The 288,358-nt window shown below is 40.7% G+C and overlaps 3 protein-coding genes across 3 annotated transcripts in view; 1 reads left to right on the top strand and 2 right to left on the bottom strand.

Annotated features, from left to right (window-relative positions):
• The first annotated feature begins 114,490 nt into the window (after positions 1–114,490).
• Positions 114,491–141,313, top strand: LOC111147645 (HD domain containing 2). The gene is made up of 6 exons (XM_022503839.1): positions 114,491–114,607; positions 117,276–117,397; positions 119,368–119,470; positions 124,406–124,474; positions 136,936–137,074; positions 140,963–141,313. Exons 1-6 carry the CDS (start codon positions 114,524–114,526, stop codon positions 141,058–141,060), a joined length of 615 nt encoding a protein of 204 aa, XP_022359547.1. The 5' UTR covers positions 114,491–114,523; the 3' UTR covers positions 141,061–141,313.
• Positions 141,314–146,000: 4,687 nt separating this feature from the next.
• On the bottom strand, positions 146,001–243,804 carry LOC111147793 (tumor protein D52 like 1). The gene is made up of 9 exons (XM_022504031.1): positions 243,697–243,804; positions 179,721–179,836; positions 169,587–169,735; positions 159,299–159,400; positions 156,294–156,308; positions 154,645–154,683; positions 151,374–151,434; positions 149,871–149,879; positions 146,001–146,129 (listed from the first exon to the last, which is right to left on the bottom strand). Exons 1-9 carry the CDS (start codon positions 243,713–243,715, stop codon positions 146,001–146,003), a joined length of 639 nt encoding a protein of 212 aa, XP_022359739.1. The 5' UTR covers positions 243,716–243,804.
• A 34,360-nt stretch (positions 243,805–278,164) lies between these two features.
• The window catches only part of LOC111147758 (ring finger protein 217), a 132,301-nt gene continuing 122,107 nt past the window's right edge, over positions 278,165–288,358 (bottom strand). Inside the window, exons 4-6 of the mRNA XM_022503989.1 lie at positions 285,998–286,199; positions 279,773–279,844; positions 278,165–278,365 (exon numbers count right to left, since the gene is read on the bottom strand). Coding sequence (XP_022359697.1) covers positions 278,292–278,365; positions 279,773–279,844; positions 285,998–286,199 — 348 coding nt within the window. The 3' untranslated portion in view covers positions 278,165–278,291. The remainder of the gene's footprint in view (positions 278,366–279,772; positions 279,845–285,997; positions 286,200–288,358) is intronic.

Genomic DNA, 288,358 nt, shown 5'->3' with positions numbered 1-288,358 from the left:
GAGATCGTCATTGCAGTACAATGGAAGCACGTGTCCTGTTGCTCTTCACCTGAGGAAGTTTTCAAACGCATTTTCAAGGGAAACTAAATATGCCTTTTAGTTCTCTTGGCTGAGCATGCCACAAGCTCACACTCTGATTTTCTCCTCAGATGTTGGACAAAGGAGGGATACGGTTCCATTATGTCTGTCAGGGCCCTCTGTTTGGCATTGTGGTAATTTACTGGGATCTTTGTCTCTATGTGAGGGATGCCACATACCACCATGGTTCCCACCAGAGTCAGTGGTCTGTTTCCTCTTTGTCTTCCTTCTGAACTACCACCGCATGACATCCACCTCCCCAAATGTGCTGTCTTCCATTATTCAACTAAAAAGATGCTTTACCAGCACCAACGCCCTTAGATGTGGTTCATTCAAATAGCATCCCACCAGCAGCTAAACAGTAACTGGCATCCCTCAGCCTCTGATGAGAGAGCGAGCCGAGAGAGACGAGACTGCTTCAGGCTTGAACAGACAATAATAAAACATGTGCAGATTCCAGAAGAACACACACCAAATCTAATAAAGACTTGGTGCCACAAGAGGCTGTGTTGGGAATGATGCTGGCATTCTTTTGTTTTCCTCCTGGATCTTCTTCTTGGATAGGTTTACTTCTGGGAGCCATGGTCCCAAGTCTCCACTCCCCATGATAGTGAGTAGACTTGCCTTTAATCGTGCTGCCTCTTGGTTGTTTGGAGCTAGGCTGCTTGGAACCACTGAAGGACTTGTCAGAATTCTGATCAAGTGGAGCCCAGGTTGTGAGTTCAAGCTCTTGGAGTTGCTAGCCTCAGTGTCCTCCAGCCACCCCACCAGTGCCTGGGCATGGCCACAGGGGCACTGGGTTAAGGATGTTGATGAGGTTTCCATGCTGCTGTGCTTGGAGAAGAGCCTTTAAAATCCATGCTTCACTGGCAGTAGCTAAGAAACGCCGTTAAAACCAAGTAGTAGTTGTAATTCCAGAGAACAGAATAGTTGTAGTACAGAATGTAGAGAAGAGGGGGTATTTGAGGGCACACAGAAGGCTTCTCCCAGAAGGCGATGTTTGAACTAGGTCTGGAGAAAGGCAAGATAACATCGTGGCCCTGGGGAGACAGAAACAAAGCATGAGCCCAAAGACTGAGGCATGAAATACTGAGGCTTACTCAGGGTTTTCTAGAGGTATTCACATTTTCTTTTTCAAATATAGAAGTAGAAACTATGAATTTCATGCAGTGCAGTAAAGAAAATATCTGTTTCAGATCAACCTTCCCAGGGGAGGAGAGGTTTAGCTACTTGGGAGTAAGGGGGAGTGGGAGGGATTAGCCCTGACCCGAAGCTCTTTCGGATTTCATATGATCTGAACTCTCAGATTGTCTCAAATTCTATCGTTTTAAATGCATGGCTGTCCTAGTGGAGTGGGGGCAGGCAGAAGAGAGGAGAAAGCACTGGGATTCTATTGAGCTGTAAGGCACCTCTCCTCTGTTTGGGGGTCCCTTTGATGCTGGGGGAGGGAGGGAGGAGAAGGCGGCCTCTTTTCTCTTCTCTAGGAATGAGCGAGCCCCAACAGTGGGGCTCCTTCCCACAGCCGCCCGAGCGCTGCCCGCGCTTGCCCTTCGCCCCTGATCTCCCACGCTGTGCAAGCCCCGCCCGCGGAGCTCTTCCCTTACTTGCCCCCGAGGTCTCCAGGGGGGACGATGAGGAGGCAAAGGGACCCAAACGACAGTCCCCGGAACCGCGCACAGACCTGCTACTTAGGACAAAACCTGCCCTAAAGTTTATTCAGCAGGTACATTGCGTTAAAGGGGTGTCGTACGGGAAAGGGATAGGGATGGATTTCTGGATCTTTACAGTGCAGGGGAAGGAGGCAAGAAGAGTGAAGGCTCCATATGGTCGTCAGCACATGTCAGTTTTTCATCTTGCTTGTCTGTGTACATCTGGCTTCCTGTCCTTGACCCTAAATTACTTGATCCTGTCGGGAGGCAAGCTGCTCCCGTCAAGCCCGCAGCCGCCCAGGCTGGGGGCGGGAGGCGGGGCCGGGAGGCGGCCGCCCCGACTCCAATTTAGGCTGTCGTGGGTGATCGGTGGCAGCAAGAGGTCCTGTGAAAATCGTCTGGGCTGCCTCTGCTGGCCGCCCTCCAGTAAGAAATGCTCACAGGCCTGTTCTCAGGCGGCCTCGTTCCAGAGGGTCTAACTGGGAACACAAAATGCCCTGCTTTTCTTCTTCTTCTTCTTCTTCTTTTTTTTTTTTTTTTTTTTTCACCAACCTCAAAGAGATCCTTTTATGGACAGACCCGTGCCTGCCTCTTTTTTTAAAAAATTCCTGTTGAGAAGCTGACCTCTCTTGACCGGGGTGAGGCAACAGGTGACCCCCTCAGAGAGTGGGTGGTTGTCAAAGCAGCTCTGTCTCCGGGGTCTCGGCGGAACTGAGGACAAATAGGGCTTTCAGCCTGAAAGGACACAGGCGTTGCCTCAGGACAAACCCTTGAATCGGGGTGGGGTAGCAGGGCACTGGGACTCTTGGCCTCACAAAGAACTTGTGGCTGCTCCTAAAGCTTTGGAAACGCAGTAGGCTTTACGTGATCACATTGGCAAACAGGAGAGCAGGATAGGATGGGTAAAAACCCTTTGGGAAAATTTCTTTGGGTCTTTATCCAAATGCACTCGATGCATTCAGCGTAAAAACTTACCCGCCGTGGGGTCTCTTCCCCGGAGCCTTGTGGAGAAGAGATTCTGAGTTAGGTCAGGATTCTGAACATCACTGGCGAGAGGAGGAATGATGGACTAGGTTAAAGGGATTTTTCTTAAAGACCCGTGTCTGGGATTTTTCAAATCTCTAAGAAAGGATACACTCGATGTTGTTAATTTACTAAGCCATAATTAAGCATCATAACATGAACTGAAATGAAGTTCAAAACTGGACTCACCTACCACTCAAATGTCAGCAACTTAATATACACATCTTTTTAGGGAAGGACTAATAGAATAGGATCTATGTAACTGAAAGGCAAGCGTTCAATTATTTTTGGTCCAAACGCATTTGGTTCAAGTTTTAATGGCCTTTTTTTAGCCATGGATTTAGATCTCTGTATTTATTTTATTAAAAAGAAAGGAAGCTACAAAAATGCTCAGTTCTTTTTCTACTATTAAGAGACTTGGAATAGAGGAATCACTTGTCCCCTTAGCTTGTTTGTATTCTACTTTATTTTATTTTTGATGTTATTATAGCCTCATCATGTATATCATAAATATACATTATATATTTATATAGTATGTAAATTTGTAAATATATATATAACTTATAAATATATATATTTAAAATGCATTTAGCATTCCTAGTGCCTTTCACTAAATTGATCATTTCCATTTTGGTGTTACAAAGCCAGGAGAAGTCACAGTGACTATCACAGGTGATCTACAAGGCCTGGGGAGAAAATAGAAGTGGCACCACACAGAGTTCTCATAGACTGTAGAAGTTAGCATGCATTATTTCAGTTGATCATGACTTTGGGACTTTGAGCTAATCCAGAGCCAGTCAGAAGTGAAGTCAAGCCTCAGTCTCTTGACTCTTCCCTCCCCTTAGGTTCCTTTAGCCATTGGTAGGGAGCGCAAGGAAAGCCACTCAAAATAAATTAATAAATAAAATTACTGAGTTCTCATGGTGCCTGCTCGCATCAGAAGACTTGAGCCCTGGTCTGAGTGGCTGGTTGGCTAAGGGTCATTCATTATTTCTCAAGATCTGCATTCGTGAAATGGGGATAACTTATGTTACCCCACAGCTGTCTCAGAAATAACATAATAATGATAGTCATTTACATAGAGATCATTCTTTACTGTTTACAAAGTTCTTTTACACACAAAAAAACTCTGAAAGGAAGACTGCAATTGCATATGATTTCAAAATCCAGTTATCCTAACAGCTGAAGAGATGGTTCATAGTTGTTTCAAATATTTAACAGAAGTTTGGAAAAAATCACTCACTGTCACTTGGATGGTCTTTTCTGAGCTAAAGAGAAGCTGTTTCAAAAAACATCTATTGAACGGGATGCCTGAGTGGCTCAGTCCGTTAAATGTCTGCCTTTGGCTCAGGTCATGATCCCAGGGTCCTGGGATTGAGCCCCTTGTAGGACTCCCTGCTCAGTGGAAAGCCTACTTTTCCCTCTCCCTCTGCCTCTCCCCTTCCCGCTCACACTCCCTCTATTCGACAGAGGTAACAAGTAGGTGGAGAGGTAGGCAGAGAGAGAGGAGGAAGCAGGCTTCCCGCCGAGCAGAGAGCCTTACGTGGGGCTTGATCCCAGGACCCTGAGACCATGACCTGAGCGGAAGGCAGAGGCTTTAACCCACTGAGCACCCAGGCACCCCTAAATAAATAAAATCTTAAAAAAAAAAAAAATCTATTGAGCATCTCTCATCTGCTGTGTATTGTGTTAGGTTTAAAAAGGTGAGCAAAACTAGATCCTTTCCCTCAAAGAACTCATAGTCTGGATGAGGAAACAGACTTTAAAAATAAAATAAGGTCATTTAAAAAAGTGCTAGAGAAGAAAATGAGACAGAGCCTCAAGCTTAAGGCAGCCAGAGGAAGCTGTTCCAGGTAAGCAATGAAGACAGATGTGGGAGTAGAAATGGAGAGAAAAGACTAGAGATGCAAAAGATCTTTCTGAAGTAGATGAGACTCTCAGTATTTGAAAGTAGGCACTATCTAATACTCATTCCTGATCCTGACCTGTTTTTTTTTTAATGTGCACCAGCAAAATATATGCCTAGTGTCCGGCTTCTCATCCTTCTAAACTCAATTTTTAATCAAGCCTCACATGACTGCATCTGAATCACTGTCAGATCTAACTTCAAGGGCATCTGGGAAATGTCATTGTTTAATTTTCAGGCCTTTTTAGTCCAGGAAGAAATAAAAGGAGATTGGAATAGATATTGAGCTAGTGAATATCCATAATTATATCCACTACAGTGGACAATTAAACGCAGGGGGGAAGAGTTCAGTTTAAAAATGATTCTCTCACTCAATTTAGCTGACTGAGAAACCAATAACTGAGCCAGGAATTAGAGGAAGGAGAAAGCAGCTTTGGCATTCCGTTTTAGACATGCCGGGTTCAGGATACCTTGAGGCCATGCAGGTGGAGATTCTCAGCAGGCAGTTGGGTAGACCAGAAAGTAAAAGAGTTAGAGGTCATTTTTTTCATAAGCAATAGATAAGATTAGGGAGTGAATAAGATCATGCAATTAGATCATCATAGTAAAAAGAAAAGGGGGTCAATGACAGTACTTAAATAAAACAGGAGAGATTTAAGCTGAGAGGATAGATCCTACAGACAAGAAAACAAGTGAGCATGCAGAACAGACGGGGACTCCGTGAAGCAAAAGGGATGGTGAAGTTGAGAGATAGAGGGGTTGAGAGAATGATACCAAGATGACCTGTCCTAATCCCTGAAACTTGTGAACGTGGAAAAAGAGACTTTGCCGGTGTGAGTAAAGATTTTGAGAGTAATGAGATTATCCTGGATTATCTGGATTCACACAATGTAATCACAAGCATCCTCATAAGACAGAGGCAGGAGGCTCAAAGTGAATAATGGAGACATAGCCATGGATGGTTGGACTGGTGCAAGGAAGGAGCTACGAACCAAGGAGTGCAGGATGTCTCTAGACATTGAAATAGGCAAGGAAATGGATTCTCTCCCAGAGCCTTCCAAAGGAACCAGCCCTACCAAAACCTGACTTTAACCCAGAGAAATTGATTTCAGACCTTTTCCTCCAGAAATGTAAGAGAATAAATTTGTGTTGTTTTAGAACCCTGGATTTGTGACAATTTGTTACAGCAGCAATAGAAAATGAACACAGGCAGTAATAGTTGAATTAAAAAGCAAGTGTAGAGATTGGTCCTAGGGAGGCAAGAAAAGATTTACCTTCCACAGAGAAGAAGGAGAGAAAGGAAAGCTGGATTGGGATGAGGATACATTTGCAGGAACATGGGGCATGTGCGCAAGTGTGTATTTTACACGGATAAGGGTAGGAGGCAGGAAAAATGAGTTTCTTGAAGGAAGGTGGGAAAATGTTTTATCACCTGTTTTTTCAATTAAATTGTAATAAGACTATTTTTTTTAATTTTATTTTTTATAAACATATATTTTTATCCCCAGGGGTACAGGTCTGTGAATTGCCAGGTTTACACACTTCACAGCACTCACCATAGCACATACCCTCCCCAATGTCCATAACCCTCAGTTTGTTTTGTGGGATTAAGAGTCACTTATGGTTTGTCTCCCTTCCAATCCCATCTTGTTTCATTTACTCTTCTTCTACCCCCTTAACCCCCCATGTTGCATCTCCACTTCCTCATATCAGGGAGATCATATGATAGTTGTCTTTCTCCGATTGACTTATTTCGCTAAGCATTATACCCTCTAGTTCCATCCACTAGATGGAACTATCTATACAAATACAAAATGGCAAGATTTCATTTCTTTTGATGGCTGCATAGTATTCCATTGTGTATATATACCACATCTTTTTTTTTTTTTTAAGATTTTATTTATTTATTTGACAGACAGAGATCACAAGTAGGCAGAGAGGCAGGCAGAGAGAGAGGAGGAAGCAGGCTCCCTGCTGCGCAGAGAGCCCAATGCGGGGCTCGATCCCAGGACCCTGAGACCGTGACCTGAGCTGAAGGCAGAGGCTTAACCCACTGAGCCACCCAGGCGCCCCAATATACCACATCTTCTTTATCCATTCATCTGTTGATGGACATCTAGGTTCTTTCCATAGTTTGGCTATTGTAGACATTGCTGCTATAAACATTCGGGTGCACGTGCCCCTTCGGATCACTATGTTTGTATCTTTAGGACTATTTTGTTGAGAGAAAACAACAGTATGTCGAAAATTAAGATGAAGTAATGAGGAATAGAAATAGCATGGGAAATTAGAGAGAGTCAAGATGGGAAGATTTCCAAGCAGCATTTGGATGTGAATGTGAGTGTGAATACTCTCATGGAGCAATTTTCTTCATCAGTTCTCAGCAGTCACAGAAAAGGCAAATAGCCAGATTGAGATAAGATTTTAAATATGTAGGTAGATAGTAGTAAATAGTTTAGAAGTACTGGTGAAATTAGCTGAAGTGATTACAATAAAGGATAGCCTAGTCAGAAATTGATTAGGAGAGGACCAATTAAGGGAAAAAAAAAAAAAAGGTCAGAGGAACTGAAGGTTCAATACATTAAGGGAGCATCTGGTATACCAGCGGTATGAGAGTGAAATAGGTGAATGTAAAAGAAGTTGTGAAATTTGAGGGGAAAGCCCAAAATAAAGAGCAATGAGATATCGAGAAAGACATTGTTGGGGCTTACTTAACAGCCAAGAGATCAAATCACCATCGTCTAAGTCAGTGGCTCTCAAAAAACAAGAAGAATTTAGCATGAAGTTGGGAGACTTTAATTAAGGCAACATAGGCATTTTATCAAATGGCCAAGGATATTCATGAACCTCCACTGCCTTTCCCCACCTCTGCTTCTTGCCCCCAGTTTCTTCATTTCAATACCTAAAGAGAACTTTAGCTCAATATAGCTGCTGTTCCTGTAGATTCCAAAAGGCCAAATACTATAATTGAGCTTCTGCCCATGTTGCTTCCCCAATCCCACAGCCCTATCTCTTCTCCTACATATGATATTCAGGGTCAACCAGAAGTTTTTTCTCCTTCATGATTTCCTTGACAGTTCTGACTAAAAAAAGTGTGTTCCATATATGAATGTCTAACACAACTTAGCTGTGCTCTCATCACATATTGCCATTTGCTAGTCATCATTGGTTCTCTATCTGTAAGTCTTGCTTCTCAATAGCAGTGTCAAGACATCATTTTCTTCAAGCCTTCTACCCTATCAACTCCCTATTTTTTTAAAACTCTTTGATTTCAGAGAAAATAAAATATATCAGTTGGAAAATCCTTCACTTTTCTCCCTTCCCCCTCACAGTCCTCATTCACGCCTTCAAATCAGGGAGGAGGAGGTGTCTCTCAAAGTGTCAAAGATAGACACCCTCTACTGGTGCCTTATTCTCCTCAGTTATTTCCTGAGCATCTGAATGTTCCAGCACTAACCCAGGCACTAAGGAGAGAGTGATGAACCACACAAAAGTGTGGTGAAACTAGCAGAGAGCGGGTGTTTGTAATTACAAGCAGTAGTAAGTAACACAGGAATCCTCTTGTCCAGCCTTCTTGGTAACTGTCACTGACTAACCTCTTACTGTCTTCCTTATATCTCCTAGATTTTGTTTCCTGTAACATCCCTACAGTCAGCCTTTATGTTTGCTATCTCATCTTTAAAGTAAGAGAAAATTCCCTTTATCCCATATTTCCCTCCAATACAGTCTTACATTGTCCTCTATTCCACAGTAAAACTTCTTATCATCATTGTATTCTTTTTCTTACTTTCCCTGCACCTTGGCTTCTGAAACACTTGCTTACCTCTACCACCAGCTTCCAGCAGCCTCTTTAGCCAAAAGCAATGGCTTTCACATTGGTGAACCATATGCATAGTTTCAGTTTTTGTTTCTTCTCATGGCAGAATTTAATGTTCCATATCAGGCCTTGCTTCTCCAGATCTTGTTTGCTCCAGACACTGCACAACCTCCTCACTTCCTCACCTCTTCCACTACTTCATTCCCATCTCCTTTGCGAATTCTTCTTCTTCAGCTGTTGGACCTCTACGGTTCAGTTCTCCCTTTATTTTTTACTCAATATCTTCCACCTTGGCAATTTCATCCATTCCTGAGCCCTAAAGTAACATCTCCAGATGAACAAATGCTCTGGCTCGAACTTCTTCTCTGAATTTCGGACTAGTCATGCCTAACAGAACTAGTATGATTTCCTCCGGGAACATTTCTCAGAATCTTTGACCAGTTTAGAGTCCTTTATGGTGTATTCCCGTATCGTACTGTATACTGTATTTTTGTACCTGTTTGTTGTGATTTTATTATCTGTCCTGTCCTGTCCTGGAATGTACTCTGGGAGGCAGGAACCCTAGAACTGTATCTGTCTTATTCATCACTTTATCTGAAATGTCTAGTAAAGTCACTGGTTTGTATTGACTATTTATTGAAACCTGAATTGATAAATATAATGATTTTAATTTAAGTTATTGTAGAAGTTCTTATTTGTCTTAAAGGGCACAAATAGTAGTGTGTCTTTCATTTTTTTGCAATGTGATAGTCCTTTAGTGACAAATACTTTGGGAAATACAATAAAAACAAATTACTAGAAAAGTGAAGCCAGCAATAACAAAAAAGACATACAAAATGCAAGCCCTGATTCTTCATTACTAAATTCCACAGACTTGATATGACTCTGTGGGATATTACAAAGGTTTCTAAACGCTTATTCTACATTTCTGTAATTTTCCTGGTGCCGAATGGTGACAAAGAGTTCACAGACCAGCACTAGACAACGGAGCAGACTTTGAATAAGACTGGACTGGATGACAGTCATACTTCTCAATTTTTTGCATCTTTATTTTGTCATTTTATCTGCTGAAGAACGTTAAAGAAAAATCCTTCGTGTGTTTGCAAAGCAAGTAAGGAGCCAATTCTCTAATTGTCACAGTTATTAATGAATGGAGCGTTTCTCATAGTTCAACCCTGAGGGTACAGATGTCACAGATGGTGCTCTGAGGTGGCCTGCGCAGCATCAGCAAGCATGTGGGCAAGCAGAGACCCACCGGGCCCTTTGCTGTGTGACTATTACACGGTCCTCAGCAGAGTGATCACAGAGTCCGTGTCCACTACTGTACAGGCTTATCCTGGCACTATGTGCTTTAAAACCAGTCTTTCTGAAACTACTGCCTCCTTTCATTGTCTCCAGAATCCTTCAAGACTACAATTTTTACCACCTTTAGAAGATTTTTGCACCGTTTCTACTAAGGTACAAGAATTGCAACTTCTTTCAAAACACCAACTGATTTTTTTTTTCATTTTGTTTTGTTGTTTCGTTTTCTTTTCTCTTAATCCTAGGGCGAAATATTCATGGACACTAAAAGTTCAGCGTGATGGTATCTACTGTTTTCCCACATATTTTTTTAACAGTGTAACTATAGGGAAGTTTCAGCCTCTTCCCCTCATCAACTGTGGAGTATCTCTCTGTTTAACATTGGAAGATCTATAAAAGGCCAGCTGCACCCTGGAACCTCAGTTTAGCTCCAACAGAAGTAGCGGAACAGAAAGCTTGTTAGGGTTGCCAGATTTAACAAATATAAATACAGGAGTCCACCCAGTTAAATTTGAATTTCAGATAAACAGCAAAAAACCTTTTAGGGTGGAAGGGGGACGTGTCCCCTTCATGAGACATACGTACATGAAAAATTTATTCTGTGTTTGTCCGAAATTCAAATTTAACTAGGTGTCCTGTATATTTTGTATCTTATCTGCCAACCCTGTCTCGTGTAAATTATTTTATGTAGATGAGCCCTTTTTCCTATGTTACTGCTGTGGGTTTTTTTGTTTTGTTTTGTTTTGTTTTGTTTTGTTTTTGCTTTTGGACTCTTTTCTTCACTATTAGAACACACTTTTTAAAAGGCTCTTGGCAATCCCCAGCTCATTATCAATGACATCATTAGCATCACCATAGCTCTAAATTATGTTAAAACAGGATTAGGACTACTGACAAATTGTAAAGACAAGAGGCTCCCAAGGAAGTTAGGATCAAATTATGATCAAGAAAGGAAAGGAAGGAAATGCCAAACTTAGCTTGTAGATAATGCTCCGCATAGTGAATGCTCTGTAATGGAGTCAGACACAGAATACCCCTGGGAGGCTGATGGGCACTCAGCCTTGCATTTCACAGATGGAGAAACTTGAACACAAAGGGAGTTAGTGACTTCTTGAGGGGGGCAGGAAGCAGCTGTGTAAAGGAATGGGGGTAGAGAAGCGAGAAAGAAAATCTTCTGAAACCCAGTCTTACCTGGCAGAGCATGGAGAAGGCAGACATCACTGAAAGGTGGATATTGGATTAAAATTTTTTTCTTTCTAGACAACTGGCAAAGTTTTGTCTTGATAATCTCACCCCGTATAGGCACAAATCACTGAACCAACGCATTCTAAAATTTGGAAAGGATATTAGAAAACATTTACCCCAATTCCTTCATCATTGATAAAGGATTTGAAGCTAAGATGTTGATGACTTTACCAAGTTGTAGAACTTGTAGAAGTCCACCAGGGTCTAGGCCTAAGGACTTCTCCATCTCAGTGTTTTTATCCAGCTGCTTTTTAATTCACAAATGACCCATAAGCTGTAGAAAAAAGCCAGGTGAGTTTTCTCAACCAATGAATTGGAGAATAAAAGGGTCTAAAAATGTTCTCCTCTTTTTAGTAACTTTTGGAGCTGCCATTTAAGAATAAAGTCCCCTCTTCTGGTTAAATGATAAATTATAAAAGAGATATAATTATGACACATACAAATATAAAACAAACCCATGTCAAAGATCTTCACCTAGACTGCTGAAAAAGATAATTCTGCTAATCTTCATATTGCTTTTGCTTAAATCCCACTTATTTACTTGTCTTTTGTGGAGATTTTTATGATGATGATATTATAATTGTCCTGTTTAGTAAGCTTGCAATGTACTTTGGAAATTTTAAAAAATGCATCCTCCAAAGGTAACACATGAGTTTTTTTAAGTGTATGTTTGTAAACTCATTGATTTTAATACATTTTTGTATATCTATTAATTGTAATTAGTATTTTTTTTAAATGTTCAAATGTTTGCATTTGGCTAGTAGGATTTCCTTCAAATTGGCTCGAGTACCTTTGGTACAATTCCAGTAGTCTTAGAAAGCTTTCATGCTTTTTGATGTGACACATTCCAGTTTTATCTGCTACCTCCTGCCTCAAACCTGGAATCAGATATTTTTTCATGCCCTAGTTTCTTTAACAATAAAATAGTATGTAGGGAGCACAGTATTCAGAACAATATTAACAATGTTAGAGAGCCAATCCATTATTCTAATAACTGGGAAAGAATGGCAAAGAACCAAACAGTTATATTGCTTTCCATAAACAAGTTGTACCTCAGAGTAACAAAATAAATGAACATCCTTTATAGATTTTTAACTAATAAATGCAGAAAGAATGGTAGGACTAGAGTGCTACCATTTTGCAACCATTAATGAAATAATGGGCTTAGTTGATGAACAATTTATAATAGATGGATTAAGCTAATAATATCAGTTTGATCAGCTGGTTGATTATAATGATGACACAAAAAAAGAGGTAAACAAAAGTATGTACCTCCTGATATGATTTAATAGGAAGTACAGAGCACCACCTATAGAATGTCTTTGCCAAAAACAAAAACAAAAACAAAAACAAAAAAGTGAAAATCAAGTCTCTAGATCTAACTAACATTTTGCTAATATGTCTAATGACCCGATAGGGGCACAATTCTACAACCTGGTTTCTTTAATAAAAACTTTAAAGAACTAGAAAAGGAGGGTGGGGAAACTTACAGACTAAGAGGAACTTATAAGACATATCAACCAAATGAGTGTGAGGACCTTGTTTGATCCCTGATTTGAACTAAGCAGCTATATAAAATCTTATAAGAAAATCAGGGAAGTGTGAATACTTCTGATGACATAAAAGAATTCTGGATTTGGTTATCTTTTTAAAAGTGAAAGAGTAGATATGGAACAAGTTTGAACACGTGCTGATAATTATTGATGGTGGAGGGTGCATTCAAGGATGTCACTCCCTACATGTTACAATCATCCAATTTAGTATGTGCTTGAAATTTTCCATAGTTAAATATTAAGAAACTGTAAAATGCATGTACTCTTTCATTTAGCAATTGTACTTCAAGAGTTTATCCTGGAGATATATTTGCCTTTGTGCTAAACAACATATATTTGTGAGTATCATCGTAGCAGTGTCACAATATCAAAAAATTAGAGTGTCTGAGTGCCATTAAGGAACTCCTCACATAAATCACATCGGAATATCATGCAGTCATTAAAAAAAGAATGAGGCAGCTTTAGATATAAAATTAGGAATGATCTCCATGACATGATATTAGGTGGGGGAAAAAAAAAAACCAAGGAAAAAAACAATTTCTATACTTATGTAGCCTTGAGTCTGGACATAAATAAGGGACCACATAATCCCAGGTACCACACTGCAGGACGTTTGGTTGTCCTGAGGAAAGCTGGTGTGAGAACTAAGCTAACACAAGGGCAGAACTGAGAAAAGGTCAAAGAAATGGAGCTATTTTATTTTTTAAAATCAACTTGGTTTGGGTTTTCTGTATTTGCAACTCCAAATAGCCTATTGGGGGGCGCCTGGGTGGCTCAGTCAGGTAAGCATCTGGTTTCAGCTCAGGTCATGATCTTTGGGTCCTGGGATTGAGCCCCACATCAGGGTTCCTGCTTGGTGGAGAGTCTGCTTCTCCCTCTCCCTCTGTTCCTCCCCTTGCTTGTTCTCTCTCTCTGTCTGTCAAATAAATAAATAAAATCTTTAAAAAATACAAATAGCTTAATGGATGCATCATTTAAAAAGGCTGGCCCTGGGGTACCTGAGTGGCTCAGTTGATTAGGTGTCCAACTCTCGATTTCAACTCAGGTCATGGTCTCATGGTCAGGGACATGGGATCGAACCCCAGCCCCTTGGGCTTCCTACTCAGCGGAGATTCTTTCTCCTTCTCCCAACCTCCATTTTCTCAAATGCTCTCTCTCCCAAATAACTAAATATAATCTTTAAAAGTCTAGTCCTGCCTCACCAGGAAAGGATCACAGGAGGGATCGGGGTTGGGATGTGGCAGACATAGATCATGTCTTCCAAAAAGTGACAAATCAAGAGAGATATTAGAACTATATAGTTGATAGCAGAGCACACTTTAGAGAACTGCATGTTTGAAAACCCCTTTAAAAAGTTGCTGACAAAATCCCTAAAACACATCCACTATATTCAGATGAGATATCTGAGATTTCTCTTTGATTTTCTATTATAAAATGTTTTTATTCTCCCAAATGTCCAGGAGTGCATTCTGATATCTGTAATACAGAGTGTTAGTCAGAACTATAAACTTTTTTCTGAAACATGAAATAAGCAAAAATTTTCCTGTCTGGTTTTTGATCTAAACACTAACCCAATCTGGCTGTGTGTTCATGATTTATAAACCATAAAGAAATCTAGGCCAAGTTTCAGGTAAAACTTCTTTTTTCCCCTATGATTTCAAATTGGGCAAAAATCAATGTTCCAAGTCCATTAAAAGTAAAAGTTATTAAGGTCAACTGAAGGAATTCAGATATAAGATTTTCCAGCTCGGTAGTATGCACCAAGCTACATATAAAAGGCTCTGTTATTCAGATCACTGGTAGCTGTGATTCTCAATGGACAAAAGGGCTTTGCTTCATTTGTGTTTGTAAGTTAAATGTTAAAGTAATAAACTGGAACAGGTAACCCATCCAAAACTCAGAAAGTTTAGGACAAAAGGATCTCAAGATCGAATTATCAAAGCAGACTTTAAGGTATTCTTTTTAGGTAGTTAAAACACAATCTTTTTATTTATGGAGTTGTAGACTTCTTATTTAGTCTACTAAGAAGTAAAAATTGGGGCCCTTAGGAGGCTCAGTCAGTAGAGCATCCAAGTCTTGATCTCAGAGTCTTGAGTTCAAGTCTCACATTGGGTGCAGAGCCTACTTTAAAAAACAAAACAAAACAAAGACCACATCTTTTATTTGGCTGGTCGGTTTTTACTTGCTCTCAAGGGTAATAAGGGAATCTCAAACCACAATTTTTCCAAGAGTTCACCTAGGCCTTTAAAGTCTTTGAATTGAAATTACTCTTTCCTTAACCATATTCATAGTCATAAAGGACCCAGTTCTATGCTGCTCTGATGAAGAGAGGTAAACACATTTATCTCTAATTGTAAGAGGTGAGGAGCAGAGATTCTAAAGGAGAAGACTCTGTCACAGATGAAAGTCTCAGATGCCTATCCCAGCAGAGAGTCATTACTGCTCCAACAGAGTGAATTGTCCTGAGAAATAGGTCTTGCCCAGGTCAAATAACCAACACGTATGAGTGATGTGTATCTACCCACATGGCAGCTGTCTAAAGAAATACAGCAGCACAGTCAGGAGCAAATTTCTTTTAAGTCTGTCATTCTCAAAATGTACAGTGCATGAGAAACTTCTGAAAGCCTTGTTAAAAATGCCACCACCACCCGCCCCCTGCGTTAGCACCTCCAGAGTCTGAGTCGGGTCTAGGATGCGGCCTAAAATGCCACACTTTTAATAGCTTCTCAGGGGATTCTGATTCTAGTGAGCTGGATCTGTCTCTTTGAGAAATACTCCTTTAGACCAGGCAGCTCTAGCCCCAGCTGAATTCTGGAAGAGGCAATGCTGGGCCACTTGGCATTATCCTGTCCTGAATTCCAACACTCCTGGCACCCGCTTTCTCTGAATTTAGTATCCTAAGAATAGAGACAGACAAACCTGGGTTTCTGGCCTGGTTCAACCCGCATTAGCTATGTGATCTAGCAAAAACTGCTCAACATTCAATTGTCCATTCATTCACTCAACAAATACAAATGAAGGTCTCAGGCATAAAATTTTGAACAAACCATGATATAGTTTGCCACAAGTGGAGACACCAAACAAACATAAACAAAGAAACAAAGAAGTAAGTTTCAGAGATTCCTGAGCAAAGCTTAAAAGAAAGATAAAACAGGATCATGAGATGGAAAATGACCCAGGGGGCAGGGAGGGGCATTCTGCTTTATTGGACGGACAAATGAGGCCTCCTCGGTGGGGGTGAGTAGAGACCCAAGTGATGTGGAGAAATCAGCCATGCAAAGATGTGGGACAAGGGCAGCAGGACAGCAAACCCCAAAATAAGCTTGGCCAGCCAAGGACAGAAAGACAGGAGAAGGCTGGCAAAAGGAAGGGTGGAAAGAGAAAAATCAGGTCAGAGAGAAGGGTGAACGAGATTACTCAGGGCCTTGGAACCACGGTAAAGTGCTTAGATATTTGTCTAATTGGGATGGAGAGCCATTCAAACATTTTAAGCAAGACACAGACTCCCATTGTGAAGTGGTTGGGGTAACTACTTCAGAGGGGTAAATTTAGAGTGCGTGGTTCTTTGTAAATGTTCAATAAATGGCAGCTGTTGCCATTTTCTTTCCTGGATAAGAAAAACACTCCCACCTCATCATTTATTACTATCAGCACCATATTCCCCCACAGGGCATCTCACGAGCTCTGTGTGTCAGGGTCAACGGAGGAGTCTGAAAAAGCTACTTCTGCAGCTGTGTGTGATAAGGGACGCTCCTGGAGACTGTGCCCATGGTCAACATGGGTTCCCACAGGCCTGACAAGGTCCCTGTTCTATCACAGTGGAAGGAACTACAAGGATCACTAGTTTTCAATAGAAAAACAAAACAAAACCCAAAAAACATCTAAGCGTCTACTATAAACTCCAAAGATGAAAATGTGAGTTGGAAGTATTTTGGGTAGGATGACAGCTCCTATGCTCCTACTGGCCCACAAGAGATCTAATTTACCCCACATATGGGTCAGGCAACAGGAGCACGGTTTCCCTAATCTCCCACCCTCCTCCAAATTAATAATGTCATGGTTTTATCTTCTATGAAAACACATGACTGTTTCTAATATTATCTCATGTTGTTATTTTAAATAAGAATTAAATACAATTGGTCCAGAAGAATCATTTGTGGTTCAAGTAGTCTACCCTTAGCCAACAAATATTTTTTGAGAGCCCATCACCAGCCAGGCATTAAATTTATTTAGAACAGAGGTTTTAAACTTCCTTTTCTTTCTTTCTTTCTTTTTTTTTTTTTTTAAGGCAGAGGCAACTTTCTTTGAACAAAATCCATTAAGGCAATCCAACATGGACCAACATGAAGCCCCTTTGTTGAAAGCAGTGATGGGTCCCGGGCCTGAGATGGGCCTTTCAGATAGGCCATTATTTTTCAAGGGGGATTCCTGAAATATTTGGAGAACGCTGAACATATTTGCAAACTAACGCCCTGGGTGACAAGATTCTATAGTCCTCAGATATCAATAAAAAATAAATTTAAAAAACCGATATAGGAATAATGGCCTAAATATTAATTCCTCCTTCTTTTGTCTATAAAAGATATTTTTGGGATTTTGAATTCCACTTCAAACCCTTTTTAGTTTTAATCCTTAATGTGCATTTTTAGTCAAAGTTCCTACAATCTCCTGCTCACATCGCTGTCCAGAACCTTCTGTCTGTAACAAGCCCCATCCCCGTTCAATCATTCATCACTACTGCATCCCACTAATAGCATCTAGAACATAAAGGACCAAAAGTCCCACCAACTGCAAGGTGAAAGACCCCTTCACAAATGTACATGAGATGTAGTCAACCAGGCCCCAATATCCCCCAACTTGGAACATTTGTGGTTGGACTGACTCCAGTGCATTTAAGATAAACTGAGACACATTAAAAAGTTTTAGAATTTACTTAAGCAAAAATCATTTTGAATGAGGTAGTTCCAAACCGGAAGTATTTAGAAGCACTCCCCGGACAGGAGCTAGGGGAGAGATTTTATAGAGACGAGGATAAAGCAAAGCAAGGAAATGCTTTGCCCAGCTATAGCTTAAATGTTCATCTTATTTGAAAAAGCCTTGGTGGTCATTAGTGAGTGGTTGTCCTTATGTTTTCATTTCTTAACCTTAAGCTGTTTACGGGCTTAGGTTTTGCTTTGCTCACATAGGCTGCTAAAGCATAGACCTACTTCAGTCTAAAGCGCTGCTTGTTTAATTAATTTAACAAGTAGGAGCAGAGAGAGATGGAGAGGGCTGTCGTTTGGAAAAGTCCTTGCTCTCTCACTTGCCAATAGTAGGACCCGATGCAGGTAACTTAATTTCTCCATTTTAGTTCTTCTCTATTCCATAGAAGAGGACTGATAAACAGTAACCTTTCTTACCCAAGAATGTTAAGTAGTTTGCCCTCAAGAAATGCCGGCTTCCCCTTATTCACTCTTTGCTGTCCTGGAGCACAGCTCTTCCTTCTGGGAGTCCACAAGGACAGGGAAGGATGGGGAGAGCTGTTGTCAACTACAGGTACGCAACTGCTTTCCCATGCATGTAGCTGCTGCTGAGCAAAGAAAAAAACAAATTTATTCAAAATCTTTATGAAATTCAAGGTAGCCTTCTTTAAGAAGAAAAAAATAGGGGCGCCTGGGTGGCTCAGTGGGTTAAAGCCTCTGCCTTCGGCTCGGGTCATGATCCCAGGGTCCTGGGATCGAGCCCTGCATCGGGCTCTCTGATCCGCGGAGGGCCTGCTTCCTCCTCTCTCTCTGCCTGCCTCCCTGCCTACTTGTGATCTCTCTCTCTGTCAAATGAATAAATAAAATCTTTTAAAAAAAAAGAAGAAGAAGAAGAAGAAAAAATAATCGATTTTAAAAATAAATTCATCTCCACTGTGTCAATGGCCACAAAGAAGTTTGATAGTAAGAGGTCCTTAGAGTCCCAAAGAATGGGAACAGCTCTGGGATTGACCCAGGCTGGAACAAAAGTGCAAGGGTGATGCTCTGGGCCTCACTTGAAATCCTGCTGACCCAGGGCCCTCTGCAGCAGCCTCTTGCCCTCCCTCAGCATTGCTTATGGGTGGATGAGAAACACAATAGCTTGGCTCTCCATCACCTGCCTGTTGGGTTTCCTGGCTTCCCGACCCTCCCCTCCCCTGTCCTCGCCCCTCCAGGGTGTCGCCCGAGTAGGAGGCAGGCTTCAGGAGTGGTGCAGGTGGGCTGCAGAGTCCCAGGCTCCGTGGGGGCTCTGGCCCCCGCCAGCAGGAGGCGGCCCCGGGCGTCTGCGTCTGATTGCTAATGAGCTTTCTGGAGGCGCCTTCTCGTCAGCGACATTTGTTTTTACAGGCCGCCCTTGTAGACTTGACGCTTGTTTTCCTTGCCTCTGAGGCGCTCGGAAGTTTTTCCTCCCTGGGCCTGGCTGTCTCCTTTTCTTTTGAGACTGTGTGGGAGCTAAATTTAAACTTGATTAACAACATTTAGTCCAAGGAGGGTCAGGATTCTATTTTCATGTTAAACGCTGTTCTTTCTGGTTCTGTTTTGTTTTGTTTTAAGACACAATAGGCCCTCACAATGAGAGCCCTCCTCATTTTGTTGCTATGGTGTGAGAAACCAAAAGGAGCCCTTTGATTCTGATCAGAGGTGGAGAAGGGAACTAATACTCCTTTTGTGGGAATGTAGTCTACTATGGACAGATACGTTTGATAAACCTCACAAGTAGTATTGGCAATAACATTTTGACTCTTCTGAATAACTTCTACTTAACATCTGGCACCCAGCTTGAAGTCAGCTGCTCAGGGAGACTCCCGCACTCCAGATATATCAGATCCACCCAGAAATGTTTTCTTTCTAGCATTTTCTAAGGCCTGATTAAACCGTTATTCATCATCTGTCTTGTCTGCTAGACTGTAAACTCCATGAGAGGAGGCTCAGCTTCCCTGGTTATGTCCCAAGTGGCCTGAATATAAGCGTGGACCTTGGCCACACCACATATGACAGTAGCTCCCTGACCTTCCATCTCTGTGGCAACTAGTTTGGGAAGACAAAGTATAACCTCTTGGTCCAAATGGTCAGTAGAATGGTCAGGGCTAGGGCAACGACAGCCAGTTTCTCTAACTGCATCCCCACTTCCAATTCAGAACCAACCAGAGAAAGTAAAATACGCTCCCCAAACCTATCAGATGGGATGCCCCGCTCTTAGTGCATCTCTAGCTTCCCCATACCAGCAACCTCTAATCAGAGAGCGCCTGAAGCCTTCCCCTTTTTTTCACCCTGATAGTTTCCCACTCCCCTGCATGGCCTTAGAGTCCCCTGTGTTAAGTGTTAAATGCTGTAGCAAACTCAATGGACTTTGTTTGTTCTCATTTGGATTGTCTTTATTTTTAGACCTTATCATTCTTGTACTCTAGCACAGAGCAGGCACTCAGGAAAGATGGAATGAATGAATGAATACACACCAATTCATTATGAGATTAGAGTTAGATCTTCCTCAACAGGAAATTCAGAAGCCAACAGAACTTAGGTTTTCACCTTAGGCTTAGGTTTTCACCTGACTTATGTCTAGGTACCCTTTTTTTCAAGCTGTAAAACAGCAAGTTTGAACTAGATGATTCCCCTGTTTCAAATATCTCTGGATCCCCATGTTTCAAAGATCCTACATAAAACCTCTGTCTACAACCATGAGCTCAGGACACACCCTTAAACTTCCCCACATGATGCTTAAGGAGGAAATGTAATCCACTTCTGCTGAATAATGGAAGGAAAGAATAGCTTTAAAAAAATGAGTTTATTCCTCCTGAAATTATGCCTTGGTGGTCCAGGATGTGTGCAAGGAAATAAAAAGATTATTTTTATTGTATTTTATTTGTTTGCTAAAGACCCTAGGGAAAGGATCATGCTTTCTGCTCTCCTGCTGGAAAGATGTGCTGTTAAACTTCGCACCTCTGCTTTCTTCAATTTACCCTGCTTGGCTAGGATGCTCCCTCCTCTAGTCCCACAATGCAAACCCTTCCATCCTTAAGGTCAGCCTCACATTCTATTGTAAGGGCCTATTCAGCCAGAGTGACCCCACCCCTGTTGAACAGCCATTTTGTTGTTTATGCAGTAAAACTTAAATTGACCCTGCCCCTCCGGAGAACTTACTTAAAAGCAAGTCCAGGAAACCAGTCCCAGGTAACAAAGCCCAAATACAAGGGTGGGTCAGGTCAGGTAGAGATAGCAGGGATGAGTCAGGTCAGGTGAAGACATCGAATCAGTAAAGCACGCATACTATCTCTCCAGCTATCAAGGAGTGTGGGCCCCGCCTTTTGGGTGCCTTAGGGGCGCCAATTCTGGCCAAGGTGATAGGCTAGTTCAAATGTCTACTATAGGGTAAATTGTAATTCAATTGGCCACCTGTGTGGGACCTAGCATGACCTTGCAGCTTTCTCTTGTGTGTTGCAATCTCATTGGCCACCTGTGTGGGGCCAGGCTCAACCACATGGCCTTTGCTCTATAAAAGTCAGTCTGTGGGGTGCCTGGGTGGCTCAGTGGGTTAAAGCCTCTGCCTTCGGCTCAGGTCATGATCCCAGGGTCCTGAGATCGAGCCCCGCATCGGGCTTTCTGCTCAGCAGGGAGCCTGCTTCCTCCTCTTTCTCTGCCTGCCTCTCTGCCTACTTGTGATCTCTGTCTGTCAAATAAATAAATAAATAAGTTAGTCTGTGAGGCAGGGAGGGCCCCCCCTCTCTGTAAGGGGCGGCCCTGACTGGTCTGTTTGACCGTCTGTTTGATTCTTGATGCTTGGCACGAAATAAAGCTTTGCTTGACCTTCACTGTGTATCAGTCTTGCTCCTTTGACTATGGACCCATTATTGGGGGACCCAACACTATATTCTACATGAACTCTTGCCCAATTATTCTTGTTCCTGATAATCCTCTTTCTAAAATATCACTTAAAGTTCACATACAGTCTTTCCAACTGGATTATAAATTGCTTGAGGAGAGAATTACATCTTCTGAGCCTTCTCCTTTGACCCAATGCCTTGAGGAAGTGCAAAAGAAAAGTATAAGCATTGGGTACCTGGGTGGCTCAGTGGGTTAAGCCTCTGCTTTTGGCTCAGGTCATGATCAAGCCCCGCATCAGGCTCTCCTGCTTCCCCCTCTCTCTCTCTGCCTGCCTCTCTGCCTACTTGTGATCTCTGTCTGTCAAATAAATAAATAAAATCATAAAAAAAAAGTATAAGCATCACTAAATGAGCAAATACTCTGTCAGCTGTTTTCATTTTCATTGTGTCTTAATTTCTGCTACAACTTTTGGGCTACAACTTTTTGGTCCAACTTTTGGACTCTGTTGAACAGAATTGATTGAATTTCAGAGAGGGTAAGTTCTCCAAGGTAACATGAGCAGTGTTGCTGCATCTCCAAGGCAGGCTTCCTGACTCCCGGTCCAGTTCTCTTTTGATATCACTATAAAGCCCACCCTGTGTGCTATAATTGCTAATCAGTTCTTGGGTGCTCATTAACAAACCTGGCTCACATTTCTAAAATGGTAGCAAATATGGACTGGAAGACAATTTCCAAAGCTTCAAGTTGTATCTTAACATTCAATTGAAATTTTCAATTAATCATAGCATGTTTTTAAAAAACTTCTCTTAGAGCTTTTGAACGTACAGGCTTATACCCATTTGCATAGTAGTAATAGTCTTTGTCATTATGCACTGAATAATTTAAATATTTTGAAACTTTTTAATGGTATAAGATGAGAAATTAAAAACCCAAATTGGCAGATCAGAAGCAATTTCACGGCAGTGGAAGTTCAGTTCAAAAATTAATCTATGGGGCACCTGGGTGGCTCAGTGGGTTAAAGCCTCTGCCTTCGGCTCAGGTCAAGATCCCAGGGTCCTGGGATCGAGTCCCACATCGGGCTCCCTGCTCAGCAGAGAGCCTGCTTCTCCCCCTCCCACTCTCCCTGCTTGTGTTCCCTCTCTCGCTGTGTCTGTCAAATAAATAAATTTAAAAAAAAAATTAATCTATTAGGGGCTCCTGCGTGGCTCAGTAGGTTAAGCCTCTGCCTTCGGCTCAGGTCATGATCTCGGGGTCCTGGGATTGAACCCCTCATCAGGCTCTCTGCTCAGCAGGGAGCCTGCTTCTCCCCTCTCTCTGCCTACTTGTAATCTCCCTCTCTGTCAAATAAATAAATAAAATATTTTAAAAAATTAATCTGTTAGATACTAGAAGACATTGTCACCTGTTAGGTTTTTCTCTCTTTTCACTTCTTTAACAGAGATGTGAAGATAAATTGAAAGAAGAATAAGAGGAGGACAGACAAAATTAGTGTGCTGCTCAGCATGGTGACTATTGTCAAAAGTGTATTCACCAGGCTGGGATGTGGAATTGGAATAATGCATGTATTATTACTGGACAGTTCTTAAACAGAGCAATAATTCTAGCACAAGGATGTAAAATTTAAGGACCTGAGGAATTTAGAGGCAAATAAGAATAGAATCCAGAAATGCTTAAAATGATAAAAAATGAAACTGGAAGCCAGACTAAAACAATTGGGATTATTTGGCCTGTAGAATAAAACTCCACAACTCTGAATAAATAATGGTTTCCAAGAGTATCAAGGATAATAAATTAGCAAATGAGAGTGACTTTCTATTTCCACAGAAGATTATAAAATACAAAAGAAGTGGGCATACACATGGGGTGCCTGGGTGGTTTAGTGGGTTAAGCATCCCACTCATTGATTTCAGCTTGGGTTGTAATCTTAGGGCCCTAGAATAGAGCCCTGTGCCAGGCTTTGTGCTCAGTGGGGAGTCTGCTTAAGGATTCTCTCCCTCTCCCTGTACCCCTTCCCTGCTTCCTCTCTCTCTCTCTATCTTGCTTGGTCTATCTTGAGTAAGGGAATAAATCTTAAAAATCCTACTCCTTCAAACCTATACCTCCTCTTGTTTTCCCATCTCAGAGCATTCAGACACCCAAGTCAGTCTTTCCTAACTAAGCTGTCTCCTCATGGGTAAAAGTTCTTCCTTTTCATCTTGTTAGCCCAGTCCTGGTAACATACATGCCACTTAATAGATGCTCCAATTTTTTTTTTTCCTGAAAGAAATTGTCAACAAAAAAAGAATAAATAAATGATTACAGGTAAGACTTATCTACTATTTAATGATATCAAGAGCAGGTACTGATGGAAAGAAAAAGAACTAAAGGAACTTTTAGAATTCATCCTTCTGTTTAAAAATCTAATGTCAAAAGGTCCTTTTAAGAAACCTTCTATGTCTTGTTTGTCAAGAGAGTCACAGGTTGATTTGTGGTTTTCATAGTGTTTTACAGGTAAAGAGTGTTTTTGCTTCTTTATTTTCCATTTCTGATTCAATTAACAAAGTAAGTTAAATGCCTCATTAGTGTTGATTCAATACAGTTAGTCATAGACATCTAGTCTACAGACGAGTTTCTTAATCCAAAGATTTGGAATTGTCTGAAGTATCAGTAATGCAACTTTGACCACTAGTTGTTCTGAAGGAACATTTCTTTCATAAATAAACTAGGAGGAGAATCAGGAAATGAGTGGAAGGAGACGTGGATGGGAATAGCTGTAGAGGTTGTGGAGAGTCCTTAGTGGCAAACAACTCAGAACTGGACATCTGAGAAACAAAACAAAAAAGTTAAAGAAGACAATTCAATATAAAGGGAGATTTGAGCAAAGAATAAAAAAAAAAAAAAAAATGTGTCCTGGGAGATATTCTAGTCTGATGAGCATTCTCTTAAGTCTGTGCTAGAACATATCGCTGTCCTACTCTCATGGACTAATTCCCCACAGAAGTCTCATGCTCTACCATAAGATGCTGTCTGAGTTGGTACAGTGGTTCCCCAGCTGCTTAACTCAGAGCTCTGAGAAGCCGTTAATGGCCACCTCAGCCTCCTGACTGGAAGTAGTGCTAAATAAAATCATCTGACAGATCTCACACAAATTTCTTTAGAAAGACACCACTTTCTGGGGCACCTGGGTGGCTCAGTGGGTTAAAGCCTCTGCCTTCGGCTCAGGTCATGATCCCAGGGTCCTGGGATTGAGCCCCACATTGGGCTATCTGCTCAGCAGAGAGCCTGCTTCCCCCTTTCTCTCTGCCTGCCTCTCTGCCTACTTGTGTTCTCTGTCGGTCAAGTAAATAAATAAAATCTTAAAAAAAAAAAAAAGAAAGAAAGAAAAAGAAAGACACCACTTTCCAAAAGAACATCCACCAAGCCTTTCGGTATAAAACCTTAAGAACTAGCCTAGATCTAGTTATCACACTTCTCATGCCATTTTTCTTTTTCTGTAAAACAAAACCAAAATACTAGAGCAATTGACAATAATCTCTCCAGAATGCCATTATTTGCCCAGAACGCCCACCATCATGGAAAAATGTGATGGTTCATAAAAAGGACACAAGGCAGAAAGATTTATTTGGCAGCCAAGAATACAAACTCAAGCCCAATCTTCAGTTCTTGGAAGTAAAAACAGGACAATCAGGCAGACAGCTCAATGAAATACAAACACTGGCCCAAAAAGACGATAATTTCACCCCCAGGATCTTTTCGCCTATGGGAGACTTCTGTATGTGTTTGCTACATGGAAATACTTTCATTGTTGCAATTGAGAAATCTGGGACTCAGAAAGTGTGGTGAATGTGATTGCAAAGGTGTGAGGAGGTAGGAGAGATGTCCAGAAATGCGGGCATGCCATGAGGTCTAATCAGAACCTCACTTTAGCCAGAAATATGGTCATTATGGACACTCTAATCACACTGCTGGCCTAATCCCCTCATGCAGGCTCTCGTGTACATCTCTCCATAAACTTTAATTGTGTTGTACATAGTTATGCATGATCTTATGTATCCATTTATTCATATATGTGGTTCAGGGTGGGTTTAGATAGTCCTGTTGGTTCTTCCGTATTCTGAGGTCACCCTTCCTATCTAAAATATTTTCTCTCCTTCTCCCTTAGATTATTCTGTAATTTGCGGTTTTGCATAAATGTTACAGACTAAGCTATCTACTAAGCTATATTTTGTAATCTCAGAAAATTCCTTGTCACAACAATGAAAATGTTATGGGTATGTGTGGTCCTCACTATAGTTAAGGAAGAAGAGTCCGGCTAACAGGGTGGTGATATTTTATTTACATGTCAGAAGTGTGTGTTTTGAGGACAGAACTACCAATTTTCATCCCATTTATTCATCTTTTTAAAAATAAATGTATCAACGTCTTCGTGCTTTTGTTTTTAGCTCTATGTTTATTCAGAACATCAGTAATCTATTACTGCATCGCAAAGAACCCCAAATAACAACCACTTTTATCTCACAATTCCATAGGTTTTTAATTTGGGCTGCAATCAGCTGGGTGCTTCCAGTCTTGAGTGGGCTCATTCGTGTGTCTATGGCAAGCTGGCCAGAGGGTGAAAGTGGGCAGGCTCAAAGCAGGAAGGCATTACTTCCACCATATTTTATTGGTTGGGTCCAATGACATGGGAACCCAAATTCAAGGGCTGAAAAAAGAGACACTGCCTGGTGAGAAGAGCTATAAGGTTGCATGATAAAGTGCTTGCATATAAGGATGAGAATAATTGCATCCAACTGACATGTAGTTTTTGAGAATTTAAAATAACACATGTTCATTTAAAAGTCTCAGACAATCCAGAAAGACATCTTCTGAAACCTCAGTTTCACACTGCACCTTCTTATATATCATTCCAGAAATTTCATATGTATGTGAATATATGTAGCAAATACATATGTACACACATATATGTATGTATATATATATATATACACACACACAAAAGCACATACCTTTTTTCCCCTCTCACAATGTAGATATTCTTATACATACTGCTCTGAATTCGCTTTTTACTCAACAGTTCATTTTAAGTGTCTTTTCCTAGTATTACATATAGTTCTAACTCATGCTTTTTTTTTTTATTATCAAAGATTTTATTTATTTATTTGACAGAAAGAGCAAGAGAGCAAAAGCAGGGATAACAGCAGAGGGAGAGGCAGAAGCAGGCTCCCTGATGAGAAGGGAGCTCAATGCAGAACTTGATCCCAGGACCCTGGGATCATGACCTGAGCTGAAGGCAGACACTTAACCATCTGAGCTACCCAGGCACCCCTAACTCATGCTTTTTTAACAGTGGCACACCATTCCATTATATGAATATTTTATAATAGCCAGGTAAGCAATGGATGGATATATATATATATATTTTGTTTGTTTGTTTGTTTTTGCTTGTTTTCCCCCTCTTATAAACTATAAGGGATTGAATTATACCCTTCCCAAACTCATGTGTTGAAGTCCTAACTCCCAGTACCTCAGAATGTGACTATATTTGGAGATAGGACCTTAAAGAGGTAATTAAGTTAGAAAGAGGCCATTATGTTGGGCTGTAATCCAAACTGACTGGTGCCCTTAGAAGAAAAGATTAGGACACACAGAGAGACATCAGCGATGGGCAGAGAGGAAAGACACAGCAAGAAAGAAACCATCTGCAAGCCAAGGAGAGAGACCACAGAAGAAACCAAACCTGCCATCACCTTGATCTTAGACTTCTAGCTCCAGAACTATGAGAAAGTAAATTTCTGTTGCTTAAGCCGCCCTGTGTGTGGCATTTTGTTATGGCAGCCCTAGCAACTAATATACAAACAATATTACATCAAATACTTTTTTATGTACAACTTTCCTTGTGTGTATGTGATGGTTTATGAAGTTTTAATTATTCTCAGATGTGGAAATGCTGGATTAAAGGGTATGTGCTTATTTTATTTTGACAAATACTGCCAAGTTACCTTCTATAAGATTGCACTAATTTATTTTTTCCCCAATTGTGTAACAAAAAGGATAATTTTTCCTGCATCCCTTTCCCATGCAATTTTCATTTCTGCCACTTGGTAGGCAGAAAATAATGTTTTGTGGTCATTTTAACTTGCATCTCTTTCATTACAAGAGAAGTTAAGATTATTTTTATATGTTTCTTATTCATTTATATTTTTTCCTATGAACTGCCTATTCATGTCCTTTGCTCATTTTTTGGAGTGTTGTCTTTTTGCTGTTGATTTATAAAAGGTCTGTGTATATTAAGAAACTGTGTCCCCCACCTGTCATATGCATCTTAGATATTTTCCAGGCTTTCCTGTGCTTCACATTCATATTTCTTTTTCATTTTATGTCTTACAGGCCTTGAATGTTTTACACAATCCCCTTTATACTTTTTTTTTTTCCCATTTGGATTCTCGGTTTTATGGTTCTTTAGAAAATCTTTCTCCATTTCATAATTATTTTTAAAAACCTAGTGCTTTTATGGTTTTTAGATGTTTACAGTTAAATATTTGCAGTATCTGGAAAGCCATGGGCACTTTACAAAAACCCATAAAATTATTGTTTCCCATCATAAAGGAATTGCAGCAAAACAAAGAATAGGGAGTCAAAATGTGGAAACGATACTGGCCCTGACATTTCTAGGGCTAGTCTTCAGTCTGTTGTCTTATCTGCAAACTGTGATGTAATGAACTGAATTTTGCCTCCTCCTCCCCATCCATCTGTTGAAACCTTAATTCCCAAGGTGACTCTATTTGGAGATAGGATCTTTAAGGAGGCCATGGAGGTGAATTAAGGTCATGAGGTGACCCCTAATCTGATAGGACTGGTGTAAGAAGACAAAGAGACCCTACAGCACTCTCATCTCTACATGCATACTGAGCAAAGGCCAAGTGAGAGCACAGTGAGGAGGAAGCCATCTGCAAACCGGAAGAGTTCTCATTGAGAACCAACCTTTTGGCACCTTGATCTTGAACGTCTAGTCTCAAAACTGTGACGAAAGAAATTTCTGTTGCTCAAGTCACCCAGTCTGTGATATTTTGTTATGGCAGCCTGAGCTGACTAACACATGTGAATTAAGATAATATATTTCAGAGGGACTTTGAGAGGTTCAAAATCGATTTGCAAATGAAAGATTATAAACAACAACAAAAAGTCATACGATAGCTAATTATGAGTAATATTTAATAGATAACCATAATTAGTAATTATGTTCTTGAGTTCAATAATTGAATTAAAATTTGCTGAGGGCTTGTTGACAGGGTAGGGACAGGCTTGCTGTAGGAGTTTGAAAGGACTCATTAACCAGTGGAGAATGCCTCTTGCTGTTGTAACTGGCCTTGCAAATCATGCAAAAGACTTGCCTGACTTGAGGATGATGAATGGAGGAATGTTTATGCTTTGTCCTCTGACAGGCCACCAGAGTACAGGCTTTCATGTCAACAAGGGACAAATGACCCAAGTGATCAAACTCCAAATTATGGAAATAATCATCAAAAGCTAAATGGTTTTGCTTCCAATGCAACACTTCAAAGATTAGTAAATGACATAAATAAAAATTGAGAAAACTCGTAAGAGTAGATGAAAGGGCATTTTCCAAAATTAAAAAAAAAATTAACTAAGTTCAGCTGATATATTTTCCTGATGTTTTTCTATTTTAATCCATTAAACCAAACACATGAACACTTACTGTTGGATTGTTTTTAGATGCCTACCAGCTCCCCTACACTCTCCTTGTCATTATGAACTCCAGTTTCTGAGTTTTATAACATGGTTTCAAATGTGGGTTCCAGGCTCAATCTTGGAATATGAAAGCTCATCCCATGGTACTAGGTGTTTTCTTATATTTTAAATAAGATCTAGTTGGCTCTTTATTCAAACTTGAGGGGGAAAACAGAAGTTCTATGGGAATAAAAATAAAATTGAGTTTCATTTTTTCCTTTCTGTATGGACTGTCCTAGAAAATGGTTTGGTCAATGCAGCAGCTGGACTTCCAGATGTCTCAGCCAGAAGCAGCCTTTGGGACATCTGCACTGGGATGCTGGCCTAGGGATAATATAAGGCAGCGGACAGTGCTAGCTTAAGGAAACACCTTCCCTCATTTCCAAATTGCCTTAAACCTGGGTGTTCTAGGGCTTCTGTGGCCCCAGGTAAGAGGAACGTCTGTCCATAAAATAAGGACATAATCTGTTTTTTCTACTTCAGCCACTCCCCTTGCCCCATTTGTTTTTCAAGTATGAAGACCTGCCAGGCTTCTTTCTGAGAGGAAAAAAAAAAAAAAAAGGCAATTCCAAAATGACATACTTGTCCAGCATCATTTTCTCCAAAAACTCAAAACATATTTTTAAATATTACTTGTTTGCATAGCTACTGGATGGATGACAAATATTAAATTTGCAAAGAGGAAAAGCTCCAGAAGAAAGACTCTCCAGGGATTTTTGTGAGAGAAAATTTACAGAGCTAGACCGAGATGTTTGAATGTTTTATACCACTATGAAACAAAATTCCTGCAAAATATAGTCTTTGTGTTATGGTCCCTCCGAATCACCCAGAATACCTTCTTCAAATTAAAAATTGGGGTAGTCAGCATAAGGAAAGAAGGTATTATAGGGTTCTCAGCCGTATGCTTCCAGATTTTTTTTTAAAGATTTTATTTATTTATTTGAGAGGGAAAATGAGAGGGAGTGGTCAGAGAGAGAACCAGACTCCCCGCCGAGCAGGGAGCCTGATGTGGGACTTGATCCCGGGACCTCAGGATCATGACCTGAGCCGCAGACAGTTGCCCAACCAAATGAGCCACCCAGGCACCACTACTTCCAGAATTTTTAATGGGGTATGGGCAAAGGATGGATGTTATCGTGTTCTTCCCCCCACCCTCACTCCAAAAATCTCTAAAAACATACAAATTAATAAAAGAGCCCAATAATTTATAAACAATTATTTTAAAAATAAATCCAGTTGAGGTGTGCATTTGGAATGCACTGGATCTTGATGATCATTAAGTGGAAAGGCAGAGAAGTACTGTGGTCTGGTTGACATATAAGATCTTTGGGATTTTTTAAGCCCAGCTGGGGAAGCCATGCCCACAACGGCTGCCTGTTTCCATGAGTCATATTAGAGAGCTGAGACCAGTGCCATCATCAAAGAAGCTGTGCCTTCTGGTTAATTCTGCTTGTAAATATATCACAGCTAGTCCTTCCTGGAGATACAGAAAAAAATTTGTTTACTCTTCAGGTCATTTTAATGAAAGGCTGACTTTCAGTTTGTGAATTTTGGCACTATCCCAACTGCTAATAAAAAGGATTAGGAAAGATATCCTTCTAAATATATGCCATCAGCCCCTAAATATACATTAATATCTAAGGAAAACTTCCATTGACTCCCTGGGATGAATTTGTTTATGTCTGTGCTTATGTAAGAGCCAACACATGGTCTTAGAAGGTATTATTCAGACTCTGGGATCAAAGTGTACCTTTCTTAATATGTAAACCAGTTCCAACAAGCCAAACAATCATAATAAGCTTTGATGCCTTGTTAGCAGCCCATACAGAGATTTTAGACCAATCCTGGATATCCAAGAAAGACAATCTTAGCAACAGGGCTAGAGGGATGCTTTTTGTGAATGAATGCATAGAAACTTGTGTGATTCTAGGCAAGTCATTCAATCTTTCTAGCTCTCTGTGTCCAAAATTCCTTCCAGCCTCTCAACTGTAATTCCCCAAAACTGAAGTTTCCAATTCCAAAATTATCACTGAGCACATAAGATGAGACTGTGATGTCCTGGACTGGTAGGGGTTCAAAATACTGAAGAATTAGTTTTGGTTGCTGTCTACCAGGATTATGCACCAGACAAGATATACACATGGGAAACAATGAAATAAGGATGAAGATTAAGAACACAAATGATAGTCAGGAGAGCAATTGCAGAGAGGGTAATCTGACCAGAAAAATAATAACAACAATGTCATTCTAAAAGGGTAAATTAGGTTTGAATTAAAAGGCTTAAGTGCAATGTATTCTTCCTCACTTCATTTTTTTTTTCCTCCAATTTGGCATGTTTCCCTTACCAGTGCCCTTCCTTCCTCTGACACTAATTTGTCGGATCTTCTCCCTTCTTTGAACACTTCCTGGAATTTCCTTTCCCAATGAGATTTTTTTTCTTTATGTCATCTTCAGGATAAATTGTAGAACAGAGCAACATATAACATGTATTAACTAAATTTTTGTTGATAATGAAGGTAAAAACTCACTTCCCAAAATAACAGCTTAATCTAATTTGTTCTGAGTGTTATTATATATTATAATATATATTAATACTAATTATATAAAAATACAATTCAATAATATATTATAATATATAACATATTTATGTATAATATATAATTATGTTTATATACATAATATATATGTACATATACAACATATGTATATATACTCATATGCATACAATTATATGTATATAATAATTACAGAGAACACATTATATTGTGTTAAAATATATATGTAAAAAAGTTCTAGATGATAGAGAAAATGAAGAAGTGATCATTGTTTGCCATTATGGATTCCATAAGAGTAAGTCATAACATACTAACGTCTTTTCTTCAGTTAACAAAACTGACAGAAGGACAAAATATAGAAATGAAGGACTCTAAAGATCTCCATATAGAATTTTTTTAAAACAAGTAAGGTCTGGAAGAAGGTTTAGTTAAATCAGATCTTATGTCTTACAACTATGGTTAAAGAGCATTCATCAAGGTAAACCTGATGGGAGGTTCCAACTGAGTGCATGGGACCCCATGCTCAGTTCTGTCCTGCTCCCCACTTTAATCAAGGACTGGGATTAAGTTATATAAAATTTGCTTGTTAAATTTTTGATGCTTTGAGGCTAGAATGATAACTGATTTTGTTTTCAGAATCTGAGAGATTTTTTCAGAGGCTCAAAAGAAAACATGAATCTAAGGTTGAATTTTGTAGCGATAAATGCAAAGCCTATATTGTAAAGCAAAAACATAAAGGTCGAATCAGTTATGGAGTGACAGGATTAATAACTTTTGTTAATCTTTGATTCTTGATCATCAGAGGTATGAGTACAGTTTAAGTAAGTTAATACATCTATATAGTATGCAAAAAAAGGGAATTATAAGCTTCTTCTACGCGATTCTACCTACTCAGGGCTGTTTATACATACTGCATCTAAAATATTTTTGCAACACTATATTTAAAAAAATAGACAAAGCAGACTGCATTTAGCAGGATGTCACCAGGATGGCTGAGTAAACTAGAGATAATCAGATGATGCAAAAACACTTTCTAGGAGTGAGAAAGTAGCAGAGAAGAGGCCTGTGCAATGTACATTGCAATTGCCTTCAAATATATATGTTCTCATTAGAGCCAAGGCATAAGAAGGCCAAGTAAATAAAAATCACAGATGACATAAGAGTGTTTGAAGAAAAGTGTTTTAAAAGATATACTAAGTTGTTTTATGGGAATAGGGAGTTCCCTTAAAAAAGATTTGGGCATAAATGTGTATTTAAATCAATGGCCTTTAAGATAGTATCTGTTGGAAGACGACTCTCCATGCATTTCTAATGTGTTTGCATGTTTTGTGAGCTGTGGTTACTGACCCTGTTTTAATCATAACTTAGTCTTAATTTAGGTATAGTGAGACCATACATAGATCAAAGAGAGAGCTGTCTTGGAGTCATGCAGCATGACCCGCGGGGCCCCAGGGTAAAACACCAGGGTCCATCATGAAGCAGAGAAGGAAAGAGAGCAGGACTGCAGGCAACACTTCTATTGTGATTTCCACAGGAAGGAGGAGGCAAAGCAAGGCAGGATGCTCTGGGATTGGTAACCCATATTTAAAAGTGACACCTTCGAAAACTTGGGGCGCCTGGGTGGCTCAGTGTGTTAAAGCCTCTGCCTTCGGCTCAGGTCATGATCCCAGAGTCCTGGGATCGAGCCCCACATCGGGCTCTCTGCTCGGCAGGGAGCCTGCTTCCTCCTCTCTTTCTCTGCCTGCCTCTCTGCCTACTTGTGATCTCTGTCTGTCAAATAAATAAATAAAATCTTAAAAAAAAATAAAATAAAATAAAAGTGACACCTTCGAAAACTCAAGTAGGGCTCAGGGTATGGGCAATCCCAGGAGATTAACTCAAATCCCTAACTGTTTACCTAACGTATTTGACATCTGTCTTGAAGATATTAAAGCATCAAGTTATAGAAACAACAAAACATAGCTAATATAAATTAATAAGTTAATAATAAAAATATTCTTTTGTTCAAAACTATCTTTTCACCTTTGTGTATACAGAAAACAGCCTTGGAAGTTAGATATAGTGTCTCCTCCTAGAGCAAGTTAAATTTATTTACTGTCTAATACAATAAAGATTCTGTGTCCTTTCATAGCAAAGGGAAGACAAAGTTATTGCCTATTATAAAATATTATGATTCTCTAAGCTTGGGGTTCATCTCCTCTAATGTATCCATTGCATGTACAGGTATCACTTGGCCCTCTTTGCATTGTCTTGTGAGAACTGGAGCTCAGGGAACCAGAGCAAATACTAATACTTTGTCCACTGCTGTGTCTATGGTTAATAAGCTGTCTTTTGTCTCTGACCCAAGAGTCTCCTGTCTTCTGCCAGCATTCAAGAAACTGTGACTGGCTAACTTGTGAGCCTGCAAATAGGGTAAAATCTAAGAAACTTCACCACTCTTGACAATAACTTCTGAAATCATGATTTCATGATTTCTGTGATTTTTAAGAGTTTGGGGACAATGCTTTAGTACAAACAAGGTATTCTAATGATGAGAATTGTAACACCTGGTAGGGTGGTAAAGAGGTGACCAAGAGCTGGTAGGATTTTGAAGAGACTGTGGGGACAAATTTCATGGGGAACCATCTGTTCAGGCTCTGTCATGGCCGGTTCTGCTGCAGTGGAATGTCTCTAGCACACTGTGGATGGGGGCAGGATATATAAACACTTCCCATGGAAATTGCATTATTTCAATGTTCTATTGAACAAGGATTTTCTGGGGCACCTTGCTGTGTCAGTTGGTTAAGGGTCTGCCTTTGGTCATGATCCTGGGGTCTTGGGATCAAGCCCTACCTTATTGGGCTCCCTACTCATCCAAGAGCTTGTTTGTCCCTCTCCCTTTGCCCCTCCCCCCAGCTCATGCTCTCTCTCTTAAATAAATACATAAATCTTAAAAAAAAAAAAAAAAAGAAGAACAAGGATTTTCTGTTTTGGAAATATGCCATAACCTGAACTATATTTGAATCCATGAAATAATTGACCAAATCATCCAAAACTAAGAGAAGTTTTATATGGTTCCAAAAATATATGAAGATTTTTCTGGCAAACTTGTGACCTATTAATTTTATTATCAGCACTAGATTACGTTTTTTTCCCATGAGACCCTCCCATTGGTGTAATTGATAAAGTGAAACTATAATGTAAGTTTTTTCCTAACCTATCAACTATTTAGGGGGAATAGTGATAAAAGAGTGACTTATTTCCCTGAAATTCCAGCAGCTTTAGAACTACAGATGCCTGATTATTTGTATACATTTTTAAAAACAAAGTTTTACAATGATTTTATAAGTATTTTATCAAGTTGAAGAATGTGAAACATCACATGCACCTAGAATTCCTGAGTATGTTGACTTCGTCACGTGCACGTGCTGCCACAGGATTTACTGTCTGGATTCTACAGGTCTTGAGCTGAGGGGGAGAAAGCAAAAATGAGTGTCATACCTTGCCACTCATTCTACCCCTTACATGACTGGGTTTAGGACAGATGCTTCCTCCAAGCTTGCTGTCCAATAAGGGGAGGCGGCTGGTATGACACCCAGCCTGAAATGGGAGCACGGATCCGACTGCCAAGATCTCCTTGCAGACAAATTGACAGCTGAAGCCTGTGTGTGCCAAACTGGTGTCTGGCTCAGGAATACCTCTGGTGTCTGACACACCACAGCCTCTACCATGAAGACTTTGAAAAATGAAAGGGAAAACAAGTTTACTTATTGAAGCACTTGTAGTTAGGGTCGGAAATCTGCTTTCATTGTTTATAAAAATAATACATGCTATACATGGAATATAGGGCAGAGTTTTCTTTTTCTCACTTCCCACTAGATATTCTTTCCTCATATTACAGAGAATAATATGGTGAAAATGGAAGTTCATAACATGTGTTCAACTGGAAGGCTTATGATTGGAGAAAGGACCATCTTTTTTTTTTTTTTTAAGATTTTATTTATTTGTCAGAGAGAGAGAGAGAGAGAACAAGAGAGAACACATGAACAGTGGGAGGGGCAGAGGGAGAAAAGTAGGGAACCCAGTGTGTGACTCCATCCCAGGACCTGAGTCAAAGGCAGACTCTTAACCACCTGAGCCACCCAGGCAACCCAGAGAAAGGACCATCTTAAAGAGAAAAATAATTGTTTGTTTCATGGAAAAAACTTCAGAGTCCTTGAAACTGAGCAGTATTTAGGTGACCTGTTAGAAGCAGGGAAGCATCCATACTTACATTCACAACTGATCAATAGAATGAATAAAGCTCTGATTCACTGCAATAGACTCGTAAACCATGAGAACACTGTTGAGAATTTCAGGTCAGGCATATGCTGCGAAGCGCTCCTGCCCTATGGACCCAGCATTAAACACAATTCAGGACGAGGATCCCAATCTCTGGTTCTTCTGACAAACTTGGCCCCTGTATTTTTCTTGGGCTCCGTATCCGACTGGTTCTGTTTTTCATTAGACAAATCAATTTAAGTCTCAGTGTTCCCTCATCTGTTCTCTGATTCTTGAATTCATCACAGCTTCCCATTCTTTTCCCCTTTGTTTCTGAGTTCACAATGATCACTCCTTTCCATCCCATTTTCTTGGCATCAACTCTCATGCCCGATCCCTCCACACTTATCCACACCTGTAGCTCCCATCCCTGTCACAGCATGTTTGTCCAGCAGTTGACACAATAGTTCACTTGCCTCTTAGGGCATGTGAACCTATCACACCCACAGCACTTTGCTCTGGCCACCCGGTCAAGAAGGATCACTTGCAGGGCACCCGTGTGGCTCAGTTGGTTAAGCATCTGACTCTTGATTTCTGCTCAGGTCTTGATCTCAGAGTCATGAGTTCAAGCACCGAGTTCTTAAAAAAATTCTGTTGGTTAGAAAGCTCAATACTGTAAAAACATCAATTCTCCCCAAATTGATTTAAAGATTCAACATAATTCTAGTAACATTAGTTCTGTTTGTGTGTGTGTGTATGTGTAAAGTGATAACCTATTTCTAAATTTTTAAGAAATTGAGTAGGTCTAAGAGTTACCTCAAGGGATACAGAAAAAGGGGAATTACACCATTAATTACTAAAATTATCATAAAGTTGTAAGAGTAATCGTCAAGAAGAACAGAGTTAAGGGAATTAAATGCGGGATATTAGGACTTATTATGAACTTTGAAGACATTATAAAGTTATAAAAAGCGATCTTTAAGAAGAACAGTCCTGGAGGAATTACACTGATGAATATAATGACTTCTTTTAAAGTACAGGAAATAAGAAGGTGGGGTATTTGTGTAAGAATAAACAATAGGCTAATGAAACAGAATGACAAGTATAGACAAATACCCACACATTTACGGTCACTTGATTTTTGACAAAAGGGATACTGCACTACCATGTCTATGGGAAGATCTTTCCAGTAAATAGTGCTGGATCAACTGGATATTCATATTTTAAAAACGACTCCTACCTCACACTGTATTCTGGGTTTCTTTCAGATGGGTTACACTATCCCATTTTAGTTAATGGATACCTTATCCTTCTAATTGCTCAGTCATCTTGATTCCTTGATTCCTCTCTTATATTTCACGTTAAATGCATCAGCAAATCCTTTCACCTCTTCTTTAAAGGATAATCAGCATTAAATCAATTATCTCCACTTTAAGGATACACTGTGGTCCAAGTTGTTATCCTGTCTTGCCTGGATTACTATAATATTACCATAATACCTATCTTAATTTGGATTCTTCCAGAAGCCACCTCTAAGACAGTGCTCCTGGAAGGCATGGTGAGTAGAAGGAGAATGGAACGGGGAAAGTGGATGGAACTTCATTAAAGTGTGAGATTCTGCTCTGGGACATGAGAGCTGGGTTCTGCTGGGGTTCCTCTGAAAGATTGTTCAGAACACATTTCAGACTTGTCCCACTGAGAGAAGCAAGGGTCTTTATGCACCAACTCCCTTCCCCATTCTTGGTGGGTCAATTCTAAGTATAGCTCCCTGGTACTTCTCCACTGCTCTCAGGCAGACAAACAGGAAGTAGTCAGTATATATGAGAGCTGTCTACAGATGCCTTTTGAAGTGAACCAAGACTCTATGGACAGGAGGACTACAACTTCTGCTCTGCTGTTCAACTGATCTCCTTGCTCCATCCTCTTAAATCTGTTCTCACCACAGCAGCCAAAACCATAACTATTTAAAGTATTTCAGATTACTTTTTTTTTTTCCTCTAAGTCTTCTAGTATCTTTCCAACTTACTCCGGAGTGCTACTATGACTCATAAAGACCCCAATTACTTAGTCTCTCATTATATACTTTTAAGATCTTATTGACTACTACCTTCCTGATTGACTCCAACTTCTTTACTCAGTAGACACTTTTTTGATCAGGCCTTTTGCTCTACCTAAAATTTCAGTACCTTCCCTTGTTATTTTATGTCTCTTCTTTGTTCACTTACTGTGAGCACTCTCTATCTTAATTTATGTGTTATTCTGGTAAAACTTGGATTATTGTCTTTTCCTGCTAGATACATAACTCCCATAACCTATACATTCCCCCTAATATTGTATGCCCAGTGCTTAGAAGGTTTGGCAGCCAATAGTAGATGCTTAATAAATATTTGTCATTGAATTAATAAACCATAATTTGTAGATAATATGATTTTTTAGAGAAACCCAAGTTAATTCATCTAATAATTAACAAAGCTATATGCCAATTATAAGTGGTTATAAAATAATTATAATAATATTTGAAGCATAACAAAAATCTAACAATCAAATAAAAACAATCTACTCATACTTCATTAAGAAGTATGTGAGACCTATGTTAAAAAAAAAACAACAAATATTTTTTGAAATGCAAAGAAAGTTCGGCTGTTTGAAGAGATGTATCATAGAAATATTAATCTTCTACAAATTAGTTTACATGTTTTTCGAAATTCCAATAAAAATCCCACCTCCTTAAAAAATTGTACAGTTTTAGAACATTAAAAATTATTCTAAATTTTTTAGAATACTAAAGAGATGAGCTTAACCATGAATTTTATGGGAGCAGAAAAAAGGGGGGGGAGAGTAGCTAAGGAGGAACTTGCCTTATTAGGTGTAAAAACTTTATATAAAAATTTAATGCAGTGGTAAAAGCAATGGATAAATCAGTGCAACGCAATGTATAGGCCTTGGTTCTGATCATAATACCTAAGAATCTAGTATACAATAAATAAAGAATCTTAAATCAATAGAGAAAATACCTTTGTCCCAGTATTTTCACAGTCTGGAATTCTTTCTAAAAAGTCAATAAGAGAAAAAGCCAAGAATTCCTAAACAAATGCATTCATCACACATGATTTAAAATGAGGTTGGAAACAACTAACTGCTCTGTGACATAGCAGAATGATTTAATGAACTAGGGCAGATCTGCAACATGAAATACAGCCCTTAAAAGTACGTTTTTGACAATTTTCACTGATATGGGCAAATAATTATGATATATTTTCAAGAAACTACAAATCAGGTATAATCATAAATATATATATTCCTTATGCAAATATGTAAATATTATATTTCCAAAAGACTGCAAGAATATACACCCAAATGCTGTATAAACATTTTTACAAATAGATAAAAATATGAGCTGCTTAAAGCTCTCAATTAAAAGGAACTGAAAGGAATAATTACATAAGTATACAAAATTATTGCGGGTATATATGGCCAAAGTTAGCAATGACTTTTCCTTTTTAAACTTCAAGCATCTTATATTTAAAAAAAAATTTACGATTGCTTCAAATTATGGATATTGTAGATATCATTATAGATGACTTCTGGTCACTTTAGATTATCATGCTACTCTACACTACCACAATCCTAAGTAGCTTACAATCATTTTTCAATTATAGATGATTCAAAAAGTTTTTAATATAAATGGAACTTCAAAAACTTTTTCTTTCTAGTTTATTTTTCTTTTAGAACACATCTGGTACACATGGATAAAATATAGAAATATTGCCAAGATCACATTGTTGTGTTTTAGACAACTAAATGTAAATTTAGGTATGCCCCTGATTAATAGATACTGTGAAAATTATTTGGTGTAATTCTTTAACACTAATCTGTATGTCTGCAGGTACAAATAAAGCAAATTTCAACAACTCCCCATAAAACCAAAAGCTTACATAAATAGAAAAGACTTGCAAGGTCAGAATAGAAAAAGGGGTTCTTCTGGATTTACTGCAACTATTATACACAGCTAAACTTTTACATTTATCTGAACCCACAGCATCGTTTATCTAGTAATTTGTTTTTAAATTTTGTCCCTTTTAAATTTGCTTTGACCAGGGACATCCAGTCATCTGACTATCTTTTCCATACTTATTAGGCTCCAACATATAATTTTTAATACAAATTTTTAAATTAAAAAAAAAGAGAGAGAAAATGAAATTTGAGGTGTCCGTCCACCCTTTCTCTTTTTATCAGAAAAATAATGCCACACATTCTCCTACCTGCTAACGAGCAATCATCTAAAAATAAAAATGCGCTCCCCAACTGTCGCCAACAAAGCTTCTATTCTAAGAAAACAATTTAATTCCTTGTTTTGATGATTTTTGTCTTTTGTAGCCTGTCTCCAATGAAAGGGAGCTTTCAATTCCCCCCAAGACCACAAAATACCCCCACTTCTCCCTCATCATTGTGGTTACCAGTTTATTTATCAGTTGTGGCAAATGGCAACCCTTTACACCATACTTAGCTAAATAGTGTTTGCTTTGGGAACAAAGCACAGAGGACAAATACTTCAGTGTGGTTTTCCATTTGGGGAGGGAGTGGGACTAACTCTTGAACTCCAGCTGATTCTCATCCTCTCAGACCCATGTTTTCTGGCAGCTAAAGCTTCAAAGAGCCCTTAAGGCTCTGAGGAGACACTGAATACTCTTCCTTGCACAGAAGAGGCAGGAATTCAATTGGGTGCAATTAACCTGAGAAGTCCATAGCTTCTAGATCCCCTGGCAAGGAGCAAGTTGGAAAGACGACTACAGCACCCTGACTTAATTATTACATGAACAGTTCATAGGGAAGCAGGGTCTCTTCTTTTAAGGATCCTTTGCAAGGGACTTTTCTTGGTTGGGATTTAGGGTGATTCTAGTAAACTAAATCTAGAGTGAATGTTAACTCAAGCAAAATCAGAATGAAAAGGAATTACCTCTTCTCAAGGTTACCCCATATAAATCAGAGAAAATCCCCTTCAAGCCTCAAATATTAGTGGAGGTCGAATGGTAAAGGAGAGAATGCACTGTATTTTATATAATTAAAAAAACACGTCCGTTATGACCCACTGAATTGATTTCATGGTGCACGGATGGGTCACGAATCTCGGTTGGAAAAACACTGGTCTTATGGGAGCCCATTTATGAGTGGGAAAAGATTTAGATCTGGTGCATTGAGCCCGTGAGTACTCCAGATGTGGAATTTTTTAAGGCAGAGCTGCCTGAGAAAAAGGAAGTATAAGGTTGCAGGGCCACCAAGGAGAAAAGCCTACATTTTTTAAATCAGTGTTGGATTTCCCAGAGGCAGAAGCTGATGTGCAACAGTGTGGGCTATTTGAATGGTCTTGCCCATTTGTTTTTCTACAAACCTATCAGTCAGGTTTTGTTTTTTAAAAATTTAATATTTATTTATTTATTTAAAGATTTTATTTATTTATTTGACAGAGAAAAAGAGCACAAGCAGGCTTGTTTGTTTGTTTTTAAAGATTTTATTTAATTATTTATTTATTTGACAGACAGAGATCACAAGTAGGTAGACAGGCAGGGGTGGTGGTGGGGGGGGACAGGCTCCCTGAGAGGTAGGCAGAGAGAGAGAAGGGGAAACAGGCTCCCTGCTGAGCAGACAGCCCTGATGCGGGCTAGATCCCAGGGCCCTAAGATCATGACCTGATCGGAAGGCAGAGGCTTAACCCACTGATCGATCCAGGTTCCCCTGTTTGTTTGTTTGTTTTTTAAAGATTTTATTTGTCAGAGAGAGAGGGAGAGCACAAAGCAGGGGGAGTGGCAGGCAGAGGAAGAAGCAGGCTCCCAGCTGAGCGAGACTCAATCCCAGGACCCTGGGATCATGACCTGAAACGAAGGTAGACACTTACCCGACTGAGCCACCCAGGTGTCCCCATGATGTGACTTTTAAATTACGAGTCTGTCACTAACTAATTATGTGACCGCATGCCAATCACTTAACATCTGTGAGCTGAGAGAAGCTGTGTGAATTTCTCACCTGTAAAGTAAGGGGCTTTAATGAAATGGGTAATGTAGATCCCAGAATTAGATTCAGTTAATTAAAACACACTTACCAGGGGCACCTGGGTGGCTCAGAGGGTTAAGCCTCTGCCTTCGGCTCAGGTCATGATCTCAGGGTTCTGGGATCGAGCCCCACATCAGGCTCTCTGCTCAGCAGGGAGCCTGCTTCCCCCCTCTTTCTCTGCCTACCTGTGATCTCTCTCTCTGTCAAATAAATAAATAATTAAAAAACAACAACAACAACAACAAAAAAACACACTTACCAAAGGCATTTAAGATACTGCAACCAGGTGATGGAAATTTCCCTGCCAGCTAGATCTGTAGAAAATACAACCTTTTAGCTTTCCTTTTAGCACCCAGACACTGACTTCTTTAACAAGCTGCCTTATTTGGAATAAGCTTCAGAAATCATTTCAGAAACAAAATAGAATTATAAAATCCAAACCCCTAATGACAGTGTTTCAGCAGGAAAAAAAAAAAAAAAATACAGAAAGCAATATTATACTGTGTTGCTTAAATGCCAGAAGTCCTGCAAGATTTTGCTACATATCACTGTTAATAACTGACCGGGAGGAAGGTTTTCCTGATCCAGTTTTTATGAGATTTTCTGCATCAACAATCCTCAGCAATCCTTATGTAAAAGTGCCTGTTTTGCTTTTTTTTTTTTTTTTTAAGGTTTTTAAAAAAATAATCTCTGCACCCAAGACAGGGCTCAAACCTACAACCTCGAGATCAAGAGTCAAACACTCCACTGACTGAGCCAGCCAAGCACACCTGCTTGTTTTCTGTTTTTTGTTTTTCTCTCAGTAATCAGTTGCCTCTCTATTAAAGTAGATATCTGGGCGCCTGGGTGGCTCAGTGGGTTAGGCCTCTGCCTTCGGCTCAGGTCATGATCTCAGGGTCCTGGGATCCAGGCCCGCATCGGGCTCTCTGCTCAGCGGGGAGCCTGCTTTCTCCTCTCTCTCTATGCCTGCCTCTCTGCCTACTTGTGATCTCTCTCTCTCCGTTTCAAATAAATAAATAAAATCTTAAAAAAAAAAAAAAGTAGATATCTAGTCTTAGCTGTTAGAAAAATAATTCCTATTTTCCTTTTATACCCAGCCCTCCACCCACCACCTACATCATTCCATGCCAATGATCCACTGTTTAATTTCTTGGGAAGTCATTTAGAATGAGATCCTTCCGTTGTTCCTGGCCTTTTAGTCTTCCTCTCCCTTTCAGTTTCTTCTGGTCTAAAACAAATAAATGTCCTCCTTTCTGTACATTTACAATTTTTAATTAGAATCCATCCCATTTAGCTTCTCTGGTTGTTGAATTTATTAGCATAGAATTGTTTATACTATTTTCTTAATGTTTATGTCTATAGAATAATAATATCTTTTTAGTTCTTGAAATTAGTGGTTTGTGGAGATTTTTTTTTTCTATTTTTTCCTCCTTGGTCAACCTAAATTAAATTAAATTGCCAAATGTGAATGTTGGATTAATTACTTCTCATTGAAAATACACTATTAAGCTCAAGTTTAATAGACTAGTATCTTCATACAGGTTATAAAAATGTCATAGTAGCTGAGTATATGGATTTCAACTTCAGCAATGATATTTTTAGAAGAAAAAGATGTATTTTAATAGGTATTGGCTCTTTCAGTTCAGTCCCCAAATGAAACATTGATGGGGTCTTTATGAAGATGAATTCTGAAAGTATATAGAAGAGGCGTTCAAAATTTCTACACATAGGGTAGTCCCCAGATGCATAAATGTAAGCTTGAAGAAAGTCTGCCGCTGGTTTCCATGCTGGCTGGATCTCTTGGACCTGGGATAATGAGCAAGCTGTTCCAGGCATCTGTGTGTTCCAGGGGAAAGAAGAGCCAAGCCAGCATTTCCCAGGTAACCAAAGGAGCTCCCTCTCTTTGCTCTGCAGTCTGTTCCCAGTCTAATTATTCTCCATGCCTCCCTATTCTCTCTGAATTAATTCCCCTTCTTCACTTCTATGTTACACACAGGTTTTTCTCATCTGCTGGTTTACTTCTGCTTGGAATAAATCAACTTGCTTACAGCGTGTCTTTGAGTAAAAAAAAGCACAGATTACAAAACTGTATGCATATTATTATATTTTGTACACATAGAAAAATGCTCAGGACTAGTCACACTTCTGATAAGGGATTATCAGTGTATTTTGTTTCCTTTTCCTTCTTTGTTTTTCTTATTTTTTTACTTTTTTCTTTTCTTTTCTTTCTTTCTTTTTTTTTTTTTTTTTTTGGAGAGAGAGAGGGAGCTGTAGTGGGAGGGGCAGAGGGAGAGAGAGAGAGAAAGAATCTTGAGTGGACCCCACGGTCTGTTTGGAGCTGATGTGGGGCTCGATCTCATGATCCAAGCTGAAATTGAGTCAGACACTTAACTGACGCTTAACTGAGCCATGTAGGCACCCCTTATTTACTTTTTTAACCTACTTTGCTTTTTCTAGAATAAGCACAATTTTTTAAATCAAAAATATGAAAGTATTAAAAGTCAACTAAGAAGAGATCATTAATATTGGCATTTTCAGCATATCTTTTAACTTTTTCTTTATCTCCTTTTTTACTTCTCCCACTAATTTTTCTAGAATAAAAATGATTTTTTTATAAAAATGTCAAAGGCTACAAAGAATCAACAAAAAAGACATCAAAGGAATTTTTCTAATTTAAATTCTAGGCTTTTTTTTTTTTTGGAGATTGAAAAGATTACTATCTGAAAACTAAGTTCCAAAACATAAATATATTAAAACTGGATGAAAGACTTGATAGAGCCTTAGAATATGACAAGATTCATATTGTCATAAATTAAAGCCCCCATCTCCTTGGCTGACTCCATACTCACATACATTATGTTGCCACTAAGCTTGGGTTTCTGAGTCATACTATTAGATGTAGACTCATTTTAGGAAGTCAGGGAAGAGAAATGTCAAGGCAGACATGGAGGAAATCTTATGAAGAAAGATTAACTGCCTTTTCCCAAAAAAGTCCTCAATAGTTAAAGGACAGATCAAATTTCTTTAGTTAGCTCACATGTATTGATTTTATAATATGTACCTTAGTTTGTTCTAAGCCCTGAACTCATTTAGTCCTTATAACAATGCTGTGAGGTAAGAAGAAATATTATCCCCATTCTCTGGATGAGAAAACAGAGAAAACATCAAGAGGCAGTAAGTGAAGAGATGGGATTCAAAACCTATCTCTGTCTCTGTCTCTGAACAACTATATTACACTGCTCAGAGAGAGTTTAGTGTGACTTCTCCACGTGTGACAGAGGAAATAATGGTTAAACTACCATCATATGTCTGACAGAATTTACCAAGAAAATGAAAAGAACCCATTTCATTGCAGAGAATGTCATCATAGGGGCAAAGGAACTTTTGAGATAGCATCAGTTTTGACTTCCAGTCAGGTGAAAGTTTCTTCCTTGCATGACCAGCTGTTGTCTATTCTGTTGTAAGAACATCTAATGATACAGATTTCTCTACGGAGTACTGTGGTAGGAAGCCTCCAAGAGTGCTCTAAATGATCGTCCCCTCCTAACATACATACCCTTATATAATAGCCTCTGCTTGAGTGTGGGCTGGACAGAGTAACTTACTTCTGACATAAAAGAGAGCAAAAGGGATGTGATGTCGCTTCTGAGATTCTGTCAGAAAGACTGTGACTTCCGTCTTACTCATTCTCTTGCTCTCTTTCACTGTCTACCCACTTGCTCTGAGGAAAGCCTGGCTGCCACGTTGTGAGCTGCCCTATTGAAAATTCCATGTGGCAAGGACTTGACAAATTCAACCAATAGCCAGCAAGGACATGAGACTTGCCAATAGCCAGGAGCAGAATCTTAGGAATAGAATTGCCTGCAGCCCCAGCTGACAACTTGATGGCAACCTTGCAAAAGACCCTGAGCCAGAGACATTCAGCCAAGCTACTTCTGGATTCCCGACCCACCCTGGAACTGGGAGACTGGGAGGCAGTAAATGTTTGTTGTTGTAAGCTGCAAGTTTGGGTTACTTTGTCTCCCAACAACAAGTAGCTAATACCAGAATAGACATTGATCACATTGAATTCCTTGGCAATTCTTTGGGAAAATGTGTACAATAGTTCCTCCCCTCACTCCCATTTTTGCTTTCTGCAAAGCAGAAACTCAACTGTCTCCAGAAGCAAATGATCCTCCTTCTGTTCTCTCATTAGGTCAAGAGCAGCCTCATGCTATGTGGTAATGCCTACATCATTGACCAGACTACCTGGATGTGACTATAAGCAACCAGTAGGGCAGCCGTGGCCACGTGACAGTGTTCTCACCAGTGGGATGGAAGACTTGTCCCTCTGTCTCACTTGCTCAAAAGGAAATTGCTGGCTCTCCACTTCTCTTTCCCTCTTCTCATGAACTAGAATTCAGACATGCCAACAACCCATCTTCGACTGTGAGAAGAAGGTTGCAGAGCAGCAAGGTGGGAGAGCCCTGGGTCGCTGCTGAAAGATCACATGGAGCAACGGACTCCCGATAACCGGGAACACTCATTTCTGGATTGTTAGGTGAGAGGAGAACAATTTCTACCTTGCTTGGGCTTCTGAATTGTTGGGTCATTTTGTTACTGAAATTCACCTTATGCTGTAGGGGGTACTTCATCAAATCCAAGGTGCCATTAAGTGTAAGACATCTCTCTACTTTTATGTCCCATAAGAAAAGAAAAAAGTGCTGCCAATTAAATCAGGACAAAAAAAAAGACCAATTCATATTTTAAGTAATTTAATAATGTAGAATTTCTGGAATTATAGAAAAATGGAGCAATTTTATAATAACTATCTTCTTTAATGGATTATAAAATAAAACAATTCATCATTTCAATAAATTTTGAACAATAAGCTACAAACACAACACTGCCCATTTCCTAAAGGGAAGTTTGGGCTCTTGAGGACTCAAAGATTAGAGTTCATTGTAAATCATGTGATAGGGTTACTTTTCATCTTCAAACCAATAAAATGTTTTTTTTCAAAGTGAATTTGAGGTGCTTTCTTAAGACTTTGTGCTAGGCTCATAAAATAATAATGCAACATATAGCCACTGAAAAGCTATGAAAGACAAGACACTGGGCTAGGCTTTATAGGACCATAACAAAAATAAAACTAGAAAAGTTGGGGAGAATATTTTTAAGAATGTTCCTGTCCCAATTTCCTACGCACTTATGAGATAGATTGAAAAAATATTTTTTCTTCCTTATTCATGTTTCACCTGAGACCTCAATCACTATGAAAATTTAAATGTTCTGAAAAGAAAAACTAGATTTTTTTACGTGTTGTATGTAACATGTTTTGTTCCTCAAAATAATTTTACGTTTGTTTTAAAACTAGTAAAATTTATGTTTTGTAGATATGCCAACTTTCTCAAATGTTCAACAGTTTTAAAACATTTATTGCATGATTCTAGAACTTAAAAATATCTTACATCTTATTCTTTGACTTATTCTATGTAAGTATATATGACAGTATTTAAAGTAAATAATCTCTTGGGGATCTCCAATTTGCTACCAGACTTCCTACCCCCAAGAAGTCAGTTCCTTGAGAGCAGGGATTTTCATCTGTTTTGTTTCCTGTTGTATCCCCAGGCCTGGGGGAGTGAATGCACGACACATAGTAGATGCTCAGTGAACGCCGATTGAAGGAAGAACAGGGTTGGGGTTTCGTTGCCACCCACGTGTCTGGCGGTCACATGCAGTTGAATGCAAAATAGATACTCTTTCCTTCTAGTATTATGATCCTGGATTTCAACTCCTGGAAAAGAATTCTATTTTGCTTTAAATAGGAATAAATGTGAAAATATTCTCAAAAGTCTGAAGTTAAAAAAAGAAAAAAAATCTTTCCCCAACCTGTTATTTATCTTAATCTTTTTAGAGTGAGCCTTTGAGGTTCTCAGTCCCTAAGCACCTTGTAAAGATGAACTAGATCAAATTCAGAAAGATGAAAGGGAGTCAAAGCCTTAGATTAAAAATTGGGCTGACTCCCAAGGAGCAATGCTGGGCTTGCATTGTGTACAATGGGAGAACAGCAAGTTATCAGTAAGAAGCCAAGATTCATTTGCTTGTTGGACTTCTCTCCTTTGTTCGTCCTCTCTCTCCACTTCCATCTCTTTCCTTTCTTTCCTCCTCCCCTTCTTCATTACATTCTTTTATCTGGACCTCAGGACTTTCTAAGAAATTTGGAACCTGGTTGGCAGGGCCTTTCTTTTCCCTGTATTTCTGTCCACTTGCATTCCACCAACATGCGCACACAAAATGTGTACCGGGTTACTTTTCTCTGGAATTTACTTTTAGAAAAACAACAACAATAACTAATTCCAAGAAAGGAAAAAAGCTGATAGGAATTTCTTTCCTCTTAAAAACAACTTCCAATTTATATCTTAAGGTTGACACCCACTTAGGTGAAAAATCGATCATTTTTTCCTTCTTCTGTAATCATAGTTTCATCTCCTGAACAGTAAGAATTAATTTTCATAACTTGGGGATAGAAACTTGCATGGTTCTTTAGCAGTTTACAAATGTTATCTAATTTTAATCTTCACATAACTCTATACAATTATAACCCAATAAAAGAAAATTCTGTTACCACCACATAGAGAAGCCCTTGTGTTTCACTCATATTTTATTTAAGCAGAATACATGCTGAAAATCACATCTGATTTTCATTGAAATTTCTTAGGCAGTTAGATGTGGGTATGAACTAGGGAATGTGTTTTCTTTGAATTCTGTAGCTCTTTTGCTCATTTCTTTATGTTCTTTTTCTTTTCTTACGCATATGTTTTTGTATTATATTAATGAAAACTGTGGGATCCCTTGCTGGGGGGATTAGACTCGAAGGAACTCATTCTTTGTCTGGGAGGGGGAGCATATGCATTCAGCTTCTTTCTGTCTCGCTATCACAGTTCTCAGTGCCAATTTTGGGTAGGGTGGGGACTGGATATAAATTGCTTCTATTTTAACAAGAACATGCTTTACTTATTCCCAGTTTGATGTTCATTTGTGTGAATGTGACAAGGCTGATGTTATTAGATCATATAAAATTAGATGGAAATTATTATGCTTTGAGAGAAAACATGCTATAAAAGTATAGACATTATTTCTAAATTCTCTAAATGCATACTATTAATTTAGAATCCACTCAGTGTTGAGACATGAGGCAAGTAGTTAAATCAGGTCGAAAAAAATGTTCAGTTCTCTTTGGAAGGTTGTAATTTTATTGAAATTCTTGTGCTCACTCTGGTAGTTCCTTCTGCCCTCCTTTCCTATTTTTTTCTGTGTTCTTACACCTCCTTTTAGAGGTAATTTGAGAAAGAGAGTAAAGGAAAAGAAACATTATTCTAATTCCTCACTAGAATTCCATCCTCAGCAAGCCCTGCCTATTTCACTCCGTACTAATCTCTCAAAGAGAACAGAGTCAGCTCATTCCCTGTGTTCACCAGGACATCTCTATGAGATGATATTTGACCCCTTGCTTTCCAGATGTCACTGGAAATGAAACCATATGTGATTTTCTCATGACTCAGAGCCTCTGTTACAAGAGAAGTTAACTTGAACAGTTTGGGCCCATGAACCCCCTATGAGAAAAAGAACAAGAGATAATTCGGTCACCTCTCTGCCTAGACCAAGAAGAAGGGAGAGAGGTGAGCCAATCTGTGTGTGAGGGGGTGGGGTCCAAGACATTCCTCCTCCAGGGTAGCCATTGTGTTTCCCTCCTCCCTGGGCCAGCAATCTCAACTGTTTGCCTTTGTCGCTGTCATTTGACCGGGTCAGCTACAAGGTTCTGTGGACGGCAGAGGCTTCCAGGGAGGTTGGGGTGTGTTCAGTACAGAGAACAGACCCTTGCCCGTGAGACACTGAGGTCCCGGTTACGGTGAGGCCCAATATACGTCCACGAATTCCCTTTCTCTTTACAAACTTAATGCCAAAGCATTTCACTCACTTCTTGGCTTTATAAAATTTAGAAAAAATAACCTCCTGTCTCAGGCTCATCGTAACAAACCCCTTGATGCTCTTCACTATTCACAAGGGGCCACCTGTCCTGCATCTCCCCACCCAGTCAAATCACAGCTACTTCCTTCTCTTCCTTCCCCTATTAAAGGGCTTTAGATTCCTCTTCCTTTCTTCATTTTTTTGGAGTGACCTTTTGCTTCTCTGTCATTTACAATGGTTCCTGTGATCATACTCATTATTCACCTTACCTCTTTCTCTGCACAGGTCAGAGATTCACCACAGAAGATGGTCTTCAGCCTTTATTACGGGTCCTGCCCATCTTTGGCCGCTCTGTGGATCTGTGGCTCCTGTATCCCACAGGAGACTTGAGGGCCAGGCTGACCCTCACTCTCACGAGTCCCAGGCCGAAGCTGCTGCAAGATTGGGCTAACAAAATGCTGGGTAAGCATCCTCATCGCGCCATCATGCAAGGTCATGCTTTTATTTAAAACATGCAGCATCATCCTTTTATTTAAAATAACTTGACTTTTCTAACTACTTTGCTCTCTTATTGCTTCCAGATTAGCTGTCTTCCTGGGAAAGAAAGGAAGGAGTGAGCTGAAAATTGCTCATTTCACTGCTCAGTCATTGGATGCACTGTTAGAGGTACGAACAACCATATGTTTACTTCATAAACTCACTTGTCCCCCCACCCCACTCCCTTAAGGCAACTCGTGAACATCCCTGGGCAACATTTGCACCATGCAATGCATTTCACCACACCACGTAATACCACAAAACTACGTTCATCTGGGGATTCTTTGCCTGAAGGTCACCACAAGGTAAACAGGCAGATTCCCATGATCCTTTGTGTATTAGGTAGAATTTTTGAAGACAGAGCCAACCAGTATTCTTTCTTTCCATCTACTTCCTTAAAGTAAAAACTATTACTCTTTGGTCTATTTGTCCCATGTTGAATGGTCTTCTGGGGCAAGCTGACCTGTCTCATATGGGTTTCAAACCAGGAATGTTTAGATGATAAACCTGTTTGGGGAGTGGTGGTAATAATGGGAAGAGTGTTGTCACAGAAACTAGAGGGATTTCAGTTGGTAAAAGGCAAAAAAACCCCTGTTTTGTCTCTGGTTTAAATTTAAGTTTAGTGCCAAAGGTCACATGATGCAACAAATCACGGGAGTAGTCTTTAAGGCGCCCAAGGAATAGAGCTTGTTCTCTATGAAGTGATGTCCAGGCAGGATGCCCTTTAGAAGTTTGTGGTTTCCACAGCAAGAGGCTGAATTGTGTTGCTGTCTCTAATTCCAGCTTATAAAAGCATGCAAAAAGATTATCCAAGTCCTACAGAATTTAGAAACTATATTGAAGACAGATTTGCTTTGAACGTCAGTGGCCAAAATGATCGAGAAGATGAAAGAAGACATAGGTGGAGTACAATAGGCATTTCTATTTACAAATTCTATGTCTTTAAACCCCATATTCCCTGGATTTCATTCTGCTTTTGTACTCAGCAGATAACCTTTGATCATGTCTGCAAAGCAAAGAGACCAAAACACAAATACCTTGAAAATGACAAATAAACTGAAAATCAGATACTTCTGTTACTGTAGATATCATTCCAATATTGTCATTGTTGGGTATTTTAACAAGAGTCCCAAGGCATTCCTTAATGATCAAATCAAGTATGTGACCTTTGGTTGTCTGGCAGTATCTATTATAGCTCCAACTGCACATGTCATTCAGCTCAGCCTTTCCACCTTTAAGAATTTGCCCCACAAATACACTTGTGCATTAGTGAAATGACATATGTTCAAGGTTACTTGTGAGGACTATTCAATATGTTCTCATATACCTATTCAAGGAAATAGCATAGAGCTGTAAAAAGAAATGGCAAAGTCAATCATATATTGTTGTGGAAAGATCTCCAAAATATATTGTTAATTGGAAAAAATTCAAGGAAAAGAACAAGGAGTATAGTTTTATTTTGTTAAATGTGTTCAACATAAGATAGGAAGGAAGGGAAGGAGGGAGGAGGGAAGGAAAATGGATGGTGTAGGAAAGAACTGAAGGGAAGAAAAAAAGGGGAGGAAGGAGAAAACAAAAGAGAAAGAATATTTACTTGCATCTGCTTAAAATATCTCTGCAACCTTATCCCAGGATAACAGCTGGGAGCTGGGGTATGTACTTTGTACCTTTTTAATATTTTACAGTATTTTATACCTTTTGAATTTTTTCAACCAAATGAGTATCTTGTGCGTTCTAGCATAAATGTGAGAAAGCTGCCATACTACCCTGTTCCCTAGGGAGGCAGTGGGAATGGCCAGTGACATTTAGTTTAATGCATTGTAAAGTATGAATGTAGCAATGGCTATTTCTCATTCATCATATTGATGACATTATCATTTTTTATTGGGATGCGACCATGTTGTGTTTCTTTAAATGTCCTCCCTTTGCAAGCCCTGGCTGGGTGGTAAGTAAGAAAGGCAATCAATCAGCAAAGCTATTAATAAACTAAAGAAAGAGCAATGCTTCAAGGAAGTAGAAGGCAAATTGGTGGCTTACAGATTCTCATGAGAGGTAATAACGTGAAGCTATTAAAGGCTAAGCAGTCTGAAAATAAGGCACAATATCTACATCTCTGTGCAATTGAGTGTAAATGCGATCAACTTCTCCCAGGGTACTTTTTTTTTTTTTTTAATGTCTGTGATGTCATGCAGCACTGTGATAATTTTTTCTATTTACAGGTTTCCTGCACTGTGAGCCCAGGGAGAGCAGGATCTCTGATGTGACTCGTGGACATCAAGGCCCAGCTCATCTCCTGACGCATGGCAGGAGATTAAAAAATATCATTGCCTGAGTCACTGTTAGCCTCAAAAGCTTATTATCATTGAGGGATCTAATGCTTTCTTCTAGAGTAAAGAAGTGTCTGCAGTATTTCCCCTCTAAATTCCTTTTACCAAGGCAGGCAAACACTTCTTCGAAGTAAACATACTGCTAAAACTGTAGTAAAGTTTATTCATGCACTTGTAGCAGGTTCATTATAGAATACAAATATTTGCCCTGTAAAAGGTTTTAACATGCACCAAAAAAAAAAAAAAAAAAAAGTATGTAAACTTGATGAGGCCTTTGCTTTAAGTTTCGATGTAAATACGTTTACAAAATATTTGGGACACTTAATGAAGTGATTTAACAATAATAAAAACATAAAGAGAGCTATCAGAGATGATGCCAGAAGTCACACTCTTTCCACAACACAGTGACCATATTTTCAGTGCTTTTAATTTTAAATTTAAGTCAAAACCACAGTAAGTCTTTCTGATCAACTTAATTTATAGTTAAAAGGGGGAAGAAATGTAAAACAAAACAAAACAAAAGACAATTGCTGCTTTTGGTTATTCAGTACAATCTCAAACACAAATTAGCATTTGGAGCTGGATTAAATAAATGAATGTCTTTTTCCTGATTAGCGAAACTTAGCTAGTCTAAAATTTAAGTTCTTCAAACTGAGTGTTTGAATTAGAATAAAATAAAGTCAGGAGTGATTGTTTGACTCAGGGTTTCCCCGCGCCCCAGCTTTTTCTTTCTTCCTTTTATTATTTTTTTAAGCAATCTATACTACCAACGTGGGGCTCGAACTCACAACCCCAAGATGAAAAGTTGCATGCTCTACCAAGTGAGGCTGCCAGGTGCCCCTCTTCTTCTTCTTCTTCTTCTTCTTCTCCTTTTCCTCCTTCCCCTTCTCCCCCTCCTCCTCCTTCTAACAAAATAGTTCTAATTGGTCTTTTTTAATCCTGGACCTTTAGGATTGATGATTTTCATACAACTCAGAGGTCAGTTCAAATACAGACTAAATGAACTTTGTTATTCCTTATTCCTGAGGGAGAGCTATGATTCTGTGAAAAACCCTCGAAAAGGGGCTGTGGAGACAGATGGAAACCAAGGGTTTGGAAGGCAAGCACAGAACAGCCTCCAGGGTTTGCCCTGCGCCAGTCTGCCTGGATCCCTCTAATCATGGGACTCTGCACGAGTTTCACAAGCTCGGCAACCTTAATGTGAAGCTCTGTAAAATGAGAAAAGTGCTAAGTGTCTTCAATTCTAAGACATCATCAATTGTGAGATGCACCATTAACTTATACACAACTAAGAAAACACAGTTCAATGACTTGTCATGGTTTATAAGACGCATCCTAATTTCAGAAATGTTAGACTGTTGGTAGATGTGGGGAGAGTGGATATTTGAATCCCAGAAACGCAGTAAAGATAGAATTGTGAGGATTTAATGAGCAAATGCATGCACATGGTTTGCACAGCTCAGAATGTGTTTGCCCAGTAAATATTAGCTATCAGTATTGGTAATAGAACCCTCAATTTGAGTAATGGCTTATGTTTGGGGTGGAATTCAGCTGGACTGAAAGCAGTTGGACTCACTGGCAAAGGGGCAGAAAGACAGAAGATTGAGATGTAGACCACATAGAATGGGGACTGATTTCATCTCTCTTGAGTCTAAGCTCTTTGGCGTCCTTACGTGCATTCACTTGCTTATGGTTGTGGGAAGAGTCACAAGGTTGAACCATAAAGGTCAAGTTTCTATCAACATTGATACTTTTGTTACATACCTGTTTCTTTTTCCTCCTCACTTGTCATTTCATAAAGCTTCTATTTAAATATTCATCTTCATGGTGGCAGATCATCAAATTTTAAATGTTATTGTGATTTTTTACATAGGCCCCAAGTCATTCAAAAACAAAACTGATGAATAAAAGACTGGAATTAATCCAGCATTATAAAAATGACCAAATAGTTACAATAGAAAACAATAAAAAACCCCACAACCCTTCCCCGCCTCTCAGTTCTGTGCTTGATTAACATAAAATGAATCTCCCAATTAATGGAGCCATTTTTTAATAGCTCATACTTTGTATTAAAAAAAAACCAACTCTTTAGGTTCAGAGTTGAATACATAGGTATATATATGGAACATATATACAGGACAAAGACCAAATTATTTTAATTTTAATCTAACATCTAATGTCTATTACCTCTCTTTTTTATATAACAATACTAAGAAAATACATCTATGAAATCTCAAGTTTCCTGGAAATCTCAGCACTTGAATTCAAGTGCTGTCTCTTGATTATGTTATTTAGCCTTTCTGAAGTTTCTTCCTAAAGGTTTCTATATCCATCTTTAAAATTCAAAAAGGTGCCAAGTGAAAAAATATTGTTTATCCACATGAATGGCCCAGGCCAGGTCTATATAGAATTTAATGTTTTTGTCCAAGTACGTCTTAGGTTGTGAAACCTCTTTTTGTAAGGATGAGTGCCGTTGATGCCAGCTACGAGAGTCCATCCCCATTTGTTCAGTGAGGGTATCACCTGTGCGTGAAGCTTGAGGAACCCCAGTCCAAGAAGACAAGTTAACACGCCACGCCCCACGCTGACTTGCCAAATTTACTCTTCATTTATTCCAAGTCGAACTGTTTCCCAATGGTCTCCAAGTTTTTCCCCTGGTATTTTTGAAATGGCTTGCTTTTACCCAAGAATTGCTGTCCTGGTGGGGCTACAGTCTGCTCTTGGCATTCCTCTTTGTAAAGCCACTTAGCGGTTTCCCGGGTAAATGGTGTTCTCTTTTATCCAGTGCCATTTGCTCTAGCGAAACCTCAAGGCCACCTGCCCATCAGGGTCACACACAGAGGGCCCTGCCACTGGGTCTGCAAACTGGCTTCCTGAGCTGCCCAATGTGTCAGTTCTGCGGGTCCCCTTTCAGATGTCACAGGCACCTGCTGTGTCTGACAGAGACCTTTCGGCAAGTACATATGTGGGTTTGCCCTGTAAAGTCATTATCGTTTACAGATTATGGCACAGAGTGGTTATGAGCTGTGGTGTGATCCTGTCACAGAGACATTGGTCACGTCTTCAGAGCACCAGGAAAGAGACCCCTGTAAGCTTAATACCTCTCAGATTTTTAAGAAATCCATGTTCCTCCAAGAAAACAGGACTCAGTTTTTTTTTAACTTTCTTTTTTAGTTTTTTAGGGTTTTTTTTGTTATTTATTTATTTGACAGAGAGAGAGAGAAATCACAAGTAGGCAGAGAAAGAGGGGGAAGCAGGCTCCCTGATGAGCAGAGAGCCCAATGTGGGGCTCCATTCCAGGACCCTGAGATCATGACCTGAGCCGAAGGCAGAGGCTTAACCCACTGAACTACCCAGGTGCCCCAGGACTCAAATAAATTTAATCATTGACCCGTGAAGTAAATAATTTAACATGAATGCATCAACAAACAATTTGGTCTGGGATTTTGGGTACAAATGAAAACCAGGCACAAAACATTTTAAAAATTTATCATTATTTCCCTTGATTGTTTAACAGATTTTAAAAAGTTTCATTGAACTACTTTCTGAGTTTCCTGTGACATCTTCCCAATGATCTAAAAAGTCAATATCTGATAGCTTAAAAACAAATCCTAACAGAAACACAATTATTTAAATAGAAACACAGAACATAAAACAATTTTATATGATATGAAATATTTGAATATTTTTGAAACTTCTTGGAACAGAGATGCACTTAATATGTGGTAAGTATTAGCTATTAAAACCATCACTCACAAATTGTTCTGGTGCTCTTCTTTTTATATCCTGCCCATTCTTAAAACTTAAAGAATTATTTGAATCTCCTTATAGGTTTAAACTTGGGAAATGCCTACACATCACACAAAATGGTTCTCTCCTTTTTTCACAGAACTGTATGAAGTTATAAGCAGAATCTTCTCTTAGGTCATGTAAAAACTTCTTGGATATTATTTAAATCTGTTTTTTAATTATTTTAAATCTTTAAATTACACTTGGTTGTACTACTGCCTTATTCTCTCCTCTCCATTGTAATTAATTACTTACTTTTCTTCTTCTTCTTTTTAAATATATGACATGTTTAACCTGCAAACACGCCACCAAGCCAAACCAAATAACAACCCATGATGTGTGGTTGTCTTTCTATATTTTTTTCTATCATTTGCCATTCTCTCATTTATATGACTTCCCTTACTTATCAGCTGTCTTCTCTTTTCTCTTAACAATATTGCTATGATTCCATTATTTAACTTGTCCTAAGAATGTTTATAGTGTCAGGTTTCTTCCTAAACCCTTCCCTTCTGTGGATAAATCACCATTCTTTGGCTCTCTAGGACCAGCAGCTTTCCAGTGTATTTCCCCATAACCTATTTCTTGTGCATTCCATGTACCCATTTGGGTTTTTCTTATACTTCGCTCCTCCCAGTGCTTCCCAGTGTCCTGTTCTTCTCCGGGGTTCTGTCCTTTATTCTCCTATTTAGAATCATTAGGCATTCCTTCCCTTCAAATGATAGACCAAATCGACACTTTTTTTTTCCCTTTCTTAGCTCTTGTCCGGTTATTTTCAACTATACATCATTCCTCTCTATATTTCTATCTTCTCAGGATTTCCCAACATGTATTTGCATTGTTTTCTTTTTCGAATTCAAACATATTTGCATAAGTCTTCTTCAAAGTAGCTGCCTGAATTATTTTCCACTTTTAGAAGGCAATTGCCATCTATTTGCCACCTGCCAGCATTATTTTGCTATCTTGCCCCTTTCCCACCTCTTTTGCTTTGAAAAAAATCAACTCTTCCTCATCATTTTGAGGGGGAGAGTCGGAATGCCTCTTTGTGCCATGCCCTATCCCTCTCCTTGTTCAAATGGAAGCAACAACAATAATGGGAACTCACACTGTAAAGGAAAGCCGTGAACTCACAATCCACGTTTTGCTTCCCTGAGGTGAAAAATCACTAGGACTCTTTAAAATTTATTTAGCGTGGGGTGTCTGGGTGGCTCAGTGGGTTAAAGCCTCTGCTTTCGGCCCAGGGTCCTGGGATCGAGCTCCGCATTGGGCTCTCTGCTCAGCAAGGAGCCTGCTTTCCTTCCTCTCTCTCTGCCTGCCTCTCTGCCTACTTGTGATCTCTGTCTGTCAAATAAATTAAAAAAAAAAACAAAAAACCTTCCTCGGAAGTATGATTAAAATTTGTTTAGCTTACCATTCCAGAAGGCAATAAAACTTAAAATGCTACACACCTAGTTACTTGAACTAAAGATAATAATGATATGCATATAGATAAATATGAAATAATTTAAATAGAAAAAGAAAATTAAAAATTCCATCTGAACAAGACTTGCCATGTGGCTGGCAGGCAGAATATTTCTTCCATGAGGTTTTTTTAAAGCATGAATGTATGTAGACCACATGTCTTTTATCACTTGTGACTTAATATCATACATGTTTAAAAATGCCTCCTTGTTTTGACACAGATGATATATGGCAATAAAGGAAAGCTACACTATATAAATGAGACTTTTTTGCCCAAATACTAAGAGACACTAAAAATCATTTACCTTTGCTTATATATTATTTGATATAATCTTTTGACCTATTATCTCACAGGTTTTCACAATTTTGTGGTGGAGTGGAGGTAGTTATTATTGTCCCCCTAATGGTTTAGATAACACAAGATGCTCAAAACCTGTTCAGGGTCACAAAGGAAGTGACAGCTAGAACTCAACCGTGGTCTGCTACAAACAAAGCCAGAGCTCTCTCCACTCTGGGGCCAGTGCAAGAGGTTGGCCTTTTAAGTTCATGTTCAAGTTTTGTGAGGCTTTGTGAGGTGAGCGAAAGCCGTTAGTTTCTGAGAGCAGCATGGGATGCTGAGTGTCTGGGAGACAAGAGAAGGAACAGGAGGTGGAACACACATTCAGAAAAAGATGTGGAAGGGACACTACAGCCCTGCGTAGTCTGTAGTTTTGCACAGAACCCCCTCAGCAGCCCAATGTCACAGATATTGCTGCCTTAAAAGTCGGCCGCCTGAATGAAGAAATCCAGACTAACTGAAAGGATAACACCTCACCTTTCCCCAGCGTGAGCAGGTACATGAATGGGGGCTTACAGCAACAGCACCCAAATCCAGGCTCATAATGGGAGAGAACTCCCTTCTTCTGCCCTGCCCAGGGTTCCCATCTAATTCTTTCTCTTCTCTAGTGAAAGAAAAGACGAATGGGGGGTAGTCACACATCTCTAAGTTCTGCCTTTCTTCTGAGTGAGAGGTTGTACAAGGAGAGTCCTGCTCAGGAGAGCCTCCAGAAGAAACACCTAAGTGGAACCCAATGGTTGCTCGATGCTTCTTTGAATTCCTGTCATTTGGTTTCTACCCCCTCTCCCTCTTCACGGTTTTCACTTTGGGTTTTTCCCCTTGAATCTATAGTGGTCATTGCTGGACAACTTTAACGTATTTGGTTTTTAATCTGCTTTGTGATTCTCCAGTTCTCCGTATTCATTCTGCCATTTCTTACCATACTGGGATGTATTTTTTAGTGACTATTCATCTCATATTAAGATATTTGCTTCTTAGTGTCCATGGAAATTTGATAAGCTTGCTTTCTCCACTCCCAAACTCTCTTTAGCAAAGCATTCTTTCTGGACTCTTCTAATACACTTCTCCTTCACAGTTACCTTTTCCTGACTAGAACTGTCAAGTCTCACTCATCGAATTTATGATTTTACAGCATTTCTTTAGTCCCTTCTGGCAATCATTTTATTTCTGAATACCCCGGACACAGGATATTTTTATCTGTGACCTACTCATAATAGTACTGCAAAATCAAGCCAGAAGTTCTCTTTCTTTTCCGGAAATTTTTTTCAAAATCATCATCTATTACCCTCCTCTTAAAGCTTACCTCATCTGTGTTCGCTCACAACCTTTAGCCAACCACAGAAATGTCTCTCAGAATGACACCAGGTTCTGATACAATCAAAGTTCCTGCATTCTTATGCATCTGTAGATGCTGCCTGTCTCTTTTTCCGGCCTCGCTTGTATTTTACAGAGTAATGGAATTTCTTTCCCTCTTTGCAACACTAAGTGAATCCTTATTTCTCTTCGCTCATCTCATTTCTTTCTGGGATTTTATGAAATCAACCTATATTTATTCAGCACCTGTTCTTTACAAGGCACAGTTCTCTGTGTTGACAAGAAATAAAGATGTAAGGCATAGTCTTGCCTTCTGGAAATCTATAATCTAGTTGTGGAACAAGTCATGTGATGCCCTAAGTAGAACACTGAATTGGAAATCCAGACCCCAGGAGACCATTCCAGTGTTGTCTGTAACTTAATTTTGAGGCCTCGATGAAGGTTTGCTGCTTCTGTGTAACCTACTCACCACCCCGGCAACAGGATTCATGATTCAAGAGAACTGAAGTGCACCTAGGGATTGTTAAACAAAATAAAAGTGGAAATAAGCTTCGTGGGTCCATATTTCAAAGTATAAATAACCCCAAGATTCACTAACTGAATCGCTCCTGATTAAAGTGTCTTGTTTATTCATTTTAACCAGCTCCTTAGAGGACTGTCTGTAGTTTATTAGTAAATATGTATACATCTGTGAAATAAGCATATTAGAATGTATAGGAATGAGTGTATTGTAGGTATGCATTTAAACGGAATAGGCAGGATTTTGTTCTTTCAAGTTGATCAGCTGAGCACTGGCTTTCTCCTACACTGTGGGAGTCCTGGCTATTTTGCTGCCTCTCTCTGGTTTAAGTCCTGGAGGGCATCTGAGTATTGATGAAAAGGGGAAACTGAGCTACAGGGCCATCAAAAGGGGCTGCTTGAGGTTAGAGACCAGGTTAGGGCCAGAGCCAGGAATAGTCCCCAGCAGGATTCCAAAGCGATAATCCATCAGGCAGCGTCACCCCAGGCAAGCTTCCCCACAGTGGCTGGAGGGCTTATCCGTCCTCTTGCCCTCTATGCTCTCCTGAAAGAGCTGCTCTGTGCCGCGACCCCAGGCCTGGAGGGCTGAGGGCCAGGGGCTGCATTCTGCCTGGGCATCCCATCCTCTGGGCTTCCTCAGGGCAGAAAGTCAGTCCTGGCTGATCCTCTTAACGTTAGTTCTCCTTGACTGGGTGTGTCCTTGTCAAGAACCTTCCAGGGCTCCGGCTGCTGGCTCTCCGCCCAAGAGCAGTGGGAGGCGCACCAGCCAGGCTGGTGGGAAGACGCGGCAGACATGCGCCTCCCTTTCAACCCTGGCTGCTCTATTACTCACTGGGTGACAGATGCATTGTTCTCTCCCGGGAGGCCGGCAGCTGGACGCCCCCCCCCAGCCCCCGCCGCCCCCTTTCCTGCAGCCCGGGGCCGCGCATCCCAGCCGGCCACCCTGCACAGCCGGGAGGCCCCGGCTTGGTGGCTGGCGCTCCCTGCACTTTGAACACCACCTGCTAAAGCAGTGTCTGTTGGTGGCTTGAATGAAGCTGGCAGTCGGTGCAGGAAGACTTTATATTTATTGCCACGCGGGGGAAATCTTGCAGCCATCCCGTGGGACCGGAAAGCAGCAGGATTGTGGGCCCGCGGCGCGGGGTGAAGCCAGGGCTCCCGCGACGCTCCTCCGGCCTGCGGGACCCGCCCTCCTCCTCCTACCTGGCGGGGAAAGACAAAGACGACTGGACCGTCTTTGGAAGTTTCCCGTTACCTCTTCGTCACACTGCAGGGACACTACTGGCCCCACCAAGGTGGAATCAGCGAATCTCATCCAGGCGGGAGCTTTCCCGTGTGGGACTCGTGCTCATTTTCTCAGGGGGGCGGGCGGGGAAGGAAGGAACTAGAGTGAATGAAATGTAATTAATTTAAAAAAAAAAAAGTTGCTTCCTTTGTATTCGGCAAATGCATTTCCAAATAAATGCCCGCTGACGTGTCCTCTTCCAGTCACTTAACATGTCAAAAATTGAACTTGGTGGTTGTTTTTCTCCTGTTATTGTTTTCTCTGCTTGAGTTATTTACTGTATTAAAAAGTATTACCCTAGTCATCCTGATTTGCAGGTCTGTGGTCCTCCTGACCTTGCTCTCTACAGTCCTCTGCACACCCTACAAGCTCTTTCTCTGCACCAGCTTTAACCACGGTCTTTTACAGAGCATGGCTCTAGTTCAGGCCAGATTTCTCTTCCCCTCCTGGACCATAGTCATGGTCTGCTGTCTCTCACCCTCCAGGTCTTCTGCCTCCCAGTCCAGGGGACACGTCGCTGCCATATTGTCATGTGCTGATCATGTCCAAGACTTTAAGTGACTACTCCCTATTCTTTATAGCAAAATGTGCAGCTCCTTGGTGGCACGGACATTCAACGCTTTGCAAGACTGTTATTTACCAACATTATGTGCCTCTTCTCTATTCAAACTCCTTGTTTCTGTCAAAATAATCCATCAAATTTGCCTGAAAATGCCTCATGCTTTTTCTGCCTCTGTACCCTATCCAAACAGCTTTTACCTCTCTGTTGAAACTCTGTCCATCCTTCAGGGTCCAGGGCAAGTATCCCTCTTACCATGAATACTTTCCTAACTTCTCAGAGAGAGAATTATGTTTCCCTCCTTAAGACACCTACCACTTGTTTGTGTCAGTGTTGGGTAATTATTACATGTTGCTAGCAAACTGTCCACGTATCTTGTCTCTTTTATCTCCTCTGACACACCCTGGGAAAGACAGGCAAAGTGATTAGTTGCTCAATTAATTGATGCAGCCTTGAAGATACCCATTAAAGTGCCCCAAAGTGTCCAGTGGTATTCTGACACTATTCATTTATGAATGACCTACTTAAAAGTAAAATAAAGGACATTTTAAAGTGTCAAAGGAACAGCTACATCTGTTTCCCAAGCTCCTTCCAGTGCTGCCCTTGGCATGCATCCCACTACACCTACTTCGGACCAAGGGCACGCATTTGTGTAGTCCGTAGCCATGGAAGGACTGAGGAGACCAGCTCATGTTGGAATACTGGATGTAGTGGTGCTGTGTTGAGGCCAAATGAACTACCCAAGCCTAAGTAACAAAAGTTTCTAATATGGTCAATAAATAAAAACACCTACGTAAATCCCAAAGAGTAGAGCAATTTAGGGACATATAAAACTCTCTTCAGTTCTTAGATTCTGCTTGATACAAGCAAAGTAAAAACACATATGCTTCTTTTTTAAGATTTTTTAAGATTTTATTTATTTGTCAGGAGCAGAGAGAGATTCAGCACAAGCCGGGGGAGCAGCAGGCAGAGGCAGAAGCAGGCTCCCCACTGAGCAAGAAGCCTGATGTGGGACTTGATCCCAGGACTCCAGAATCATGACCTGAGCCCAAGGCATGTGTTTAACTAACTTAGTCACCCAGACGTCCCCCAAACATTCATGCTTCTATATGAATTAGTCAAGCATCATTTCCCGAGTATGAAGTTCTACTAGAAATGCTCTGTTGACTTAATTTGCTTACTGAAAGTCTGATATAAGACAATAAACTAGGTTTCTTTTTTCAAAATATTTGTCACTAGAAGATGTTGCAAACCCACTGGCCCTAAATTGTACTGTTTCTGAGTTTAGGCTATCAGCGTGTCAGACCACGAAGGCTGAATGGTCAAAGTGATAAGTGAAGGAGAAAGAACCAAGGCAGCCCAGTGGGCCGTAGTGAAGACCATGGTCCCAGTGCTACCTGCTGTGTGAATATTCCGTGGGGTGGGTGAGTAGTGAAAGATGGGAGGGACTAGTTTTGACCTAAAGAAATGGAGCAATAGGGTCAGAAGACACCTCAGGTGGGCTTGCATTATGGGAGAAGAGGGCATGGCCTAGGATGTGAGGTAGCAAAGGCAAAGGAAAGCATTAGAATGGACACCAGATTATTTCATTTTATTGAGCAATAAGCAATAATAAACATTGGAAAAGACATAATTATACTTAAGCCAGCACAGTCCCCTTTCATTGATGATCATTCACCAAAGTATATGAAGAGATACATGAACTAAACAGCTATGCTGAAATCTAAGCAGGTTTCCCTATTCTTTAGAAATAAGGAATTTCATTGAATGTTATTATAAAATAACATTCCCATTTTAGTAAAATCAAACAGAAGACTATTCTGTGAAATACTTCATTCTATGCCTAAGTGTTGTAGCTGTTAACAGGTGGGTTTATTTCCAAACAATTCTTCTGCATAAGCAAATACATATATGTGTACATCATTTGCATGCAAATAGAATCACATTATACATACTGCTCAGCAACCTGCTTTTGCACTTTTAAGATACTGGAGACAGGGCTACCTGGTAGAGCATGAGACTCTTGATCTCTGGGTTGTAGGTTCGAGCCTCACATTGGGTGTAGAGATTATTTTAAAAAATAATCTTTAAAAATTTTAAAATAAAATACTGGAGACAACTTTCTATGATTATACATAATAATTTTGCTCATAAAAATGATGGAATGACATTCTTTTGAATGAATGTGCCATAATTCATTTAATTGCACATTAAGGTAGTATTTTTCCAGGTTTTGCTTTCTTTCCAACATTAGGAAAACAATTATAATATGTATGCTTTTTTTGGGTAATATCCACCAGTAACCACAATATAAATGGCTGGGTCTTCATTCCTACTGAAGCCTTTATTTTTCTTTTCATGAATGAAAAATACATGCATTCAAAAAATAGTTGAGAATATGGCTAAACAAGTAAAGTAAACATCAGTAGCCATAAATCTATAATTTTCTAAAGCTAATTAGCTTGGGGAAAGTTGATTTCAAAGTGGTCAAATCACTTCAGGACAAACATTCAAAAACATATGAACCAATGTTGAGAAATATTCATTTTTAACCAGTGAGTTTTTAAATAATTTACTTGGAGCCATGGACAAAATTTTAAAGAATGTCATGAAAACTTAAATGCAGAAACAAAGCAGATGGAGCTGGCTGAAAATTAATCGTGCTTTGCTAATAACGCTTATTAAAAAAAATCTTTTGTGCTATCATTTCATAATCCCAGGTAGTCCTTCCCTACCTTCCCCCCTAACTGCTGGCAACTACATAGTCATAGTATACAATACTGGATTTTTTTTTTTCACTCAGCATGATTCCCTTGAAATCCATTCAAGTTGTTGCATATTTCAACAGTTTGTTCCTTTTTACTGCTGAGTAGTATTCCATGATATGCATATAACCATTTACGAATTAAAGGACATTTGGGTTTTTCCCAGTTTTTGACTCATAAATAAAGCTAGTATGAGGATCCAAAACAAAACAAACTTCTAAAAAGAGAACAGACCATTAAGAATTTCCCCAAGGGTCACAAAAAGTATCAAAAACACCCTGAAGTTTTCATTAATAACCCAAGATGCACATAATGTTCATTGCAGGAATTATAAGTATGTGGAAAATGGAAATGGAAATCATTAAATTTGACTAGTATCGGTTTTTTTTTAATCTAGCTTTTTAAAGAAAACCAGTTTGCTTTTGATGCATTTTTCAGAGCCTCATCTCCCACCTGTTTGGGAGGAGAGCAGGAGGAGGTCTGAAGTGGCTCCTTCAATGAGAACATCTCAGTGTGGTTACCATGTGCCCTGAAAACCAGTACAGCGAAAACGTGACATATATTTCACTTACTGGTGTTGTGCAGGAACCAGCCAGATGGTGGGCACAGTCTCTATCTGAGCTCTAGAGCTAGAAGTCCTAAAGAACATGCATGTACAATACGACTGCTTGAGTGGGGGAATAAGGAATGCCTATTGCATAAAAGCAAGAAGGTAGACATGATGTGCTGATTATTCTGCATCTCTAGGAGAATTCAGGTATATAATGACTTGTTCATTACTATTGATGGGTAAAAGGAATAGTTCCTGTTGCTACACTTCTCTTTGAAAGTGATAGCCACGGCGTCAGTGTTCGTCCTCACTTTCTCCTCATTTTGTTTGGTCTCTCTCAGAATGGGCCCCAGCAGGCTGGCAGAACCAGATAATACCTTGACAACCAGAAAAACGTGGCTCCACGTCCCCGCACAGCAGGATGGCTGTAATATACAAAAGTGTTGGTGAGCACGTGGAGAAACTGTACTTCTCATCCATTGCTGATGGACACAACAATTTTGCGGACACTTTGGAAAACAGTTTGATAGTTTCCCAAATGTTAAACACAAATTTACCATATGACCCAGCTGTTCCACTCCTAGATACTGACTCATGGAAAATGAAAACACGTGTCTGCCTAAATTCTTGTACACACATGTTCACGGCAGCACCATTCAGACTTGCCAAAAAGTAGAATCAGTTCAAATGTCAATTAAGTGATGAATGGAAAAACAAAATGTGGTATGTCTATACAATGGAATACTACCTGGCAATACAAAGAAATAGCATTCACACACGCTGCAACATTGATAAAACTTGAAACATTGTGTTAAGTGAAAGGAGTCAGAGACATACACCCATAAAAATGTATGTTTGGATCCATTTATACAACATGTTCAGGAAAGGTAAAGCCAGCCAGACAGAAAGTAGGCTAGTGGTTGCCTGGAGTTGAATGAGGAGTGGTTGCTGATAGACAGGAGGAACTGTCTCAGGAGTGATGCAAATGTTCTAGAAGTGGTGATGGTTCCACTATGTTAAGTTCTATTTAAAGCAAGTGAATTTATGGCATGCAAATTATAAATCATATAGCTGAAAGAACAAAAAAGAAAAGGTGGGAAGGAAGGAAGTGAAAGGAGGAATAGGAAGAAGGGAGGATGGAAGAAAGGGAGGGAGGGAGGGGGAGCTGCCCCAGGGAAGCTGTTCTCCAGGCTGGAGGGCTTTGCCTTGTACGCATCATGGACAACAAACCCAACTGCTGCAACACACAATGCCCCACGAGACTCTCCTAATTCTGGAAGAAGGAGCAAGTTAGGCACAGTGCTAAGGAAGTTCACAGGCTACAAACAGTGGAAAAAACAATCTCTCCTTTCATCTATTTTTGTAAAAGTAGCAGAAGCTATAAACATTGTCTCTTTCCTGGGTTGATAATTTTATCCCTCATGACCTGTCTTTAGCCCCCGAGAAGGAAGTCGTTTAATTCAAGCCATGACGACGGAGAGGTTCCCGTAGCTCTCCCACACTCTCCTTGTCAGTACAGAGCCCCCCACCCTCTCCCTCCTGGGGCCACTTCTCTCACCTGCTTCTGGCGTTAATGTGGCCAATCAAGAGCAAGAGGGGACAGAAGAATCAGTTGTTGGAGTGGTGACTGACTGGACACAGTGGACTGACCAAGGGGTCTGGGAGCAGTTTATTTGTCTGACTCCATTTCCTCAGACCTGACAGGCAGCGCTTCCTTCTGAACTCACTCTCAGGCCTCCAGCATACTCTGACATCAACAGTACACAGCTGGGAGGAGGCCAGACTCCACAGCTTGTTTTCTGAGAAACAGACTAATGGTTGTGTGGGTATTTCTCTTCCTGGCAGAGGGAATCTCCCAGAGCCCTGCCAAGATGCTGCTCCTGTTTCCTTGGGAGAAGGAGAAAAAAGAACGTACCAAGCATATGAAAGGTCAGGATACAGACTCTTTCTTGGAGCAAACAAAACCAGTAAAAGAGTAACATCTGAAGACTCTGGTGTTCTTTGAGTTAAAAACACACACACATTTGTTCAGGTCTATACAGGAAAGAGCTGCTCTATGGAACCACATCCTGTGGACATTGATCACCTCCAAGAGGGGGTCACTGGGTGGCTCAGTAGGTTTAACATCTGCCTTCAGCTCAGGTCATGATCCCAGGGTCCTGGGATGGAGCCCCGATTTGGGATCCCTGCCCACTGGGGAGTCTGCTTCTCCCTCTGCCTCTGCCCCTTTCCTCCCCCCTCGTGCTCATTCTCTCTCATAAATAAATAAATAAATAAGAAGGAAGGAAAGGAAGGAAGGAAGGAAGAAAGAAAGGAAACCTCCAGGAGAACGTGATGCTTAGTGCATGTGCCAAAGTTCACCTTTCAGTCAAAGCAGTGTCTTCTATTTTGAAGGTCAGTTTCCAAGGGGATGTTCTTCGTTTTTATAGCACGTGAAATATCAGACTGAGTGTGTTGGGGGAGGTGGTGAGTGGAGAGGGTGTCAGTCTATTTCTAAGGAAATGGCTGGCTGCCTTGTTATCTTTTGAACCAAATACAGAGATTTCTCTAAAAATATGCACCCAGCATTCTGTGAATGTGGCAAGCTCGGTAGTAAGTGGAAAGTTACCTTGTTGTCCCCCTCAGGGAAGGACTCTGGTGAGTGACAGTCAGAAGCCTGGTAATGCTGACACACTTAAAATGACCTCAGGGTCGTGGGGCTCATCCTGAGGGGAGATTTGCTTGAGCTGCATTGGGAAGACATGGGATGTGGGCCTCACCAGGCCACTGAGGGTCACATCAGCCTTCCTGGAGGAAGGAATGGGGGGTAAGTCCCACCACGTAGAGATGTACTCAGGTAAATCCAGTCTTTAGAAGATATGCTCTTATTTGCTCTACAAACTCTTTCAGTGACTGCCCCTTTCCCTCATATTCTGCAGAGCAGAATTTCGAGAGTGTTCCATCCATGAAGACTCCTTTCCTCATCTATTTACTTTTCTACTTTCTTCTATACATCTTGGTCCTAAGCAATCCACTCTGGGAAAAGTCAATGGTGACCTCCGTGGCACCAAACCATTGGATGGTATTTTGGTCTCACCTAACACAACTTTTCAATAGCATTTGACACAGGGGACCACTGCCTTCTTCTTGAAACACTTCTCTGTAGGATTTGGGGCCATTCGACTACACTGGTTTTCCTTCTACCACATTGGTCTTCCTTCTCAGTCTCTCCTCCTGATGTTTCTCTTGAACCTGAACCCTACATTTAAGAGTTCTTCAGATCACTATCCTCGGTTTTCTTTCCCTCTTTGGGTGATCTCTCTCATCTTTATGACTTGTAAAGTTGTCTGCTTATTAACAACTCCACCATGTTTCCACCATGGTCCTCTGCCCTCCTCTAATCTCAGTGGGTCTTACCTGACACCTCCTAGTTGTTATCCTTGGGGAAACTCAAACTTCACATAGACAAAACGGAACTCTTTTTATTTTAAGTAATCTCTCCACCCAACATGGCGCTCAAATTCATGACCCTAAGACTGAGTCGAATACTATACCAACTGAGCCAGCCAGATGCCCCCACAAGTGGAACTCTTGATTCCTTCTCTTCATTCTCACCCCACTGCCAAATCAAACAAAACCATCCCTGATGAATATATTCACTTATTTATTATCTATTTTCCACACTAAACCGTAAGTGCCTCAGGGCAGATCCCTTGCCCATTTTGTGTTCATTTTATCTTCTAGGTTATGATAGGTACTTGATACATACTGGTGGAATAAACTAATGAACTGATCTGAGTTTTAGATCTGAGTTTTGAAAGATGAAGAAGTTATTTAAGTGAGACAGTGTTAAGAGCAGTTCCAAGTGTAAAGACTCAGGAGGTAGAGCTTATAGTTGATTGAGGAAGGTCGTTTGCATATTTATGTAGATAATTAACTAAGGTTGAGATATAAATTGGAAGGGGAGAGTAACCTAAAATGAGCAGGCAGGGCCATTCTGCCTCAGACTAAATTGGAAAGACATTCCGAAAGAAGCATAAGAAAGCGATCTTCAGGGGCGCCTGGGTGGCTCAGTGGGTTAAGCCTCTGCCTTCGGCTCAGGTCATGATTCCAGTGTCCTGGGATCAAGCCCCACATCGGGCTCTCTGCTCAGTGAGGAGCCTGCTTCCTCCTCTCTCTCTGCCTTCCTCTCCACCTACTTGTGATATCTCTGTCAAATAAATAAATAAAATCTTAAAAAAAAAAAAAGAAAGAAAGAAAGCGATCTTCCTAAAGAGCAGAGCTTAATGACTTTTGAAAGACATACATAACTGGAAACTTCCAATTGTACTACCTATCAATTGGTCTTTGACACAATTTCAAAATAGAGATAGGACACAGCACTAGGACATTGATTGGTGCTTCTAGCATAGTTGAACATTCATATCACTCATAATTTCCAAGTGCATTTCTCTCTTGGACTTAATTTCCAGTTGGGAGAATAGTTGCAGATTTTAAAAAAAAAAAGATTTTATTTATTTATTTGAGAGAGAGAAAGAGTGAGCAAGAGAGGGAGAGAAGGAGAAGAGGGAGGGGCAGAGGGAAAGAGAGAAGCAGACTCCCTGCTGAGTAAGGAGCCGGACAAGGGGCAGGATCCCGGGACTCCCAGATCATGAACTGAGCTAAAGGCAGATGCTTAACTGATTGAGCCACCCAGGCTCCCCAACAGTTGTAAATTTAATATGAGATCAGTATTGGATTCTAGAATCCATTTTTCCTCTTTTGGCATTTATCAGCTAAAGATCTTAAATATGACAACATCTCTCAAATGTGTTCACCTTGGTTGGAAGTGAATGAAGAGAAGTTAATGAGTGTACTTCAGAGATTGGGGGAGTAATAGGACTCCTATGTATATTTAAGTCATCCAAGACAGGGTAAATATTGTGTATAGTATGTACCGTTGCATAAAAAAAGGAGGAGGGAGACTAATGACGTACCATATGTTTGCTAATTGAATTAGTCTAAATTAAAAAAAAAAAAAAAGAAGGAAATTTCTAGAAAAAAATGAAAAGACCAACTACAAAGGGAAAAAAAGAGGAGGGGAAATATAGGTCTGCCTCTATTGGTGTAGATACCCTGAAAACATACAAAAGAAACTAATGAGAGTCATTGCCTCTTGTGGTTGGACTCTGGGTGGCTGGGCACAGGGTGGGAGAAAGGACTTTCACAGTGGTCCTTCTGTACTTCCCACCCTTCTTTCTTTTCCTTCATCCGTTCCCGCTGCTCATTGCCAGTAATAGCTGTTTTAAAATGCATCACTCTTCTCTATGACTCTCATCCAGTATCTCAGAACTGTAAATTCTACTTCACAGAAAATATGAAATCATCTCCAGACATGTTCCTCAGTTTTATGGCCATGCCTTGGCATTAGATTTTAGTTTTATTTCTACCACTTCAGAAAATAAGTTCCCTTCTCCCCTCCTCCCCACACCCATTTGCACTTTTTTGGTAGTACTGAAATACTCTCATATTTTTCCTATCCTTAAAAAACCTCTCCCTGCCCTAGACCTCTTTAACTACTATGTTCCCTCTCTTTTTAGCTAAGTTTCTTAAAGGGTTTTCTACATTTTCTCTATTTCATGATCAACCATTCACACCCCACCCTACTAGATGTCCTTCCCTCCACTCCTCTGAAACAGTGTTTCTCAAGCTCACTAAAGACCTCCTCTGCTAATAAGCCTGATTAACATCTTTTCTGTCTTTGTCTTTTTTGACCTCTGTGCAATGTATTGTAACTGAAAATTACCTCTCCCTTTCCAGAAGTTTTCCTTCATGGCTTTCATAAAGAATTCCTTGGGGCTTCTGGGTGGCTCAGTCAGTTGAGTGCGTGCCTTTGGCTCAAGTCATGATCCCAGGATCCTGGGTTCAAGCCCCGCATTGTGTTTTTTGCTCATCAGGGAGTCTGCTTCTCCCTCTCCCTCTGCTGCTCTTCCCTATTTGTGCTCTCTCTCCTTCTCTCTCTCAGATAGATAAATAAAATCTTAAAAAAAAAAAAAAAGAGGACTTCTTCCTTTCCCTCACCCTTGCTTGAGTAGGAAGTTTATCCTAGTCCTCCTCATAGAAATCTCTACGTACCTCTATCTTGTGATCATCTGTGGAAATGAACATGAATCTCTTCATTAGACCACAGAGTTTCCTCGAGAACAGGAACTGTATCATTTTCATCTTTGAGTCCTCGGCACGTACGTAAGAGTCTTGTCAATGGATATTGGTTTTATTGAATCTTGAATGAATGTCAAAGTGTTTGTCCATAACTTCTGTTTTAACACTCATGGTGGCAGGACTTTACTTGCTCATCACCTCTAATTTCCATCTTCCCTTTTGACTTACAACAGAAACTTGCATGTGTTCAGCTGAGAAACTGCAGTTCTTAACCCTCCCGGTGTGGCCATATGACAATGTCCAGGGTGATGAGATGGAGGCGGTAGCACCATTCAGTGCCTCCCCAAGGCTCTTTAGAAGGGAGGAGCAGCTCTTCTCTCCTTATTGTTTCCTCCAATGTGAGCTGAATGGCTACAGCTCCATCAGCCCTCTCATGACCTGGAGAACAGGTGGCAGAGCAGCAGGAGAGAAGGAGCCTGGGTCCCTGATATCTTTATAGTATCTACATCACCTTGTACCAAATACCTTTGGACTTTTAAAATGCAAGGCAACAGATTCTTAAACTAGCCCACTCTCGGAGGCTCTGTTATTAGGAGCTGCACTTAATCCTAACTTAATATACATTCTAAAATAAAAACACTTTACACCTATTGGCACACCTGAGCCTTTGTTTTTCTAGTTCACTTATTCCACAAGGGATATGAGGTACAGCAGTCTACCTTTGCTTAAAGCACAGAGGCCAGATGATCCCTAGCATGTTTGATGCCCATGGTTTAATGGGTTTGTCTGGAGCAATAGAAAAAAGGGAAAACTGGGAACTTAGCAGCCTAAGACATGCAAGTTTTATTCTGTAGCCTATTGTTGAGAGGGTAAGTGACCTGGTTAAACCTACTACTAGATTATTCAAAAGAGGGATTGGATTGAATAAGCCAGTTAGTTCAGTCCAAGCAGTTACCTTCTTTCAAATAAATTTTAAATTGTCTCTTTTCCAAGTTGATAATTCTAAGACCAAGTGAAAATTCAGTCACAGAACAGAACATTTCCACACCATTGGAGCATGCAACTAGGGTCCAGGGAGTGTATTAGTTCTCAGTACAACAGCTAAAAGGTATGTTTGAAAAAAGCACCACAGGTCTAAAAAGCTTGAACCATCACAGGTAGAAATGTGGTCCGGGTGTAACTCATTTTTTAGTGTCTTAGAAGAGTGTGCAGTTGGTTTTATCCTTAGCAGGGTTCAAATTATTTGGTGGCCTTAATCTTAAGATATATTTTGAAATAATTGGAATACCTGAATGTATGTGAGAGAGTCCAGACTCATGCTATTTACACTGGAAAGCTTGATAAGCAGAGCCTTTCCCATATAGGCATGGAATTGATTTAGCTATAGGCTTGACCCATGGAATTCCCTTGTCAACTGACAGCCATGAGAAAACCCACTCTTGCAGCGAGGCGCTCCTCCTGAAAATAGAGCCGGCGCTTCTTGCCCTTTCTCACAGTCCTCTTGGCTGAGGGGAAACAAGAATGCTCTTTGTCAAGGCATACCCAGGAGGAGCATTTTGGAGCTCAATTTTCTCATGCTGTATTCAAATAAAAAGGAATGAAGATAATTCAATTTGAAATATGTCCAAGTGTTTCTGGTATCATCCCTGGGCTGGGGCATGTTTCTGAAGCAAACAAGATAGTAAGGGATCAGCTATGGAGAAAGTCAGCTGAATGTCTAATGTCCTAAAAATGGCCACCTATAGAGCTTGTCATGGCTTTCTTTTCTCCCTTCACTTCTGAAATAAAATATTGGATAACCCTGTCTCCTAAATTAAAGAAACATACAAACAGAAATGGTCATCAGTCATGTGGGTCAAGTCAACCCATCTCACAATGAATGAGTTAGGAGACCAAGGAGTCTCAGCTGGAGAAAGGGGACCTGGGTCTCCCTCCATGCCCTGTAAGCCTCTGGGGCCCTCCACAAGAATCTACAGAGCTCCTGAAATCATCCCATCCATAAAACTCTGTAAGAGGCAGCACCCCCCCACAACCTGGCTTAGCCATTTGTTGCCACTTTGGCCTTGACCCAATGTGTTAGCTTAGTTGTGGACAGCACAGAGCAAGACTCAGTTAGGATGGAACTTTAAAGGGTGTGTGAAGTTTTTAGTTTTAATTAGTTTTTAATTCACACTTTTTTGTAGTTTAATTGGATAAAATCTCTTTTATTTTTCACTTTGCATTTAGACAATCAACCCACATACTCACTGCTTAAAGTCTCCATAACTGTTATTGGTTTGATGCTAATGACTGGAAACTATTTTTGAATAAACACATGAAGTGTCTTAAGTTTTGTAGGATAGGATGTCCACGCTATTCCCATACCAAGAAGGTTGAAAGGACGGGCTCTGTAGTCAGACTTCCTAGGACCAGATCCTACATCTGCCACTTCCTGGATGTGTGATTAGGAAAGGTTACTTCGCCTCATTTATTTATTTCCTCATATGCAGCAAAAGCGAGTGGAAAGAATAGTATCTGTTGATAGATAGCAAGTACTCAATAAACTTGATTATATAGAGTGGAAGGCATCAAATATGCAGAATGGAAACTCCATGGCAATCCATGTAGAAAGAATTCCAATGTTACAATTACTCTCTGTGGGTGAACGAGCCTTGGGTTTTGGAATCAGTTCATTCAACCTTGTACAACCATATAGAACTCTGGAGGCAAAATGTCTTCACCAGGATTGTATCACATAGCCTGATAATCCATTTGACCTGCTGCCAGTGACCTTACAGATGTGATTATCCAATTACAGGAGGAACCAAAAACAAACAAACAAAAAACCCCAAATTTGCTATGCTAAGGACTACTGGCCTTCAATGCTATCACCTTGTGAGAGGTTGCTATACGTTTATTCTAATGTTACTATGCTGAAAATGTTCTTGTTTCTTCTGTTTGGGAAAGGCTCTCAAAAACATTTTATAGGCTACTGGCAAAAATGAATTGAATCCATTTTAATTCCCCATCGCATCCAACACTGATTGGGACTATTCCCCCAAATCATATTTAGCCTTAAAAGGAATTGTTAGCACTAACAGCAGTCTGGAGAATGAATAACAGCCCCTGAAAGCAATGAATGAACTTAATCCTCATTCAACTATAGATATTTATTCCAATGTACAACTAAAGATGCTTTTACAATGTCAATCCCATTGGCTTAATTGAAATAGTTCCTCAAGAGATTGTTTTGATAGAAATGTGTATAAATCCCATCATGTATTTAATTAAATAAAAGCTATTCAATAGATTTATCATGGTGATCACTTCATAATGTATATAAAAGCTGAATCTTTATGTTGTACAGCAAAAACTGATATAATATTGTTTTAAAAATGCTATTCAAATTAGTTTATAGGTGCACATCAAACTTGACACGATCTACAAAGATGCTACTTCTGAGAATGTCACATCGTGCTAAGCTCACACTTCTTTAAATAAAAGAGAAGTTTCAGACATTGGTGAAGGAGACATTATTTGAATGTATTACCATTTAGTGTTATTTTTAAGATCCTTAGGGTTAGTTTCCTTGGGCTGTCATAAAAAAGGTACCACAAACAAGTGATTTCAAATAACAGAAATTTACTCTTTCACATTTCTGGGAGTCAGAAGTCTGTCATCAAGGTGCTGGCAGGTCTCTACTCCCTCTGAAGACACTACAGAAGGACCCTTCCTTGCCTTTTCCTACTTTCTGGTGTTTTCCACAAATACTTGGTGTTCCTTGTCTTGTAGGTACATCACTCCAGTGTTTGCTTCCATTGTCATGTGGCCTTCTCGCCATATTTCTGTGTCCAAATTTTTATTCTCTTCTTACCAGGACACTGGTCGTTTCCAATCAGGGGCACACCCTATTCCAATATGACCTCATCTTAACTTGATGATATCTGCAAAAGCCCTGTTTCCAAATAAAGTCACAGGCCCCAGAGGTTAAGACCTCAACGTTACTTTTTAGGGAACAAAATTCAATTCATAAAAGCTCATGTGAAGATTTAGCTAAGCTAGCATCCCGTTATTCAGTCACTAATATAGATGTTTCTGTGAGGGTACTTTTATAGGTGTGATTGAAACCTACAATCAGTTTGCTTTATGTGATTAGGATCCTCCTAGGTCATCTGAGAGAGGCCATCCAATCAGTTGAAGAGCCCTAAAAAGAGAATTGATGCTTCCCGAAAGAAGAAATTCTACCTGTAGACAGGTAGAGAGCAGTGTCAGCTCCTTCTCCAGAATTTCTGGCCAGCCCTTCCCACACAATTCTGACTCACCCAGCCAGCCCCCACAATCACAGAAGCCAGTTCCTTGCAATAAATCTCTTAACATATGTATATATATAACATGTGATATGTAATATATAATATACTACTGGTTCTTTCTCTGGTGGAACCCTGGGTGACACAATACTTAAAGGGTAGATACCTTTCTTTAAAAGAAATGTTTTATTTATTTATTTGTCAGAAAGAGAGAGAGAGATAGAGAGAGAAAGCGAGCATACAAGCAGGCAGAGGCAGAGAGAGAAGCAGCCTCCCTGCTGAGCAAGGAGCCTGATGCAGGACCGGATCCCAGGACCCTGGGATTATGATCTGAACCGAAGGCAGCCGCTTAACCAACTGAGCTACCCAGATGTCCTGAGGAGTAGATACTTCTTGACATCAACATTTCCTCATCTGGAAATAATTTGTTGAGCACCTACACTACCAGCTGCAGCACTGGGTAGGGCTTATGTGTGTGGGTGCTGGTGTTCATCTGCTTGGGCTCAAAACCTTGCTCCACAGCTTCCTGGTTCTGTCAGCTTTGACAAAGTGACATAATTTCCCAATGTCTCTGTTTCTTTATCTGTATGATAGTGAATAAGAACAGTATCACTTTACAGAGTAACTGACACTTATTAATATTTAAGACCATTAATACTTAGCACCAGCAGCCATACGTGGGAGCTGACTCCTACTGACTCAGGAAAGCCCACTGTAGTCATCTCCTCCTCATTTCACATTTACTTTCAAGAACTTTGGTAATTTGAACTTGGCCATGGGGGAAATATTTACACCATGGAAGCTGGCAAACACTGCAATCCGGGTTTCTTTTTTTTTCAGAGCTGGGTTATAAGCACACTACTGATTATATTAGCATCTGATACAAAGTCAGAACTCAGTAAAAAGCAGTGATTATAGTAGGTAAAGTGCACTATGAAAAAAAAAAAGTAGATACTGCTAGTCTATACAGTCCTTTTGCACAAAACAGAAGAAAGGACCATTCCTTCAAGACACTTGGCTGACACTTGTCAGGACATCCTCACATTAAATCTATATTGTGGATAGTGACATCCAGAGTTCCACAATGTGTAGCGTAGAGAACTAACTGCATTTTAGTTTTCCGGCAAGAAACCACACCCAGAGTGACAAATTCATGATTCTATCATGGCTTCAAAGGTCATTTTTCTCACTCAGTAAGTTTGTGAGTGGTTTCCTATCATTTTATCATCAGATAAACTTTAATGCTGATGGAGAAATTGCTTGAAAATAAAGTTATTTCTTAAACATAACAAAATATTTTCTATTCCAGGACAACGTGAAACACATTGTCAGTGGAGAGAAGAATCTGAACGGGAGCAGCAGAAAGGAAAATAAACAGTCACCGGGAAGAGTGATGCTGAAGGGAAGGGCTGAGGCTCACATAAACAGTCACAGCTAAAGTTAGATAATGTGCAAGGACAGCCAAACAACACCAGACAACAACAACAACAATGAGGATTTGGACGTGAAGGGCTATTAGAATGGGGTGAGAACTAGTCTCTCTCTCTCTCTCTCTCTCTCTCTCTCTCTCTCGTGCTCACATCTGCATTAAGATGCCCGGGTTAGTGCCCCCCCCCCCGCAAAGCTGGGCTCCAGTTAGACAGCCAGCAAGTTTTCACAGCCCCAAGGTGGCCATCCTTGGAGCACACCCTGAAGATAGCCTCCCTAGCACATTCCTGCTGCACTCACAGGGTCTGTGGCTTCCCAAGTCTCGAAAATGTGAAACGAAACCCCAAGAGCTACATTAACCAAGGCCAAAAGCATGCACAATCCAAGCCAGGGGATGGTGAAGCATCCTGGATTCCCATGAGAAACTCTCTGGCTCTGGTTCATCGACGTCGCATGAGTCCACAAACAGGAGGCACAGGAGTTTAAAAATATCATGACTTCTGGAGACTTCCCTGGCCATATTTAGGTCACATGTCTCACAGTGGTAGGAAAGAGCTGGAGAGAGACAAAGGGGTCTGGAGGGAGAAAAAGAAGGCGAGAATCGGGACACAGTATGCACCCCCATCCTTCCCCCACCCCCAAGGCTCTCTTGAGCACTTGTTTTCTGTCCAAGGAAGCTGTAGCCCAAAGTAGTCCTCCACCATCCCTGGACATCTGCTTGGCTTGTCTATTTTCTGCTACAGGCAGAGGACAGGAAGGAAGAGTTTGTTTCCTGTAAATAGAGGGAGAGAAAATTACAGCTATTATTGTTTTGACAACGGAAGCCCTCCCTGAAGCTTGTACCAGGGTTCATTCCTGACAAGCATCAGGTCTGAGTTGCGGGCTCTCAGCAGAAATTCCTCCCAAAGGGTCCCCGGGGAAAGCTGAAAGCCTAGATGGCTTTGCATTAGATGTCTAATGGCATAAAGATGTAATTCTGGGCAATCTTGATATTGGGCTGTGGAAATGGAATGCAGCCTGTGTTTTGATGAATGTTTTGATGCAAGCTCCTGCTACCCCAAATGAGCATGCTGGAGCTTGACCCTTAGGCACACACACACGCTTATGCAAACACACACCCCAAGGTCCAAAATGCCTGATAATGCCAATTATTCACTTTACTTTTTAAGTACCTCCCTTTGTTCCCTGCTTTCCCCAAATTCATTTTTTTTTTTGAAGATTCCTCAGCCTTTTAAACTACATCTAGCTACATACCTATTCGATGAACAGCTGTAAAACTACCAACAGCGTAGTGCGTTTGCTGCTTCCTACTTTCAACATTGGATGCATCCACGGAGTCTCAGGATCCATGATCCACGGGCATGCATTTGCTATTTTTAGATGTTTGAAATTAATCTTTTACCTAATCAGTGTTTGAAATCTAAAAGGAAGGAGGAAGGAACCAACAGAAACTTGGATTGGGAGCCAGAGAAAAACCTACTACTACGTCCATTAACTAATGAGAATGAGCTCTGTCACTCAGCAGAGTGACAGAGGCATCTTCCATCTGCCGTCTTCCATCTTCACTCTTGCAGTGGGCACCCATCCGAGGGCTCCATGTAGATGTTTGCACACCTGAGATCCTTTCACACACAGCAGCTACACAGTGCTCTTCTACAAATGTAAAGGGAAGGAAATAATTTCTTTGTTTAAAGCCCCTGACTACCTTCTCATTACATTAGAAATTCAATCCAAACACCATAATTTGACCTTCATAATCCTGTCCCAGATAAATTTGTCCTCTTCATTCCCACACCCTAGTCATCTTTTCTCCAGAACCTTTTTTTCACTGACTAGAACCTCTGCTGGGAATGTTCTTCCCATGGAATTTCATACCCTTGCCTTCTTACTGACAGTAGGGTCTAAGCTTAGCTGTCACCTTCTCATAGAAGCCTAATGCCTCACTCTGCTTTATTTTTATCTGTTATATTTCTATCACTGAGTTTATCATTATCTGGTGGTATCTTGTTCATTTACTTGTCTATTATATTTCCTCCAACTAAATCATAAGCTTATGTGAGCAGAGACCTTATCTTCACGCCCAGTGATGTGGATGAGTCTAAGTGCCTAGAAGAGTACTTGGCATGCAGTGATACTGGTAGCTATTGATGAATGAGAGAATCAGTAATATACCAGGGGTCCTGATCCGTGCTGGGACATCAGGAAAGCTTTTCCTGAAGAAGTGTTGTTTGAACAGAATCCTGATTGATGAGTGGTAGTTAACTAGAAGAATTTGAGGGAGGGAAGAGGAGAGAAAAACATTCCAAACAAAAGAAACAGTAGGTGGAAAAACCCAACATGGGAGGGGCAGAGCACAGTTGTTACACCAGAAGAAGGGAACATGTTCACGGTACAAGGAATCAGAAGAGGAGTGTAAACTGAGACCTGAAGACTTCTAGATCAAGTTAGGGATTCCAGCCTTCATTCGAGGGCTCTGTGAAACCACATTATGCTTGAGCAGGCAGATGGCATCTTAAAATTTGCTTTCTGAGAAGGTCCTTCTGGCTGCAGTGTGAAAAGGTTGGGTGTGGGGGACCTGTTTACTATCCTTCCTACCAATAGGAGGCTCCTGCAGTGAGCTAGAGGGAAGTTCCTGGAACCTGGACTAACCAAGAAGGGGAGGACATGGTTAAGACCAGGAAAGACTCCAAAGATATTTAGGAGGTCGAATAAAGAGTGGTGTTTAATTAGAGAAAGCCAGAGGGATGGTGGGTGGGGAGGGCCTGCAGTGTAGGTTTTTGACTTGCATGCATACTCAGATGGGTCGGGGCACCAAAGGGAACACGAAAGAAAATTAGAGTGACAACAAATACCAAAAGCTTAGTTTCCTGTGTGTGAGTCTGAATTCCTTTAAGATAGCTAAGTGGAGATGTGGAGGTAGACAGTTGGACTCAGGAGCAGGAAGCTCAAAGAAGAAGTGTGATGGTCAGGAGAATACACTGGGGAGCGCTGGCTACAGCCAACCAACACTCAGATGATAAGGACCACTTTGCATTATTTGTACTTGCCACAGTGTCTAATAACACATACATATAAGCTCCTACCGCCATAGCCATTAGTTAATGTGTATGAAGGCAAACTACGGGTTGTCTTAAAGTTGGAAAATATTTTATTTAAAACACAATAAAGAAACAGTGAATGACAGGAAAATTATCTATTTTAATTTTCCTATGCCTATTCACATTTCATTCTGCCAGAATTTCAAATTGGTTAAACTTTGCCACATTAGGGACTCCCCAGATGGCTACTTTCTTTATGGGCAAGTTTTTTGGGGTCCCAAAACTAGGTGAGTAATGAGACAAATATATTCTAAACAAATATTTTTGCTATAATTCTTTCACAACTGTCTTCTGGATTGAGGAATCATAACAAAAAGGGTACATTTTCCTCACTTCCAAAGCAGTTCACGAAGTTCAAGGTCATCCACCTTGCAGTTCGGACTCACCTTCCCTTTGATTCAAAACTGGACAAGCTGACAAGAGTTGATTGAATTAGGACGGCATAAACTTACTGCATTTAAGTTTAAAGTGTTTTAAGTGAGACTTAAACAGGAGTGTGGAAGTGTGTCCGAGAACACATACACAAAATGCCGTAAGTATGAGGGTGTCCGTTTTATACAAGTGATTGACGTTAGTTTCCTGCGGTTGTCATAACAAAACAGCACAAACTGGTGGCTTAAAACCACCGAAATTTATTGTCTCACACTTACAGAGGCCAGAAGCCTGAACTCAAGGTGTTGGCAAGGCCACACTCCCTCTTACCACCACCCCACCCCCTCCAAAGGATTCTTGTTTACTTCTTATAGCCCCAAGGGCTTGTGGCAGGATAACTGTAATCTCTGCCTTTATCAGCATCTGACCATCTTCCCTTTGTGTCTGTGTCTCTCCGCGTCTTCACATGACATTTTCATCCCTGAGTCTCTTTCTTCTCTTCCCTAATCCACTCAAATTGAGTCTGACCTCATCTTAACTTATTACATTCACAAAGAGCCTATTTCCAAATAAGTTCACATTCAGAGGTATCAGGAGCTAAGACTTCACTGTGTCTTTTAGGGAGCACACCATTCAAACCGTAGCATGAACTGGGTGAGCTAGGGAAAATGCATGTACAAATGTACAAGTGAGGGCTCAGTGTGTGAGTGTGTGTGTGTGTGTGTTTGTGTGAGTATGCATGAACGCAGTAAAGAACTATAACCAAGTAACCAGTTCGTTGATCTCTATCCTGCTTCCTGGTTCTTGCTTTCACTGGTTCCTTGGATAGCTTTTATGCTGTCCCATGACTCCGTTCACAATGAGTAATGGATTGTTTCCGGGCTCTCACTCCCACTTTTAATGAATACCAACACTAATTAACTGACAGTAACATGTAGCTGCTCTTGGCTGCGTGTGTCTCTCACTGAGGTCATAACGACTGTTGGTAATGTAATTTATTACTCTGCAAGGCACACTCTGGGACTCTCAATGTGAAGACCATTTTGGCAAGTGCCAGAGCAGTATAAGGCAGGCCTTTCTTGGTAAGGTAATATGTTCCATAGCTCCTGGGCCTTGGGGGAGTGACGCATCAAAGGCATAATGGTTCCACTGGAATGCTGTAAAGATTTCCAACCACAGTACCATCTGCCGGGAGGGACAGAGGACTACTGTTTGAACAAGGGCTACTGCTTATATACTCATATCGGGATCAGCAACACAGTATATTTTAAATTATCAGAACACAGTATATTTTACTATTATTAGTATTGTTAGCCTAAGAATTGTTCTGGGGATGAGTGACAAAATGGCATCTCAGGAAGAAACGACACTATACAAGCAATATCAAGGATTTCTGATTAGGAGAATGGCAGGCGCCCAAGCCCTTGTGTGCCCTGCATCGAGGTCACCAGGGCTGCCTGCTGTGTGACCCAACTCTGTACTCCGCATGAACTCCACCAAATTAGCTTTACATGAAGAAGCCGTCTTGCTTCTCTAGAGGACCAAAGTAGCTGGACCCAATCCCAGGGCTGTGCAGATAATCAGGTCACAGGATACGTTTGCGCCCTGTTCCGCACCTCGTACACCACGCTGCAGATTCCTCTGTATTTCCCAGTTTATGTCCATAGAGGGAACTTGGGTTCACATGCTTCCTTCTGTTATCTGCACTAATCTGGTAACCTGAGATCATTTATATACCCTCCACTCTTGTTACAATGCTTCTGGAACTGTGTTACATTTTTTTCTCCTGTATGGGGCTACTGTTCCCAATGAAGTACTTTTATCCTTCCTATAATAACCTTTGTAATAGTAACAGCACCTCCTTGTAACACTTAAAATGCTTGTCTCACAAGGGCAGCATGATAAGAGAAAGTATGCCAATATGATTTTTTAAGTAACATCTGAATAGTGAAAAATCACAAGACTGTCTACCCAAAGTAATAAATGACAGTGGAAAAAGATGTATTAATATAATGAATAAAACTAATATAATGAACAAAGAATCAAAGAGAAGAATGTACGTTAGAATGAATTTTAGTTGTTCCATGGTGGGTGTATCGGTCAATGTACCACACTTGGATGCATTCTCCTTTTTCTGCTGCTCAATTCACATATAGAAAGACCACTCTCTACATACCACCATACATACAAATACATAATAATGTGACCGTAAAGTTTTGGGACTGACTTTTTAAAAAAAATACCAGAACTTAAATATCTAAATTATTATTTTCCTTAGTCCTGGAAACATATTTTTGTTCAAACACTACTGAATTTACCTAAAAGTCTTATGGAAATGTTTTTGTTTTTTTTTTAGAAACACTTTTGAATTTAGTTTGTGAAAACTAAACAAGAAGTGTATTTATAACGTTGTAGTTACATTTTAACTTTTTTATTGAGATATAATTAATATACATTACATTCGTTTCAGGTGTACAATGTAATGATTCAACTCTTGTATACACTATGAAATGATCACCACAACAAATCTAGTCACCAACCATCATTTTAAAAATTTACAAGAGATGTTTTTCTTCTTGTGATGAAACATTTCAAGATCCACTCTTTTGCAATCTTCAAATAGGCACTACGCTACCACTGACTATAGCCACGATGCTACACATCACATCCTCCATTCATTTCACAACAGGAAGCTTGTACCTTTTTATCTATTTCACCCACCAACCAACCTCCTCCTTCCCGGTGACCACTACTCTTTTATGCTATCCATGAGTGTTCTTTTGTTTTGTTTGTTTGTTTTTTAGATTCCGCATGTAAGTGAGATCATATCACCTTTCTCAGTCTAACTTATTTCACTTTGCATAATACCTTCAAAGTCTATTCATGTTGCTGCAAATGGCAAGATTTCATTCCTTTTTATGGCTGTGTAGAATTCCATTATATATAACACATCTTCTTTAACCATTCATCTGTCAATGAACATTTAGAACATTTTCATATTTTGTTATTGTAATTATGATGCAATGAACACAGGGGTGCTTATACCTTTTCAAATTAGTGTTCTTGTTTTCATTGAATAAACACTGTGAAGTAGAATTACAAGATCATATTGGAGTTCTACTTTTAATTTTTTTAAAAACCTCCATACTGTTTTCCATAGTAAGAAGGATACTCTCACCACTTTTATTCAACATAGTATTGAAAATACTAACTAGTGCTATTAGGTAAGAAAAAGAAATAAAACATCCAAATTGGAAAGGCAGAAGTAAAAGGGTCACTGTTTGCAGACAAGGTGATTTTATATATAGAAATCCTAAAGACTCCATCAAAAAGTTATTTGAACTAATAAACAAATTCAGTCAACTTGTAGAGTACAAAAGCAACATATAAAAACCTGTTGCATTTCTATATATTAATAACAAACCATCAGACAGAAATTAGGAAAACAATCCCATTTATAACTGCATAAAAAAGAACAAAACACCTAGGAATAAATTTAACCAAGAAGGTGAAAGACCTGTACACTGAAAACCATAAGATGTTGATGAAAGAAACCAAGGACACAAATAAGTGGAAGGATACTCCTTTCTCATGACTGGAAGATTTACTATGGTTAGAATGTCCATATTATCCAAAGCAATCTGCGGATTCAATGCAATCCCTAAGAAAATTCCAATGGCATTTTTCACAGAAATAGAACAAATAATCCTAAATTTTGTATGGAACCACACAAGACCCTAAAAGCCAAAGCAATATTAAGAAAGAAAATAACTGGGGCACCTGGGTGGCTCAGTGGGTTAAGCCTCTGCCTTCGACTTGGGTTGTGATCTCAGGGTCCTGAGATTGAGCCCCGCATTGGGCTCTCTGCTCAGCAGGGAGCCTGCTTCCCTCTCTCTCTCTCTCTGCCTGCCTCTCTGCCTACTTATGATCTCTGTCTGTCAAAAAAGTAAATAAAATTTAAAAAAAAAGAAATAAAGAAAGAAAATAACTGGAGGCATCATTCTTCCTGATTTCAAACTGTATTACAAAGCTATAGTAATCAAAACAGTATGGTATTGACTTAAAAACAAATATATAAGCCAATGGAAGAGAATAGAGAACCCAGAAATAAACACACCCATGTATGGTCAATTAATTTATGACAAAGGAGCCAAGAATATACAATGGGGGAAGGAAGACAATCTCTTCAATAAATGGTGTTGGGAAAACGGAGGACCACTGGAAAAAGAATAAAACTAGACCACCACCTTGTACCACACACAAAAATTAACTCAAAATGGATTAATGACTTGAATGTAAAACCTGAAACCATAAAACTCATAGGAGAAGACATAGGGAGTAAGCTCCATGACATCAGTCTTGGGGATTTTTGGGGGGTCTGACTCCAAAAGAAAAAGTCACATCCTAAAATTATCATCGAACTATTTAATCATCTTGAATACTCATTATATTCAGAGATTTAGTTCTAAAAATCTGTCTTTAAACCAGCCTCCTTGAGTGAACATTTACTATCACATTTTGAACTTTATATTCTTAACAACAAAAGTGATACGTGCTCATTATAACAAATCAAAAAGATACAAAAAATAGTAATAATCCCCATTCTCTTCTCTCCTTTAATCTCATCTTCATGAGCGAATAAAACAGAGCACATCCATACTGAAGAATAACAAACAGCTGTATGCAGTAACTGAAGGGATGCCCAAGTTATATATTATTTAAAAAGAAAAAGGATATATATCATTTGACCCTATTATTATTTTAATTTTGTCTATAAATGTATAGATCTATAGTGTGGATGTACCATATTTTGTACAAACACTGCCCTACAGATGGACATTCATGATGTTTGCCGTTTGCTATGACGACAAGCAATATTCCGAGAGACTGCCTTAACCACAAGCCATTAAAGAGAGGCGTCCTTATATCGGTAAAAGAAATTCCCTAAGAATTTCTGGGTCAAAATGTATGTATCACATTTTTCATTATTTCTGGGAGGAGGAAAAAATTCATGGACTTGGTAAGTGTCATTGAAAATGCGTAGAAAAATTAAAAGCCCAGTCTGTTTCCCTGGCCAGTGGCTAGATAAAAGTAGCCAGATCACTGTTTGGATATTTGGTCGGAACATGGTCATACTGTACAACAAATCCATCACAGTCATGGGCAGCTATGTTTGTTAAAGCTGTCATATTTGAATTATTTCTCATTCTTCAAGTATTTAAAGCCAAGTTTCAAAATGAAAATGACCGTGGTACAGGCATAAACAAATACCATAGTTATACTATTAGATATAACCTAACAACAACAAAAAAATCCAGGAAAGCAGATGTGAATTTCATCATCCCATTTTATGACGGTAGGGAATACAATAATCCAAGACTAACGTCTCATTAACCCATTGTAAACTCTGCCTAAAAGCAAGCAACAATTTCACCATTTGTGACTTTCTCTGGAGTCATGCGATAGATACCTACCATAGCAATGTCTGTGTTTTCCTGCTGAGTCATCCTTCTAGCCCTATCACCTTCCTGATGTCATCACAGTGACTTGTCAGTACAGAAGATGCACGCTGATGAAAAACGCTGCATGCCAGGTTACAAAGAGTACCTTGTATGAAGACACTCACGTAATGTCTCCACCAAGAGTCATGAGACATTTTCTTTTATCTGTATATTTTTATTATAATTTAGTGTCTTCACTGTTCATGACGTTTTTAGCATTCAGGAAAGAGGGAATACTCTTCACAATGTGTAAAATAATGAGAATCAAGGTCATGAATGAAAAGTTCTGGTGTGCTCCATAAAGTTTAAACTTTATTTCACTTGGCAAATATTTATCGAGTGCCTCCACTCTGCCAGAAATAGTCCCAGGCATAAGAGACTTAGAAATGGGCACACCGGTCACTAGCCCCAAGGTGACAAGAGACAAACCAGTAACCACATTTACATGGTGTGAGAGGGGCCGTGATGGAGATGTAAGCAGCTTGCACTGGAAACCCAGATATCGGCCACCTATCCTACTTAAGAGTCTCTAAATACTTGTAGAATCACCCCATGTGATACGGAAACACATACAGCTGAAAATTAGGTTTGCTAAATAGTAGCAAAAGCTCAATAATTATTAAGTCAAGTGGAAAGAGAATTGGGCAATAAATTCTATAATAATTGAAAATCGACAGGGTTTATACTTAAGCTCCTCATTTTGAAAAACCCAAAGACAGACTCACATATATTTATAGTGGAACTTTAAGATAATGCTCATTGGGAACAGGAAGAAACAAACTTTCTAATTTATGAAATAAATTTATCCAAAAAACCTCTTCTTTGCTCACCAGGGTATCCAAATTCATGTAAGAAAAAGCCATTACCCAATGAGGTTTGACTGTATTTATATAATTCTAATAAACAAAAGTCATTGAAAATAAAAATCTTATCTTTTGATTTAATGTTTGTTGACAGGGAACAGAGTTCTGTGTGACACAGCAATTACAGCCTAATTCAGCTTCAAAGATGAGCTATAAAACAAAAGAATCCCAGGGAATCTATAAAACAAAAGAATCCCAGGAAAGTTTTTAAAATTGAAGATGTGTTAGCTTTAAGGACATCTGCATAATCCACTTAAAACGAAATAGTAAACTTCATAAAATATTTCCATCAATGCTTACTTTTAATCTAAAACCATGATAGTCTATAAAAGCACAGTTTTAAACCTTGAGGTTTTCTTTAAAAAAAAAAAAAATCTTGTTTTCATAGTTTTCCCCCACAGCAGAGGAGTATTTGCTGATTTTGCATTTGTTTGTATAACGTAAGCATTCTTAAATGGTTGGCTTAAATGAAATACTGCTACCTTCATTTAGTGTTTGCCTACAAAGGAATAAAAAATAAGCTCTTAATTTTTTCCTTAAGGACACTTTGCAAAGACTCCAGGATATCAACACGGAGCACTCTTCTACATACCAGTGAAAAACAGTTCCCTCTCTCCTTCCTTCCTTCCATTCTTCCTTCCTTCCTTTCATCCTTGGTCTCTCTTTTTCTTCAGCAGTATTGACCAATATAATTACAAGCTTATCGTGGCACTATCTACACAGATTCCAAAAGCAACTTTACAATTATGTTGCAACTATTCCATTAAAGGGTTTCATAAAACCGTGTAGTATTAAATTGCAAATGTACATGTTAGGTTTAGAAAACTGAACACTTCGATTCAGCACTGTTCAGTAACTTCATCAGTAGGATGATTGACTATTTGGATATAAGCCTGGGAAATCAGCCCTTTGTCTGTAGTGTCATTTGTAAGTATCTTCTCCCATCCTCTGGGTTGCCTCTTTGTTTTGTTGACTATTTCCTTTGCTGTGCAGAATCTTTTTTTCTTGATGATATCCCGAAAGTTCATTTTTGGTTTTGTTTCCTTTGCCTTTGGAGACGTGTCTTGAAAGAAGTTGCTGTGGCTGATGTTGAAGAACTTACTGCCTATGTTCTCCTCTAGGATTTTGAGGGATTCCTGTCTCACATTGAGGTCTTGTCCATTTTGAGTTTGTCTTTGTGTGTGGTGTAAAAGAATTGTCCAGTTTCATCCTTCTGCATAGAGCTGTCCAATTTTCCCAGCACCACTTATTGAAGAGTATCAATCCCTAGGGCCAAAACTGTTGTTTACTGCCTTTGAGGATATGCTCTGAATTCCAAGGGATCATGGTGAATTGGGAATGTGTTCAGATGGACACTGATTAAAATCACAGAGAAAAATTGCCTGCTAATTTAGAGGTAGAAAAAAATTATACAAATAAAATTATTGAGAATGACTTTTTATGTGAAAGAAGACGGAAAAATAGCACCCAGTCTTGGACTCAAAGTGAATGCAAAATGACTGTTCTAGCAGTGGGGGATGGTTATTTTTCAAAGTATGCATAATAAGCTCTAGGAAGTTAATTCTTGTTTGACACTCGTATTGCCAAAGTACACTACTCAGTTGGGATAAACCCATTGAAGGAATCATTGATGCTAATAGCAAAATTCACAGATATATCTGTATTTGTGATATTAAGATTGTTAAGTCTCCTAGAAAAGACTGACAAGTGGGCCCTGAATCTTTTCACAGCCTGACCCCAAACCACCATCCTCCACTTCCAATGAGGATAGACTCAAGGACACATGGGTGAGGAAAGTAGATGAGTGAAGGAAGAGCCAAGAAACGAAAGCTGCCTCTCTGGTTTGAGATCATATCAAAGTCTCATATTCTGGAAATATTGACAGTGCTGTCCTTCCTAGAAACAGTGAGGAGCAAAAACTAAAATTCTGTTTTTGAAGAGCTAACTAATAAGCAAGCATCCTCTCAGGAATTATAAAAGGAGAACTACATTTCTTTTTTCTTGTCTTTTTTTTTTTTTTTTTTTTTTGAAGATTTTATTTATCCATTTGAGAGAGGCAGTGTGAAAGCATGAGAGGGAGAAGGTCAGAGGGAGAAGCAGACTCCCTGGGCAGCTGGGAGCCTGATGTGGGCTCATGACCTGATCATGACCTGAGCCAAAGGCAGTTGCTTAACCAACTGAGCCACCTAGGCACCCTATACTTCTTTTTTGACGAGAGTATATCTGTATATATGAATTATTTACATGTAACATAGAAGCTAATAAAGTATACAAAGAACTTTACATGTTATTCATTTGCTTCTTTTATAACCTGCCTCACATCAGAAAGGACTATAAGTGGCTCACAATGATTCTGAGAAGATGGCAGTTGGGGAGGCCTAGTACTTAAATATTATTGAATCCCCTCATAAAGAACTGGAAGAACAACTATGATATAAAACCTGGGAAACCGATGCACAATGTGGGCAGCAAACTAGGTAATAAGAGAGCCCCCAGGGGCCACAGACTAGGAGGAGCCAGAGCTCCCACAGCTGCAAGACCCACATGGGAGCATCCTTGTTGCAGGAAGAAGCAAAGGAGAGTCGGCAAGGCATCTGACCCACCCTGAGAATGAAAGAACCCCAAGAAGGTCTCACTGAAGGCCCCACGGCAGGCTGAGAGAGCGGCTCAGCCTGAAGGGTTTCACCAAAGCACCCTTTCTGGACAAAGCTTCCCAGTAAGAAGAAACTGCTGGGATAAAATCTCCTTTGAACAGGCAGGGGCAACAGAAAGGAAAGAAAGGGAAGGTCCAGATAAGTATTGTGAAAAGAACAGAAGAGGGAGCCCAAGAATCACGAAACTAGAAAAGATACCCCAAACTACGACCACCACTATAAAAATATTGGAAAACTCATTTCCCTTAAAAACTCACATCAGAAAAATATCAAAGTTGAATCGCATACAAAGTTATGCAATGAGAGAGAGAGAGAGAGAAGAGAGCAAAACAAGGTTCCTATAAACAATAAAAATTGTCAAAGAGGTATGCCCACAGAAAGGTCAAAAGTGTGACCTCATATTTAGAAGTGATAGAAATGAAATGAACAAAGTGATAGAAGATAAAAGAATAACAAATTAGAATTAAGAAAAACTAAAAAATGAAATGACTAGAGAAAAGGAAAGTTTGAAAAGAAAGGTGACAGAAATTGTAAAAGAACAAGACATAAAATAAAAATGCTATAATTTAAGACTAAGCAAGCAGGAATGCAGGTGCAAGTAAACAGAACAGATAATATCTTTGACAAATCAGATAAATCAGCAAACTAGAAATAGAAGAAAACTTCCTCAACCTGATGAAGGGCATCTGAAAACTCACAGCTGAGATCATACTTAATGGTGAAATACTGAGTGGTTTTCCTCTAAAATGAGAAACAAGAGAAGGATTTCTGCTCTCACCACTTCTATTTAAGATTGTTTTTCAGGGTCCAGCCATGACAAGTAGGTAAGAAAAAAAACTAAATGGCATCTGGATAGGAAATGTAGTAACACTACCTCTATTTGCAGATGGACTGATCTTATATACAGAAAAACCCAAAGAGATCCATTTCAAAATTTAAAATTTTCATTTCATTAGAACTGAAAAAAACAAGTTCACCAAGATTGCATGATATAAATCAATACACAAAAATCAATAGTATTTCTACACATTTGCAAGAGACAATCTTAAAATGAAATTAAGAAAACAATTCCAATTACAATATCATTAAAAGAATTAAATACCTAAGGATAAATTTAACAAAAGAAGTCCAAATTCTATACTCTGAAAGCTACAAAACACTGATGAAAGAAATCAAGGAATACAGAAATCAAAACCAAAACCTGGCTTCTTTGCAGAAATTGACAAGCTGATTCTAAACTCTATTGGAAATTCAAGGAGCCCAGAATGAAAATAAGGAAAAAAAAAAAAAAAAAAAAAAAAAACCTTGAAAAAGAAGAACAAATATGGAAGACTCATACTTTCTGATTCAAAACTTTCTAGAATGCTACAATAATGATAGCAGCATGAAAATGGCATAAGAATAGAGAATCATACTACAGAGCGATAGGACAGAATGAAGAGTTGAGAAATAAACCCTACCAAGCTAAATAAGTCAATCAGAGAAAGAAAATTATTATATGATCTCACTCACATGTGGAATTTAAGAAACAAAACAGAGGATCATAGAGGAAGAGAGAAAAAAATAAAACAAGACGAAATCAGAGAGAGAGACAAACCGTAAGAGTCTCTTAAACATAGGAAACAAACTGAGGGCTGCTGAAGGGGAGGGGATGGGGGGGATGGGGTAACTGGTAACGTAATGAGCACTGGGTATTATATAAGACTGATGAATCACTGACCTTTGAAAATAATAATACATTATATGTTAATTAATTGAATTTATATTAAAAATTTTTTAAAAAAGAAATAAACCCTGCCATTCACAGTCAATTGATTTTCAGTAGGTACCAAGACAGTTCAATGGTGGAAAGAACAGGTTTTTCAACAAGTGATATTGGGACAGCTAGATATCTATACTGTAAAAGAATAAAGTTGGACACCTCTGTCACCTAATATATAAAAATTAACTCAAAATTGATCAGAGATCTATATGTAAGAGCCAATATTATAAAATTCTTAGAAGAAAACATAGGCATAAATCTTGAAGACCCTGGATTAGGCAATGGTTTCTTAGATACGATGTCAAAAACACAAACATCAAAAGAAAAACAGATAACTTCAACTTCATTAAATTAAAACCTTTTGTGCTTCAAAGGACATGACTGGGAAAGTGAAAAGGCAACCCACAGAATAAAAGATAATTTGCAAATCATATATCTGATAAGGGACTTGTATGAAGAATATATAAAGAATTTTTCCAAATCAACACAAAAAGACAAACAATTAAAAAATGAGCAAAGGATCTGAATATGCATTTTTCTAAAGAAGACATACAAATAACAACAACAAAAAAAAAACACAGGAAAGATGCTCAAAATCATGAGAAACCAGGGAAATGAAAATCAAAATCACAATGGCAATACAACTTTATAACCTACAAAAACTGTTATAATCACAAAGATAATAAAAGTGTAAATGTGGATGTAGGGAAATTGGAATCCTCATGCACTACGGGTGGGAATGTAAGTGGTGCAGTTACTTTGGAATACAGTTGGACAATTTCTCCAAAGGTTTTACAGATTGACCATATGACCCAGCAATCCTATTCCTAGGTTTATATCCCAGAATAACAATACTACATGTCTATACAAAAACTACTACACAAAATGGAGTCAACACAAATGTTCATCAATTGATGAATGAATGGATCAATAAGAGGCAGTATGTCCATAGAATGGAATATTGTTCAGCAATAAAAACAAATGAATAACTGATACACTTTACAACACAGAAGAAACTTGAAAATATTATGCTAAGTGAAAGAAGCTAGTGTCAAAACACCATATATTTTATGATTCTGTTTACAAGTTACGTCCATAATAAGAAAATCTATAGAAACAAGAGAGTAGACTAGTGGTTGCCTAGGAGCTGGGTGGGTTGGGCGGCTGGGGGGGGGGGGCTTGAGGAAATTGGGAGGTGAATGCTAATGTGCATGGGGCTTCTTTTTGGGTGATTAAATATTCCAAAATTGATTGTGATGATGATGGCACAACTCCATAGATGTATTTTAAAACCATTGCATTTACACTTTAAACAGGTGAATTGTATGGTAGAAGAACTATATGTCAATAAAACCATTATAAAATGTATTTTTAAGAGAATTAGATTTAAAAAGGTATTTTAAAATTCAAAAATAAATGATGGGATAAAAAAGACTTGCGAAAATATAATAGATATGGAAGACAGGCAGGTAGAAGCCCCCAATGGCAGGGGGAAGGTCAAGTAATGGGATAGGGCAAATGCTGAAATTTATAATTCACGATGGGCTTCCTAAGAAAAACAAACTTGAATCTTTATATTTAATCATCAGTATTGATAATTACTATTATTTAAAGAAAAAAATATCCAAATGGAGATTATGGATGGGGATGGGGTTGAAAATGGATAAGATTCAGGAGGAACAGTCAAGGGCCTCCCTGAAAGTGAGTAATATTGTCTCTAAAGCTTGGTCACAGAGACACAGAACTTTGTGTTGTTGTTCATCTTTATACCTCTCCAACACACTAGAAATATTCTATTGTATGTTCAATATTTAGTAAAAGCAACTAAATTGACTAGTACCGTAAGGTGGGATCTAATAAGTGTCTCATAAAGAACATAGAAAAAGTGAGGGAGAATTACCATGCAATGAAGGTTTGAGCTTTTATGTCAAGTCTAGCAGCATCAACTGTGGAGCTCTTATAACAACAGGTACGATTTAGATTCACTCATTAATGTGATCCTATGAACTACCCTCAAATGTAGGCATTATTATTCCCCATTTGGCAGATAAGGAACCTAAGGGATAAATTCAGTCACTTGTTTAAAGGTTGCACAATGAGTTAGTTGGTGGCAGAGCTGGTATTCGAACCCAGGCAGCCTGGCTTCAGGGTCCATACGCTTCATTTACAGGGCTCTACTCTCTGTGGGTCTGCTTCGGCTGCGGTGGCGGTGGTGGTTTAAGATAGTTGGGAGTCACACTAGCTATTCACAAGGACAAGAGGGGGAAGAGCAGACAACTTTTTGAGATGAGTCAGAAGGCTACCTTGGGGTCAGATCCAGAAATACCTTGAATGCCATGCAAATTGTGTTATCTGATGTCTGGTCTTTACCTTTAATCAGTGGCAGGTATTAAACATTTTTGAGCAAGCAAATAAGAAGCTGAAGGTCACATTTAAGAAATAATAAACGAGACTGGAAAGTTGAAGAAAGAACCGAATGAAGACAGAAGATCTATTTGGAGACTGGATGGATTTAAAGGGGATGAGTTTGAGCCAGGAACCAGAATCCTCAAGTACTATTTTTGACCACAGTGCTGAGGCATTCCCAAGGGAAATTGTGTGCAGGGGACCAAGCCCAACAAAAGCATGTCCTCTGATATTTTGGAGTCTTGACTCTTAACAAATGATGTCTCCCACTTGAAGCCTGGTGGACGGATTCTGCAGAGAACTCTGAGCTCTGACTAGGGACAGGACAAGAACTTAGATCAGAAAGTGCTGAGAAGTCCCATAATTTTTAGCTCTCAACAGCCCACCGTCCTGATGGTGAGGGCAAGAGTCATCTGAGAGGGGCAGCACAGAGGTGAGAGCAGGAGGGCAAAGAGCATTTCTTGAGATGCGTTTACCACACGCCCTCATGCTACAATTCCACCCCTCCAACTGCTCCTCACACCTCACAGGAATGGGGAGAGAAGGGCTTCCAGTGGCTTCCACAGGCAGCAAGTACTCCTGCGACCGGCAAGCAGAAGTGATCTGAACCCCAGCTGTGGTGGTGGATATGGGAGTGGAAAGAAAGTTTGGCCGTGAGATCACAACTGACAGGTTATGAGATAAGGGGATGGAACCATTAAACATGAGAGTTTTGAGCCAAACCAGTGACAACAGTGGTACTGAGAGAACTAGGGGAACCAGAAAGAGATGCTTGCTCAGAAAAGACAATTATTCTCCCTCTCTTTCTGAAGTATCACAGAATAGCAAAACTCATGAAATTTATATGAAATTTTACATTCCCCCGGCTCGGTCCTGAAGGCTTTAATGAAGGCTAAAAACTCAATATATAAGTTCTCCTTCAGGTTTATGGTTTCTTTTTATTTAGAGAGAGACTTTTTTTTTTTTTAAGGGGATGTACATACTATTCCTTTTTGTGTATAACAGAAATGATACGGGTTTCTTAATAAAAATAAGTTTGGGGGCATCTGGGTGGCTCAGTCTGTTGAGTGTCTGACTTCAGCTCAGGTCATGATCTCAGGATTCTGGGATCGAGCCCCACATTGGGCTTCCCTGCTCAGCAGAGAGTCTGCTTGTCCATCTCCCTCGCTCCTCATGTGCGTATGCTCTCTCTCTCTCTCTCAAATGAATATATAAAATCTTTTTAAAAAATAAAAATGAGTTTCTATTTCTTGAGTACTAATTTTGTTTTGAGTACTAATTTTGAGTACTAAGCATTTTATACATGTTGCAGTAATAAATCTTCACAATAGCACTAGAAAGACTAAATTATCATCATTTTGCTGATTAGGAAATTTAGGCACCAAGGAGTTTAAGAAGTTAAGAAACTTATTCCAAAGTACATGGTTAGCAAATGGTCAATCCAAGCTTCCCAGACGGGGGTCTAACTTCAGCATGTCTCATCCATGGTTATAAATGGTGTTCGCATTGGCTCTGACTTCATTTTTCTAGCATCTAGCATTCTCTTGCCACAAGCTTTGCCCTGGGGAGGGGGGCGCTACAGAATTAACAGGTGTTCATTTAACTCGATCCTAATTCACTGGTGTTTCACTGAATTGCTACTCGGTTTACTCAGCACCCCTAATTCCTTCTTTATTAGCTAAAGCTTGAAGTTGACTGAACACCTCCCATGGGCCAAGCCCGTCAATCTCCCTGACAAATTGAACACAGAAACTCTCCTTCCATTTCCATAGTTCATCATCTGTGGAGAGACACGCCTTGATAAATAAAGTACAGCATTCTAGAACCCTGCAGAATGTCATTACACAGAACATCCGTTAGTCTGGGACCAGAGTAAAGAATTCTATTCCGGAGTCACCTATTTGAGTCCAGTTTGGAGAAAAGGCTCTACCTAGTATGCAAAATAAAAGTAATACCCAGGATGATAATCTAATGTAAATTATTCCCACCGCCAATCTTTCCAAGGAGACTAAGGCAATAACTTCAAAAACTCTCAAACACCAGAAAGAGTTGCTTGGTTGTATCTACCTCAGTAGATACAAGCCAAAAGACAGAGAATTGAGATCATTTTTCAGAATCAGTCAGATAAAACAGCCATTTTTCATTGAATCATTCAGATGCTTCCCTTTCCCAAGTGTTATCTGGGCCTGAGCAAGTGGTTCACGGCTTCAATGATCTGTTTTGTTTTAGCAGTGGAGACTTAGATTGAGAAAAACATTTCAGATTGAATGGGAAGAGAGTAAAGCCAGAAGAGAAACATCCCTGGACTTGGGCTCCCTCAGCCTGAAACCAGGACAGTAACTCAGCAAGTCCTCAAGGGCAGGAGAGACTGATGACCTCCCTTCTCCCCACACACAGAGCCGGACATGGCCACATCGCAGTGCCTTGCACACTGGGGCCACACAAAGTCTTGGGGTATGAACTCCTGATTCATAACAACAAGGTCCCTTCCCAACGGGTACAATGCGGGGAAAGGCAACTCTCTTAGTGAGAGTTGTCTCTTGCTTGAAGTCTAAAAACCAAACACAGGTTACCCACCCACTATCTGTGAGTAGAATATCCCTATAAAAATTTTGCAAGTTGAAATGGCATAAAGTGAAAAAGCCATTGCCACTAAGTAATATGGAAAATTTTTAAAGTGTTCTCAGATCAATCAATAACCTTAGACTTTTCTGATACCTTTGGATGCGTCTTGCGAACGGATGCACAAAGTAAATCAAGATAAAGCCCAAATGCTCACAGACACAAGTCAGAGCTCTGGCTGCTTGATGCTCAGGTGCTGAGTGTAGTTCCCGGGGAAGGAGCTGGGGGGGAGGGGCGGGGACCCCTCTCCCCACTGGGGCTGTGCAGCTTCCGTAAAAACTCACTGCAAAACAAACACTGAATGCTATTTTTGCTTTTCATTTTTTTTTCCTTAAATGTGAAAACCCTCTTCAGATTTTCTTCAGTTATCGAAAATAGGTACTAAAGTTTTTTTGTAAAAGCAAAGTGGCATACTGCAGACTTTTGATTCATGGCGGGGTGGAGGGGATACATATATTTAGAATAGTTTAGATTTAGGGATGATGTTTCTTGGGACATTTCTCGAAGGGGAGCTGGTTGTGCTCTCAGCCGCGCCTTGAGTCCTACACTGCTGGTCCTCATGAAAATGTGCCACTCGGATTTAGCTACCCCCACCTAGTCCACACTCTGTGATCTTAAGAGATGAAACTCACCTTCCTCAATCAGACACCAAAAAAGGATTTTAGACCTAAGTGATGTTAAACTCAGAGCAAAGGAAAGAGGATAGTGACTTCCTAATGAACCTCAGTGTTTTTGTCTCTAGTTTTAACAGCTTTGCTTAAAAATCACATCTCTTAATTATTCAGAATGAAAGTCAGAACACTGGGTTAGCCCTTTCAGGAATGCTCACATCTCTGGCATTAAAAAAAGTCAAACTGACAAGTAAATGACTTGCTTATGAATACAGGGACTTAGAGGTGGACTCCATAGCTCACATCTGCTTAGTCTCAACCCAAATAATGCCTTAAAAACTCTCCGCATGGTGGGGCGCCTGGGTGACTCAGACGGCTAAGCATCTGCCTTCGCCTCAGGTGATGATCTCAGGGTCCATGGGCTCCCTGCTCAGCAGGGAGCCTGCTTCCCTGTCTCTCCCTGCCTGCCTTTCTAACTACTTATGATCTCTCTCTGCCTGTCAAATAAATAAACAGAATCTTTCCAAAAAAAAAAAACCTCTCCGCATATCAAGTCACTGGGAGAAGGCATCTTGTGACAGTGTTCCATTTAATAGGGAATCTATCTTAATTCAGATTCATCATCAAATGAAACTCACGTCTCACCGTAATAAATCCCAATGCAGCCCTCAGCTTAGTCACACAGAGAAATACAGTATGTATTGAAATACAACCATTTTTTGCCTGTGTGGTAGAACACAGAAGCTATTTTGTTTCACAAGTATAACATGATGGTTTTTATGGGGGAAGTGAAGAATAATTTATCCAGTGGGGGAGGAATGTAATTAGCTTAAATACAGAGTTTTGGAATTGGGCCAGGATAACAGCCAAGTTACTAATAAAATGAAAAAAAAAAATCCATTTTGCATACCAAAAATTAAAATAGTATTCTCCTACAGAAGCTTGTATTCTCATGGCTGTTTTTTCTCTCTCTTTTTCTCTCTCTCAAAACAGAAAATATTATCTAATAAGATACTAAGAGAATACGTCAGAAATAACATTTGCTAAGCATTCACTGCATAGTAGGCACTGTGTTAAGCAGTTTCCATTTTTGCAAGGACTCTGTGCTAGTCTGATGGCCACATTCCTTGCACACACTGCCCAGAAGTCTGTCCTTTGACCCCCTCTGAGCCTACAAGTGATCCCCCCCCCGCCCCGAGTGGTATAATGCACTTTCAGAGAAACAGACCTGGAAAGAAGCCTGAGCAGATTGGAATTGGGCTTGGGCTGTTGGGTAGAAAATTCTAAGGTCCCTGGAACCTGGATGAAGGCATAAAGGGCAGGACGGATACAAGGAGCACAGGTGCCACAGAAATGTGCCCTTTGACCCTGCTTAGTCCTCATTGCTAGTGTCAGCAGCCAGAATGGGGACAGGCATCCTGGTTCAGATCCCCACATACTGTTCCACCTCCTGCCTTGGCCTAAGGTTAGTGCTATGGAGCTGGGTCCAGCTCCAAAGCTGATGCTCTTAACCACTGGGCTCCACGGCTTCAGAGAACACAAGTGTTCTTGTGTTTGAAAATTCCTAGCTGAATGAATGATTGCACGAGACACCTGATACCTGTCTTCTTGGAGTTTAGTAGAAAAAGACTTGTATATTAGCTATGAAACAAAATTGAAAAAATCCTGGGCTATAAAAGCAAAAAAGCACTGTGACCATCACGAGTTTTCAAACCTGTGACATTTGGTGAGACTTTCCATGAGGGACATTGAGTGGCTTGGCTGTTGCTAAGGGAGTTATTCCCCCGGGGCACAGGTTCTGGCGTGCTGGGTATTCTGGATTGTTCTATCACAGTGTAGGACTCAGCATTCTCTCCACAATAAGCCAACTCAGACAAGCCCAGAGGCAATACTAGGGTCACAGGAGAAGAATAACCCCAAGTTATGTTGCTTTACCTATTGTACATTTTCAGGGGTGGCCCAAGAAGAGAATAAAGGAAGGGAAAGTCAATCTAATCAGCATCAGAATTTGTCTCAGCAGGACTTCCTGGTAACATGTCAAGGTATCGATTCTCATTCGTATTGTGTTTAAGTAAATAACCCTTAAGCATAAGGGAGATGGACATTTAGAAGTTTTAGTAGTCTTTTTGCAGTAGAAGAAAGTTTTTTTTTTTAATACAATTTTTTAATGATTACAAAATATGGCATATGTTCTTTGGTAATAATTTTGAAAATATGGAAATGTACAGGGAAACACCAACCATAATCTTGCCAAACAAGACCATTAGTGTGTTATTGTACTTTTGTATGCTTAGATCGTTACCAATTACTCAATTACAGCTTCTCTTTTCACCTAATATTCATACAAGCATTCTCCCATATTATTAAGAATCTTTGGAAACATCAATTTTAATAGCGACATAGTATCTTCTCCTGTACCTTTACTTAGAGCTAACAATTTACTTATGAAGCAACTCTATTGTTCTCATTTTGTTTGGGGACTTTGTTTTTTCCTGTTCTTTGTTTTTGTTTTTATTTTTGCTCTGATGTATAATACTATATTTAATTTCTTATTTTGCCTTTAGTATAATATTATCATATGTGTATTTAATACATAAACACATAAATATATATATTTTTTAACACATAAATCTATTTTAAGAAGTAGGATAACTGAATCAAAGAGACAGAGTACTACTAAGTTTTTCCTAAATTGCTTTCTAAAACTGTGAATCTGGTTTAAACACTATATTTTCATTTCACCTCTGCTACCAGCATGAAGCACTGTCATTTGAATATTTGATAACTGGTAAGTAAACATGGCATCCCATCACTATAATCTGCACTTATTTTAAAAAGACAATTTAAATAAATAAAATTATGCTACATTTACCACTGAAATGTATTAAAAATCATTTTATCTGATTGTTAGAAAACTTCCTGACTTTCAATCAGTAACAAGTACACAATAAGTATCTCTGAATTTACACTGTTCTTAAATATTTTACTTTACTTACTGCAATTTTTAAAATCAGAGTTGGAGATGTCCTTGGCTTGGTGTACAGAAAGGGCAGCTTTGGGATGCATATTCAGAATGTTAAAATGAGTTAAAATGATTCCATTTCTGCCTGAAAACCATATTCTGATACTCCTGAATTTAATTTCTTAAAAATCATAGTGGCTCCTACCACTAGCTTCTTAACTTAGAAGCTTATCTCAGTTTACCTTTTTTACATTTATGAAATTTTATTTTTATCACACTTCCCATTCTCCATATTATCGCACTCCATATGCTTATTTTTCAAAACTCAAAACCTAATTTTTTTTGGTAGGCATCAATGAGGATTATGCATTACCATTCAAGCTAACTATATTTAAAAACAAACAAACAAAACAGAAAAAGGAAACAGGTATGAAGATTACCAGCCTGGAGGGAGTCTCACTTGCTAGAAAAGCATCTACACACCAACTTCAGCAGGATGTGGGATTTTTGCCACTGACTTTTTTCCATTCATGGTCTCACTTGGGAACAGTAGAAGCGAAGGGAGCTGGTTGGTGGTCTGCGCCTGTCCAGTCAATGCTGGGAAACTGTCAGGATTACAATGCTCCTTTGTTGGCTGGCTTGGCAGCAGTGCCAAGAGCTGAATGGGCCACATAGACTGAACTAGTTATGACGACTGCTTGGTCCTCTCAAATGACCAGAGGCCCTCCCACCTCATTGCCTGGCCACCCTGGGATGACAGCATGGGTGTGGAGATGCTCTGATTCCTCCCACCGATATTGTGCTGCAAGTTGGCTAGTGGAAAATTCTGACTTTCTGACAATTGATCTCTACATCAGTAAGAGTTCCAATCTCTCTTGAAACTTACGAAAAGAAATGCAGATTAACAAAAGAGAAAGTAAAACATGAAAATGGCATTGTATAATGATGTGCTAATCTCTCTCACTGAGACTGAGTGGTGATTGCTGGCCATGGAGAGTAAAGGATAAAAAAAATAAACTCAAAGCAAAACCAAAAAAGAAGCTCCTCAGGATGATATTCATGGGAAAAAATCTGATCTGACCAATTTAGGTCAGCATGATTTTTTCATGTTTATTTTTGTTATATCAAACTTCCCAGGACCCCAATTTTCAGATTTAGGGGCAACGCCCTAATAATACAAAGAAGAAAACTGAAGATTGTGAAGCAGGTAGGACAAAGAGATTACCAAACGAAAAGTGAACTATTTTTTAACAGCTTCCTGCTAACCCAGACTCCTGGTTTTATTTAAGACGCCCACTGCCTTTGAAAATACACAGGGTCTTTTCAATAGCAGAAGATCAAATGATGTTAATCAGGCAGTGGGGTCTAACCCTTAATGCAGCTGTCTCTTTACATTATAAGCATTCCAGCTACATAAGCTGGAACGATTTTTATCTTAGCTTGTATTTCCTTCCTCTTCTTCCTCTTCCCCCCTCTCTTTCTGTCTTTCCCTTCTTCTCTCTATCTCTCTGTCTCTGAATCTGAACTTCGCCACGGTATAGAGTATGCTTTCTTCCACCTGGTTTCTAACCCCCATGAAGGAACAATCTTAGGATGAAGGAAGACAAGAAAGTAGGGGAGTTAGGTACACTTACCTCTCCTCTTCTCCATGTGCCCCACAGTTTTGGCTGGTCACTGCAGACTATGTTCTCTTGGAAAGACCACATCTATAAGGAACTCCACAACGCTCAGGTTTCTCCCTGCTCATCACCTCTATTCCTCCTCAGCTGTTGGTTTGGCCTGATGGATTCAGTTCCACTTTGCACAGATGTGGATGCCTTTACAGCTGCTCTCGATGGCTTTCTTTGAGCCAGTCTTTTCTTCAAGAATACAGTAATCATAGTCCGAATTCTGTGGTGCGTTTAGCCGGAAGAAATGATAATGGTGGGAAGAAAGATATATGACAGTTTTCTTCAGATATTTGATCTGACATCCTGTTGATATGGGACTGGACCTCTATAGGAATATAGAACCATCAGAGCAGTGATTCTTAAATGGGGGTGTGGTGGTAAGTAGAGTCACTTAGGGACCTCTTCAGGTTATGGTCCCTTTCTCTGCTGAGATGTTGAGGATTACCAGCCTGGAGGGAGACTCACTTCCTAGAAAAGCATCTACACACCAAATTCAGCAGGTGTTGATTCTGTAGAGTGCCACTGTTGTCCACAGGACTATGACCTATTTCTTGGGAATATTAGGATAGAGAAAATTGAGATCCATCAAACTGGACTAGATATCCCACAAGATCAGTTAAACTATATGTATTCTTCTCATCTTTTTTTTTTTTAAGATTTTATTAATTTTTTTGACAGAGAGAGAGAGAGATCACAAGTAGGCAGAAAGAGAGGGAAGCAGGCTCCCTGCTGAGCAGAGAGCCTGATGCAGGGCTCGATCCCAGGACCCTGAGATCATGACCTAAACCAAAGGCAGAGGCTTAACCCACTGAGCCACCCAGGTGCCCCTCTTCTTATCATTTCTGAGGCCTAACAAGTGGCAGATGCTCCAAATGTTCTCTAAAGTATTGTTTTGTTTTATGAATTAAAAAAATAACCTCAGCTAAGCAAATTTCATTTTAGTATAAGTAGAATGACCTAATAAGAAGCACTGTCCAAGGTGGGCCATCATGAGAGACAGTGAGTTCTCCATCTTTGGAGGAATTCAAGCATGACCTGGAGATACTTGTACATAGGCTAAATAGTTGACCAGGACTGGGAGGCTAACAGAGTGGGAGCCAGTTTGGCTGCAAGGCCAAGGAAAAATTCCAACCCTTCTTTCTTTTTTTTTTTTTTTAATTTTTTATTTATTTATTTGACAGAGGGAGATCACAAGTAGACAGAGAGGCAGGCAGAGAGAGAGATAGAGAGAGAGAGAGAGAGAGGGAAGCAGGTTTCCCGCCGAGCAGAGAGCCCGATGCGGGACTCAATCCCAGGACCCTGAGATCACGACCTGAGCCGAAGGCAGCGGCCCAACCCACTGAGCCACCCAGGCGCCCCCCAACCCTTATTTCATGACCACAAAGATTCACGACCTGAAAGGTATAAAAGGATGCATCCTGTCATACCATCCGTTCGAACCAGGGAACCAGAGCCATGTGCCTTGTTTTCTGGGAGTTCTGTGTTAAATTTGAGCCACAGTTTATTAAATCCCAAGGTTTTAATTTCTATTTACAGTACTACATTTTTTTTTAAACTAAGAATATCACTTTTACCTTTGAAAGTCTCCAAGACTTTGGTCTTCTTCTCTAAAGCACTCTACGAACACTAATACCTAGAAGCCCAAAGCTGTGGCTAACCGCTCCTCAAAAACCCAACCGCTTCTACCTGCAGATCAAAAGCTAAGCCAGCCTCACCTCTTTGTAACACTAATCCAGAACCCAAATTTTTCCAGTTAGCTTAAGGCTGGCCCCCAAGGGAATACAAACATTTCTGGAAACACTGGAAGTTTTTGCAGATCTCTCTCTCTTCCCCCACTCTTGCCCTTCTTCCTCTTGTTCTTTTTCTTCTTCTCCTTCCTCTTCATCCTCTTCTTCTTCTCCTCCTTCTTCTTCCCTTTTTCTTCTTTTAATGCTGAATGAAGTTTGCCATCCAAGGGAACGTGATGCCTTGACAATCACTTTTAGGATATCCATGCATTCCACATTTGTTTATATGGCACATCTGCAGCCCATTAGAGGGATGTAATGAAGTGGCAAGCCTCCTGCCCGGCCGGCGGCTTACCTCGGTGATCTGCTGGTGAAGAGCGCCACCTCTCACCAGTAGCCAGTGTGGCCGCTCGGTGACCCAGCGACCGAGGAACCATCAAGTGCGGGGACTCTGTGTGTCCCTGAGCATTTCCTTTTTAGCAGCGTTCGATCACTTTTTCTACCACCAGTGGCAAAGAACCTGACCCTGTGCATCCATCCTGCCTGCTTTAGCGGAACCACGTGGCAGGTGGGTGCTCTGAAAATAAAACCTGGGTTTTCTATGTCCATGTGTTTTCTCAGCATCTATGAATTCACATTTAAAGAAGGGTCATGGGTGCTCACCTCGGTAGCACATATACCCAAACTGGAATGATACAGAGAAGACTAGAATCGTTCCCCTGCAAGGATGACACCCAAACTTGTGTGAAGCATTCCGTATTTTTATAAAGTGCCTGTAATTTTTCGATTAAAAGAATACATTCTCTGGGTTCTGCTGTGGTGCAATGTTAACTTCTTCTTTTTATTGTGGGTTTTGATTCCCCCCTCCCCCCAGAAATTGGTTTTATTTTATATACTCAAGTCTTAAGTTTCTCAATAAAGAAAAAAATTCTCCATTAAAAAAATAAATGAAAAATAATAAAGAGTAATGGAAAAATGTGTAATCTACTTCTCAGCCTGGACCATTCTTAAAAATTTTGGCTTTTCTGCTGAATAAAACAAATCTCCAAATGTTACTCAGATGAAGAAATATTGCTTGGTATTATAGGGATCTTAGAGGTCTTCCGGTGCTCCTGTTACCGGTGAGGAGCCAGGGTCCAGACTGGTACAGTGACTACGTCATATCCTTCCCCTGTTCACTCCACACCCGTTGTCGACTACCCTCAGGCCCTTTCCTTTGGGCCACTCTCCCCTGACCTGAGGTCCCAGAACTTTGCAGCTTAGAGGGTACCGGGAAGATTGGGACTTTATAAACACTCACTGTGATCTTTTAGGCTGTATGTGACGAGAGTTCTTATCTTTATGCCTCTATTGTGTTCTGTTTGTGTTAATAAAGCACAAGTCTCTATATGACACACAAAAAACACAGATGTTGACTCTAAATAGTTACATGAATCACTGCATATGTCTCTCAAATCATTCATGTAAAATATTTGAAAATGCATTTTAGATTCTTTGTCCTTTGTAGGGAGTTTTAAGTGGTTTAAAATATATACCTTTTTGTATTATTTGATGTTCATACAGTTTTTCTTAAATAGCATGCTTGACTTTAAGCAAAAGTTCTTGGACATAATGTATTCTGAATGCCAATGGCAGAACTTTTACCTAAAAATGCATTATTTACTATAAAGGGGTATTGCTATTGCAGGAGAGAGGCGATGGGCTAAGGATGAGAACTTTGGGTTTGAGTCCGGGTCTGCCACTGAGTAGTTCTGTGACTTCATCTGGGTTACTAAACTCGGGTAGAGGCATGTGTGTCAGCAGGAGGAGGAAAGGGAGTGGGAGGGAAAGGCATGGTAAGAAAATCTAAGCCTTCTTTCTCACTGGATTGTTGCTAGCCTCAAATCCAATAACATACTTGCAAGTTCTTTGAAACTTATAAATCAAATTTAAGTTAGGATTACCATGGCCAGAGCATTTACTCACTGCCATGTAGCGCGTTAAATGGAAACAGTGTATTGAAAGGTTAAAAGCTGGGTTCTTTGATCTGCCAATTTGGATGGAATCCCAGCTTCACCACTTGCTAGCTGGGGGCTTTCTGGTGAATTACACAACCTGCCTAAGCTTGACATCCTAGGGAAATACTAATTTAATGCACATCTTATGGGGCTGTGTTAAGATTAAATTCAGTGATATATGCAAGGTCCCAGGTGGGATGCCTAGCCCCCCACAGAGAAACATTCACTTAGTCTAGTATTATGAGATTCCTGGCTCTTGCTGCTCTCATGGTTCTATAGGATAAATAACCTGGAATATTTGGATTTCTTAACTCTCAAAACATTTAACTTAGGTCTCCTTCACCTGTGTAGAGAGCTCTAGCTGAGACACCACCTCTGAGGAAATAGAGCAAATTCGACTGTCATGGAAAAAAAAAAAAACAAAACGAAACAAAAAACATTAACAATAAGGATTCATGAGTTTGAGAGTTAAATCCAACTGGTCTCCATCCTGCCCTTATCACTCCTGTCTTCAGAACTGTCCCCTACAGGAATATTCTACTCCAAGAGAAGAATCAACTTCTTGATTCTGTCTTCTTGACTCTGATACCTGATAAGTGTGTCTGGTAATCTCACTACCTTTTATAAATTTATGGTCTTATAAATGCCATATATATATGGCATAAACACACACACACACACACACACACACACACAGATAGATATATAGTGTATATATGTATGTGTGTGTGTATTACAAATAATTTGCTCAATTTCATTTATTTTTACTTTTATCACCCCTTTATTTTTACTATATATCCTCTTTTAGATTATGAACTTCACAAAGACTGGACTCCTGTTTTTTTTTTTTTTCCTCACGTACCCAATATTCAAGTTCTGTGAATGGTCCAGAGATCAGTAATGCCCTGACATTACATAAACTTGGATTCATGCTGTGCCTCTTTACCTCCTTGTTGGGTATCCTGGGAAAAGATGCTTCAGTTTTCTGAACCTTATTTCTTTGTTCATAAAATGAAGACAAGCCTACAGAGTTGCTGAGAGTCTCGTAAATAATACCTGGGAAGCCCTTAACACATAATAAGCCTTCAATAAAAGGTCACTATCTGTTTCTCTACTTTAAGTTTTCCGTTACGATTATCAGCACCATTGGGCAATCAACGTACCTGTCCCTAGGTATTGACTCAGATTCCCAAGAATCAAAGAAAAACACGAGAAAGAAGAAAGATAGGCAAATCCAGGGAAGTGTGGAGGGAGCAGAAAGCTTTCTCTAAGTCAAAATTAGCAAACACAGAACAGTAAATGTATTCCAAGATCCAGAAAGGCCCTACCCACCGGCTTCCTCCTGCTGATGAAAAAGAACGCTGGTGAAATGGTGTCACCTAGTGGTCATTTTCTAATACCACAGGTGGTGACGATGTAAATAGTGGGGAAATAATTGCCACAGGAGCCTCCAAGAAGACTTTATTCCTGTTTGTCTTTACTGAGAAGGTGGGGACGCGTTGCCTGTTCCCGCACCTTTCTCTCTCACCCATCCTGAATATGGCGGTGGACAGTCTCCACAGATCTATTCAACAGCACTTGACTATTTTGCTTGTGACTTCTACATTAATAGATCCTCTCTGTGCTCATAAATTAGCTCAACAGCAAACTGTCGGCAATTAACTAACATTAATCACCAAGTAACAAAGGATGATGCGTCAACTTTTGACACTTGCCAGTTAAAGCGAGACCTTGATCTCCATTCAGAATTGTTTTCCCACCTCAAAAGAAGAAAATGTTCGTCATTAATGAAAGTCTGAAGAAAAATAGCTGATAGCGCAGTCTGCAACTATGTAGCCATAATTATTATCTTCTAAATATAATGATATTGAGGAGTCCTACGGTGCTCTGCAGACGTTCCGTCCTGAATCCCTAGGGCAGACGCGGAAAGCAGATTCAATGATCCCATTTTCATTCATTCAGTTGTTTATAGTAGAATCTAGGAAGACAAGCTAATTCCGCTCATAGAAGATCCTGTGTACAAAGCAGCATATCCTTCAGCCTTGAGGAAATGGTGCTTCATAGCTTAGAATTTTAGAAGAAGAAGGCAGTCCAGCTCCCTCTTTTATAGATGGCTTTCTATTTATCTGGCTCCTATTGGGTGATCTTGTGTTTTTGCCGTGATTGCTGTGTTAGGTTCTATTAACATGTGGAGCTGTAAAACACCTTCTACACTGTGTCATTTATTGGGGGAGAGTGGGCCTGGGAAAGAATTGGAAACAGTGAAGGCACACATGGGCCCACTGCTGCTCCCGTTTGAAAGGCAGGTTACACACTCCTCTTAAGAGAGAGGAGGAAGCGGCAGAAAATGCAGAACAGATGTGCCGCCGTGGGGGGCTCTGGTGGTCAACGGACCATGGTCTCAGAGACAGGAAGGACCTCCTGGCAGTCTGACTGCTCGCCTTCCAGCTCCTGGCCTCCCCTGCTTCCCCTGGGCACCGGAGAAGAGGGGCACAGGTGTCTTCCAATCCTGAATCCTCTTGCTTTAGGCAAAAACTGGAGCCCTTGGACCAACGGCATCCCTTCTGCTAGAAGTTGGGATCCATCTTCCAGAGATATTGGTTTTGTTCATCAAGTTGATATTTTAAGCTCCTGGTTTTGTCACTCTACTAACACCTTTGGGCAAGGTGATGCTAGCCCCAAATGGGTCTCCCTTCTCCACCTCCTCCCACCACCTTTTCCTCATCACCATGTCTAGGGGGACGTCATGCTAGGTTTTAGGTTCTGAGGAGAAGAGATGGATCAGACAGTGTCTACCCCAAAGAATCTTCCTGTCCTGTATCACCATCATGATAAAACTAACTGAGAAATATTCCATGAGCTCAGATATGTACTTCTTAAGTTAAAGAATTTTTAAAAATATTTTATTTATTTATTTGACAGAGAGATAGCACAAGTAGGCAGAGCTGCAGGCAGAGGGAGAAGGAGAAGCAGGTTCTCCACTGAGCAGGGAGCCCAATGTGGAGCTAGATCCCAGGACTCTGGGATCATGACCTGAGCCGAAGGCAGAGGCTTAACCAACTGAGCCACCCAGGTGCTGCAAGGTAAAGAATTTTTAAGTTGGAGACTGTTCCATAGGATTAGGACGGGGTGATAGGGCAGCTGAAGATTCCTGTCCAATTATGAAAACATTTAGTCACCGAAGATGGACATCTGAGGAGAAGATCTGAGGGCTTGCTAGAAAATCAATGTAAGGAATTATTTACTCAGATAATGTTAAACAAAATAAAATAAAACAGGAATGTTGTCTTTCTACATGTAGAAATCCCCCACTCTGTAATCCAGGTGGCACAGGTAAGATAAGGGAAAAAACAAAACAAAACCCAATCTCTGTCTTGAAGAAACATTCCCTTTGTAACGTTCCTTCCCTCCCAGACTTACTCTTCCACATTAATAGTCTGTGAGCTGAGTTGCTCTGTTTTCGCTGGGTTATACAAATGATCAAAACCTTCCTCTAACTCCCCTTGTCTGTCTAGAGACTCTGTCAGGGCTCAGCTCTGGAGTTTTGCTATGCCACTGAAAACAAAAGGGGTTACATGTGAAACTTGGTTATTTACTTTATTTCCTAATTCATTTTAATATAAACATAACACAGGTTTTCTGTCACTGATACTTTATCAACAATATAAGGGATGTAATTGCCAGCATTTTCTTTTTGTCCACAAGAGTCCTTGTGGCTTCTTTGCCTCAGCACTAGTGACACTTTGTGCCAGATAATTCTTTGTTGTGGGAGGCTGTCTTGTAGGAATTTTAGCAGCAGTTCTGGCCTCTGCCCACTACATGTGACCCCCCACTTTATGACAACCAAAAATGTCTCCAAACATTGCCAAGTGTTCCCTTGGGGCAAAAATCACCCCGAAGTTAAGAACCACTGATATAGATCGACTATGAACTTTTTTTAGTCTGTAAAGATGTAGCAGGCAGAAGCAGGATTTCTTCCTTGAATAGCTTAAGGGAAAAAAAAAAAAGAACTTGGATTTTGGTGTCTCTACTCTTTTCAGTCAGTTCCTAAAGCATACTTAAAATTGTTTTCAGGGCAAATTTTCTCCATTGATCTATTGTTATCTATACTCTTCCCCAATTCTTTACCTAAATAACAGTTTACAAACTCTATTCCAGGTACAGAATCTCATTTACTATTCACAATGATAGGAAGCAGATACTAATAGCCAGCTGTCCGGGGAACAGCAGGATGTCCCAGGAAGAAAGTTCTGGAGGTGGACACAATTCTGGAACCATGGTTTGCTGGCTACAAATGCTGGCTACCATGGTTTGCTGGCTACATAAAACAATGAGGCCAGGTTTTCATCTTCTGTGTCTTGTGGTTTCCTCATCTGAAAGGCAGGATTAGTACTATCATGAGGGAGGTTGGGAAGATTAAGACGGGGTGAGCTCTGTGACAATAGATGTCGCTAGCAAAGGAGAGACCCACTGCCAAGTTTTTTTACTGCAACACCAAGACCAGAGCATCACGTACCGCACCGTGCCTGCTCACCCGAGCAAATTTCTCATTCTGGTCTCAGATTTCTTTAAGGATCTGATCAACAGAAAAATCCTCAGAAGTAACCCAATCTGTAGACAACTTCAGGATAGTCACAGGTTCACCTGAAGTGCATAGTAAGCCCAAGGGAAGAGTCCTTCTGGCGAGAGCTGCTAATTTAATCTTTTCTTCTAATGGGCTCGAGTCAATGGTGCCAAAGAGTTTTTTTTTGCCCATTGCTTAAAATGGGCAACCCTTCTGTAGAGACAAATTGATTCCTATTTCCCCCAATGCTACTGATTGGCCAACAGATCCTTGAAATAAGTCATTGGTTTGGTAGAGTAAAAACAGCCTTGCCAATTTCCCTTCTTTAGGGGGAGAAAAAAGTGCAAAAGGGTAATTGGTAAAAAGGGGTCAAGGTCATCCAATATGATTAGTCACTCTACTAGTTTCTTATTGCTGCATAACACATTACCACACTTAGAACACTCTTGATCCAACACAAATGTATTATCTAACAGCTCTGGAGGTCAGAAGTCCAAAGCAAGTCTCATGGGGCTAAGATAAAGGTGTTGGCCAGGCTACATTCCCTTCTGGAGGTCTGAGAGGAAAACCCAATTTTCTTGCCTTTTCTACCTTGTAGAGACTGTCCTCGTTCCTTGGCTCATGACCTCCTTCAATCTTCAAAGCCAGCAATGGCCAGCTGAATCTTTTCTCATATGACATGACTCTCATACTTAATCTTCTCTTCCACATTCAGGGACCCTTGTGATTACATTTGTCCTATCTAGATAATCCAATAAGATCTCCCTATTTTAAATCTAGCTGATTAGCAAACTAAATTCCACATGTTGCATTCCCCTTTGCCTCATTATATAACATATTCACAGGCTCTGGAGATTAGCAGGCAGACATCCTTGGGAGGCCATTAGTCACTTTCATCTTGGTATTTTAGATGACAAGCAAGGAACAAGCCCTGTTACAAGTCCTGATCCATCTTTGGAATTTAGAAAAGCAACAAGTTGACAGTACTTTCTGAATTGTCGTAACAATTTATTTTTGGATGATAAAACCCCTTCAAAAATCCATTATCATCTTTACAATAGGGCCTCTCAGAAACTACATCTATGCAATTCATGATTTCTCATCAACTTAATGTCTTCTAACTCCTGATAACTTAGGCAACTGGAGAAATTCTTTACAGCTCACTACACAAAGGAAAGAGAACTCATATGTGTTTTGCAGAGCAAGTGACAAATACAAGTAGAGCTACCCACGAAGACTAAATAAAGCCTGCATAAATGAGGAAATCAAGGCACCGTTGGCAAAAGAAGAGGAAAAGGCCACTCAGAAAGGAACACTACAGGTTGAACCTCACTTCTACCATCTGGCTTGCAGTCCCATCTCTAGAATGTTCCTCATTATATCCTTCTGCAAATCAAACATCGTCATCTTTCTTTTTCCACTGGAACTTTTGTTGGTTTTTGTTTTCCTCTAGGGAATCTGACTACTTGGTCTCTGATCCCTCCTTCTTTTAGCACCATCTAGCACTATAAAAATAGCTTCGAGTCCATCTTCCTAACCCTTTCTAATACATGCCCCACTGTTCTTGGCATTCTTTTGGTGCTTAGTCATACTTAGTCCTGTTGTCCCACTCTCCAAAACAATTATTTTATGCCTCCACTCTCCATAACCACCCAGTGCCGCCTCCTCCACACACAGGTACCCTGGCTTCCTTTCCTTCAAGAAGCATGGTAAGATGACACTCCAAAGAGTCCCACTTTAAAGTTAGATATGGTGGTGTTTCTTCTTCTGGCCAATGACATGGAGAAGGGTCTGTCACTTCCAAGGACAGACTTTAAGAGGCAAATGCCACTTACCACCCCCCCCCCCGCCCCATCTGAACCACAGAGGAGCACAGAGCGCCCTCTAGCTTCCTGGATGAGTTAAAGCAGCATCCCAGGGCTCATCGCGGTAGACATTATCAAGAAACAAGGCCTTGGCATGATAAAGGGCTACAATACAGAGGCTGCTTGTTACTACAACATAATCTAGTCTAGACTTTGCTTCCTATTTCAGTGAGAAAATAGAAGTAATCAGAAGAGAACCCTACAATCCCCCACGATCACATCTGCCATTAATTAGTCACTACAGACTTTCTTTCCTCCTGTACTCTGGGTGAATTCTCCACAGTCCTAGGATTAATCTTTCAACTTGTATACTGAATTGCATCCTCTTTTATCTGCTCAAGGCCATCATTCCGGCGTTTGTCTCTTTTCTCTCTTACATCATCAATTTTTCACTCGCTACTAGATTACTGCTACTGATAAATAAACATACCATAATATCTTCTTTCTTAAAAACAAAAACAACAAAAAGCCTCTTCTCTAGTAGACCCACTGCATTTGAAATGAGTTGCAATACTCACTCCTGTTTTCTCTGAAACGATCCCCAGTTAGGACTCTGCTCACCCTTCTACACTGAAACTGCCCCTGTCACCACCACGAATGACACTGAATTCGCTAAATCCGGTAATCAAATCTCAATCCGATCCAAGTAACGTTGACTTGGTTGACCACTGTTGGGGGGGAGGCAAATTAATCCTCAGAGTTGAGTCTGTCTGTGCCAGCTGTTTACTTATCGCAGGCTCACTGTAGGAATTTCAAAAACAAATACATACAGGATAATGTCTCTTAATAACCCAATAAAGAAATAACATCCTCTAAACCAATGATAGATTAATCACACTATTGTTCCAGGCCAGGAAAGATGAAGGCAAATAAAGCCCAAATTTAGCAGAAGGGTACCTTTATACCAGTTGATACTCAGGAGAGCTGGGTTAGCCAACCAAACGCTGATGTCCCCTGTTACTAGAGCATGTTGCTAGGGAATGATGGTGGCCCTGTTGATGGGCAAGAAGATCTCCTTGGCCTGCCATTGCTTCGGGTTTGCTACTGAATGGCTTTTGCCACTGAGGGTCAGATCTGTCTTCAAAGCAGCAGGAGCTAATTGCCACCAAGGTCTTTTAAAAGCTATTGAGATCGGTAAAGAGAATCACCCTGCTCAGACCAAACACTGTCCCATAGTCCTTACAAACTCTCAGTATTTATAGTCTAAAATGTCTACTTGCCTTAGCTGCTTCTTCGTATGTTTTTACTTATAAGCTCCTAGGGCAGCTCCTCAGCAGCTAAGCTCCTGAGTGCTTATACACAATAGATGAGAAGACAATATCCTTACTTCATGATTTCACTCATTCACGCTTACTTCATTCTTCATCAAAACAACTTTACTCTTAAAAACAATTTCATTTTTGTCATCAACAAGCTGATTTGAACATCATAACCAACTAACACACAACAGCCACGTCTTCCTTCTCGAGGTATTTTCATTTGGCTCCTAGAACCCAACTATCTCTTAGTCCTCTTCCTACCTCACTGACTGCTTCTCTGACTGTTGGGTGACCTCAGTTACCAAAGATCTGATTCTCCAGAACTTACTCTTCTTACAGCTTTCTCCAGCTCCCTACACAGCAACTCCATCCTTTCAGTCAGGCCAAATTTTGTGGAGCCATCCTTCTCTTTGTCTCATACTCCATGGGCACTCCGTCACAAATTTACTAGTCCTACCTTCAAGTTGTATACAAAATTAACGACCTGCACTACTACCACTCTGGACCAAACCCAAATCATCTCCCCAGGGAATTATTTCAATAGTCTCCAAAATGATCTCCCTACTTCCTCCCTGCCCCATAGAGTCTATTCTCAATATTACCATCTCTCTTTGAGTTCTGTATGCATGTCCACTAAATGCCTTTAACAACGGGTACCGTTGGTTGTGGATTTAATTAAGACCGATGGTTGAGACAGACCCTGACCAGCGTTCTGGTGTAAGGGAAATCTTCAGTGCTTGAGATGTTAGGGAGGCACGATTTCACGATGGGATTGCTTTCACTCCGGAGTCCTTTATGGCTAGTCCCCAATTCTCCCAATGCTTTTGGCTCTCCTAACTTACTTCCCTTGTGCCTCTGTTAAAAGGTTCATAGCCTGTTAAAAGGTTCATAGCCTGCCCACCTTCAAGTAGCGTTCTTTATCCTCCCCCCAATCAGATGCCGAGCGGCTAAAAGGCAAGATTTCCGGGCACTCTTGCACAGTCCTTCCCCCTCCTCCAAAGGCACACCACCCTCCATCTCTCCCCCCTACCCAACTGCAATCCCTTTAAAAGTTCGATGGCGTTCAGTCCAGTGGGGATTAGCAAACAGGTAAGGAGCGACTCGAACGCACCGAGCACTCGATCGGCCCCGGGATGACGCAGTCCCTGGGGGCAGCCCCGGAGGCCAAGAAGGTGGGACACCTCTTTTCCATAAGGGTCTGGGAAAACCCGGTGAGTAAATGAATCGGGAAGGGATCGGGAGGGAAAGAGAGGGATGGGGAGGGAGGAGAAGGAGGAGCGGGAAAGAGTGGGAGGGAGGAGGCGGAGGAGCTAGCGCAGTGGTAGGAAGGAGGCGGAGGAGGGGGAGGAGCTTCGGGAGGCGGCCACGCGGCCTGCTGGGACGTACGGGACCCGAAGCCTCATGGCTTCTGCCTCCGCCAAGGCCCTTTCGGGCGGGGGGGCCCGGAACCTGCTGCGGTTCCTGCGGCTGGTGGGGCAGCTCAAGGTGAGCAGGCGCCCGGCGGGGCCGTTTGGGGCCCGGCGAGCGGCGCGCGGGGAGAGGCCGGTGTGGCCCCCGCGTCCCGAGCTGCAGCTGGCGGGGGCTGGGGCCTGCGCCCTCCGCGCGCCCTCCCTGCCTCGCAGGTGTGGGCCCCGAAGCTCCCGTGAGCGCCCAGGCGCGCAGGCACAGGCGGTGGAGGAAGCGCAGCGGCTGGGCCCACCGCAGGCCCAGTGAAGTCTGAGCCGGGAGAATCCTGTGTGGGGAGATGAGCCTGGTGCAAATCCGGGAGGCCTGGGCAGTCCTCCGTGAGGTTTCTGGAGAGCAGCTGGCGCGGTGATGTGTGGGACCCTCCCTGCCCGCGGGCTTCAGCCCAGAACGCACGTGGGGCTCACGACCCCTCTGCTGGGCCTCAGAGCAGCCGCTGGTGGGAAGAGCAGAATCCATCAGTTCGGCAGATGTTAAGTGGGTGCTTTAAGTCCGCCTCTTAGCTACTTCTAGAAGTAACAAGACTTTTTTTTTTTTTTTAAGATTATAATGTATTATTTGTTTCAGGTGTACAGGTCTGTGATTCATCAGTCTTAGGCAATTCACAGCACTCACCATAGCACATACCCTCCTCAATGTCCATTACCCAGCCACCCCATCCCTACCACCCTCTTCCCCTCCAGCAACCCTCAGTTTGTTTCCTGAGATGAAGAGTCTCTTATGATTTGTCTCCCTCTCTGGTTTCATCTTGTTTCATCCCTCCCCCCCCCCCCCCCCCCCCCGCGCCCGTCCCCTACAATCCTGGATCCTCTCTCTCTGTTGTTTCTCAAATTCCTCGTATCAGATAGATCATACGATAATTGTCTTTCTCTGACTTATTTCACCTAGCATAGTATCTTCCAGTTCCATCCACGTCATTGCAAATGGGAAGATTTTGTGGTTTTTGATGGCTGCATAATACTCCATTATAGATCTATATCACATCTGCTTTATCGATTTGTCTGTTGATGGACATCTAGGCTCTTTCCATAGCTTGGCTATTGTGGACATTGGTGCTGTAAATATTGGGGTGCATGTGTACCTTCATGTCACTGCATTTGTATCTTCAGGTTATATACCCAGTAGTGCAATTGCTGAGTCGTAGGGTAGCTCTATTTTCAACTTTCTGAGGAACCTCCATAATGTTTTCCAGAGTGGCTGCACCAGCTTGAATTCCCACCAACAGTGTAGGAGGGTTCCCCTTTCTTTGCGTGGTTGGCAACATCTATCATTTCCTGACTTGTTATTTTTAGCCATTCTGACTGGTGTGAGGTGGTATCATTGTGGTTTCAGTTTGTATTTCCCTGATGCCGAGTGATGTGGAGCACTTTTTCATGTGTCTGTTTGGATGTCCTCTTTGCAGAAATGTCTGTTCATGTCCTCTGCTCATTTCTTGATTGGATTATTTGTTCTTTGGGTGTTGAGTTTGGTAAGTTCTTCACAGATTTTGGATACTATAGCCCTTTATCTGATAATGTCATTTGCAAATATCTTCTTTCATTCTGTCAGTTGTCTTTTGGTTTTGTTGACTGTTTCCTTTGCTGTACAAAAGCTTTCTATCTTGATGAAGTCCCAGTAGCTCATTTTTGCCCTTGCTTCCCTTGCTTTTGGCGATGTTTCTGGGAAGAAGTTGCTGTGGCTGAGGTCAAAAAGGTTGCTTCCTGTGTTCTCCTCAAGCATTTTGGTGGATTCTTGTCTCACATTGAGGTCTTTCATCCATTTTGAGTCTGTTTTCATGTGGGTGTAAGGAAATGGTCCAGTTTCATTTTTCTGCACATGGCTGTCCAATTTTCCCAACAGCATTTGTTGAAGAGACTGGCTTTTTTCCATTGGACATTCTTTTCCTGCTTTTTTGAAGAATAGTTGACCATAGAGTTAAAGGTCCATTTCTTGGCTCTCTATTCTGTTCCATTGATTTTTTTTTTTTTTTAACAGAAGATTTTATGTAGTGCACACTGAAGTTGTATTCTGTGTGGTCTCCCTTTCCATTTTATCCTCCTCTACCCATAATTGGAGATTTTGCAGAATTTCTACAAGTTAAAAGCAGATTATCTGTATCCTGCCGCTCTTGCTACTGTTTATACAATTCTTCAGAAATGTTGACTCCTGGGGAGAAAATGCAGTCTCACAAGATCGCATCCTGATCTGAACAGAAAGCAGAATCATGACTGGGGTAGCAGGAGCAATTAGAAAGGCCTTTCTCCTTTCTGCTTCCAGACTGGGAAGTCTGTCACTCACTTTTTCAAGTTCAGAGCTTTCACCAGTGTTTTGTACATGTGTTGAATGGGGTTGTTTGAAGGCAAGAGTCTCAACTCTCATAGTTAAGAAAACACAATATTTTACAGTTTTATTTTTATGTCTAAAGGACCCATGTATGTTCCATAATTTATGCCTTAGTAATGCAGAGTAACTCGACCTTTGGACTCTTGCACTGTATACTTGTGAATTATTTCTCCCTCTCCTCCTTCTTATTCCCGACCTCACTGGTTTGATTCCAGATGTTGATCATTTGGTTAGTTAAGCATTTTTCGACACTTTCCGAGAAACTATGACCCTGCTTCTATACCCTATTCCTTGGGCTTCTCTTAAAGAGCATAGCAGATTAAATACTCATTTTTATAAGCTTCTCTCTCTTCTTCCTTCTCATCAGAGAGTCCCACGGACTGGCTGGGTATACAGAAATGTTGAGAAGCCAGAGAGCGTGTCAGATCACATGTACAGGATGGCAGTTATGGCTCTGGTGACCAAAGATGAGTATCTTAACAAAGACAGGTAAGCCGACGTGAACTCTGATGTTTGCTAGAATCTCTGGTCTGTGGGTATGTGCCGCTTCTTGTGACTGACGCTTTTATCTAATTCTTGAAGTTTTTAGTTGATCTGTCAAGAGAAATTACTTGCGGCAAACCATATAGGTTCAGGCTGTAGGAAGGGGAATTACGTGTGTTGGTTGCGTCAGTTGTAAAGTGCGTTCTGGGTTTTCTCTTGGCAAGTGATAGAGCCTGCCGTGATCTCAAGAAGACATAAGTGTGATAATACGATTTCCAGGGCCTTGACAGTGAGTGTGCTATGTCTAAAATTCTGTCATTGTAATAGTACGCTGTAGCCCTTTCATGAATACTAGCACCCATTGGTAGGGTGATTTTTTGGAGGAGTATGTGCAAGAGGTAGCTGAGAAAGAGATATTCTCTCCTTCAGCCAACAGGTGTCTAAAATGCTTTTTGAGCACAGGACACAGTTTCCTAACGAAGTAAGACAGTAAGTTAATCTCCTGGGAATGACGCAGGTCCTAACTGGCTTCTATAAAAAGCCCCAAATTAGTTACGTTCAAAATTAGTTATGTTCAAATTAGTTACATTCAAAAATTAGTAATGTTGGGGGTGCCTGGCTGGCTCAGTCAGTAGAGCACATGACTTTTGATCTTGGGGTCATGAGTTTGAGCCCCACACTGAGCTAAGGGATTACTTTAAAAATAGATAAATACATAAAAATTTTAAGGAAAAAAAAACTAGCAAGCTATTCTGATAGAAGAGGTCACATGTGCTTGGGTGATCTTAATAGAGGGGGCGGAATGGATCAGAGGTGATCTCTGAAGAGCTGACCGGGTAGAGAAGTAGAAGGCACAGCGTGCAGAGAGGAGGGCATAACAACGGAAGCCCCGAAATTAAAGGTCTGTTTTGGAAATGATAAGTAAATCAATTTGATTGTAGCAAAGTTTCATTAGAGAGCTGAGGCGCCCTGTTACTCTATAGGTGGTACAGAGGTGGGATTTTGGGCAAAAAGCACAAGACGAACATGGCGTGGAATAGAGCTAACAAACCCAAGAGTAGTTGGAGATTTAAACTGGTGACGGAGACAGGCTGCAGTTGGTACACCATGGGGAGGTTGTTAGACCTAATCATTATTATTGATAATCATAGCCATTGGCCTAATGATCAACATGTGCCAGGAACACACAGGATCCCATTTAGTTTTTCTACCAACCTTATGATGTATTACTGCCCCTTTTTTACAGATGATAAAATGAAGGATGACAGAACCGAACATTTAAAGAAATTAAGTCACTTGGCAAAAGTCACACGGCTAGTAAATGGTTGCTGGATTCGGACCCAGATCTGTCCTGCTCTCCCCATGTCTCTCTAAAGAGCCTCATCTTGACATCTAACTAGTATATTGGGGAAATGATTAGTTCTGAGTTTTGTATCAGGAAGTAAATGCCATAACCAGATCATCCCCTCCTGGCTTTGTCATCTGAAGTTGTCCACTTTTTAAAGTGATAGCCATTAAAACAACAACAAAAAAATTCATGCTAAACAGTTTCCCCTGCATTCATGTTTTATCGTGTTGAATATTAACTAGCAGTTTCAAATCAGAATTGTTGTTGGCTAGTAGAAGAGAATTACTTTAGAACATACTTCATTGGGGCGCCTGGGTGGCTCAGTGGGTTAAAGCCTCTGCCTTCGGCTCGGGTCATGATCCCAGGGTCCTGGGATCGAGCCCCACATCGGGCTCTCTGCTCAGCAGGGAGCCTGCTTCTTCCTCTCTCTGTCTCTGTCTGCCTCTCTGTCTACTTGTGATCTGTCAAATAAATAAATAAAATCTTAAAAAAAAAAAAAAAGAACATACTTCATTAACATACCCTATAAGGGTGGAGGGGAAAAAAATGCATCTTCACGATAGTCTAGAGAAGGAACTTGTAGCGAATCTAACTTTGTGTCCTTATTCACCATTTCTCGTCTGGTCAGATGTGTGCGCCTAGCCCTCGTTCATGATATGGCAGAATGCATCGTTGGGGACATAGCACCAGCAGACAACATCCCCAAAGAAGAAAAACATAGGCGAGAAGAGGTCAGTGTTAACTCTTGACTCCACCAGAGACCGCCAGAGACCCCTGTTGCTGAAGCAAAGCTAAGTTCATTGGACCCGTGGCAGTAAGGGAGAGCACAGAGTTTGAGCAGTGTGTCGGGGTGGGGGTGGGAATCAGGAGCGGGTATTTGTAGGGTTTGAGGGTCTGGGCTGGAGGATGGTCAGATGGACCTTATGAGACAGGCCACTAGTTAGGTTGCACAGAGTGAGTGTAAGACAAAATAGCGTTGGATTGGTAGGACTGGTGAGGCAGAGTCTCAAAGAGGAGAGTCTGGAGGAATAAGCTGTTAGTGCTTACTCTATCTGGGCCGTGAATGGTCTTATCTTCTAGAAGCAAGGGTTTCTAGAAGTAGTGCACTGGTGTTGGTTGTTCTCAACCTTGTTTAACACGAGATCAGGAAAGTATGCCTGCTCCCAGCCTTGTCTAACACAGGGACAGGAAACTGTTGGGTTTCTGTTCTCATGAGTAGGTGGACATAGATAGTGGACATAGATAGTATGGCTTTCATTAGCCCAAGGGAAGTAGCTAGAATTGGAAGGAATTCGCCATCCTGGTTAAGCTCTTTGGAGGAAAATGCTGTAAATCACAAGTCTAATCATTATTATAATTACTTGTGAATTTTCAATTAGTCTTTGATTTATTGGTTAAAAGTAATGAAAAATATTTGTAATAGTAAGAAAGGAACATCAGAAAAATATTAAATCAGTATCAATTTGGACTCTAAATCCAGAGCCCAGGGCCAAAGAGGAAGACATATTTAAGGCAGAGGTCAGAAAATCCAGGAAGGTTTTTTGTTGTTGTTGCTGTTTTGTTTTTTGATGTTGAATGGCTAGTTCTCAATTCAGGGATTATTGCGAGCTACTTTTATTATAGGAGATTGGTCCTGTATTGCTCAGTGGATGGATCCTTCATTGAAATGCTTCAACAGGGCAGGTGGGTTTGACTAGCTGTTCTCAAAGCTGGGGGAGACCGGAGTTAAGTAACCTGCACTGTTTTTATCCCCTGAGAGGCAAGAAGGTCCACAAGGAATACCAGTTTAGGAATTCTGACATTATGGGAACAAGGGAACTCGTGTAAGGAATGCGTTCTTCCTGCCAAAATACAGATCCAGAATATAGGCTCAGTATCATGGCAGCCTATACAGACGGAGAAGGTCGAGGCATTGTTTTTCTATAGGAGTCTAGACTGATGTGAATAGAGTTCCTGGACTGACTGGCAGAATTACTACGAAAAGAAACCAATTAGTTCAAGATACCGAGCAGCAGAAAGGAGTTGGCTCTGAACCAGAGGATGTTGAGCGATGACATGACGAAGACAAAAAGACTCCCTAATTATACAGCTCATTTCAGGATGCAGGCTAGTTTTAGTCAAGGGTCAGTCTGGACATTGTGGAGGAGAAATGGTATATCGAAGTAGCAGAGGGTCCTCAGAGACCGTGCAGTGACACAGAGCAAGGAGGAAAGACAAACTGTCCCGTGAAGGTAGATAATGAATTTGAGGTTTCCTCCACAGAGGAGCAAGTCAGAGTCTGTAGGAGAAAAAAAGCATCCCTGGGCAGGCTCTCCACTCACTGGAGATGGGAAAAGACCAGCTACTGTTTTGACAGGGGGAGATCTGGCCAGTGACACCTCGTGGAGGGGCCTGCTGGGGCATGAACAGAGAGAGAGTGCTTCTGCCCTCTTGGGCTTCCTATCCTGGCAATGATGGGACTCTTTCCAGCCTCATTATACCTCCTGGCCACTGCCCACTCCTGTGTTTCCCAGAGGCCATAATCTGGAGGGACAGGGGAAGCATCTTGAAGAACCACAGGTTCTAGACAAGAAACAGAAGGCTTGGAAGACGGCTGAGAGTCCATTGCCTCTTTCTGCCGCTGGTTAGGATTTGGGAACAGAAAGAAAGATCTGGAAGGTGAACAATTCTTTATGCAGATGGTGTTTATGAACAAGATTTGGATGTCTGAACCATGCATTAAGATAATTAAATGAGGGTTTCTTGGCTCAGGGTGGAATGCACATAATGAGAATCGGGCGGCATGATTTGCCCACGGGCTAGCCAACTGCATCAGGAAGGCTTAAACTGAAGTAGGAGGGAAGGAAAACACTTGGTGAACTTGGAAGGTTGATTGTTTTGGAGGAGAGTATACAGTATTAAGATGAAAGGGAAATTGAGGGCACGGAAGAGAAAGTTTAGGGCCAAAAGCAATACTGTCTGACCCCCTTCCTAAATAAGATAAAACAAACTTTGTATTATAATGCGAGCTGGCGAATGACGCTTCGTAGGGACCATCAGGAACCCGTGGGGTGGAACTCAGGGCTGGGATACAGTGATAGCAGGTCATACTGCTTTTTGAAGACAAAAAGATGAAGTCAGAAGGCAGAATCATGGTAGGTATGGATCTGCCAGGGTTCAAGTTGCTGAAAGTTGCTGAAGAACCAAGAGTTTTTAAAAGGAGGAGAACCAAGCTTTATTATGGGAGTGAATGTGGCAAAATAGAGAAACTGAAAAATAGAGTGAACATTTTAGAGAGTGGTCATCATGTGCCAGACAGCACGAGCTTTGTATTACCTGTTTCATCCTCACGACAGCCCCCCCTGGGTAGATGCGTGCCATTATTCACCCCATTTTACAGATGCGAAACCAGAAGGACAAAGAGGTGAAGTACCTTGCCCACGGTTCCACAGCCAGTCATAGGCGAGTCAGGCCCCAAACCCCAGTTGAATCTATAGTTTGCAGCGAACCCCTATACTGCTCAGCCCCACAAGTGATGTCTGAAGGATGCGGGATGCTTTCTGGGTGCTTGACGCAAAACTGGATGTTTGCTGAAAGTTTAGTCAGTCAGGACTTCTGGCAAATTCCTGGCATGCTTTGCTAATGGGAGGAAGCTAGGAAAATTATCACCCTAAATCAGTGTGTGGACCAGGTGAAACTCCATATAGAAGTGGGGGTGGCAGGGCTCACATGGGGAGGGCAAGTCTGATGTATGCAGCCAGGTACCCCGGGGTTTAGCAAAGTCGTTTTCAAAGGGTTCATTTAAAAAGGTGGGCACAGTTCTGTGGCATACGTTACCAAATAAGGAGTATCGACTACGTCGGAGGTCTCCAAATGCAGTCGGATTTTATGATAACAAATGATATCAGTGAGTAGAGATCCAGAAAATCATTGTTCAATTTTCAAGAAGAGAACAACAACATATTTGTTACCTGTTTTGGTTTTTCAAAGCACATGATGGTTTTAATCAACAGGAAGTTTATCAGTAAGTCAGTAACTGGATGTGATCTCCAAAAAGCTGATTTTAGTCTTAGGCTGCCTTTGAAGAAATAGAGTATCTGGCACGACAGAGGTGTGGTTCCGTTCTCTCCCACTATGGTCAGAGCACACATCAGTCATTGTTTGGTGCTGGAGTAAAATATTCTAAAAGCTTGGGTTTTTACATACCTATAAATACACATTATTTAGTTCATTCTTTTCAAACAAAAGCAATGGACAGACTTGTGTTTTTGGAATAATGTAGAGAAAGGCAATGTGTTTATAAAGATGCCCTTAATTTTTGAGAATGCAAAGATTTTCTCAACCATTTTACTAGAATTTATGAAAAAGAAACAAGGGAGAACGCAGACACAACCTACCGTAAATTTGATACCACTGAGAGAGGCATGGTGCTATAGATCGTTGGAGATGGTGAAGTTACTTAAGGCTGATCCATGACATTGGCAAATGCAGTTTGCTCTGGGAGTAGTGGTATTCTGTATAATTTTTCCCCCCTAGCCTCTGTTGGACAAATCACGCAGATGTCCCTCAAATGGCTGGTTTGAGTTACGTGGTCCTCCCGTGGACCAGTCCCTGTGGCTTCCAGATTCTGGTCCAGCTGGGTCACTTGACCTTGTGTTTGTGTGTGAGGGAGGGATCCCGGAGGGTTGGAGGTAGGCATAGTGGTAGACCTTCATGGACAGTTTTCGGCTTGATATAAAAAAGTATATTCTGTCAGAGCTGCCTACAGCCCATTTGGGCAACCTCCTGATGTGCTAGATTCCCACGCCTGGACATGTTTACAGAGGGAGAATAAGAAGTGATCAGGGATGCTCTTGAATGGTTCCTGGATGATGTAGCTACGTACCTTTTTTTTTTTTTTTTTTTTTAATTTTTAAAATTTATTTGTCAGAGAGAGAGAGAGCACAAGCAGAGGGAGTGGGAGGCAGAGGGAGAGAGAGAAGCAGGCTCCCCACTGAGCAGGGAGCCTGATGGGGAACTCGATCCCAGGATCCTGGGATCATGACCTGAGTCCAAGGCAGACACTTAACCAACTGAGTCTCCCCGGCGTCCTGCTAATTGTCTTTTAATATCATATCCCCTTTCGGCCCTTGTGTCTGTGAGCCCGCAAAATACTCTCGTGTTATTTCCTTTATGTTAATGACAGTAACTGCCCATTTGTATAGTGCTTTATGCTATACAATAAAAACATTAATAATAGAAAATGCATACAGTAATACACAAACAATTTTGAGCTTTGTAATTCAGTGTTACTTTCCTGTTCTTGTTCTCAGGTTTGTTTTGAACTTTAGTATGTTTCTGTTTGGAAATTTACATGGGCATCTTGCCATTCATCCATAAGATGTAAAATCCCTGGCCTCACTTCTGATATTTCTGTAATCGTCTCACACCCTCCTCCTTCCTTGTCCTTTTTTTGGTGTCTGGTGTGGTGCAGACCACAAAACATATGCTCAGCGAAGCCCATACGAATAAATACACACGTTTCTTTAATGTGCACAACTGCCCTCTTTGTAAGCCATAAATATTGTCCAATATTCTGCCCTTTGGGGAGCCATTTGTAAGAGTTTGAGCCCATGATTTGGCTTTTGTAGTTGAGTTGTTCACTAGATAAATGTGATCATGATTAAAATAACTGTTTGTTATTTCAGGAAGCCATGAAGCAGCTGACCCAGCTCCTCCCAGAGGATCTCAGGAAGGAACTTTATGAACTTTGGGAAGTAAGTATATATGATAGGTTGCATTTTAATGTATTGTGATTGAATTTATATGGCTCCTCAGTGTTTTAGTTGACTTAGATTGTCATCACAGCTGTCTCTAACTTACTGCTTTCTGGTTTGTGTCTGTTTCTCACCTCCTGGCTGCTGTAGGAATTTCTCATGGCTCATAGAAATTTTTCTTCCCTCCAATTTCCCCATTTCCCTTGACACCATAATGCCTGGCACAGATCTTGACTCACAGTCCCCTGGATTTCCTGTTGCGTTGCCCTTGCCACCTTCGCTACATCATCCCTACCCATTTCTGGTCCTTGGAAAGAACGTGGGCCCTCACCACTGGCTCTGACCTTGGGCATATTCCCCTCTCTGAGCCTGTCGCCCATCTGTGAAACCTGGAAGGGTGCTCCAGGGCTGAGTCGGGTCCACGTGAAGTGCTGCCAGGATGCCCCTGGGGGGACAGAATGGGGGCCCTGTGGGTGCTTACTCCCCTCCCAGAGCTTGCTGGCAAGGGGGGAGGCCGTTTGGCTGGAGGGAAAAGGAAGAAGAGTGGAAAGAGCCAGGAAAGCCATTGTGTTCCCATTGCTTCCCGCTCCTAGTGCTGGTTTTCGTTTGTGAAGGGAAAACAACAAACAGACCCTTGTCTACCACAGTTTCTCACTTCCTTCCATTCTACACCGGCCCTTCCTTGCTGGAGCCCCTAGCGCCCCTCCTTATCCTCGATCGCTACCTCACACTCTCACTTCTCCCGGGTCCTTCAAAGCCCTGCTCCCTGCTCCTGCCTTCAGAGGCTGACTTTCCACCTTTTCTTTCACATCCTCTGCCCTCCTGCCCCGCCTTCTCTCCCCTGAGCCACAGAGCTGGCAGAGTTCACTTCCCATTGCCCAGTGTGCCAGGTCAGCTCTTCCCTTGACTTGGGAAGCCTGGGGGACAGGTTGAGAAAGTGTCAGTGTTGAACGCTGAATAGATGTGTCTCCTAAAAATGCCTTTTACTCAGTGGTCCGATTCTGTGGAGCTCTTCCCTTGACTTGGGAAGCCTGGGGGACAGGTTGAGAAAGTGTCAGTGTTGAACGCTGAATAGATGTGTCTCCTAAAAATGCCTTTTACTCAGTGGTCCGATTCTGTGGCGCGCTGTCATTTCTGTGATTTAGCTGGATTAGAGGGTGACATAAGCATCCTTCCCTTGTGAGACAGCAGGCTCTGATGCAGAGGGCAGTGCTTGGCACCAGAGAGACCTGGATTTGAACCCCACTTCTCTTGAGGTGAAGGGCTTGGCTCTTGCCGGCCTGTTTCTCCTAGAACATGGGAATACAGCTCCACATGCCCTTAGCCGCAGTTAGGAAATCTACAGAGTTCAGGGAGCCATTTATAAACAAAAACAAGGGCGCCTGGGTGGCTCAGTGGGTTAAGCCGCTGCCTTCGTCTCAGGTCATGATCCCAGGGTCCTGGCATCGAGTCCCACATCGGGCTCTCTGCTCAGCAGGAAGCCTGCTTCCCTTCTTCTCTCTCTGCCTGCCTCTCTGCCTACTTGTGATCTCTCTCTGTCAACTAAATAAATAAAATCTTAAAAACAAAAACAAAAACAAAACAAAACAAAATCTGACCTAACTTGACCTCACACAGTAAAATCTTACCTGAATCACTATGAGGCTGTTTAGAGTCCGCCTGCCCTGACCCACCCCCCTTAGTATGAAAATTAATATGCTTTAATGTAGAAATACTCATCTGTTTGGCAACCAAGCCTGCCCTGGACCCCACTAGGGGTTTTCTATAACATGTACCTGTACGTCCCTTATTATTTTCTAAGTTAAAAATATGCTGAAAACTGAAACAGTTTTTAGGTAAAAGACTGTGGGCCGTTAATGCCTGCCTTGCCAAATAATTGTGAAAATTAAATTTAGCAAAATATGCATGGCCTCTAGCTGGAGGCTGGCTCAGGTGGCGTCTGTTACTAGTTATAATGGGGTTGCTTCAGGCATAAGAGTCCCTTGTGCCAAAGTATGTATTCGCAAGTGAACTTCTGGAACAGTATGAATTGAGGATAATGGAGTGGAGTTGGGCTGCATTTCATACACAGGAAGAAAAAAATGGCACTGAGCTTATGAAACTAATTCCATGTCTCTAAGAAGGAAAGACTCCCAGAATTTGAAAACGTTTTATAAGAATTGGAACCCTTGTGTCCCCTAATTATTGTGAACACAGTGGCAGTATCTGTTAAATTATTTTCTCAGTTAGCAATCAGCAACTGGCTAAAAAAGCTTACGGCAAAATTTTCTTTAATTACAAAAATTAACTTACTTTCAATTTACTGCAAAATCTCCTTTAATTAAGTAGCTTCCAAATGAAAACATGACAAAAAGACTTTGGATTTGGCAAAAAATGTATAAAATTCAGAGCATTAAGTGACTTGATAACCCCCCCAAACAAGTGATAGTTTTATGATCTTGTAAAAGTCATTGGTTGAGTTAATTAAGCTTGTTAAGGAAGATCTCAGGCCAGGTACACAGTTGGCCACTTGGAATGTGACAATTCTCAATTTCTTTTTTTTTTTTTTTTAAAGATTTTATTTGTTTGACAGAGAGAGAAATCACAAGTAGGCAGAGAGGCAGGCAGAGAGAGAGGGGAAGCAGGTTCCCCACTGGGCAGAGAGCTGGATGCGGGGCTCGATCCCAGGACTCTGAGATCACGACCTGAGCTGAAGGCAGAGGCTTAACCCACTGAGCCACCCAGGCGCCCGACAATTCTCAATTTCTTGAGAATTGTTGCCGGGCCAGCCAAGAGCTTAAAAGAAAATAGCAAGGAATTAAATAACTTCATTGGTAAGACCGTGGGATGCTGATTGGTGCGGAGGAGAAAAATTGTAAGCTTTTTGCTTTTTGCTTTCTGGCATGGATGTCACGTTTGCATACTCTAGGAGGTTTGGGAGTTTGTTTTTCTATGAAGAGCCAGAGGGGGGAGAATGAAGACCATATAAATAAGCAGCAACACATTTTTGAGATAGAATTATAGAAATTTATTCACAGAGAATAGTATTCATGGCTCTTAAACTTTCCTTAAGCAATTCATACATCCCTATGAATGAAGTAAGGTCAAGAGGGTAAGGTCACTAGGGCCCAGACGTACAGACTGAGCCTACAAATAAGTCCCAGTGTTTACTCTCCATGGAAGAATGTGCGTACGTACGTGGGTGCCGACGCCGGCGGGCACATGTGTATTTAAGTTTATTTAGAAATCATGAAAATGGAGCAGGAAAATGGACATCCCTAACATCTAATATTATTCTGTAGAGAGAGTGTTAAACATTAGAATTGTCCCATTTCTTGGACCATTTCTCCCCATTCTGTGCCTATGAAAGCCTGTATTTCAAGAACTGGACTATCACTCTGCATAATACATGTTTCTCACAGCCCACAGACTCTTCTGACAAAAAAGCCTAGCTCTAGGCAGTCCCTCAGAAGAAGATAATCCTCTCCCCTCTTCTCCTTCTGATATGGATTGAGTTGTGTCCCCCTAAAATTCACACGTACCTCCGAATAAGACCTTATTTCTTATTTGAATATATGATTTTTTTTCTTTTCCATTCAATAGTTTATTCTCAATACCTAGTAAAATATAATACATGATGTAGGCAATAAATATTTGTTGAATGAATTGACAGGGCTTTTTCTTGATACTATGAAGGAGTTTTTTTTTTTTAAATAATTATATTTCAAATTTTTATTGTTCACCTTGAAATATAACTATATTATTTCAAGTATTCTCCAAAGAGGAAATTGTAACTGTGGAGATTTTTTTTTTTTTTTTTTTTTTGTGATAGGATTAAAAAAATTTGTTGGGTGGGGGGGAGATTGAATTTTTACAGAGGTAATCAAGTTGAAATGGGATCATTAGGGTGGGTCCTAATCCAATATGATGGTGTCCTTATAAAAAGGGGAACTTGGACACAGAGACATATATTGGGGGAGCACCATGTGAATATGAGGGAGGCCTTCTGTAAGCCAAGGGGAAGGACCAGAAACAGATCTTCCACTCCGCCCTTGGAAAGAACCAGTCCTGCCAACACCTTGATTTCAACTTTTACCTCCAGAGTTATGAGACAATAATTTTCTGTTGCTTAAGCCTCAGGATGTGGTTCTTTTTATAGCAGCCCTTGAAAACTAATTCATTCTCACTCTCTCTCTGTCTTGTTCCTCTCTCTCATACCTTTGGTACTATGTAATGGCTACTTTCATATTCTTACCTATTTTTTAATTATCTCTGTATTCTGTCTCTTTGGTTCTTTACTGTGTCTGTTAGAATTTTGTAAATTTGAAACTAGAAGAACATCTGTGTCCTAGGGTCTCTTAGGTAGCAGGTGACAAAGCCTGCCTCCTCGTTCAACATTTTCCTTCTCTCACAATGCAGTGTGGTGGTTAACTGAACAAGCACTTACAGGTTTAGCATATTGAGGACACCATACCACTACCTTATTTGTAGTAAGAGGCTCTCTTAGTGTCCTAGCACTGCTGGTAAATTTCAATTATCAGAAATCTGGATGGCTTTAAACAAGAGAAATTTATTGTCTCACAGTCCTGGAGACTAAAAGTCCAAAATCCTCTGCCGAGCTTCTCATAGACGCCTCTTCCATTTTTCTTTTTTTCTTTCTATCTATCTATCTACCTGCCTATTTATCTATCTATTTTAAAAGAGAGAGTGTGTGTGAGTGGGACGGGGAGGGGCTGGGGAGAGAAAATCTTAAATAGGGTCCACACTCAGTAAGGAACCCAACTTGGGACTTGATCTCATGACCCATGAGATCATGACCTGAGCTGAAATCAAGAGTTGGACGCTTAACTCACTGAGCCACCCGGGCGCCCCCTGAGAGATGCCTCTTCTGGCTTTGGCATTCCTTTCCTTACAGACACATCGCTCCAGTCTGGGCCTCCATAGTCAGGTGGTGGTCTCCCCATGTCTATATCCACACCCAAATTTCTCTCTACTTATAAGGACACCAGTCATTGGATTAGAACCCATCCTAATCCAGTATGACTTTATCTTAATTTGATTACATCTGCAAAGATCTTATAAGATCACATTCATAGAATCCAGGTAGACATGAAATTTTGGAAAACACTATTCATCCCAGTATACAGACTCTCATATTAACTTCAGTATTTTTATAATTTATGTCCATCATTAGTACTTGGACTTCAATATCCAGTTTCCAGGGTTCAGATACTCTGTTTACTACCAGTATGGTCTTGGACAACTTACTCAATGTCCTCATTTATAAAACAGCAACAGCAATAGTATACCTATCTTACAGACTGTATGACAATCAAATTAATATATGAAAGGACTTGGAATGTTGCCAGATGCATGGTAAGCTCTATCTTTCCTCTGTCTCCAGTCTGTATGTTCTGATTTTGGTTTAAGAAAATATGGTCATTCTGTTTCCGGGGAACTTAGAATAGTACAACTTACATAGAAAATGCCAGTTGAGGGGCGCCTGGGTGGCTCAGTGGGTTAAAGCCTCTGCCTTCGGCTTGGGTCATGATCCCGGGGTCCTGGGATCGAGCCCCGCATCAGGCTCTCTGCTCGGCGGATAGCCTGCTTCCCTCTCTCTCTGCCTGCCTCTCTGCCTACTTGTGATCTCTGTCTGTGAAATAAATAAATAAATAAAATGCCAGTTGATTGATTTCTGAAATCTTAATCGTAGCTCTTCACCGCCATAAATATCTGTCAGCCCAGAGGGTCATGTCTGTTTAATGCAGTTAAACGTCCTTGATTATAAATGTTCTTGGTCATAGAAGGGTGAAATCAAATTTCAGCAAGTCAAGAGAAAACACTGTCATTTTTCTCCGAGTATCACAGAAAGTTGTTCCCCCACCACCTGCCTTTCCCTTTAAAGAAGTATCCTTGTGGGTCCCCAGATGGAGCAGGAGCCGCTCCTCAGGCAGGATGCCTGGCGTACCCACCTGCCCCGGATTTTCTCGCCATGTTGCCCCAAGTTCAATCAGTTGGAGATACAGTGGGTCTACAGGTACCCTTTAAGAAAGTCTCCATACCAAGGACTTCATGGTTCAGGTGCAGTATTTTATTGGGGAGTTTGATGCAGAGCACCATGAGGATCCTAGGTCCCCGAGGGAGAGTCACTAGGAGGTGGTAGATAGAAGATGCAAGAGAGAAACTTCCCCTAACGCTTCCGTCCACCGGCCTGTCTCCAGGGGAAAGGGAGGAGACTTCTGGCCTCCCTGCCCCTTCCTTCCCTTCTCTTCCCTTTCAGGACCCAGACTGTATCTCTTTTCTGCTTGAACTCCTTATTCTTCTGTTGCTCCTCAGAACCCCAGTCCGAGTCATTTGGATCACTTGGCTCCCGAGTCCCAGCCAGAGGCTGCAGAGTGCTGATGCAGGGACCTTCCTGTCCCCGCCTTAGGGACTGGCGGCATTACTTGCTTCCCGCCCAGCAGGCTCTGCTGAGCCTTCTCAGGTGCCAGAAGCCACCATGCAGCCTCTCCATCTCTGGCCCCACATCAGCTGCCCACCCCTCTCTTCCTCCACCTGCTTTGTCACGCCTCCCCCAAGCTGATAACAAATAATCTCGTCTCCTTCAGTGAGAAAAGAAAAGCTTTTTCTTTGGAAAAATGGATGGAACTTTTTCAGCTTTTTGTAAGCCTTGTAAGTAATGTTTCTGTACCCTATTTTGAAGTAAACTTCCCTGGACACCACATTTCCCTCCTTCCCTTCACCACCAAATAGGGCCTTGTCTCCATGGCCTGCAGGCCGCTGGGTGACTCAGGCCCACCATGCGCAGCTCTGGCCAAGGTCACGGACTGTCTTGTGTGGCTCCATCTGGGAGAGTCTGCCAGTCGCCCAGGTGCCCCTGACGCCTGAGCCACAGGTGTTGGCTCGTTGAAGCTGTCTCATCCCTCAGGTCTGTGACGTTGCTGCCTCCAGCTTTTCTTTGTACCTTCCGGGCTCTTTCGGAGTTTGTGCAGGTGTCCCTCTTTCTTGGCCAAGTTGGTCAGGGCCGATGTTCCCTTCCCAGGGCTGTGTCCTTGGCCTTCTGCTCTCTGCACACTCCTCCCAGGCTTCCGGGATCACATCCTGATAATTCTCTGTGTTCTCCTGAACATCTTCCTCCTCAGCCCTAGACTCACAAATCCAGCAGCTCCACCTAAATATCTTGCTCAGCCAGTTCCTGGCATCCTCATTTTCTTCAGCCATTTTTATTATTTTAAAAACCATTTTATTGAAAAGTAAAACACAGAAAAGGACACAAACACCTGTGTATAGCATAATGAGTTACTGGAAGGATAACATCCTTGTAACTACCGCTTACATCAGGATTTGGAATTGTCGGGGGGGCACCTGGGTGGCTCACTAGGTTAAACACCTGCCTTCCACTGGGGTCATGATCTTGGGGTCCTGGGATCGTGTCCTGCATCAGGCTCCCTGCTTTGCAGGAAACTGGCTTCTGCCTCTGCCTGTAGCTCCCCAACTTGTGCTCTCTCTCTCTGTGAAATAAATCAATAAAATCTTAAAAATTTTTTTTTAAAGATTTTATTTATTCGTTTGACAGACAGAGATCACAAGTAGGCAGAGAGGCAGGCAGAGAGAGAGATGGGGAAGCAGGCTCCCTGCTGAGCAGAGAGCCTGATGCGGGGCTCGATCCCATCATGACCTGAGCCGAAGGCAGAGGCTTTAACCCACTGAGCCACCCAGGCGCCCCCTAAATCAATAAAATCTTAAAAAAAAAAAAAAGATCTGGAACTGTGCCACTCCCACAAGAAGCCCTTTCTTGTGCCCTGACCAAGGCCAACCACTCCCTTCCTCCAAAAGTAACCACTGCCCTGATTTTCACAGGGATCACCTGAATTTCTTTATGGTTTTGTGACCCAAGCGGTCATCCTCCAACATTCAAGTTTAATCCTGTCCATTTTTTTAAAAAGCTTAATGTATCTTTTAAATCTCCTTTAATCTACAGTTCCCCCTCCCTTCTGACCCCCAGCCCATCTCTTTCTCTTTCTTGCAAATTATCTATGGAAGAATCCAGAGCATTTGGCTTAAAGAGTTTTCCATAGTCTGGGTTTTGCACACTCATAATGCAGTTCTGTTCCTCTGTTTTATTTTCTGCATATTGGCCTCTGAATCCAGAGCCTGGATCAGACTCACGTTGGATCTTTTTGGCAAAACTGTAGATGGTGTTGGAGTCTTTGATTGTGAGGCACATAATGTCTGGGTTTTCTTGATGCTTACATCCCTTCATCCCATTGAGAATTATAATATACTATTTTTGTCTTGTTTTCATTTAGTAGCTGAAGTAATTATACCCGCAGAGGCTTCCTCCTCCTCCTCTCTTCGGTTGCAGTTCATCTAGGAAAAGTGGGGTATTGACTTTGGTCACTTCCTTTATAGCAGGCAGTGTAGTCCAGCCTCATTGATCTGCAACAGCCAGACCTCCTGTTTTGTTTTGTTTTTCAGTAGGCAGTGTAATTTCCCGACCACAATATGTGCAGTCGGGTGCTTGCTGCTCCTGGGTTGTCTATGGTTTTTATGCTTTTTAATGGACAGAGTTAGGATATATGTGTGTGTCTACCTTGTGGGTTCATGATGATATTTCTAATTCAAATACAGTATTGCATGGTTTTTACTTAATCTCTTGTATGGTATGTCTTCACCTCCTCTACATAATCCTTTCTTCCACACAAGGAATCATGATTATATGGGCTTTATCCTGTACACATGTACCCATCTCAGAATAACAATTGTATATAGCACAATCATCAATTCCATTTACTGAAAACAGTTTAAAAAACTGTTTTGCCTCTGCTAATCTCTATTATTCCTGTATTTTTTTTTGTCATTGTACTCTACCGAGATCGTACTCTGTCTACATTGTTACATTACCGTTACATTACATTAACCATAATGTATTGTTTCTTATACCTCATTGAGTCTTAGTTCTGCAAGTATCTGTTGATGCTCTCTACCCGTCCTTACATCAGTTTGTCCTGGTCATTTTGGCTGTCTGAAACTTGTCCTCTTGTAGGTTCTTCAAAAAGCGCTCACAGGAACAATATGCTCTAAACTTGCCTCTGTGTTCTTTAAACTGGAAGGTCAGTTTCACTTGATTAAAAAAAAAATCCTTGGCTCCCAGTTTCTTTGCTTGAATGTCTTAAAAACATTACTCCCATTCTCTTTGCTCATAAAGCGAAGTCTAATAATTTTATTTTCCATATATGTCCAATGCTTTTTCTGCATAGGTGTCCAAAGGATTTTTTTTTTCATATATATGGTAATTTTATTAGACTGTGTCTTGGTGTTGGTCCTTCTGGGTAAATATCCTTAGCTACTTAGTGTGTGTGTTCAATATATACTTTCAGATTTAAAAAAAAAAACTAATTTCAAGAAAAATTTTTTGAATAATTTTTCTTTTACTTTGGTTTCCTTTTTTCCTCCAAAATGCCGACATATCTGTATGTTGGTTCTTCTTTGCCCGTCTTTGGGATATTTGTCACCTTCCCTCAGATCCTTTACATCTTCTTCATATCTTTTTGGCTTCCAAACCTAACCTTTTCAATTTCTATTTCTTTTAAGGTATGTTTAAGTATCCCTGTGTTTCTGTTTGCTTAGCCTTCACTGCAAAATGACTTTTCTTTTATCTCTAATGTTCTATATGGTTCTTTCATGTCTTAACATTTTCTTAGCATCTTTTAGTTCTTTTTGAAATAGTTTCTTATAGATTTGATCCTTTTAGCAAAAACTAAGGATGTCTTTCTGATGTGAATTGTCTGTAGAGATGTCATTTTGCTCCTTGCTCTCTTTAGCTTCTGGTAGGCTTCTTTGGGACCTGATCTCTGTGCTTTCTGATCTCCGGTGCTCATTTTGATACACAACTAGTTTTCCCAGACTTGTGGAACGAAACCTGGTTCAGATAACTTTAAAAAAAAATTACTTACTAATTTGAGAGGGGAGAAAGGGGCAGAGGGAGAGGGAGAGGGAGAGAGAGGATCTCAAGCAGACTCCCCATTGAGTGCAGAGTCTGATGCAGGGCTTGATCCCACCACCCTGAGATCGTGACCTCAGCTGAAACCAAGAGCTGGACCTTTAACCGACTGAGCCACCCACATGCTCCCAGATAACTTTTTGAACTTCACAGAACTTCCTTGTCTGCTTTGTTGTTTTTCTTTTTCTTTTTCTTTTTCTTTTTTAATGTACTGTTAAAATATATGGTGGCCTGCGTTCAGAGATTCCCTGGCTTTGTTCTCTTTCCCCACTTTTATCTGGACTTTTTCTTTTCTTCTTGTTATTCTGACCCCACTCAGTTTTGATTGCGCCCCCAGCAGTTTCTCTTTCTGTGGGGCCCTGTTCTGGAGAGAGCCCCCTGCTGGTCAGGCTGGCGAATTCACCAGGGCTGGGCTTGCGTCAGCGGCTGATGGAGCTGAGGGTTTCCTATTCTCAAGTCTATCCCATGCCCTGTTGCTCCTGCTGATGGAAAGCAGGGCTTATGGCTAGAGGTGATTTGTCCCCACTTCACATATATTTTGTGGTTCATGGTAACATTGTGTTCTGTAGTTTTGTTATAAATATTCATTAGGTTTTGGTTTTGCTCTTCCCTTGCTCTGTCAGTTTTTTGGGTCTCTTTTTCTTCCCTTTGCTCCCTCTTGAGTTACCCATGCCAGAAACGAGGAAGTCCTTTTCAGCCTTTCCTTTCATCCACGTTCCTATTTTGGTTCACTTTTTTGTCCTTAGTGTTTCTCAAATCTGCCCACTTGACCCAACTTCACTGCCATGCAATTAGACCAGACCAGATTCTCCTAGCTGCTCTGCTGGTGCTACCAAGTCTCAGAGCCCGATTTTTCTGCCTCTAATCTAGCCGTTTTCCCCACGGAAGGTAAGATGATCTTTCTAAGCACAGATCTGATCATGACCCTTCTGGCCTGAAACCTTCCAGTGACGTCCAGTCGCTGCAGGATAAGCTGAAACCCCTTATCACAAACCACAGGGCCTTTCAGGAGCTGACCCTTCACCCGCCTTCAGCCTCTTCCTCCTACAATTAATTCTGCCTCCTGTCATGAGAAACTGCTTGGATTAAGCTCTCAAAGATGCCATGGTGTCTTCTTACTTCTAGAGCTTTCTTGGCCTCACTGTTTTCCTTGCCCTCCCTCATTGTTGGAAAATGAAATTGGAAAGTGCCTGTACCATTGCTTCTTGAGGAAAAACCCAACAATTTATATTTTTAAAAGAAACATGTAATTTCACCAGAATTTGTTATACAGTGTGTGGTCATTGCTTAATGGTCTTGAAATCTTTTTTTCTTACTTCCAATAAGAGAAAAATCCTGAACTGCTGTGCCTTGAGTACATTCCACTTCTTTTTTGTTGAATAAGGAACTTGAATGATTAAATATAAATATATGATTTTAAATGTGAATAAGTATTTAAATAAAGATAATTATTTTTAAGGGCCTTTGAAGTTAAACAAAATGTATTTGGTTTCATATTAAAACGATTTCCCTGTATACTTTTCAGCTCTATCAAATTCCAAATAGCTGCGTTTGTAAGAATAAGACATCTAATAAAAATCGAGAAACCTTAAGTGATTCACATCACATCACCCTGCCAAGAAAGCATGACAGGCTCATTATCCAGACGCATCTGGGGTGGAATTACAAATGAGAACTTTGCAGGGAAACCAGTTGGGAACACTCTGGTCTTAATAGAAAAACGATTCTATATAGTATTTATTGGGACTTATGGTTGTGTGACAGGTGTCCTGCTCTACGAAGCAGCCCTCCTGGAGCTTCTTGTGTCAGGTTTGCACTGAGGAGGGAGGGACCGGAGGGCAGAGGAAAGGCAGAAAAGCTGCTCCCGGTCCACTGCCTTCAGCACCACCATGTGACCAGGACACGGGCACACACACGCCATTGCACAAAGAACCTGCCGGTCCTGCCTGTGTCCTCCAGAGTCATACCCCAGGGGGACCTGTTTGGAAAGCAAGGACAGAGGTTTCCATTGTAAAGAGACAGCCAAAATTCAATGAGAAAGCTAGAAATTCACTTAAAAAGGAAAAAGAAGTCTGACTGTTTTTAAATGGGGAGGGAAGTAATTTGAGAAGCATGCGATGAAATAGTAGCTGGAAGTTAAAAAGACCACCACTCCGGTGGATGAAATGACGATCTCGAAGACAGGGTACCAGCTGGGAGGAAGAATGCTTGGGGTTTCGACACGAACAGCTGGGACTCTGGGGGCATCTGGCAGACTATGCAGAATGGCAAGCACATCCCTCTTGCACGGGGTGCTGAGAGTGAGCGGGGACATCACAGAGGCAGCGCTCTGCAACGGGCTTGTGGCTGCGTGGGTGGGGTGGCCAGTACAGAATGTGCTTTTAGCTACGAGTCTGATTTCAATACTAGAATCAGAACTCGCCTGGAGTACCCCGTCCCGCAGCTCTGACCGTGCTGTGTTTGTGGCCCCTTTCCTTAGGAGTATGAGGGCCAGTCAAGTGCAGAAGCCAGGTTTGTGAAGCAGCTGGACCAATGTGAGATGATTCTCCAGGCATCCGAGTATGAAGACCTGGAGGACAGACCCGGGAGGCTGCAGGATTTCTATGATTCCACAGCAGGTACCCTGGGTTGTGTTCAGTAAACACTGTTGTAGCTGGCCTCACTCCTAGTGTAGTGACTGACGGCGCGTTCATGGGATCTGCTGTCGTTACCTTCTAATGACACTTCCCTATGGAGCATCTGACCGGGACGTGGTGGGCTTCCCAGGGAGGAGCAGCCTGGTGCATGAGAGCACTGGCACCCTGGGCCCTGAGCCACAAGCCAGGTTCACATTCCCACCTGCCTCTGCACCCCTGGGCGGTGTCCTGGCCTCTCTGTATCCTCCCTGAAAAGTGGAAAGCATAGAGCTTACTTATTGGAGTCACAGGTGGGTTTTGAGATTGAAGAGAGAATATCTATGAAAGTGCCTTATAATCTGGAAGTGCTAGATAGAAGTAAAGTCATAGAAGATGGAGGCAGAAAAAGAGATGTTCAAAGTAGAAAACCCCAAACAGTTGAAGTCACCATGGTCATTATAGTGCTTCTTGGCACAGACTTGGAGTTCAACTGGTTCTAGTTCTGCCTCTTGTAATGCATGTAACCTCCAGCAAATTACTTAACCTAGCTCTGGGCCTTAGTACCCACATTTTTAAATAAGGATAATTATAGGGGCACTGTCCTGGCTGAGTTGGTAGAGCACGCAACTGTTGATCTCAGAGTTGTGAGTTTGAGGACCACGCTGGATATAGAGATTTAAAAAAAAAAATTTTTTTTAAATAAGGATTATTATAGAATCTACTTTATAGGGTTATTTGAGGATCTAGTGCGAGGTGCTTAGAATAATACTGGGCAATAAGCCTTTGCTGTCTTCATTGTGATACAATTCCTGGCGAAGCTCTGTACCTGTAGGACTGCTGACTATTGTTTGTGTGGCTCCCTGGAGCACAGCTCTGTCCTTCCTTGTCCCCCACCCTCAACTCCGGAGTCCCTCAGGCTCAGCTCGACCCCCATTTGCCCTCAGAGCGCTGCTAGAGTGCCCCTCTGGGACTTCTCAGGACGTCATGTCACTCCCGGCTCACAGGCGGGGCTCCAGGACATGATGTGCCTCATCATGGGGTTGATTCGATTTTCCTTCCGTCTTTTCCAGCCCCACTTCCTCTGCCTCAGATGAGGCCCTTGTTATTTCTGTATTGGACTCTTGTCATCGCCTGTTAACTCCGCCAGCCAGGCTCCCAGCTCTCCCTGCAGATTGCAGTGTTTTCCTCCTCTGCAGACATAGTTATTATCATATCTTCATTTTTAAAACTTCTGTGCTCAAAAGCTCTCCCGTCAGAGGCTGCTCCTCTCCCCGGTCGCCTTATCTGATCCACTGCCATCAGAATGAGGCATTCCCTTCTTTTTGCTCAGTCTCCATTTGGTCTAGAGCTTTCCATAGTGTAGTGACAGTCTGACTTGTGTCCTCTTTAGTGATGTTTCTTGTTGGGTCTCTTCCCAGACCTCCAGTTGCTCATCCTACACCATAGTAAACTCTTTGAGGGCCAAGACCAGGTTTGTCTCATCTGTTTTTGATACAGGTGGTGCTCAAAAATGTCTGACTTCAGTTAACTAGAATAGCAGTGTAGACTAGGGATCCGCAGACCATGGCTCATGGGCCAAGTTTGGACTGTTACTTGTTCATATAAATAAAGTTTTATTGAAACAGCCACACTCATTCTCTATGTATTGTCTCTACTGCTTTTACAGCCACAGCAGCAGAATTGAGTAGACTTGAGTAGTTGGCAACAGAGACCACATAGTTCACAAAGCCTAGAGTATTTACTGTCTTACTCTTTACAGAGAAGGTTTGCCGACCCATTGTAAGCAATGATTAGGTTCCAAGGTAGCATATTTTGCCAATAATGTAATTAAAATACAAGTCATGTCTGTGTAGTGCTTTGCATTTTAATGCTATCATTTTCTATTTTGATATATTCACAGTGAAAAAGAGAAAATGAAACATGAAACTCCTAGAAGAATCAAAAAATGGGATGTAGGAGGTCATCTGGTTTAAAGTCCACATTTTATTGAGGAAGAAACTTGAACTGAGAAAGAGGTTGATGCGTCCTCAGCTGAATTGGGGTTAAAGTTCACTTTACTTTCCACTCTGGTGCACTACTCTACTAAAAAATTAATAATTATAAGTAATGAAAACTGATGTAAGGATGGTTTCCTACTTATCCCAATAATGCTTGAAGAAAAAAAAACAAGTTTAGTTAAGGAGAGATGAAGATGTACACTGTGACCCTTATGAGGATTTCTCTTTTTAGTAAACTGCACAGTGTGAGCGTGGGGCTCGAACCCATGATCCTGAGATGAAGAGTCGCATCCTCTACCGACTGAGCCAGCCAGGTGCCCCCTTATGAGGATTTTGAAGGGGACATAAAAGCTTTTGTTTGATAAGACATTTTTATTTCTCTAATTCAGTCACCACTTATGGCTTTTTCTCTTTTCTTTTTGAAACTCGGTGTGTTGAGGAACAGCATGGAGGCCAATGTGGTTTGTGGGGGTGGGTGAGAGGAGAGGGTTGCAGGTGAGGCTAGAGAAGTGGGCGGGGGCCCTCCGGCCAGTATATGAGGTTGGCATGGGCTCTGAGCAAGATGGGGATCCCTTGGAGAAGGTGGACTGCAGGACAAGTGTGATCTGACCTGTGTTTTGAAAGGGTCACTTGGGCTGGAAGTGGGGAGACTGACTGGGGCAATTGCAGTCTCCTAGTGGTTTGAGCCAGGTGGTAGTGGTAGAAAAAGGAAGGAGTGGTCAGATTCTGGTTATATTCTGAATATAAAGGTTGACAAGATTTGTGTGGTGGTGTTTATGAGAGAAGTCCAAGGATTTTGGTCTGAGCAACTACAGAAGAATGGAGTTGCCACTAGATGGAGAAGATGGGGGAAAGACGGGTTTCAGAGGAGAAAATCAGGGGTCCCGAAAGCAAAGGGAAGAAAGTGTTTCAGGAGGGGAAAGAGGAGCCATCAGATTTAGTCACATGGAGCTAATTGGCATGTCCTCAATAAGAGCTATTTTGGTGGAGTGGCGGTAATAGTCTGACGGTATGACCTTTACACAGTGGGGCCGAGGGTGGTCAGGAGGCAACGGGGAGCATAAAGGGCAGCCCCAGGCCCAGTAACAAGAGCCATGTGAGAGAGGAAACAGCCGCTGTGTAACAAGGCTGCAGGGAAAGCCATAGCCTCAGGACAAGCCAGACATTAGGGCAAAAAGGTGAAGGGAAGGTTCAAAGAAGTGGTTGAGAATAGGGAATAAATGGAACAGAGTTAAATGTGGAATGAACAGTAAACAATAAAAGGCATTGGCAAAAAAAAAAAAATAATAATAATAATAAAACAAAACCTCCAAAAACCAGAAAAACAGGGAGTGGATGGTGGGTGTAATATTCCCGTGTGCCAGCCACATGGGACGATAGCTTGCAGGTTGGTTGCTGCCCAGGACAGAAATCTGGGAGGGCTGAGGGGCAGGGAAGGCAGCACCGATCCGTGGGTTTTAGTGTAGAAGTGTTTGCAGAGAGGCACGTTTGCATCCTGGGACAGCCTCGACCTTCTGTCTTCCTACTAGTCTTTCTGATGTTGGTGCTTTGTTCCCCTCCACTGCAGTTTCAGAAGGGACAGGGATTGCTCTCAGTTCTCTGGGTGCTGTCCTACCTGAGTTTCTTTGTAGTTCCTAGTAGATGCATTCAGAGGCAGCCTGGTGAGGTTTCTCCTAGCTCTGCCTAATGGGACAGTTCTTTGTCCGATTCTCATCCCTAATGCTTGGTGGCATCCGGGTGATGGAGCATGACCTTCAGGACCTGGAGTTGTGTTCTGCAGAGCCCTTGCATAGAGTGAATCACAGAGCCGAGCCCCTGACAAGCCTAGGATCAAGCTGGAGACATTGATGGATTCTCTTGTCAATTTATTTTTCCCTGTCTTCTTGCCTTGCAGGAAAATTCAGTCACCCTGAGATAGTCCAACTTGTTTCTGAACTTGAGGCAGAAAGAAACGCCAATATAGCTGCTGCCCCTGGCAAGCCGACCTCCTGACGTGTCCTCTCTCTTGCTGCACTCCTGTGACAGACATTGTAGTTTTCATTTTCGTGGTGGTGTGTTTTGCCACTGTTGCCGTGTGGATCTCCCAGATGTGAGTCTGTTTATTTTCCATTGCCTGGACTCCAGTAAGAAACATGTGATGCAGCCCGGATAATAAAAGAAGCTGGGAAAGAATATGGTCCTGAAAATGTCCTGAAAAGGCTGGAGGCGGTGGGGGGGAGCTTTGTATGCACTAAATAAATTTTTAAAACCTTAAGCTTTGGAGTATTTATTGGAGATTTTAAATCATTTTATTCTAAACTAATCACCTCCAGCCTTGAAGGCCCAATTCATGGAATGATGGAAAATTAAGTCATGATGACTTTTGAGGACAGATTCTTGCTGACTTAGTGATAAGCCTCCAAGGAAGAGAACGTATCACAACCCATTTACGAAATGCTGCTTTGTTCAGACGATCGCTCTGTGGAGCCACATTGTTCATTTCACTGTGACCTGCTCTAAGCCCTTGATCATAGACTTGTAAACCTGTTAACAGGTTCTGCTTCTCCCCCTAATCCACTGGGTCATTTGGGAATAAATTCAGGCACACAATGTCAAATGCCACTTGTCTTCCTCTGTAATTTTTCCCTGTTGTCTGATTTATAAATAGACCTTGATTTATAGGAACATTGATCACCAGGTAAGAAATCTGTAATCAGAAGAGTATTATTACTGGGGTCGCTGCCCCTCATGTAGGGAACACTGACCTGGTTTCCTCCCCTCATTTCCTTTCTTTGGATGAGTAACCTATCCCGCTTGCCTTTAAATGAAGACAAGCCATGCGAATCCGCCCAGTATCTCGGTGTGAAGCGATGATGTCTGTCCCTTTAATTCAAATGTCAGTTTCCATGTGAAGGCCTGTGAGTCTGGTGTGGCGAGAATATTCTAGGCGGCGTTTCTTTGGAAACTCTGCAGTATCCATGGATACCCAATCTGCCAGAAGCAAAGTGCATGATCTTTTCAGAAGCAACACACAGGTACATAGAGCTACTCTGCATTGAAAAGAGCCATGCTGCTTAGCTTCAACATACCGTTGCATCATATCAGAATTTTGGAGTTTTTTTTTTTTTCTCCTGGCATGAACATATACCCATAAAATAATCACAGATAAAAATTCAAATATTTATAACCAGAAGATTTTCTGGGGCTCTGAAGCTTTACTTGGGATGTTTTGCCTGCTATAATTTTCATAAATTCAGAGTAGGAAGCCTCTACTGGGTCAGACTTAATACTGCTGGTCACTGGTCATCATTATCTCCGTTTTCCATCGAGCTACCAAATTTATACTTAGTTCTAAATCTTCCTTACTGGGGTGATAGGTTTAAGAAGAGAAAATGTAATGGTGCTATCAATACCATTTAATAACACAATGAAGATCAATAGAAAAAGATAGCTATTGAATTCACCAGCCAAATCGATAAATTATCACTTAAAAAAATTTTTTTTTCTCTTGGGAGATACATGCTACTTGCCTGGAATTGATCTGAATAACAAATCCTTAAATTATGATGTGGTACAAAAAATTATTATTGGGTTGAACTCAACAAAAAAGAATGTGTTACCTCCTTGCAGTGAGGAAGAGAGACTACCCCACTCAAAAGGAGAGAGTGGAAAGGCATGGCCACAGGGGAAGATCGAGGGGGCACAGCTCAGGCGGGGAAGTTGACTGGGGTGGGACGGGGGTGTTCTTTGTTAAAACAGCTCCTTGTTTCTCCCTTGTAGACTGGCATTTCACCAGCTGTTACATAAGTCTCAGTGCCCTTCTATTTGAAAAATGTCAATTCTAACAGAATGTCCAACCTGCTCCTCTCAAGTCTGGTGGTGATAATGTGCTCTGTGATGAATGACTGATGAGGTCGTGCGGAAAAGCAGCCTCTGTACCCAGCAGTTTTACTTAAGTGGTTTGCCAGTCTTCATATTCAAAGTGAGACTGGGATGATTCCCGCGGGGGATTTAGGATTATCTTTTTTATTTTTACTACCTTGATACATACACTTCATGGTATGAACTAAAAAGTCAGACATGTAGAATAAAGAATTTTACCATTCTTAGAGATTATCGAGTAACCATAAGATGTTACCAAATATTAAATTGTAAAAATTGTAAATTGTTTGAAATTGTATCCAACTACCAGGTTTGAAGTCATTTTTTTACATTTCATGTGAAAATCACTTCTTCACCCGACTGCAGTGTCCTCTTCCCTGCACCTGCCCGCACTTGAATTTGATAATCAGCGAGAGGGGGTGTTGCAGTTCAAGTTCACAACCACCTTATGCTCCATTCTGCAGCGAAGTGCAGCCGCCTTCCAGGCCCGACGGGTAACTCTGGAACAGTGAATACTGACTGAGCAGCAGCTTAGACTTCCCGTGTTTCCTCTTCACGTTGGCCACCGTGAATGGCATGGTTTGTCAAGACGTTCTGTAATAAAGCATTAAGTTTGTTTTGTTCTCTGTGGCTCAAGAACAGCTTTGTAAGATGTGTAATTCAGAGTAAGAGGCAGATTGCTTTGCTGCCATGGCCTACCAGAGTCATAGTCCTCATGAGATGGGATAAAGTTGTAGCATAAATTTATGAGTATTTACCATCAAGCAACACTATTTAAAAAGTGGCAAAAGGTTACGTTACAGAACTGCTTACTTTTTTCTTAAGCCCATTTATTTTGTAATCACAATTCACATTGGAATTCTAGGTTATTGGGGTTGTGATATAATTTTGGGGGGTTGTGATAAAATTTTGTATCCATGTTGTTGACCTGAAGTCCTTGTGATTTTTTGTAAATGGTTAAGCCCATGGTGTGCAAATACTTTTAGCACTTGTGGGAACACTTTAAACTACTGCGTGTGAACTGAGCCCAGCGGGACATAATAGGGGAACCTGGGGAAAGTCAAGTCAGGAGGAGCTCGCACAGGCAAAGTAAGGGAGAAACAAGCAGCTCTTGGGATTAGAGAGTGAGGAACTGAAATGTCTATGGTAAGACCACCCACCTACTGACGACTGCAGTGATGGGACTGCTTCACACACTGTATGACGAAAGAGTACTCATGTCATGGTCCTTTATCTCCCAGATTAGAGTGAATAAGAATAATAATAATAAAAAAACCCTTTCAATTAATAGAGCTGACACAAATATAATTTTTATAAAACTGATGAAATTCAAAGTTTTGAAGACTGGTTTAAAAGGAGAGGCTAAAATGTATTTGAAGCTTTGAGACATGAACACGAATTATCTTGATTCTCTGTCCACTGTTAATACTATGTTTTCAGGTGAGACTTATCTCAGCAGAAATCGGTTGGTGAATGAAGATACTTGTGTAGAGCAACGTTAACTGCTTTTTCTAATACAGTGCAGTCAAAAAGTATGTGGCCAAGAAGCGAGTTTCTACAAGATGACCATTTTAAACACACTAGGCAAAGGCAAACCAAGCACAGAGCTTGACAGCCACATGCGGCAGTGGGTGAGCAAATTACAAACCTGCTGGACAGGGTTTGGCTTCAAGCAACATGCTGGAAGGTTAAATTAGGGAGAATGCCAGGGATCCCACTGGCAAGGCTTCATTGTCCACTCTGGTTCAAGATTATAGCCCCATACCTATCTCTGTTAAGATTACAAACCTCAAAGATTATGTGGCTTTGAACTAGCTTGATTTTCAGTTAGATGTGCGGATTGTCCTGCTCCATTAATCTGAATAGAATTTTTCAGACTGGCTTTATTAAACCATGAATAAAAGCTAGCATATTATATCATATATGTTATATAATATACATATATTAAACTGCTATTTTAAGTTAATAGGTCAATTCTGTGTTCATTTAAAAATTGCATCTATAGGATGTGTGTCTGCTACCTAGTAACAAATGTATGGCGCCATTTAGAAGGAAAAAGAAGCAAATGTTGTGGAAGATAAAAATTCCTGCAGAAATCTGATTGTATTAATATGATGCTTTTCTCATTCATGTGAGCAATTTGAAAAATGGAAGGGGAAGCAGAACTTGGTTTCTCTTATTTTTCTGACCACCCCCTTTCAGATCTCCCTAACCCAAGTTTACTACTCTAGGTAGATAGAATTTTAGACTCGGTAGGGCCGCTGAGGTTGGAATTACTTAACACGTTTTAATGTTCACCAAATTAGCAGTAGACGTTGATTTAAAATAGCATTACAGAGGGGCAGGACCCCAGCTTGGATTCTGGGTCCCTGTTCAGCGAGGAATCTGTTTCTCCCTCTCCTTCTGCCCCTCCCCCTGCTCGTGCTCCCTCTCTCAAATAAAATCTTAAAATTATAAAATAAAATAGCATCTGTAGATTCATAGCTACCATCCTAAAGTTATTACCAGCCCTGAAGATGTAAAGAAATTAAGAATTCAAAGTCTTCATTAAAACCGATTATTTTAATTGCTTAAACAAACATACATAATTGATGCAAGTGAGGGCGATCACAAGCAGTTTGATGAAATTTGCAGTGAGCCCACCAGGTTGCTGAAGGTCAGAAGAAACTCCGTCCCACCCACCTGACCGAACTGGAACGGTTCACTTTAAGCCTTCAAAGACATGCACATCATAAAGGAATCCAAGCGAAAACCAAAACCGATCATTAATAGCTACAAGATTGGAAAGTATACGCTTTATTATTACACAAAGACAAGGGTAATGACCAATTGTTGTCCCCATCTGCTCGAGTGGGGACATTTTAAATTATGACAATCTACGGATACTGACCGTGATGGTCACGTGGTCTATCATTAACACAAATACAAAATGGAAATCATTTTATTAAACCCCGTGGAGAGGCCATTTGAAGAACATCAAGGCGCGGGCTTTTCCGGGCGGGATTTTGGTCGGCCCAGCCGCCTGCACGCCGGGCGGGGCCGGAGCTCCGGGGCGGCCGCAGGGGGCGGGCCTAGCACTGCAACTCCTCCTCCTCGGCCCTCCGGGGTCCGCCCCCTGAGCTCTGCGCGCTGGCGTGCGCCGTGGAGCTGAGCACCTCCTCGAAGCTGCCTCCGCCGTGGTTCGCCCCGCCTACTTTCGTCTGAAAGGGCAGAGATGCAAACGTAGTTAGTTCATCAGGTCTGCAATGTTTGTGTGAGACGGAGTACTCTTAAGTTCAGGGAGAATTTTTTTTCTTGAAAGGGAACGTAAAGGGGTTCAGAGAAGTTGGTTTCCTTTAGCAGTGTTACATGCCATTCATACTGGGATCTGGGATAGGACCCAAAACTTTAATTCCGTACAATTTTAGCGGTGCTCTCTTCATTCCTCCTAACATCTAAAAATCTCAGTTACTTCAGGAGCATATCCAGATCTGTGCATTTGTCTACACATCACCCTGAGAACAGATGTAATGAAAACAGAACCGGATTTTAGATAAATACCCTCAACTTAAAAAGTATAGGAGGGGCGCCTGGGTGGCTCGGTGGGTTAAAGCCTCTGCCTTCGGCTCAGGTCGTGATCGCAGAGTCCTAGGATCGAGCCCCGCATCGGGCTCTCTGCTCAGCAGGGCCTGCTTCCTCCTCTCTCTCTGCCTGCTTCTCTGCCTACTTATGATCTCTGTCAAATAAATAAATACAATCTTAAAAAAAAAAAAAGTGTATAGGGCACCTGGGTGGCCTCAGTCGTTAAGGGTCTGCCTTAGGCTGATGTCATGATCCCAGGTTCCTCACCGCTGGGAGGAAGCCTGCTTCTCTCTCTCCCCCTCCCCTTCCTTGTGTTCCCTCTCTCGTTCTGTCTCTGTCAAATAGATAAAATCTTTTTTTTAAAAAGGGTATAAACATCTTTAAGTGACTCCAATTTAGGCTTCCTACTGGGACTTAGAAAGGCTATCTGGATCCCTGACAAATGGCTTTTGAAAAGGCTGAGCAGCTCCACCGAACATGCTTTCTGGTCTCTGTTCTGAGAGGTAGACAGGACTCAAATCTTAAGCGCTTAGCTACTTCACATCCTTCTAGGCAGCTGCCCCTAAAAGATTATCCTGACTTGAAATGCAAAGTTATGATGCTTGAGGGGGGCTCCCTTCATGTCAGCTTTTTATTGGTAATAAGAATAAAATCAGGAAGAGATCAATTTATAAGAAATATATTAGAAACACGGTTAAAATGTTTCGAAAAAATCCTCATTAAAAAAGTCCTTCGACAGAATATCTAATGTTTAATGCAAGTCTTATTAATGTCACATTGGTTTTCCTTTAGCCATTACCAATATGGAAAAAACATGTTGAGGAAAAGAAAGGTACAAAATAGAAAATGTTGCTATTCCCAAAGTGCTGTCTACTCGTTGGTGCCACCAAAGTGATCACTCACAGAACCACTCGTGCTGGCGGATAAACCACTTACTGCCTGGTCTGCCCTTTCAAAAACCTAACCAGGTTTTAAAAGCAGTTAAATCATTCCAAAACAAGCATATGCTTTTCTCCAATTGTCACTAAAATCCCTCTCTGCCTCTTTAAATTCAATTCCTAACTCGAGTTTTCCACTCTGCTTGGGGTCAGGAAACTTATTCTGGAAAGTGACAGATAATACATATTTTAAGCTTAGGATTCACATAGTCTCTGTCACGAATACTCAAATCAACCATTGTGCAAAGCAGCCAAAAATAACCCTAAGTGAATGAGCATGGCTGTGTTTCCAGAAGACTGTATGTATGGATACTGAATTTCACGTAGTTTAATTTTAACATGTCACAAAATAGCATTCTTCCTTTGATTTTTTTCAACCATTAAGAAATATAAAAACCGGGGTGCCTGGATGGCTCAGTTAGTTAAACCTCTGCCTTCATCCCAGGTCATGGTCTCACGGTCCTGGGATCGAGCCCCGCATCGGGGAGCCTGCTTCCTCCTCTCTCTCTCTGCCTGCTGCTCTGCCTACTTGTGATCGCTCCCTCTCTGCCACATAAATAAAATCTTTAAAAAAATATATAAAAACCATTCTTAGCTTACAGGCCATTAAAGAATAGCCAGCTAGCTGGATTTGGCCCACAGGCCTTGATTTGCAGAGCTTGGGCACTGAGCACTGACTGATTCCTCCTCTACTCTGTGTCATCCCAGCACTGGGAAGAAGCAGGGGTTGCTTTCAACTATGTGACTTTTCACTATGTTTATTTCTTTCTGGAGAGAAACAAGATCAATTCAACATAATCTACTCTATTAAGAGATCCCATTCTCCTCTTTGTTGTACTTGCACTCTGTTTTGCAGTATAAGTCACACACAGTTTTGAATCAAGTGAATACCAATTACTGATGCTTTCTTTCGGGCTTTGTTGTTTTCTCTTCTCCTAGTTCTTGATTTTTCTCAAATCAAAATAGAAAAATAAAAGAGGAAATCGTTTTAAAATAAAGCAATTTGGCAAAAAAAAGGGAGCACAATGAAGGGGTTTTCTAACCTAGAGGGTTGAGTGGAATAATGGGGTTTCCTAATGACATGGGTTGAATGACTGTCCACAGCAATTACTGAAGTCAGGAGTTGCTTTGGTAAAGATGTGAACAATAAACTTTTTCTGGACCTTCCCTTCATTATGGCTCTTCATTCAGGCATTTGTCACTTTATCCCCAAAACTATGATTGTTGGTTGCATAAAATTCTATTTGAATTATTGAGTTGGGCTGCCTAATCTCTCATAATAATATGGCTCGTTGAGAAGACACGAAGAACTAATAAATATATCTTGTCTTTTTAAGATTTTAAGTCAGGCCCTACAAAGAATTCATCAAAAATAGGTGCACTAGAACTATGGTCTGCTTGACATGGTTCGGAGAATGGCTGGAAGGCTGACTGACCAGAACGGTTGGAAGGGATGTAGTTGTTCCTGATTCACTGGAACATGGTGAAACACAACAAATTATGGTTTCATAAGAGCTGGTTCTTGGTATGCTTGTTTATTTTAGAGGCAAAAGAAAGTGTGCTCATTGAGCGCAGAGGTGAAACTAGCTGAGAGTCCTCAGATGAGACAGTGACGTATTCCAAGGACCTAGGCAAACAGGACTAAATTTTATATAATGGTGATGAAATGGAAAATTTTTCCTGGAAAACCAAGCTGTCTACAAAACTGGGTATAAAGGAAGAACGATCAGTTGGGTATAAATCCCACAAGGTGTGTGACAGACTGTGTGAGGAGATGGCAAGAACGGACCTTCCTTCCCAGTAGAACATTATTTCTAATAGAATATAAATATGAATATGATTCCTTCTGAGCGATGTTTTTAAAAACTGGGCTTAAAGCAGTATGTGTGATAGAACCGCAGCACAGAGCCCCGTGAGGCATTTCCTTACTGATTCATCCTTACTGACTTGTGAGTCAGCCGGAAAACAGTCTGGGACCCAGAACTGAAGAACGTTATAGAAATTTTGAAGAAAATTTAGAACAAAAAACTATGTGGCAAATAAACTATATAAAGAAGGGTTAAACATCTATTATTTAGCCTGGAGAAAGAAAAAGAATGAGGAATTTGCAATGACTGAGTGAGTGGGAAGTTTTATACAAAGCACAATTATTAGCTATTTATTCTCCATTGCCTGGGTGGGCAGAAGAAGAGGAAGTAGGCATCAGCTGTGACATAGGTGGGTGGGATGTGAGTCTTGTTAAACCCCGGGGACAATCATGCAGACACTGAATCCACTTTCAGGAAGTCTTGACACAGGCTAGGATCTGGTCGGCTAAGTTAGTTTTGTTCATGTCTGAAGGCGGAGGCGGGCTCTACACCTTCCATCCCAGTGAAGAGAGAAAAGCGAGAAGCGCATGGTGCTGGATCAAACACTTAAACCACATGTGAGCTGTGAGCTTACCAGCGCTTCCTAAAAGCAAAGCAAAACAGGTTGTTCTTTATTCTTCTTTTGCTTCTTCGTATCTCCTTCTTCTAAAGAAAACCTAAAAAGTACAACTTCTCCTACGTCAGAACTGGTCTAATAAGCAGCAAAATCTATCTTCCTTCCACTCTCTAAGGCTGAGAACTAAATGCTGAGAAATTAACTCCCAGGATTTTCTGAACCCTTTCTTTTGAAACTTGATACTCTAGCAAGAGAAATGTTCTAGGCACTGCGCATCATTCCTTATGAAAAGTTTACCCTCTACATGGGGGCAATTCAATGGCTCCTACGGGTCCCCAGATACTCAATAAGCAATGATGTTGGTAAATGAAAGCAAGGCCTGGGAAATGCTGAGTCATCATCTCGTTCTTGCACCTTAAACATCAAAGCCCAGGCCCGATAAAGCAGAAGTAGGAGACTGTATGAACAAAACCACCCCTAAGAGGAAAGACTCTCCAAGTCACAATCAGAGCACGCGGGAGCTCCAGCGAGGGATGCCTGACATCCTCGCGGGCTCATGAGCAGCGCACGGGGGCGAGCATTCAGCAGCAGCGGGGTGATCAGCATGTGCACACACCCGCTTTTGCTCCGCTTCAAGATCACCTGCATTCTTCATTTTACCAGATAAGGAAATACGGAAACGGACTGTCTACAAAACAGCGCTAAGAATATCAAGACTGTAAGTCACCATTTAACTGCTGTCTTAAAAAAAATAATCTTAGTCATTTCAAAGACTTTTCCTGTTTTGGAAGTTCTGTGCATTCTGGGACTAGACTGATTTTATTTGTACTTTCTTCCTTTGTAGGTGAACTCAACTACACTCAAACGATAAATCCAATATGAAGTTCTTTTTTTTAACACCTCCCATGACACAGGCATATTTTCAGTTGACAACCTGGGATCAAATGTGTTATTGCAAAAGAATGCTCACTGTGACTCAGTTTGATTTTCCCTCCGTGATCACCATGCTGTGCTGCGCTCAGTCTGGGAATGGAGTAAAGGAGTCGGGGTAGTTGACGGGAGGAGGGAAGCAGTGCAATGGAGGGGGCCAAGTTCGTTTTTGCTAGTCCATGTGCAAACCAGAGGGTCTATGAGCTGTGGGCGACCCTCCACTTATCCTCTAAATTCAAAATTCACATACCCTCGATCCTAACCACAATCCTCTCTCACATACCAGTTTTGGAGAGGACAGCCCGAGAGAGTTCAAGCCTGCAAAGATGTGAACACACATCCCAGTTCATGTTCACAAGTCATCACCCCCGAATGGTTTACGGGAACAACTCTGTGAGGATCCAGCAACACTCTCCAATACCGGTTTGACGGACAGACAGATTTAGATGTGAAGAAAAAGACAGACTCTGGGCAGACTGCCTTCCCGGCTGCCCCGAATGCTGGCGGTCCCACCTTCAGAATTAACCACCACAGTGACTAAGCTGTCCTGATTCACGGGACCCCATGACACAAAATTCACTTCATCTGTACCTTAAGGCTTGTGACAGTTGTCTCAACCCTCTCCTCAAATGATTTGAAAGTAGGAGAATTCCTAAAATAACAAAAAAAGAGAGGTCAGCTCCAAAGACCCAGCTGTCTTAGCAACCGAGCTGCCTGGCTTTCTGCTCTCAACTGTAAACATCATCTCTGCACCAGAGCCAGCTGTCGGTTCTCCACCTACGACAAGCACGCTTTTAAAGTATGTTTTCCTTTCTGCTAGGTCAGAGCCACAAACCATGACCTGGCATGGAAATTTTCTAAGTAAAAGATTCCTATAATAGACAGGACAGCATTTGTTAATGACATCACCGTAATAACTCCAAGGTGCACTGGAAAGCATTCCCAAGGAGTCAAAGGAGTGATAGCTTAATTTGTTACTTGCTAATTAACTGTTTCTATTGTACCACTCCTTTTCCCAACTCATTTTTTGTTTTGTTTTGTTTTTTGTTTGTTTGTTTTTGGTGAGCAATGGAAAGTCTGTCTGAAGAATGTCACGTTAGAATTTTCCCACTTGGAATTTTGAAGTTATTTATTTCAGAAATAACTCAAGGGGGGGAAAAAGGGTTCATAAGTTTTTCTCTTCCATGCCTTACAAAGTAATCATTTTGTCAATTTCCATGAAGTAGTGTTTCTGGGAGTCAATGCTTTCATTATTTTGAGTTGAAATATACCTATTACTTGTCTAACGCTTGATCAAAATGGTGTTATGAGCATGTTATTCTTCCTCCTGAAGAGGATAGACCTTTGTTCTCTTATCTACAAAATCTTTGCAGTCTATCGACAATTTATTGGTGACTCATTCATTATGTTAAACACTCTATATACATCATCTTGTTCCTTTAAGAATTAGGTGCTTCATTTTAGTATGTTTTGGTTTCCTGGACTGGATTTGGCCACATGACATGATTTCATGACATCATCACCATTAAAAAGGATATCCCCAGGTCCCGCTAATGAAACAGGAGCCGAGAAGGAACTAAAAATGTATCTTAAATCTTGTATCCATGTCAGCTTTCAGCAACAATGATTGCCATCAATTTCAGGTCAAATAATTCAACTGAATGTTACTTATTTGATAAGCCACCTGTTATTCTCTCTTGAGTGCAGGTGAAATGAAATAGGACGAATGGCCTAGAGGAATTTTGTTAAGGGAGAACTGGTGTAATAGATGGGTATCTTTGTATGGTGTGGAATGAAGCACGGCTCTAATACTATCAAGAGGAAACTAATGTCCATAATATGTTTTGGACTGAATTTGGCTTTGTTAGAGACTACCTCCAGAGACTGACACTCCAGATGGTCAGAAATGTATCTGCACCTCTGCTGTAGGGATTAACCGTGGTGAGTTCAGAGAGCCCACGGATGACACCACACCTTGTAAACAACTCAAGCAGGAGTCAAATTCCTGTGAGTAATCCTCCCTCATATTGCTGTTTCATGATGAAATATTAGTGAATTTTTACCTCAGTGACTCAAGTTTATGTATTTATTGGCCCCTTACTTCCACCGCAGGTTTTATGTGGGCAAGCCTGCTCACGTGCCTGCCTGTCATTGATTAGTGACACAGCCCTAGCCAGACAGTTCAGCTGAAGGGTTCATGGGTATATGTTAGATGAGTAAGAAAAAAAAAAATTTTTTTTAAGTTAGTTTCAGGCAAGATTATGAGGACTACATTTGACCCATAAGCCACTAGATGGATTCACAAAGCAAAGCTGTGTTAATTTTTTGCAAGAACTTCTTTGGACACCCAGACTTAAAAGCTAACAGATAGTTGGTTAAACGTCTGCCTTTGGTTCAGGTTGTGATCCCATGTCCTGGGATCGAGTCCCGCATTAGGCTCCTTGCTCGGTGGGGATCCTGCTTCTCCCTCTGCTTGTGCTCTCTCTCTCTCTCTCTGACAAAATAAGTAAATAGAATCTTTAAAAAAAATAGTTAATAAAAAAAAGATGACAAATAAAGAAGCTCAGAGCTGCAGGCTGCACTACTCAATCTGAGTGTTTTTATGCTAGGGGGTGCAAGTCATTCAAAGATGGACTAAGCAATCTTGAATCTGTGCTCCCTATTTAGCACCAAATTAGGGAAATCAAATACTGTGGCTTAAATTTCCAAAGTAACCATATAACCTCAGTGTGGAAGAAACATCCTCAGGATAATAAAACAGACATTCCTCTAATTCGGTTACACTAGACGATGTACTGGAGAACAGGGAGAAACTGTTCACTCAGATTTAATCAAATCACTACAGCTACAAATGACCCTGGAAAGAATTTGGCTGTAGTGGTCTCAAACCATTCAGAGCAACCGAACCCCCTCTCTAACACATCACACCACAATACATACTATAAAGCAGGTAGAAGAGGCACAGTTGGGACTGAAGCAGGGAAGGGTCTTGGAAGGCTCATGGCTCCCCACACATCCCCCACAACGGAAGTCCAGGGCAAGAGCAGTGAGAAAAGCAGTAAATCTGGTTTTAGCTTCTTATTTTAAATATGAAGAAACTGATACCAGTGAGATGACTTTCCCAAGGCTGCAAAGTTCATCCCTGGCAGAGCTGGTCTACAATCTGCATCTCCTGACCCTTCTTCCCCCCCACCCCTGCAATCTGACATTCATTCTTCCATACCTTGTTTCTATTCGTGTGCTTTTATCTGATTGCCTCACTAAGCTACACAAACAGGAAGTGGGAAATGTCTTTCTTAGAAGTTTTCATCCAGCTAGTTATTTTAATAACATTTTCATTGCCTAACAGACACCTCATCTTAACATCTACCTTAAAAAATCATGGTGATATCCTTTCTACAGCTGTAGTCCTCTCGGTCTGCTGTTCCCTTCAATGTAACCTTTCTCCCAGGCTTGCGTTTAATTCTGCTGAAATAAGGCACATATTTTTGCCTTTGGAGGTGTGGTGGCTCCAGGCCCTAATCTAAGAATGTGCATCACACAGGTTACTTTGTGTCACACAACAGGTAAGAGAATGGAGATTGAGCTAGGTAAGTAACCTGTCTCAGGTCACACAAATCAGGAGACACTGGATTTAAGAAGCTGAAGCCCATTATACCCTACTTCCACAGAACTGTCTAGCTTTTCTCCTGAAGGCTGTCGGGAAAGACAGTAAGGTCTTTGGATCAGTAAGGTCAATGCATTTCCTTTCATATTAAGGGGGAGAGGGGAAGCTCCGCCAAGTAACTATCAATAAAAAGTAACACTTCATACATACACATTCTGCATTGATATTATATAAAGTAATTTATACACACATTACCTCATAGCAGGCATACTTATGGAATGGCGAATGGAGTAGCTTCAGGGCAAAAGCAGATTAAAAGAAAAAAAAAAGAAAAAAGAAGATAGCACAACATAAGTACATGAGAAACTCCCTATTCACAGTTCTAAAACAGCAATTTCAACTGTCAGAAGTATTCCTTGCCCGCCCCACCAAGATGACATTTGTTTTTGCTGGGTAGGATGGGCCAACCCATCCAGCTTTCAAGATTACAAAGGAAGAGTACACTGTCCAAGTTGGGTGTTATTTTACTTCCTGTGGGTTCCCGGTAGGCCAGGAAATCTGAGGAGAATGTCTGGTTTTTCCAGGTGCGCCCAGCAGCCCGTGAACATCCTCCCCAGGTTCAACTCCCACTCCCTTCCCTTCTTTCTTCTTTCAGGGAGAGAGGAAGAGCTGTACCTAGGAAGGCACAAAGGCAGGTAAAAGCTAATCATTCCGTTGTAGAGAAACTCTCCAGAGGAATATAGGTAGTTCACTTAAGACATTCAAGGAAACACATAGCAGGCTACTGTAATCCACACAGTCCAACATGGCAGCAGGGACCTCCACATCCATTCTAGGACATCTGTACATTTCTGAGAATAGTAAGAGTTTCAGCCTCCTCACTCTATTGATCCTATGGCTGGCTCATCTTTCCTCTGATGGATCAACTGTTACTCCTTTGTGAGTTCCACTCAGAAATCAGACTGGGCTGAGGGAGGAAGCCCTACGTAAGGGTCCATGTCTTGCGACAGCGCTCCCCCATCACATTTTCCAACACCATCCCTGCGTCTCTCCTCCCAAGAAGCTAACAGGAAGGGATCACACGCCTCACCCTTCCCCAACAACATCCACTGAAGTCACCAGTATTGGCAGTACTTTACTAGAACTCAAAAAGAAAAGGACAAAGAAACTCAGGGAGTACTTATGGTCTTACTTAGACACTCCGCTTAGAAAATATAGGCAAATATTTCCCCAGAAATTATATTTAAAAAGGAAATTACTAAAAGAAATCCATCAGCATTATCAATCTATTCATCCCTTTAAATACAGGCAGTATTCTTAAGAAAAAATCCACCACCTCTCCCCAAAGTATATAGTAAGATTCCAGCTAAAGGAGGGTTTAATCGGAAATTGCACACTTCCGAATGTGTGTGGTGCTCTGGTAACCTTTTCCTTCTTCAACTTCAGAAGGTACAGAAAGTTGAAGGTGAACCATCCCCATAACTGTTACAAGACGTTCAGAAAAACACAACAATCTAGAGAAAATAATTTCCCGTTTCTCGATTTTACCTTTACAAGTCTCATAAACACATACAACTCTCAACTTCTGCTTTTCCTCTTTTCTCCTTTCAGTTCTGAGGACCTCTGCCAACGCGGGAAGAACTGAGAATGTAGGAAGGTATTCCTAAGAAACTGCTCAGCAAGTGAAAACTGGTATAAATGATTCAGAAGTGAGATAACGATATGCTTAAATAAATTCAAACACATTAGATGCCCTACGCTCTGTGACTCCTTGGGCACGAACACACTCAGGGAAAGAGACCCAGTGTTTTGGCTGAGACACACCCACGGTGTGAAGGGAGCAGTGGGTTCTGGGAAGGAAGGGAGCCGCAAGGGGCCGGTAGGGCCCTAGAGGCATTGCTTACCCGATGGAGTGAGACCTGCAGCCCGGGCAGCATAGGAGAGAGCAGGACCAGAGTTAGCATATCAGCACTGTGGTACCCTTGTCCCCCCTCTCAAGAACCCCAGAGCAAAGATGACGTTGACTCCGTTCATTACTCTTTGGGAGTATATTTTTAATGTGTCTTAACAATCACTGTACCAACCTGTTATAAGCTGCACTTCTAACTATTGTTCTCATGACTACAGAGAGAGGGTTGGACTCTAACAGAAGTTCTATGCTTCCTCCAAAGAGCCTCATCTCCTTGTTCACACGTGGTTTGAATAAATGACTGACTGAGAAGTTCCAAGAAGATGCTGGCATTATTACAAAAACGATTCCAAGAGCTTTCATCGCTTCAGAGTACTTTCATAAATGTGTCCCCGTTTTAACTTTGCAGGAAGCATTTTAGTTAGGTAGCTGTGAACAATGTTATTTTACAGGTAGAGAAAGAGAGGGGGCAGTTCCCTGACGGGGTGATGGGGACGCAGTCAACGGCAATTGGGATAAAATGAGAATCTTAGCTTGAAAAATATGACTTGTTTTTATAAAACACATCAATTTAAATCCTCACAGAGTGCTTTTTATTAACTTATTAAAAGGCCCAAGTTCTAAGTTTTTAAAATCTGTAAGTTTTAACTTGTAATAATTTAAAAAAAAAAAAAATGACTGGTATCCGAACTTTGCTGGCAATCTTTTTTAACAAGTTCAGAATTTTTTTCCCAGAATGCACAAAGGAATTTTATAGTATAAATAACAGGAATATAGGATAATATGATATTTTATACTAAAAAAGGGGTTCAAAGTAAAATGTGATACAACTCTTAAATTTCTCTATTGTTTTATAAATTGGCAAATCAATTTAAATGAAAAATTAAAAACTTACTTTTTCTCAGGTAAGAATCTTTACTAATCAAAATTCAAGTAATTTTCAAATATGAGTTTCCCATATGTTACTTGTTCTAGTGTAATTGAAAACTAAAAATTTTTTGTAATACTCGTTGCTTTCATAGTGACTGATCCTCAGTTATATATTTTAGATGTTTTAGTTTGAGAAAAATACAGGTCTGAATTTTGCAAACTCTACAACATATTACAGGACCCTATTTGAGTCTCCAGTATTTTTAGCCACAGTTTATAATGAAAGTACTGTATCCTCTATATAGAGAAACAATTAATGGAAAGTTTGAAACTTCTGGAAAACAGACCATTCATTACCCTAAAATAAAGCCACATTGAAACAGAAGAAAAAGAAGTGAACACGACTTTGATGTTACAACCAGTCAGTGTATGAACGGGAATGTGTTAACATATTGCGTAAGTGAATGGTCTTCATTCTCGTCCTCTTAGCAAAACGAACAAGATCTTTGTGAAATACCACAGTGCCCTCCTGCTGATGTATACTCCCTCATTTCCACATATGGGGGTCACCTTGTGAATGAGATGGTCACTTAGGATAAAAACTAGCATTTATTGAGTGCTTAATCAATGGCAGGCTCTCTTCTACAACTTTCATAATAACCTGATGATGATGTTACTCTTACCCGGTTTCGTAACTGAGAACACCTGGGTACAGGTGAGCTAAGTTACATGGGTCCTCCTCGTAACCTGACCGCCTGACACTGAATCACTTAAAAGCTTGTTACAAATGCAGATTCCTAGATCCAGGACCCACTGAGGCGCGATCTCCAAGAGGTGGAGTCTGGAATATGTGTTGTAAACAGGCTTCAGAGGTGTTTGTAAAGCCTCCTGAATTTGGAGAAATAACACTCTAGTACCATGCTGTGGTTCTAGAGTTCCAGTGAAGGTTACAACTAAGTATGTGGAGGACAAATTTTATAAATATGGCAAAATATATTTTCTTGGAGATAGCAGGTAAGAGGGGATTTCCTGTTCTGAGAAATTATTTAATTAGTTTAGATAAACGTTTTAATGCCATTGACATGACAGCAAATTTTATTTGTAATAAAATGAGGGTTAATTAATAATCCAGAAGGTTTATCTATTCATTACATGCAGCCTCTGAAAAATTTCAGTTGCTTTTCTTATCACATTATCCACAACTATGAAGATAAAACAATGTATTCAGACTCATGCATATGGAGTTACTTAACTCTAGCCTCACAAATGCCAACTTGTTAAGATAGTACAGGGGCACAATCCAGTAACATATGAAACCAAAAATAACTTAAACAGAACAGTATAAATATTTGCCTCTAGGTATCAAGTCTGTAGGGTAATTAAGAAATGGTTTCAGAATCCAATGAAAATTTATGTGCAGTTTTTAAAAAAAAGACATTTAAAATGTATACTTCAAAAGTTTAAAAAAAATGAAAGTAACAACTCTATATGAGATAACTTACTAAAACATACTATAGAAAATAAAAATGGTCAAAACTGCACTATTTTCTCTGGTGCCTACAGTGAGGACACTTGGTTCTCAGTTCAAAATCCTGATGTTCACCCTAATGTGAACTAACATGTAATATTGAAAATAACCCAAATGTGCAAGGACTATATACCATGGCCCCTTTTTGGAATAAAAGAATAAATACGTATGTATTCAGCATAGAAAAAAATCCTAGATGGATGTATACAAAAATGTAACCTAGAATGGTTTGTCAGAGCCTAGTCCACTGAATGCATATTTTAACTTACTCTTTAAATTTTAATGAAGAAAAATCAGTATGTGCTGCCTTCGTTTGAAATCCCCCCTTATTACCAGTAATTAAAGGAGCCCTGGATCTTCTATTTTTACTAGGTCATGTCCTCGTAGAAAGGGCATGTTCGGGACCAGGCTCACTAAGCAGACCAACGGGCAGAAAACTCCCCATTATAAAAATCGATCTCAGTCACCAATCATGATCAGCCACAAAACATGTTAATCCAATTAAAAAAGAATGTGTTAGGAAGACGAGCCAATAGAGAAAGCTCCCCTTCCCTCGAAGGCCCAGGGCTTAGCAGCATCCCCATGGTTCTGCCCCACACTACCTCATATCTCCAAACTTCTTGCTGATGGCCGTCCCCACGTTGCTGAAAGCTGCAGTTGCCTTCTGCCCTGCGTGACTCAGGGTTTCGTGTGTTTTCTTGTAGCTGGAAGTAAACAGAACCGTAGAAACACAGCTTATATGTGATGATCGCCCACAGAACATTCCCCATCCTTCTCCCTCCTTACTTTGAAAATTCCTTTTCTAAACAGCTTTATGAAGACAATGATCCACAGAAGTTAGTGATTCTATTCATTGTCTGGGGATGAGGGCTGGACTGCTGCCCATCGGTGGGAAAATCAGACTGCTCAATCTGAATTCAGGGAAAATATCCATAGGCAAGTGTAACATGCCGATTAGATGTGTAACTGCAAACAGACATGCTCTCAGACTACAGTTGTTCTTGAAGTGTGCGTTCGAACTCTTTGAAGAGACACTCTCCAGAAAACAGCCAACGAAGGTAACAGAAACGAGATGGTGTGTATTTCAATGAGAAGAATCAGCTTTTATTGTTCAGGGGTAAAATTAACCAGAAAGGGGCAAAATATAACTAGCATTTCACTTATTTTTCTAACATTTATGCCTGGGAATAGGCTAGAAGGGCACATGATCTTAAGAAAATATAGTGACCTTTTTTCAAAGAGTTTTAGGAAGATAATTCAGCAATGGTCTGTTCATTGGCCGATGTTCCCACTAGACTGACTCCTTGAGGACTTGGAGTAAAAGCCAAAGTCCATACAACGGCCTCACGATGATTGTACACAAGCTTGTCCTCTCGGCCCCCTGCTCCAGGCCCCAGACCTCCTCACCGGTCCATGGACCTACTAGGCCCCATCCTGCCTTAAAGCTTTTGCTCTGGCTGCTCTGCCACATGATCCCATCATATTTGGCAGGAAAAAAAAGGAGGGGAGGGTTTTGTTGTCTTGTAAATGTCCCACTTTGAAAAATTAAAAAGAGCAAAGCAGGCACCCTTAGTCAGATTGTGAAAGTCACCTTTTGCTGTCGATCAGGGCCAGAGATCCCTGGGGCCTTGGCCAAGTGGGTGTCAGCAGCATAGAGAATAGAGCTGGGCTCTGGGGGTCGGGGAAAGGGAAGCAAGGGAAGAAGGAGCACTGAGCACCCACCCAGCACTGACTCTGTACAGCCTAAAAGGGGGCTCAAGGGAAAAGCAAAGAAAGACCCTGCAATATCTATGACCTCTGTGTGAAGCTGAGACTAGTTAGGGAATTCCTGCTTCCGTTGCTCTTGCATTTCTTTCTTTCTTTCTTTTTTTTTTTTTAAGATTTTATTTATTTATTCGACAGACCAAGATCACAAGTAGGCAAAGAGGCAGGCAGAGAGAGAGAGGAAGGGAAGCAGGCTCCCCGCGAGCAGAGAGCCTGATGCAGGGCTCGAGCCCAGGACTCTGGGATCATGACCCGAGCTGAAGGCAGAGGCTTTAACCCACTGAGCCACCCAGGCACCCTGCTCTTGCATTTCTACAGGAATTTCTTGCAATTAGAGTAAATATTTAACTTTTGCTTGTACCTGTTCCTTGTAAACTGTTCCCTGTAGTTTATATACTGGAGAACGCTTTGAATTTTGAGATGAGGTGACTTTTGGACACTTGTGTGTATATCACATTCTGAATTTGACGGCTTAATTTCAAAACAGCTAGCCACGGGGAAGCACATCTAGTCAGCAGTAGGTTAGGGTTCAGGTTAGCTAGCTACATTATGTTTTAAACACACTTGTCTAGAACAAAGTGTGGTGGGTATACACAGGCTTCCGACTACTTTAGTGAAGTATTAGTGACATTAAGTCCTCACCATGAAAAGTGCAACTCCATACTTGGATGAAATTTCAAAGTTTAAAACCAACCATATGGAGAGCTCAAAGGAGTGTTGAAGAGAGACTTTTAGGACTGTTCATTTTTTTTTTTTTAAAGGTTTTATTTATTTGTCAGAGAGAGAAAGCTTACAAACAGGAGGTGTGGTAGGCAGAGGGAGAAGCAAGCTCCCCGCTGAGCAAGGAGCCTGATGCGGGACTCGATCCCAGGATCCTGGGATCATGACCTCAGCCAAAGGCAGATGCTTAACCAAAGGAGACACCCAGACATTCCAGGACTGTTAAGTATTTATTTCTGAGGATTACATAATGCTAAATCTGAAAGGCACTAGAATGCAATTTCTTCAGACAACAGATGACGGGACTGAGGCCCGGAAGAACTGCGTGACCTTTTAGAGACAGAAACAGGGCTAGGACTAGTGTGCCTGCCTTTTGGCCGGACATCTTCTCGCCTTGGAGATGAAAGACATTGGAAGGTAGGTTAGGTCAGCTGTCTATAGCTCAAGTATTTGTGGAGAAAAGTAGTAATAGTGCATCTGAAGATTTCTAAGATGTACCTCCTTCCCCACATTTTTACACCTCTCCTCCCTAAACTAATGACCGCATTTCTTAAAAACAATTACTGGGCATCCTACATACATTACATAGAGACAGATAATTGAGGGAAAGAGATTGGGGGTGGCGGGCAATGAGAGACGGTGGTATGGGAAGAAGTGGCTTCCCAGAACAAAGTAACCAGGGATCTCGTGAGAAATAGGCCAGTGGGCTCAGAGCACTTAAAAGCTCTAAGAAGCACTATTCACAGCACAGCGTAAGCCAAGGGTCCCCCCAGAGCTGTGTACCGCACAGACCCTGCATGCTTACACTGCGTTCTAATTGGGCTCGATCCTAAAACTGAATGAAGTCATACACATCCCTACCAGAGGCGAGGCGCTCACATCTTGAAAAAAGACCCTCCTGGCAGGCCACTGAAAACCCTGAAGGATGTCATTCCGTTTACATCTTACTCCCTTTATGGTGCCATGGAATTTGGCGCACAGTCCGGACTCCTAATGCTTAAAACCGGCTCTCAACCTTATCACATAAAATTACATTCAGTAATATTCAAATAATGAAAAACAACTTAAACACCAACCTTCTGATTCACCTGACGACCTTGTAATTTAAATGGAAACGGTATTTAGCGTTTTAGATGATGTCTCTTATTTTAAGCTAAATATAGAGTTACACCATTGCTGAGTCACATATGTGATGCAAAGGGAACGAATACATTCTCCTGAAACAAACGTCAGAATGTTACGGGACGCTCAGCTTGCTGTCCATTGTGCATGGGGAGGCAGAAAGACGGGAGCAGATGCTCCCAGCGATCCGTGTTACATGCCTATCCTCTGTGTGCCTGTGATGCACTTTGCACACTGTGATGCTCTTTCCTAACACATTTTTCACTTTGTTCCAATTACGGTTTTTGAGTCTTCCTCCATGACCTGCGTGCACTTCCTGAGGGCAGGGGCTGCATCTCGTTCATCAGCCCCGTGTCCCCGAGGCCTGGATAAGCCAGAGCGAGGGCCACAGGAAGCCAGGGTAAGGAAGGAGAGTCCAGGCAGACTGCCAGACTTCAGCTCCAGAAGACAGTCAGGACTTGGCAGCGTGTAGCTCCTGGTTCTGGAGGAAGGCCACGGAAGCCTGCCAGTGAGGGAAGGGCAATTTGTCCTCGTGGGCTTCGGAGCGATTCCAGCAAACAGCAGCTATGTGGGAACCTGTGTCTCAACAAGGCTGGCATCTGGTCCAGGCCTGAACCTTTTCTAGGCAGAAGTGTAACCGTGCTAGCAAACAGTAGCTCACACTTACTGCGTATCTATATGTGTTAACTCACTGAAGACATCTGACTGGGAGATTTTTTAAAATTAAGGGTATAAGTAAACCTTCTACTTTTCACTGAAAGTCAATGGGAACACAGGCTTTACTTTTCAGAGATCATCTGGCTGGAATGGATAGTCCTTTTTTTTTTTTTTTTTTAGCTTTACTGAGGTATGAATGACAAAATTGTAAGATATTTAAAGTGTACATCGTGATGATTTGATAGACATATACATTGCGAAAGAACTCCTCCCACCTAGTTAATACACATCCATCAACTCGCATGTTTTTATATATATTTTGGTGAGAACATTTAAGACCTACTCCCTTTGCAAATTTCGATTACACAATGCAGGTACCAACCAGAATCACTGTTATACATCAGAGCCTCAGACTTTTATTCATCTTATAAAGGGAAGTTTGCATTTGCCAACCTTCCCCTATGTCCCCCACTCCACCGCCCCTAGCAATCACCCTTCTACTCTCTGCCTCTAAGAATTTGACTTCTTTTTAAATTTTTTTTAGATTCCACATATGAGTGATGCCACACAGTATCTGTCCTTCTCTGACTTATTTCACTTAGCCTAATGCCCTTGAGATTTGTCCTTGTTGTCTAAAGGCAGGATTTCCTTCTTTGTCATGGCTGAATGATATTCCACGGCGTATATATATGCCACATCTTTTTCTTTTCTTTTTTTAAGATTTATTTATTTATTTTAAGAGAGAGAGAACACAAGGAAGGGGGGCAGAGGGAAAAGGAGAGAGATTCTCAAGCAGACTCCCTGCTGAGCACAGTGCTCAGTGTGGGGCTCGATCTGATGATGCCTCTGAGTTCAGGGGCTGAGCCAAGACCAAGAGTTGGACGCTTAACCAACTGAGCCACCACGCACCCCTACACCACATCTTTTTTAAGGAATGGATAATATTTACTGGCCAGAACAGGCTGGCCAGCACACTGACAAGGGGATCTTCAGCAGGGAGAGGTACAGCTCTCTGCAAACCAAATAAAAGGCATTCTATTATTCTACTGACCTTTCATGCAGTTCCCCTTGTCATGCCTTATGGATTTGAAAGTAGTGTTCATAATCAAAAGGAGAAAGCATGTCTTCTAAAATGTTTTGACTTAAAGCATTTTTTTAAACACTCCAATAGAAGAATTAAAAATCCAGAGTCTTTTTACAAGAAGATATTGTATAGCATAGATACATCTTCTGTTACGGGATTTTAAGAAGATTATCATTTTAACAGTTGCCCAGGCAGCATCTCACCAGAGATGCAGAAGTGTTTAGGCTTATTTTCTTCAGGAGGTTCCCTAAACATGTAACCAAAAAAGATTTACCACTTGAACCTGGAAAAGAAGAGTCTATCTCCTGCTTTGTGTGGTAAGATGAAAGGCAAAAGGTAGCAGAATAAACAGCTGTCTGACAGATTGACTGTGTGTGTCTTTTGAAATGAGGTCTTTAATCTTCACTGGCACTTCCCAACTCAACGGTATTACGACAGGCTCCTCATAAAAGAAGAGGTAACAATCATTACTGACTATAATGGTTTGGAAGTCTTAGAAGCACAAAATCAAAGAGTAAATAAATCATAAACTAAACTTCAATTTTCAAGGACTGCACATCTTTTTTTAAGGCTGCATTTTCCTGCTCTTTATAAGGATGAAGTTATTAATTGTTCCAAAGGGATGGAATTGTCCCAAAACCTTCTTCTCTTGGCAGACCTACTGTTTGGTCTGCAGTACGGCTCACAGGGGCTTACTAGTGGAGAAAGGGTTAGCAGAGGCTGCAGACTTATTAAAATGAAGCCTATCAGTTTGAATAGCCCATGAGAATGTCAGATTTCTGAATTCCTACTCCTTCTACCTACAGAAGAGGTTCAGTTTCTCCTCCTGTAGCCTCCCTACCTCTAACACTTCAAAGTCTCCCACCTCCCCCCCTGACTCTTTAAAGCCTAAAGACAACACAAAAAAGCAGCAGAGAACAAACAATAACAAAAACCCTTAAGACTACAACAAAAAAGGGAGGTGATAGGAATTCTGGTGTGTGTTCTTAAAGTCTCTCAAATCAAAGCAAGACAGAACTATGACAGAAACAATAGCAACAACAAACCCTGAATACAGGTGATCTTTTGACCTGCTACTGTACCGTTATCTTTCCATAAAGGAGATAATTTCAGTATGCTGTGTAATTATTTCTACTCATTCCATCCTATTCCTACTTGAATCCTACCACAGGCTAAAATATGCCAAGATCCTTCTTCATTAACATATCATAGATTTTCTTTTCAGTATAAATCAAACTAAATAGGTCATGATTGCTTAATCAGTATGCAAAGTATTGCCTCTGGGAATCACCTTCAATCCTCTGACAGCTAGAATTTTTTTTAGTGCTTTGAAATTTAATTCTACCCAACCTAACCCTACCCAGCTCCTCATTCCCTCCCATCAAAATTTTCATCCTATGCGGTATAGATCTTGTCCTAGAACGGGTATCATGGCACTAACAGCAGGGATTTAATTAATTCAAGGGTGAAAACAGATTCTGAAACCAAGCCCCCCACCCCATGTCATTAGGACCTTTCCCCCTCCCTCAGCAGCCAAGAAGAGAGGGTGAGAGAAAGGAGCTCTCCTGAAATTATGTTACTGATATACTTATGCCTCCCTCTTAAGAAAAGGATTGATTCTTCCTTACAAAGGAAGGCTCACATCATTCCTAAAAGAGTGAGGAGTCCATGATCATCCACACTGATTAAACAATCTCTGAGGAACTTTCGTGTAGTCCTGTAGCTTTCAATGAGATCAATATGCAGACGACTCCCCGTTTATTTCCATCCCTGACTCTTCCTCTGAGTGGACCTCTCGACACAGAAACTTGTGTGTCACCAAAACCAATTCTTGAGTCTCCCCGCTAGACTTGTTTTCTAGAACAGCAAACAGGCCTACAAAGTATGACACCGTTCTGCCTGCTTTACAATTAACTCACTGAATCCTCACTACTTACGAGATAGGTACTAATATGATCTCATCTCACCGATGCTGGGGACCTAGACTTCAATCCAAGCAACTGGAGTCCATAGCCCACGGGCTTAGCCATGATGTAAGGAATGCCCATGCTGTAAACCGTCCCAGTGCTCAGCGGGCTGCCCCCATCAAAGACCAGTCACATTTGATCCTTGTATTTCCCTCCTCTCCACCCCCAAACCTTTGGGAAACCTCCCTGGCCTGGCCTCCAAATCTCGTCCCCTCTCTGTCCCTCACTATCCTCACCAAAGTGGACTACTACAATCGTCTCAGAAATGATTTTCCAGTCTCCACTCCTCCCTCTCTCCATTCTGTAGAACACAAAGAAACCAGAGTGATTTTTTTTTTTTTAAAGGTGAATCGGAACAGATTACTTCCTGCTTCAAATCTTACAGTGGCATCCAGAGCCCTTGGAATAAGAGTTCCAGTTCTCCCCTTGGTCTGGGAGGCCCCCCGAGGCCCTGACCTCTACCCCCCTCTCTCCATTTCAAAACGGCTTCCGGCCTCGGGGCAACTTTTGCTCAACCCCAAAGGTCTCTCTTACATCATCACAAGATGAGATCCTTCTGGTCATTCAGGTGTCAGCTCAGCGTAACCTTCCAGGACGGCATTAGGACAGGACTTCCCTGCCTGGGACTCTGTCACAGCGGCTTCTGCCCTCTCCTCTAGCCCATCAGCCTCTACTGTTCTTATCACAGGACCTCTGAGAGCTCCTCCCATCGTGGCTTTGTCATGAGTTTTGTGCTCTTTTCAACACTCTAGGAAGCTAAGAACTTTGTTCATCTTCTTGAATCCCATATCCTGAGGGCTTAGATTAGCTCCTAGGTAATAACAACACTTAAGACATGGTGGGCAAATAAAATGTCATGACCTTTTAATGGCTTTCTAGTGCCTGTGGAGTAAGAGTAACTCTATTAACAGCAACGACAAGGCCCTGTGTAACCCCTGGCCACTTTTCCCTGCTGTCTCTGAAACGCTAATGAACTGGACTGCTTTCCCAGGGAGTGGCGGGGAGAGGGAGCCTTCTCTCCTTCTGGCCATCAGCAGGCTGTGCCTCCCCTAGGAGGCTCCCCCTGCCCCTCCCAGCCTGATGAAGTTCCCACTCATCCGTCAGAGCCCTGCTGAAGCATCCGTCTCCTGCCTTGAAAAACCTTTCCTGAGGTCCCAGGCAAGGTTCAGTCTCCTGCTTCACACATAACACTATTTTCCTTCACATCACTCCTCATACTTACCATTTAACTGGTTATTTGGAATATCTTGTAAAATACACAAAAACAAAAACCAAACTCTGTTGTCCTGACTAGTCTTTCAGCTCCGTAACCCTAGGGAATAAATCTATTCATTTAACAAAAGGCTTGCTACTAACTAGACTGCCTGACTACAAAACCAACTTGTTTTTCAAACATGAGGAAACCAGAGACTATATATTTTCCCGTGTGGGAGGAGGCTACCCACCCTCCTTGAACTTGTTCCCTCTAATTCTGTGTCTCCCATGACTGTGAATCTCTCCCCACCCAGCCCCCTCAGACCAGGGCAAACCTGACATAGCCTCTGCCCAGACATGGGCTGCTCCGTCCCTCCCTTTAGCAATGGGAGCGCTGGAGTCGTCCTGCCCTCTGTTGGGTTAGCCCACTCCTGCAGTGTGCTTAGGGAGGCCAAGCAGCAAGATCCTGCCTGGGTCTTACACCCTCAAAGGAGGTTCAGATCAGCGTGATGGGAGGCGCCCAGGACCAGGATGCTGGAGCTTGTTCCACCTCACTATGTCAGGGCCGTTAAGTGGTTTAAGCCACCAAAGTGCAAAGACGGAAGCCCAAACTACTGACAGAGAAGTTCACTTAATAGTGTTGCCATATATAATTTACATTGATAAACACCACCATGCGGTCTCTTAAGGTCTTCCATAATTGTCACCATTGGGTTGGGGAAGGTTAATTTGCCCCCGGAGATAACTCCATGGGCTCCCTGGCTCCATCCTGCCCCTACTCCCCTACAACCCCTACTCTGGGCTGTGCTCTGATGCTGTTGGGATGAGCCCTTGGGGGACACCAGCATAGGAGCGGATAAGACTAAGAGGCTGTGGCAGGGGAAGAGAACATTCTTCTGAACATGGAACCTAGGGGAAGCAGAGTGGGGAGACGCCAAGTTCATTTAGATGGAACTCTTCATACAAAGGGCCCCTTCACTGGGTCTTAGGGCTTAGTTTTCCGCAGCCAGCAGGCAGAGCTGGCCACCAGCAAAACTGAAGTGCTTGCTGTCCATCACTGGTACTTGTTCCTACTGCCAGGCCTATCTAAGTTGGGAGAAAAGTACCTGCAGAGAGAAAAATTGATTTCCACTAAAATATTAGGAATGCAATCTTTACCAAGCAAATCTGGGACACCAGCTGGGCGTCCTAAAATTTAAGGCACTGCATACTGGGTGACAGTGTCAGCTCCCACAGGGTCAATCCTACAACACTGCTGCCCTCACCCCACTTCAGATGCCAATGGCAAGTGCGGGTTATCGCCTGTGTGCTTCTGACCAATGGGCCATAAATCGGAGGTTCCTATGACCTCCTCAAGTTTGATTAATTTGCCAGAGTGGTTTCAGAACTCCGGAAAATGGTTTCCTTACTAGATGACTGGTTTATTATAAAGGGATATGACAAAGGATACAGACAGGGCAAGGTATATGGGGAGGGCTGTGGGGCTTCCATGCTCTCTCTTGGTGCGCCCCTCTCCCAGCATCGCCCTGTGTCCATCAACCCAGAAGCTCTCTGGACACCATGTTTTGGAGATTTTAGGTATGACCCATCATTAACTCCATTTCCAGCCCCCTCTTCTCTCTCTGGAGAATAGCGCACAGTGTTGCAAGTCCAAGCTTCTAATCATGGCTTAGTCTTTCCTGTGACCGGCCCCCCATCCCAGAGCCACTGAGAGTTACCTCATTAGAACAAAGAATACTACTACCACTCTGGAAATTCCAAGAGATTTCGGGACTCTGTGTCAGGAACCAGGGATAGAGCGTGCGCGTGTGCGCACACACACAAAGACACACACACACACACACACACACACACACACACACACACACACACTTCTATGATCTCACATGGCCTTGCCGCAACTCTAAATACTCCCTAGAGTAGAAGGGATGAAAAGCACACCCCCAAAGTATAAGCATTTCTTTTTAAATCAGTGGGCAACAAGTCTGTACTAAACCTGCCAACCATTTGGTATAGAAACTGAAAATCTGTAGTGAATGCTGAGTATTTGAGGAAAAAGCACCTGTCCATTTAGAATTGTATGAGAAAACATAAAGAAAGAAATATCTATTTCAGGAATGTTTAGAAGTATCTAATACAGAGAAAAAAATACAAATCCATAAAAGTCGTCTGGTGAACAGTTTAATTTCATGAAGTTACTTTTCAGAGTCTGCACCAGACAGTGTATTTAATGATTATTCATATTTATTTTATTTCTAGAGAAAATATTTTTCCTAGCCACAAGTTCCAAATCAGTGTCATAGAAAAAACACAAAAACAAAAGCAGAAGAAGTGAGAGACAGCAGTAAGTGATTTTTTTGGAAATTCTGTCGCTAGACTTACGCAGTCGAGGTCTGCATGTCGTGCCAGCTTCTGCTGAAATTCTGCTTCAATTCATTCATCAGGTTCATGCCGAGTTTTTGCTTTATCTCAACCAGATGCCTTTCTTTCGCTGATAAAACTTGCCGTAATGTTGTGATTTCGTCTTCGAGCTACAGGTGGGAGGGAAAGCGGTGCGGAAAGATGTGAGGGCAGTTGAAACACACACCTGGCAAAGCGCTCGGTGCTCCAAAGCTGCCCGGCGCACCGTCGTATTCCAGGCCCACGTTTACTTACAGCCAACACATCCCACAGCGATGACGGTCTGAGATTTTGAAATAGAAGCAGATTTCTTTAGTTTTAATGATTATAAAAATAATCATTGCTCCTTATAAAAAATTCACACAGCAAAATATAAACAAGAATGATTACCTCTAACCCACTAGAAAATAGCCGCTACTTAACTTTTTGGCTTCTCATCGTCCAATTTTTTTGTTTTTGTTTTTGTTTTTTTTTTCAAAAACGCAGGGCTTGAACTCACAGCCCTGAGATCAAGACCTGAGCTGAGATCAAGAGTTGGATGCTTAATCAACTGAGCCACCCAGGTGCCCACCCCCCAAAATGTTTTCTTTGCTTTTTTGTTTTAACATATAATTTGCTCCTAAAAGCAACTTCATGTGTCACTGGTCAGTACTGTGTGTTTATTTTTATTATTTTTTGTTTGTTTGTTTATTTTATTTTTATTTATTTTTTTAACGTCTTAATTTTATTTTTTCACTGTTCCAAGATTCATTGTTTATGCACCACACCCAGTGCTCCATGCAATACGTGCCCTCCGTAATACCCACCACCAGGCTCACCCATCCCCCACCCCTGTGTGTGTATTTTTTGTCCATCACACATCACTGCGTTGATGCAGACACAGACTGGGCAGACATTGGTTTTGCCAAGCTAGTGCCTCAGGAGGGGAGAACAAGGGAGGAGAGGATGTATGCAAGAATGTGATTCATGTGTCTTTTTTTTTTTTAACAATGTACTGACAAATAATTGATGTATAATAAACCACCCATATTTAAAGTGTATAGCCTGTTAGTTTTGACATGTGTGTTACTCTGGTGAAGTTATCACTGCTACCAAGAAAGGGAACATGTCCATCATGTCCAAAAGTCTTCTAGGTCTTCCTTGTCATTCCTCCCTCTTCCTTCCCCCACCCCTCCTCCCAGGTAGCCGCTCGCTGGTCTTTCTTTCACTCCACAGCACATATTCATTTTGTGTGCCTTTGTTCACTCGGTCTAATTACTTGAGATTTTTGGGATTTATCCATGTTGCTGCATTATCACAGGTTCTTCCCGTTTTATTGAAGAGCAGTATTCCTTGTATGGACGGTTGTTACCTATTCACCTGGTGAAGGACATTTGGGTTTGGCCAATGCAAATAAAGCTACTATGACCACTCATGTACAAGGTTATAGTGAGGATATAGTTCCTCTTTCCCCTGTATGAGAAGAAAAGCAAATCTCACAAAACTGCTCTTGTTCACTACGTAAAACAGTATGGAGATCCCTCAAAAGATTAAAAATAGAACTTCCATACCACCCAGCAACTTTCCTTCTGGATATTCATTCAAAGAAAATGAAAACATTAACTCAAAAAGGTACATACACCCCCATGTTCACTGCAACATTATTTACAATAGCCAAGATATGGAAACAAGCTAAGCGTCCACTGATGGATGAATGGAGAAAGAAAATGTCACACACACACACACACACACACACACACACACACACAGAAATATTATTCAGCCATAAAAAAGATGGAAATGTTGCCATTTGGGACATGGATGGAACTTGAGGGTATCATGCTAAGTGAAATGTTATCAGACAGAGAAAAACAAATACCATAATATCTCATTTATATGCGGAATCTAAAAAACAAAGCAAATAAAAACAAGCTCATAGACACAGAGAAGAGACTGGTGATTGCCAGTGGGAGGGGTGCGGGAGGTGGGGTGGATGAAATGGGTGAAGAAGGTCAAAATGTACAAACTTACAGTTATAAAATAAGCAAGTCACACACACACAAACTGCCCCTGCAAAGGTAATTTCTAACAAAGCAGCTCTGTAAAATGCTCATATTTTCGAGAGTGGTGCTATAACCTGTGAAAATCAATTTGAAACTCCACGAAGTCTTTGATTCTGATGGTCGTATTTTATTCTGTTGTCATGTTTTATAATGTATTGCCCTGGTAATATTGCTTAAATTTACAAAATGATCCTGACTTCCTTTGTGAAGCCAGAAGAGAACGATCAGTACTCCCTTAGCATCCCACATGCACAGGGGTCATAAAAAGCCTGACATTTTCATCAGATTTCTTATTTTTACAAATGTGGCCGCCGTGTCTCATTTACAGTCAGAATATCTAGCTCTACTTCTGACCACAAACCACATTTACACTAACACCATCAGTCATCAGGCAAATGTGCTCCTCGGGTTACCGGAGATACAGCTGCTAAAAAGGCCTCTCGAGAAAGGCACCTTGGCACAGATTAGACTTTTTACTTGTGCAAGGAAGATTTTACCCCAATGGTGGACAGATGGAATAGTGTGAAGCTTCACGGACATAAATAATCACTTCTGTAAAATAGGCAAAATTCTAAGTTGGAAGCATCTTAAATACTATGGTGGGGAAAAAAAAAACCCAATCTCTTGGAGTTTTTAATATCAGCAAATGTCCTAGTAATCTTGCATTGGTCATTTTTTATGTTTAAGGGGCAGTGTTCCAATGCTCACAGGAATCTCTCTAACATGGTTACCCACTCCACAAACATGTTCTAGTCAGTAGCACAGTCTTGAGGAGCAGGTCTTCAGTATGCAGACGTATACTCACTGCTGCAAAAGGAGTCCACTCCGGGACCACCAAAGGGGGTCATGCTTTTGGTCTCCCCATTAAATGAGAACATACAGTTATTTTAAAATTAAACCCTCTACTCTTTCGCTATCCCGTCACATTCCACTTTTTCATCTTTGCCAATGTGTCTCTTGCATTTAATCTGTGGTCTACTATTTCTTAAGGTTGTATCTCTAGCTGTCTTTCTGCAGCAGCCTTTTATTCTGTAAAAAAGAAGGTTTCTGCTTTCTTTTGCATCAATAATATGTTCTGAGTGACTGAAATTATTGGGAATCTTGGGGTTTTTTATGCATTGGGTAAGACTGTGGTTTTCACTCTGTAATAAAAATAAAGGGACGATTTTTAACTGGCAATAAGAACTTACAGATGTAGAGAAGAGGAAGGAGGCTCAAACATCTTGATATTCTCAACCTCCTATCTATGGGACCCTAGAAATGTATTCAATATTGGGGGGCAATAGGAGATTCATTAGTTATTTGAGGGAGGCAAGGGATTCATAGTTTTCTAATGAAATGCTTAATCCCCCAGAAGTGAAGAGAAACACTGAAGTGATCAATTTACCAAACACCAACCTAAAGAAAGAACAATGAAGTCCCACACCTAATATTCTAGACATGGAAGCACACATTAAAAAGTATTTGTAAGGGGGCACCTGGGTGGCTCGGTGGGTTAAAGTCTCTGCCTTCCGCTCAGGTCATGATCCCAGCGTCCTGGGATCTGGGATCGAGCCCCGCATGGGGCTCTCTGCTCGGCGGGGAGCCTGCTTCCTCCTCTCTCTACCTGCCTCTCTGCCTGCTTGTGATCTCTGTCTGTCAAATTTAAAAAAAAAAAAAAAAAAGTATTTGTAAGGAACAGACTTTTAATGACAGAAACATGAACTTGGTTACTCAGTTTGGTCTGTTCTCAGGTTCTGTAATGAAATTCTCATCATTTCAATGAAACATTGAGACTCACATTTCTTGAAGTTTTCGGTATATTTATCGGTGATCTAAATATATGCCAAAAAAATCTATGAGCAAATTCAGAAATTGAAAAAAAACACGTAATCTTCAATTATATTAGCTTGCAAGAATGAAAATGAGAACCACATCTCTTTCCACAGAACAGAGAGTTCTGCCCCACGGCAAAGCCTTTAATCACAAATATTTTAAATGATGCTCATGACGAGAGTCCACCCCTCATTTGACTAATGAGATTTTTTGGGTCTGGTTACACCAGTGGTTTTCAATTTCAGTTCGCATAAGAGTTACTCATTGGGCATATTTAAGATGCAGATTTTAATGCCCTAAGACTCTGATATCTTCAACTTGGTAGGGCCAGGCTACATACATTATTTAACCCGTGCTCCCAGATACTCTGAGGCTGGTGGTATGGAAACCTGATACCGTAAGTACCTCTCTGAGCCACAGCAAATTCTTTCTGGAATGAGGTGGAGTGCAGGTAAGTCATTAACGGAAGTGTTTAATATATCCTTTCTGCTTTAACTTTAAATTAATCATTTCTTTATTATAAACGAATAGTCTGGTTCTTTGGTTTTCTGACTCCCTAGATCTCTTGGACGACCCATATTTATGATTAAGATTAGATACTGAAACTTGATTATTTAAATATGAATTAACAGGCACATATCGGTGAGGATGTAGCAAAATTGGAAGCCTTGTACATGGCTGGGTAGGAATGGTAGGAATGGAAAATGGCCCCTGTGGAAAAGAGTCTGGTAGTTTCTTAAAAAGTTAAACATAAAATTACCATATGACCAACAATTCCACTCCCAGGTATATTCCCCAAAGAATATGAACAAATACATGTATAACACATGTTCATAATAGCACCATTCACAATAGCCAGATGGGAAAACAGCTGACATGGCCATCAACGGATGAACAGATACACAACTGCACTAGTCACAAAAATGGAGTATTATTCAGCCATAAAAAAGAATGGAGTATTGAGATATGCTACAACGTGGGTGAACCTCAAAAACATCCGGCCCAGTGAAAGAAGCCAGACACAAAAGGTCATCTCTTCTATGAAATATACAGGATAGTAAATCCATAGAGGCAGAATGCAGAAGGGGAAAGGGAAAGCAACTGCATAATGAATATGGGGTTTCTTTTCGGGGTACTAAAAATAGTTTGGAACTAGAGGTGGTAGTTACACAACATTGTAAGGATACTAAATGCTACTGAACTGTTCATGTTAAAATAGCTAATTTTATATCTCAATAAAAAATATAAAAAAACATAAATTAACCTGGAGTAGCTAATTAATTACCTTCAAAATGGAATTTGTGTTAGAAGATAGAAAATTTACTTTCCTATTTTATCTGCCAGATTACATAAAATATCTAACTTATAACCAGGTGAAGAAATCTTTCATAAACTATTAAAGCATCATTATGATGCTTAGGAGTAAGAGAATTTGGTCTCTTGCATACACTACTTCAAGACCAGACTCCTTTCCTGGCTAATCATGTCTTTGGCTAAGACTCCTAGGAAGTAAGATCAAAATCCAGATACTACTTGAGAGAGTGCAATGGTTGTTTTTATGTGTCAACTTGACTGGGCCATCAGATGCCTAGCCATTTGGTCAAATATCATGCTGCATGTACCCAGGAGGTTTTTATTTATTTATTTATTTATTTGTGTAGGATGAACAACTGAATTGGTAGACTGAGTAGAGCAGATTGCCTTCCCAAAGTGGGTGGGCCTCATCAAATCAGTTGAAGGCCTAAATAGAACAAAAGGGCTGACCTTCCTTCAGCTAATAAGGACTCTTCTTGCCTGGCTGCTTCTGAGTTGGGACATTGTTTTTCTTCTTCATTCAGACTTAAACTGTAAGATCTGCTGTTCTTAGGCCCCAAGCCTGCTGGCCTTCAGACGAGAGCTATACCATCAGCTACCCCGGGTCTCCAGCTTACTGACTGTAGCTCCTGTGATTGTCAGCCTCTATAATCACATCAGCCAATTCCTTGTAAAATTTCTTTTTATAGATACATACATATATATATTACTGGTTCTGTGTCTCTGAAGGACCCTAATACAGAAGGGTATTACAATAAGATACTACTGATTATGAACACTTCAGTTGTTCACTACTGAGTCCAGAAAGAATAAAGAAGGCCTTGAAGGAAGTAACTAAGAAAGACCCAGAGCCTAAGGCACTTCTTTGTAAGTCTACAAGACACGTGGCTTGAGAGTACTGTGTTCTTCCTGGGGAACCACACACAAAAGGAAGGAAGAAGAGCCCAAAGGGAGATGAAGGGAGCCTGAAAATTGGCTTTGCCTACTGGATCATGCTGCCTGTTGTTTTTCCTATTCCTATTAATGCCTATTTTTCTTGAGTCATTTTATCTAAAGGACACTGGCAGTATTTGATAGTTATATAATCATAAATTTATAGTACTAATGACAACATTTCATCCTTTTCAAAAGCCCAGGCACATTATGGAATACAAAGCGTAACATGCAGCTTAGGGACGTAAGAGTGGAATAGGATGGAAGCAGCACAGAAATAGTGAGCAAGTTTATTCAAAGACGGGGACAGAGAGGGACTCCTGGGCAGCTCAGTGGGTTAAGCCTCTGCCTTCAGCTCAAGTCATGATCTCAGGGTCCTGAAATCGAGCCCCGCATGGGGCCCTCTGCTCAGCAGGGAGTTTGCTTCTCCCTCTGCCCCTCCCCCTGCTTGTGTTTTCTCCCTCTCTTTCTCTCTCTCTCAAACAAATAAAATCAAAAAAAAAAAAAAAAAAGAGAGAAAGAAAAGAAAAACCCCAAAGAACATGTATGTGAAGATCTCAAAAAAGATGTCAGGACCTAAAGAGAACAAATAGCTGAAATAAAATAATATGTCTTTGTATACTGGTAAGGTTTGTAAGAAAACATATTCAACCACTGGTATTTAAAAATGCAAATATTAATAAAGCGCCTGCCTTTTGGCTCTAGTCATGATCCCAGGATCCTGGGATCGAGCCCCACATCGGGCTCCCTGCTCAGCGGGAAGCCTGCTTCCCCTTTTCCCATTCCCCTGCTTGTGTTCCCTCTCTCCCTGTGTCTCTCTCTGTCAAATAAATACAATCTTTAAAAAAAAAAATGCAAATATTTTGGGGCACCTGGCTGGCTCAGATGGCAGAACACGGCAGAACAGAAGACTCTTGGGGTCATGGGTTTGAGCCCCATGTTAGGTGCAGAGGTTCAAAAAAAAAAAAAAAAACTTAAAAAAAGTAAATATCTCTTTAAGCTATAAAATAATTCAAGATCATGACAAATCTTAATTGTATACTTTCTATAGAAATACCACTGCGCCAGTGTTGTGTTGGCCTCACAATGAAGAAACTTAAAAACACATATACTGCACGATCACAGTAATAAACCAAAGACTAAACTGTTCATATCAGGTTCCTCTTCTCAAGTGCAAACTTCATCTGAGATGTAGCCTTGTGGACACTATTGGCTTATCTTAGGTCTCCTGACATAAGGGCAGATCTTCCATTGCCTGCACTTGGCGGCAAACAACATGTTGGCTGTGTGGATGAGTGGAGTTAGGAGTTTGTCCCAAGTGTAAGGGCATCTTCAGGGCCATAGGAACAACAAAACAGTGCGGGACACAGCAGCTGGTGGGGGGCATCCGGCAGAGTCACAAAACTGTGGGAGAACCTAAGCCCCCCCAGGGAGAGGCGCACACTGAAGAGGAACCTGGATCCCTGGCACATTCCAAGACCCCTTGTAAGCAAGGGAGTCAGAGATGAGAAGTCCTCATCCACAAAGCTCTTCCTTTGGGTCATGGCCCCCAATGACCGCCTGACTCAAAGGCAACCTATTAGGCTGGCCTGCAAGGCATCCTGTTATCCAAGCGGCGAACGGATCTGGTAGGACCTTCCCTCAGGCACAGAGAGGGGTGGCTTGTGACAGGGGCCCAGGAAGAACGTCTGTGGAGAGCTGAGGAAGCTCTAAAAGCTGTCCCTGGTCTTGGAAGGGCCACTTGGGGGACTGCTGAGATTGCTCTCTGTGTGTCCTTGTTGTCCCCAGCATCTGAGCTCATCTGAATGCCTATGTGATCGGAAAGAACCTGGTTTGGGGTGGGCGTGTGAGCGTGAGTGTGCATGCACGTGTGTGTGAGCAAGTGTCGGCAGGTGCGCACACACAGGCGCAGGCATTCACGGAAGGGCAGGCAAAGCAGATTTAAGAAAAGGATGAGCATTTAGCAGAGGTGGCCTGAGGTGGATGAAGAAATGGAAATGTGAAAAGAAAAAACCAGCAAAGATCCATTTCCTTTGCTTTTCACGGGGCCTGGGGCACGCAGCAGCACCCATGTGCCTCTGGGAGTCACGATGCCTCTCTGGCAATGTGTGGTACTTCTTCATTCCTGGAGACTCCAGAAATAAGAGACAGGAAGCACTCCAGAGGATGAGAATACGAATCCTGGTCACTTGAACAGGGTAACGGGGTCTGGCAGGCTCAAAAGTCTTAGTAATGAGATATGCTGGAAGCTTAGTAATGTGGCAAGTGAGACAGAAATTTCTGGAAACACCACTGGTTTTTGTATTACAGGGGCATCCACTTAGAACCAAGGCTCACTTTTTCTTGATTAGAAAAATAACACACGCTCACTGTTGAACGTTTAGAAAATAAAGAATGCACTCAAAAAACACAATGATCTCCGTGTGTGTGTATACCCCAGCAGTCCCAGAACCCCCAAAACTCAAGGCATTCTCTAAAGGTTGGTTGGCTACAGAAGTTTTGCTGAATTTAAACTTGGACCATAACAGTGCAAGAATTAAATTTCAGCTCAGAATCAGTTAGCTGACACCAGTCTGCAGAATATAACTTTTGGACACCACAACTGACATGAACAAGCTGGTCATGAACCAGAGTTCCGGGCTGTAAGGAAACACGGAGCTAGCACATTTTCTTCCACGGCTGACTTCGGTCCGGGCCTGCTGGCGTGTGTGGCCAACTGGAAGTCGGCTGGGTGGTTGTAGATCAGTGGCCGCAGACAGACCCCGCTCAAGAGCCAGGCTATTTGATTTGAGGCTGTGCCTGAAATCATTTCTGTTGTGCCAGAAGAACAAGCTGCTCTGTCATTTTATAATGAAGTTATTTTTGGGTGTGTTTTGTGAAAGCACCTAAAAAGTCTTCAATATTATTATAAGCTGTCTGAAACAAATGCCGCAGCATTCGGGCTTGAGGCCTGGAGCGGACAGAGCAGGGTGAGGGCGAGGTGCTGCTAAAAGCCGTGTCCTCTGCCTGCGACTAAGCCCAGAGCCCTGCTTCTGGCTGGACCAGGAGCTTCCTGCCCTGGGATCCAGGGACGTAGAATGGGGAGGAATATGGGTCTCATTCCTCTGGCCCTAACTGCTTCTTCTACTTGAAAAGCTCCCTTTCTCTAGCGCTTTCCTCCTACAATGTAACTGCTTGGTAGCAAAGTCTGAAAGGGTTGGCTTTAACAGAAGTCGTATTCCCCACCGGCCAGGCGTCATCCCTGCTTCCAAGGCCGGAGGCCCGCAGCAACGACACAAGATTTAAGGCCACCGGAAGTCACCACAGCTTTCCTCTCTGCCCCCAGAACTTTACTCCTCGGCAAACGAGTACACGACTTAACAAAATGCGGTTGCTTCAGTGACCTCTCATTACAGAAAGAAATCACTTCCAAGTATTGCTTGAGCTAAGCTGCTGACCTAAAGCAGGAATTGCTCTTACAAAAGAGCCTGCACCTGTACCTACACCAAGGTCTTGGAGGAATTCATCAGGTCTGTAAGTGATTACTGTTCCCATAATATTGGGAAATTACAAAGAGTAAGAGGCACATATTTACAGCTACTTGTTACTGTTGCTTAAGCAATATAACTATGCCTTTTTCTTCTGTAACCAGTGGATAATGGACCACTAGCATTACAAAAAACACCCTAGAAAAAATGAATTACGTTACAATATCATTTATTAAATTTTATTAAATGAAAGACAATAGGGGCGCCTGAGTGGCCCAATCGGTTAGGCATCGACTCTTGATTTCATCTCAAGTCATGATCTCAGGGTCATGAGATCTAGCCCCATGTCAAACTCCGTGTTGGGTGTGAACCTGCTTAAGATTCTCTGCTCCCCCCAATGCCCCGTCCTCCACCCGTGCTGGTGCTCTCTCAATAAAAAAATAAATACATGAAAGACAACATAACTAAAACATGGGACTTATACAAAACTAACAATAACTCCTAAGATCCTGAGACAGACAGGACAATAAGATGGCTAAACATACCTGAACTAATTCTGCCTTTAACTCTTCTCTTTCCTCCTCAGACAGTATGCTAGAGAAGTCAGCACTTGCTACCGTGTCTTCATCTCGTCCTTGCAATGGTTCAGTCTCCAACAAACCTTTAGGCAAGATGGATAAAACATAATGCAATTAAAAAAAAATGAATTTGGCCAACTTCTGTTTCCACAGTCTGGAGAATTAGATATCCTGACAGACCCTCCTGCTAAAAAAAAAAAAAACAATTAAAAATTCCTGGGGCATCAGTCAATTAGGCATCTGCCTTCGGCTTGGGTCATGATCTTGGGGACCTGGGATCAAGTCCCACGTTGGACTTCTTGCTCAGTGGGATGCCTGCTTCTCCCTCTGCCTCTGCCCTTCACCCTTACCCTTGCTCGTGAGCACTCTCTCTCTCTCAAATAAATGAATGGGATCTTTAAAAAATATATAAATGAAATTTAAAAAAACAACTAAAACTTACAGAAAAAAAAAAAATCTCTCTAAATGTGTGATGAGCTGCCAAGAAGGTAAAGAACAGTAAGAAGCCAAAGAACTAAGTCAAAGTGGGAAGCCAGAGGTGTAAACAGAAGAAGTTTTCATTAGTTCCACCATTTGCCTCCCAGATGAAATCCGGCTTCGGTGTTCACATCCCCTGGGGTGCAGAGGGCAGAGGACAAAGCCTAGGGCCACCCAAGGAGAGGGGATCTGCATCCCCACAGGGCTGCACCCTGAGAGGAAGGTGAACTGGAAACCAACACCATCGCTGCCCACAAGGATCTGGGAGGCAAGCAGCCTTGACCCTCAGCACTGAATGGGCAACAAAACACGCCTCTCTGAGGCTCCTCGCTCTGGCGGGACTGCGTGTGAGCCGAATGCACACTACATGGGTGGTCCAAAAGAAGCTGGAGAGAAGACAGCACTGTAACTTTTTTCCACTTGGCACATGGAAATCGTGTGGATACGAAACTTGGAGTAGCAGCAGCTGTGAGGAGACATCACAAGCTGATGCTGGCGGAGGGACACAGGGAAGCACCCGGCTTCTTGAGGACATCACTGGGCCACACAATGACCCTGAACAGTACCACTTATAACTTGTTATGTGAGAAAAATGCCTTTTTGTAAAAAAATAAAATAAAAAAAAAATAGACATTCCCTGCAGATGTTCCCCTGGCATCTAGATAACTCAAATGCATACATTCTCTGAAGGCCCTAACAACAGGCCACCACATAAATGGAAGCTTCCTTTAGGACACAAGCTATGATGGAGCTAGAGTTTATATACATCTATAGGGAAAGGAAGACCTTTTAGTAAGCTGTCCCAGAACAACTTGTTATCCGTGTAGAAAAAATAAAATTGGACACCTTCACACAATTCTCAGAGATTAAATTATAAGCATTTTAGAAGACAGTAGGGTTTATGAACCTCTAGGTAGGAAGGGACTTCTTAAACAAGATGCAAAAAAGGCAAATCATGAAAAAAGGTGAATAAAAGGACAAATGTCTCTTCATCACACACACTAAATGGAAAATTAAAAGATATCTCCCATACGTATAACTAGCAAAAGATGAGGTCCCAGAATAAACAGAATTCTTACAAACCAGGCAAAAAAAAAGAAAAAGGGAAATAACCCACCAGAAACACAGCCCAAAAGACACAAAACAGATTTGTTATAGGAAGAAATCACAAATGGTTACCCAAGAAAACATGCTGAATGTCACTGATGTTCAGGGAAATACAAATTAAATCACTTCACAACCATCGGATTAGTAAAAAGTTCAAAGTCTGACATTATCAAATGTTGATGACTACATGGAGGACAGAAACTCTCATACTCTCCCGGCAAGAATATAAAGAGAGACAAATAACTTGGAAAATAATCTAACATGATCAAGTAAGTTCATTTCCACACCCACGGATATACCTGAGACACTCATATGTGAGCGCCCAAGGCCATCAATAAGAAATTTCATGGTTCAAAAACTGTGGATCATGCCAAAGTCCATCAACAGGAGAATGCACAAGTGTGCCACAATGCATTTATGCCCGCACGATTGACAACAGTAAAGCGAGTGAGCTGCGGTCACACACCACATGGAGGAAACTCCGGAACCAGATACTGAGTGAAAAGCACAAGTTGCAGAAGAATAATAAAGTATAACTTCACCCTTACGAAGACCCAAAATATGCAAAACTAAATAAAACATTGTTTAGAAATAAAATTATAAAGAAAAGCAAGACAGTGATAAAAATAATTCAGGTCCAGAGTTTTCTCTGAGGCAGAGTGGGTGTAGATGTGAACAGGGAACTTACAAAGGATCTCTACAGGGCTAACGGGAATGCTCCATTTCTGGGACACTGGATTTCTGTGTATGAGTGTTTTCTATACTTTAAGCTTATTTTGTCCATATTCTTCTGTCTAGATACTATTATTTGAGAAAGAAAATAAAAACTGATTTTATCTAAAGTCAAAAAGAAAGGTAAATAATTATCCTTCAGTATCAGGACATTCTAGGTAAAGAGAATAAAAATATGAACCAATCTGCAAAGCTCTTCTCAAGCTGGCCCCACTCCTGAGTCCCTTGTACCCACATCCTTTTGTCTGAGTCAACAGTTGTGTCACTGATAATACACCGACACGCATCAGTGAAAGTGGCCTCTTGCCGATCCAAGTTCATCAGATTCTTGTCCCACTTACCTACTCCAGAGGCCAGTTTCAAAGCTAAATAATTTTCTTTTTCACGTGTAATACCTGTTCATTGTAGAAGACAGAAAAATAAAAGTATCCCTTATTGATTAAAATGACTGTTGATCACACTACCCAGAAATAACTCTCAGTTTGGTCCCTTCCTTCTGAGCATTTCTTCTATGCCTATGTATACATTTTCTTGTTATATTTGTATGCACTTACTGTTGTGAACTTGATTTATTCCACAGAATATCATGAATATCCTTCTGTCTAAAAACACAGCCATATTCACATATTTTTGATGGTTACACGGTATATTGCCTCATGTATGATTGACAACTTACCCTGTTTACTGGGAAGCTACAGTGAACATCTAGTAAAATCATTAGGTAAAATCTTGATGACTTCCTATACACTGGATTCCAGAATCAAAGGACATGAACATTTTGAACAGTACTAATGATCCCTCAGAAAGACTGTCAGCTCTATGCAGACACCTGCAACCTGAGACTATCTGTAGGCTCAGCACAATAATGTTAAGTAGGTTACTGAAAGGGAGGAAACACTGTCATTTATTTCTGCTAGTCAATATTTATGCTTACATGCAGCTGTTTTATTTTCAGTCAAAGTCCTAGAACAACTGTGTACATTGAGAAATAGCAAGGGAGGGAGGAGGAGGCACCTGGGTGGCATAGTTGGTTAAGTGACCGACTCTTGTCTCAGCTCAGGTTGTGATCTCCGGGTGGTTAGATCGAGCCTGACTTCTGGCTCCACACTCAGCATGGGAGTCTGTTTGAGGTTCTCTCCTTCTGCCCCCTCCCCCCACTCACATGTTCTCTCTCAAATAAATAAATAAATAAACAAACAAATAAATAAATAAATCTTAAGGGGAAAAAAAATGCTTCAATTCCAAACACAATTTAAGAGATGGGCGCAGAAGTTCAGCTACCCCCAGCCCTACTAGTTAGGGAGCAAGAAGAGCCATGGTAGGTACCTCTAAAATACTCTGGCTCCCTAACTCAGCCGGGCCCAGGAATCGAACAAGTACTACTTAAACTTAGCTAGTGTGCAAATTCTCCATCTTCCCCTCTCTTGGCAGTGTGAGAGCACATGTACTGGGAACAGATGGCAGTTCTAGCTACTTAGACCTTTCAAGACAACAGATATCTTTAGTATCTTCCTATATTCTAGAGAAAGCAGTAATGCAAAATCCATTTTAGTTGATAACAGATTGAGATGGGAAACTTCTAGTGAACTTAGGGAAACGCAGGGCCTCATGTCCAGGAGATAACTTCTTTCCCAGGAAAAGAACAAAGAACTCATGAAGTGAGACCAGACCAGCATACTGGTGAAATCTGGAGTACTCATTTTAAAAAATATTAACATGTTGGGGCCCATGGGTGGTACAGTCAGTTAAGTGGCCTACTCTTGGTTTCCACTCAGGTCGTGATCTTGGGTCCGGAGATCGAGCCCAGTGTTGAGTTCCGTGCTCAGCATGGAGTCAGCTTGGGACTCTCTCTCCCTCTCCCTACGCCCCCCCACCGCCTATTCTCTCTCTAAAAGAAATAAATAAATCTTTAAAAAATATTAATGTGCTATATTTTTTTTGCCGGGGCACCTGGGCTGCTCAGTTGTTAAGCATCTGCCTTCGGCTCAGGTCATGATCCCAGGGTCCTAGGATAGAGCCCCGCATCGGAATGCCTGCTTGGTGGGAAGCCTGCTTCTCCCTCTCCTACTCCCCCTGCTTGTGTTCCCTCTCTGTGTCTCTGTCAAATAAATAATAAAAGTAAAATCTTTATATTCTCTTTTGCCTCTCCAAGAATATAGTATTTTCTTAGCAAGGAAATCCTAATCAAGGCATCCACCTTCTGCCTCACTCTAAAGTGAGGCAGAAGAGCAAGAGAAACACACAAAAAAGACTCGTATTTAAACTGTTGGCATTTGAAACTAGATTTGCCAGAAAGACAAAAGTTTTGCAAAATAGGCAATTTTCTAAGAAGGGGATGTTCTTTATACTTTTATTTCCCTCTTCATATATCAGAAGCCAAACCCAGGACATCCGGGCGAGGGAGTTCCCCTAATACACAGTGTATTAGGATTTACCAAGGACGCATGTGTCTCCTGTTCTATCCCTGGGGGATGGTGGGAAGAGGGAAAGGAGAAGGAGAAAGATGCTGTGAGATGTTTATGTTCAATCTTTCTTGCTGGACTTTGGCCCAGAACGATGGAGATACTGTTGGCCCCCTGCAAACCCATTCTTTCCTCTTCTCCACTCTGTTCTGCACCCTGGGAGACTGACCTACGGATGACATCAATATGATTCCCTTACCCTATAGTGACCAGTGGGGAGCCCCAGAGGGACACTGGAGAGCAGAAGACAGGGGTAGGCACTGCCTCCCTCCCTGCCAGGCTGCTCTGCCCCTTTCACCTTTTTCACTACCAAAGCCCACAATCCTATTAGATTGTCCTCTTCTACAGCTCGCCCTTGTCAAGCTCCTAGAACCTGAGTCCCTCCTCCAGCCTACAGCTTGTAGGGCCTTCCTGCTGCTGTCCTTCTGAGGTACTTCAATGCCCCCTCCTGGCTTCCCTTAACTCTTCCTCTCTTTCCAACAGTCCTTTCACTGAACTCCCTTGAATGAGGCACCCCTTTTGAGCATGCCATTCATGGGCCTCCTTCTGGTCTCTGACTGGTACAGGAAGCCTGTCCCAATCTCCTTTTTGGGCTCTGGAAAAAATCTCTTTCAGGCCATCCCACACGTAGCCACATCCCTGTAAAAGAACAGAGGCTGGGAGGCTGGGCACCAGCCCCTGGGGTTTACTTTCCCGATTCACACTTCTGCAGTCAGTTAACCATGCATGGGGTCTAGAACACCCCACTCCGGGAAGCTGTCATCTTGATAAGGGGTTGGCTCCCCTGCAGCTGGGGCTGGAGTTGCTGGCCTTGGCTAGAGGTCTGGATGGAGGAGGTGGAGAGAATCTGTCACCAATGAGAAGCAAACTGAGGCTGAATCAGCTTGTAAGAGCTACTGGCCCCAAACCCCACGGAGGAAGACAAGCTCCTGAATCATATCCACAGAAAATGTCAGCATCAGAGGACATCAGGGTCCCAGTTGATGGGACAACAGAGAATACAAAACCCTACAGGGACCCCTCCTGTTTCCACATACTGGCTACCTCCTTAGTCAGGACAAGGGAAAGAGGGGGCTGAAAAAGGAGAAATCTGAGCTAGAGGGCAATTTAACTGAGCAAATGAATATTATTTAAAGGGTTTTTTAAAATTATTCCATTGGAATGGACTAAATCTATTTTTCTTTTCCACCACCCAAAACTGAAGGGTTCCTACCCAGATCAGGTTAAAAAAAAAAAAAAAAAAAAAAGGAGCTACACATATGTACACCAGGATAGAGTGTGGGGGCACCTGGGTGGCTCAGCTGGTTAAGCGTCCAACACTTGATTTTAATTTTGGTGCAGGTCATGACCTCAGGGTCATGAGAGGCAGCCCCATGTCAGGCTCTGTGCTGAGCATGAAGCTTGGTTGGGATTCTGTCTCTCCCTCTGTCCCCCCACCCCCTGTCCTGCTCAAGCTCACTCACCAAAGAAAAAAGAACATAGTGTGAATACATTTTGTGATCCTGCAATAGGAGTATTTTGCACCTAAAGACAGACATTTTACTTTCATTTATACGCACTAAAATATACAAACATTTTAATAAGGGTAAACAAATACCCACAGGTCTGTCATGCAGGAATTGTGCTTTTCCACTGGCCAGGCACAGCATTTGGAAGCAGGCAGGTCCCAGGGTAGCTGTCAAATGCTACCACATGCCTGCTCTCGCCACTCCTACAACTGGCCACAATGACTCATTCAGGTCCCACTTGTAGAGCTGTATGACACAACCCACCGAAGCAGACCCAGCAGAGAAGGGACTGTGGGCTGGTCCCAGCCTTCTTGAGGCAGACCCCACTTATGATCCTGGGTTCAGGGTTTGACTCATTTGCAGATCTTGACTTCTAAGGCAGACTAGTCTGACTCCAGGGTCTACGTCCTTCCCTGTCTACAACTATGTGAAGTCAAGTAGACAAATGTTGGCAAGTACAAATCAAGAAACGAGCTTTGAATTAAATCGCCTTCTTCAACCTTGAGGAGAGATTGCCCACTGGCATCAATATACTTTCTTTTTTTTTTTTTTTTAAGATTTATTTATTCATTTGGGAAAGAAAGAGAGAGGAGGAAGAGAGGAAGCAGGTGGAGGAGCAGAGGGAGAAGGAGAGACAGTCCCAAGCAAACGCTGAGAGAACGGAGCCTACAGGGGTTCGAACTGTGCCACCCAGACACCCCAGTATCAATATATTTTCAAAGCATTCTACAGAGCTCTCCAGTGGAGTAGGTCATGGCTTCAAGTGCGTGATTAAAACAGTACAGACAGCTAGGAGTTAAAATAATTACAAACCATGATTTTGGATGAATGACCCTATCCTGTGTAGTTGGCAAATACATAAAAGTTGCTGAATTTCTTTTAAATGGTAAGATAATCTTGCACGTATGTGTGTACGCACCCATACTAAGGAATGAAGGAGTAAGTATGGCTGTGGAACCAAACAAAGGAAGAAAAGTGCGTATTTTCAAAAAGAATATAAAATTATTCCAGGACTTAATAAAAAGAAAGAATGCAATAAAAATAAATGAAAATTCACTCCGGTTTAAATAATAAATCTAAGACTGTAGTGTTTATTACTTACTTATATTTTCATCATGATGTTTGGCGAAAATAACTCCAGGCATTCTTTTCATATAAAACTTCAAAATATCTCCATTTATTCTCTCTGGGAAAAACTATCGAGCTACTCTCACTGTTGGATTTATGGTTATCTTCAAGAGCACAAAAAACTAACATATTAATTCAAGGAGGGGTGGAAATTAAAGATATAAATAAAACAAGTTTATTTATTAAAATCCTTTCTGCACACTTATTAAACCCACCACCAAAACCTAAATATGATTTCTTATGCACCTCCATCTTTGAACGCTTTCCGTTCATTTACTAGCAATGTGGATCTAGCCTATTACTGAATCACATATCTCATACATAAGGCTTTAAATGTGTTTTTTCCTGTTGCTCTGCAGTTTTGGCAGTGGCTTCAAATGCTAAGAAGAATAATGGGAGCTTTACACCCCCATATCATAAAACCAAGGCTTGAACCCTGGTGCATGACATGCCAATAGATTTTATAACTGGTTCTGCCAAGGGTGAGATCACCTTCCTGGCCCTTGAGTTGGGGTGAAGGATGGAGCAGGGAAGGCATGGCATGTAGGAAATTTGCATACAAAGACAAGCCATGATTAAAGACAATACTTTTGTCTCCCAGAGATCACCACTATAAAATCTTCCTGTACATCTTTTTTTTTAAGATTTTATTTATTTATTTGACAGACAGAGATCACAAGTAGGCAGAGAGGCAGGCAGAGAGGGGGAAGCAGGCTCCCTGCTGAGCAGAGAGCCTGATGTGGGACTCGATCCCAGGACCCTGAGATCATGACTGAGCTGAAGGCAGAGGCTTAACCCACTGAACCACCCAGGCACCCCTAAAATCTTCATGTACATCTTTGTAGATTTCTTCTTGTATCTACAGCAAATTTCCCCCACATGTTAATATCTTTGAAACTGGGATGCCTCTTACAATCAATGGTGTCTTATCATTAATTAGAAGCATTTTTTTCCTGTAGTGATATAAAACAATAGGTATCTTAAAATCTTTGACATCTTAGATTTTAAGAATCTGACATATGAATATATACATATAAAATTGAATATATCTCATATATACATATAATCAGATATATCCATACAATTAAAAATGAGATCGGGGTGCCAAGCTGGCTCTCAGTTGGAAGAGCATACTGTTCTTCATCTCAGGGCCGTGAGTTTAAGTCCCATGTTGGGTGTAGAGATTACTTAAATAAATATATATTTTTTAAAAATGAGATCACACTATTTTGCAACTTGATTTTTTTTCCAGATTTAAAAAATATATATTTTTAAGTAATCCCTGCATCCAATGTGGGGGCTCAAACCTACAACCCCAGGATCAAGGTCCACCAACTGAGACAGCCAGGTGCCCCAGAAAACTTTCTCTTCTCATGTTTTTAAAATCCCATCTGAAACCGACCATATCAAAGGTCCCCAACTGATCCTATAATGTATCTGGAACTGGTTTGCCCAAACCCCTATCTAATCCACAGGGGCACACGCAAATACATGCTATGCTCCTTCAGCCTCTTTTCCTCTAGCTGACTATTTAATGGCTTGTGGAAGGGCCTAGACTTTGTCCTGGCAAATTCATCCCAATAGTTTGATTAATGATTCATCAGGTGATTGCAAGAATATAGTCTATTGGGAAGAGACCCCTTTGGGGAAAACTAATCTTAGGAAGAACCCATCTCCACCCCTTTCAACTCTGTGACCATGATAGTCTGAAACCTGCTCTTTTCAGATGTAAGACAGGCATAATAATGTCTGCCCACAAGAGCTGGTTGTCAGGAGTTACAGTTTTGCAAAATACTAGCACAATGCCTGGTAAATAATAATCCGTTAATACTGGTTAGCCCTCAGTCTGGTCACACTTGACTGAATTCTTCCTTAATCAGATTTAGAAAATTCAAGTGCTCTGAGAGAGGAAAAAAAAAAAAAACAAAAACCTACTACTCTGTCCTCAAGATGTGAGAAAAATTTCACCGCAAAGACTAGTCACTCACATAAGTACCTTAAGTAATACCAGTATAGCTAGTGCGCAAACACAAAGTGAATGTTCTAGAGAAAATTGAACCCTGTCGCCATGCTCTGCTTATCCTTCTGTCCACTCCCTAGAAGGAGCTCTATGTTCACACAGCACTACCCTTTCTGGCCATTGCTTCACGGGCTAGGATGAATGCCTGACTCAGAGGCAGCCTCTGGATTCCTCTCTTGAGATTTTAAACCACGAGACAATGGATGGCTTGGTGGATCAAGGTTAAATCAGGCACTAGCAGAACTTACAAACCTGCTTGTCCTGAGGCCGGTTGTTTGACTTCTGAATTTCCTTGAGCTTCCTCCTCATCATGAAAATAAACCTCATTTTCATTTGACCTAGTCTGAATGTCTCTTTCTCTTTTTCATACACACAAACTCTTGAATTGAACAGAGACAATAATATAATCAAATTCAGGGAAAAGAGATCATTATGAACTCTACCAAGTTTTAGCTCCATAATGTCAATGATTTGCAGTCAATGACCTCAAAAGTTTTAATTAAAAGTTGGATAAATCATTTTTGCCCTCAGCTTCCTCTAAACCTGACGTCACTCCGTCATCTGTAGAGTCTCTAAGATCTTCTTTAGATCAATGGTCTAGGAAGCTAGACTCTGCTAATCCAGAGCTCTGCCCCCTTCATGCTAGGGGGTGGGGGGGTGGGGGGGGAGGGGGTGGGGGGGGGGGGGGGGGGGGGGCGGGGGGGGTGGTGGTGGGCAACAGTCACTCAGCCACTCCCAACCCAGAACTCACAAACCCAGCAGCACTGTTCCAGGCAGTAGGATTCTCTGAAACAGATGCAACTGTAACTATCAATTGTTGGACTAGGGTCTTTATTTGGATTCTGAAGGCAGATCTGATCCATAAGGTTTGGCTTTTCCACAGCTTATCTGAAAACATCTTCATGCAGGCCCAGAGAAAAGCACAGGAGTCCGGGCTAAACCAAAGAGCTAGAGACAATTCTGGGACTACAGTGAGTGTACTGTAGAGGATAACCAGGTGTCTCCTGGAGTTGAGGGTCTAAGACTGGATTCCTAGACTGTCCTGAGTAGTCTACCCCACAACTTCGGGCTTGCCTTTAGAAGTGTGTTCTTTTTTCCTGCCCTGAGAAATGAGAGGTGAGTGTTTTCTGCTCCAGTGTTTGGGGCCAGGCTCACCATGCCTGGGTCTTCACAGCCGGCGTCTCCTGATAGCAACGGCCAAGTCAGAACCACGGTTCCATGCTGCTCTGTAGCCATGGGTGGTGGTGGGCTTGCCAGAGATAAGCCTAAAGGAAAGTGTCTAAAACAAGTTGGGCTGTTTTCCAATTAGTCTGACACAGGTAAAGTCCATAACACAGTTTAAGTTTGTGTCTGGAAAATAAGAAAAGCTGGGTCAGAGATGAGGCACAGATTCTGAGAGCCTGGAGGAAGTTCTCAGCAGTGTCCTGCAGCAGCTCTGTGCAGGTTCCTACTGGCTTCAGGCTATAGCCAAGGGCCTGCCTGCTCCTTCCCGCCCTCTAGATGTAAAAGCTTTCTGCACTACATACTGCCATCTTTGGTCAGACTGAGGGGCCTGGAGTGAGGGGTTAGAGTGGACTCCGAGGACCACGAGGGCTCTGGCCCCACTCTCTCCCTTGGCAATGCTGTCAGCACTGGTCTCATCATCACACTGTACCACTCTCAGGCACTCGCTATTGTCCCCCTTGTGTTGAGTCCATTCCACTCCATGTCTTATCTCCTGTACCAGAATGTAAGCTAGTGAATGACATAAAGCCAGTTTTGTTCACCTTTCCAGCCCTGCATTCCTAAGGGTGGACCACAGCTTAGAGCAGAGTGTACGAGCTATGCCTAGAGATGCCCATGAGAGGATGTCTCTCAAAGAGCGACTTAGGATCAATCACCTGAATGTCACACTCACGTATGCAGAAGTGACTAGAGAAACTCAAATGACTGCAAGGGTGATACTCTCTCCTCTGCCAGTCCCTGTTGGGAACAATCAATTCTTCTCACAGGGACAATTTCTCCCATCTTCTCCTTCGGATTCTCTGAGAGACAGTAGTTTCTCTCCTCTTCCCCATGCCCCACCCCTTTTCCTTCCTCAGAGATGACCATCTTAGATGTACCATATTTACCTCTGCTTGTCCCAGCTCAGTCCTAATAAACTATACACAGAATTGCTATCAGGCTGTTCCTGCTGTTCCCTGTGTCACCTCTTGGCCTTGAGAGAAGTTGGTGAAGAACAGCGGACTGTCAACTGCAACCAGGTAGCAGACTCATCTTCTGTTCTCAAACATTTTTGGGGTCCCCCTCACAGAATCAAGTCAAAATATGTCCCGAGACTACACAAAGGGTATGCCCTGACACGGAAACCATATTTAAAAGGGACTAAATGCTGCTGTCACAGTGAGAACCTTTTCTCAGCAGCTGGTCAATTACTCTCGTAAGGGAAGAAGGAGAATAAATGCTTTCTTTCTAACCACATGGTATATGGCAGGTGTGACACAGTTTATCTTGCCACATCCTCCCCAGAAACACATTAGGCAGACAGCACTGGGATAGAGGGTCTCAGATTTTATCCGACTCATAACCTAAAGACTTAGGCTGCTAGTCTCCTAGATGCTGGCAGAAGATCCAAGGCTCCTGATCAGAAGCTTATAGCACAGTAGGCAGCATGAATATCACATTCTGGTTTGTGCCACTTGCCACTAAGTCCCATGGGAGTGACATGGAGGTGCCTGGATGGAAAATGCTCACACAGTGGGTTTGCATTACAGCTTAACGACATTGGGAATTTCTCAGGGAATTCAAATCTTATAATGGGCAGTTAGCAAACCTGCCCAATATTTGCCGTGGAGGGAGACACTATCGTTATTCTGTGGGACAGTACCCAAACCTGCCTTCTGCTCTGGAGAGACACGATTTCTATTTTCCAAGGCTATCTGGTACAAATATTCTTGAAAAGATTGTCCAGAAAAAAAGGCAATCAGCATCTTTGTTTGCAAGACAGGCAGAAATGCAAGATATATAGGGAATCATCTTCTACAGGTGATATTTTATCATTTTTCAAATTAAGAAATATTATTCAGAAAGTCAAACAGTTAACCCAATCTCACATGGTTGATGAGTGAGGGACTTACGATCTGAAGGCAAATCTATCAGGTTACAGAGTTCACACTTTCTCAACTTGACCATAACACCTCATGCACAAGTCAGACAGGAACTAAAATGTCTCTCTATCCCATCCCAGAAAAACCTCCATAAAACCCATGCAGCAAGACTGAGGTTTACTGAAGGCCAAGGTCTGTAGCTTTAAAATATGCAGCCTTTCTACTACCGAGCACTGGGAAGAGTCCAGGGTGGGCTTTCATCTCCCAAAATCTCTCATACAGGCACTGCTCAACTAATGCTTGTTGAATCAATCCCTTGGAATAGAAAGTCAAACTATCAAGTCCTCTTGATGCTCTTTCCATATCTTTTTTCATTATGTGTCCTATTTGTCTAACCTTTTAAAAAAACTCTCATTGCTATGACAGTGATTTAGGCTTTTATCACTATACACTTAAGAGTACTACAGTCTTAGCTAAATCTTATCACCTTGCTTGCACTCTTTCAACACAACCGAATCTACACAACAGTCAAATTAATATTTTGAACACATTACTTTCATCTTGTCAAAATTCAGTTCAAAAAATATTCAATGGATGGAACTGCTTCCAGCCTAAATTTGAAAATTCTTATGTGAGCATCCAAAACCTCCCGCGGCTGGCTGAGAGTAAGGATGCTAGCTAGCCTGGCTATGATTTTCCCAGGAAGGTCTTGTAACCAGCCAGGCTGCCATACACCATGTCCCTCGGTTATGTTCTATTCAGTCCTATGCTTTTGTGCCATTCTTTCACCCTCAAAAGCCTCTCTCCCCTTCATCTTCAGTTTCCCTTCTAAGAATCCTACCAAGTTGCCAACGACACTAGGAGAATAAGTAACATGTTGTGTGCCTTAAACTGATCTAAAATGTTGACTTTTTTGCATTCTATATATGTCATTATATACATTACTATATATAAATTACTACTAAATATTGTACAGAGTATAATCTATATTACAACTTGCATTATGAGTTGCTTTAAGACACATGATACTATACACTACCATAATTATAGTTAAACAATTTTGTGAAGAAAATCTTTCAGACTCTGTCCTGTAAAGTTTACTGTCCTTCTTAAAATATGAAGAACATATGAGTCACCACTATTAATAGCATTGTTTTCTAAAGCTTTGGTTTCATTTAATAATGTAGCTAAAAAAAGAAGTCATATTTGTAATGCTCAGCCTGAAACTATACTAAACATAAAGAAAGATTTTATGCTTTTTTACCAAGTATTTTGTTTGAAGATGCTTCTGAGGTTGTAGTAGCTTAAATTAAATTCTTATACTTCATCCTTCCACTTTTTTTTTTCCAAATATGTTACTTAGGTAACAATCCACATAGTTAGATGCTGATTAAAATTGACTCTAATCCTCTAAAGAAAAATCTGTGACTGGCCAAAACCTAACTTCGGCTAAAGATGGAAGTGATGTGACATTACAGATAGAGATCTACAAACACATTTCCTTCCATTTTTCATTCATCCATATATGTAAGGTGAATGTCTTCTGACTGCAAGGGGAAAGATACCATTGATATAAGATTTTCAGGTTTATTGTGTATTGATGAGGTCACCAAAATTCAACAGAATACTAAAGATGGCATAAAGCTTATGAACATGGCCCCAGAAGGCAGGCTATTTTCAAGAAACTCAAACCAATTAGGTTTGCATATAAACTTGAATTATTGCCTAAGGTCTGACAAGGACTCCTACTCATGTCAGAGACCCTGAACTGGACCCATCTACCCAAGACTTTACGAGTCTTATGCACCACTCATGCCTTTAGGGGTTCCTGAAGGCACTGAGAACTGTGGGAATTTGGGACAATGGACAGAATCTGCTTGTCCTATGGCCACAGTGGCACTGTCCAGTGGCTTGTTTCATGGCAGCATTTTACTGGGCTAACTATAGAAAATGTCATTTCATTAGGACACATTGCATTAGGACATTTTACCGGGCTAACTATAGAAAATGTCATTGTATTAGGACACACACAGCTTCAATTATTGTGTAAGATCAGCTGGTCATTTAGGCTGGCATTCCCAGTTTGGTTGCATAGCTGAGAGATGTCATATTCTAAACTGTCATCTGTGGGGTGTTAGGTCCAGAAATTTTATTTCACCAGTTCACATAGTGGTGATCAGCCTCTTAGATGAGTTTCTACTAACAGATCTCCTGGGAGACTGACTTGCCAAGTACACCAAATGTCTTATGGCAAATTCAGTGCTCTTTACTTACTAAAAACAAAACCTACTTGAGAAACAAAATGAACCACAAAAGATTATTTGGTGAGCATTGGGAAGAATAGATGACTTCAAGGTATTGTAGCACTTACACTATATTTTAGTTGTATGATTCATTGTCTTTCTTTTCCTCTGGATTATGAAGTACTGTATGCACTGTTAATTCTAGATGCTCAATAAATATCTGTGGGATAATTTAACAAGCCATGACCTTCCATATGTACTACTCAAATGTCTACAAATTAAATCTAATACCCAGCCAGGGGAGCATCTCTCTTTTCGTAATGCTGAAGTTAAAATGACCAAAACTTACAATCAATGTAATGGCCATTGACAGGAGTAGCAAATGACACATGACAGAGAATTAACAATCAGCACACATGAGCAGTACTGGTACTATCGTTCCATTTTGTTACTGCATCTAGTTCCTTTAAGGAATACATTAAGCCAAAAGCTAGCCTTTGCTTTATCAATGTTCTACCAGAGTTTAGACCTTTATATTCCCAGGTAAAACAAATTCTAAGGCCTTGGAAAGTCTACATCTAAGTCTACTTCCTTGTAAAAGCTACAATAAGTTAAGTGAGAAAGATTAAGATGAATTAGGCTCTTCAATACATGATGGGTGATGCTAGAATGTGTCTTGCATTTGGTAATAGACACTGAGAGCAGAAACTTACCCAACATACTGGCAAGTTGAAAACCGATATATATCTGGGACCGTTTGTGCTAGAAAGGTGTCTCTTCATGTCACCAAGATATAATTGTGTTATACTTTCCAATCTCCATGTTAACTTACACTGTTTAGAATATATCAGTAAAAGAAAACTTAATTAATGTGAATACTGTAGAAAAAAATGTAAAAACTATTTTATAAGTAGATTAAGTAAACAAGTATAGAAGATATCAGGATTTCTGAAATAAAAGCCAGAAATAAAGAAGCTTAAATTTCTTACAGAAGATGGGGTAGATGTGTTCTTCCAGGGGCTGCTTCTGAATTTCACTCCAAGTGGAGCCAACCTGAAGCACAATCGAAGAGCAGGCTGCTCAGACCTGACCTTTTATTCTTCACATGAGGTCACATGGCCTTATCCACACCAATGGCTTCTCCTAGTTATGAGCATTTCAGTAACCACACTCAAAACCATGGAGAAAAACACTAAGCCAATTTTCAATTAAAAGATGTAAACTACTTATCACAAATCTCAGCTTCTCCAATCATCTGCATTTCAAGTATAAGATTAAGGAACCTGAGATATTCTTCCCATTTCAAACCTTTATTTGCTACTCTTTAAAGGCACAGTTTGACCACAGAAAATAGAGGCACACTGGATAAATCTGGAACTCCGACCTAAACAATCCAAAAATAAAGTCACAGCAGCCACAAATCTGTAAATAAAAAACTAAACAAACAGTTGTGAAAAAAACAAAACACACCTAAGTTTATGATGGATAGACTCTAGGAACTTCCTTCTTTGCATAAACACCTACGTTACATGAGGAAAAATAAACCTGCAGGAATGTGTATAGACAAACCAAAAATTGGTAGACCATCTTAACCCTTAAATCATCTTTTTCTCTGTATCCACACCCTCACTTCACCCTCTGTCACCCCATGTACACATATTCAAATCTATCCCTCAGGGTATGTGGAAAAGGGAAGCCAATCTGGACAGAAGATAAACCTCTGAATTTTATACCCAGCCTTAGATTTTTGCCTTGAGCAAGGAAGAAAGTCTCCCTTATTACTATTACAAGAAAATTCTAGGGTAATAAATTATTCTGAATTCAAACTCATCAACAGAAAGTAGCACTCCTGTACCAAAAAAAAAAAAAAAAAAAAAAAAAAATTTTTCCCCCCCCCCCCCCCACCTCTTCTTACACCATCAGAAATAATCATTTACTTGGTGAGTTGTCCTAAGATACTCAAGATACAGTCAGCAGTCTGGGACCAGTTTCTCAACTCCTCCAGTCCCTGAGCGGGGTGAGACAGACACAAGCTGTGCATGCAGACAGCTTTGCTGGACAAACTACAGTCTCATCCTCTGTCATTCCTTGATTGCCCACTGGTCTTTGTTAAGTGCTGGGTTATCTTTTAGGATGAGTTCGGGAAGAATAGTAAAACCATTACTTTGCAATGGAAGACATCTGCTATGAACATGAAGCACAGCAAAATGTAACTTTCATTCCCAAAGCATATTTAAAGAAAGGGATGGTAAGAAAGTCCTCCTAAGATGGATCTTAGCTTTTTAGAGTTCTCTAGTCCTTACACAACATGAAGACTACCGTGAGGGTTAAGAGGCTGAGGTGGGGGTGTAGCTTGGACCCCTGTCAGTTGATACCTCAGCCATTCTCAGCACTCTGTTCATGAATTTTTATTCATTTGTTTTTATTTATTATTTTTAATCAAGTATAGTTGACATGTAGTGTTATATTAGTTTCAGGTGTACAACCTAGTAATTCAACAATTATATACATTAAGTTATGCTTACCACTCTAAGTGTAGAATAGAAAACCCAGAAATGGACCCACAGCTCTATGGTCTACTCATCTTCAACAAAGCAGGAAAGAATATCCAATGGAAAAATGACAGTCTCTTCAACAAATGGTGTCGGGAAAACTGGACAGCAACATGCAGAAGAATGAAACTGGACTATTCTCTTACACCACACACAAAAATAAATTCAAAATGAATGAAAGGGCTAAATATGAGGCAGGAAACTATCAAAATCCTAGAGGAGAATGCAGGCAGCAACCTCTTTGACCTCAGCCACAGCAACCTCTTGCTAGACCCATCTCTGGAAGGAAGGCTGTACCTCTTAATCCCTTTCACCTATTTCACCTATCCCCTTCCCTCTCTTCTGGCAACCACCAGTTCATTCTCTGTATTTATGATTCTGCTTCCATTTGTTCATTTGTTTTTTATATTACACATTAAGTGAAACCATATGATATTTGTCTTTATCTGATTTATTTCACTCAGCATAATACTTTCTAGGTCCATCCATGTCATTGCAAATGGCAAAATCTTGTTCTTTTTTATGAATATACACACAAACACACACACACATATACACCTCACATCCTCTTTACCCATTCAACTATTGGTAGATACTTGAGTTGTTTCCGTATCTTGGCTATTATAAATAATATTGCAAAAAAATATCTTTTCAAATTAGTGTTTTCATTTTCTTTGGGTAAATACCCAGTAGTGGAATTACTAGATCATATGGTATTTCTATTTTTAATTTTTTGAGGAAACTCCATACTGTTTTCACAGTGGCTGTACCAACTTACATTCCCACCAAAAGAGCACAAGGGGTCCCTTTTCCCCACATTCTTGCCAATACTTGGTATTTCTTGTCTTTTTGATATTAGCTATTTGGACAGGTGTGAGGTCATAAGTCAGTGTGGTTTTGATTTACATTTTCCTGATGATTAGTGATGTTGAGCATTTTTTTCATGTGTCTGTTTGCCATCTGTATGTCTGGAAAAATACCTCTTCAGGTCCTCTGCTCTTTTTTTTTTTTTTTAAGATTTTTATTTATTTATTTGACAGACAGAAATCACAAGTAGGCAGAGAGAGAGGTTGGAGGAAGCAGGCTCCCCGCCGAGCAGAGAGCCCAATGCGGGGCTCGATCCCAGGACCCTGGGATCACGACCTGAGCCGAAGGCAGAGGCTTTAACCCACTGAGCCACCCAGGCGCCCCCTCTGCTCATTTTTTTTTTTTTTCTGCTCATTTTTTAATCAGATTTTTGGAGGGCTTACTTTTGTTACTGAGTTGTATAAGTTCTTTATATATTTGAATATTAATCCCTTATCAGCTATATCAGTTACAAGTATCTTCTTCCATTCATCACGTTGCCTTTTTGTTTTGTTGATGGTTTCCTTTGCTGTGCAAATGCTTTTTTTTTTTATTTTGGTGTAGTCCCAGTAGTTTATTTTTGCTTTCATTTCCCTTGCCTGAGGAGACATGTCTAGAAAAATGTTGGTAAGGCTGATGTCCAAAAGATTATTGCTTATGTCTGGAAATTTATGGTTTTGGGTCTCACATTTAGGTCTTTAATCCATTTTGTGCTTATTTGTGTGTGTGTGTGTGTGTGTGTGTGTGTGTGTGTGTATGCTATAAGAAAGCAGTTTCATTCTTTCGCATGTGGTTGTCCAGCCTTCCCAGCATTTATTGAAGAGACTGTCTTTTCCCGTTGTACATTCTTGTCAGAAGCTTGGTCATTTAAAAAGCACTGGCCAGAATTACGCGTGCAGTTTCCCCTTTAAGCAATCAGTTCAGTAACCTCCACATTTCTCCAGGTTTGCTTATCAAATGTTTAACATTTCAAACAGGTGCTACTGACAATGCCCTCGAGGAAAATCTCTTTTTCTCCTGAAATGTGGGTAGGAAAATAAATGCTAAAGGAGATAGAAATATGCATTTCTGAATCACGAAATGTTCAGCAAAAATAAAATGTGCAAGAATTGGAAAAATTTAAGGCAAGTCACATACAAGAAAATGCAATGGCTAAATAAAATATGAAAAGACAACCTTATCAGAAATAAGGAAAATGCAAAATGAAATCGCAAAGGTGTGCCATTTTTCATCTGAGAGACTGGCAAAAATGCAAAAGTTGGAGAACAGCCTGTGTTGGCAAGGTTGCCGAGAAATAGGTCCTCTAATTCATCATCGGCTTCTGGAATGTGCTGCTGATTGGAAGAGCCTTTGACCTTGCCATCCCATTCTTGAGAAACAATCTCACAGGGGAAAAAAAAAAGCAGACCTAATTAGATTGGTTTTAAAAAGTTAACCGCAGCCTTCTTGGTAGTGGTAGAAAACGACAAAAATGTGGACACCTATCAGAAGGGGAAGAGCTGAAACAAGGACAGAAGACCCACATCGCATACTATTTCTCAGTCATTAAAAATAATGAACTGGATTGACATGCAGTGACCAAAAGGAATGGTCACTGCATGTTGCTAAATGTGTAAAGCAAGTGGCTTCTGTTTTGTTTACCCATGCTACATTCGGGGAGAGCAATAAAAACTGCTGGGAAAGGCAGTCTCAAGCATGCAGTGTTCGGACCCCCTCTTAGCCTGTCCAGGGTTTACCAATTTGTGGGCGATTATCTTTCCTAATCTTAGGCTCACGAAGTGCCCTTTTGCTCTGCCTAAATTTGCACATCATTGGCCATGAGGCACACCGTGGCTTTCAGTATTTCAGACTCAAAGGAGGGGTTGCTGGTCGTGGTGGAAATAAACAAGAGGGTTGCACATGGCCGACACCCTGAGTCAGTGGCAGTGGGTGCGGGGCTGGGGGGTGCTGCTGGCTCTGAGGGAGCGAGGCACCTTTTTGACATTGATCCTGCTCAGTCTCTTCTCTCTAAGTAACGCGTTGTTCCAACCACTGCTTGGCTGTGTTGTTTTCCTTGCAACACCAATATCCAGGCACAATGAAAAGAAGTGTTTGGAGTCTTTCCGGGATACTTGTACACAGTATTCTGCTCCCCTGGGGTGAATAACCAGTAAGCAGTACTGTGCTCACATGTAAACAACAACGTCCCTGTGTTTGTATAGACACTGAGAACTGTGAGAAAAGATACGTACGGAATCGTTAATGCTGGTTACTGCAAAAGAGTGAGAGTGGCTAGGGAAAAGGCGGTAACTGTATTACAGACCTCTGAATTACTAGACTGATTACAGTGAGCATGCGCAATGGACACAATGTGTTTCCGCAAAATTCATTTGTTGAAGTCATGATCTCCAAGGTGGTATTTGGAGGTGGGGCCTTTGAGAGGTGGTTAAATCATGAGGGTAGAACCTCATGAATGAGATTAATGCCTTTATTTAAAACAAAAAACAAAAAACAAAAAACAAAAAACAAAAACCCAGAGAGCTCCCCAGCCCCTTCTGCCAAGCAGGAGCACAGAGAAAAGAAGGCCATCTGTGAACCAAGAGGCCGGCTCTCACCAGACATGGAATCTGCTGCTGCCTTGATCTCAAGACTTCCCAGCCTCCAGAACCGTGAGAAATAAGTTGTTGAAGCCACCGGATCTATGGTATTTTTGATATAGTACCCTGAATAGACTAAGATTGCATATAACTGCTAAACTTCTTCAAAATTTCTATTTTAGTTAAATTTTAAACATAAACAAAAATGGAAAGGATTACAAAAGTTGAAAATCTCAAGGACAGCCATAAGATACTGCCTATCTACTCAATCATGGTAAAAAAAAAAAAAAAAAAAAAAAAAAAAAGATAGTACTTAAATACTCGTTGTTTATTTTAAAAATATCTGCAGAATGAGACTATAGGTTCGGGAGTCCCGTGATCACAAATACTGTCTCACAATTGTTATAGTTAGGGAGTCCTTCCTAACATCTAGCTCAAATTACCCTCACTACCATCCAAGCAAATGCCTCCTTTCCATTCAAGTCAACCAACATTTATTCATTACTTTTTTTCCAGCTGAATTAGTAAACAAATTTACCATATCACTGTTGGATTATTCTGCTTTACCCATATTAACTGGGATATTCAGCAAACCACGTTGAAGACAAATACTGAAGATAAATAATGACAAGGTGAAATATGTTGTATTTCCCCAAAATGAGGATTATTTATATATTTTCTAAGTCCATACAGGGAACACTATGCATCATAAGAAGTCATTTTCCAGAAAAACAATGATAATATTACAAGCTCAAAATATCATATTAACTTAAAAAGATGCAAATATTTAGTTTCAAGTTTTGTATCAAATACTATATAAAATGCATATTTTTCTATGCATAGAAAAAGACTACAAGGAGAAAAAGCCACAAAAAATTTTTAAATGAACGTAACTGGTAAGTGAAACTATAGCTGATTTTTTTCATTTACTCCTAACAACTCCCCCATATACTTCAAAATTTCTAAAGTAAACATGATAAGAAAAAAAGGGAGATCTTTCCAGATTGGGTTTGGGGGGGGGTCACACCTATCCCACTGCCGATAGCTGGTCTATCTACATCACAGTAGAGCCTCTGATGGCTTATCATTTGGCACCCATGGAATATAACCCTCCCAGCAAAGCAGGGTATCAGCTGGAGTCCCTGCGCTCAGGGTCCTGAAGCCTTTCCCATCAGTCTCCTCACCAGCCCCACCAGTTCACCATCGCTCTCAAAGTACTAAGGGCTTTCTGCTCCCATTCCTCTACTCACACTACTCTCTGGCAAGTCATGGCTTTTCCTGTCATCTTCATGTATCCAACCAGGCTTCATGCTGAAAGCCCAGATCAAATAGCTTCTACATTGTGAAGCCCTTCTCTCAAGTAACTGCTTCCTCACGTTCTCTTAACCAGCTCTCACTGGTTCGAGCACGTACCATATTGAGTGTAGTGCTGATGAGGCCTCACCTATGAACTAACTCTTCAAGTGCAGAGCCACTATTTTATCTTGTGGGAATTTCTAGCGCTTAGCACTGTTGTAGCATGTAACAGGTGCTCAAACCTATCTGATGAATAAGTAAATATAGCGTTGAATAAAAATTAAGTACAATTTTACGTTCTATGAATCACAGAGGATTATTGGACCCTCCAGCCAAGTACAGATTAAAAAAAAAAAAAAAGAAGGATCAGTGAGTTCCTTTTGACCAAGAGTATCACAGTTCTGGAAGAGAAACTATAAATTGCACTTAAAAATGGAAAGCAAAGGCCATTTTTACAAAATCAATTTAAAAAGATAAGATTTTTATATAAACAAAAGTAGAAAGAATTAGATGAGTCTTTTTAACTCTCAGTATTATCACCAAAGGACAACATAGGTACAAAATATGGACAAAGCATTAATTCATTTCATTTTAAACTGTTTTGGTACAAATGGGAGGCAAATGTACAATCTTCTAAATCACTGATGACGATTTTATTTCAGATACCTAGTGGGTGATACAAACCAAGCAAACCAGATCTAACCAAAGATTTTAGGAGGTGGCTCAGGGGACAGTGTGCTTGTTGACCAGCTAGGCAGAGACACACGGCCCTAAAGTTCCCGCCCTCTGTGTCTCTCAGTGCTCCCATCCCAATTGCAATCAGAAGTCACCAGAAGCTTCTTGACTATCCTACCCTCACAGACACACAGCCTTTATTCACTCTGGAGATAAAAGGATTACGAAGGAACTTTAAAAATGAGGTCACGTTGAATGACCCATCTCATGTTGAGAAACTGTGTATAACTTCTGTCTCTCTTCTCTGAAAATATTTGGTATTTTGAATGCAAGTTTTTTCAAAGAAAATATGTCTTCAAATCTAGTACAGTTTTGTACACATGCAATTCATTTTCAACATATTTTTAACAGATGACTAAAACTAGGACTATTTTTTAAAAAACAGAAGAGTAAACTCTCAAGAATTTATTAATGGAATTTATGGCATGCTAAACATAGAAGCGGGAAGGGGCCTCGGTCCTCTTTTAAAATCCTTCCCAGTTCGGAAAAAAACTAAAAAACCAAAGTCTAAACTTAAATGGGTTTTAATAATAACCTGTGGCTTTGAAATGCATGTTCCTTTAGAAAGGTGGGATCTCAGACGTTAACACAGACTAGCAGCTGTTACACTTGGCAATGACCTCGGGCTCTCCCGTGTTCCAGGTAGCCCGACAAGGCAGTTAGGTGGTAATCTCCCCACCAAGGAGGCTTCGCCTAACAACAGAACAACATAAACATACAATGAAAGTGGACCTTTAAAACTGGCCCTTGACTCCAAAGCATTCTTATAAATTAAATCATTTTAAAATGTACATCAATATCTGATTTCTAATATCTTGTGACATAAGAACTCGATTTTAGCACATCTTACTTATATACTTAAGGCAAGCTAAACTTGGTTTCTTTTTCCTTCAGAGTTGCATTTCAGTTGACATTAAGTCTCTAAACACAGAATTTAACACTTTGGTTGTAGGTGTCATGCAGACATAATTATTTAGTCAATCATACAAATCTAGCAAAATAGTTTTTAGGCTGTATTATCGGTAAAGATTAAAATGAACAAAATCCAGCCTTAGATCTTTCGATCCATAGTTCAATAAATCAGTTGAGTGGTTAGAACTGCTTATTTAAATAAGAAGAACACAAAACACAAACAAAAACATTACTTTCTGGTTAGAATTAAGGAGAAGTGTTCTTTCATCAGAATGAGATTCAGTTTCAGAGCAGGTCTAGATTCCACAGGCTCTTTGTTTCTAAATGCCAGAAGAGGTCAGTAATTGTTAGTAGGTTAACATGTTCTTTTCCCTAAGGATAAAGTCAACCTCCTCGTCCCTTTTGCTCTTTCAGCGGGACAGGTTTCTCAACGCTGACACTATTGGACATTTTGGGCCAGAGGGTTGTTTGCTGTGGGAGACTGTCCTGTGTGCTGTGGGATGTTTAGCAGTATATGAAGGGCCTCTGCCAGCCAGATCCCAGTAGGACCCTTCCCCCCAGTCATAATCAACTGTCTCCAGGGGCGACCAGGTGGCTCAGTCTGTTGGGTATCTGACTTGAGCTCAGGTCATGATCTCAGGGACCTGGGATCCAGCCCCACATCAAACTGGCAGGCTCTGCACTTAGCAGGAAGTCTGCTTGTCCCTCTCCTCTTCCTCTGCCCTTCCACCTGGCTTGTGGGTGCTCTCTCTCAAATAAATAAAGTCTTAAAAAACAAAACAATAACAAAACAACAACCGTCTGGAGACGGTTTTGTTCAATGTTCGCGGCAGGGCAAACCCCCATTCAGGTGAGAACTATTGAGGAAGCTCTGCTTGGGCACAAAGACAACATCCACAATTACAGCTGCTGGAAGGGAGTGGACACTTGTGTTCATCACATGTCAGGCACCAGGCCAGGGGTGTCATGTACATTAATTCATATGGCTAGGTACCACTACCCCTGATTTATACTTATACACTGAAGAACACTGATATTCAGAGACAAAGTGGAGAGCTGGGGTCCCCCACTTTTTCTATATTCAGGCAACCTATCATCTTTGTGTGTCCCTGGACCTCCCAACTTTGGAAGCCTGTCATCTGTTTGTAAACCCATTTCCTTTCTCCCATGCATGCAAGCAGGTGTGTGCAGGGAGAGCACCAGGAAGCTGCTACAAGGGAGTGGGGATGGAATGTAAAGGAGGGGAACTTTGCAATGTTTCCATCTCTAGTGAAAATCCACTTAACCCACTGCCACCGTTTTCAAACACTGTACAACATGCCTACTGTCTAAGACAGCAGACACAGAAGCCTCAAATTGCCTTAGATGGTTAAAAGCACCGGAAGAGCCTCCAAGAGGCTGAGAACATTCCCCGTGCTGTAATTGGGATCCACTGGAAACTTACTGCTGATCTTCCGTCCCTGAAGGCAGACAGACCTTGGACTTCTTCTTGCAGGGAGCAAAACAGAGTTCAAGATCACACTCAGATGGGGCAGAGAGCCAGCATCTGGGCTTGAAGCCCTGGGTATAATCCTAGTTCCTGGTAGGGCATTGACAGTGTTGACCTTCCCAGATACCACCCTTTAGTTATTGAACTGGAGCCAGGAGCTCACTCAGAGGCTGCTAGGCTAACTGATCTCTTGGCCAACCGCACACTGACCTCGAGCTGCAGAAGCTCTGGCCAGCCTCGCTGGCAGTGAGCCTATGAGCCTCACTCTGCTCGGACGCTCCTCACCTTTCCAGTTTAGCTCCTTGTTTCCGGAGACACCAATGACTCTATGGTTTCCAGCCATGGACACCCAAACACCTTTTTTAGACTCTCATGACTGGATGGCACAACTCTTCCCCTCTGATGTTTAGTGGGCTTCACGTCCCTTTGGATTCTGCTACTTCAATTATATCCACTTTTGCTGACTTAGTTCCTGCCATCCATCTGAATCCTTAGCACTAGAATAAAGGAAAGACCACACGGCAGGTGGTTATAACCTTCTGGGGGTACAGCTTAGTTCAGAGGAATCACTGAAAGGTACTGCTGCTTGTTTCTGAAGTGTGGCCTAACTTTAACAAGTTATTAAATTACATGTTATTTTAGAAATACCAAGTGTGCATACCGGATTAGAATTCTATATTATATCCTACTTTGGGAAGGAAATAGACTTTTCTAAAAAAATAAATAAATAAATAAAATCTTTCCCACTATTCTGCCTTATAAGACCTTGGCACCTGACACTCAAAAAACCCTTTACTTTCAGGTTAGGCAGGGAGAGACAGATGGGAGTGTCTCCTGATGTGGGGGACACACATTTCTCTAAAATTCTCCTTGGAAGAAAAAGAACTCAAAGGAAACATAACAATGAGATGCAGAAAAATAAGGGAAGTTCCCTTTCTTGCATTTCTGAACTTGTGGACTTGATTCACACTGCTCTCTATTGAACTGGAGCCAGTGGTAAATGTGAGGTGTTTTAAAGTATTCAATTACAGATTATGAAGAAAAAGACCTACCAAGATGAAAAAGTAAAATGATTCAAGGATTTGGAAGGTCAGAGTGATAACACACAAAACACAGATTTTATTCTGGAAAAGGGACATCTCTAGAGATTGTTCACATCAGGAGGCGTGTTAAAAAGGAAAAGTATATTTTTTTTTCTCAGCAAGCAATAAGAAAGATGAAATAAAATTTCAGAAAGCATGATTAAGATTTTTTTTTTTAGGAAATATTTTCAGGTTATAAATTAAATGTAGCTCCTTGGGGTCTAGAAAAGGTTGAGAAAATCTTTTCTGGAGATTACCAGTGGAAGATCACCATAGGGATGTTCTGATTAAAAGGACCGAACCGGGGGCATCTGGGTGGCTCAGTGAGTTAAAGCCTCTGCCTTCGGCTCAGGTCATGATCTCAGGGTCCTGGGATTGAGCCCCACATCGGGCATCGGGCTCTCTGCTCAGCAGGGAGCCTGCTTCCCTTCCTCTCTCTCCGCCTACTTGTGATCTCTGTCAAATAAATAAATAAAAATCTTAAAAAAAAAAAAAAAAAAAAAGCACCGAACCGGCCAAATTATCTCTGAGAAATAGTTATAAGGTTGTTGTTTTTATTTCCCTGCCTAGTGAGTTAAGAATATGAGGACAACTTTGATACGAAGGAAGTGGAATTCTAGTGCTGGACTCTGCCACCAAACTGTGTGTGGCTCTAAGCGAGATTCTTACTCACTCTCACCTCTGTGTCTGATGTGTAAAATCAGAGGGACAGAATGGCATAAATTTGTTTAGATACTCTAGTGAGGAGGGAAAGGAAGAGTCTGAGAAGAAAGTCCGATATCAAAAACATAAATGTGAGGGGAAAAAAGAAAAACTGTATATTCAGGGAAGTCTGTGGTACAGTTTTAATAGACTCTGATGAACACCAAAGTAGATATTATAGATAAAGTAAGCATTATTTCAAGGTATTCAATGGCATGTACTTTATACGAGCTAACAGAAAAATAACCATGTAACATGTAGTACATTTCTTTCAAATAATCTGGTAATTGCGGGTCTTGCAAGGAGATTGAAGTCCAGAGTATAATTATTTACACTTCCTTTATTTGTAGGGCAACATCCCCAAACTTGTTTCAGCATTGAAACTATCATTAAGCTCTTACATCCCTGAAACCATAATTAAAACTTGGGAACTGCCCCAGATGTTCCTGTGGCTCATGTAAGTTCATGTTTGATCTCTTTATTATCTCTCCGTGATAGTCAAAAGGATTAAGGGTCTGAGATGAGGATTTAAAATAAAATGCAGAAAGTCTTAAAAACAACCACAGCTTTGGAAGCTATGGAAAGTTTATCTTTCCTTGTTTTCCAGAACCTTTGATGATTCACACATTTAGAGCCAAGTTTAAAGGGCAGCACTCTGGGCCAAATGAGTTGGAATCTTTGAGGTCAACCTTGAACATCTGTGTTGTTTTTTTTTTTAAGTCCTACAGGTGACACTGATGGGAAGCCAAAGTTGAAGACCACAGATTTTTAAATAAAATAATATGACCTAAATGGCACCAATGTGAGTCTGGCACCATTCCACGTCCTGGAAATACAATGATTATCAGAGCTGACAGGTCCTCTGTTCTCATGAAGCTTGAGACACAAGATGGCAGATCAGCAACTTCCCTAGTTATGGTAGAGCCTGTAGTACACCAGGGAGGCAGTGACTGGGCACAGGGTTTCTGTCGCAACGCAAGACCAATAACAGCTCTCTTTAAATGGGTCAGTTGTGCTGACTCCAAGAAACAGCTACCATGTAAAACTTCCAAAGAAAAGCGGTTTCCAGGGAGAGGTAATAACCAGTTCAAAGCCCTAATCTTAAAGCTCTTTGTTGCACCAAAGTATAAAAAAATGAAGGTATTGATTAGAGCAACTCAAGGTGACAATGCTGATTAATCTGGTGTTATCAGGGAATACCCTGTAAGTGCCTTTTCCATAGAGCTAAAGTTTACTTAATGTTAAAATTACTCATTTACTATGAAATCTTTCTTTCATTGAAGGGTGAGGCAAATAAAGAAAAAAAAAAAAGAAAATGTATGACAAGCTTCTTACTCTCAAAGAACAGAGTAGATATCCTCAATGTACCCGGCTAACTATAAGTCAAGAAAGAATGTATTAAACACTTTAGCCAAGGTCTAAACAGTGTACCATTAGCACAGATAAGAAGTGTTTTATTCCCATACCTAATCCTGAAGGTCTTCATAGAGACAATGTTATTTGAGTTCAGTCTTACAGGAGAAGAGGTTTTTTGATGAGAGATGAGAAGGCAGTTCCCGTAGGGAAGGACAGTGGCCAAGTGCTGAAACCGGAAAGCTCGGGTGTGGTAAAAGAATGAAGAGCTGCTTGACCAGCTGGTAAGAAATGTGCCCCAAAGGACATCTGGTCCACATCATGGAGAGCCTTGAATTCCAGTAAAGTTGACTGAAAGGAACAGAGGAGCGTAGAAGGTTTCTGAGCAGGAGAACAACATGATGAGAGATGCACTTAAGGAAAAAACCCGTCCTTTCCTGGCGCTGGGATGTACTTAATGGATGACTTCAGGGACCAGGTTGTAAGGCTCTGTACCCTTTAACAAAAAGCCCCCAAATGCCAAGAATGTAGAGTTAGTACTTCTTCCAAATTGTTCCCTGCCGTCAACTGCCATTTCTAACTGACTGTAAACTAGAAGTTGCTAAGGTACATGAAATAGCCACGCTTAATATTAATCCTATAACTGAGGAAATAACCTGGAACTCCAAAGGTGGTTTCAGTCAGCTCAAAGGGGCCAAAAAGCATGAAGTCTTGTATGAGCTTTTTTTCCCACAGAACTCTCTGTCTGTCTGAATCATAATGATCTAAGAGAACTCATCTGCCAGTTGAATTGTCAGTATTATCCTCAAGAAAAACAAAAGCCCTCGGGTTGGGCTCTTCTCGAAGGCCCCGGCATGGCTTCATCCCGCCCACTCCCCAGCTCACTCTGCAGGGCTCCAGGAATTGCTGCTGCATAATGAATGTGAAATAGCTTTGCACCCTCACTAACACTGATGCTGGAACTTGGAGAGGAGGAAATACATACCTAGAGTCTAAATATATTTTTAAAATGTATTTTCTCATATATGTATATTTTTCATGTATATGTTTTGTATATGTATGTTTCCACACATATGCATTTTATATACATGTTTCATTCTTTTATACATCGAGGTCTTTCATATACATGGGCGCTGTCTTCCGGTCTTTATACTCTGCAGCTACTCGGGCCACCTGAAGTCACGCCATCGCAGAGAGCACGCTCCACACAGGAAGTCATAGAAGAAATGGTCTGGGGATTTGTCAGCCCCCCTTCAGTCCACTGGATCCCAGCTACTTTTCCTTCAGCGGGCGGGCTCTCAGCTACTTTCCCATCACGGTACTCCTGAGGGCAATACCACACCCCTCTAGGACAGTGACTCAGTGTGGCCGTGACCTTCAATGGTGAGGACAGGCAGTCCGCCCCCCACCTCCTCCAGTACCCTCAGAGTAAGGAAAAGGAGGGGAGGAGGAAGGGGAACATGGGAATGGGAAAGGGGAATATTAACACAAGCAGCTGCAGAAAATTTCCCAAAGTCCTTCTGCCTCGCCCCAATCCTCCCCCTCCCCAGGATGACTTAAGAAGATGGTCTCTGGAGTATGCTAAGCCTGAATCTAGTCTTAACAATGCCATCCTGGGTATCTTATTTAGGTTCCTGAAGCTTCACTGTCCTCCTCTGTAAAACAGAGACAATCACAGAAACTATCTCTAACTTTTGGCTGAAGGATTAAATGAGATGAAAGGATGTAAACTGTTGGGTACCACGTCTAACACCTAAGGATAAGGAATAGATGTTAGCAACAATGATTGTAAACAACCCACCAAGCAGAGCTGAACTGCTGTCAGCGCCCTTGTAATTAAATGTTGGCCATGGACGACACGGATGCTAATAAACTCTTTCAAGAAGTCAGGTGCGACACCGGTGACAGATGCAGCTCTCCCTGGAGTGGCCACACATGGGCCAGGCTGTGTCAGCAAGCATATGCGTGTGTCGGGTGCAGAGCACGAGGGAGGCGAGCCGCATGGGGTCAGAGTAGATCCAGCCGCGGCAAAGAGCGTGGCTGCTGTTTGCAACCACGACTGATTCTTTTCTCTCTGGGTTCTTATTAAAGCTCAAAAAAGTGGACTCAGCTCTAGCTGACAAGTTAATGAAGGGGATTAAAATCGATACCTGTTTCCTTAGAAATGAAGATGGGCAGCAGGCAGACTCACGTCAGGTGCTGTTGAACAAAAACCAACCCCTTCTTCATTCCATATGAAGTGTGAGCGGCAGGTCTCCTGCTGGCAGCAGGGTTTGTTCCATCAGAGGGACAAAGCCTGAAGGAGCCACACCACATTGGCATGTCTGTTTCTCCTTCCCTTAGTACGTTTTATTTTGAGTTAATAGTATGTACAAGTTGGGATCCTGCTGAGGTTACTGCCAGGTAAGGGAAAGCAGGATTTTTTTTTTCCTCAAAATTTTGATTGCTATGGATTAACCCAAGAGAACTTCATGCTGCTAGGATCAGCTGAGTTCTGAAACCCTTGGCACGAAGGGCATATGTCAACTTGACCAGGTGACAGTCCCATGCCTAGAGCGAAACACCATGTCGGGTATCCTGAGGGCTAGCCAAGTTCAGGAAAACAAAAATTTCCACTTGGAGGCGAAGCCATCCTCACCCCCTCCTCCCCACATGCACACTATTTTCCTACAACAAAGGCCCTGAGGGAACATGACCAGAGGAAAAGTTTTCTTCTCCAACAGCATATTCCAGGAGTCATCAGGAAAGCTGGGGGCTACACAGTAGGCTTCGTTCACAATTTGCTTTTTAAATCTTTCATGATTCTACTTTAATTCTGCCTTAGAGTAGCAAGTAATATTCACCATGATGAGCTTTGCTGGTGTCTGATGAACAGATGGAGGGAGAAAAATTAGGTACCTGATATTTCTAGACTACGAAGGACTGAGATGCCCCACAGTTGTTCATTTCTTCCCTTGTTAGGAACTTTCTCTTCCCTCAGATGATGAGGAGACAGACTCGCTCAGAGCACATCTGGTCTTACAGTTAGAGTATTTGCGCCCTGTTTTTCTATTTTGACAAACCTCATGTGACAACAGCCAGCCAAATGGAAAACACTCCTGTTCTCGGGTACCTCCAACGTCGCACCGGTGATACCTGAAGGCAGCGAGGTTACTCCACACTGTTTCAGTTACAAGAAATAATACCACTCACCCCGCAGGGAACACATCATTATCCCTTCACCACTTTCTTTTGAAATAAAAGGAAAAGAATTACATCCGTATGTTGACGGAACCCGGAAACAGACATCTGTTTTCTCACTTCTTCATTTAGAAAGGCGGTGTGGAGAAGCTGCCCCCTGTGCCCTCAGAAACACATAAACCAAGTGAGACACAAGTGTCAAAGGACAATTTGTTCTTCTGCAAAATCACCCACTAGGAATATTACTGTGAATAAAGAAATGGAGAAAATACAACTTGAACAAAATAACCAAACCCACACACACATACATCAATACACGTCAAGAACAAAACAAAACATCAAGGTGAGGAATATTCAATTTTCAAGAAAAGATTAATTACAGTTTGGAAGACAACTGAATTTAAAATCATATCAAGATCCCACAAAACATCACAGAATGCACTACAAATCCCTAATCAATAAGTAGAATGGAGAGAGCCATAATGGATGGTTCCATATGGTTCCCTTGGTACAGCGAAAGAGAATATATTGAGTACGTCATAAAAACCCTAAAGAATGCTGATGTAATGTTGATGGCTCTCAGTCTCACTGATTTCCTGTCATTTGTTTGTGGTAGGCACCCCCCACGTGCCAGCTCCTTCAGTACTGTTTTCAGAGAAAATGCCCTAGGACTTATTCTGAAGATGGAGCACCAGGGGTAATCGTCTGCCACACTTGGAACTGCTCCCAAGTTTGGGGTCTTATTTTTTGACAGCCCTACAAAGCACAAGAAGCATATTAATTCTTGCCATTTACAAAGTCACAGCTAGTAGAAAGAGTTCAAATTATGGCCAATACAGTTCACAGAAACCATTTCCAGTCTGGCACTTCCACTTACTTTGACATTCGCTGTCTCCGGCTATAGAAAGAAGTGACTCATGTCTTCAGAGCAGAAAGCTCTATCTGTCCTTCCTGTCTATCCTAACCCCCACTACTTCCGAGCTGGTAGAGAGTTCTAGTGAGGGAAGGAAAAAGGATGGGGAGTTTTAGAAGGATCTACAGTGTGACTATCTATAGCTCAGCATACTCCTTCTGTTATGTGTTTTGTCAACTGTAAATTATTGTGGCTATTGCTTTTACTTTATATTCTTCTTTCTGTGAGGCTTATTAAATAAAAACAAAAAAATGGCTCTATTTATCTTAAATACTCATGTAGAAAGGAAATAAAATCAAGTTCCTGCAATATCAGATGTGGAACTACTTCAGAGTGAAAAGGAAATAACAGTGACACTGGTGAAAGGAGTTATGGAAAAGTACCAAGAAGACGGTTGCCAGTCCTCACCTTGGCTCTTTCCTCGCGTAATGAGCTATCTTTTGACGGCACCCACAAAATCAAAGGCATCAATGGTAACCTCTAGAGGAAAAATAACTTAGACTGAAAAATCAAGTTAATGGCAGGATATAATAGCCTTTCCTTCTTAATGAATATCTAATAATGTTTTCTATCACCTCTTAATAGGAAAGCTTTCTAAAGGATGCCATAGGCAGAGTCTGTTTTCTGCCTTCTTTTTGAAATTCTTTGCTCCCAACCCAGGTAGATACAACACACACCAGGTTTCTTTGAAGTCACAGTATGAGTCGGGTTTTACTTTAATATTTTCACTTTAAAATGCCTGCACAGAAGCCACCTCTGTGCTCTTGATCACATAAATCCTGTTTCTGGAACAGAGCACACACCTGATCTCTACTGGTCCTAAGAATTAACTTAGCAGTTTGCCCAACTAGGGTAATTACTTCAAAGAACAGAATTATTTGTTCTTTAGTTTGGTATGAAATTCTTCTAACTTGAGCACAGAACTTTAAAGTCTAAGTGGCAAAGGTCATCCAAGAACGCCTAGGAGAGAGGTGAAATCAACTGAGATGACTTCTATTTATAATTAAATGACTAGCCTTCTCATGACAGTTCCAACTGTTGGGGCCAAATTAGTTACCTAAGGCATCTATCACCAATAAAAAAGTCTATGCCCCCATTTTAAGCTAATTCTCTGAAAGTATCATGATGCTTTGCCTAAGACTTAAAATTACCTTATGAAATCTATCAGAATGTCTTCTGCATAAACTAGCCTTACTGGCATATACAAAATGAAGCAAAGCTTGCCTAGGGATGGACCTGGACTGTACTGAGTTAACTGCCTTACCAGCCCAGTGGAAATATCCTGACCATGGAAAGCCATGCATGCAGTTTTGATAAGATTGCCTCGATGAGGTATTTTTTTCAAACTGCAGGTCACTACACCATTTAGTGAGTCATTAAGTCAACTTAATGGGCTGTGACAGCCATTTTTTTAAAGAAACAGAACAGACTAGAAAAGAATGAAAATTATTAGGCATGCATATAATAAGGGCAAGTAATATTTTATGAAATTTTGTTTCAGTTAGTCATTTTATACACACACACACACACACACACACACACACACACACTCATACAATATATGCACACACACCCCAACATAACAGAAGGTAATGTAAAATGTATTTGTTATTCTGTAACAAGGTTTGAAAAGTTTTAGAAAACACTACTAAGAAGGATATTTAATTCTACTGTTTAATACAAGAGCCATATTTTTCCACTCTACTGATAAAATTCCCCTTTTCCATCAAGGTAAGGGTGAGAATAAATAGGATGGGTGAGTCCACTTTTAGCTGTACTCAGAACACAGCTGTGAAAGGAAAAATCAGCACTTATCACGGGGAAGACAGATCCACTGAAGGATAAAAATGTGCCTTTCCACTTGGATAACAAGTTGATGATGCAGATATCTTACCAGAGAAGGGCACTGTAAAGTCTCCACCTTCTCAGCAGAAACTTCCCAAACAGGATCTCTTAATTATTTTTAAATATGAAATCTTAACTCTCTCCAACCCCCAGCTAAAACCCTTTGCTCCACAATACCACAAAAAACTTGGTATATGAGGAGGTTATGAAAATAAAGGTGCACCTAACAGCTCCTGGATTTCAGATAACACCAGATTTTGTTTATTCTTTGGCAACATGCATATGTATGTATGTGTGTCCACGCACGTTTATAGAATTACACATACATGTGCACTTTGTGGCCAATGGTTTCACAAAAATGGCGCTGTGTTCATATATACTTCTGTCTCTTGCTTTTTTTTTTTTTTTTAAGATTTTATTCAATTATTTGAGAAAGAGTGTGAGCAAGAGAGAAGAACACAAGTGTGGAGGGGCAAAGGGAAAGGGAGAAGCTGATTCCCAGCTAAGAGGGGAATGCGGGGCTCAATCCCAGGACCCTGGGATCATGACCTGAGCTGAAGACAGACCCTTAACTGACTGAGACACCCAGGTGCCCCGCATCTTGCTTTTCTTACTTAACAATTCATAATGAATCTATGTGCCGAACAATACAGCTATCACTCACTCTTTTAAGCGATGGCTGAATATTTTATCATAAGCAAATACCGCATGTATTCAAACACTGCGCATTTAATGGACATTTATTTCAGGTATTTCTGGATGGGGAGGTGCCAACTATCATCAGTGCTTCAAGGGATATACTTGTCCATGAGTCATTCTGTAAGGTAGCTTTAATGCCGAAAATTCCAAGAGGAGAATTTAAATTTTAGTAGATGTTGCCTGATTGTTTTCTAAAAAGACTGGAACAATTCATGTTTCTACTAGCAACACTTGAAAGTATTCACTTTTTCCATCCTTCTCAGCAATTTGAGTTACTTACTAAACTTTTAACTTTTGCCTGTCCAACGTGTATAACACAGTATCATACTGTTACTTAAATCTGCATTTCCCTAGCATAATTAATTTAAGCACCTTTTTATATGCTGTTGGCCAAATGGATTTGCTTTTCAATGAAATGAATCCAAATTATTTTTTACCCTATTTTTCTACTGGCATATCAAATTATTAGATTTTTTCATTTTTTATTGGTATTAATCCATTAACTGCTATATGTGATGAAATTCTTCCCTCACCTACTGTTTGCCTATTGGGTTTGATAATATCTTTTGCCATCAAATATTTTAAAAATTTTATATGGGATAAAATGTTTATTATTTTTCGGTTTTTTAATTATTTTTCTTTTTGACCTTCTGTGTTTCCTCTCGGTTAAAACAGTCTCTCTCCAGTTGTTACATTGTACAAAGTCACCTCATTTTTCTTTTAATACTTGCGTGTATTATTTTTCTAGTAAAAATTCTCATATATATAAATTTTGTAAAGCACAGAATAAGCACCAAGCTTTTTTTTGTTTGTTTTTTTTGAGATAGTTGTAACAAGTGCTGTACTAGCATTTGTTATTAAATAAAGCATATTTCTCACTGAAACTGCATGTATTAAATTCTGGCATATTCTAAGATCCACTCTGGACTCCACTTTGTGGTACTAATCTATGGTGCCAATACCATGCTGCTTTGATAAGAGTGGCTTTGTGGTGTATATTAACAGTCCATAATGCAACTCCCACTTCCACCCAGTCGTCTTTATCATAATGCTTTGTCTAATCTCACACATTTATCTTTCATAGGTACTCTAAGAGCATTTTATCTAACTCTGAAATATCTTTGTTGGGACTTTATATGAGTTTACATTAAATACAGTTATTAATTAATCTATTGAAGCTTTAAATTCTCCTTAGGTTGATTTTGATAATTTAGATATTGCTATACTTTCTCTGGTTCAGGGATCAGGAAACTATGGCTTGCAGGCCAAATCTGGCCCACTGTCTTTTTTTTTTTTTTTTTTTTTTTTTTTTTTAATTTTTTTTTACTCATGAGCAAGAGCAGAAGGGGGCAGAGAGAGAGAGAGAGGGAGAGAATTTCAAGCACACTCCACGCTGAGCAAGGAGCCAGTCTCTGGGCTCCATCTGACCACCCCTGAGATCAAGACCTGAGCGGAAACCAAGAGTTGTACGCTTAACCCACTGAGCTACCGAGGCACACTCCACTATCTATTTTTGTAAATAAAGTTTTACTGGTTCACAGCCATACCCATTTGTTTTCATAATGTCTATGGCTCCTTTTGTGCTACAGTGATGGGACAGAGTAGCTGTGACAGAAACCTAAAATGCTTACTATTATGTCCCTTTATAGAAAATGTTAGCAGATCCGTGTTCTAGGTTCAAAATTGAGCTACCAAAAACTGATATGTGGCATTTGCCAACTCCTAAAAGTTCTTCAATATTTAAGTTCTGTTTCTTTTTTCATTTCTAACTTTGTTCTCATTTTTCTGGAAACAGGTTCTCAAAAGGTTAGTATCTTTCCAAAAATTCACTTTTGGGCTTATTTAACCTTTATACTATTTTTGGTATTGTTGTTTTCAATTTCATTAATTTCTGCTTTCAGGTTTTAAAATTCTTTTTTGTGTGTTTTTTTTTTCCCTAGCTTCTTAACTATAAACTTTCATTATTTCTAGTTACTGTGTCTCATAGATTTTAGTTACTCTGTGTCTCACAGATTTCAGAGGGTTCTCCTTTTCACTCTTTTCTAGGTAGTTTAGAACTTCATTTTGATTTTATCTTTGACCCAAGTGTGTTTCTTAATTACTAATTTGTTAAAAACTGGCACTATATTTAAGTATTTATTTCCACCTTTGTTGGACAATCATTAAAGAATGTGGTCTGTACGTTTCTGCAAAGAAGACATCCAGATGGCCAACAGATACATGAAAAAATGCTCCACATCACTGGGCATCAGGGAAATACAAATCAAAACCACAATGAGATACCACCTCACACCAGTTGGAATGGCTAAAATTAACAAGTCAGGAAATGACAGATGCTGGCGAGGATGCGGAGAAAGGGGAAGCCTCCTACACTGTTAGTGGGAATGCAAGCTGGTGCAACCACTCTGGAAAACAGCATGGAGGTTCCTCAAAAAGTTGAAAATAGAGCTATGTTATGACCCAGCAATTGCACTACTAGGTATTTACCCTAAAGATGCAAACGTAGTGATCCGAAGGGGCACATGCACCCGAATGTTTATAGCAGCAATGTCCACAATAGCCAAACTATGGAAAGAACCTAGATGTCCATCAACAGATGAATGGATAAAGAAGATGTGGTATATATATACAATGGAATACTATGCAGCCATCAAAAGAAATGAAATCTTGCCATTTGTGACGACGTGGATGGAACTAGAGGGTATCATGCTTAGCAAAATAAGTCAATTGGAGAAAGACAACTATCATATGATCTCCCTGATATGAGGAAGTGGAGATGCAACATGGAGGGTTTGGGGGGTAGGAAAAGAATAAATGAAACAAGATGGGATCAGGAGGGAAACAAACCATAAGACTCTTAATCTCACAAAACAAACTGAGGGTTGCTGGGGGGAGGGGGGTGGGGTTATGGACATTGGGGAGGGTATGTGCTATGGTGAGTCTGTGAAGTGTGTAAACCTGGCGATTCACAGACCTGTACCCCTGGGGATAAAAATACATTGTATGTTTATAAAAAAATAAAAAATAAATAAAAAAGAATGTGGTCTATAAAAGTTCTTAATTTTTTAAGCTATTCTTTGGGCCAAGTACTTCACTAATTTTTTTTTTCTTCACTAATTTTTCTAAGCATTTTGTGGCACCAAAGGAGTTAGGGAAAGAACATAAAGTCCTATACTACATCCTGTTAAGTCATTTTAGTTGGATTGTTCGAGGTCTTTCTGTTTTTACCTTTAATCTACTACCTACTCATTAAAATACACCACTATAAAACAGAATAAGCAAACTGTTCTCTCTGCAATCATAGAGCTTTGATTATGTATTCTAGTTGCTCTGCCATGTGGGCATGGTTTGTGACTTTACAAATTGTGCCTCTTTTTACTTTATGGTGCTTTCTTTTCAATGTAATTATTATTCTTTATCTTTTTATTTTGTTTGTTCTTTGCCTTGTGTATTTTGCCTCTTACTTCTCCCTTTTTTCCCTCAACCCTTAAAAAATACTGCTTAAGTATATTTCTTGTGGCAACTCCCACCCACACTTTTATTGTTAACCCAACAGTCCCTCTCTTTACATAGGCACATTTAGACCTTTTATTTTTTTTAATTTTTTTAATCTTTTAAAAAAAGATTTTATTTATTTATTTGACAGAGAGAGAGAGGTCACAAGTAGGCAGAGAGGCAGGCAGAGAGAGAGGGGGAAGCAGGCTCCCCCCTGAGCAGAGCCAGATGCAGGCCTTGATCCCAGGACCCTGAGATCATGACCTGAGCCAAAGGCAGAGGCTTAACCCACTGAGCCACCGAGGCGCCCATTTTTTAATTTTTTAATGTAACAATGGTGCATTTGATGTTTTCTTATTTTATATTTACATTTTCATATTATTATTATTTTATTATTATTATATTATTTTGCTGGCTTGGTAGCATTTCTGTTCATTCCATTTTTTCTTTCCTTGTTAATTTAAAAATCCTACTACTCTTCTCTATTCTGCAAGTTGTTGCTTTCCTTTCACAGATACCTGTATTAAAATCATCTGAAAACAAAATGCCTAATACTAGGAATCAGATAAAGGCAAGTGTTTGCTATCTTACACTAACAAAATGACAACTATTTCTTCCTTCCAGACATATTATTTCTACATTGTTTCCTCCTTCTGCAAGACGAGCGCTTTGATTCCTTCTGCATGTGGATATGACTGCCTCAACTGCAAAATCCCAGAAGCTGATGATCTCAGAGCCATGTAACTTCGGTTTGGTCAGTCAGAAACTTTCTCAGGAGATTTGGGGTTTTTTTGTTTGTTTGTTTTATTTATTTGAGAGAAAGCATGTATGTGAGAGCGCACAAGCAGGGGGAGCCACAGAGAGAGAGGGAGAAGCCCGATGGCTGCCAATCCCAGGACCCTGGGATCATGACCCGAGCCAAAGCCAGAGGCTTAACCGACTGAGCCACCTAGGTGCCCCTCTCAGGGGATTTGTGAGAACAGCTAGGTAGAGGCTGCTTTTCTGCCACTTCTGCTGTTCCTGCAGCCAAACACAGTCTGGAGTCATTGGCTTTCTGTGGCTGAGATCCCAGTCTCCCCACTAACTTCATGGAGTGACCCATCCACTTTACTGGTACCAACAGGAGTAGGTGTAGCAGGGTTCTAGAGCCAACAGCAGGAGCAGCAGCTTGGTGACAGGGCACGACCCGATGTCTGAGGCTTCTTTATCCCAACTGCTTCTTACTGGTGGCTATGGCAGCAGTGACAGTGGCCCCAGTTCTAGGGAGTAGCTTTAAGAGTTGTTCCTGAAAGTTGAGAGTCTACTACTTCAGCTATACAAAGATTCTGTGGCCATTTACCATGGCTTTGTAGCAAATTCCTTCCTGTTTAAAATAAATGAGTGGGTTCTGTCTTCTGCCATTGGAACTTGAGTGATACTTCTGGATCTTTCTCCCCACACAACTTCCAATTTTTGCTGAGATCTTAATAATTTAATACTTTTGGTTTTAGGCAAAGTTTCCTTTTCAATGTCTCTTCTACGTCAAGAATCCTTATTTAGCACATGTGTTAAACATCACTCATTATTTGTTTACACTGAACCAACATTGAGTGTCAACCACGTGGCCAGGGAATGGGCTTTGCAGAAAAAAAGACTACTAAGACTTGATCCCTGTCTCACTATTCTATAGTCACTGTCACAGATTTTATAAATGTTTTCCAATTTTCCTCTCACACAATTCAGTGGCATTTTCCTTTACTTCCTTCAAGGTCTTGCAAGTGGAGTCATACAGAGATATCTCAACAACATCGAGATGTGCTTCTCTATTCAAGGCCCCCTTGAATAGAGAAGGCACGAGGCACTCTTTCCCTTTCACAAGTTTATATCCCATCATTTCGTACTAACAAAAACCTGGGTCCAAGCTCACCCCTCCAAGAGGTTCTCCTGCACAGTGACCCAAACCTTCTGGATGCTCTAGCATTCTACATGTACCTTTAATGCTATTTGCAAGTATTCTTTTCACTCCTATTTTTCATTCCTATTTTCTTTTCATTCCTATTTATTGTATAAATGCTAGATTCTTTTGGAAACTCCTCAAAAAAGGGGACTTGGGAAAAAAAGGGGGGGGACTTGGTCTTTCTGGCTGTCCTCATAGTTTTTACCACAGTGATTGGCATGAAGTACTCAAAAATAACATTCCTTGCATGCTTAATCCCCACAACATAAATGCGTGTATTCATACGTGGCATATAAACACAGGTGCACCCACATAGTGATTCTTGAGTCCTTGGTACACAAGATGCTTAAATTCTCTCGGCCTCAGTTTCCTCACCTGTGAGGTGGAGACACGGTCACCTACTGTGGAGCTAGGTTCTGGAGAAGATTAAATGGGATCCTATAGGGCAATGCGTCCTTAGCCACCGTCCCTGGCTCCAAGGGGAGGAAACTGTAGGGATGATGACATCTGACAGTCAAGCCAGTGCTCCTCACATCCGTGCTCCCTCAGCTGTCCTCAGCCAAATTAATTTCATGCTCTGAGGTACTCCAAAAGCAAAGGCTACTTTAAGAAGCAGCCATACCAACACCTGGAATGTCATCACAGATCCAGATGGCAGGTTCCCTCCCCTTCTACCTTCAACCAACTCTCAAAAACCACCCCCTCAACAATCTTCTATTACAGAGGGAGCCACTTCTTTCCACCTCACCCTCTCAAACTGCACTCCTACAACACTTCACTCACGACTTCGGCTCACGACTTCCAAAAAAGGCAGCTTGTATTTCAACGTGGCCAAAAGTGACACAGTACTGTGCATTTGCTTGGGGCTTACATACTTCCCCCACGTCTGTATAGGCTTTGATGTTTGCACATCTGCCTCAGAGAAGTCACAGTTGCTGTTTAAATTGGATTGTACAACGCCCAGCCAAGGAACACACAGTCGCAAATACTGGCTAAAAAGAAAGGTCCCTGGCAGTGACTCAGCATCTCTGCCCGCCTACCTGCCTTGGGACGCTGGTCATTATGCTTAATTGGTTTCTAGAATGTCCAGCTGTAGAGGAGCACAGTAGTACCTCCCTAAACCCAGGCCTGTCCGATGTGGGAAACAAAGGCAAAAATTAAAATTAAATTTCCATATTACTTATAGCCCACTGACAAGTCCTTGAGACAGGCAGAGTGACATTCCTCTAGGAACTCAGCTGTCTCGGTGGCAATACTTTGCAAGAGGCAACCTTAGCTTAACATTATCCCAACCCCCTAAAATCCTGTGAGTCTACTTTAACATATAAAAATTCCTTTGGAAACTTCCTTTATGTCTACCCCTATACCAAGATATAGGTTGGTAACAATTTCCCAAGCGTATGACCCACTAATATACATCTGAGGGGTCTCATGACTAAGCTTTTCTTAGACAGTAATAAATAACTCTTTCCTAACAATAGCTAGCAATTCTTTCTTGGCAGTTAGCTCTGAAACCCAACATCTTTCCTACATCAGTGTCCTAAAGGTAGCCTTGTCCATAAGAACTGCCCCGAATGGGTGATCTAGCCAAGAGTCACCAAAAGAGGGGCAGTCCAAAGTCAACTTTCCAAATGACTCCAAAGTGCCCCCCGAATCTTCCTAATGTCCCAGGGACTCCTTAGACCCTGGAATCAGTAGACTATCCAATACTGACTCACTCCAGGTCTCCCGGAGAATCCTGGCCTTTGTCAACTTGGGAGAAGAGAGAGTCTGTTCTAGTTCATCATATCCCCCAAATCTATATATTGCATAGCTCACAGAAGATGTTCACCTAATGTTTGTCAGTAAATAAATATCATAAAATAATACATGCTTTTAACTAGGTCTGCCCTCAGTGCTAGTAGAAAATACCCAAATACTATAGCGACTCATAGTCTAAAACTTAAATCCCACGACGCTGATTAAATCTTGGTTTGGTTTCTTCCCCCTCTTTTTTCTGTAGAAACTAGACAGCACGTACATAATAAAGTAAAATAGCTTGTTGGCCTCGACACCGTCACCGAACTCCCCAGCCGCCTTAGTTCTCTGTTGAACCCTGACTGAAATGCGTTATTTAGTTCTCTTGATTATTCCTAAGTTTTTCTGAAGAGGTATTTGTATTCTGACCACTTTGTTCTCCTGAACTTTGGTCTTGGTATCATTTCATTAAGTCTGCTAATCATTTAGATCACACATTATTAGGTTTGCTAATTAATTACTATAAATTAATTACTACAGGGCATAAATTTAAAAATTATGACATAATATTCACTACTTGGTTCACTGCCATCAGATTCTTCACCTTTTTGGATCTTCTTTTTAAATATGTATGTTTTGGGGGCACTTGGGTGGGTCAGTTGGTGAAGCGTCTGCCTTTGATTCAAGTCATGATTCCAAGTCCTGGGATTGAGTCCCACATCAGGCTCCCTGATTAGTATGGAGTCTGCATCTCTCTCTCCATCTGTCCCCGACCCTGCTCGTGTTCTCTCTCTCTTTCTCTCTCAAATAAATAAAATCTTTAAAAAATTTTAAAAAGATACTTTTAAGTAATCTCTACACCTAAAGTGGGGCTTGAACTTATAACCCCAAGATCAAGAGCCTCCTCACACTCCACGGACTGAGCTAGCCAGATGCCCCTCACCTTTCTAGATCTTAAAGAGAAAAACCAACAGTAGACTCGAACCCAACTTCTAAGAAACAACTGAATGAATATATATACATATACATATATTGTTTGTTTACTGAAAAATTATGTACCATATTTAATTTGAAAATTCTAATGTGTCCATAATTTCAGGACTTTCAAAGTTAAAGATTTTACTCAACTAAAAAAAGTTACAAACCATGCTTGGCACTAACTGTATCCAGTTAACCACAGCAGGTGGTAGGTAATGGTGGAAAAATACTCACTTGCAAATAAATCTGTCTTTGAAAGAGTAACAGTACAAGCCTGACGTTCTTTTCCCCTTCCTTCCCTCCCTTCTCCCCCTTCTTCCTAAAGGAGTCAAACTGGCTTACAATATTATATAGGATGAACTAATAATTACATAAAAATAAAATAGAGGAGTTGTACAGTGGTTATTTTACAAGACAGAGGTTAAATTGAGCCATCTGTTGATTCTCAAAGACTCTGAGTATACAATCACCCACACGAGAGAGCACAAACTGAGGAAAAGCGGTTCCAGGAGCTATGGGTTCAAGGTGAGGAAAAAGGTGGTGTCAGGATGGCACCAGAGTTGGATCCAGTGCTGGACTCAAGTGTGCTCACACTCCATGGAGAAGGCGACTTTCCTCATTGAAACGGCTTTCAAACACCACCCGCCCCCCGCTTAACCAGACTGTCCATAAGATGCTGCTCTCCAGAGCAACACAGCCCTGTTAAAACCATTACCAAATATTTCTTAGAACGCTTAGATAACAGGATCATGCGTGAGAGCAGAAAAGACTTCCAATAAGAGCTCTCACTTTTCAGCATTTTTGTCCATGAAAAGATCATGAGTATTCAGAGTGGGTAAATGGAAGAAACAGGAAAAAAAAAAAAAAAAAAAATAAAAAAGTAAGTTAGAACCCTAGAGTGAAAAGAAGGGAATGGAAGATCATTCTGCTACCTTGAAACTTTATCCTGTGAAAAAGAACTTGTGCCTTAAATAGATACCAGGGACAATGAAATTACCAGCACTGTAAAAACAAAAGAGTAGTATAATTCTCATTATTGTAAATAATGAAACAGGAAGAAAACAGAAATGCAAAGGGAAATGACAGGAATAGAAACAGAAATGGGAAAAGGATGATCTGCTTGTAAAATGCTTTGAACGAGTTTTCAAGGAAGTGTCAACTACTAATATGAAGGAGAACTAGCATTTGTAGATTGTTGTTTAGTTGACCAAGGGCTTTGAGGCCTGTGGGGGTGGAGGGTGACCATAATTTCGATTCACACTGAGGGACTCCAGTCTCTGAGCAGCTGCCTACAACTGGGAGGCAGAGGGGGACAAGCGTTTGTCCTTGGGCTGTGCCATCCTGCCTTGGACAGCAAGCAATGAGTGAGGGTGGGCTTGGGGAGGTCCACAGTGCACGGTGATAAAGAAGAACAAAAGAGAGCTGACGCATGGTGTTTTGCCTCTGGAATTTCACTGTCTCCTGGAGAGCTCAAGTTCATCAGGAAAGTGACTGAGGACGTTGTGTCCAACCTACAGGGACACAACCACAAGGGATGCCTAGAATTCAGTCAGACATGTCTGTAAAGATGGAGTGGCCTGAAGAATATGAAGGAATTTGGGGGTATATCAAAGGTCTCCACAGTTGGGTGGGAAGTCACCTTTTTGTTTTGTAAGAGCCCAAAAAATGCACAATTCGATCAAGTGATGTGGGGGCTGCAGGGTTCCCGAGAGAAGTCATGGAGTTACAGACACGGCAATTACAACTCCAACAATTATCGACCAGGGTCACAGTGGGAGCCCAGGCAATGCCTCAACACAAATCGCTGGGCTTCGTACACACCCTCAAGAGCACTCAGAAAGCCACCCGTCTGCTGGAAAGGAGGCTCGCTCAACCCTAGTGTCTTTGTGCAGAGAGTATCAATCCCAGAGAATTACTACCACCACCGTTCTACTTACCCTCATTTCACAGCCTCCCCTTCCCAAGTTATTCTTTTCCTTAGCACGGACCAACATCCAGCATGCTACATCTTGCATTAATTCCTGTTGTTTATTCTTTGCCTTTTCCCAGAAATGTGAACTTCCTGAGAGCAGAAATTTTCTTTTTTTTTTTTTGCTCATGTTTTCTTGGAGCCTAGAACAATGCCTAGTACACAGATAGTTTAAGTGATTACTGAATGAAGCAATGAATGGATTTAAAAACGATGAATAAAACCAAAACCCAAGAACTCGTGTTTATGTAAATGGCATCTGAATATTTGGTATTTTGTATCATGTTTGAAAAGAATTTGGTCTACTGAGAGACTATTTGGCTTATAATTACAATTTTAATTGTTTGATTAGATAACTGATTTAATGTAACTTAAGTGAAATTTGGCTAAGTTTGTAAGTGATTTTGGAAATTTAAGAGAATTCTAGATTTACTGTATTTATGTATTTGATTTTTAGATTTAGAAGGTTTAAGTACTTAGGAAGGCTAGTCAATTAGAAAACTGAAGTCTTTGGGGCGCCTGGGTGGCTCAGTGGGTTAAAGCCTCTGCCTTTGGCTCAGGTCATGGTCCCAGGGTCCTGGGATCAAGCCCCGAGTCGGGCTCTCTGCTCTGCAGGGAGCCTGCTTCCTCCCTTCTCTCTCTCTCTCTCTGCCTGCCTCTCTGTCTACTTGTGATCTCTGTCTGTCAAATAAATAAAATCTTTAAAAAAAAAAAAGAGTTTGAAGAAAACTGAAGTCTTTAAATATGAAGTTGAGCGGATCAGCTAAATGTGTACACCAGTTACAAAGTTCCTTTAAAAGTCTTTATTGGGGCACCTGGGTGGCTCAGTGGGTTAAAGCCTGTGCCTTCAGCTCAGGTCATGATCCCAGGGTACTGGAATCAAGCCCCACATCAGGCTCTCTGCTCAACAGGGAGCCTGCTTTCCACCCCCCTCTCTCTGCCTACTTGTGATCTCTGTCTGTCAAATAAATAAATAAAATCTTAAGAAAAAAAATAAAAGTCTTTATTAACATTTGCTAATTTTACCAATAGAATAAGATTTGCAAGCTGTACTCAGAAGTATGTTTTCTGAATCTGACTTTAATGAATAAATTTTAAATTTTAAACTTTTAATTCTAAATTTATTAAATTAAATTTTTAATTTTTAAATTAAAAATAAACTTTCAAAAAAGTCTTTTCAACAGGACAGAGGGACAAACCACCGTAGCGTGCTGCAGAGGGTGAAAGGCTGCATGTGCACAGAGAGAATCACAGAAAACTCAAGCCCTTGTTCTGGTGTCCCCACTTATGAGAAACTAGTCTAGGTCAATCCCCTCATCTCTGGGAGTGCTTTCATCTACAACATGAGATTGCATGAAAGTCCCGGAATCCTAAATGATGACACTGTTCCTAAAGGACATAATGCTGCGGGGGTTGAAAAAAAGGGGGATAACCTGCACAGGGAAAACCAGGAGCTCAGTGGAGAGGGATGTGACAAGTCAAAATGAGGGGGAACAGCATTTGAGGCGGGTGAAACCACGTGAGCAAACACTCTTGCATGGGAAAATGGAAAGTGGAGAGTCAGTGGAAAATGTCCATGGGGAGCCAGCCAGCAAGTCCGGTCAAGAGAACACCACCACTCCACCAATGTGTTGAGGAATCTGTCTCACGGTTCAAAAAACTAATGTATTAGTAGCAACATTTACCGTATGTGCTAGGATGTCAGAAACAGTTTAATATCACATTCACAGTATTTACATAGGATCTAAACAAGTAATTAGTTAACAGAATTATTATATCCATTTGTATTAAGATTAGATTTTATGGGGCGCCTGGGTGGCTCAGTGGGTTAAAGCCTCTGCCTTCAGCTCGGGTCATGATCCCAGGCTCCTGGGATCAAGCCCCGCATCGGGCTCTCTGCTCAGCAGGGAGCCTGCTTCCTTCTCTCTCTCTCTGCCTGCCTCTCTGCCAACTTGTGATCTCTGTCTGTCAAATAAGTAAATAAAATCTTAAAAAAAAAAAAGATTAGATTTTACAAGAAGGATATGTTGACATGTTTTTAATTTACTCAGGAACTTCTTGGCACCTTACTTAAAAGGGAACTATGCTACTTTAATTAGCCTATGATGAATGATGACTCAAATATTCATCTTACAGAATCCATCTTCAGCTCTATGAAACGGAAAGAATATCCACATAACCTGATATTTCTGCAGATTTTCTCTGCCCTAAATTCTCGACGAAGCTAAAAATACCCTCCAGTGAAAGGTCAGTGAAATCTGGAGATGAATGGGCTCATATTCATCAATATTTCAAACCCTAGCAGGCTCTCAGCAAGGTCTTGGGGGAAGTGGCAGATTCAGGGAAGGAAATAAGCATTTTTCAAGTTTCATTCAGTAACTACTTGCAGCCTGCAGAATGTTTTTAGGCAACACAAGAATACAGACGTATTTATAAATTTATAAATTATAAATTATATGTGCATAAATAAATTTATAGATTTTAAATTTATTTATAAGTTTATAAATAAATAAATTTATTTTATAAATTTGCTACGCAAAACACACATGTACATTATAAAAGAAAATGTCACCAAATCATTGTAGCTTCTATTTCTTTTTTTTTTTTTAAGATTTTATTTATTTATTTGATAGAGATCACAAGTAGTCAGGCAGAGAGAGAGAGGAGGAAGCAGGTTCCCCACTGAGCAGAGAGCTCGATGCGGGGCTCGATCCCAGGACCCTGAGACCATGACCTGAGCCAAAGGCAGAGGCTTTAACCCACTGAGCCACCCAGGCACCCCGTAGCTTCTATTTCTATAAGAGACTCTCAATTGTCCAGTTAAAATAATTTGAATAGGTGTTGCTGACCCAAGATTTTCAACTGCTTTGAAAATCAGCTTCTCAGGCAAACCACTCCCCATGGGATTGGGCTGAAGCTCTCCTCCTCCTCCTTCTTCCACCTTCTTGGAATCCCCACACCAGGACAGCCAGGAAAACATGGGCACCCAAGCATATGGTTCATCTGCACATCTCATACTGAGAGTCTCAGTATTTGCTCCATATTTGTTCGAGGGGAGGTTGGGAGAAACAGAATACCGTTTTTTGGTAAAATATACATCAGGTATCCAGTGACCTCTTCTTTTGTGCTGTCCCATAACAAAACTCTACTCCCATAGAAAATTTGAGTGAGCAATGCAGAATTACTAATGCTATCACAGGGGAAGCTAGGAGGGCATTTATATGTTTCCTGGGCCAACATCATTAGAAACCTCTTGCTCGAAGTTTCCCCTCCTCAGTCCTCAGGCAACTCCTTCTCTCACATTCTTTTTTTGTCCCTCTAGGACTAAGTTTCCGTGTGCCCTTTCCACCTCACGTCCCTCTAGATCCCCCTCACCCTCTCCAGATCCCCATCACTCCCCTCTCCTTGAGAGGAGCAACTTAGTTCTATTCCCGCTTCTGCGTTTACATTGACATAGCCTGACTCCTCAGTTTAATGATCATCTCCAGGATGTCAAAATCAGGAATGACACTGAAAGACAGTGGAGCAGTACTGAGACCTCTGACTACCATCTCAGCTCTTCTTCAATTTGGGGAGCTTTTATGAGAAGTTATAATACAATTTTTAAAAATGTTAATTTTTTATAAAAGTTGAAATGTTTACCCTCCCCCCCGTTACACCCTGCCAAAGTCATACATGATGGTATTTACTCAACACCATTCATTCATCATTTCCCCATAAGTACTGACACAGTGCTATCCATGAAAGAGCCATTTTCTAGACACTGGTGATATGACCATAAAGACAACAGTCAAAGACCCTGACCAGAAGGACTTTAATGCTCACTGGGAGAAAAAGAAAATAATTATGCATAATATTAAATGCCACAGGGCTACAGAGAAAAATAAGGCAGAGTAAATGAGAGAGTAACAGGTCACATTTGTAAGTGTAACATGTGTGTGTGTGTGTGTCTATGTATATACACATATATACTAAAACTTTACATTTGTGCCTTTTTTTTTTAACATTTAAAATGGCAGGAGCAGAAATCTACAGTTGTCATTAGAAGCTTTTCAGAATACAGAGAAATCTCCAACAGGCTGCTAAGCAACAGACAGCAGAATTTTCAGTCCTGCCATCCAGAACACACACCTCTCTCCATGGTTTTGCATTCCTTCAGCACGGCTGGGCGCTAACAGCCAGCCTCCAAGCTACGAGAGACCAGAAACGAGATCTACTAACTGAAGAGATAAGCGCTGCGGCATGTTCCCCAAAGGTTTATTAAATTATTATGAGAGAAGTCATGGGAACATCAACAAAAAATTTAACTTGTTCATCCTCAGAATGTGTCCAAACAATAAATGTTGCTTCGTAGGTCTGCTATGCACATCGTTAAGCTTTCATCCAAGTAAATAAAGAAGGACCAAAAGAGCAACCATTTAAAATATTTACCCCTGGGACACCTGCGTGGCTCAGTGGGTTAAGCCTCCGCCTTCGACTCAGGTCATGATCTCGCGGTCCTGGGATCGAGCCCCGCATCGGGCTCTCTGCTTAGCGGGGAGCCTGCTTCCCCACCTCTCTCTGCCTGCCTCTCTGCCTCTCTTGTGATCTCTGTCTCTGTCAAATAAATAAAATCTTAAAAAAATAAATAAAAAATAAAAAAATATTTATCCACTTTCAGGGCGCTCTAGTAGGTACAACTTATGCTTCAGAAAATAACTTTGCACATGGGCCAGATGTCCAAAATTCTATCAACTTATATTTCTATCTTCAACCTACTCATCTTGCCTTAGCTCCAGCAAGCTATTTTTAACTTTGTGGTAGGTGGTGTACAAAACCCAAAGAATTTTTCGATAAAAGAATGCATTAAAGGTAGTAGCTTGACGCCTAACAGCTGTAACAAAAATAGGGCAGTAGGCTACAGAGGAAGGACTTTGGTTCATTCACCTGCTTCCCTGCCCCCTCGCTCAGCACTCAGGGTGCGCAATGCATATTTCAGGAGAAATTAATAAATGAGTCTCACCTTGTCGTAACAGGACCCAAGTGGGGTCACAAGCACCTCGCATGCATTGTCTCAATAGCCACAAAATCCACTGGGCGGCCGCCACTTTGAGCACTTTGTAGATGAGCTAGTTAACGAAGATGACTAAGAACGGACTGAAATGGGACATGAATCCAAATTTTTGTGACTACATTCATGCTCCCCACCCCCAGGCTAGAGTCCCTTTATAGGACACGACCTTTCTTTTCCTTTCATCTAGTTTATTCCTCTTGGCTTCCGCCCACAGGACCAGAGTCTCTTCCCAACTGGAGGAAATAGTATATAGTCATCAAGTAAATGGGAAATACCAGCCTCTGGAGTAAAAATTTAGGACCCACATTTGAAAATAAAAATACCTAACTGACTGTAAACTTTCCATATTGAGACAGGAACAGCACCTTAATACATGGCTACGTATCTCATCAATCCACAAGGAGAGTCTTGCCTCCAATACGCTAGAACAGTCTTTTAAAACAACATCATCAAGGGAGTACTGTCCCATCATGTCTGTCATATTCTGTTGGTTAGAAGTAAGTCACAGGTCCTGCCAGAAATCTAGGGAGAGGGATTATACAAGGGTGTGAACACCAGAAGTCTGAAATGCCTGGGGTCATCTGAGGGTTTGTCCACCACAAGCACCAGTAGGGGTGCCCATGAGTTAACAACAGAACTGGAAACAAGGCGTGTGCATCAGAATCATCTTGACGGTATGCTATAAAACACAGATGTCTTACCCCCAAGTGTCTAATTTAGCAGGTCTAGGGTGGGAATTTGCATTTCTAACAAGTTCCCAGGTAAGGCTGATGGTGCTGGTCAAGGGATCACCCTTCAAGAACCTGTACCCTAGCCTGTCCAAGCCACTCCCAGTGCTGCCTCCCAAAGTGGGCAGCTGTCAGTCCCTCAGGATTAGGAATGTACATCCTGGTAGCACGGTCACCCAAGGAAGGCACGTGCAAGCCTGGTAACACATGGAAGGCTTTTTGGGCAGACAGTTCTGGAGTCCCAGGCATCCAGAGGGTGGTCTAGAAAAGGAGGCATAGGTTCTAAATGGGCCTATAGACATTCTCAACAGGGCTCAGACAAAGGCTAAAGCAGGGCTCTCTAAATTAATGGCTCAGGACAGGGGTCAAGAATTGTGAAGGGTCAGATTTTACCCTACTTGCAAGCTAACAAATTAGCCTGTCAGTTTCACAGATCGTGGTGAAAGACACAAGACGCCTGGATCAAGAGGGAAAAAAAAGACAATTATTCACAGCAATAGCAATGGCCATAGTAACATCATTGCATCAGTTCCCTGAGCCCTAATTCCAGAAGGGTGACATGAGGAGGGTCAGGTGTTGTCTGTTTACACGGTGGGGTGTGTTTCAGGAACTTAACACTGAGATTTCGAAGCCCTGACTTCATAAGGTGGCTGCTAGCCCATCGGCCCTAGACCTGATCCAGAGGGAGACCTGATCTTTATTATCCCAGACAGTAAATCAATCTGCCCGTAAGGGAGAGTTTCTACTTTCCAAGGCCGCCTGCTATGCAAAACATTCCTGAAAAGATCGTGCAGAGAAAATTAACTGTTAAGGCCTTTGCTCAGAGGATCAGTTGTGCAGAAACTCGAGAAACCAATGGAGGACTGGTTACACTGACTGGCAAGAAGATGAGAATGCAAGCCAGCAAGGTATTCAAGGAAGAGTGTTTGAGGCAGAGGGATCAGTAAATTGAAAGGCGCTGAAGACCAAGCAAAGAGAATTAAGCAAGAGGGCATGGGGACACAAGGTCAGGCAAGTTACAGGGGAGAAGGTGGAATATAGATCACACAGCATCCTTCCTTTCAGCTGGTGTAAGGATTCTGCCCTTCATTCTGAGAAAAATGAGTTATTGCAGAGTTTTGAAAGGAGGAGTGGCACAGGACGAAATGTTCTGAGAAGATCACTTTGGTAACCATGTTGGGAATGGACTGAAGATAGGCAAGGGCCACAACAGGGAGCCCAGCTAGGAAAGTCTTGCAGAAACCAGGTGAGATGATGGCAGCCTGGGCCAAGGCACTATCAACAGAAGGGTGGGAAGTTGTTTGACTGGAGATGTATTTTGGAAGTGGAGCTGGCATGACAGACTGGAGATGGGATATGATAGGGAAAACCCGCCCAAGACAAAAACCTCTCAGGCTTTGGGCTTCTGCATTTGAAACGGAGTTGCCATTAACTGACAAGGGGGTAACTTTGGGAGAACTAGTGATATTTTGAAGGAAGGACATCAGAAGTTCAGTGTTAGTCATGTTAAGTCGAGATATTTATTAGACATTCATGCAGACCTATCAAGTGGGTAGCGTGAAGTTGAAGGGAATCGGAAATTCGGGAGCTCTGAGTGTTTGGATGGAATTTTAAAAACACAAGTCCTGAGCAACTCACAAGAGAGAGTGCAGACAAAAGGCAAAGGAGGTTGAGACAGGGCTTGTGAAGCGGTGGGGCGGGGGCAGGAGGGGAGGGCAGGAGAGGAAACCAGAACAAAGCACTTTAAGAAGGAGTGAGCAACTCTGTAAGTGGTGCTGGTAGGTCAACCAAGATGAGGCCTGAGAACTGATCACCGGATTTTTTTTTTTTTTTTTTTTTAAGACTGAGAGCTAATTGGGGCACCTGGTGGCTCAGTCTGTAAAACAACTCTTGGTCTCAGCTCAGGTCACAATCTCAGGGTCCTGGGATTGAGTCCTGCCTTGGGCTCCAGTATTATCCCCTCCATCTCCCCGTCTCCCTGCCCCGCTTCTTCCCCTGCTCACACTGGCACAGGCATGTATGCCTGCTCTCATTCTCTTTCTCTCTCTCAAATAAATAAATCTTAAAAAAAGAAAGATAAATTGTAAATAATTCTTTAAAAAAGAGAGCTCGTTTCCTTTTTCCTCAAATCAACTAGAACCCAAATTCAAAGTTATTATGGGACCTTTATGCCTCCAGCAATATAACAGGTCCCATTACATTAATCTAGAGTATTTATTTTCCCTCAGCCTTGAAAAAGAGCTGAGTAGAACACACAAAACTCTATGAAGGACAGAGGCCAGCTCCACAGAGTTGGGCACAGGGCATCATTGGAGAGCAGAGGGCACTGAGCCCCTCGGGAATCAAACAGAACACTGGCACCAAGTTCGTTCCTTTCCAGAGCTCAGATCTCCACAGGAAGGTAGTTGTTGTACCTGTGTATGTTGTAAATTCCTGGCTCCTCGCGAACAAGCGTATTTAACTATAAGTTCACAAAATCTGGGATGAAGCCAAATAGAAACGGGTTTTTACGCCGTTAAGGAGATAACAGGCCTAAATGAAGTCGCTGTTGCTAAGCCCCACATCAGCAAATCAAGACGGAATACCTAAGCTAACCGCAGTCTCAGCCTCGTCTAGCAAGGTAACCTCTAACCAGTGAGGCTTGAGTCAGAGCTCAGCGCTAGTGGTGTAATCTGACCGATGGACCTCTTCCGACCCCCACAGATGGGGAAGGTGACCTTGCCTGAAACAAGCCACTCTTAGCTAGAAATTTCCTTTTTCTTTCCCAGCCCCTTCTGTCTATAAAAGCCTTCCATTTTATACAGCTCCTCAGAGCCCCTCTCTGCTTGCTAGCTGGGATCCTGCCCAATTCATGTATTGTTGAAAACACTTCAATGAGATCTTCAAATTTACTCAGTTGAATTTTGTTTTTATAATAGCCCCCCTTAGCAAAGGTCTTCAAAAGTTATATCTGTATCTGATTGTAAGATTTGGGATAATGATGTGGAGAAGAAAGGCAGAAAGAAAAATAATTAACTTTTCTTACAAAGTACACCCCATTGACAAGTACTTGAGAGGGCAGAGTGACCTTCCTCCCCGAACTCAAGTGCCTCAATGTTAATGCCTTGCTAGAGGCAAAAGCCAACCTGAGCTTGACATTAGTCTGACCTCCAAGATCCCGGAAGTCTTTTTTTTTTTTTTTAAGATTTTATTTATTTATTTATTTTTTTCCAAGGTTTTATTTATTTGACAGAGAGAGATCACAAGTGGTCAGAGAGGCAAGCAGAGAGAGAGAGAGAGAGAGAGAGAGAGGGGAGGAAGCAGGCTCCCTGCAGAGCAGAGAACCCGATGCGGGACTCGATCCCAGGACCCTGAGATCATGACCTGAGCCAAAAGTAGAGGCTTAACCACTGAGCCACCCAGGTGCCCCTTATTTATTTATTTGACAGAGATCACAAGTGAGCAGAGAGGCAGGCAGAGAGAGAGAGAGGGAAGCAGGCTCCCTGCTGAGCAGAGAGCCCGATGTGGGGCTCGATCCCAGGACCCTGGGATCACGACCTGAGCCGAAGGCAGAGGCTTTAACCCACTGAGCCACCCAGGCACCCCCCACCCCCGGAAGTCTTCTTTAACATCTAAAAATCCCTTTGGAAACTTCCTTTACCTCCATCCACCGCCCCCTCTCCGCCCCCACCAAGATATAAGTTAGCAATCACCTTCCAAGCATATGGTCCACTGATACACATCCGAAGGGTCTCACGACCACAAATTTACCAGAGAGTAATAAATGACCTTTCAAGGTCCTGGAAACCTTGCTTCCAAATTCCTTAGAGATTTACACTATCCCTAATCCCTCCCAACTTAAAAGTATATAACCAGTCACTCCTTACAACCCTTGTGCAGCGTTTTTTGTCCACGGGTCTTGTCCCCGTGCTTTAATAAAAACACCTTTTTTGCAACAAAGACATCCCAAGAATTCTTTCTTAACCATTAGCTCCTAGACCCCAACATTTCACATCAACAGCAGGATATAAATGGGTAGTGCTAGATACCACAGATCAACTATTTGCTCAGAATTCTTTAATGAAGAAAGGAGCTACCCCATAACATAACTGTTGAGGAGAACAAAGGCAAGAGAAATGTAGTGAAAATTAAATTTCCTTACAACTTGAGATGAGCTGAGTGTGACTGACATTCCTCACAGAACCCATAGCTGCCTTAATGTTGATGTTTCACTAGGGACTAAAAGCAGCCTTATCTTGAGGTACCAGACCTTCAGGATCCTAGAACTCTTCTTTAACATGGAGAAATCCTTTTAGAGACATACGTGATCTCTACCCGCCCCCCAAACTTTAAATTATATGAGTCGCTCCTCACAGTCACAGTGCAGCTGTTTCTGCCCACGTCCTGTCCCTGTGCTAGAATAAAAGCACCTTTTGAACCTAAAACGTCTCAAGAATTATTTCTTGACCATTGTGCTCAAGGACCCTGCATCAAGAACCAGAAGAATTTACTTGGGGGTAGGGGGAGGCAGGCAATACTGTGCTGCCAATACTTCGCAAAAGCATCCCTGAATATCCTTCCAGATGTGTTTTCCATCTGTTTACTGTTACCCAATCCACCTTGCTTTTTTTCCCCTATACAATTCTTGCTTTTCAAACATATTAGATGCTTTATTGGTTAAATACAAGGTCTTCCTCTCTGGTGGGTGCCAATGTAATTTCTGGCCAGAGGGGCCAGGCTCCTCTCGAAGGTGCAAAAGAATATGTCAAGTGCCCCTGTGCGGCACTGTCAGAAAGTAACCACCCACCTTTTGGCTGCTGGGTACTCCCCCTTGCATGTTCTGTATGCAGATCTTTCAAAGTAGCAAGATCATATTTCAAAAAATTTCTGAATGTGTGTTCTTATTTCCATACATTCTCAAAACTGTAGCGGTGGAAAAAATGCAAGGTCTAATCCTCCCAATATGCTTCCTTCTTTCAAGGCCCGTGTCCTGGAGAGCGCGCTCTGGGGACCTGGGGAGCAAGAACCACATAAATGAACCCTACCTGGTACATGGTAGGCCCATGACAAAGAGGTATTTTCCTTGCCCACAATGCGCTTCTTGACCTGGGGAAATTGTGAGGAACCGAGGATCTTTTGAAATAAACTTTGCAGGAAACACAGGTATGTTGAAACTTCCAGGAGGGGCCCTGGGGTGTCAAAAATGGAATTATCAGGGGCCAAAGACTGCACTTTCTTCCTGGTCTGCCCTAACTCTTTTAAGTAAGGGAACCCATCTTTCCATGATGCCTTCAGGTACAAAGGAATCCATCTTGGAAGCCAAAATGGTGGGAAATACAGACAATTTTCTTTGTAGCTCTCATGATTGCTACTTTCAGCTCATTCATGTGTGTGGGGGGGGGTGGAAATCAGAGGAAAAAAAATATCTGACAGCTCGAGACTCGGAAATCAAGAGATTTGAAGAGATCCCCTCCCACCACCCAAGCTTTTTCTTTTGAATGAATCCACTCTGCTTCTAAGATCCTTCACGAGGCGCTTGCTCGTGTCTGACAAAAGAAAAGGCTAATTATAAGAAAAATGCGTTTTGCGATTTTCAAGGGTTTGGAGGATTCTATATTTTGGATACACATCAGGAAAATGTAATTTGTAGGGTACAAATAACCACAGGTAAATTTGGAGATGAGGCGTAACACACACATACATTTTCAGCGCGCGGTACATTATCTGGCTATAGCACAAATAGCTAAGTGCCAGATTGTTGTCTTTGGGGAAGGAAGCAATATGTTGGTGACGAAAGGGTATTCTTGAAGATTTGTGGTTGTATTTTGGGAATTTCATCTCCTCTGCATCAAAATGCAACACTTATAAACGAATCATGCTGTGAGAAACTATTTAAAATTTATCTTTCCTTGAGGACCCAAAGCTTTCTTGTAGACAACTCAAATTCATTTAAAAATGTTCTGCGGCCTTCCCTGGTGCATTAAGGATGATTCCTAATTTAATACATATATTTTAAATAAACCGCACTGCATTTCTTAAACACCCAATGGGAGATAAAATGACAGGCTTGAAAATCCACAGTTTGGGATTGCCCTCTCAGTGTTCTTCACTGCATCCTACCTCAGTGAACAGAAGAGACAGCTTCCAGGTGTCGGGGACAATTCAGACCTGCAGTTACAGTGAACATGTGCACAGATGGAGAGCAAGCTGGGGGGACAGCCAAGGCTGATGCCTTCTTTTTTGCCACTTGAGACCACAAAAATTTAACACAGAAATTGCTACAGTTCCTTAAGGACAAACCCACTGCCTATTCATTTTTCCCACTAGGTACCTTGTTAAAGTAGGTATTATGCAAAACGGCTTGGGAGTCAGCTAAATAAATGAAACATATTCACATTAACAAGTAATAATAATACTGGGGACACCATAAAGATCTTTCCCTTTTTGGTGCTCCTTAAGAAACTAGTCCTTTCAGCCAGCATCCTACTTTCTGGAAACAAGCATGCAGATCCTAACGGCTCTCAATTATTCTACAGTCCTGAGATTACGGATATGAAGGAACACCAAGTGGAGTAACATATCTGAAGCATTCCACATCTGAAGTGTCTTTGCAGTTAATAATAAAATTCTATACTGGTTCTAAGCATCACATGGCTTGTGACTTACAGAATTCATCTTGAAAGCAGAACTAAACCAGTAGGTTGTTCATACAGGAGCACCCTACCACCCCACCCCACAGTGTCCCCGGCCCCAGCTTACCATATTATGGGGCTTATTCTTGCAGACCTCAGGAGTTCTGGCCATATTCTTTCAGACCTAGACTCTGCCCATATGTGGCATAGACAGTGCAACTAAGTACTGCCCTTTTTAAAACCCCCTTGACCGTATGAATATAAAGCAAAATCTATGATTTGTAACTCTGCACACTGACTGCTTATGCATGCCAATTTAAGGAGATGGTACAGAACAGTAATTAAAATCCCAGTGTATAAAGTCACACTTCCGGATTTCAAATCTGGGCTCTAACACGTCCAAGCTGTATGAGTTAGAGAACGTTGGGTAACTACTCTGTCATTCAGTGTCCTCATTTGTAAAACAGAAATAATATTACCTTCCTCAGGATTTCATTTTATTTATTAAATAACACAATTTTGTAGTGTATAACATGGTATCTGGCATTAAAACAAAAACCACCACCAAAATAATATTGTTATTGTCCCCCTCAAAGTAAGTTAGTTCTAATCAGCATTCTAGTATTCAAAAACTCCCACTGGGATGGAAATGCGTAATCTCATTAGTTCTGTGTGCATACCGATGGGGATGGCTCTTCTTAGAGATCCTCCCTGGAAAGATGACTCATGTCCAATTCATCTTCACCTTCTGCTGGCATATGCCATCCTGCACATGACCTCGGGGCTAGTGTAGGGGTGAAGTGGTGAATTCTTCCTTCCACACTTAATTTTTCTGATCTTAATTTCCGTGTCTACAAAATGAGTTAAAAATAATGGTATCTGGGTGCCTGGGTGGCTCAGTCAGTTAAGCATCTGCCTTTGGCTCAGGTGAAGATCCCAGGGTCCTGGGATCGAGCCCCACATCAAGCTCCCCACTCAGTGGGGAGTCTGTTTCTGGCTCTCCCTCTGCCCCTTTTCCCCGCCCCCCACCCCACCCTTGACTCATGTGTGCACACATGTGAATGTGCTCCCTGTCTCTCTCTCCCTCACCCTCTTGCTCACTCTCTCTCTCAAAAAAATAAAATCTTTAAAAAAAAAAAGCAATGGTATCTATCCCATAGTATTACTATGAGAATTCAATAAGATAATGCATGCAAAGTTCTTGGCCACTAAAAGCAACAGCCAGCATTTATTTAGTATTTATCATGTGCTAGGAACTATTTTTAAAGCATTTCGCGTGTATTAACTCATTAAATCCTCAACGCAATCCTACAATATAGGTACTATTATTATTCTCACTTTAAGTATGGGAAAATCAAGGCCCAGAGGGATCAAGTAAACTTGTCCAGCATCATATTAATAGTGAGTGAGAAGAATGACAGAATTAAAATTCAGGCAGTTTGCTTGGATTCTGGAATCCTAACTATAACATCTGTTGCCTTTCAGTGCTTGTCGGGTATTTGCTATTACTACGGTAATCAATAAATATGTGTTGAAATATTTAGCAAATCAATATTTGCCAAAGCACTTATTTATTATTTACTGCATCTCACTAAGAATCAAATCTTGTCACAGGCCACAAAAATGGACTCTCCTGCTTATAAGTTTTTTGAAGCAACTTCTCAGATTCTACCTACCCAAAGTATTAAGAAAACAAGAAGAATATTAGGGCAAAAATTCAAAAAAGGTTCCAATATACTCTAATATCTATCATTTTTATGATTAGATTTTATAAGAATTTTTAATTAAAATAACAGTATAAGTTTGCTGCAAACGACTGACTAATTATGAATGCAATACTCCCTATGTTAACACTTTTGGAGGGAAAATAAAACTACAGGAGGTAGCTTTGAAGGCAGTAAGAATACTCTTAATAAAAAATCTTTAAAAACCATAAATTAAAATATGTAACACCTACCTCCCATAGTTTGAGGTTTATGATTATAGTCCCTGAAATATCCAAAACAAGTATTTTCCTCGAGTAATATGATCCCTACACCATAAGAGACTTAGCCTGTTGCTATTTGGCATGGAGAAGAGGGATTATTTTAATGTTTTCTAACAAAATAACATACTTCGTTTACAAAGCAAGACTTTGTCTTCCATGCAATATTAAGGAAAAAGGATTTAACTGTATTCAGTTTTCTACAGCTTCATTCCTTGCCTCATTTTCTGTTCTGATCCTTGTTTATTTTCATTCACCTGTTTCTAGTTTAGATTATCTTGCTGTGTTTTCTTATACATGTATAAACTGCTGTAAGTTCTTCCTGGAACATGATGGTATAAATAAATGTCCTGTGAACAAAGTATAATTATAATGGACGTTATACATGACATTTTCACTTTAGTGGAATTTGGAAACAGGTAAGATTTATCTGACATTTATAACTTAATGTCATTTACAGATCTCTGAGAATCCTCCTGAGTAGACTGTCTGAATATAAAAAATAATTACTGTAGTAGGCTGAATAATGACCCTCAAAGTATTAGGTCCCCATCCTTGGAACCTGTAAATGTTTCTTTATATGGGAAAGGGGTCTTTGCAGATGTGATTATTTAAGGATCTTGGGAAATGGAGATTATCCTGGATTACTCAGATGAGCTCTAAGTGAAATTGCAAGCATTCTTATAAAAGACAGAGAGAGATCTGACAGAGAATGCAATGTGACCCCCAAGGCAGTGATGTGGCCCAGGAACGCCAGCAGGCACCAGAAAGAAGCTGGAAGAGGCAAGGAATCAATTCTTAGAGCCTCTAGCGGAACAAAGCCCACCTGACAGTTCAGTTGTGGTCCAGGGATAGTGATTTTGGACTTCCAGGCTTCTGAACCGTGAGGATAAATTTCTGTTGTTTTAAGCCACTAAATTTGTAGTAATTTGCTATAGCAGTCATAGGAAACTAATACAATTATTTTCTAAAATTATTTTTAGGGCAGGGGAGGGGCAAGGGGAGAGGGAGAGAGTCTTAAGCAGGCTCTGCACGAAGAACAGAGCCCTCCTCTGGCTCAGTCTCAGAACCCTGAGATCATGACCTGAGCCGAAATCAAGAGGCAGAGGCTAAAGTGACTGAGTCACCCAGGCACCCCGAAATTAATACAATTATTAATCTAAATAGATGCAAGTGTTAAGTGAGAAAATTTTCCTTTTAACAGTAAAGACACTCGGAAAGACAAAAACAAAGTTATTTCCTCAAGTCATGAAATTTTGAAAGGTAGTTTGAAAAGATCAGGAATTTTTATTTCAAAGGACTGTCATATGTTTCACAAAAATGCTACATTCCTAACCAAAGCCTCTCTCTAATATATCATTTTTATTAATGCCAAATTCTCTAGTACCAGGAAAGCAACTGAGAATGCTGGCTTCCTGTAGGCTTGTCATTCCACACTGTTCTCCAGATCCTTCTCATCGGATCATCCTGTGCATAATCCCACCTCTACGTTTTCTGTTCTGTCGGCTTCCCAGAATATCTTCTTATCCTGCTGGAGGTAGTCTATTATTTTATGAAGTCAAGGTACATATTTGCAGAATTTCACTTACGGAAAAATTTCTAAAAGACCCTGCTGCTGCATTTACCGAGCTATCCGTACAAACCATGTTTAAGCACCTGCAGATCTCCTAGAAAGTACAAGGGAACATCCCAGTGGCACTGCCTACTTCATCTCATTCAATTTTGCTTGTTTCTAGATCAACAGGCAGCAAGATAAGCCATCCCCACTCGAGATAATTCTAAAATAAACTGTGCCGATGATAGAAACTTGCACTTAGGAAACCAGATGAGTCTCTAAGAATCTAACAGGCAATTCATTTGACCAGAAACATGTGTCAAGGGGTAAGATTTTCCCATTCATCTAAACTATAAACATTTTATGAAAAGTTTCCTTAAAGAACTTAATAGGTCTGCTGCTTAAATGACCAAAAAAAGTCTGAAAGTGAAGAACTCCAAGTACTGGGAAAATGAGGATTTAAGAGGCAAATTATCATCCATCTGGTTGTAAAAGTATAAACTTAGAGTCATCTTCATACCCATCCTTACAGACCCATTCCAAAATTAGCTGATTTTTCATCCTAAGTAGTTCTTAAACCTGTTCATTTCTGTCCTCCCCGGCTGACCATCACCCTAGTCCCGATCTCCGGAGGATAACTTCACTTGCCCTTTAACTTGGGCTCCTCACCCCTTCAGATTCCACCCACTCATGAGAGGGAAGAAAGAGTGGCAAAGAGGGTAAGGGGGAGATAAATGGGGACTTCAGTTTTATTTTTCCCCTAAAAGTGGCAGGCCTTGAGTGAAAACGGGCAGTCACTGCACGGGCTCTGCTACTCACTGCCTACTTGATGTTAGAGGAATTCACATGTTCTGCTTGTCTCCTCTCCGGAGCACGGGAATGAGAACACGACCTTATGAGACTGTTGTGAAGCAGTAAGTCAACAAGTGCAAAAGGCACAAACAGAAGCAGGGACATGGTAAACAATCGTCACTATTTAGATTATCACCTACTAGGCCAGACTTTCAGGCTCTCACTGGCACTATGTGGCCCTCTTTTATATCATTAACACAGCTGCAATTTTATACTTTATTTATTAGTAACTATCAAATTAATGTCTTTTACTTCCTCTACTATAAATGTCATGAAGCAAAAATCAAGTCTGTGTTTGCTCCCCCTAGCACAGTACTTGGCAAAAGGAAAGCACTGGGATATTTGGCAAGTAAATCTTGTAAGTAAAGCAAACCAACGACACTCATGGCTCCGACCTGTAGTTTAGCTGCCTTAAGAATTCAGATGAGGGGCGCCTGGATGGCTCAGTGGGTTAAAGCCTCTGCCTGCGGCTCAGGTCATGATCCCAGGGTCCTGGGATGGAGCCCCACATCAGGCTCTCTGCTCAGCGGGGAGCCTGCTTTCTCCTCTCTCTGCCTGCCTCTCTGCCTACTTGTGATCTCTGTCTGTCAAATAAATAAATAAAATCTTAAAAAAAAATGCAGATGAGTCTTTCTCCAATCTCAATGAATAACCAATTACTTGGGAAGCTTTCAAATACACCCATGCCCAGGCCCCAATCATTCCATTTTGACTGATCTGAGATCGGTATTTAACATTCTGCAAATAAATAATTCTTATCTGCAAGGCAGGCTGGAAAGCTCCAGTGTTGTTCCCACCTGCTTCAGGTCAGGAGAGAAGGCCTCCAGACCAACCACTGCCTTTGAATTTGACCAACAACCCCTGCCCTTGGTTGAATTCTCCTTTCCTATTGAGGTAATGGGGAATAAAAAACACTGGAAGCTGCAGCTTTATGGGCAGGATCTTGGCTGATGGAACACACCAGGATGGTTCGTACTGTTCAGGCAACTGTAATCCTGGCAGCAAACCTGCTGGGCGACTCCAGCCAGGCCCAAGCACCCACCAAATCCCTATCATTCGGGAAAGGGTCTGGAACCTTTTTTACCTTTATTTTGCCTTTTTTTTTTTTTCCCTTGGTTAAATTTCTATTTTAAAAGCCATCACAGTATTTCTTGCAGTGTGGAAGAAAGGTAGTGATTGTTTTAAAGGCTAAACAGGGCTGAACTCCGCATCCCTCCCTTCTTGGTGGTGTTCCCAATGTAGGCTCCACGGTCATTGTCCTTCCTTACCAGACTCCAGCTAGACATCCGCCCACCTCTGCTTTTCTCTCCACGTACTCCCCTTTTCGCACAGTTTCATACGGATTCCTTACCCCTGGCCCCAGTATGACCCCAAGACCCGAGGCTGCCGTTGGTGACGCCGCCGCCAGGGGCTCCTACAGCGGGCGACCCCAGGAGCGGGGATCGAGGCGGCCGGACTGCGGCCCGGGACCCTGCGCGCCCCGCCCGGCGGGGAGGCAGAGGTTGCTCCCCGACCTGGAAAAAGAGGGCACGCGCGTCTATCGCTTAGAGATCCCCGGGCGGGTGACGCTCTCCTGCCTCAGAAGGCAAGTCCGGGCTGGGCAAGCCCCTGGCGCAGCCGTGAGCCCCGGGTCTCCGCGCAGCCCCCACCCCAGCGTGCGCCGCCCAGCTTGAACTTGGGACGGGACGCCAGCCCACGGCTCAGGCCGAGAGGAGTCGCGCTCCCTTCCTGTTCCCCCAAGGGCAAGGGGAACGCCTCGCGGATTCCAGACCCTGCACAACAGGTCCTTCGGGCACTCGCGAGGTTGGGAAAGCGGGGGAGGGGGAAGAGGGGGCACTGGCTGGGAAAAGAAGTCGAGCGCTCTGTGGGCGCATTTCCAGCGGAGAGACCTCTCCACTTAGCGTCTCCACTGGCCCCAGCCTCACAGCAAATCCCGAGTTTGGGGAGCAGTGATTATCCCGCAGGCGCGGGCAGGAGCGGAGAGCGGCGGCCGTGTGAGATGGCACCCATCCGCTTTGTCCGAGAGCAAAGTTACGTGGTGCCGGGAAAGCGCCTCTCTGAGCGCCAGGACGCGACCCTCAGGGCGATGGGCGACCACTCACCTTGTGCCTGCGCCTCCATGGTGGCCGTCTTCGGACTCCGCGCCGCGGGGCTCCCAGGCGCTTCCAGAGAAGCAGGCGGCGGTGCCCGGGCTCGGAACGCAGCTGGCCCCGCCGCACGCGCCCGCCCTCTCCTGCGCACTTGTCGCGAGCGCTGCGTGGAAGGGGTGGGGGACCGGGGCCGCCTGCACTGCCGCTGTGGTTAGCTCCGCGGCGTCCAGTCCACCTGGCCCGGACCACGCGCGGAAGGAGCCCGCCGCCGGGCGCCACCTGCCGGCCGCTCCGCGCGCGGCACCGAGGGCGCCCACCCCTGGCTGCGGGCGCCTTACTCAGGCCCTGCCAATGCCTGACCCGGCTGAAGTGGGTTCTCAAGCCCAGGCAGCCAAGGGCAGATCCCCAGGGAGGGAGGAAGGAGGGTGGATTTGGATTTACGACACAGAACCCTAGCTCCTGATGGAAATACGGAGTTTGGATCCTGTGACCCTCTGCACTCAATATTTTTGTTAAATGATCAATATATAACCTTGTTTTATGTGGGTTTCTGTTTAAAGATACCGTATTTAGGTATTGTTGACTCATGAACTTTGAGCTCAGGGCCATCATCATTAGAACTGACACCTGAGTGAAACCCGGTGAGCTTATTGAACTGACCAACATTTCACGTGAGCCATTTTAAATAGCAAAATCAGCCTCCTCCCCTGAAAAGCACAAAAATGGTATATCTGTAGCGTATGAAAAGGGCACTTTTTTACTGAAACAAGGGAGAGCTTCGCCTTGTTTGACCTCAGCTGGAAAGGTAGGCGCGCCTGCCAGCCCAAGTTTCCCCGAGCTCTGCCTAAGTCTGGAATGACTTAATGAGGAAAATTCACAGATACGGAGTACGCAAATAATAAGCGTCAACTGCGGGTATATTTTCTAATTTAGAACCCATAAGCCCTTCCTGTAGGGTGAAGCAGTCACATTTTCAGAGAAAGACTAGAAACTGACAGTTTCGTTGCAAGCCTGGCCTGGCAGTGTGACTAGAAAGCATGGCAGAGAAGAAAAATCAGTTCATGTCTCACCTTCTCAGGTCTTTAGCCCTACGCATCGCTTTCTCCACACACCTACACACTCTCCATCTGTAAAAGGAGAGGAAGCATTTGTTTACATTTGCTCTTGAGTGGTTTGCCATTATTTTTTTTCAGCCCCCCACCTTAAAATTGATGTTAAAGTCTGTTAGGGTCAGTATGGGTCATGTATCAAACCCAAACGTCCCCCCCCCCCATTTCTTTTCAAAAAGCCTTATACAAATTCATAGATCAAAAGATTTATTGGGGGGGCACCTGGGTGGCTCAAGTGGTTAAGCATCTGACTCTAGATTTCAGCCCAGGTCATGATCTCAGAGTTGAGAGACATAGGCTGGAGTGGGCTCTGCGCTGAGCGTGGAGCCTGCTTAAGATTCTCCCTCTCTCCTTCTGTCCCTCCCCGCCTTGCTCTTTGGCTCCCTCTCTCACACTCTCTCTCTAAATAAAATAAAATAAAATAAAAAGTTATCAAATAAGCAACTAACCAGTAGGTTCTATTTCATCCATACTCAAGTTACTGTCAAAGTTCAGACTAATAAACATTAATAGAGTCTTACATTTTTGTTTGAAAAAGGTATACCCATGATTTTCATGGCACATGTAAAAAACATGTCCGTGTTTTTTGTTATGTTAAAATGCCCCTGCTTTGTAATTGTCGACATAAAACTTGCTGTGCAGAACACCAAGCACAGGGGTTTATGTGGCTTCTGGTGATAGTGACCATGGGTGTACCAAGTAGTGAATCAGCATCACTGATTAAATCACTTTTAGATTCTGTCCAGTTGTTCTGGTCCCCTCTACCCTGGAAATTAAGCACCAGGATAGGGTTGACTTCCAGCTGTAAAAAGGAGCTGAAAATAGTTAATGACTTTCCAGCTTGGGTCATCTAACCTTTATCTACATTATGACTCATTTTTCTGATGTACAAAATTTTAAGCTGCTACCCCCTGTATTTTATCATTTTTATAATAATAAAATATTGATAGTCATTAAGAAATAGTAATTGAATTTATTCTCTGTGCCAGGGACTGTGCTAGAGGCAAAGGATACAGGTCAAGGACAAGATCCTTCCTCCCCAGGGAGTTCATGGTCTGGTGAAAAGGAGAGATAAGCTGATACTTTATAAAGTAGTGCAGTGGGAGGGAAGCCAGAGTGCTTGTAAGCAATGAGGAAGTTTCCCTAACTCAGACCCGTGAGGAGATAAAGGAAGGTTTCTTCGAGGATGTTTGCCTCAGCAGAGTCTTGAAGGAGGAAAGAATTAACAGGGTGGGCTGTGCTGGCCCCCAAATAATGGGTTAGCCAAGGGAGACTGTGGTGTTTCTTTCCATTTCCTTGTCACTTATGGTGGTGATTTTCCTTAACTTCTTAAAGCTTGGTAAAACAGCCATCCTGACCCTCTTGTTTGTTCATCTCCAGCAGCTTTTCCCTGGGGGAACAAACACAGTGGATGGGCATTTGATTAAGTCAGTGAAATCCTGGTTTGCCCCTCCAGAACTGATCTTTCTGCTGATGGAGTGAGAATCTTAAATGTCCAAAGGGAAACTGTATTCAACAGTCTTTGCTTGAACCAGTTCCGGATCACTCCTTATAGAAGGTGCTGAGGGGGCCTGTGGGCAGAGGAAGAGGAAGGGGAAGTGGGGAAGAAAGCACAGATCAAGTGTGCCACTCTGGCTTAGGAGCCTTATTACTACACTGAAGGAGAACATGGGCTTTGGGTCTCCATTATTAGATCTGAAAATTACTAGCTGTGTAACCTGAAGATAGTTTCCCAGCCTCTCTGTGCCTGGGCTTCTGCATTTTGTGACAGGATGCAATATGAGCTCTTAATTGATGTCTTCTTCCCCTCCCAGCCCCCTGGGGGCCTGTGTTTTCCGGAGCAGTGGTTCCCAGCCTTCTTATGTATCATCCCGCAGCCAGGGGCTCCTGAGCATTCCCAATAGCCGGGCCTCACTCCCCAGATACTCTGATTTGATTTATTTTTTGGAAAGCTCTCTAGATAATATGAATACGCTTCCAAGATTGAGAAGGACTGTTTTAGAAAATGCCCACTGCAAAGATGAAAGGTACTAAATTCCTAGCTTTTAAATTAAAAAAGTTGCCACCCAGATTAACAGAAAATAATGAAATGGGAACAGGCAGAGCAAGGACTTTTTTTTCTTTCTTTCTTTCTTTTCTCCCCCCCCCCCCAACTGCTCCCTGCCTCCAGGGGAACTGGGGAGGGGAGAGAAGTTTGATGGAGAGTTTAGACATGGGTCTATCTATATGGGTGTCTCTTACCCTTCCCTTCCCTACCCTCATCAGAGCTAAGAAGATGGCCTTGACAGTCCCATTGAGAAATCTGATGGCCAGATAGTTTTGAGAAATGTTAGAGACAGAGTGGGTATCACTTTGAATTTCCCACCCTTTCAAGTGGAGTAGGAAAACGTCTGGGAGTTCCCTTGAGTACCATGGGGGGAGGGTGGATGTCAGGGGAGAGAGAACCAGCTAGTCAGCCACCATTTCCAGGAGACTGAAGAAAGGGAGGCTCCAGAAGGGAAGGAAGTAGTGCAGCAAAATCCCTTTGGCAGGTAAGAGGGCTGCCCTAGGGAGAGGCAGGGTCTGTGTGGGAGCACGGCCTGCCACAGGACTGCTAGTGTCACCCACATCGTGCTACCTACGGGCAGGGCAAGAGGAAGTGCGGAGAGTCTGGTGAGGCATTGCTCACAGAGAGGGCTGGGACTGCCTTCTCCCTATCTCTGCAAACTCCCCAGGCTTCAGGAGGACTGGAATGTGGTTCCTATACCAGTCCACTTGCCAGGGAGTTTGCTGTGGCAGCCATGGGAAATTAGCGGGCTGTGGTCTTGCCAGGACTATTGAAGTAGAAACCCAAGAAATAAACATCAGAGGAGTGCAGTGCGAGGCCCTCAGGTGGGGTCCAGCAGGGCCTAGGAGAGCCTGAATGTCTCATCAGTTAAGTATGAGTCATTTAGTCTTACCTCATCTTCTCAATCCCCACCTCACACGCCCCAAAGAGGAGCTGGTACCTGGAAGGGAAGAGGTCGGACAAATCAGACTAACTTTTTCTCTCTAATTCTCTCTCTCCCTCTCTCTCTCTCTCTCTCTCTCACACACACACACACACACACACACACACACACACACACACAGAGAGAGAGAGAGAGAGGTTTTCCAAGCAGTGCTGAGGGGAGAAGAGGTTTACTTTGAGACTGAGAAGACTAGATCATATGCCAACAAGACAGTGATCTAATAACCAAAACTAACAGAAATGAATGAATCAGAGCCAGCTGCCTGTGAAGAAGCCATGCCCAGCCAGCTGAGGGAAAAGTAATTAGAAAAGTACAAAGAAGTCATGTTTATCCCCCAAAACCTTATTACCCTCAATAAATTGGTTACATTATATAAAATTCTTCACAAAAAACCTATTGGACACATTTTGCTTCTTTCTAAGCTCCCCTCCAAAATTTCTAGAGATAGTCTCTGGATCCATAAAATACTCGTAGGTGTTCGGAGGACAAAGATGCTTCTTTTTCATTATAAAGGGACACATCACTTGCTGCACTCTCAAGCTCCTACACACGCAAATACTAAAGCTCACTCCTTCAGACTTTCAAACTGCCACATATATAATCATGTTTAAGTCTCAGTCTCTAAGATATATTGAAAATGTATTCGTTTTCTGTGACCTTAACTCAGGGCTTGTCCCCCTCGGCACTGCCGGCGTTTTTTACTTGGTAATTCCCTGATGTGTTGGAGGGTGTAGTAGAGAGTCCTCTGGCTCCCTCGCTAGCTGCCAATAGCAACTCCTCAGTGGTGACTCTAAACTGTCTCCAGACAATGCCAAGTCTCCTGGAGGGCAAAGGGAGAGATGAGAACCACGATGAGAACCAGGTGAGAACCACGGCTTTCACTCTCTTTTGAAGACGCAGAATCATCATGAATGAAAATCACTACCCTGTGTACTATGGTGAGGCCTACAGTGTAAGGATACCCCTGAGCTTCATCAGGAGGGGGCTTTTTGCCTCTCCTTTCTACATAGACAAGTCTTGTCTCTTTCCGTTGTCATCAATCATTCCTAATTTACTGGCTAAGCAGAGAGACATTGTCTAAGAAAGGACTAAGAGGGGCTTTACCTTATTCCTAAAGAGAAAGGAGAACGAGAGAAGGCAGAATGAATGATGTGGCTATTGCTCTGTAACTCTGTATAAGGAAAGTACTGGAAGTTTTTTCTGTTTTTGAGGTTAAATCAATCCATTATAGGTTCTGTCCGAGCATGCACTTGTCCTCAGAGTGACAATGTTCTGAGCCCAAACTAATATCTCAAGAGAAAGGCATCAAAGGGGATTGGGAAGCCATCACTTAGATGGGCCTTCAGGTTGGGATGAGACCGGCAGACAAAAGGAATCTGAGATGGAGGAAAGAAGACAAAGCCTGCACCAGTCTTTTTGTGATTAGCATTTGGCTTTCTTAGGATCCAGAACCTAGAATTTGCAAAATTGGCTCTTTTCAGGCTACTTGCATTTCTTTGGTTTATCTTTTGGAATTTTTTTCCTGCTTAGTGTTTATTATGTTTCCTTTCAAAAATGTTCAACTCTTTCTGTAGCACTAAGGAAAGGAAGAAAAGGCAAATGTTGTCAACAGGGCTAGACCAGCACAGGACATGGCAGGAGTGATGGAAACAAGAGAACTCCAAGAGAGACGCACAAAGGGACAGAAAGAAAAGATGACGGCCTCTACCACGCGGTCTACTCCCTCACCCCTCGGTTTGCTCATTCTTCAGAGGATTTTTGACTTATTTATTCAAAGGTGCAATTTCCTTACAGCTTGTGGCTAATTAGCGGGCTCTTGTGGTTAGCAGCTGTGTTTCCAGGGCTGCCCTTGTCAGATCTTGACCTCTAGATAAATGGATATTACCACACTATTCTTATGAAGCAAAAACAGAAAGTCAGGCGTCATCCAACTCTTTCTCAGACACAATGTACACTTCTGGCTCCATTGTTTATGAGTGACATTGAAAAATTAGAGAAAGGTTAAGTAGAACATCTTAAAGATTTTTTTTTAAAGATTTTATTTATTTATTTGACCGAGATCACAAGTAGGTGGAGAGGCAGGCAGAGAGAGAGAGGAGGAAGCAGGCTCCCTGTTGAGCAGGGAGCCCGATGCGGGGCTCAATCCCAGGACCCTGGGATCATAACCTGAGCTGAACCCAGGCGCCCCTCAAACGTTATTGATAAGATCCTTAGGGATAGTGCTTCCTGGCTCGTTTACTCTGGTAAGCAGAAGTCTAGGGGATACTTTGACAGCACAGGCATCCATTGTGCATGGTTACAGGACAGATCACAAGCACCACTGCAAAAGACAAAGGACTGTTTAGTTGGCCACGATAGTTACTTTCCAAGATTTCAAAGTGATGTTTACACTCTGAACGAATCTAAACTGGGTCTTAAATAAATGCAATGGACAATACAAACCGAACACAATAGGCGTGCCAGAGGTCAGTATGATTTCCTGAAGGAAGCCGTGGTACACCAGCTTATGTCCAATTCAAGGACCTGGCTTGGTAGGTGTTCATGTCTCAATTACGCTCCCATCAGAAAGCTCTGTGAGGGATGTGAATAAGTGAATAAGGTTAACATTTGGTTTTGCAATCTATAACATGGAATGGAATGATTTAAATTTGAATTTGAAAAAAGGCATATTGCCCAACATTCCCACAGATTTGTGGAAGAAGGGAAAAATAAGCCCATAATTAATAACTAGTCAAAAGGACCATTTTGGAACTATTCAAATGTTTTAATATTTAATATTCCACTATTGAAACTTGTCAGTGAAGACTAGCAGGGAACATGCACTTATAGAATTGTGCAGAGAAAAACATTTTTCTGAGATTTCCTCTTAGAAGTTCTTGTTTTTGGTAGTCAATCCTCCCTATCTGTGAGGGGAAACCTATTTCTCTAGAGAACTTTCCTGAACTAAGTTGAAGCAAATTGTATGGGAAAAATTAGTAAGCCAAGCCCCTCCCATGGAGTATTAAGTCATAACTAACTCGGGAATTATCTACATTTTATGTTTGCTAATTCCAAATGCATATTCTATGTTAAGAAAAAATCTGTACATTTTACTTTATTTTAAAAGATTTTATTTATTTATTTATTTATTTATTTTAGAGAGGGGAAGAGAGAGTGCACGCATGAGGGGAGGAGCAGATGGGGAGGTAGAGGGAGAGAATCTTGAGCAGACCCCAGACTGAGCACCTAGCTCCATGCAGGGCTTGGAGCTGGATTTTACCACCCTGAGATCATAACCTGAGCAGAAACTAAGCATCTGGCACTCAACCAACTGAGCCAAGTGCCCCAGTAAATTTTATTTTAATGCTCATGTATACAGGGTTGTTATAAGTTAATTTTAAAGCTGAAAAAAGTTGTTTAAGTATGAAATAATCATGTTTTATTGTGAAAATCTGTGAGATGGTTTTTGTATATTTTTACTTTTTTAAAAGATTTTATATATTTGAGAGCGAGCATGAGAGAGAGAGAGAAAGAGAGAGATCAGGAGCAGAGGGGAGGGATAGACAGAGAAGCAGACCCCTTCTGAGCAAGGAGCCTAATGTGGGACATGATCCCAGGACGCTAGGATCATGACCTGAGCTGAAGTCCAATGCTTAACTGACTGAGCCACCCAGGGCCTGGGTTTTAGTACATTTTTTTAAATAATATTTTAAGTTTCTGATTAGGAACTTTGAAAAATTTCAACTTATACAGTTTTTCCACCTCATGCATCAAAATTAATTCAATGGAAATTAAAATACCAAATATTTTTAAGCCAAGAAAAACTAGAAGAAAGTTAGCACTGGCTATTCATTAACTTGCGAGGTTTGAGGACTACTTTCAAAGTTCAGATGTGAAAGAGATTAATTATAAGGAAAAAGATGAACATATTCGGCTTCAAAAATGAAAACTTCTACCCATCAAAAATAACCAAATTAGCAAACTGGAAATTAACAAGAAGGAAAATAGGAAAAGGGATGAAATGTCGAGACTTGAAGAGACCTATATAGCTATAACCTTGGTACCAAAACCCAACAGGACAGTCCTACAAAAGAATATTATGCAAAATTATTACTATCAATGCAAAAGTTCTAAATAAAAGGGAGGCAAATAAAATTTAATGGTGTATTAAGTGTGTGTGTGGGTGGGAGTGTATAATACTTTGTCAATCAAGATTGAACAAAGAAATCCATGGATAACTGAACTTCAGAAAATATAATAAGGAAGCCAGTGGAGTATTGTAGCTAGCTTATACTGGCTTGTGAGAGCTGACTCAAATTTTCAGGAAATAGGAAAGGATGTTATTCAGGAAAAAGGAAAATGAATCAAGATGATAGGTCAGAAATGTAGAATAGAATGAAAAATAGTGAGTAAGAGTAGTAAAGCACAATAAATATTGACTGTATACTACAATAAAAAGTAATGTTCTTCAGGGTTTAGCATACATCTGGAATTTTAAAATACTGCACAATTATATGTATGTCAGGAGTTTCAATGTTCTAAGTTTCTTAACATTGTCTGAGAAGAGAGGAAATCAGCATGGACATAAGAATTTTATAAGTTAAGGATGAATAATTGAGTCACCTATAAATCAAGACAAGTAGATATTAGCCCAAGAAAATGAAAAGGTAATTCAAGAAGAGCAAATAAAAATGCCCAAGAAATCAATTAAAAAAAATATTCAAATTCACTGGAAATCAAAGAGATGCAAATTACCATCACCACAAGAAACTATGGCACCTACACCAACACCTACCAATTGTGTTGGCAAGAGGAAGAGCACTGTAAACCCGCACCCAATGCTGGGTGAGTTTAAATTTGCATGGCAGCATTCGTGAACAATTTGGTCATATCTAGTAAAGTTGCTTCAACCCTTCAAATGGAACCTCATAAAGTAAAACATAAGCTTTAATCCATCAAATCCATACCTAGATCTACACCTTGAACCTGGAAAAAACCTTGTCCATATGCATAGGTAGACATGCATAGATGCTCATTGCTGTATTCATTGTAACAGCAAAATTTTGTAAACAGCCTTAAAATCCACCGACGAGACACTGACTAAATAAATGTATATTTGTATGAAATTACATATAAATATATATACACATACATACATATGTATATGTGTAAGTATTTGGATCTACACAATATGTTCAAATCTCAAAAATATAATGCTGAGCATAAAAGCAACTTGCCACATAGATACTGTAATCTCTTTCTCTTTCTTTTTTTTCTTTTAAAGACAGGCAGACTGAAAAAAAAAAGGAAGAAAAGAAAGGCAGAATGTCACATGCAACTCCTCATTTGGATGTGTCTAGAATCTTGGAAGCGTGACCTCTCTACACTGTCCTACAAATGGACTGTGAGAGCTTGTTTGGAGGTTCTAGTGGGGAGGGGATCACAGCTGCTCCTATAACCTTGACTGCTGATCCATCCTACTCTATGGGGGAAGGTGGGTGTCTTCCACCCAGGGGGTATATTCAAGAGGGATGGGCATGGACCGCTGAGGAAGAAGGGGAAAGGCGCCTAACCAGCCAGATCAGCGGAATCAAAGCTGGCCATCGATGGGGTAACAGATGTCACAGCCAGATCGCCCTCACATCCATTAATCTCTTTTCTTTGAAGTTTGAAAATGTGCTAAACAGTGCTCTGTAGGACTGATGGATAAAGGCATATTGAAAGGGGTAAAAGAAGTCTAGGAATAAAATGTAGAAAATTCAGGGTAACATGGAAGAAGGGAAGGGAAAGGGATCAGTTAGAGGTACACAGGGCTTCAGTAATTTCTGTAATGTGTTATTAAAAATATTTGACACAGCATCGGTAAAAATGTATGAATTTGATAGAACTGGATGGTAGACACACAAGATTTATATTATACTTTGTGCTTTTCACTGTTATTTTTATGTTACATAATTAAATAAAAGTTTTCAAAAGAGGATGGCAGATCAGATGAGATGAGAGAGTTATTGTGAAAATGGAAAGCAGTGGAGAGAATGAGAAATAGGTAGAATGTGAAAGAGTGAGATGTGCTATGGGGTTATGTGTGGGGAAGAGGGAAGTGCAAGCTTCTTGGCCTCTCCCAGATTTCAGACTTCCAAGACTGCATGCAGGGAGGTATATCATTCATGAAGACTAGAACTAACATCAAGCCACAATTTTATGTTTTCTAACTGTATGGTCCTGCTTGCTAACCCAAAGCCAACGTCCCGTGACGTGAGGCGGGTGATAAATTGATGTAATCCTTTCGATAGTTAACATTGACCTGGTGCCCACTTAGGAAAATCTACCCTAAAATCCTTTCTAAGCACAGAAACCGGTTTACGCATAAACATATATCTATGGAAAGTTATAAAAACTTGCAAAACCCAGCAGTCCCAACTGTTGGATAATTATTAAATAAGTTGATATACACGTGGGAAACATGAAATATAATTTAAAATTATAATTCCAAAGAATAGGTAATAAAACAAAAACTATAAAGTGCATGGAAAACAATATGATATTCTTTCTCAATTGTTTTGTTCTCAAACAAAAAGCTAGGGTAAAAATTATGAACAAAAGTGTAATCCAACCATGTTTAAAGCCGGGAAAACTATGTTTTTAAGCAGCTGAAGGAAATCCGTGTTAATCATGATTGTGTTATGAGACTATGTGTGCTCTGGGTTCTGTGTTTTTCCAGTTGTGCTTTAATGAACACATATTAGTTTTTCAATGAATAAAAAAACATGTAATTTAAAAAATTACATTAAGGAAAGGAGCAGGTGTCATATAGGTTAGGGTTAAATATATCATATAATTTATGTATCCATTTTCCCCTCAAATGTCATTTGAGTCTTTTCCCATTTTTGCTTATCATAAATCAGGGCTATTATGCACATTTTTTGTAAATTTATTTTGGTGTAATTATATAACATTGTTAAAGTGTACACTCAGGATAGAAGGATATCAAATATTCAATTTGATGATAAAACTCTGAATTATTTGGGGCGCCTGGATGGCTCAGTCAGTTAAGTGGGGAACTCTTGGTTTCCTCTTAGGTTAAGATCCCAGGGTCCTGGGATTGAGTCCCTCCTCTGGCTCCCTGCTCAGCGGGGAGTCTGCTTCTCCCATTACCCCTCCCTTCTACTCATGATCTCTCTCTTTTTCACTCTCTCACTCTCAAATAAATAAAATCTTTTAAAAAACTGTAAAGGCTAGCTAACAGAATGAACTAATATGATCAATATTGATCTTTAAAATTATCTGCACAAACTTCAATATGCTTCTTTTCATGAATATTTTTATTTAAATAGAATGTTTCTTTGGTGTTCTCTTTCATTAATTCCTACTATTGCTACAAATGCCTTTCTTCTATGTCACTGGGCTATTTTCTGTTATATTTCCGACTTCTTAACTTGGACAATTAGCTCTTTCATGTTTGGTTTTCTTTTTTCTAGCATATACAAATCTCATTTTGTATTTCCTTCTAAACATCACTATACTGATACCTCAAAATTGCTATCCAGTGTTTTTATTATGATTCAGCTCTAAATAATTTTAAGTTTTAATTTTTATTTCTTTTTTGATATAAGAATTTCAGAATTATGTTTTTAAATTTTAAATATATGGGGCTTATTAAATTATCTTTTTTTTCTATTTCCAATTTAATTATAGTGTTTAACAGATGTAGTCTTCATGACATTACTCCTTTGAAATTTGTTGCATCATACCTTATCATCTAATAAATGTATAGTCAATATCTGTTAATTTTTCATGTATGTTTAAAGGAGTATGTATACTCTCATTCATAAATACCTGCGTGTTCTTTAGATCAAACTTTTTGATTATGTTGTGAAAATCTTTTATATTCTTATTGATTCTTTTCTGTACATTCAATCAATTACTGAGTTGTGTATCCAACGTTTTACGGACATGAGGTAGTTAATAATATTGCCTATTTAGAGTTGTTACATCCTTCTAGTGAATTTAATCTTTTATCTTGATACAGTGATGTTCTTTATTTTGCCTCAGAAATCTGTTTTAACAAATATTTAATATACATTAAACATGTTATACATGTTTAATTATTATACATTTCTTTGTACTTGATATAATTTTTTCCAACTTTCAGCTTCAACCTTTCTCTGTTGTCTATTGTGAAAAATACATTGCTGGATGTTTTCTTTTTTATACCTGAGAATCTATTCCCTTAACATTGATTACAATTCTCATATATTTTAGTTTATTTCTGGCATCTCTTTATACACATTTTATCTTTTCTAATTTTTGTTCTGAATCTTGTGTTTCTATTTATTCCATTTACTTCCTTATCATTTTCAGTATATGCACAATACTTCTATTCTTTTAGAGATTATCCTTCATATAATTTTTAAAGATTTTATTTATTTATCAGAGAAAGAGAGAGAACAAGCAGAGGGAATGGCAGGCAGAGGAAGAAGCAGGCTCCCCGCTGAACAAGGAGCCAGATGTGGGGCTCAACCCTAGAACCCTGGGATCATGACTAAGCTGAAGGCAGTCGCTTAACTGCCTGAGCCTCCCAGGTGTCCCTATGCTTCATATTCTAACATGCATTTTAAGAAAGTCTAATGTTAGGTAGTATCTTTATCCTCCTTCTGCGAGAGAATCTAGAAAGCTTTAACCAATCACTTCTTTCCATTTTGTATCAATTGCACTCCATTATTTTAGCTTTGTCATGTTATTTTTTACTCTTAGGTTAAACATTATTATTGTTTTCTATCATTATTCATTTTTTAAATTCATCTTTTTGCATCTCAGATCTTACCTCTGTGATCATGTACATTATTTAGAAGTCCCTTCCTGGTGGCTTCTGAAAGTTTGTTTTTCAATCCCAGGTTGAAAAGAGATTTGTTCCAGCATATTAAAATATTATCCCACTGTCTTATGCCTTTTACTGTTGCAGTTGAAAGGTTAACTACTACACTAATTTTATTTCTGGTAAGCCACCCCCATTTTTATTCTGTCCTCTTTCAAAACAATCTCTGTTTCTCTGGTGTTTTGTTCTGAAGCTTCTCACTATTTGTCTACGTTTGGATTTCTTTATCTGTTTATGCTTGGATTTGTTGTGCTAGTCTTCAGTCAAGTCTGGAGAATACTTAGTCAGTAGTCATTGTGAATATTAATTCTCCTCTATTCTCTTGGGTATTATTATTCTCTTTTAAAGATATACAGACAGTCTTGGATTATTTGACTGGCTGAGGTCAGACAACTAACAGCAGTGGAATGGGGATATGAACCCAGATTAAATTCCTTAGCCTAAATTCTAAACACACATACGAGACAGCCTCTAATTCCTAATTTTCTTCCATTCCTGGGCACTTAAAGCATTACTATCGAAGTGTATTCTGTAATAACAGTAGGGAATATTCAGGGAAAATATACATTAAAAACCAAATTTGATGGATTAACTTCACTTGAAATTAGTGTTGTATAATATCAATTGAAGAATTTGAAAAAAAAATATGCTGACTTTACATCTGTATGAAGATTCTTTACTTCCTGTGCATCTAAAAGATGGCTGTCTGTTAACCAATTACCTTCTTCAGAGAAGAAAGAGAAGGGCTGCTGTGCTCAGGAGCTGGGTCAACGGTTGAAAGTATTGATTAGGAAAATTAACACAATCTGACAAGCTGCAGGGATTCTCAAGCAATATGACATTTCAAACGGGCTCAGTAAAGAAAATGTGAAATTATTTCCCATAATTGTCAAATCAGTATAGCAACTGCTCTAAATGCTGGGGAATACATTACTTGAAGAGCAAGTAGGATTTGTCAAACTGCTTGAATAATTCAATGTCTTGGAGAAAAAAGATTTCCTTCCCTTTTTACTCCTATATTCAAGGAATTTTGCTTTCTGCCTTTTTTTTTTTTTCATTCCACCTCCTGGATCTCTAACCGACTTTTGCCAAAACACTACCACACACACACACACACACACACACACACACACACACACACACTCGTTCTGGTTCTGATAACTCCCAATGATAAGATTCACAACTGCAGTCTTCTATTTCATAAGCTAAGCTCTTCCACCTGGAACTTTCATTGTAAACAAAAACAGAGAATTTTGAAGTACACAATATAGTTAATCAATTACAAAGGAAATAATTTTGTCTATTATCTGTGTATCGGTGTTGAGCATTTATTATTTGCTTTATTTAATGAGTATTCTTTTTTTCTAATGGCATAAATTACTGCCTTCAAATTTGTAATGCCCTGAAACTGTGTTTAGCTCTCATAGTTTAAAATTCATTACATGCAGTGATTGTGTTATGTTTCTGCGTGCGGATCATTGGTGATTCAGCCACATTCTAACTCATTGGGCAGCCTCTAGTTTTTTCTTTTTTCCTTCGAGTCAACCAACATACCGTCACCATAGATCTTTTTTTTTAAGATTTTATTTATTTATTTGGTAGAGAGAGAGATCACAAGTAGGCAGAGAGGCAGGCAGAAGCAGGCTCCCTGCTGAGCAGAAAGCCCGCTGTGGGGCTCGATCCCAGGACCCTGGGATCACGACCCAAGCCAAAGGCAAAGGCTTTAACCCATTGAGCCACCCAGGCGCACCACCATAGATCTTTCTAAAACACAGATATAATCATGATACTATTGTCTATATATATACATATATATATATAGTTCTCCATAACCTAGGTGCATTTCTCAAAATATATTCTGCCAGATATTACATATGTTGTTCCTAAAATAAATAAAAACAAGTAAGGGGGGCTTGGCTGGCTCAGTTGGTAGAGCATCGAATCTTGATATGTGGGTTGTAAGTTCAAGCCCCACACTGGGCATGGAGCCTACTTAAACAAACAAACAAACAAACAAACAACAAATAAATAAAACAAAGAAGAAATTAAAAAAAAACCTATTCCAAGATCAAACATACTGGGAAATCTGCAGATTATAATTCCCTCTTAAAGTTTTACAGTGCTCTGACAATTCTTGCAATTAAAAATCCTGCTTTATTTGATTGAATTCAGAATTTCTCAAACTTGACACCACACATCCACCCTGCCACATACATATTTGGGGCGTAGTGAAGGAAAATATTTACTAAAATCTCATGGAACTCTAATCTTGGGAGAATGATTACTTTACATGAAACAAGTCTGCAGTCTTCTGCATGACATAGGGGACCTCTCCTGCTATGGCCAGGCCCACCTCTCTTCATGCACTGCCCTTCTGCCTCCAGCCACTTACTCACTTGCTCTCTGGGTATATCTGTGGCATTTTGGAGCTTCCACAATGTTTCTACAACTTTTTTATCTTTAGTTATACTTTAATCTGGGTTGGGAAAGTCTTTTGTCCTCTTGTCCATCAAACTAATACATCTCATAATTCTTTGGGATTCTTTTTTTTTTTTTTAACTTGTTCCTTTTCATGAAGCCTGTGAGGATTTCTTTAGTCAATAAATAAAATTTATTGATATAAAGTAAGGTTACCAGAGCTGTTGTGTGAGATATGATGCTGGTTAGTACTGAAATTGAAATTTTCTATATTAATGGTTCTATATTTAACAGTTATATATGTTTAAAACATACTAGCTTTTCATTTATGATAATAAATTAAGTTGGTTTTGGAAATATATTGATTTTTTCTCTTAAGGAATAAATTAGTTTAAATAAAAATAGTAATTAAGTTACAGCTCATTTAGTTATGGTAATATAGCATGTAAATGATAATACCTTGAGGAAATACTGATGGAAATTGGCTTAACACCTCCCTAATCAAAATTGTAGTTCTCAATATGAACACCAGAGGGCTCCAAATCATAAACACTTTAAAACATAAACGTGAAAAATGGTTTTATCTCAATGGTAACAAATCCACTGGTGGTAATAGCTATCGTTTCTTGGTTATCTAGTTTGCTTTAAGCATTTTGCTAGGGAATTTACATACATAAACTCATGTATTCCTCACAATATCCCTTAAAATGAGCTATTATTATCTCTACTTTTTGGGTAAAATTCAGATAATGACAACATTTAATTTTTGTGTTCTGATCTGATCTTTAGAATTCAACATTGATTCATGCACTGTGCTAAGGCTTTGATACAGATTATCAGAGTTATAATTTTCAGTATCCCTGTGAATTATATTGCATTCCTTGTTTGTGGATGAAGAAACGGGTTTAGAGAGATTAACGTTGGTCAAGATTACATGGTAAGGCGGTTATTGGTGGAGATAAGTCGGTCTGAAGCTAAAGCCTTCAACTTCACTAAGTCAAGCAACTTCTCAAAGATTTCAGGATAAATTCTTTCCCTTTATCTCTTCATGCTTCTTTTCATGTTCACTGAATATGTACCATAGAACATTAATTATGTATGTTGTATAGTGGTCTGGTAAAAGCAGTCATCATATAAATCAACAATGTTAATACAAGTATTGGAAGATTTTCACAATTTCTTCTTTTTTTTCCCATTCAAAGACTCAGTATAATTTACATCACAGTTTATTCACAATTACATCACAATTTCTTCCTTTTATAGTTCATGTGTTTATAGCTGGTGAGAAAAATTTCCATACTTCTGTGTATTTGTCAGAAAAAAAATAAAGAAGCAAGAGAATGAGCCACTAGACCTAAGCAAATTCATCATTGTCCATTCGATGCTTATTTCATGATATAAAAAGTGACTTGTAACAAGGTAAGAATAAGTTCAAACCTAAAACCATTGTTGGCTACATGACCCAGGGTCATTTTAGAGAAGTGACAATTAAATACTTTTGTATCAAGACCAAGAAAGTGAGTGCTCTATTAAAAAAAGAGAGGGAGGGGGGCGCCTGGGTGGCTCAGTGGGTTAAAGCCTCTGCCTTCGGCTCGGGTCATGATCCCAGGGTCCTGGGATCGAGCCCCGCATCGGGCTCTCTGCTTAGCGGGGAGCCTGCTTCCTCCTCTCTCTCTGCCTGTCTCTCTGCCTACTTGTGATCTCTATCTGTCAAATGAATAAATAAAAAAATCTTAAAAAAAAAAAAGAGAGGGAGGAGAAAGAATTAAAGAGAGATTCCAGGGTAATAACTATAATTATTATGGCTTAATAACTATGTCCTGATTCAGCTAATATTTATGCTGCTAAGAGCATGTCACCAGAACCTAGAGTGTTTGCCATTTCAAAAAACTTCCATTTCCTTTTACATTACAGTAGAATTACAGTAGAAATATCATGCAAGAAATTTAAATTTAAAATTTTCAAAGGTGTTAGTAGTCCTACCTTAGAATATTTACTCTACTAATAAATAGCCTGAGAAAAACATGAGTAGTGTAGCCTTAGTTCCTGATAGCAAAGATAATTCTAGAACCGAAGTGTTGGTGTTTGTGGAGGTTTCCCCTATTTCCGTGCTCTGGTGCTCTGAACAAGTATTTCCCTGTGGCAAGCCTTTCTACCTTGGTAACCAGATTGTCCTCCAAATTGTTCCAAATGTTCAGGTCTTCAGTTACAAGTAAGACCCTGCAAATTACAAGAAGTTGTAAGCAATGAATTCAATAGTTTGAGTTTCGACCAAAAATGGTTAATGTTTGAATTGTAAAATCACACTTGTTTTGTTTTTCCAGTTTTGTTGAGATATTATTGACATACAGCATTGTGCAAGTGTAAGGTGTATGGCATAAGGATATGAGTTACATATATTGTGAAATGATTACCATAAGTTTGGTCAACATCAATCATCTCATATAGATCATTTCCCCCCTCAAAAAAACACCAAAAAATGTTTTTTCCCTTGTGACAAGAACTCAGGATTTACTCTCTTAATTGCTTTCAAATACATCCTATAGTGGTGTTACCTGTAGTTATAAAGCTGTGCTTTATAACTACATCTCCCTAGGACCTATTTATTTTATAACCAGAAGAATTTTGTACTGTTTGATCACTTTCATCTAACCACAAATTGTATCTCTTTTTCTATGACCTGTTTGTTGTTTTAGATACTGCATTAAAATGAGATTATACAGTGTTTGTCTTTCTCTGACTGACTTATTTCATTTAACATAATGTTCTCACGTGCTATCCATGTTATCACAAATGGCAGGATTTCCTTCTTTTTTATGGTTGAATAAAATTCCATTGTACATATGTACCACAGCCCCGTTTTCCATCCATCTGTCAAATAGACACATAGGTTGTCTCCATGTCTTGGCTACTGTCAATAATTCTGGTGTATGCATGAGGGTGCAAATACCTTCTTGATGTAGTGTTTTCCTTTCCTTTGGGCATATTCCCAGAAGTGGAATTGCTGGGTGATATAGTAGTTCTATTTTTAATTCTTTAAGGAATCTCCATACTGTTTCCCATAGGGGTCGCCCCAATGTATAAGCCTACCAGCAGCTCGCAAGTGTTCCCTTTTATACACGTCTTCACCAATACTTGCTATTTCTTATCTTTTTTATAACAGTCATACTAACAAGCATGGTGTGACATCTCATTGTGGTTTTGATTTGAATTTCTTAAATGATACACTTGTTTTTTTTGTTTTAAGATTTTATTTATTTATTTATTTATTTATTTATTTGAGAGAGGGAGAGAGAGAGCAGATGTGCGCATTGAGGGAGGGCAGAGGGAGAGAGAGAATCCCAAGCAGGTTCCGCGCTGTGCATGGAGCCCAATGTAGGACTTGATTTCAAGATCCTGAGATTGTGACCTGAGCAGAAATCAAGAGTCAGACGCTAAACTGACTGAGCCATCCAGGCACTCAGTACACTTGTTTTATAGTGAGGATCTTTGATAAGATTGGAGGGCTAGTTGTACTGTGTGGTCCCATCCTCAAGAGTATGGTGAATTTCATGAATTCTCCAGCTAGGCAGTAACAGACTATCTCAAGCCTTCCCTCCAGGGCTGCCTGCGGCTTAAGGTCTGTTCTGTGGCCCTGAAGTTCTATCCCTCCCTTGATAGTCAAGGAAGACCTGAGTTATATAAATCTTGACTTAGGTTTGAACTATTTAAGTAGAGTAAGACAATTATTACTGATTGATTTTTTTTTCTTTCAGATAGTCAAGAATCAAAAACTTAATACTGGGGCATGCTAATTCAAATAAAATAAAAAAGAAATACTTTAACCATGCAAAATAAAGAAGACAAATATAAAATTTTGAATCTTGAAACTTTAAATGGAAAATACTTAAAATACATAACCAGCTGAGTAATATCATATTTAAGTTACTTATATAGAACAAAGTAATTTTAATTTTTCCCAATTTTAAAACATAGAATTTGAAGCAAAGGAAAGACATTTCTTTTTTTATAGGTGTATATAAATTGAAAAGCTTTTTATCAGTCTTACTGACATACAACTGACAGTAAACTCTTATATTTAAATATGAAGTATATGAGTGAATGAGTTTCCACATATGTATCAATCATTATCACTGATTTAATTAACATTTTCCAAAAAGTTTCGTCAAGTTCCTTTGCAATCTCTTCTCTCTGTCTGGAGTTCCAAGTACATGTACGTTAAAACTTTTATATTGTCCTACAGAGCCTGAAGATTCAGTTCAATTTTCTTCAATCTTTTTTCTTTCTGTTCTTCAGATAAAGGAACTTTTATTAACCTATCCTCAAGTTTACTGACCTTTTGCTATTTCCACTATATGCTGGAACTCCTCCAGTGAATTTTTCCAGGTATTACATCTTTTAGTGCTGAAATTTTCATTCGGCTCTGCTTTTAACAATTTCTATTTCTCTGCTGAGATTTTTCTCTTTTCATTCATTTCTTCTTTTCCAGTTTTCTCTCCTCCACAGCTCCCCTCTTTCCCTGTCTTCTTTTTGTGGTTCTGAAGGCAAGTAAAGATGGCGATGGTGCCACTGGAAGGCCAGCGGCTGCCCTCTACAAGCTTGCCTTCGGGGCAAAGTCATTAGAGGATGAGAACTGAGACCCTCTCCGTCGTGAGGATTGCACAGTCACATTTTGATTCCTTACCACATTCTGCTTGGTCTTGTTTATTCTCAGCCTTTTCAGGTAGTTGGGGTTTTTGTTGTTGTTGTTGTGCTCCCCAGGGAAGGATCAGTTGTAGGGGGTTAACACCATCAGAGCAGAACCAGTACTCCTCAAAACACTTATTTTTATTTTTTGAAGATTTTATTTATTTATCTGAGAGAGAGAGAGAAAGTACAAGCAGCAGGAATGGCAGGGGGCTAGAAAGAGAGAGAGAGAGAGAGAGAGAGAGAGATGCAGACTCCCTGCTGAGCAGGGCCCATATACAGGGCTCAATTCCAGAACCCTGGGATCATGAACCTAGCCGAAGGCAGACACTTAACTGATTGAGCCACTCAGGCACCCCTATTTTTGTTTTATAAAACACCTTTTTGGCGGATGAAATAGAAGTATGATGCAAAGAGCTAGAATTTGATAAAACATGGCTACCTGAAGCTTTAAGCACGTTTGTTCAGCCTCAAAGCAGTTTTTGGTGAAAGATCTGAGGCCTTTGAGGGCTTATTTAACAGTAATAGCACCAAGTTAGGTTGAAATGGCCATCTAGCAATGGGTTTCAGGTGGTCATTTGGTTGTACCTGATACTTCTCAGTTCTGGACATATGTCTAATGAATTGCATTATTGCAATTTTCCACACCTACATCAATTCATCTGTATGGCATCTAAGCAAAGAGAATAGTGTTCTTAAGGGCTCTTAACAAGGATATGAGAGATGTTTAAAGCTCTGTCCTAAAGACCTGATAATATTTTAGCAATGATGTGTGAAGTGTTTCAATAGTGTTTCTTATTGACTCCAGTGGCCTTAAGAAAATCTGATGCCGGGGCAGCTGCATGGCTCAGTCATAAGTGTAACCATCCTACTTCAGGTCATGATCTCAGGATCCTGGGATGGAGCCTTGAGTCCTGGTTCACGCTCAGCAGGGAGTCTGCTTCCCTCTCTCCCTCCACACCCCCCACCCCCGCTTGTGCGCTCTCTCAAATAAATACAATAAAATAAACCACCTGATTTTGCTTTCTATTTTCATAATTATTAATTAGCCTACCACGGAGCAAAGTTTAAATACCAAGTAATGAAAGGAAGAATTGGCCCCATCTTTTTTTTTTTTTTTTTACTTTATTTATTTTTTAGTAGTCTCTACACTCAACATAGGGCTTGAACTCACAACCCCGAGATCAAGAGTTGTTTGCTCTTCTGACTGAGCCAGCCAGGTGCCCCTCAATCAATTCTTTTTAAAACGTTTTTCATTCAACAAAATGGCATCAGTATTTAGCAGTATAGTGGATACTTAATAAATAGTCATTATGAAGCAACTCCAAGAATAATGGAATGATTCTGAGTGCCTCTGGTGGTCACAGGAAATTTTACAGGGCTTGTGTGGGGTTTTTAGTTCACAGATTTCCTTGGAGTAGGACTGAATGGTTCTAGCAAAGAGCTAGCAGCATGACTCCCGAAGTTCTTCGAGCGCCGTTATTCTGTCGCTCAGGCTTCGGGCTTACGGCCTCCTGGAGTTCATTACAGACGCCAACCTTTCCTGCAAGACCAGCTGCTTTTTATGGTCAGAGGAGATAAACAGAGGCTCAATAGGGGATCTATTTCTGGCCCTTGAAAGGGCCTCTGTGTCGCTGGGTAAGGGGGAAATCATCCGACCGCCTCCGTGGAATGCCTGGAAGATTTCTTGGGGCTGTCCTCTGCATACTGGCACTTCCTGTACCCAGTCGAAATAGCAGATCGGCTAAGAGAAACCAGCTTTAAAACGTCCGAAGGTATGCAATCCCGTCTAACTCAGCAAACTAAAATTCTAATTTGGCAAGCCAGTATGTATGAATTCAATGTTGAATTACTGGCCAGGCTAAGAAGCATTTTAATTTAGGGTCACAATTACCACTCAGTGATTGCTCATAACATTTCTCTGGGTCAAGAGTGATTTGCTTGAGGGAAGGGAGAAGGGAGTTTCCATTCATTGGATACTACTTTGGGCATCCTGTAAGAACAGTATCCACAGTATATTTATTTCCATTGTGCAGTTGTTAAGGCAAAGTGTAACTTAATGAAACTGTGAAGGAGGTTTTTAACGGCTGTAGTTTTATTACCTATTACTGTTCATATAATATGCTACAGTGCTAGAGATCTGGTTCCCCCATATTCAAGGAAAGGAACTCAGCTGCAGTAAGGTGGAGCCCCTGGTCCAAGGCCACAGCACCCACAAACAGGTAGTAGAATCCAGGCCTCTTTACATGACCCAGATCATCTTTATGTGATGTGAGTTTCTTGGTTAGAAATGCAAGTCAAGAACAAAACCACTGGGTGGCAAAAGAAGCATTAAGGAAAAATACCTTTTCGGGATGTCTGGGTGGCTTAGTCGGTTAAGTGTCTGCCTTCCAGTTAGGCTCCCTGCTCAGTGGGGAGCCTACTTCTCCCTCTGCCTGCCACTTCCCCTGCTCTCTCTCACTTTCTCTCTCTCAAATAAATAAATAGAATATTTATAAGAAAAAAAAATCTCCTCCTTCATAATGATTTTTATTAATGTAAAGAAATAGCCTCAAGTTGGTAAATCATACATCTTTTAGATATTTTTCACTATTATCCATTGATTATACAAAAATGCACTCTGTAAAAGGAGACAGAAAAATTTGATCCCAGCTCTGGGTAATGAATGTGCCACCCCAATGATCTTTTTAAAGAGATGGGATCTACCTGTATTGCTATTTAACTGCTTAGACTTATTTAAATTAATTAGGATCCCCATCTCCGCAAACAGAAGGGTACAGCACAGGTGACCTCAGGTTCTGGAAGGTCAGGCAACTTTCCAGGTTTAATGTAAAATGTTGCTGCCATCGTGCTGTAACAAGCAATTACACATTTTCTAGAAGGAAAACAGAACTTGTATCAAATGGGTTGTTCACTTAGAGAAGAATTCCTTGCATCCAGGAGCTAGGTTTTTCTGGGGTGCAGGGGAGGTGGAGTGGGTTTTCCAAATGGAAGCCTGGGGTACTCCATAGATTGCACTATGGCTTAGCTTAGGTCCTGTCTTAGGGCTGACCAGAAACTGTCTCAGGTTCCCAGAGAATTCCAAATAGGAAAGGGGAAAGTGTTTTTTTACTCCTTCAAAAGTATTTGCTGACCCATTGATCTCAATATTTCAGACAGTGTTCTAGTTACTAAGGCACCGTCTACCGGGCATTTTAATCCTGCAACTACCCTTCCAGGTAAGCATATTCTAATTTTACAGATGAGGAATTTGAGGTGCAAAGAGGTTAAGTAACCTCTCCTAGTTCCCTGAACTAAAAAGCAGAGCCTAAATTTGTAACTTGTCTGAGTCCAATGTCTGTCTGTGTTCTTTCTATTATGCCTGGCATCCATATAGATATCATTTATATATGATATCTTATGTATATCATATATATATCTATATGCACACATACATATCCTGTAAGTAAATAATTGAGACATTTATATTAAAAGTAACAGTAGTTTATTGAAAACTGAAATTTAATTGAGTGTCTTGCATTCAGTCTGATAACTGTTGGGTGATAGGCTCCTCATGGCCGGCAAGGAGGTGACAAGATGTATCAAGTTACTCTAATTTTATTTCATGTTGGATTAGGACCCAGCATATGATTTAATTTACCTGAATTACCTCATTAAAGGACTTAGCTCCAAAGATGGTCTCATTTTGAGGTGCTGGGAGTTAGGATTTTGGCATATGAATTCTGGGGAAACAGTTAAGCCCATAGAAGGGTCATACGACAAGAGTGTGACCTAAATCCAATGGCTGAAGTGAAGTGAATACACCACAGGTAAAGGAATGCCAAGGATTGCTGGCAACCCCCGGACACTAGGGAGAGGCACGAAGCAGTCTTCCTCAGGGCCTCCAAAAAGAACCAACACTGCCGATGTTTTAACGTTGAACTTTGGTCTCCACAAATATGAAAGAATACATTTTTGTCGTCTTATGGCATCCAGCTTGTGGTAGTTGTTATGCTAACCCTGGGAAACAAATACAAAGTGCCTCATTCAGGAGTGCTTTGCAAAGAATGCTCAACAGAGGAGGCCGTGGTGACGTGTCCCATGTGATATGGCCAAGAGGGTATTCTGCAGAAGATGCTGGGCCTGAGGGCCATGGAGGAGGAGTCTGGGTGGAAGAGGAGAAGGTAGGGAACCAGCCTGTGCAAAGGCACAGGGCCCTGACATGGCCTGTCCGGGTTGGAGAAATGCTAGAACTGAATAATTTGAACTAACTTTAAAAATAGGTTGCACAGATCCAAATTTAATTGCTGAAAGAAACCTTAGAGGTTGCCACCTCAATCGTCATTGTAGACTGACGTCTGGATAGGTATGTGGCTAACTTAATATCACCAACCAAATTAGTCAAAGAATTCAAGGCAGGAATCCATTGTTGAAACTCTTGCCAGGCCCTATCTCTACTGGACCAGTATTGGAGCCTGGTCTTTTCCTAAACGCATGTGCAGTATATTTTTATAATACAGCAGGGGCTCAATACATGTTTACTGAAAAAAATAATTAAGGGAATAAATAATATCAAATGGATTTTCAATGAATGAATAAGTTAAAGAGAATGTAATTGGCATTATACTGTGTGCTTGCAGATACATTATTTTCATCAGAGTGTTCATACTGATCTTCTGTATTCTGTGAAGTTTCCCCAAAACACACCACAGTGACACAACACAATCCACTTTCCAAAAAAAGCATACCCTGATTTTCTGTTCATTCTTGTTTCTCTAGTCAGAATCTAGTGCAGAAATGACTTCAGTATATCTTTCCAAATTTACTTACATTCAAGTAATTGTGCCATTGTCAGATTTTACCTTTTCATTTCTTTAAATTCCAAATGTACTGCAAAAAAGACAAGAGTCTTCTCTTTCAAAAACTTTTATTAGGCATTGCTGGATGACATTGCCTGATGGATCACACGCCCCCTGTGAGTAATCAGCACTTCACAGGAATCCATACAAGCGCTCACACAGTGACAATAAAACTAGCTGATTCCCGTTACAGTTTTCATCCAAGTAGAGTGTCATTATATCCTTCCAGGAGATCTGATCTCACAATTAAGATTACCCTTCCATTCTAAACCAACCAACCAAAAACATTAAAAAAAAAAAAAAAGAAAGAAAAAGCCCAACCACAACAAAAGGCCATAGGGACATACCAAAAGTCCAGAATTAGACTCCAGAATATCACAAGGTATCCATCTTTGGAAAGATTTGCCCCTAAAATTTGTGTGATCTGACACTTGGGTTGTTTTTACTGTCAGCCGCAAGTGAGATTGTATTTGCTAAGAGGAGCAGTACAATGACACGTATCCACTGACAATTCTTGAGGTAATAGATTTTTAAATTTTACTGCTTAAAAAAAAAAAAAATCTGTTAATTTTCAGGTCCTGTCCAGCAGGACATATCTGTTGGCAGGAAGATTCTTTTCCTCTTTTTTTTTTTTTTGTCAAATATGTACACATATTTTCATATACAACCTGTGTCTTTGTCTTTTCTAAGCACACCATTTATTTTAATTTTCATCATACATTCATCAGGAAAAGTTGAGTGATATACTATAGTACATATAGAATACAATAGACCCAGCTTTTTATATAAAGCTAACACAAAAGGCAAAGACCAAGAAGAGTACAATAACATTATACAAAGTATCCTGGTATTGATAAAGCCCACTGTGAATGCGTAATTACATGTAAATAGTAAACACCATGATTCTTCAGGATCTGTATGGAAGTGGATTACAAATAACACATTGCCAAAGATGAATTGTAGGAAACAGATCTAATTCCTGCAGTTCCATATATTTACTTTTATTTTTAATGCCTTTTGTAAAGTAATTTTGTCCTCATTGAAGCCATAAAGACTGACAGCCTTTCCAACTTCCGTTTTAAATTTTAATAATCAGCATTCTGTTTTTGCAGTTTAAAAGTACATTTCAATGATAGTGGCTTCAAATTATGGTGTTTAATATCCTTTTTAAAAAATTCTTTAGCTTAAAAATAAACACTGAAGTTCAGAAAAAAATATTGGCTAACCTGCTATTCCAGAGATAATAGAGTGGGTTAAGGTAGCAAAGGCAGCCTATATGTACCTCTAAAGTGTACTGTCTCATCAGCACTTTAAATATAAGGGCCAAGGAACACTCAAACAAAAAGTATATGGCTCTTTAGGTAAGAATTAAAGTCAAGTGAAAAAAAATAAGGCACTAATAACATATGTAAGTGTTACATACTCTCATCACACAAAGCACCATATAGAAGGTTAAAGAAGTATACATTAGTGCTATTGGAAAATGGGAATAAACCCAGTTTCCCTAACTTTTATTCCCCAATTCCTTCCTTTCTTTTCAGTAATTAATGTATAAACACTAAAATGGTAGGAGAAATTATATAGTATACTAAAAACTAATAACAGCATGAAACAATCATTTTGGAAATAAGTTGACTACTCTAATGTAAGAAATTACAGTCTTCGAATACTCCCTATTTTCCAACATTTTCACTTTAACGAAATTTGTTTCTTTCCAAATTTTCTTTCAGGGATTTCTGCATAATGTTATTATCTATTTCTACTGCCTCTTTAAAAAAAAAATATATTGAAAATACTTTTCTCCAGTTTTATAAATACTAAAGTTAATAGTATGACCAATGAAATGTAGAAAAAGTTAAAAAATAAAATCACATATATATTTTCCGATATCATTAAAAAGAGAAAATCTCTTTTCAGCCAGGCTCAAATATTGTAATTTATATTATCTGGAAATTGGTTACAAATTTTACAGAAAACCAAAAATATACAATATAATGAAATAATGGAAAAGATCGGGTATAAACCACTAGGGAGAGGCATTCATTTTAAAATTAAGAAATTTCTTCTCTTTTGCTATTGTTCATGAGAATATAATTAAAATGGGACATATTCTGATAATTCATATAGGAAACAATTTTACCTTAGAATTGTAATTTCTGAATCTGATAACAGATTCTGATCTGATAACAGATTAAAGACTCAAATGTATTTATTTTTAGCATTTTACACTCTGTGAAAAAAAGAATGTGAATCATTTAATTGTCCCATAGTTTTGCAATAGGTATACATGTATATAAATATATTTGTTTCATGAATATATCTTATGCCCAATTCTGTTTAAACTAAAAATGAAACAGTTAACCATTGTGGTTTCTTTATAATGTGTTAACAATACTTTAATCACACTATTTTTGTGTTCCTTCTACACAAAATTAATTCTGTGATCTCTCAGAATTTACTACTTATTAATAATTGATTTCAAATATGCAACAAGATTGTCAGTTTTTACATTAAAAATCTGTAAGTTGTTCTTGTTAAGGTAAATGGTAATGTGTATATATATATATATACCAATTACTGTTCTAGATGTCGTAAGAAATACAATGTTGGTTTATTCTTTTCAATGCCATATACAGAATTTTAATTATGGTGAAAATGCTCAAATAACAAAATTAAGGTATTGCCATATGGAACTTAAAAAAACAGCCCTTAGGGAAAAGGCTTGTAGTCAGCTGATAAAAACTCATGATAATTTATCTAGAATTTTCTTAATAAAGCATGCTAATGTTCTACAAACTAAAAATGTTCAAATATATTATATAAAATATTTAGATAGTGTTTACTTGAAAGAATCAGTAAAATTATATTTGGGCATAGAGGAAGTAATACGTTGAAGAAATATTTTCAAGAATTTGACTGGATTATTGAGACTATTTCCCTACCTGGGGCATAAAGTGAACACCTAACAGCTTTCCAGGAAACTGATGACCAACAGCAGTTAGTCAGCTATAAGAATAAATCTGAAATGACATGATTTCAGCAAATTCTGGAGCCCTTTAACACCCAAGTTGGACTTTCCCTTGGATTTTTCCATAATATATACCAAACTTATGCTAAATATATCTTGAGTGTTACTTATACCTAATCGTATCTGAACATGTTGAACATTTGCTGATGACAGATGGTTTCTCTAGAATAAGGCTAATGTCAGTTACATTCAATGTTACTACTTTATATTATCAAAATGTCTAATAATGTTCACAGAGTATGAATCCATAGTCAAATCTTATATACAAATGCTACACTACACTACAAATCCACCCCAAGTCCAAGCTGTAGGACTTTTTGGTGACACAAAGACCCAAAACCAGACATGTGGCCATTTTGGATGAATCATGAATGACTTGGGATCAGACTGGAGAATATCCACATGTGCTTTCTGTCCAACTAATATGCAAACACAACACTCACTTTACAATACTCATGAGGCCATTTCTGAAGCTTGGTCTTAGAGTACTATTAGGTTCTCTGATCCAACTGACATCTTCTTGTTCATTTTATTTCTTGTCAGAGGGCAAGGGTTCTCCAACACCTATCAAGAAAAGGGGCAGCATTCCAGGTACTCCTCACACATTTCAATTTACAAAGTAAGCCAAGGTAAATTATGTTCACTACCAGAGCCAAATTATGGAGTCCTTTCAGTATTTGAATTTCATCTAGTTAGTCAACAAGTTAATGGCGAAATTTAATTTAATCCACAGTTGGCCAAGACAGGAATGAGGACAGAAGAGGGAAAAGGCAAGAAAGCAAGAATTGGGTGTTGAAGTACATGGGCATTACTTCAAAAACAGGGAAGAAAGTCATTCAATATTAATGATAAAACAGAGTGACAAAAATATGGGATAAACTTGAAAAATGCAATGTTTACTATGCCAATAAATCTGTATAATCTAAGTGACATGGAGTTAAATATACCTAATTAAATTTCTTTTATAAGCTAAAAGAAGGTGGCAAAAAAAAAAAGGCAGTGGCAATATTTCGTGTATTTAAAAAAATAACTTTTGCCTTTCAGGTCATACAGTTACTCTCAAAACAGTCACTTTTTTAGCTAAAAAAAAAAAGAATATAGTTGATGATACACATAATTACATGCTTCTACAACTGGCACTTATATACAGGGATCTAAAGTATGTGCTATTATGATGGCTTCAGGTAAGGCTCCAAACAGACAATTAATTACAAATCTCACATTACGTGACTCTCTGCTTCTTGGATTTGGATAGAGTCAGCTAAAATAGGACTCTCGGAACAGGGATGTGCAGTACTGTAGTCCCACATAACAGGTGTCTATCAAATGATTATTAGCCCTATCCTCAAAACCAGAGTTATAAAGGAGTTCTATCGCATTTCTCTTTTAAAGATTTGCATCATTGGTTTGCACCGAAAAGGTAACATTTCACAATCTTGAAGACTCCCCAGTTTTTGGAACTCTGATTTTGTTCAGACCATGTATTAATGCTTCTCTAAAGTTATTTCAGTTTCATTACATAATTGTAGATGTGTAATTTAAAAATGGGATTTTGCAACTTTTCCAGAGGAAGAAGAAAAGATCATATTTAAACTATAAGAATTTTAAAAAATACTGTTCAGACTGGCTGTTGGTGATAGTTTTGATTTACTATGTTTCTAGCCAGTGGCAATCCTTTTATAGATTTCATGAAAAATGAAAATGCAGTTAAAATGAAGTAGAAACGGTAACTTAATATTTTAAACATTCTAGTTAGGTTATTTGGTAACATTTACTAATTACTTGTTATGTTTAAGCTCCTGATATCAGTTTTTAGAATTACTATAATTTCAGAAACTCAGCTACATTTTTGGGGGGTATGTTTTACTTGTTCTAAATTTTAGGCTCTGATTTCCACACACACCCCCATCCCAAATTTAGAGGCGACATATATTTATTAATACTGCTTTCTACCGTCTCCATCATAATATATGTAACCTCTTCTTTAATTGTGTTGATTACTTAAATGGCACAAGTATTTTAAAGTGCATTATTGAATTTTAAAGCTCTCTTTATAATAGACACTAACACCAAACAATAAAGCCAACTGCAAGAAAAATTACTTTCAGTGACTGGGATAGATTTCAGCTATAGATATGAAAAGATAAGCACGTAATCCAATGTGATGACTCACATTAAGGCATATGTGCAGTTTTCTCCTGAAATTAAAAAATAAAGTGGTTTTTGGCATGATTTAAAAAAAAAAATCGCACTTAAGGAAGCCTACCAATCAATCTCCTTTAGGCACTAGCTTTTTCTATAATTATAAATTTAACAGGCAGCCTGAGGTCTAATGTTACAAACAACTGCAATGTTTAACAAGGGGGGAGCTGGATCGATGTCTTGGCAGACGTACTTGAATTTGATAGAAGCTCAGGAATGAACACCGATGTTTTGCACCTGCCAGAGCGAGCTTTTCACCCGTCCCGTTCCTCCTCCTCTTTTGCAGTGAAGAGGAGCTAATTTATCAGGGGAGTGGAGAAAAACCACACTGGGGAGAGTCACCAGGGACTGGAGGAGGTGACAGGGGTTGGATGGTATTTTAGGGGAGCCAGGGGTTATATGGGTGGTAGGATTGAATAACAAAGGCTCAGCTGGGGGATTGGGCCTCAAGAGCTGGGGGCTTGGGTGGCAGAGGACAGGGAATTTCCAGACAGGCACAGCCAAGCAAGCACAACGAAAGAGAACAGGTTGTGATCGGATTGTGTTTAGTAATCTTTGATGGTTTTCCTGTCTGTTCTGCCTGTAGGATAAATAGCACTTAGCAGAAACTCAGGGTGGTGGCAACAGGTTGTTGCTTGTACCAAAAGGTTGGACCCCCTCTCCTCTTAGTGCCACATGCAGAAGGTCTTAGGGAACTTCTGGGACTCCTAAAATGAATGTTTCACGTGATTCCAAATTTCTAACCATCCCAACAAACTACCAGACCTTACAAATAGTAAAATTTATTTTTTGTAGATAATTGTGGTCATTCTTAATTTCCAACATAATTGTTTCCTATTTTTCACAATGACATAATTAAGTTCCTTTGTGGTGCAACATGCATGAACATGGATAGTGTTGAAAAAAAGTGACAAACATTACCAGTTTAGCTATTTGCTTTAAATTAGTCAAGTTTAAAAACAAGGCAACCCAAATATCAGTGTATCTCACAGACATCTTATAGACATCTCACATTATCTTAGAAATATCTCATTGCATTTTATTTTTATTGGAATAAGATGGACTTTCCTTTATACATTTTGGCCACATATTTATTTGGCTAACCAAGCAGGGGGGGAATTATCCTGCAAAAGATGCTTTTCTTTAAAAAACTCCTACATAAAACTCCTAGATAATCTTTCTTTTTCCCAAGAAAGGATCTGAAATATAGTATCTCTATGATCTAATTCACTGAAAATACATTAAAATTTTATTACAAATATCTTATAAAAACAAATTTTAAAAGTTATGGAAATGTGTACATAAGGTGATAAAAATATATGTAAAAGATCTTCACTGATGCGTTGAAATAGAGAAGTAAAAACAATCTCGATGCCCATTCAATAGGGACTAATGAAGTAAAGTATAGTCCCACAATGGAATATGTAGTAATTTACAAAAGAATGAGGTAAATCTATTTAAACACTTATGGGAAGGTGTCTACTAATGTATAATAAAACGAAAAAATAGTCACAGGACATTAAGACTACTGTCCTATTTGTATAAAACTAATACACATGGACATATACAAACACACTTGTATATATGCACAAAGTTTCTAGAAGGACATATATCAAAACATTAACAGTGGTTACCCCTAGAAAATAAGGGGTGGGCTAGAGCAGTTGAATTTGCATTTTATAATTCTATATGGTTTGATTTTTTAAAAGGAATATATATTACATTTACAATAAAAATGACAAGCTTTGGATAGAACAATATTTATTTTATGTGTGCATTTCTTTTTCTAAAGTAGCTTTTAGAATTTATCCCAAAAGTTACTAGTGTTTTACTTTCCATGTTGGCACTAACATATAAATAATCCTTCTTATTTTCTTCTTTCTTTTTAAGATCTTGATGATGCTTAGTAAAAACATTCACAAATTATTACTTTAAGTCATTATCAGGGAAAGGCCTAATGTATACCAACTTTGAAAGATAAAAATGTATACATTAATTAAAAAAATCTATGCAATAGAAAAATGAAAATCCTGTGCAACACTGTGACAGTATCTCAAGCATTGATGACAGAACCTTCGACGATGACAGACGCCATTTTGTAATTGGAAAATTGGAACGTTTCCAAATAATATAAAGGTATCTCCAAAAGATAAGTTATTCAAAGGAAGGAATAAAAATCCCTGAGTAAGTCAAAGACAAGATACACAATAACCTAAGAAAATAGATTATCTAAGACCAGAGAGTATATTATTTAGCTACTTGGTTTATATGTATGTGGAGTTCGTGTTTATATGCAGCTATGGAAATAGCAGATACATGTGTATGTAGATTGACAAATACATATCCATACACATATCATACATAAACATATCCACTAGATTTAGAGTTCATTGCACTCACATATTGTCGAACTAATACCTAAGTCCAGAAAAACATGAATTTACGAAAATTAAGCACTCTCATGACAGACTTACATGGATTTAGGATAGAAATTTTCATTCTCTTGTTTTAATACTAGAGCACAAAGAATAGGCACTGAAAAATGTTTGTTGGATGGATGGATGAGTGGTAAGATGAATCTGTGAAATTAGAGCATCTCTTCTCCTTGCATTGTGTCATGTTTAGAAACATGCCATCAGAGAACCATAAATGGCACGCCCTCCTCTAACTGAATGTAGACGAGTCCAGAAACTGCAGCACAGCCATTCTGAGTGTGATCCAGAAAGAACAGACACTCACTATCCTTGCAAGTAACCTTCACTAGCGTGGACTTTTGTGGTCTGATAAAGATGATAAATGTTTTTCTTCGGAGCCCAACAAGACAAACTATCCATGTTAATAATGCATGTTTTATCACAGAATTTATTACCATTCAGATAAGGCTGCTGAAAAATAAATGCTACATCTATGCAGATAGCTCATCTTAAGGATTTGGAGACAAGTGGAAACTTCAGGCTTCTTAGTGCTCTTTATGTCCATTCTGCTGAACTTCCATGATGAAAACAAAGGAATAGTTTGTTAAGTTTAGTTGCTTTTCTTTTTCTTATTTTTAAAGACGTCTCAGTTTGGTAAAACTTCCTGAAGATATTTCCTTCATTTTTCCAAAAGTTGTTTCTATTTTAGATAAACCCATGAACACAAAAAACTGTGTTTTTAAATTACCCCATCCATAAGAAGGTATCAGCATATTTGATAGTCTTTGAGCAGTAAACATAAGAAAAACCCTTCAAAACTGTATTTTTTTTTTTTAATGAAAATCTTGGGGACAGATAAAAAGATAGAAGAGAGAGAGAGAAAGAGAGAAGAGGTAAGAGGGCAGGGTTTCCAAAACTATCACAAATTGACCTAAAGCAGAATTATTGGTAATTACAAGTTGATTAAAAAATTAGCAGAACAGTGATTGTTTAAAGGCTTAAGCAGTTCTTGCTACAGCAAATTTGTTTTTTAAATTAACTAGTCCCGTCTGAAGGATTTGTTCATTTAGTAAAACATGGATGCCAAAACATAAAAAATCTGAAAAGACTAAACGTCTGGTCTTGAGCAGCCTACCAGTTTCGTCACTTAATAAAGTCTGATGATCCTCGAGGTGACCTTGCACAAATTTCTGGTGTGTGTGCCTGTGTGTGAGACAGAGAGACAGCAAGGAATCGAAAGGGCCAACATCAAAATAGCCTGTTGTCTACATTGGCTTTAATTCAGTACATTACCAAAATACGCCCAGAAAGGAACGATCATCTTTAAATATGTCTATGAAAATGTGGAAAAATAGCGTAGAGGCATAGAACTCGACAAGTACAAGATTATTGGACCTAGTTTTAATACAGATACTTATACACACACACTCACACCCCTGCACAGATACACGTCAGTAACTCATGATTCTTCTCATTAGTTTTGTTTCACTAGTTCCCTTTTGAGCAGTGAGATTTTTAACAATTAAAGCATCCGAAGGATGAAGGAATTATACTGCTCGGGCCACAGATAAAAACAGGTGCATATGGTGAGCCTCTGTCTTCTGAAAAGTGGCCTTGCTTGTTTGTACAGGTGGGATGATTTCCGCTATTCACACCAAGTCTCAGAAGAGGGCCTGGAAGGAGGTTTAGGTATAAAGACTGTCCAAACAACGCTCAGGAGAGGCATGCTCAGACAATTCTGAGGATACCTGGTTCTTAATGAAAATATTTTCTTCCAAAAACCAGTAAGAAGGTCAGAGTTATGATACAGATATTTATAGTCTATGAAAGTGACCATTTTTGAAAAGCAGCAAACTGTATAAGGAAAGGAGTCAGGATACCATGGAGGGAGTGCACTGGAGCGAGAGGCACTGTGGCCTGCAGACAACCACGGGGCGGGGCGGGGCGGGGGGGGGGGGGGGGGGGGGGGACGGGACTCAGTGTTTTTCAAGACATGAGTCTCAGATGAGTGTGCCATTCTGTGTGGCTCCTACCCGGACCGGCTTCGTTCCACGAAATCATCCGCATTTTACCAGTGCATTCCTGTCCGTGATCGCTTTCTCTGTTTTTTACAAAGGCAATAGATAGGAAATACAAATAAACCTGAGGATAAAAAAAGATGAAAGGTAATTAGGAGGAGAGGCATTTAGGTCTATATATTTGAAAAGTTTCCATTTTCCATTTTTCATTTTGCAGTCATTTACAAATGATTGCTACTTAGCAAAACGTGTGGATGAAGGCGGGGAGACACCTACACTATGAAATGGATTTACTCCTATAAGATGTCATTCCATGTTAGTTTTCTGGAGTTCTCTCCCCCTTTGAACAACCTCTCTGACACCAGTTTGAATATGGAATCATTCTTCTATCAAAATACACAGTCTTAGGTTGATCTTCTTTATTATCCCTAGTCGTACCATTTGCACCCTGATGGGATACTTCAGTCTCGGGCAGGACAGCACATTACTTAGGAACATGGGCTGTAGAGCCAAATGCCAGGTTCGAGTCACTGTTCTGACACATATGAGGTCCTAGTAAGCCTTATTTCCTCCATAGTAAAATGTAAATAATAACAGTATCTACTTCCTAAAATACTTCCTAAATTGTAAGAACTTAAATGTCAGTTACTTTATAATTTTATCTGTCCTGTACATGTAAATTACTTGCTCAATAGAAATTTACATACAAAAATTTATTTTATTTAGAAAAGAAAAAGAAATCCCACCTATTATGTAGAACAGTCATCAAAGCAATCTTTATCTATAGTGTTTAATTCAAAATTCTCTAAAGCAATGGTTCTCAAAGTCTGGGGTCCCTGGACCAGTGGCATGAGTATCACCTGGGAACTTCTTAGAACTGGAAATCCATGGGCCCTGCCCCTATATGGAGTCAGAAACTGAGAGTAGAAACCAGGAACCTGTGTTTTAACCAGTCCTCAAGGTTATTCTACAACATGCTGGAGCATGAGGACCACTGTTTTAAAACACATATTTCAGTAGACTTGTATGAATGAAACTATACGGAATCACTCATACATTTTCTGTTTGCCAGTGCTGAAGTATATGTTGGGTATAAGTTCCTATTCATGTTGAAGGTATCTTTTTTACCCAGGGTACACTTTCACTAGAACAAACCAATTATACAAGGGTATACCGGAGTCTTTTTTCTTGGTGGTCCAACCTAAACCCAGAATCAGAAAATCTGGGTTCCAGTCCATTAGACTCTATCATTAAACTACTTGTTGTATTAACTTTCATATTAAAAGGGAATTAATAATGCTTTATAAGATAAATGAATCAAAGTCTTTACAGACTGCAAAAGTGTTACACAAATACATCCTATATGAAATACACCCTCTGAATCCATAAATCACGTGCTGATTGCTCATCTAAAGCAAGCATGGAACAGATATGTCCACTTAGTAACTGACTCATGTTACTACATTTACACTCATATTTTCTCTACAGCACTCAAAAGATTCTAATCTCAGATATGTTAAGTGCTTCTTACCGATTACAACTGCTATGGCCCCTAGTGCTAATCCCAAGACCAGGATTAGAGGTGCAACGAATAATTTTCCAGCTGGAAAACAAAAGGCAAGACCATTTAGAGTCTTAAAACTAATTTATCAAACAGTTTCAGCAATGCTTTTTAATACCACAGTGTACATTGTTTTTTAAGAAGTGTGATTATAATTAAGGCAATATTTCTCTTAGGAAATGGATCAGGTGTAGAACAAATATACTTATGTAAATTCAGTAACTCCACAGAAGTCCTGGGGACATTAGTCAAACATTTCATAAATCACTTAAACTTTCTAACCAAAAAAATTCCAGTGTTAGTGGTTCACTTTATTCTACCAGGACCATTCATCTTGGTGTTTTTCCTTTAGATCTCTGTCATTTTTCAAGATTCTGAAAGATTAATAAGGGAGTGACAGACTCTGAGTTGGCAGAAGAAAATCTAATTAGCTCACAAAATGGAAAGCTAATAGGTGCTATAGACGGCTTACATCTAAGCCCATATCTGAAAAAGTGATTTAGTTACTTCCTGGGTCCAAAGAAGAGTAATAATATGAAGACCTAACCAGCTGAACTACAACTGGGATGCTTAAATATTGTTATGGAGCTCCTGGTGGCTCAGTTCGTTAAGCATCTGACTCTTGATTTCAGCTGAGGTCATCATCTCAGGGTCCTGGAATCCAGCCCCACATCCAGCTCTGTGCACAGCCAGGAATCTGCTTGAGGATTCTCTCTCTCCCCCACTCTCTCCCCCTGTCAGTGCTCTCTCTCTTTCTCTCTTTTTTTTTTTAAGATTTTATTTATTTATTTGATGGACAGAGATCACAAGTAGGCAGAGAGAGAAGAGGAAGCAGGCTCCCTGCTGAGCAGGGAGCCCGATGTGGGGCTTGATCCCAGGACCCTGGGATCATGACCTGAGCCGAAGGCAGAGGCTTTAACCACTGAGCCACCCAGGCGCCCCTGCTCTTGCTCTCTTAATAAATAAATAAATAAATAAATAAATAAATATCTTTAAAAATAGAAATAGATAAATATTATTAGAGAAAATTACCAATAAACATACAGTATATTTAAGGTTATTCAAATGAATCATTTTAATAAATTCAGAGAAAAAACTGATACTGCCAGAGAGGAGGGGGTAAGGGAGATGGACAAAATGGGTGAAGGGGAGAGGGCAATATAGGCTTCCAATTATGGAATGAATTAAGTTACTGGGATAAAAGGCAGAGCATAGGGTATATAGGCGGTGATATTGTAATGGCGTATGGTGGCAGATGGTAGCTATCCATGTGGGGAGCACAGCATAATGTACAGAGAAATTGAATCACTGTATTGTATACCCAAAACTAATGTAACATTGCATGTCAACTAGAGTAAAAAATAAAACATAAATTGGAAGGTCTGCATTGGTCTCATGGAAAAAATAAAATGTGAGAAAAATAAAAGAAAGCACTTATAAGAAAGCTACGTGCTGGTCAGGTGGCCAAAGGATGGCATCAACCAGCACTTTTTTTTCTGAATAAATAGCTGAGGAGCGATTATACTAAATGCTGGTTTCATGTAAACAGGGCACAGAGTTCACAGTCAGATTTCCACTCACTTTGAAAGGCACAGCACACGCAGAAAGAGGATAGTAGTTAGTATCTTGTCATCATATAGTGACCTTGACCTTAAGGCATGGGAACAGCTGCACCACTCAAACACAACAAGAGATGAGAAGGAGTGGAAGGGCTTTGCCATTTAAGGATACACCAGCAACAGCGTTCTACAATTAAGGACAGTAATTTGGAATAAGCAATTAGATTTAAAAAAAGAAAAAAGAAACATAATGCTGTCATTTGTTGGAAGTTTGTCAGAAAAGTCTTAATTTTTTTATGTTTAAGGAATGGTCTTTGGAATCCTGACCAGACAGCTAGAAAATACAGTCTTTAATATCTAATTTAAAAAGATGACTATTTAAATGTCTAACCATGGGATTTATTTATATTTTTTGCCAATGACAGAATCCAGTTAAGTATTATGAACTCTTTTTTTTTTCAAAAGATTTTATTTATTCATTTAACAGGGAGAGAGAGAGACCACAAGAACAGGGAGCAGCAGGCAGAGGGAGAGGTCGAAGCAGGCTCCCTGCTCCCCATGGAGCAGGGAGCCTTATGCAGGGCTTAATGCCAGGACTCTGAGAACATGACCCGAGCTGGAGACATATACTTAATTGACTGAGCCACCCAGGCACCTCAGTAATATGAAATCTTATTGAACAATGACATTTTTTACATTCTTAAAGCTGTGCTTAAGAGAGTTTTAGAATATATTGGCCTGGATATTTTATTTTTATTTTTTATTTTTATTTTTTAAGAGGTTTATTTATTTATTCTAGAGAGAGACAGAGAGAACAGGGAGGGGCTGAGAGAGATGGAGACAAGTAGACTCCCTATTGAGCGGGGAGCCCACCTCAGAGCTTGATCCCAGGACCCTGAGATCATGACCTGAGCTGAAATCAAGAGTTGGATGCTTAACCAACTGAGCCACCCAGGAGCCCCTGGTCTGCATATTTTTAAAAAAATCTGTTTTTTCCTGTACCCATTGCTCAGTATAATCATTCATGTTTCCTTTTAAAATAATTAATATATTTTAATAATAATAATGAAACATGATTGCAGAGTAACAGAACTAATTTTTTTTTTCTCTAAGTATCAGAAAACTCAAAGAACCAATGAGCTTTTTCTTTGGGAAGTAATAAACTTATTCCAATCATATAATCAATGTTTAATACATGTTTAATTTTACTTTTGAAACTGTTTTGAGGAATTAAGCACATCTTCTTTTATTCCTAGATTATTAACAATTCATTTAAAATACTATTCTCAATAGCTGAAATAATATTCTATTATATCCATATATATCTTACTTAAGTATTCATGTATTTAATTTTGTTCCTTTTCTTTGCTATTTTAAAATATACCTGCAAATAAACCACTGTCAGTCTAGATTTATCATTTTTTTAAAAGATTTTGTTTATTTACTTGACAGACAGAGATCACAAATAGGCAGAGAGGCAGGCAGAGAGAGAGGAGGAAGCAGGCTCCCCGCAGAGCAGAGAGCCCGATGTGGGGCTTGATCCCAGGACCCTGGGATCATGACCTGAGCCGAAGGCAGAGGCTTTAACACACTGAGCCACCCAGGCACCCCTAGATTTATCATATTTTAAAATATCCTTCACCTTACTATCCAATTTCTTTGCCAAAGAATTGCACAGAATTTCTAATTCATTCAGTAGGGTATGAAAGTCCAGCATTGAGTATTAACAAAAAAGTTTGCTAATCAATAGTTCAAAAAAACTCTTTTTAATTTACATTTCTCTGCCTACTAATAGCATTGAATATTTTAAAAAATGTTTATTGGCTACTTGCATTTTTTCAATTTTGGTTCCAGACTTCATTATTTTAAAAAAATTGGATATTTATTTTTGGAGGAGATTCTAGTGCTTTTGTTCATATAAACTATCTGCCACTTAGAAATCAGTTAAAGACCTATATTTTCTTTCCTATTATACCCTTTAACATAACACTTTGAGCATCTGTATGTCATGGTATGAGAATTCAGTACTTCTCCATCACTTTTATTCGCAACACCATTCATTGAATAATCTGCCTACTCCCACCAGGGGGATGCCCCCATGTCAGAAGCTGCTAAACCCATCCTCAAATCTCTGTTCTCCCTTGTTCTTTAAGAGTAGAACCTCTGATGCATAGGTGGGCACACAGTCACATGGAATACAAACCATGTTTCCCATCTTCCAGCTGTGAGAGCAGAGCAGGCACTTTCTCTGCCTCTGTCCAAGGACATGTGGAGGCTGCGGTCCCAAATGGAGGGAGCAAACTGGGTTATGTCCCATGAAAACAAAGTGCCTACACTTTACTAGGGCTTTGCTATCAGCCACATTCTCTCTTATATGGCAGGGAGAAGCTAAGTTTGTGACTTACAGAGTCATTCCTTTTCCAGCCTTTTGTGTGGCTGGGAGAGGTGTGGACCACCTTATTTGGAGTTATGGTCCAACAGCAGTTAGAGACAGCCATACGGGAGGTGGGAAAGTAGGTGTGGGAGGGAGAGCTTCTCGGAAAGCCAGCTGCTCCCTACTCGTCAGGTTTGTCCCGACACACAGGTGCATGCACACACACAGTAGAAAAGAGGCCCCAAAGGAAACCATTTACAGAAATCTGACCATAAAATTTTAAATAAAAACAGAAGAAACTGTGCAGAGAAGATATTCCCTCCTGACAATGTTCACTGGCTGTGCATTTTATAGGCCATTAAATAACTCAACTCCTATTTTATGACCCAAGAAGAGGATTCTAGTGGCCTCCAGGCAAATAAGATGACCCAAGGAGAATGTATCCAAAATATTACTGGACAAAAAAGGCAAGAAATAACTTCCCTTATTTAAGAGTGATTAAACCAAATAACAAAAAGGGAAAAATGATGATCAAATAAGAGATTATTAAAATAAAAAATGGAAGGAAACATCTTATCACAAAATGTCACTGAAGTAGGAAAAAAAACTAGTAATACAGAAAATATAAGAATTTTGTATTTTTTTGGTTGTTCTCTGTATATAGTCTTACAAATAGGTTATAGCTCAAAACTTAATTTGCAATTTAGTATCCTCATGGTAGTAATGTTATAAATAGGCATTAGATTCCCTAGATATCCCTCCAAACTCTATTTAATAAGTAAATATTGGGCATACAATTATAATACATACAAACAAATAAACAGCAAATATATATACTACAAGCAAGTAAACAGGAAAACATTGAAAATCATTAAAACCAATCTTGACTATATTAAATGCTATTGGTTGTGAGCAATTACATTTAATTAAAGGTCAACAAGGATATTTTCATAGAGATCATACAAGATTTTAGAAAATGATGGCACTGGTTTCCATAAGTTAAGATGAATTTTAAAATATATGTTCTATCTTTTACCTAAAAGAAATGCACCATTAGCACCAGCTTTGTTCTGATTCGCCATCATATGATTCTAGTAAGGTGAGAGGTCTACAATAATAATAAAGTGATAGAGGCTTAAAGAGAGATAAAAAGAGATTTTCATGAAGTAACTAGGCAAAAGTAGGCAGAAAATGGGAAATGTGGAAGATGTTTGCACATATATGAGAAAGACTCTCGGAGGAGGAAGTATTGAAGTTTTGTGTAATGGAATAGAGAGAAGAAACCTCACAGTGGATACATTCCAGAGAAGTAGGGAGCTAATGGAGGAAGACGTATCAGGTCAGAAGAACTCTTATCACACAAAGGTGGTGGCATCAGCCCAGAGCAGGAAATCTGGGTTTATGTTTGCATATTTGTGTATGAGACCATGTGTTGTTGAGGACAAAGAAGGGGGTAAAAACTTAAAGCATAAAGGCATCACATTTGGATATTTAAACTTGGGTTTGTATGTAATGAGGGCATTTGATACTCACTTCGTTAACTGTTAGCTACTATATTAACTATTATTACAGTAGGAACATACATACAACGGCATTGACTATATAGATACAATAAGAATCCAGCACAAGGCTCTGAAACATGGGGATTTTTATTTATTTTAGTTTTAAATTTTATTGATTGATTGAGAGGTGGGGCAGGAGAGACTCACATGCACTAGAGAGCAGGGAGGGGGGAGCAGAGGAAGAGGGAGAACAGAGAATCCTAAGCAGGCTTGATCTCACCACCCTGAGATCATGACCTGAGCCAAAATCAAGAGTCCAAGGCTTAACCAGCTGAGCCACCCTGGTGCCCCATAGGGATTTTCAAAAACTGTATTGCACGTCCTCCATGAATGGAGTATATGTGTATAACAACTTGCTAGGTATTGTCAACAGAAAAATAAATGTGACATGGTCCCTCTCATCAAGTGGCTTACAATAAGGCTTCAGAAATTTAAAAAATGAATTTACATTTCTGCAGTATAATAAATAATTTGTTTTTCAAATAAAATCTGCTTGCTCGTATAAGTTGTGTCTAGCCACCAAATTTAAATTTCCATTCCAAACTCAAAAGTAGAGAAAATATCTTCCTCCTGTTTTTGGGTAAAGTCCCCCACGAGAATACCTGGTGGGTGCTCAGAATTATCATGGCTAATACATTGAATTCTCTTATCATCGCTTACTTCCCAGAAAACATTCCTATAAAGCATGTCAGATACTCACCACAGACTGACCCTCGCACTAATCTCCTTAGATGAGGTCTCTCTGGGAGGTAGCGATATTTGCAGCCAAATATACTGAGGTTTGATGTGTGGTCTCCAAAGAAACGGAGTTGGCGGTATCTTTCCCCACATCGATAACAAAAATTAGTGTTACATTGTGAGCAGGTCATATGGTCACATCCTTCAGTTCTCTGGATGTGGATCTGTATTGACGACAGAGGAAAAGACAGGAAAAAGTTATTATATATTTTTACAAGTGAAATCTGGCAAGTGTTATCGAACAAACAATTTCCACCAAAACAAAAGCCTTCCACAGCAGTTTACTTACAATCACACTGTGCAAGATTGTGTTTGTATCAGATACTCTAATGTATAAATCTCAGTAACATTCAGGTACTCAAGCTGTGGCTCATTTTGTCCAACTTATAAACAGGCATATCCCAAAGAAAACCCACTTATCTCTCTAGACATACACCTAACTCAGTGGTTAGGAGGCAATTTAAAATGCTGTGAAAGTATATTTTGTTTATGCTATGATCAACAAGAATGAGGTGATTTGAGGAATGAGAAGAGATGAAGAATATTCCTTAAAAGAAAGGATCATGTAAAACTCTGTGTGCATAATTAGAAAGGCACAGAAATCTTTCTTTTTTCAAAAAATTTTATTTCTAAGTAAACTGTACACCCAACATGGGGCTCAAACTCACAACCCCTTGAGATCAAGAGTCACACGCTCTATGGACTGAACCAGTCAGGCACCCTGAATAGGAGTCCTTCTTTGGGGAAGAAAATGATAGCAGCTGTAAGTGTATTCACAATAACATTTCAGTTTCCAATTCTAATGTCATTCGCAAGTATGTTTTTGGGACTGTTTATACAATGCCTTCTGTTAAACTCAGCGTTTTCCTCTATTGTTGCAGTCAAGTTACATGTAAGCAGAGCTTCACCCATAATGTAATAAGAACTGTACTCCCACAGTCTACCAGGTACCCAGCATGGGGGGTCACTGTCTCAAGCACTGGGACCATGTTACAATAAAGATATATTCCTTGGGGCACCTGGGTGGCTCAGTCATTAAGCGTCTGCCTTTGGCTTGGGTCATGATCCCAGAGTCCTGGGATCAAGCCCCACGTTGGGCTCCCTGCTCAGTGGGGAGTCTGTTTCTTCCTCTCCCACTCCCCCTGCTTGTGTGCAGGCTCTCTCTCTCTCTCAATCTCTCTGTGTCTCTCTGTCAAATAAATAAAATCTTAAAAAAAAGATATTGTTCCTTGAGACATAATTGGATACTTGGCTCAGAATCTTTATGGACACTGTACGTAAACTGGGGCCATCTTTCATTCAAGTATATGCACCCTTTGTTAGGTGAATTGCCATGAAAGAGAACTTAACACTACTTCATAAAAAAAGAAAAAGATTTGGTTACACTGTCTAACCCTTATGTTAGGTTAAAACCCATTTCACTATAGAATAGGCATTTGCTACATTCAAGTCACATCCCACTCATTCTTGTTTATTTATATATTTATTATTTATATATTAGTTCTTTGCTTAGAAAATGTATTCAAAATGTCCCCAATACCTTTCTGACTATTGTAATTTCTACCCATGACTTTGCTTGGGGATGAGTGTGTCAGCGAGTATTTAATGTAATTGGGAATTTCACAACATGTGCGTCAAACCCACCACTGGTTGCCTCTTTTTAGTGAAGCCCTGGTTGCAGTCCACAACTTGCCACAATTTTAAAAGAGTAAATTCTACACCCAGCGTGGGGCTTGAACTCATGACCTTGGGAGTTATATGCTCTACCACCTGAGCCAGCCAGGTTCCCCCAACTCTACACATTTCATTTAAAATCCTACTCTCCTTCCCCTGATACACAAGGTAGTTCCCTGAACTTCAATAGTACAGTTATATATTTATATTTTTCAAAAGCTTCTCAACAATTATGGAAATGAGATCAAATCATCCAGGAAAAAGAGAAGATGTTTAATGTGAAAAGAGAAATTTCAAAGTTGGGAGATAAAGAAAGTTATCCATTATAAAATATGACCTTATTTCATAGTTTTTGAAAAGAAAAATTTTGAAATTGCTAACTCCAAATCATATGCAGTATTTCAGTTTTAGTGATTTAATAACCAAAATTTTGAACTTCACTTTAAAAGAACAATATGAATTTTTAGAAGGACTTCTGAGGGTGCTTTTAAAATAACAGTACATAGTAATCATAGTAATGGTGAAAGTTTCATTTGATAATACACATATTTGTGAATCCATCCTCTATCCATCTATCCATCCATCCACCTACCATCCGTCCATCTACCTACCTACCTACCTACCTACCAGTCTACCTACTGGAGAGTTT

This window comes from Enhydra lutris, unplaced genomic scaffold, assembly GCF_002288905.1.
Source record: "Enhydra lutris kenyoni isolate GAN:26980312 unplaced genomic scaffold, ASM228890v2 scaffoldscaffold17, whole genome shotgun sequence".
Classification (NCBI taxonomy): Eukaryota; Metazoa; Chordata; class Mammalia; order Carnivora; family Mustelidae; genus Enhydra; species Enhydra lutris.
The sequence above is the reverse complement of the archived record's forward strand: the minus strand, read 5'-3'. Positions and strand labels throughout refer to the sequence as shown.

Coding starts and splice junctions, on each gene's coding strand:
- LOC111147645 (XM_022503839.1), top strand. CDS start 114,524: ATGGCTTCTGCCTCCGCCAAGGCCCTTTCGGGCGGGGGGGCCCGGAAC. Junction 117,398..119,367: donor GAGTATCTTAACAAAGACAG/GTAAGCCGACGT, acceptor TCGTCTGGTCAG/ATGTGTGCGCCTAGCCCTCG. Junction 137,075..140,962: donor TTTCTATGATTCCACAGCAG/GTACCCTGGGTT, acceptor CTTGCCTTGCAG/GAAAATTCAGTCACCCTGAG.
- LOC111147793 (XM_022504031.1), bottom strand. Junction 169,736..179,720: donor TAAAGGCAGAATTAGTTCAG/GTATGTTTAGCC, acceptor TCCCACCTGTAG/CTCGAAGACGAAATCACAAC. Junction 159,401..169,586: donor GACATGCAGACCTCGACTGC/GTAAGTCTAGCG, acceptor GTTTACTTCCAG/CTACAAGAAAACACACGAAA.